The sequence below is a fragment of the Haliotis rubra genome, unplaced genomic scaffold, assembly GCF_003918875.1.
Source record: "Haliotis rubra isolate DU_JTF1 unplaced genomic scaffold, ASM391887v1 Scf358, whole genome shotgun sequence".
Lineage (NCBI taxonomy): Eukaryota > Metazoa > Mollusca > Gastropoda > Lepetellida > Haliotidae > Haliotis > Haliotis rubra.
In genome coordinates, this window is record NW_025767033.1 from 115,103 (window position 1) to 368,564 (window position 253,462).

Here is a 253,462-nt window from a genome sequence, read left to right on the forward strand (position 1 = left end):
GTTGAACATTCAGTTCCAATATTGTCCTTCTCATGTTGCTTTGTTCCAAGGATAGAGCTCAACTAACAAAAGCTCATTTCAGTCAACACGCCACTTTCAAATCTATGTTCTTTACACTCAAAGGTCAACAAAGACATTCTGACATTAATGTCCCTTCTGTGCTTTATGTTTTGAAAAGGTTGTGTCATTGTTCAGAAAGGTGATGTTTCAAAGATACAGATTGTATTTCAAATAGATTTGTATGTTGAAATTTGAACCAATTCAATGTCTTCCTGAGCTGACGTTTAGTGTAGGATTACCAGTATGTGTAAAATATATGTTTATGTGATAGGTCAATTTAAACGAATGAAATTACACATGTATAAACAACTACACACACAAAAATGCTTTGTGAGTGAGTGAGTGAGTTGAGTGAGTGAGTGAGTGAGTGACTGACTGACTGACTATGTACATGAGTGACTGTCTATACAGATGAGTGATAGAGTGAGTGAGTGCATCCTTCTCTGGATATTATTCAGTTTCAAGCTTTATGGAAAAAGGAAGTCAGAAGAGATGAAGGCCTTAAAAATGTAACACTTTGATATAACCAGTGAGCAGGTGTATATTCCTGATGAATCCATGGCCACATGATCCTGGGAAACCAAAGGGACAGAACTCTGCAATGTGAATTGTTACACTCAGAAAATCATGTTTCCTGTCTCTTATTGATGATATAAGGTAGCAAAGTACACATCTATTTTCAAATGACAAAATTGTTAACCTTTAAAAAAAAAAATCAATGTTGCTAGCATGTTGCTCTATCGCATGAACTTGTACAATACTAAAAGATTCTCATCGTGTCTTTACCACACATGTTTCTTTGCCAGGAATTTTACAGTTGGTTGCCATTGGAATCCCTCTTGGCCTATCAGACCATTAGACAATTAAGTACTAAATGGGCAGCTGTATGCATGACAGATGACTCCTAATGAGAAACATAATCAGCTCCTTGATACAATGAAATATGTACTGTGGTAATTCAATTAATATTGACCCTTTCAGTTTTTCTAAAATGGAAATTTTCATTTTTCATTTATATTTCATAAAATCCACACAAAAAGAATTACAATATACAAATTTCTGTTTTCAAGACAACAATTAACTGTTAGTTTTGTTGATACCACAGACACAATGTATAACACACAAAATAATGTTTCTGCTTCTATAGGATTTCAGTGGTCTTCAAGATTACTTTTCAATATGGACGTTGAATGACATGTCCCATGTTAAGATAGTTATACAGTGTTAAAATGACAGCTATTTCCTCGTGAGCCTGTAAACTGCATCACCCTGGCCTGCATCTGATAAGTATCTCCACAGCCAGTCAATGTGCAAGTGTTTATTTCTATACCTTATCCCCCGTTTTCCATATTTTTTTCTGACGCATTTCCGGACAAATATGTTTTATGCAGTGACTGTTTGGATAAGTTGCAAGGATAACACTACCCACAGCGCCAGTGTTGCTTTATCAACAGTCTTGTGACACTGTACTTTAATGTCATGTGAAGTTGGAGACAAGCTGCTAGAAATTTGATATGAGATGTTTCAATCATAAAGAAAATATTTTTCTTCTGGTTTTTGTTAAAAGCTGTGGAAGAAATCTTTCGAGCATGTTTCATCAATCAAAATTCTTCATAACCATGTGCAGAACCTTTTCTGGTTTGTTCATTAGGGGCTAATGAATCTATGGTAATTTGAACAAACAGGAACTGGAAGAAACTTTTATGTCAAGGCTACGTATAAAGCATCCTCGACAACAAGCAACAGGGGTGCGAAAAAGTCCATCTTTACCACTGGTTCTGATATTTAGGTCAAAAGCTGGGAGTTAATTCAGTGGGTCGATACATGGTTGCAAACACGCAAACCCCTATAATGAACTTTTTCAATAAAGCAGCTATTCAGCAAAATAAGATTTCCGTCTACTGTGAACCCAAATATGTTGTAGATATTTTTTACACTGTCAGAGACACTTGTCAATATAACAAAAAGATAAAAACAAATTCTTTGGCCTGAATACATAATGACAATCAGACCCTGCATTTGTTTATTCATTGTCAGCTATCTCATTCATGCAGTAATACTAACTTTTACGGAGGAGCCATGAAAACAATTCTAAATTTTTATTTTGTCACTTAAATGAATTTGAAAATTATTTGGGATCATTTATTGTGTTGGGGAGGGGATGGAAAATGAAAAAAAGCCATAAAAATGTTACATAAAATGGGGTCCAAGATTCAGTCGAAAGACTAATCTCACCCCCTGGGCTGACTGCCTTGTTATTTCCCCCAAGAATGCTGTGCATGAGGTAACCATGTGACCCTACTACCCTGGGGTCTTGTAATCCCCTCCCCTATTAATCCATGACCACACCAATCATCAAGGGGGCGGGAAACAGAGGTCACAGAAGTTCACCAAGAAAGCTGAAATAATCCCCTTTCATATAACTAAACTAACATAATTCTTCGCAATGTTTTAGAAATTCTTCAAACACATGTCTAAGATATTGAAATTATCCAGGATTTGAAAAGACACCTAATCTGAAATATTGGTAATAATGAATTGGCTCTATGAGATCAATCCAGTTGCCAATCCATAAAAGTTTTATTCAGTCCATTTTGTGGCCTTAAATTTTATGAAGCATATGAAAGTAAACACTTTGAATGATTACCCAAATTAATCATGACATTGTAACCTAAATCAGTCCTTGACCCATGGACTGTGAACATTTGAACATCGCCCTTATCTGAATCAATGTTCTTTTGTTTTGTCTTTCAATCCTACTGTCATGACAACTATTTCAATACCAAGGAGAAATTCAATGCTTGGAAACATTTCCAGCTAAATGTATAACATATTGCAACATAAGCCAAGATATGTTTTCAGTTCAAATACATGTTCTTATCACCCTTGTAAGCCATCATGTGTCTATATTTGTTATTGCAAATTCAAAATTTCCAATGGGTGAACAAACAGGAAAATTTGAAAATCAGTGAAAATTTAGAACTTGCAATTAGTGATGCAATGTAGTTTCTTTAGTGTGCATTAGGAATAAATAAATAATGAGTTTTTCATGAGTCCCATACCCAGGAATGTTCATCATACCCAAATGCACACTGTGTACTGGAAAATAGGTATCAGTAAAACTGGTCACCTGTCTGGCTGTTTATTCAGCCTTTACTCCAGTCTTTCATGGATGCCAGAATGACTGGTTGCAATGTTCTAGCTGCTCTTCTAACAAACCTGCAATTATGTCTGTGTCCCCGAGGAATAATTAACCTCCTGGACCAAGACACAGGAAGAAAAGCATGTTTGTTTGGAGTCGGAACCGTGAACAGCATCACTGTGGGGATGTTGTGAGAAAAACACAAGTTTTGTATCTTATTTCCGGAGGAAATTTGATTCAAGTTGTTAACAGATCAGACAGTATGCCTTCACTCAAGTCTGGCAGGTATTACAGATGTTGGTCTGGAGATCAGAATGATCAAATAAAATATGAGTCTTATAATTTATACTTGTGATTACAAACTGTGATTGTCATTCTGTGGGGATTCTTGTACAGAATCGGTCCCTGTGGTTCACCATTGTCTCTCTGTTGGGATTTAGGCACAGAACAGGTCCCTGTGGCTCATGATTGTCTCTCTGTTGGGATTTAGGCACAGAACAGGTCCCTGTGGCTCATGATTGTCTGTGTTGGGATTTAGGCACAGAACAGGTCCCTGTGGCTCATGATTGTCTGTGTTGGGATTTAGGCACAGAACAGGTCCCTGTGGCTCATGATTGTCTCTGTGTGTTGGGATTCCCTGTGGCTCAGGCACAGAACAGGTCCCTGTGGCTCATGATTGTCTGTGTTGGGATTTAGGCACAGAACAGGTCTCTGTGGCTCATGATTGTCTGTGTTGGGATTTAGGCACAGAACAGGTCCCTGTGGCTCATGATTGTCTGTGTTGGGATTTAGGGACAAAATAGGTCCCTGTGGTCCATGATTGTCTGTATACAGAGTCTCTAGGGCAAAAAATGTCTCTGTGGTCTCTGTGGCTCATGCTTGTCTATGTTGGGATTTAGGCACAGAACAGGTCCCTGTGGCTCATGCTTGTCTGTGTTGGGATTTAGGGACAAAATAGGTCCCTGTGGTCCATGATTGTCTGTATACAGAGTCTCTAGGGCAAAAAATGTCCTTGTGATTGTCACAAACTGAGTGTTAATGATATTGTTTTAAAATACTGACTGCTACTCTACCAGTGGTTTTTAAATACAACAAATATACAAACTGTCAAAAATTGATTATAGTTAACTAACTTTCAAACAACAGAAACACATGTACAGTTTTCACTGTTAGCACTGTCACAATGCATAACAGGAGTGAATCTGTCTAGTAATTAGCCATGAGCATACACTAGTGTGTGGAAACGGTGCCATACAAATGGACATTATTATTATTATTATTATTATTATTATTATTAATTACTTCAGTCAAAGTGCATTTCACAACAAACAAGCATTGCCAGTCCTTTTAAAAAGCAGAAGGGACTCAATTCATTGTAATTCATGCCTTCAAATTTAGAACCAGTCCCACCAAAATATATCACTTCCATTTATACAAGGCTAAATAAAACTATGAAAACAAGATCAATTTGAGTCATCATGACCTCTGATGCTTCATCATTTATCGTCTATTACAAAACATAAGATGTATGTTGTTGAAAAACACAGCCTTCTCACACCATGAATTGCCTGATGCTTTCTGAATTACTTTTTCACAATTGATTATATTTTTAACTTTGTTGGTATAAACCACCTCAACGCTAATTATATAGCCGCTGTCTCAGGTTTAATGGACTTGTTAATGATATGCCTCGGGGGATGGTCTGTTCAAAGGTTTTGCTTTTCTTGTGACAGTACTATATAATCAAAGGACATTGATGTACAGCCTAACACCAGGCCTCATCAGTCTTTCAATCCAGCAGAGAATAGTTTTTGTCCATGTTTCTGAACAAAGTGTAAAAATATGTGTTCAATCCTTAAGATTGAATTTTGCTGAAAACATCAGTGGCAAACAATGTCTGTTAAATGTTATACGAAGAAAGATTAATGTTTTTATTTCTGTTTAATGTAGTTATTTTTTTATCAGAATTGTAATTTGTTAGTTAGGAAGTGATTGCTGGTTTAATGAAAGCCTCAGGTTTAGATGTCAGTCAAACTAACATGTAATCTTTAAAGGAAAACTCTATCTCATTAAGTCCTGGATTCAAGCAAGTTAATACAATACATACTTTCATTCAGGAAATTCTATACCTACCTACAGTGTTGTACAATTAGGCCTTGACATTTTGTACAGACTAGTAATTTGTACAATTAGGCCTTGACATTTTGTACTGACATGTAGTCTTGTACAATTAGGCCTTGACATTTTGTACAGACTAGTAATTTGTACAATTAGGCCTTGACATTTTGTACTGACATGTGTTGTACAATTAGGCCTTGACATTTTGTACTGACATGTGTTGTACAATTAGGCCTTGACATTTTGTACAGACATGTGTTGTACAATTAGGCCTTGACATTTTGTACAGACATGTGTTTGTACAATTAGGCCTTGACATTTTGTACAGACATGTGTTGTACAATTAGGCCTTGACATTTTGTACAGACATGTGTTGTACAATTAGGCCTTGACATTTTGTACAGACTAGTAATTTGTACAATTAGGCCTTGACATTTTGTACAGACATGTGTTGTACAATTAGGCCTTGACATTTTGTACAGACATGTGTTGTACAATTAGGCCTTGACATTTTGTACAGACATGTGTTGTACAATTAGGCCTTGACATTTTGTACTGACATGTATTGTACAATTAGGCCTTGACATTTTGTACAGACATGTGTTGTACAATTAGGCCTTGACATTTTATTACTGACATGGAGTTAGGCCTTGACATTTTGTACTGACAATTAGGCCTTGACATTTTGTACAGACATGTGTTGTACAATTAGGCCTTGACATTTTGTACAGACATCAATTATGAGCTGTATTTGCACACATACAAATCATGCTCAGTTTTTACCAACCAGAAACAATACTGTTTGCCTTTGACTTGACTGAGCATTCCTTCATGAGCTGTATTATGCACACATACAAATCATACTCAGTTTTACCAACCAGAAACAATACTGTTTGCACATAACACAAGAAAGCGACTCAACAAATCCATAAGTAGGCTAAGTGGTCCTCTAACTACATGTCATTATCCTCTTATTATCCTCTTACTACAATTTTTTCAATGCAGTCTAGTTCCGGGTTTAAGTTTCTGATCAATATCATTGATTTTATTAAAAATTTCGTTCAATATTCTTGTCCATGCTGACATATTGACAAGAACGTACATATGTATTCCTTGTGGGCATTCATTAAAGGTTCATGAAGATACTGGTCTCTCTGTATCAATATCAAATTTCCAATTAAACGAAACAGGTTATAAAATATAAATTTGTATAAATACAAATACTTACAAAGATCAATTAAAACAAGTCAGAAGGAACATCTATGTGTCAAACAGGATATCCCTGTCAAGGCACTCTGTTATACACTGACAGACCAGGATATCACTGTCAAGGGACTCTGTTATGCACTGACAGACCAGGATATCATGGTCAAGGCACTCTGTTATAGACTGACTAACCAGGAAATCCCTGTCAAGGCGCTCTGTTATAGACTGACAAACCAGGATATCCCTGTCAAGGCACTCTGTTATAGACTGACAAACCAGGATATCCCTGTCAAGGCACTCTGTTATAGACTGACAAACCAGGATATCCCTGTCAAGGCACTCTGTTATAGACCGACAAACCAGGATGTCACTGTCAAGGCACTCTGTTATAGACTGACAAACCAGGATATCCCTGTTAAGGCACTCTGTTATAGACTGACAGACCAGGATATCCCGGTCAAGGCACTCTGTTATAGACTGACAAACCAGGATATCACTGTCAAGGCGCTCTGTTATAGACCGACAAACCAGGATATCCCTGTCAAGGCACTCTGTTAAAGACTGACAACCAGGATATCAATGTCAAGGCACTCTGTTATAGACTGACAACCAGGATATCCATGTCAAGGCACTCTGTTATAGACTGACAAACCAGGATATCCCTGTCAAGGCACTCTGTTATAGACCGACAAACCAGGATATCACTGTCAAGGCACTCTGTTAGAGACTGACAAACCAGGATATCACTAACAAGGCACTCTGTTATGGACTGGGGGCGGTGGGGTAGCCTAGTGGTTAAAGCGTTGGCTCGTCACGCCGAAGACCCGGGTTCGATTCCCCACATGGGCACAATGTGTTAAGCCCATTTCTGGTGTCCCCCGCCGTGATATTGCTGGAATATTGCTAAAAGCGGCGTAAAACTAAACTCAGTCAGTCAGTGTTATGGACTGACAAACCAGGATATTGCTGTCAAGGCACTCTGTTATAGACTGACAAACCAAGATATCACTGTCAAGGCTCACTGTTATAGACTGACAGACCAGGATATCACTGTCAAGGCACTGACATTGGTAATCTGTCAAGTGATTTCGATGATCCACTCGGTGACCGGACAAAATCCACCCGGACAAAATCCACCCCAAAATTGCCACCCCGGACAAAATCCACCACTTCTTAAAAAAAAATGGACAAAATCCACCCTTCTCAAATAGCTATTGTTAAAAGTTTAAGTGTGTCCTGATCTTTGATCAAGTTGTTTTGCTCAAGCATTGCAAGCATTGTTTTGATAGCATTTTCGTTTTCCTAATTGGCTGTTGTTCCTAGATGTTGTTTCAAACATTAAAGGTTTCTCCATTTGTCACATTTTGATCACTACTTAATCCTCTTTCATGTATCATTAAGTAGTCTCACACTTTGATCATTACCTAATCCCCTTAAAGAATTAAGATGTTTTTGCAAGCCTTTTTTTTGTTATTGATTATGAATGACTGATATGAATAAAATTCATTTCTGTGACTAAACATGTCATTATTTTTTTTAGGGTGGAATTTATAAGGGGTGGATTTTGTCCGGGGGTGGATTTTGTACGGGTGGATTTTGTCCTAGGTTGCAATTTTGGGGTGGATTTTGTCCGGGTGGATTTTGTCCACTCACAGAATCAAATCCATAATTCAAGCACGCTCATCCTTAGTTATCCTATGTCCTATTATACATATTTCATAATAACATATTCTCTTGACCGTCGGTCAAGTAAATGCTAACTACAAGCTGCCCTCTAGACTGAGGGACATTTCTTCTTAGTTAATTGTGAGTGAGACATATTTATGCATCACTTCCGAATCTAAGCTGTGTCAGTCCAGGCTATTTTCCCAGATGGAATGCTTACATAATACTCAAGATTACTGCGATGCACTCTGTCAGGTAGAGAGAGAGGGTTTCTGCTAAGTGGTCTTGCCCATGAACTGACACCTTAATCTCATGAGTAAATGACCGCTGACCTGGGTGACAAGTATCGTGGGACCCCTGATCCCCTGACAACTCCCTTCCCCTCTCTCCCCAGCTTGTTCATGGAGCTCCTTTGATGGAGTACCCCCTGTCCACTGATCAAGGTGTTACAAGACAGCAACAGGCTGAGAAAGGAACAGTAAAATATTAAGAGGTGTGTGGTCCAGATCCTGGTAAGCCATAAGACTGATGCGGTCGTGAAATGACCTGAAGGAGAACAAAGCCAGGTGATCTAAGCACTGACAGAAGACTATAAAGCTGGTCATGATATTATCCCAATATGTATATACTGAGGAAAAAAAGAAACTACACTGTCAGTTGATATATACCTGTTTGACTGAAAATAGCTTCAGTCTTTGATATCATATTTGAGCAATGATCTGCTGACACTTAGTAAGCATTCAAAGAATACTTGTATCTGGTTCTATCTTTTTAAATATATTTTATTCTAAAACTTATATGAATTTTGTTTTCATAAAACAACACCGAGGCCATGAACTGAAAAGGTTCTTTAATTTTAAAGACAGAAACTTAATCTGCTGCAGAAAGTCGCATCATAAAAGGTCTATGTGTATTCATGAGTTAATAGGTTTGTTAATGAGAGTGATGGGTTTATTAATGAGAGTACTAGGTATATTAAATGAGAGTAGTAGGTTTGACATCAAAAGACAATAGGGGGAGATTCTATTTATCATCAAAAAACATTCTTCCAACCTTTTTAGTTTGTAAACAGTTAAAGCCAGTGTCAGAGTGTTACGTTACAGCTAACCAGCTTCAGAGAGATTAGTGATGGTATTTGATTATGACATCATGGTCACCAATGACATCACAGTTACCTGCAGTAAATTGTACAATATCTCTGAGACCTCACCAAACCCATGCCTGCAGTTGCCACCATTTTTGCTTGATGAAATATAAACTTTGAACAGGATGATTAATGTTTTAAATGTTTAAATTAATTTATTAATTTGTTTGTTTCACAATGACTTGTTGGAGTCATGACTTGTTTGTCCAGTCTCCATACTCAAATGTATGGAGTCTGTATCACAGGATTGCCTGGTCCAGTGTCTCAAGTACATACTACATGCATTGAATTCCTTTTATTATAAAAGGCGATGTTTTATAACTTTGTTTAATTGTTAATTTCCTTACCCTATTACAATCAAACAAGTGCTTGATTCCTTGGAGAATAAGCTAGATTACTTTCTCCTTGTTCATGATAGCACGACAGTCTCTGTGGTGTAGTGGCTCAAGTGTCTGCACAGAGAGTAGATGGTCAGTGGTTTGAACCCATGACTGCATCATACTAAAAAATGGTACTTTTTGTTACCCTGCCTGTTCAGTTATCCATGTTCTACTGTGGTATTAATCGCTCTATGGCTGTAATATTGCCGATGCGATGTAAAATTTTAACTCGCTCATTACTGTGGTATTGTATGTCAGTGGGCTAGCAGTACAGAACAGGCATAAGTTTGGAATGATACAAGCCAACACTCACTCACTCACTCACTCATAAATGCACATGCATAAATATTTCTATTACCTGAATGTTCTTGAACACTAGATAAATCATGCCCCCAGCTTGATGCAAAAAGATTTTGCACAGATATTGAAAATGTATTTTGATTCATTGTCAAACTCCTAAATCTGATGTCCTTAAAATAAAAATCATATCTCTGTCTGTGATCGCCTTATGGCAGAAGAAAATCTTTGATCGCAACATACAATATTCATGTCTTGAAAATCCTTTTAATTTGAATTAATCTTGAATCATCTGTAATGAAGATCTAAAGAAGAAGGGAATGTGATTATTGTGTGATATATGACATGCGGCCTTCTTGTCGGATACATTTTAAATTACTGGATACATTAAGTTAGTTATCTGAAACTGACCTACAGACAGTGATCATGTCATGAAAGGGCATTTGAAAATATTCAGTATTAATGGTGGAATGAATAAGGAAAATATTTCAATGTTCAGTAACATCGAAGACACTGATACAGTGAGTGAGTGGGTAGTCTAATGGTTAAAGCGTCCATAACCAGGTTTTCCGGGTTTGATTCCCCACATGGTTTCAATATGTGAAGCCCTCTTTTCATGTCCATCACTGTGATATTGCTCAAATATTGCTGGGGCGGTGGGGTAGCCTAATGGTTAAAGTGTTGGCTCGTCACGCCGAAGACCCGGGTTCGAATCCCCACATGGGTACAATGTGTGAAGCCCATTTCTGGTGTCCCCCGCCGTGATGTTGCTGGAATATTGCTAAAAGCGGCGTAAAACCAAACTCAGTCAGTCAGTCAGTCAAATATTGTTAAAAGTGGTGTAAAACTATACTCAGTGAGTGAGTGAGTGAGTGAGTGAGTGAGTGGATGCATACTTGAGTGTGTGAGAGTTAGTGTGGGAATGCATGAATGAGTGGTTGAATGGTTGAAGTGGAGGTTTGAGTGGAGGACTGAGTGGGTGGTGGATGGGTGGTTGAGTGGCTAAGTGTGAGTGAGTGAGTGAGTAGATTATTGTTATTCACACACTCATCATACCTTCATAAAAGGACTGGTTATTACAGTCTTTACATTGCGTCCCCTTCATGTGTACACAGATTCAAATTTTATAGTTTTAATTTAAATATTAACTGATAACCTGTTGGGATTCAGCACACATTATCACAAAGGGAAACTTCGGTGTTATATGCCATATTTTGACAAATCCACCCAAACAAAAAGAAAATGTTGTGATATAATTGTGATACTTAGATCAATGTCTGTTTTGAAAGACTGCCATGAATGTGAAGTCATTCATTATTTTTAAACTATGGTAGATTTTGTTGAAATAGGAGCTCCAGTCAGAAACTAGACCTAATGAATGAGAACCCTTCACAAGCTGCTTGAACGTTCAGTGTTAATCTATACACACTATACAGGGATGTATAATATCGCACGCACATGCTGCCATCATCAGCAACTTCAGCCCAAGACGTTATACCTGGTCTAACATCGTCTAGAATATCTAAACACCTGAATACCCTGTGTTGGTCCAGTTATATCAGAGCTCATTGTGTTGCTTGCAGCACACAAAACACAAGACAGACGAAGTGTGCTAACCAGACCAGAAACGCCTTGTTAAAAAGTACTGGTTAGTTGAAGGTTTTAGGAGGTCAACCTGCATGAGGTCACGTAGAGACGAGGTTGACAGGTGGCCGTGCTACAGTAGCCACCGAAAAAGACGCGGGGACAAATGCTTGGATTATTGTAAAGCTGACGGTCGCCACGGTTTATGAATTGGCGTTACTCTTTACTGAAGCATTCACGAGTTTGTTTGAGGTGAGATTTTTATAGTTTGACATATGATGTAGTGTGGATTACTCTATCTAACTGATGACATTTTGTTTTTATCTCTCGTATCAAGACTGTTAGGCAATCCCTGATTTTCTTTTGTTGCAGATATCCGATTGAATTTGAATTCTCTTTATTTCCTGTGTACTTAGTGAAACTCTGGGCCCTGGTGCATTCTCTGGCAATAATTCATACTTGAATTGACTTTGTAGAAACAGCGTATACAATAAACCTTTGTTGTCAGTAACTGAATTTCTATTTGAACAAATCTTAATATGGAACTGAAAAATCAATTCAGTCAAGAATGACTTTTAATAGTGTGAATAGTGTAAATATAAGAATAACGTCTTTCAACCGTGAACGATCAATAATGTGCATTCAAGAGACATGAATGGTTTCACAGATGGTCGTAAGTGATGAATTTTCTTTGTGTACTTTGTAACATTTTCAGGACAGGAGTATCATATTCATACTTAAACTAAATAGGTGTAGGCAGACAAAAGAAGTTTTATTTAATGTCAGATATTATCTTAGAAAGAACATAAAACACAGCAATTTTTATGGCAATTTACAAAATGTACAAAAAATATATGAAAACAAGAAACAGATTGTACAAACAGAGCATTGAATTAATGAATTGATGATGAGGAAGGCACTTGAACATGGTAAGAAGAAAAACATATATAATATAATATTACCGTGGATGAGGATGGTCCGAGTGGCTGGACCTGTCATGAAGACACGGGTTAGAATTGGTCTTCAGCAACCATGCATGTCGTAAAACGGGCTCAGGGCTCAGATTCGCTGACTTGTTTGACACACCTCATCATATCCCAATTGTGTACATCGATGCTCATGCTGTTGATCACTGGATTGTCTGGTCCAGACTTGATTATTTACAGACCGCCACCATATGTGGCATTAAACAACAAACCAAGCAACCAACCTTGGTTTAAGGAAATAGTATGACACACGTGTAGCTGTTTGTGTGATTCAACAACAGAATCATACAAGAAACATGCCGGCCTTACGGACTGTTATTGCCAAGGCAGCTGAATAAAGAATCAAGGTCACTGTGGATTAACCGCCACATGAGAGGTGTTGGAAACTGCCCTTATTTGCCCCTGTGTGTGTCACTGGGTGTGGACCGACCATCTTAAACAATGAGATGGTGAAAACAGAAACTAGTGGTAAATCCAGGGTAAGCATGGCCTCTGAGCAAGCCAATTACCGGTACTGATATTCCCTCTGTTTCTGTAAATATATGAAGTTTGTAGCTGTTGATTAAATAGTGGCTGCCTTGAATGCTGCAGAACCTCTCTGGGGGGAAGTGACTTTTCCTGGGTTTAGAAGGAAGATGTGTAATTGCAGAACTCCTTAAACGTACTCTCAGTCACATGTCTGTTGGATGTATACAGATGTTCATGATTGTATACAGTTGTATAAGGATGTATAAAGTTGTATGTAGTTGTATACAGATGTTCATGATTGTATATACCGGTAGTTGTTCATGGTTGTATACAGTTGTTCATGGTTGTATACAGTTGTTCATGATTGTATATACCGGTATGGTTGTATACAGTTGTTCATGGTTGTATACAGTTGTTCATGGTTGTATACAGTTGTTCATGGTTGTATACAGTTGTTCATGGTTGTATAAAGTTGTTCATATAAAGTTGTTCATGGTTGTATAAAGTTGTTCATGGTTGTATACAGTTGTTCATGGTTGTATACAGTTGTTCATGGTTGTATAAAGTTGTTCATGGTTGTATAAAGTTGTTCATGGTTGTATACAGTTGTTCATGGTTGTATACAGTTGTTCATGGTTGTATATACCGGTAGTTGTTCATGGTTGTATACAGTTGTTCATGGTTGTATACAGTTGTTCATGGTTGTATACAGTTGTTCATGGTTGTATACAGTTGTTCATGATTGTATATACCGGTAGTTGTTCATGGTTGTATACAGTTGTTCATGGTTGTATAAAGTTGTTCATGGTTGTATACAGTTGTTCATGGTTGTATAAAGTTGTTCATGGTTGTATAAAGTTGTTCATGGTTGTATAAAGTTGTTCATGGTTGTATAAAGTTGTTCATGGTTGTATACAGTTGTTCATGGTTGTATAAAGTTGTTCATGGTTGTATACAGTTGTTCATGGTTGTATACAGTTGTTCATGGTTGTTGTTCATATACAGTTGTTCATGGTTGTATAAAGTTGTTCATGGTTGTATGAAGTTGTTCATGGTTGTATACAATTGTTCATGGTTGTATAAAGTTGTTCATGGTTGTATACAGTTGTTCATGGTTGTATAAAGTTGTTCATGGTTGTATATAGTTGTTCATGGTTGTATAAAGTTGTTCATGGTTGTATACAGTTGTTCATGGTTGTATAAAGTTGTTCATGGTTGTATACAGTTGTTCATGGTTGTATAAGTTGTTCATGGTTGTATACAGTTGTTCATGGTTGTATAAAGTTGTTCATTATTGAATACAGTTGATCATGTTGTATAGAGTTATTCATGGTTGTTTGTAACTGTTCATGGTTGTAAATAGTTATTCACAGCTGTAAATAGTTGTTCATGGTTGTAGACAGTTTTTCATGCTTGTATACAGTTGCTCTTGGTTGTATATAATTGTGTATGCGAGTATATATATAGTTGTACATTGTTGTAAATAGTTGTGTATAGTTGTGTCTGTGTTGTACAGTGCAGCACACAATGCTGTGTGTTGTATAATTTTGTCTTAATTTTGTATATAGTTATTTATAAGTTAAAATGGTTGTGTATTGCTGTATATGGTTGTGTATAGCCGTGTATGGCTGTATTTGGTATGCTTGGTTGTATATGGTTCAGTATGATTCAATATAGTTGTATAAAGCTGCATAAAGTTGTATATAGTTAAACAAAGTTGCTTATATTGATTTTACTGGCTATTTAACAGTTAGTAACACTTTCTCCAAGCATATGCTAAACACCCTTTATAATTACATTGATGCTGTCAAGTCTGGTGCAGTGTAACATGCTGTTGTAGACAATGTTGCAGTCATGCAGTCCAGGTCGTTACTGTAGCTGCCACAAGTCACCAGCTGACAGATGTATATGTAAAGCATTAAGCTAATAACACACCTACTTGTCACAGACCGCATGGCCTCAGCCTGTATTGACACTTGAATGGCAGCTATTGACGTGCGTATATGTCCTCACTAAGCATGGGATACACTGTATAAACACCAGTAAACCACATAGTGAATAGACAGGTATGGGATATGTACAACCCCTGTGATTGACTTGAGCAGAGGGGTACTGCAGAGACATGTTAAGGGGTTTAGAGAGGATGCAGGTTAGTTGGCCAGGTTTAAAAAATTCAGTTTCCACGAGAATAATGTAGTTTGAATATGGCTCCCAGATATAGTTGTAGGTTGTCATGATGGTACTGCCACATCCAACACAATCTGCAGCTTGTTTTATGATGATCTCTCAAGATGGCCTTGGTCTAGTGGATAGAGTGTCTGCCCAGAAAGAAGAAGGTTTGTGGTTTTACTCCCTGGTTGTGTTATACCAAAATATGTTAAAAGATGGTGCTTGTTGTTACTCTGCCTGGAACTCTTCATAATCGGGTCAGTATCATGTCTGAGTGGGGTATCCATGTTAAACTTTTTGTGTGGTATCTCAGTGGACTAGTCTTGATGAACTGTGGAGCAGATAACCCTCCCCTCCTCACCTCATGTCAGACCAAAGCACAGACATAACCTCAACTCACACCACCTCACCTCACACCATCTCACATAGACTAAGGCTAAGTCTCTGAATATATATAATTTTGATAGTAACAAACAAGCCCATTTAAATTGAAAAGGAGCCCCAGGGAGACCAGAGATTCAGATTCCTGAACCTGAGGAAATCTAGACTTGCTTTATTTAGGGCTTTAGCACTGCAGAGAGGGCTTGGCAGTAGGGAAATTAATGTGGTTCAGGGACTGTGAGACAGACTACATCTCACACCACACCACCTCACCCTCACCTCACCTCACCTCACCTCACCTCACCTCACCTCACACCACACCACACCACCTCACCTCACCTCACACCACCTCACCTCACACACCTCACCTCACACCACTGCACCTCACCTCACCTCACCTCACCTAACCTAACCTCACCTCACAATCACCAGGCAACAACAATCACCTTTGAAAGCCTCTTGGTATGACGTGTACTGGGAACAAACCATCAGGCGTGCGACTCTGGCAGACTCTCTACCACACAGAGGCAGACCACAGAGTGAAGGAGAGTGTGATAGTGTTAGGATGAGTGAGGGACAGAGATTGTATATCATCACACAAGACTACCCCACTCAGATACAGTACACTGACACCAAGCCATCACAGCATCAGCCCTGCTAGCCTCGTCTCACGCCACAATACACAATATGTTTGTTTTGTTTGTATTTCTATGCTTCAGCCCATCCTCTGTCATCCCCATCCATTATCCCATATCACCGTCTCTCCTTCTGTACCACATGATGCTGGTAGCGCCCTCACCACAATAACACTCATATATCCTTAGACAAATGATGTGCCCTACAGGGAATTATCATTTATTGCACCATTTCCAAATTCCAATAACATTTCTACATCTTGCTTGATTTGTGGGCCATGAAATGCTGTCACGTCTCACATGCCATCTTCTTTCCATTTCTCAGCACCTTGTTCTATTTTAAGCTAGATTGTTTTCAGATCACTAGAAATCTAGCTTTGTTTATTTCGCTGGAATTTTCAGGAGTTTAACGAGTGTATCTCTTTTTCTGGGTAGTATCTCAATATTGGAAGCGTTGGAGAAGACCAATCAGGAAATACTATGTGTAACACAACCACTATTAATTTCCTCTTGACACTGGCATGTGACTGAACCTTGTGCCTATTTGTTTACATCTGATAGTGTGGGAATTCTAGGTGAGAGATCAGTGTTTCACCAGGGAAAGATGTTGTCTAGGGCTCTGTGTATGTTTTATCATCTGATAAAGACATTTTGTCTACACGCCTCATTATTATCAAAGTCACATTTTCCCAAACTAATTTAAAATGATACTTTGATTTCCCTTCTGTCCAAGAATTCAACAAAGATGTTACAAGATATTGTGGAACCCACCTCCTTAGACTTGTTCATGGCAATCTTTGCACTGCAAACAATGATACCTTTATTTGGTATATTATTCCTTTATATGGTGTATTATTGCTTTATGTAACATATTTTTCCATACAGCATATTATTCCTATATATAGTATATTATACCTTTATATAGTATATTATTCCTTCATGTGGTATATTATTACACTGCATAGTATATTATTCCTTTACAGATCATTTGATTCCTTTCTTTATAGGGGCGGTGGGGTAGCCTAGTGGTTAAAGCGTTGGCTCGTCACGCCGAAGACCCAGGTTCGAATCCCCACATGGGTACAATGTGTGAAGCCCATTTCTGGTGTCCCCCGCCGTGATGTTGCTGGAATATTGCTAAAAGTGGCGTAAAACCAAACTCAGTCAGTCAGTCAGTCAGTCCTTTCTTTATAGTATAGTATCCCTGTATGCAGTATATTATTCCTTTACATAGTATATTATTCCTTTACATATTACATAGTATATTATTCCTTTAAATAGTATATTATTCCTTTACATAGTATATTATTCCTTTAAATAGTATATTATTCCTTTACATAGTTTATTTTTCCTTTACATAGTATATTATTCCTTTACATAGTATATTATTCCTTTACATAGTATATTATTCCTTTAAATAGTATATTATTCCTTTAAATAGTATATTATTCCTTTACATAGTATATTATTCCTTTAAATAGTATATTATTCCTTTAAATAGTATATTATTCCTTTAAATAGTATATTATTCCTATATAGAGTATATTAAGAAGAACATATTTACTTGGGTATAATTGTGGTAGGATGTCTTTACTTCAGCACCTTGTAACAGGACATATTTATCATATTTGTTTTTGCTGTCATTTTGGTTTTGATTCAAATGTCAAACTAATTGTCAAGAGTGTTTTTATCCTTTTTTACAAACTTTAATGTACATTTTGCATCTGTTATGATGTCATGTATGTTTTTCTTTGATGAACTTGATATGAACAGGACTGAAACTGGTATTGATTCCTTCCACTAATAGACTTGTACAACATATCAAATACATTTTCATGACTTGACAACATCTATTGCACTTAGTAACAGACATAAAAAACTTCCTTTTTTCCATATTTCATCATCTGGCGGAATAAGTACAAAAGACTGACTGTATCAATTTCTGAGTTTAAGGTGCCACATTACAATAAAATTGATTAGTTGAAAACCTAAACCAGCCAGTATGTACCAGAGGTACAGAAGCTCACCTATATAAAGTCATATCAAAGTGGTAGTGAGTAAGGTCCAAAATCTGTCAAACTGACATGATTCGAGTTTTTGATTCTGTATCTTTTATTCACCTTATTTTTAGTTTGACATGGGGACATATAGAACATATTTTTGGATCTTGATGATGACTTGAGTAGAAGTCTCAAAAACTGCATTTTGAATTTCAGTGCTAAGGGACCATTCATATTACTAGGGCGTGCGTGCGTGCGTGCATGATGGGGGTGGGGTGGGTGGGTGATGATTGGGTTCACACATTTTGTATTGGGGAGGTAGGGGGTGATCATTTCGGCATGCAGGTGGGGAGGTCACTTACTTTGTGCATAAATTTTAGGGTGGAGGTGGAGGGGTCATTCACATTGTACATGCTTTCCCATAAAAATCATCATCACCCCCTTAGTCATAAACTATGAACGGTCCCTAAGTAATTGAGAGTTAGCTGTATGGACTGATAAAAACATTGGACAGAAGTGAGCTCACATCAGTTAATATTACATGAAAAGGAAAGCAAAAAAATTTAAAAACAGTTTTATTTTTTCAAAATATAACCTTTAAACATATTGTATATTAGCTAAGGACCTTTACTAAGCAAAAGTCATATGGCAACAGTTTCAGATAACGTTTTGAAGAACAAAATAGAATAATCTCAGCTTTTTTATATATTTTGTTACCCAACTTCAAACAAGGATATAAAACACAGTTTATTACTGTAACCTTTAGTTAGTTCAAGACTATTGCTGATATTAGGCTGTTACTACTCATATTTCATTCCAATCTCTTTTAGTGAAAAATCAGGTGTCGTGTTGTCGAGGATCAACTGTCAGTAATATTGTGCATGTTCGCTATTGATTGTAATTTAAGTTGTCAGAGGTTTTTAATGCTCTAATACACTGAAAATATTAACTTACTATGCTAATGCTTGTCATATTTTAGATGACCCTGTCCATGACCTCCGCCATTTTTTTCACATTTCCCTCCTTAAAAATACAAAATGTGAAGCACTTACTTGAAATGGACATTTTTTTGCACGACCATCCCATATGTGTGCATTATTTTGTGTGAGGGGCAGTATAGCCTAGTGGTTAAAGCATTCGCTCGTTGTGCTGAAGACCTGGGTTCGATTCCCCACAAGAGTACAATGCGTGAAGCCCATTTCTGGTGCCCCCCACCGTGATATTGTTGGAATATTGCTACAAGCGGCATAAAACCATACTCACTCACTCATTATTTTGTATGACCCTCCCCCCAAAAGGTCTTATTTTCTAGTGACCCTCCCCTGATTCCTGCTGACCCTTTAACCTTCTGAACACCTGGTGTCATCCTTATTTTCAGTGATCCATTCATATAATTTTGCCTTCTGTGCCCATTGGAATTTGTTTAATATTATAATCTGGAAAGTTTATTCTCGGACACTTTACAACATTATCTGAGTGACCTGGGGCGGTGGGTGTAGCCTAGTGGGCAAAGCGTTTGCTGTTCATGTCGAAGGCCATGGTTTGATTCCTCATCTGGGTACAATGTGTGTAGCCCATTTCTGGTGTCCCTGCTGTGATGTTGCTAAAAAATTGCTAAAAGTGGCATAACTTTTTAACTCACTCACTCACTGATAATGTTAAGCACAACATTATCTTTATATTGATCCATTTTAATTTCTGACCATCATTCTTAGAAACACCATGGGAAACATTAAAGTTCAACAGAATGGGAAACTGAAGGACAAGTCTATTCCTGAAGATGAAAGGAATCCAATCATGACAGATAGTCATATATCAAGAACTCTCCAGTTTTGGACAAGATCTTTAAAATTCATTAAAAGTGTCTCGACATATAGTAGTTGTCAAGATGATAGTTTCTGACATTTTCTAAGATGAGATTTTGAAGAAAGGCTTTTGTTATCAATATATGTTGCATTATGTATCAAGATGGATCATCAATACGTGATGGGAAGTTTACTTCCACGGCAACCTAAAGGTCATCAGACGTGGTTCCAGTGTCGGAAGGCACTAAATCATTTGTCTGTGTCGCCATGTCAACAGATAATCAGTTGGTAAACTGTGACAGGAATCGGTTTTAAATATTTCATTCTTTTAGGAGTGAGTACAGATAAGAAGATGATTTCCATTCTTACACATGAATGTACTTCTTTTTTGATAAAAAATGGGTAAAATTCATTTATGTAAATATGATTTTTACAAACTATGTATTGTGACGTATACTAAAATGTGTTTGGTGGCTCAACATCCCTATTTAGAGTCAAGTCTTTATTTCAACTGTGTCCCAGAATCTTCTGTTTGTGGGTTTGAATCTCAAGGTGGGAACAAGTAGCCCAGTGATCTAAGGTGACACAAATTTTTTCACAGAGTTATGCCCCTTACGTTTACCAGAATCCAGTGATAATGGGTTGAATCCAGAATAAACCTGATTATAATTCTAGGGTTGTCAACACCAGACCTGTACATCTCACTCACTGAAATCTCATCAGGGGTGGTCGGATAGCTTAGAGGTTAAGCCATTCACTTGTCACACCAAAGACCTGGGTTTGATTCCCCACATGGGTGTAATTTGTAAAACCTGTTTCTGGATATGACTGGATTATTGCTAAAAACGGCTTGAAACTATACTCACCCAGGAACCTAGATATGTTAAACTGCAGCAAGGAGGTAGATCCCACATAGTGTGTAGACTCACTTCTAGTCTCTGAATACCCGTGAAGATCTGGGTTAGAATTGATCTTCAGCAACCCATGCTTGTTGTAAGAGGCGACTAACGGAATCGGGTGGTCAGACTCGCTGACTTGGTTGACACATGTCATCGGTTCCCAACTGCACCGATCAGTTGCTCATGCTGTTGATCACTGGATTGTCCGGTCCAGACTCGATTATTTACAGACCGCCGCCATATGGCTGAAATATTGCTGAGTGTGGCGTAAAACTAAACTCACTCACTCACTCTAGTCTCTGAAATGAACATATTTTTATAGAAAAAAACAGTTCCTAAATTATAATAATTAAATATAATGGAAAGGAGCCCAGAGACTTTCTTAATATTACTGTGGCTATCTAGACTTGCCACATTTTATAGACTTGCAAGGGCTCTCTTCGATATGTTTGTTTCAGGGTCTGCCTGACACACTAACATAATGTGCATCACATTATGATGTAGCCCAGTGACTGTTTATATATAGTCATATTAATATCAGTTTTCTGATATCATTTGTAACCTATCCTTTATTCCAGACTTATTTGTTCAGTAAAACATTTAGTCACTATGTCAATAAAAATACAATGCACTGTGCAGGATTTTTAAAATTATCTTTTAAATGGAAAAATTTCTATTTTCACCACAAATAAAATGGATTATTTTCATTCCTCAACTGATCTGTTCATAAGTTAGTTTGAAAGTGGTTTACATGGAAAGCTAGCTGAGAGAGTAAAGGCTGAGAATAAAGCTCATTATTTTCAAGAATGAAAGTCAATCACACATTTGCAACTAGGCTTTTCTGTCTCTTCCATCCAATTAAGGCAAGCCTTAATCCCCAAACTCCCCACATGGTCACTGTTTATTTCAAACAGAAGTCAGTTTGGTCTTTATTCGTTATGTTTGACAAGGACTCGTTGAAATAACATGTATGATATCCTCTTGTCAAAACTCATAGAGCCACACAAACACAATCTCCGACACAAACACAATCTCCGACCCAATCAGAGTCTCCAACAATACAACACAGAGACTTGGTTGGCTCTTTTGTAGGTCCTTTTGTAGCCTGTCTTCCACTCTGTTATCATGTAGAAAATTATCACTATTCAGAAAAAGTCCATTACAAATACGCCCTGTTTAACAACCTCTGTTCCCCCTCTCAATGCGCAGTCTATTATACGGCTATCAAGTAGCAGTGGCCTTGTCCACTTCAAGTTCCTCCTAGAAAGACTAAATACAAATCACAGCTTCATCTGACCATCGCCATGCCCTGCTCTCCTCCAACTGGACCTGAAAGCCTACTGAATGAGCCAGGCTGTAAAGGAGGCACTACCACACCACAACTCTCCCAGCGTCAGCCAGCTGATCACCAGCACAGCGAGCAGTTGGCGTTCCCTGCCCTGCCCACACTCACTTAACAGACCAGGGATGTTTATATTTTCGCTGGAGAATAATTCCTGCAGATAACTGACAGAGCTGAAGACTAATCGGATTTGAAACCAGGTTGCCAACTGTGCTAGTCCTCAAGCCTTGACTACCCTGTGAGGAGCCAGATTAGAGGTATTTTAGCAGCAACCTGTACATGTTGATGTGAGGAGTACAGTTTCATTCACCTTCTTGCTGAAAGAATTCGAGATATTCTCGGAGGAGGTATAAGCACCTGTGTGCGCTGTGGATTTACACTGATCCGATGGTGATAGTTGATTAGACAGGTGAGTTATCTGACTTATTTGTGCTTCAGCTTAAGACATCACCAAGTATTGTATTGATGAAGCTGTACAACATGCTATTGTACAAATATACAATTGTGAAGTTTTACAGATGGATGTGATGATGTAAGTTACTCCCAAACTTCACCTGACCACGGTGTATCAGGCATGATCACAATTACAAGCTGCCCCGAAACCTGTACACTCTCACACACCAGGAAATAGCCTGGGAAGGAATAGCTGTATATTTATGTTGGGATTTGGTCCATCTGGTACCTGTTACTTCGAAGATGATTTTCATGGCAAACATTTCAAATGTGTGAAATGAAATGGTTCTGTACTGTATGAACTTAGGCTTTGTCTTGATAGGGAAGAAAAGTATTGTTTCAAATTAAATAAACATGCAGTCAGCGTAACTATTGTTCCATTTGTGATCTATCCACGCTCAGCTGGGTCAATACTACTGTTACTAAGCTCACCCAGCATAGCATCCTATTCAGGTGTTGTACAGAACAAAGCGTCTTTTCTTCATCAGTAATATATAATGATCTATGCAGAATAGGGATACATACAGTACACATGACATTCTGTGACCGTGACGAGCTGATTGTTAGATGAGCTTCACATGTATAAACAGATGGATAGAGTATGAAGAGGAAGTTATAGAGTATGAAGAGGAAGTTTGCTACTCAGGTTGTTTATGTCATTATTGTGTCCTTATTGTGTCATTTTTGTGTCATTGTTGTGTCAACATGGTATGTTTTTTGTGAGGATGTTCAAATTCTGGTTTGGTATGCAAACTTTTAACATGAATTGGGAAACCTCAATTTCTTATTGATTCAAACTAGCAATATCGGTGAATCCTTTCAGAATTCTGATTAAAACTGAAGTTTTATGACAACCTGTTAACATGGCTGGAATCTGGATGAAAACTTGTATTTATGGAGTCAGGTTGACTAACGCTTAGTCCCTGAATATATATGAAGTTAATAACAACAAGTAAACCCATTTAAATTAAAAAGGAGCCCCAGTCAGATGGGAAATCCTGAACTTGAGGAAATCTAGACTTGCTTCATTTAGGGTTTTAGCATTGCAGGGGGCGATAGGCAGTAGGGTGAGGTGAGGTGAAATTGGGTTTAACGTTGTGCTGGAGAATATTTCGCTCATATGATGACGTGCATGTGTGTGTATGTGTATGTGCGGCTGCTTGTACTAGACCAGACTGAAGCTGGTTTTATAGTGCTAGCCCACTGAGATACCATGCCGCAGTGAAGCATGAATACCCCACTCAGACACATTATACTGACTCCAAGCCGACCAGTCCTTGTTGTACCCATTAATGCCAAGCACCAGGCAGGGACCAACAAGTACCATATTTTAACGTCTTTTGGTATGACGCGGTCGGGAATCGAACCCGCGACCTACCGCTCTCCAGGTGGACGCTCTAACCACTACACCACGGAGGCAGTCATAGGCAGTAGGCACAAAAATGTGGTTCAGGGACTGTGTCACAGACTGGGAGTCTGGTCTCAATTTTGCAACCAAATGGGTTTGAAACAATATGTATTCTTTAAATTTTGTTTGAAAGCTCTCAGTCATGATGGAATAGTTTATGAAACATTAGCAGATATGGATGCTGTGGGAGGGAAGTTTTCAGTTGTTTTCGAGTAGCACATTTTTATATGTGGATTACTATTGGATAACTGTCAGTCATGTGGCAACTGCATATGACAGCTGGTGGAAAACAGTGTTGAATTTAAATTTGATGGAATGTGAATAAAGTGTTAATTATTGTTGGAATATTATTGGAAAGCTGTTTAGAACCTGCAAGGATTGTAACCCTAATCATATTTTGTAGTCCATTGTTAGATAGCTGTAAAAATCAAGATAATGTTTGGAATCTTGGGATTTTGGTATTTAAAAAATGTAGGGAATTGAACTTTGATAACACAGGTGAACGCCTTAACCAGTAGGCTACTTGATATGATCAACAGAAGTTAACAGTGTTTATGTCAAAACATCCAAGGTTAACAAGTCAGCCCAGAAGTAGACTTATCAGCAAGTAGACTTATCATCAGCTCTTGGTGAAACACAGAAAGGGACTGAATCCCATGTGTTGACTTTGTCAACCTATTCTAGAGAGAGGGAGAAAAGCGCCATTGTTAAGCTGCTTTGTGTCAGAGCATTGCACATCACGATATGTCAGTGTCATCTATCCTGGCTGCAAGCTTGACTACAGCTCCCCTGAGTGTGGGAGATGCCTCAGTATGTTACTTGTACTTTCTTAGATGCTATAGTTACAAACTTTGAAGGGGTGAGTGTGTGAGTGAGTAAATGGATGGGTGAGTGAGTAAGTGAGCAAGCAAGGGGCATAGTGAGTAAGTGAGCAAGCAAGGGGCATAGTGAGTGAGTGAGTGGGCGAGCAAGGGACATAGTGAGTGAGTGAGTGAGTGAGTGGGCGAGCAAGGGACATAGTGAGTGAGTGAGTGGGCGAGCTAGGGACATAGTGAGTGAGTGAGTGGGCGAGCAAGGGACATAGCGAGTAAGTGAGTGGGCGAGCAAGGGACATAGTGAGTGAGTGAGTGGGCGAGCAAGGGACAGAGTGAGTGAGTGGGCGAGCAAGGGACAGTGAGAGTGAGTAAGTGAGCAAGCAAGGGACATAGTGAGTGAGTGAGTGAGCAAGCAAGGGACATAGTGAGTGAGTGAGCAAGGGACATAGTGAGTGAGTGAGTGAGCAAGCAAGGGACATAGTGAGTGAGTGAGTGGGCGAGCAAGGGACATAGTGAGTGAGTGAGTGGGCGAGCAAGGGACAGCGAGTGAGGGAGGGATTGAAGGACTGAGTAAGTTTGAGAGTGAGGGAATGGGTGAGGGTAATATCTATACATTACTGAAGATGATAATTTGGCTCTAAAATAAAGCGAAAACATTAGTGGAAGAATTTCCAAAATATTCGTATTCCCAGATTTCTGCAGATTGTTTTGAGTGATTTTTGGTTTTTGCACAGCTTCTAGCAATATTCCAGCAATTTCCTTGCGGGCGAGTCTAAGTAAACTTAGGCTCAGTATTATTCGTTACACTGCTATACTGAGTCTAACAAAACCTTGTAGAAGGTCGCGTCAGCTAACCTTTTGGACTGACCAGTTAGTACACAGCTTACCAAATCGCGAAAGTTAACATTCGCACATACCATTTGAACCTTTACCTAAAAAAACTTAACGATTCCGAATGCTATTTTCCGCACGATCACTTCCGAGTGATACACGCAATGAGTAAACAGTCGCTGAAAATAGCGTTTTTGTCAATATTCAAGGATGTCAACTTGCGAAAATATAAGCAAATAGTAACCATGTCATTAGAAACCCATAAGCCTATATACTGCACATCAAATATATGTGTTTTATGCGGATTTTCGTTTGTTCATAGAACAGTGTCAGCGACAAGGGAAGAGAAAATTCAAAAACCGCATCATAAGTCCCGAGGAACCCTAACAAGTAATCGTTGTCTTATTGGATAAATCCGTTCGGCCGTCTCGCGTTTGATTGGACGGTCATATGTTGCTCAAAGGTTAGCTGACGCGAGCTTCTACAAGGTTTTGTTACACTCAGTATAGCAGTGTAACGAATAATACTGAGCCTAAGTTTACTAAGACTGCCGGCGGGGAACACCAGAAATGGGCTTCACACATTGTACCCATGTGGGGAATCGAACCCGGGCCTTCAGCATAACAAGGGATTACTTTAACCACCAGGCTACCCCAGATTGTTTTACAAAAAGGTGGTACAAGTGAATGAGTGAGTGAGTGAGGATCGAAGGGGATGAAGGAGGGTGAGGGTCACTGAGTGCAGTTGTACTGATCAGTATTCTCGTCATATCGCAGGAGTATATTGTGTCAGGAAGGCATAAGGTGATACAAGTCTCAGGCGTTTACCACTTCCAAACAATCAAGCAGGTGTGCGGACAAATATAATAACACAATCACAGGGAATCAGGAATCAAACTCATTATGGGTTCTGACTTGTCCAAGGGAGATAACTCTGCATGGCGAATTGTAACTTTATGTTCGATTCAGCCACCACTGTCCTAGACAAACACTTTCTCTCTGAATATGTGTAGTTTTGACAGTTACAAATAATTCCACATAAATTTGAAAGGTGCTCCTTTGAGATGGAGATTACCTGAGGAAATCTACACTTGCTGTATAAGGGCTTTAGCATTGCTTATATGAAAGGCTGGATGGAAGGGAAAATAGTGTGGTTCAGGGACTGTGAGACATGCTACCATTCATGTCCCATAGTGTAGCTGAAGGTACTGTAGGTCATCCAGGGTACTACAGATATGTACCCAGGTGTACTACAGATATGTACTCAGGTATATTTCTGTATAGTGAGTGAGGTCATCCAGGGTACTACAGATATGTACCCAGGTGTACTACAGATATGTACTCAGGTATATTTCTGTATAGTGAGTGAGTCACTTGTTTTACGTCGCTTTTAGCAATATTCCTGCAATATCACGTCGGGGGACACCAGGAATGGGTTTCGCATATTGTACCCTTATGGGGAATCGAACCCGGGACGAGTGGATGCTTAGGCTATCCCACCACCCCTTAAAGTCATACCGTGGAATTAACTGGTTATATCTACCGGTATATGTTTAAGAGTTGGGGTATTGGTGCCACATGTCAGGAGTTGATATCTCTGATGCCTTGGAATTTCATTGGCTAACCAAATATGTGTTTTAGTTTAAGTTTCCATCAATAACAAATAATTCCTGCTCTGTTAACAAGTGACCTGATGTATTCTGATTGGCTGATAAGAGTTTTGTTCAACCCTGTGTTGCATTATTGAACTCAGATGTCTCTGGTTTCATTTTTTGTTGGTGATAAGTAGTTATCGTTTTTAGTTATATATTCATAGGATTTGACTGGGTTTTGTTATTTATGTAGGTAGAAATATAGAAATAGATTGCTTCAATGCTACATGGATTTACAGCATGCATATCGATGGTAAAATAAAAAGCATATTAGGTCACTTTGTAAGCAGTTGAGAATTAAGACGGATAAGTGGGATAAATCAGACAGATAAGAACGGTCACATGGATTGAAAATCAGGTAGAAATGTGATTGCTTGTTTCAAACTACAATTTGTATAAGAGGATTCGTCATTCACCTGACAAAGGGGCAAGGAAAAGCCCAGAACGTTGTGTATAGAATAAAGCAGAAGTTGACATTCGTAATATTTTGTCTTATACAACAATTTGTAGTTTTCACAGGACTTTACTTGCAGGACTTGGTAAAGTAATAACAATTTAATATTTGTTCAGCTGAATTGTTTGCCCAAAGTGATAGCTGAGATCTTTTCCTCTTTGGTAAACCGAACAAAGAAGGGAAGACCCCCAGCATGGACCTTAATCTTGGTGACTCTTGGATTCAAACCCATTATCATCAGATCCTGCCACTCCTAGGGGATGCTACTCTGTACAAGAAATTTGATAACTATAGACAAGCATCTCTTGCAACATCTACCCAGCATCCATTTCCCAACGGCTTTGATGGAATGGCTAGACTTGTGATTTATGTTCTAAAATGGTTTTGGTTTCGTGTAATTCCACTCTCGTCTCGTGATGCATGATAATCCGTGTTAAGCGATGTATTGGCTTATCAGTCAACACAGACAATTGACATTTGCTTATGGTAGGAACATATCAGTGATCAAATGCTTTTAACGTTTAGAAAATAAGAATTATAAATTTATTGGAGACACATTTTCATATTTCATGATACTGTGCCATTTTAGTCTTAAATTGAATATTACTACAGAAAAAAATGCCATAAACATTGCATTAATGTAAAAAGTGTTCAAAGAACATAATGCATAATTTGATGAGGGAGATTTCATTTTTTTGAAAAATTCTAATGAATTGATGGAGAAAAAGAGAACAGATATTTTAATAGTTCCATGCCTTCAAGTCTTTAATATATTGCCATGTTTCTGTAGATAATCAGTTTTCAAATGAAGTGTACTGTTTGAAATGAAGTGTACTGTTTGAAATGAAGTGTACTGTTTGAAATAAAGTGTACTGTTTGATATTAAGTGTACTGTTTGATATTAAGTGTACTGTTTGATATTAAGTGTACTGTTTGATATTAAGTGTACTCTTTGAAATTAAGTGTACTCTTTGAAATTAAGTGTACTCTTTGAAATTAAGTGTACTGCTGGTTAAAAGAAAGAGTACATCCATGAAATGATTATTCGGTAGCTTTATATTTGATGTGTGTCTGGACCTTAGTGTTCAGGAACTGTAGCCTAATAATGTTAGAAAAGAACTTTTTGATAAAATCCAATTGTCAAGTGTATACTTTCTTTTGCAGAGGAGTTCCTCTTTCATTACTTACATATTCTATCTGTATTTTCCTTTTAATTAACACATGGCTGAAAAGAAAAACAGTGCTCTACGCCTTTTTCCCACTTCCTTTGTGATACAGTCAGTGGACCAGTAAACGCAAAATTCCTACAAAGGATATCTAAGTGCAACATCAGCAGGAATAGTTTTTGTTTGGTTTCAGTATTTGTTTCTCACAAGTGATCATAGGTATTTGAAAATGGCATTTATTGTTTACTGCATTCAGCATTGTCTCTTTGGCGGACGGGGAAGAACAGGACAGACTAGTTTCTGGTTACCTGTCAAATAGAGAGCTTGTTGTATTGAGTTGTTTTGATGATTGGATCAGCTGATTTTGTGTCAATGATGGTGCTGAGGGTTGTTCAGGCTTGAAAAGTGCTAAATACAGCACAAAACAACTTTCACTCACTCACTCACTCATTCAACAGAGAAACTGTATTTCGTTTAAATTAAAATAGAAAAATTTAAAATAAATATGTGCTTATGCCAACTCTGAAAACCAAAATTACAATTGGACACTATATTTCAATATTGTTAGACATGCGTATTTACTTGATACTTGAATAAATATAATGGTTTATATTCATTTCAAACTGAACAGGTGGTTAAGCTATCTAAGGTGCTGCAATTCGCAGTGCATAGTTGTGTCCCTTGGGCATGCCAGGAACTGCTGATTGCAGGTTTGTTTCACAGTTCACCCTGATTTTGTTTGTCAGCGTCTGGAAACATCTGTTTGTAAACATCTGAGACCAACATCACTCAAACTTTCATTAAATATGAAATTGACATGCCACTGCACAACTAGAATACTTTTTAAAGTGACCTTAAAATCAACTCACTCACTCACTCACTCACTCACTCACTCACTCACTCACTCACTCACTCACTCACTCACTCACTCACTCACTCACTCACTCACTCACTCACTCACTCACTCACTCACTCACTCACTCACTCACCTGACGTGCTAAAACTAAATTTATTTGAGCCAACCTTGTTAGTCCTCCAGGGAATCTGAAGTGATGTCTACAAGGGCTGTAATGTTGTTTTATCACCAGAGTAAGTCTCCGTGTCAATGGCCGTATAATTGACAGGGTGGTGTCAAGAATGTCCAACATGAAATGTGAGCCTGTCACAGGCTTGGAGACCAAGTGGAGCACATCATGGTGATGTATATCCCAGGTGAGCTAATTGGGTTATTGTTGGTACACATATATCTCCTCAACAACTAGCAAACAGTATGGGCTGGATTGAAAAATGACCATTTCAACTGGTTATTGTTAATGACCCATGAAACAGCAGATGAGAGCCCCTTGTACTTACAGTAGAGAATGTGAGATGGATACTGTATCGCTGACCTTGAGGTCTCTTGTGTTAACCAGGATGCGAGTCGGTCATCGCCAGCTGCTGTTGGTGTAACTAAACCATGGACTAGCGGATGACTCATCTCACTAACTGTGCGAGATTGTCTTTTAGAAATGTTAACGTCAAAGATGACTTACATGTGTCTGAAGGACTACTATTTAGTTTTATGAATTTTGTTGGTTACCTCAATCAGTAACTCATGAAGCACATATCTGGTGTCCCCAACCCCGATATTACTGGAATATTGCTAAAAGCAGCATAAAACCATAATTACTCACTCACTCACTCACTGTCCTTATCATACCTACTCACTCACTCACTCACATGCACTCACACAGCTTCTACATGCTAAAACTAAATTTATTTGAGCTCACCTTGTTAGTAGTCCTAGGGAATCTAAAGTGATGTCTACAAAGGGCTGTAACGTTGTTTTATCACTGAGTAATGTGTCTCCGTGTCAATGGTCTGTATAATTGACAAGGTGGTGTCAAGAATGTCCAACATGAAATGTGAGCCTGTCACAGGCTTGGAGACCAAGTGGAGCACATCATGGTGATGTATATCCCAGGTGAGCTAATTGGGTTATTGTTGGTACACATATATCTCCTCAACAACTAGCAAAAAACAGTATGGGCTGGATTGAAAAATGACCATTTCAACATTTAGTTTTATGAATTTTGTTGGTTACCTCAATCAGTAACTCATGAAGCACATATCTGGTGTCCCCCACCCCGATATTACTGGAATATTGCTAAAAGCAGCATAAAACCATAATTACTCACTCACTCACTCAATCAGGGGGGCGGTGGGCTAGCCTGATGGTTAAAGCGTTCGCTCGTCACGCCGAAGACCCAGGTTCGATTCCCCACATGGGTACAATGTGTGAAGCTCATTTCCGCTCTGATATTGCTGGAATATTGCTAAAAGCTGTGTAAAACCAAACTCACTCACTCACTCACTCACTCAATCAGTGACTCAATCTATTGTCCCATCATCACCCACTCACACACATGCATGCACACACCGGACATAAAACTGTTTTGTAGATCCAAGCTAGTATTATAACATGATCCCGTCATACACAGATCAGTTCATGACAGTACAGTGTGACCTCATGTCTGTAATGTGGAGTCTGATTAGTCTGTTTATGTGATTGTCTAGCGGAACTTATATTTCATTTATGTTATATGTCTTCAAGGGGTAATGAGCGTCATTCAATAAGCCGTAGCTCACCTGGATTGATTAGTCTGTTTATGTGATTGTCTAGCGGAACTTATCTTTCATTTATGTTCTATGTCCTCAAGGGGTAATGAGCGTCATTCAATAAGCTGTAGCTCACCTGGATTGATTAGTCTGTTTATGTGATTGTCTAGCGGAACTTATATTTCATTTATGTTTCTATGTCCTCAAGGGGTAATGGCGTCATTCAATAAGCTGTAGCTCACCTGGATTGATTAGTCTGTTTATGTGATTGTCTAGCGGAACTTATCTTTCATTTATGTTCTATGTCCTCAAGGGGTAATGAACGTCATTCAATAAGCTGTAGCTCACCTGGATTGATTAGTCTGTTTATGTGATTGTCTAGCGGAACTTATCTTTCATTTATGTTCTATGTCCTCAAGGGGAAAAAGCATCTTTCAATAAGCTGTAGCTCACCTGGATTGATTAGTCTGTTTATGTGATTGTCTAGCGGAACTTATCTTTCATTCATGTTTCTATGTCTTCAAGGGGTAATGAGCGTCATTCAATAAGCTGTAGCTCACCTGGATTGGTTAGTCTGTTTATGTGATTGTCTAGCGGAACTTATCTTTCATTCATGTTTCTATGTCTTCAAGGGGTAATGAGCGTCATTCAATAAGCTGTAGCTCACCTGGATTGGTTAGTCTGTTTATGTGATTGTCTAGCGGAACTTATCTTTCATTTATGTTTCTATGTCTTCAAGGGGAAAAAGCATCTTTCAATAAGCTGTAGCTCACCTGGATTGATTAGTCTGTTTATGTGATTGTCTAGCAGAACTTATCTTTCATTTATGTTTCTATGTCTTCAAGGGGAAAAAGCATCTTTCAATAAGCAGTAGCTCACCTGGATTGATTAGTCTGTTTATGTGATTGTCTCGCGGAACTTATCTTTCATTTATGTTCTATGTCCTCAAGGGGTAATGAGCGTCATTCAATAAGCAGTAGCTCACCTGGATTGATTAGTCTGTTTACGTGATTGTCTCGCGGAACTTATATTTCATTTATGTTTCTATGTCTTCAAGGGGTAATGAGAGTCATTCAATAAGCCTTAGCTCACCTGGACAGATTGTCTATTTATGTGATTGTCTATGCTGGAACTTATCAGGATTTTGATGCATATAATACCCACATCAGAAGACATGGGGCAGAAGGCACTGTTAATCGTGTTTGCTAAAAGACTATTATTTATGTGCTGTTGGAAACTTGATATGTACTTGATGTGATGTGGTTCAGGGACTATGAGACAGATTCGAGTTAGAACTGGTCTTCAGTAACCCATGCTTGTCGTAAGAGGTGACTAATGAGATCGGGTGGTCAGGCTCTCTGACTTGGTTGACACATGTCATCATATCCAATTGTGTAGATTGATGCTCATGCTGTTGATCATTGGATTGTCTGGTCCAGACTCATTATTTACAGACCGCCGCCATATAGCTGGAATATTGCTGAGTGCGGCGTTAAACAACAATCAATCAATGCAACTCCAAAATGGGGAGTCAAACATATTTCGGGGGACTCAGTTCAATATTTGACTGTTAACCTTTTTCAGACATCTTACAGCTTAACTACATGTTGAGGCCTGCTGGTATGTGAAGTTTGTGTGCCCCACGTTTTTGTCAAAATCTTAGATCTGCCTCTGTCATTTAGAACATCCTGTTAACAATTAATTTCTTTGTGAAAAGCCATTGCTCTTTATTTTGTTCAACATTGCTAAGAACATACTATTTCATTTTAAAACTGTCCAGTCCTTTCCCTTCCCTTCCCTTCCCTTTCCTTCCATAAATAAAAGTGAGGTGTCCTGAAGTGTCATGTGACAGAACTCGTTACAGGTGTTGTGACAGGTATAGTGGACAGTGTCAAGCAAGATCTAGTTATCACTGACCGCTGTCCCTGGCTGGACACATTTGTGTCATTCTATCTCAGCCTACATGTAACCTTTGTGTCAACACCAGCCAATATGTGAGGCTTACATTCTCAGGATTCTTTGGATTGCCCCCATATAGGATCCCTTGTGACTGCTTCATTTACCCAAGAATCGGCCTGGAATGGCTTTTCGCTTTCCTTGAGGTTTGTGAGTTTTGTTTTTTTACCACACAATATTCCAGCTCTAAGAATGTTGTCTTGAATTATCGCGTGGACCAGACAATCCAGTGATTGATGTCATGAGCATTGGTTTATGTAACTGGGATGTAATGGTGTGGAACCAAACTATACCGAGTCTGTTAGCTTGTTGAAGACCATGCATAATCTGGAACCCGTGAAGATCCATGTTAGAACTGATCTTCAGCAACCCATGCTTGTTGTAAGAGGCAACTAACAGGATCAGGTGGTCAGGCTCACTGACTTGGTCGACATATGTCATCGTATCCCAATTGCGTAGATTTGATGCTTATGCTGTTGATCACTGGATTGTCTGGTCCAGACTCGATTATTTAAAGACCGACGTCATATAGCTGGAATATTGCTGTTAGGCGTCAACCAACGAAGAAAGTTTACTGGTGACTCGCCCCTAGTTGTTAGATAACATGTAATCTGATGAAAACATCCTTTCAAATTTCTCACATACTCTAATTTCAGAAAATAAGTACTCCAAATTTCTGCAAAACTTTCCAAATTAAATCTACACCTTGGACATAAACTTTCTGAGTGTTACTATTAGTGGAGTAATTACAGTAGTTGGCCAACAATATTGTTCCTCAGGTATCCCCATTCCCCCCCAGCTATGTTTGTATCTTCTCCGAGATCAGAGAGACTTCAGATGAAGGAGAGGCAGGCTCAGTACAGGCGACACAACTGACACTCACATAGCCACTTGTGACTCATATTGACAGGTTGGAAACAAGTTATTTCCCTCAAAGGCTATTCCCGAGAACACCTGACAGGTTAATTACAGGTGTGTTTACACAAAAACAACAGGGCCGCATTCTAAGGTTTTGTAACCTTATTTTTAGTTTGTCCGTATTATTTCCATTCAGTGAAGCTAGGAAGTCACATCAGGATCAGCTTCATGGCATTGAAAATTATTTTTTAGAAAGATTAAATGGTTTGTTCACTTAATGACACATTTCAAATGATAAATTGTCCATTTATTTGGTGCATTCAGTCAAAAATAGTGATAATTGAGGGTCAGGAAGTCATAGGTGCTAGAACTGCCCTGAAGAGTTGCCTCCCTTAGACAAGTCAGGATCTTCTGGTTGCGGGTTTGAGTCCAGGTTTGATGTAGTTATATCATGGTTGTAGCAGTACTATTGACTAGTACTGATTTCAGAAAGTGGTAACTGTCTCAGATGATCCATGATTACAATCCTAAGATTTCCACCACCTCGAACACCTTCTTCAACGGGCTTTCCTTCCTCATGTTTTGCATGACATCTGAACCTGGTTTGGTCGTTATACAAATTATCATTTCTAAATTTTCTGTTTTTGACCCTTGGATTATCTGTAGTCAAAACAACTTTTACCATTGGAAGTATAACAAACATTGTCATAATCAATTTTAGGGGTATGTACTATGTCTAAAATTGACAGGTCATAAATCAAGCCAAAATATTGTTAGACGTTACTTTATATCTGAAATCACTTGCAATATTCCAGTTTTATGGGAGCAGTCTGTAAATAACTGAGTCTGGACCGGACAATCCAGTGATGAATATACTGAAACATGACTGCAATATCTGAATATGATGGATGTTAAACAAGAGGGACTTCAAGTATACCTCTTTGTTTTTTATTAGGGTAGTGGGTAGTCTTGTGGTTAAAGTGTTATTCAACAAGTCATGGACCCCCTCCAACTTCGATTTTTAAACAAAAACTACTTATAATTAGACTGAAGGCTTAGCAAATGATACATATAAATTTTGATAGTAACAAACAAGCCCATTTATATTGAAAAGGATGTTTCAGAACCTGAAGGAAATCTAGATTTGCTTTATTTAGGGCTTTAGCACTTCGATCAGAGAGGGCTTGTCTGTAGGGTTAATTAATGTGGTTCTTGGGACTGTCATTGACTGAAACTACACCCAAGCCCATTTCAGGTGCCCATTGTTGTGATATTGCTGGAATATTGCTAAAACCACACCCACTCAGTCATTTTCTATTAATTTTTCATCACTGTACGATGAATAATAATGTACAATGGGCCTGTCCATAATGTTAAAGCAATTAACATGATGTGGTCTCTGACAGTTAATGAAATGTGACACAGTTATAATCTGCATGATCTTGTATGATGGTATGTGTGTGAAAAAATGTTTTGTGTAATAAAACTGAAAAAAGTTAAAATGAAAAACAATCATTTACCTTTAATCATATAAAATGTTGTTAGGCAAGTCCTTTTGATACAAAAATGTTTAGTATGACAACCAATTACAGATAATTCATAGTGCTTTCAATTATAAAACAATATTGTAATGTTGTTCCAGCAAAAACATCAAAAGCCAACTGATAGCATTTTCAAGGCTATTGAATTGCTGTAACTTATAAGTGTTATGCATGAAGTAATGAAAGTGATGCTGTCGTCCAATCACACTACACACAGATAGAGGGCATAGTGCAAAACAATCACATTTGAGGGAATCAATTTCATTCTCATTATCGCTAATCTCACTTAATGTCAGCTGTTGGATAATGGTCAGCTGATGTGATTAATTACTTATTATCATCGGTTGTTTCAATTTTGTGTCATTAACACAATTAGTTCCCAAGCTTTATGGAAATAGTATTTGTTTACGTCTCCATAAATGTTGTATCACATGTTTCGCCTGATATGTTAATCCCCACACAACTAATTCACTTTTCAGTAAACTGTTAACCTCACAATTTATTCTTCCAAAGCACTGGATGATGAATAATAATGTTATTTGCTGTTCCTGTTTAATGTATTAGCTTAATCTAAATTGAAGAGTTAAAATATAATTTTTCGCGTGATATCAAATGCATTATTTGCACTTGAAAACATCAAATAGTCTTTTTTTAACTTAAATTTGAGATAAATTTTAAATTAAGAAATACCCTCATGCATATTGAAGTAAAGGTTTGTAATAAAAGAATAAAGGCTGTATTTCTGGTTTGAAGAGAATGTCAGCTAATATCAGGTTTCAAGAATCATCTTTAAATACCAGTTCTTGTGCAATGTTATAGAAGTAATTAGTTTTTGTGCTTGATTTACAGATTTCAGATTTCAAAAATGGAAAACTAGGAAAAAATACAATAAGAAAATAAAGGTTAATTTATTCCTCTTATGATATGGATCACTTTGGCAATAAATTAAATCCAAGAAATGTAATATTGATTAAAACATCATATTTTACAACAATAAATCTTCATTACTGATTTTCATTACAAAGTGAGTGAGTGAGTGAGTTTAGTTTTAGGCTGCACTCAGCAATATTCCAGCTATATGGCGGCGGTCTGTAAATAATCGAGTCTGGACCAGACAATCCAGTGATCAACAACATGAGCATCGATCTGCGCAATTGGGAACAGATGACATGTGTCAACCAAGCCAGCGAGCCTGACCACCCGATCCCGTTAGTCGCCTCTTACGACAAGCATGGGTTACTGAAGGCTCATTCTAACCCGGACCTTCATTACAAAGTATTTATATGTATCCAAAGCCAGGCCATGGTTTAAAAATAGATTATCTCCTACTCGTGCAAATAAAACTTTTATTTAAACAATCCTGTACAATTCTTTGTATTTTTTCTAATGATTTTCTGGCCAAATGTTTCTATATTTGTTTAGTTGCACTAATATTTCAAAAACTAGATTACTGTTATCTGAGATGCAGAGTCTGTGTCATGCTAGCCTCATGTTGGAGGATGTCAAAAGTGAAGCAGTCTTTAAAAGGTATTTGGACATCAGAAGAACATGAACACATTACACCTTTTTTGCTCAAGAAATCAAAAGCGTTCTTATCCCTTAAAAGGTATATTCAAAGTGGAGCTCATCTTAGATGTTTACTTCTTTAGTGAAAGCCACAAGGATAGTTACATTACTGACACACCAATGGACATAATCAGGAAAATAATTCCCAGGATCAGCTGATCCTGTCATGTCTAAGGGATGTAATTCCTGTTTTCTTACCAGTATGATGACTGATACTTGTTGACAGGTGTATAAAACAACATTTCATAAACAAATCACAAATGGGAACAACATACTGGCTCTCACCTTGACAAGTACACAGAACACCATTGCCACAACTGATGCTGTTCTCTGATGTCACAACAAAGAGACCCACCATTAATATAATTTGTTACCAATTATTATTTTGCAGATTTATCTGGAACATTTTTAAGCTTTTCGAGACCTTGCCTCCCACACACACACGATCAGCCACCAAAGAAAAATGGTATTCAGACCATTTTCTTAAAATAACTTGTAATGAAATTAGTGTTTAATGCCTAAGGGAACGCAGCTCTCTTGAACTTCATTTTGCCAGCAGCAACAAGAAGATAGATGTAAGAAATCAGTGTCTGAAGAATTTACAGTTGTGTTCGTTGTTCTTTTGAAGTAGATAAAACATTTGACAATTCTTGAACAGCTGCTATTGTGTTAATTCTTCAGTCTTTCTGCAATATCATTCTATCCATGCTCTTTGGAGTACAGAAAGGTTGGCTTGCGTTTAGAACACCTTGAATCTAGACCCAGCTTAATTAGACACAGCATACCAGGGGTGGTTGGGTAGCCTAATGGTTAAAGCATCTGCTTGTCACCCTGAAGATCCAGGTTCAAATCATGGGTACAATGTGTGAAGCCCATTTCTTGTGTTCCCTGCCTGGTACTTGTTGTCAACCAGTCTGATGATGTGCTCTAGAGGGGACACCACAAGGACTGGTCGGTTCCAGGTGTCTGAATGGGGTTTCTCACTCACTCACTCACTCACTCTCACTCACCCACCCACCCACCCACCCACCCACCCACCCACCACTCTCCACTCCCACCCACCCACTCACTCCACTCACTCACTCACTCACTCACTCATTAAACTAATGTAACTTGTCCTTCCAGTATCAGGGATGAAGTATGGGCCCTCGCCTCTGCAAGTTGAGCTTCCGCTCGCTGCGCGACATCTTCCTCCTGCTCATCTTCATCGCGGTCATCTCCTCCATGATGAGCAGTTACCTCCCTTGGCTTCAGTCCCAATCCGAGTTTAAGGACCACCTGGACGGACACCTGAACATCTACCGAAGCCTTCAGCTGAGTGAGAAGAGGGAGGATGTGACGAGAAAGAAGATGCTGGTCCATGGGATGAAGAAGATGTCTGAGAAACACCGGACTCTGGTTGCAAGATTGTTGCAGGTAGGTGATCTCAGGGAAGGATGATTGTTCCACAGCTTCTGGTGGTTGAAGTGGACTAGCCGATTGAGTTGACATTTCAGGAAATTGCTGAAACAGCTCACAGATGACACGTAATTCAACAATTCTAGTATAGATAAGAAATCTTTTAGCAGTGGTGGCATCCTGACATGTTCAAAATGTGCTTAGTCATCATTATCCAAAAGTAACATTTATTGAGTGTATCTTGAGATATTTTGAGGAATGGAGTGCTAAATATCACATGATCCATGAGTCTGTCAATCAACATGGTATTTGTAGCACGGACTTGTCAGTCAAGCAGCTTGTCCTCACCATCACATAGGTATCACGTGATCCAACATTGTATACGCCTTGTAGCATCATGTGAGTAGTGCTTTGTTCCTGCCACAGGTTGCGTCGGGACATGTTTGCTGGACCAGTAATAAGCGATAAAGGTTTTATTTAATTCGTTGCTGCCCCTTGAGTATCAGGAGCCGCTCAACTGCTGAGAACAAAAGGAAATTTGCTGGTCCATGCTACACAGAAACAGACTTGTTCTTCAATCATTGCTTCAACACATGCTAACCACCTTTAAAAACTCTTACAAAGATGTTGCATATAAATCCCTAGTCAGAGTGAGTCCCAGGGTTATCGTGGAACCCTTCCTTACATAACAATCTAGGCCTGCAAGACTCGGATTACTTGATGTCTTGTTTCGGCAGCTGATAACTGGATCCTGAGAACTTGTACAGATGTAGGTTGAGGCTAACTAGAGACACAGCCACAAGCTCAGGTTATCTCTGTGTGATAGTATCCTACCCCAATCTTCCTAATTCCATCAAGTGGTCTTCTGGGAAATGTTTGCTGTAGAAGTATATCCTACTGGATAAGGAATATCCTTCCAGCTCACCTGGTTTGTGAGTGATCTTCACAAGGCTCTCCATGATGAGGTGCAGCAAGGGTTATGTTGAATGGTTAGCAGTGTAGGCTAACTAAGTATAGGGATTTTGTGGGGCTAAGAAGCATCCAATTAAACAGGTATAAGATAAAATGAGCTAATAATGATTGGTGCTAGAGAATTGTTGAAAACTGAACGCAGTGTACTACCACAAGTGATGTTATAGTTAGAGGCAAATACAGTAATGTGTACAGTTTTGCCGATGAATGTGTACAGTTTTGCCGATGAATGTGTACAGTTTTGCCGATGAATGTGTACAGTTTTGCCAATGAATGTGTACAGTTTTGCTGATGAATGTGTACAGTTTTGCTGATGAATGTGAACAGGATTGCTGATGAATGTGTACAGGATTGCTGATGAATGTGTACAGGATTGCTGATGAATGTGTACAGTGCTGATGAATGTGTACAGGATTGCTGATGAATGTGTACAGGATTGCTGATGAATGTGTACAGGATTGCTGACAGTTTTGCTGATGAATGTGTACAGGATTGCTGATGAATGTGAACAGGATTGCTGATGAATGTGTACAGGATTGCTGATGAATGTGTACAGGATTGCTGATGAATGTGTACAGGATTGCTGATCAATGTGTACAGGATTGCTGATGAGTGTGTACAGGATTGCTGATGAATGTGTACAGGATTGCTGATGAATGTGTACAGGATTGCTGATGAATGTGTACAGGATTGCTGATGAATGTGTACAGTTTTGCCGATGAATGTGTACAGTTTTGCTGATGAATGTGTACAGTTTTGCAATGGATGTGTACAGTGCCAGTGTACAGTGTCACTCCCCGCCATATGTACAATATTGCACACACCATGAACTCAGTCACCCACTGAGCAGAAGCAGGTATAATACTGTGCATTGTTCACATTTTCTCTCTGTCATGGAGTGGAAGATTACAAAAACAACACATCCATCATAGTTCTTCTCACCATTTATCAAGTGTTACCACCGTGCAGCCAGCTCCCATAACCCCGGCTTCTGCTGCTCTTTAAGCAAGTCTCCCTGGTGTGAGCAGATAAACTATATACCTTACCCTAACGAGCCCTGAACACCCAGGGAATCAGGAGTAAGCTATGTCCCGGTCCCTGCCAATGGTGGTAGGCAAAAATGGTTTTAATACCAACTACAATACTACCAATCACAATGGTCAACCTCGATCCTGTGATGTATCCTGATGTAAAGATAGCACCATTTCTGTCTTTGACAGTTTACTGTCATTGGTACCATTAGTCTGTTACAGTCTGATGTCATTGGCACCATTTTGGTCTATAGCAGTACAATATTGTAGACACCATTTCAATGACATTTTGGGGAAATATCAGCTTCAGAAATAAACAATTTCCTTTAATATCAGAAATGCATTCTGTCAATATGTTAATGTACATCCACATATTTAATGTATTAAACATGTGTATGGCAACAGTATTCTCCATTGATGAAGTGTGTCTTCAGGCGGAATAACATAGTGCAGATACTGCACTCAGTCAGCATGAGAGTATATTCCTGGGTTCTGGCATTGGTTATCTGGGCTCTGGTAGGGGGAATACAGAACATTTATGGACCAGGCAATGTCTGGGCACCATTATAAGGTGGAATTTACCCCTTTTTCATATCAGTCTGTACATTAATGCCTAACCACTATATCCTGTTCAAGTTAATGACTGGATTATGTACCATCAGTTCTGTAAACAAAAACAGTTTGATTATTTCTGTATATCTGATTACACTTTCATTCTCTCACATTGATTGCTCTAAAGCAATATAAAACAACACATAAAGACTATGTAAAGACTATGTACAACAATACTACTAAGTCAAATGGTCTATGTCTATGTACAACACTAAGCCTTAAGTCTATGTACAACAATGTCTAAGCCAAAAGTCTATGTACAACAATGTCTAAGTATATGTACAAAATGTCTATGTACAACAATGTCTAAGTTGAAAGTCTATGTACAATGTCTAAGCCTAAAGTCTATGTACAACAATGTCTAAGCCTAAAGTCTATGTACAACAATGTCTAAGTCGAAAAGTCTAAGTACAACAATGTCTATGTACACAACAATGTCTAAGTCTAAAGTCTATGTACAACAATGTCTAAGTCTAAAGTCTATGTACAACAATGTCTAAGCCTAAAGTCTATGTACAACAATGTCTAAGTCGAAAGTCTATGTACAACAATGTCTAAGTCTAAAGTCTATGTACAACAATGTCTAAGCCTAAAGTCTATGTACAACAATGTCTGAGACTAAAGTCTATGTACAACAATGTCTAAGTCGAAAGTCTATGTACAACAATGTCTAAGCCTAAAGTCTATGTACAACAATGTCTGAGCCTAAAGTCTATGTACAACAATGTCTAAGCCTAAAGTCTATGTACAACAATGTCTAAGTCTAAAGTCTATGAATCAAGCCTTAAGTCTAATGTCTACAACAATGTCTAAGCCTAAAGTCTATGTACAACAATGTCTAAGTCTAAAGTCTATGTACAACAATGTCTAAGCCTAAAGTCTATGTACAACAATGTCTAAGTCGAAAGTCTATGTACAACAATGTCTAAGTCTAAAGTCTATGTACAACAATGTACAACAATGTCTGTCTAAGCCTAAAGTCTATGTACAACTCTAATGTCTATGTACAACAATGTCAATGTCTAAGTCGAAAGTCTATGTACAACAATGTCTAAGTCGAAAGTCTATGTACAACACTCAGACAATGGTTATGTTTATTGCTGTAACATATATATATGAAAAGAAGTTACTGTTAGACCAACCACACATCCACACACCCGCCTCACCCCACCCTACCCCACCCCTACAATATTGTGTGTCCAGTCCAGTAAGGAATCTACAAACGAATGCACAAAGTAGTGGAACAGGTCAGCTGACTGGACTCTCACTCTCACAAGCTGTTACCCCTGGAAGTTCAATCCAACCGCCTATGTTGCTAAATTGTGATTTATAGTTCTGTAGTAGTAGTTAATATATAATCCAAAGTATTCATTGATAGTTAATAACACGCCATGATCTGCTTCATTAGTAAGTGTGTGAAAGACGGCACTGATTCTGTAGCCCTTGAGGAGAAATGGTAAGGACATCTGCCGTGATAGTGCTGTGAGTTAACTTCACGGTCTTATCTTCAGAGACAACATATCAGCTGATTGGCCAGGAGAGCATGTTTTATTTTGTCCACTTATAGCAGGTAGAGCTAGACTGGGAAAAAGGTTTGATGTTGGGGAGCAGTTGAAAATTGGATGCTGGATACTGGTTGAAATTCCTTAGAGTTCTTGAAGAAGGGTTTAACAGTTGGCTAGTTCTCTGCCTGACAGAGTCAACATTTCAAGGTTTTACAGTTCAGGTCATCATATAACTCTGGATATAAATCGTATCACTATCCTTGGTACACAGAGTGGCATGTGGTACTTCACAAATCAGGTAAAGTTAAAGCTGCATTGGTGACAAGCTCTTGAGATTAGTCTCAATCTCTTGAATTTCGGTTCTTCTTGAAGAAGAAGAACTTGTACACATGTGTTGTCACTAGTGGTGTTCCAATTAATTGAAATAATCGAAGATTGGTCACAGTGACCAAATGACCAAGCAATCGATCACATTTTCTCATAATGGAACATAAAGGATTTTGGAACTACTGTTGTAGTCTTTGAAATACTTGACAATGGAACATATCTTAGAAGTTGTCAGGGCCTGAAAACATGTTTATTTCTTAGAAAACTCACTCCACTAAGTGAAATGTCATGACTGAATATTTCTCTAAGACTCCAGGAAGTTTATGTTCATGATATATTAGTCATCACTTTAATTTAGCAAGTTGCAACATGTTATACTTTTCTGCAGTAACAACCTGGATAGGCAACTCTGAAAAATGATGCTAACCAATTTTTTTCGATGATTGTTCGTTGGTAATGAAGCAATCATCAATTGTGAGATTTCAACCAATTAGCACTAGTTGTCACCTTGGGCAAGTGATTTTGTTAGAAACGTGTCTCTGTTCACCCAGCAGTGAATGGGTACCAAGTGGGATGAAAGGGCAATGTGACTGTAGATCTTCTCAGACCTCATGTTACTGGAGTTGTTACCCCACGGAGCTGAGAAAGAAAATCGACCACACACTTACCCATTGACCATTGTGAATGTATGATTGTGGTGATTTACTGTTATATGTATCCTGCCATACTTCTCAGATCGGTGTCTTAGATGGTGTTCAAACAGAGATGTCCATCTGATTACAGTTAAAATACAGGCTACATTAGCATTCCAAACTTGTGAATCTGACAGGTTCAATTGGTCAGTGCTGGACAAATGTTGTTGTGGCACAGTACTAGCATTCCTAGGTCAGCTGGTCAGGAGTTGAGTGTCGGCTGGTCAGGAACAGATAGACAAACACTTGTTAGTGTAGCTTTCAGCTCATATTAGTTACACTCGGACCTTCGATTCTACCCAGGATCAACACGGTGTCAAGATGATGCTGGTAACACTTTCTTAATTAGTTTTTTTTCACTAGTCCAAATTTACTATCTGGGTACCTGACCCGTAGTAGTCCTGTGGGCCTACCCAGGGCCTACCTGACACGAGTTACCCATCCTATTGCCTAGCCATAAAGGGAGGATAGAATGGTGATTTCAAACCAGACATTTGAAGTGATAAGCCAATGCTTTAACCATGCAGCTACCCTCCTATCCCTGTTTTGATGATGATGATGATGATGATGATGATGATGATGATGATGATCATGCACATGATATTCCATATTGGTGGTCTGTAAATGCATCTAGTCTTGACAAGCTGCAGCTACCCTCCTATCCCTGTTTTGATGATGATGATGATGATGATGATGATGATGATGATGATGATGATGATGATGATATTTATCATGCACAATCTCCACAATATTCCAGCTATTGGTGGTCTGTAAGTAATCTAGTCTTGACCATGCAGGCCAATGATTGATACCATGATTATTAATCTATGTAGTTTCATAGTTCTGAAGTTCCATTAGCATAGAGCAGTGACTACCTTCAGCTCCTAACCAAAAAAGGTTAGACACTGGTGATATATTTATAAAAGTAGATGGGTGTGAGATAGAAAGAGAAAATCGAGGGAGAGTCATAAAAAATAATGATAAATAAAGGGTCATGAAACATAAAAATGATCTTTGATGATTGCACTCTGAAATGGAAAGTTGTTTCTTTATTGAAAGTTGTTTTATTACATTTTGAATTGAGAATTTTTCAAAGATCTCTTCACAGCATCAGTTAGAGGAAGTCAAGAGGAATCGCATGTATTTTCTGAGTAATATATGTATTATCTGTCTGTGTGTATTGAGTCTTTTACACATTCTTCCCCAGTCCTTTAAGCCTGTGTTACCGAATAAACAAATTGAAACCATTGAAGGCAAATAATCTACAGAGCTATCTAAATGGATGACTTTAATGGATAAAGTCTTTGATTGCTGTGTTGAACCGTTCCCTGAAGCTAGGTGATGAATGCATGCACTGATAATGTTTTTGTAAAGATAATCTTCATCTCAATCACGATAGTGTTTTTGCTTCATGGTGCCAGGCAGGATTCTGGGATGGAATCTGAAAATGTTAGATGATAATGAGTGAGTGAGTTTGTTCTACATGCTTCTAACATTATTCCAGCAATATCACAGTAGGAGACACCAGAAATGGCTTCACATTGTACCCATGTGGAGAATCAAACCCAGGTCTTCTGCATGACAAGCAAACACTTTAACCAATAGGCTACCCCACTGCCCATGATGATGATGATGATGATGATGATGATGAGGAGGAGGAGGAGGAGGAGAGGAGGAGGAGGACAAGAGTGATTACAACAATGGCTACTGCAGTAAACAACAACAACAATAATGATAATAATTATAAAATAGATTAATATTCTTAGCCCCTTTAGGACAAAGCAGTCTGAGAGGTACAAAAGGTTATCAGGCACATTACAGTCTCATCCTTCCAGGTACCCATAAATTGTTGGACAAATATAGGCTAGTTTTGTATAAAGTCTCTGCCTAAGATTACCACGTGCTTCAGTGTGGGGAAGGACTGAAGTCTAACAAACTCTCAGGAGTCGGGCTGCCAGCCTGCCCATCCAACTATTCTCAGCAATCAATGTTGCTCAGCTTCATCAGATTTGTGACCTGTGAGGTGTACGCGAGACCTTGTGAAGCATGCTAATTTAACCTCAGCCATTATTTAACATGTCTTTGAGCCATGATTATCTGGCACATTGTTGACAAGCTTTGAAATGCTGACTTAACAGTTTTTCATAGTTGGTTTCAGAATTCCTCTGACACATCCTGATAAGATTAATCTCGGCTAATTGTGTGGTGTAGGGTTAATTGAAAATAGCAGAGCGCGTGCACATGCTTGAAAGATTACACCTCTTATCTTTCACTTCAACTGTCTGTTTATATGAATTTCGGTAGTCAACAGAAAGTATACACATCAATTATTTTTGTAAAACAAATTAATTTGCAGATATTTGATTTGAAAGGACTGCACAGATGTTTTTTCACATCAATTTGCAAATATTGTTAACACTTTGCACTAAGTGACGTCAAACAGATATTGATTTGATGAAAAGGGATATTTTCTCTGGCATGTGTTAAAATGATTTGGAGAAAATTTACTGTTTTTTGGAACTGACACTTCATCAAATTTGACAGGTTCTGGAATTTTGAACTGATGGTGTGTTAATTAAATGAGATAATGATTTAACTGAAATCAGGATGAAGTAAAGTGATAGGTCATACACTTTGGTCACCAGGGTACCACTGGCGGGGTGCCATATTATGGTAGAGAGTTATCTGCCCATACAGCTATCTGTTTTCTGTGAAGCAACAAATATATTCCAATTGTGTAGATCAATCCTCATCCTGTTGATCACTGGATTGTCTGGCCCGGACTCGATTATCTACATACCGCCGACGTATAGCTGGAATATTACTGAGTCCTGCATTAAACAACAACAAACCAAACCAAATCTTTGACGTCTGCTACATGCGTGTCACGATGTGAGTTATCTCCCTTGTCCAGGTACCCAGGTGCATTTAAACACAGCCAGGACTCAAATACCTGATATCCATGGTATTATACCACACAATCCACATTTCATCTTTTTTATCCCACACAAGATCAAATCTGTACACACTGTACCAATACTCTTTCATGAGTTATCTCCCCTGTCTGAGACCTTGAATACATGCTGACCCATAGTTCAGTACTCCATTACTTTTCACTTAGTGAACTGTTTCAGCTATATGAAAAATGGGCACTTGCACTGAACGACCTGATTTAAACTATTGAGAACACATCAAAATCTAAAAAAATTGAGGCCTATTGAGTGCAAATAAAAACTCTCTTTGTTAGAATCTGTTCCAGTTTGAAAATTCAAAGACAGGAATCTGTCAAAGCTCTCAAAAAAATGATAGAAAATCTCACATCTTCTACAGTGGGTGCCTGATGTAATGGAGATGTGGCATTGATGTGACAAGATTGAGCAAAACAACCTGTGTTGGGAAACAAAGTGGTTGAATTAAGTATCAGAACTTGTCAATATTCTGACGTCTGATGCTTGTCAATGAATACAGTGCCAACATCTAAAATGTACTCAAATTGATACATCTTCTGAAAAAACATTTTGGACCATTAGTTATTTTTTAACTGGAGGATTCTTTTAAATGAATAAAAAGGTGTTTGTTCAAGTGCTCAAATAGAATTTAAAAACAAATGGAGTTATGGACAGAATCGATTCCTATCAGATGTTAAAGTTTCATAGAAGACAGTTTATGCACTTAAGCAGATGCACGACCTGTTTCTATCAGAAAATTTGCAATTTTCACTTTGTTGAGAGTGAGTGAGTGAGTGAGTGAGTATATGTTTACTTCTTTTAGCAATATTCCTGCAATATCAAATCCGGAGACACCAGAAATGGGCTTCACACATTATACCCATATGGGGAATCGAACCCGGGTCTTCGGCATGCTGATGAGCGCACACTTTAACCACTAGGCTACCCCACCGCCACAGTGTGTTGAGAGCACAGTACAACAGGGCATCTTCATGACAATGGTCAAGCTGAAGGACCTTTCACAAATGTTTCATTCAAAGAAAATATGACTATCAAAGTAATAAAGAACTATCAAATTTACAACCAAAGAAATGATTGTTCTCAATATGATTGACTGTGTTTAACACCACTGCAGAGGTTTCAACTATGACTTCAAGAAACAATCTGATGGGCTGTTGATAAATAAGTAAACAATGTAACACTTCCAGAGAAAATCGGCACTGAATTGAATTCAGATTAACCTTAAATAGCAACCCTTACTTGAAATACAATATTAGGGCAAATTGTGCTTTCAGTTTTTCCAGCATGAATGCAGGGTTGTTTGCTTTCACTTTGGAAAAGAATCTTGATCAGCGAGTTCTGTAAAACAAACAAATAAACTGACGTAGAAAAGAAAGTATATGCCTGATGCTTTGGTAAAATGTTTTCCTAAAAACAGCATAAGATTTAGAAAAGTGTTTAATTGTGAATCACAAGTCACAAACACTGGGTACGTGTTGCATTAACACATTAGATATCGTACCCAATTGGAGCATTGCTAGCAAAATATTTACGTTGATTTAGTCTCAGAACACCAGGTGTGAACTTTCTTTTGTACACCAGTATAATTTGGTGCGACCATAATAAGATTGGACTTAGAAAGTAATTCATCATATTTTTTTCTGATTTAGGTATCACGCCATCTTACACCCTTGAATCATTTGAATGATAGACAGTGGGTACATGATCAACCCACATCCTTGATTATCGACCCTATAAGATAAAGGAACAATCAAAGAGAAGGAAGGACTGACATGATTGTACATTTCACAGCCAAGAACTTTAAACACAAGCACCTGGCCAATTACCCACCCCAAGTCTTTCATCCATCCTGAATCTTTTTCCTCAAAACCTGTTCCCCTCACAGCTACAGGAGCAAGAAAGGTCAAGCTATTGTCCACCTCCAGGGCCCTAAGGGCTCTGGTGAACTAGGGGCTTGACTATCATGTCAGTCATAATTAGCTTCACTTGAAAAATACTGTCACCATCTGAGCCAGTGTCAAGAAGTTTTAGTAAAGGTTCAAGGTCATCTTCAATATGTTTGTTTTTGTTTAACACGGCACTCAGCAATATGCCAGCTATATGACAGCTTTTCTTCCATCACATTGATATTACGGTCATAAGGGACCGTTCATAAAAATCACTGACCCACCTTAAAATCATCAAATATAGTAAAACCACACTTCAAGCTGAGGTAGTAACATCTTTGCATCAGATGATGTCAGTTAAATTAAATCTACATTGCTCCTACTGCTGATGCTTGTATTCCATCATACGATATTTGATGACTCCAGTTCCTGGTGTAGATTAATCCAAGATTATATCTGACCTCATTTGTTGGCTGTCACTGTAAACAAGCTCCACTGCAACTGCAGGGAGCTCTAGATGGCTATCTCTTCGTCTAAGTACCTTAATACATTAGTGATAATATTTAAACCATGAGCTATATGTCTGAGGTGTGCCAGAAATCTATAATAGCGGGTTCAAATCTAAGATTTGCCCTGATTATGTCCCGTGATTTGTCAGAACCATGTCTGTGAGTGTGGTTCCAGCAAACTGTGAACATCTGGCCTAAGTACCATTAGAAAAGATAAAACCAAACTCACCCATTTATTTCATCAATTGACCTCCCTTCTGTTATTGCGTCTTTTAGGGGCATGGGTAGATGGTTGTCACACCAATTACTGGGTTCAATTCCCAACATGGATTATAATGGGAGGATTCTGGAACTCATTTTATTCCCAAACCCTGTGAAAAAAACTAACTCACTATCTGTTTCATGTTGTCTTAATCCTAACACATGGTTGTTGTGAGATCCATGGACAGAGGTCAAGCATACATCATGTTGGTTTGAGAGCTTCGAGGGCTTTGAGGGCTTTGAGGGCTTTGAGTAGTCTGTCATACAGACCCTGAAACAGATGTACCCAAATACCCCATGCAAGTCTAGAATATGTGGCAAGTCTAGATTATTTTCCATCATTTATATCCACAAATAACATATAAAATGCTGCTTATTTCATATATTTAAGAAATTTGATGCAGATAAAGTAATGTATACATTGTGGCCTTGATGCTGTTCCATTACTTCTCTCCTTCAGTATACCTCCCCATCCCTCAGACACGCGATCCAGCTGGCCCGAGGGTATATCACATGAGCTATACTCTGGTCAAGTGCTGGATGAGATAGGAATCGAGATTACCCCAGTTTCTGAAAATGAAGAAAGTCTCTGGGCTTTTTTTTATCATATTTTATGAAGATGATTTTAGAACCCTATCTTCTGTAAAATATGTTCATTTCAGGGACTAGATGTTAGTGTAGGCTTTTTAAAAAAGTTATTTGTGAAAAAATATGCCTCATGCCTAATATTTTGTTAAAGTCAAGTTGATAATTGATTTTGGTCTTATTGCCATTATTTTATATTTTTCTTTCAGTTTATGTCCCCAAATAAAATATAAAAGGCCTCTTGTTTCATATTTTTAAGAAATTTGAATGAAGATCAAATAATTTATACATTGTGGTCTTGTTGCTGTTCCATTACTTTTCTCCTTCAGTATACCTCCCCATCCCTCAGATGCTGATCCAGCTGGCCCCAGGGTATGTCACATGAGCTATACTCTGGTCAAGTGCTGGACACTACCAGCTGTCAGACTGACCAACAAACAAGGTGGTCCCCACACCTCCTGTTTTCCCTGTAAACAAGGATGGAGAATTGTGATACCTGCACGCTCAGCATCAGTGAAAACAAAGAGCTGAGGATGAAAGTAGTCAGATTAGGAACATTGTATTCAATGTATTAGAAGCAAATGGAAGCTTATCGATTCCATGCTGTTTTGAAGGTTTCAAAGATTAGTTGCAATACGATATCTGAAGAAAATTCAAATGGATATTGTATTCAATGCATTAAAAGCACTTCAAAGCCCACATTACATTAAACTAATTGTTTGAAATCAAACAATATGAAAAGCATCTGCACATGAAAAAATTACTTTGAAATATATTTGACATGTATCCATAAATCACACAACCCGTAGGGGATTATGTGTTGGAATAGTTTCCTCAGCCTATACATATCATTAATAGCATCTCAACAGATCCACCCTTGAAGGTCCATGATACACTGTAAGGAGTCCTCAGTGACACAAGGGGGATTGGGTGACTTACTGACTTGCTTGGTGCATCGATCTCAGTTGCACATGACTGGTGCTCATGATGTCAATCACTGGATTGTCTTGTTCGGACCGCTGTTTTGAATATGACAGACCGTGGCGTTAAACAACAAAGTAAACATGACAAACAAAACAAAAATCAATCACATGGTCTGGCTCGGTGTTTTAGTTGATATACTAGTGAGTGAGTGAGTGAGTTATTATTTAACGTCACATCGGCAATATAGTTGATATACTAAGAGACTGGGACGTTTCTTATAAAATTGTCCAGTGACATGTTTTTTAACAGACAGCTGTATAAAACAGTAAATACATGTATATATGGTGCTGAGTACATCACTGAATAACAAAAAGGTGGAAAGAAAACCGCATCATCAATGCGTGAAAATTCTTATTGAAGTATCAGAAAGGTGATGCTCTGAAAATACATTAAGATACTCAGTTCCCATTCGTTACTGAATGGTAAAGTCCAGTTTAGCCAGCTGATAAATGAAAAATTTGATATACCCAGCTGCGAATTGCCAAAATTCTTACCAAGACAAAAATAGAATGTCTATATTACCTCATTAATGACCACCTTTCATATGCAGTTTAGCACCTATACTAAGCTGATGGCACATGATGAGTTAGTATTTTCAAACATGCAAGAAACAAACAAACAGTTTGTAACAAGGCCTACCACATTCACAAAGATTCAGATGTTGGCATAAATTTGACAGTGGTTGGATATCTTTGACAACATTACAGAAACTTTATTCAAAGGATGATATTCCGCATTGACAGCTTCTCACAGATGGAGCTTTGTTTTAACAAAACCAGCCCAGGGCTATTGATACCATTGTATGACAAGCGAGAAATTTAGATAGGATTTAGATTCCTGTCCACTCCGTATATCGGGAGAATTATCTCCAGTCATAATGAAAGGGAATACTACTTTAAAGCTTTACCATTATCAGGAGTAATTTTCAGATGTACTTTACGGACATATCGCTGTATATGGCCGACTGATAATCCAGCCGTCACTAATGGTTCATATCCTAGTACAGATTATTGGTCCGTCTGCTGGGGATAGAGCGTGGTGTGAGTGCTCCTATCTCAAGTATAGTGCATACTAATAAGCCTACTGCCATAATGGACGTATGAATATTTGATATGTCTAGAAACACGCAATAATCATCTATGCCATGGATGGATAGATTCATGAATTAAAGACTAAACGCACTGACTGTGAAATGAAAGCTGGTTGAAATGACCGTTTTGTACTGGCATCTGATGAGATCGCCCGTGAAGGTTCACCGTCTCACGTAGCTTATGAAGGGCTGGTATTACAAATGTGTTTTTCTTAATGCAGTCGGAAGTAATTGCTAATTAATTATTAACAGAGTTATCAAGCCAACTTGTTTGCAGAAAATATATTTAAGAAGGAATGGCAATTGATGAGTGCTTTGAAACCTGAAGTTATATATCTGTGTCTAATACTCGGTCGGTGATACTGTCGGTAATACTCGGTGATACTGTCAGTAATACTCGGTGATACTGTCAGGAATAATTGGTGATACTGTCGGTAATAATTGGTGATACTGTCGGTAATACTAATACGGTGATACTGTCGGTAATACTCGGTGATACTGTCGGTAATACTCGGTGATACTGTCGGTAATACTCGGTGATACTGTCGGTAATACTCGGTGATACTGTCAGTAATACTCGGTGATACTGTCGGTAATACTCGGTGATACTGTCAGTAATACTCGGTGATACTGTCGGTAATAATTGGTGATACTGTCAGGAATAATTGGTGATACTGTCGGTAATAATTGGTGATACTGTCGGTAATAATTGGTGATACTGTCGGTAATACTCGGTGATACTGTCGGTAATACTCGGTGATACTGTCAGTAAAAGCTTCCTTGTTTCAGTGTAATGTCAGAAAGTATTGTTATGCTTTGATGGGTTTAGGTGCGATGGGGTAGCCTAGTGGTTAAAGCGTTCGTTTGTCACACCTAAGACCCAGGTTAGATTCCCCACATGGTTACAATGTGTGAAGCCCATTTCTGGTGTCCGCCCACCGTGATATTGCTGGAATATTGCTAAAAGCGGTGTAAAATTAAACTCACTCACTCATTAGATGGGTTTGCTTCATCAGCTCGGTTTTTTTTCTTTTTATTTCCTTCTTCTGTCAGAATTCCTGTCTGATGTTTCTTCCAATCTATAATATTATAAGTGTATACATACACTGAAATATTGTTCAAAGAGGGGCTAAACAACCTTTGGGGTTGAATCAGAAGACTATTCAGCAAAATTTATGGTTTCATTGTCATGTTTCAGAGCTGATGAATCTGGCAGAATTTAGCTGAAACTCATGCACTTGAATCAATATTTAGAAGACGGATAGTGGAGTAAGACTGATAGTGGAGTAAAGAAATGTTTAGAAGACGGATAGTGGAGTAAAGAAATGTTTAGAAGATGGATAGTGGAGTAAAGAAATGTTTAGAAGATGGATAGTGGAGTAAAGAAATGTTTAGAAGACGGATAGTGGAGTAAAGAAATGTTTGTTAATAGCATTAACATTTTCACTATCCTCAACTGCAAATTAAATGTCGACAAACCTGTGTTTAATTTTCTTTTTAAATTGAAATGATCACCGTTAAATGACCAAAATACTATTCAAAGTGGCACTATATTCACTCACTTACTCGTAGTTTTGATTTAATCATCTTATCTATAAGCAGACAGGCTGTGCCAGACAGGTTGGTCCACCAAAAGGATTAGCCTGACCAGCTGTCCATTCCGTTGTCCATTATCCCAGCTTGTCTGGCTGGCACTCAATCTCACCAGTGTATAATCCAGGGATTAAAGTTCAAGTTTGAATTACTCTCAGGCACGTGTTCCAACATGGCATTTTGATAATGGAATGGATTGAAAAGCTAATGATTTCTTCAGGGATTAGATTTAATTAAATTTCTCATCAGGATGGCACAAGGAACTGCTCCTAAGTCCCAGTACATGTTTTTCGTGTGGAGCATTTGGTGTAGTCATTGTGTTGGACACAGATAAAAATCAGGGTTATTTCAAAACAATTTTGTAAAATTTCATTTTTGTATTAGTTAATCTGTTGTGATAAGCTTGGGGACTGAATGTAGCAGTGTTGGCTTCTAATTCCATAAAAATTTCAAACTTGATGAATGTTAATGGTAGTCATGAAGAAGTTCAAAAGTTTTGATTATCAAACAACCAGCCTTTTAGGGAAGGCTTTCCAGAGAGGATTGTGATGCTACAGATTTTACCATTTTTTGATGGGTGAGTTAGTGAACTGAGTTTAACACTGCATCAAACAGTGTTACCATTATGTAACAGCATCTCGGCTTCATGGTAAAGCAACACAGGTCGGTTTTCATTTTTGTGAAACCCTTGAGTAGACATGGTGGTGACAAACTTTGAACATGATTAGAGTAAAGTGAGATTAGAACATTTGATTATAGGATTCTGGCAGATCAAAGGGATGTAACTCTAAAGAACTACTTACAGTGCCTTAAATTACTGGGACAAGTCTCTTGGTCTAGTGTCTGTTAGTTGGGAAGCTTCCAAGGTGATTTTAAACAAAATTTTCCCCATATAAACTGTTAATTTCAAATTTTATTTCTGCACCTAGACATGGGAATAAAGATAAAAATGTTTAATTGTAACCAGAATCTTGGTAGATCATATGGTAACTCTATATGGTCACTTGATGGTCAAGACTTATCAAATGTTTGTCCCTTTCAAGCCCAGCTGATATTTGTATATCACTCACTCTTCTTCAGGCATTCAGTCTGAGGTGAGTTCACTTGGAAAGGGGTTTAACATAGCAACTCTTATCATTTGTTGTATTTGTATTGCAACATGCATGATCTTGTTTAACAATGAAAAGGTGCTTGCCAGGCATTGCCATACACGTTGGTTTCACCTGAAGTGCAAAACGACTCTAAGACCTGCATCCTTCCAGCGTTGATCTAACCAATCATGATGTAGAAAAACTGTTGAAGGTGGCATTTAACCTCACTCACTCTCTCAAAACATGCTGCTTCATCTTGAGGAGCTTACTATTATTAACTTTTTGATGACTTTTAATCTCCAGAATTTTGTGTAAAGGCTCATCATATACAAATATGTGTGTTGGTGATATTGCCCAGAAGGTTTAAAAACAGATCCATCAAGAATAAAGAAAGCAGCATAGATTTATAGTGATAAATCAGTATGTGTAAATAGAACCCAGATAGCTGACAGTGCAGAGCTGGCCTGTAATTGAGTCAAGTGAGCCAGGTCTCATGTTATTCTGATTTACATCAGTGTTCCCAGAATACATGGATAACACTTAATACATACCTATAGTGTAAAGTCAGAACAAAACAGTCAGTCTTAATGGGTTAGTATCTGTGAGTGGGTCTGTCAGGTTTCTATCTTTCTATAACTGTCAATTTTGACATCAAGACATATCTGGCAGGGGATATTGCAGTATACTGCTTCATTGACCAGTTGGACATCATCTGTACAAACAAATGACATCTCTAATTTATGTGGTTGTACACTTTTTGAGATTCAGGAGTCACTGCTCATTGCTGTTTGAACTTAATAGTGAGTGAGTGAGTGAGTTAAGTGAGTGAGTGAGTGACGTTTTATGCCACTTTTACCAATATTCCAGTAATATCACGGCTGGGTACATTAGGGGAATCAAACCGGGTCTTCAGCATAACAAGCCAGCGTTTTAACCACTGGGCTACCCCACAGCCCCCCAAAAATTTGAAGACTTAGACAATAAGTAGAAGCATACCCCTGTGTTTTTGGAATCAGATATGTCAACACTGAAAGTTTTAAAGTTTCAGCTCATGTTGGTGTATTCCATAACAAGCTACAGAAACGACGGATGTAAATTATATTTCTATATACATTACTATACAAATTATCACAGACCCTTTCAATCTGTTGTACAGTTCTGCATCATGTGTTTGTGAAAGTAGAATGGTTTAGAGCTTGGTTTTAAAGAAAAAAATTGTATGTCTTGAAACAGGTTCTGAAAAATGTATTTATCTCTAAAAAAAACCCCTCTCCCTCCTCTGCCCTACCCCCTGTCCCTCCTAAAGTTCATGTAGTCAATACCAAATGTCTCTTCATTCTCTTCATTCTAAAATCATGCGTTTAAGTAATCAAGGTTAAATTGCTTGTGAATATAACCTTCAACCTCAAGTCCTTGCAACGGCATTGTTCAGTTAAACTATTAACTTTATTATTCATGATTTTTGCTGATTCTTTGCATGGATATTGCTACTATAAAATAATAATTATATTTTCCGCTATCGTTGATCTGTAAGACATTTTGAACAACAATCTTTTATATTATCATTATAAAATAAACATAAAATGATCTGATATTGCTTTATGAAGCCAGTGCAAACATTATATCTGAATAATTTACAATGTTTTGCAAATTTGTTAATTGATTTGTTTCCTTGGAGGCAGGATCAGATATTCTTACTATAAACTTAACTTTTTCTCTGGAACCAAAACAAGTTGTATGCTGACATTATTCATCCAAATTACCTGAGGACAGAAAATATAATAGTTTGGAGAATATAATTTGACTAAAATACAACTACGTTACTGCAAACTTCTGATCCAAAACACACCTGTGATACATATATGACCATTTTTTGTTTGTCTCAATATTTGCCACAATCAAATATTGGTGTATACTTTTATAAGGCTGAATGTTTACTAAGGACTGAAATTGTTGATTGGGGTCCTTTGTTTGTTTCCATGGAAACAATATGTATTATGATCTCACATATGGATTTGCTTCTTCAGGTGAGTTGAATAAATTCTGGTACATTCATAACATTTTGTGATTCAGTCTAGTAAAGTCATGATGCATTAACATTCCTGTATATAACAGACCAATATGTTTGCCTTAATTAAGAAAAACATGAATGTAGAAGTGCTATTAAAATATGTAACAGCAACAACAACAAAAGTTAAAAAATCCATAATAATAATAATATTAATGATAAGAAAATGCATATTTATAGGCACCAAAGCCTTTGAAGTATGCTCAAATTGAGACATTAAAACATGTTCAAAATAAGCATTTTAATTTTTTTTTCAAACTACATCAGAATGTCAAACAGAAGCAAACATCTGAAGCAAGGTTACTTGTAAATGATGGTGAATAGAACACAAACACTCATGCTTTTTTATAGCACATATGGTTATCAACACTTCTAAATCCGGACCAGTACTTTTAGGGCTTGTGGTATCAATTTTTTAGGATACATAAATCAAAAGGAACAAAAAATATAATGTTTTTTTCATAAGGTTTGTTTCCTCACTGACTTCTTGAAAAACGTTGCATATTCCAAATATTAAGAATATCAAACAATATTTGTTTGGAGTTTTTTTGGTTCCCAGATGCAAATTCATGAGCTGGCTCATTCTAAACAAGAAAACAAACTGATCTGATGGAAATACCATTTTGGTGGTGTGGAATATAGATAAATCATCTTTCATGCTTTTCTTTCACAGCTGGAAGAGCAGTCGCTGCCCCAGAAGAAGTCCCCTATTGTAATCCTAGCCGAGGGTTCCCTATCAGCTGTCAAACATGAGGTTCCGCTGTTGGAGTCCGCTTTCTCTCAACTTGGAGCCAAAGTCAAGTTCAAAGTTGTTGACGGTATTCATCATTTATTGTTTGAATTTTCTGAAAACAATATATTTTTCTTCTTGTTTATAAAGATTTCTAGTTTTTTTGTCTTAATTTGTCTTTATATAATTCATATTTGTTTACTGTACAATCATTACCATCATTGCATGTGATGGTGCCGTCATATAGCTGGAATATTGCAGCGTTAAACAACAAACCAAACCAACATGTAATGGATCACTGGATTGTCTGGTCCAGACTCGATTATTTACACACTGCCACCATATAACTGAAATATTGTTCAGTGTAGAGTTTAACAACAAAGAAACAAGCATGTAAGGGAATAATGATATAATAATTGAAAATATATCCACCAAGTTCAATATAATTCCAAAGGTGCCAACACTGCCTAATATCAGTCTGGATGTGTCAAATCATGGCAGACCCAATTAGGATTATTTACTGATTCACTTGTGTCTGGGAGACCAAATATACATGCAGCAGAGTTATGAAATCCTCCTCATAGTGCTGTTTACTTCTCGTGTTTAGTGTAATTTATTGTCCAAAAAGCCAAAGGGTGTGGGCAGAATTTGCACCACTTATTTATACAATCTCCATTTTTTTCAGTGTCATCAACTTTTACTTTCCAAAACAGTTACTGATCTTCTCTTGTTGTTGCTAGGCATTTGGTGTAGAGGAAATATTAAGGTACTGGTACTTAACAGACTTATGTAAATGTGATTTCAGATTCTGATAGCCAAGAAGACCATACTGATGAAGACACATATGCCACCAACAAGCCAACGTGGCGTGTGCTGATGTGTCTGAACACATCCAGACCCAACACATGTCGGGACACAGGGGAACACCTGGAACAGAGAGACTTCCAGAGGGTGAGTGAGTGAGTGAGTGGGTGGGTGGGTGGATGGGTGAGTAAGTCAGTTAGTGTTTGTGTGAGTGAGTAAGTTGGTGGGTGCATGAGTCTCAAGAGCAGGTGAGTGAGTGAGTGAGTGGGTGTTTGTGTGAGTGAGTAAGTTGGTGGGTGCATGAGTTTCAAGAGCAGGTGAGTGAGTGAGTGAGTGGGTGTTTGAGTGAGTGAGTAAGTAAGATGTAGGGTGGGTGAATGCAAGATCTGGTGGTTGGTGAATGGGCCAGTGGCTTTGTGAGTGAGTGGGTGGATGAGTGAGTGAGTAAGTGAGTAAGTAGGTGGGTGAGTGAGTTCAAGTGCAGGTGAGTGAGTGCTTGAGTGAGTTACTGAGTGTTCGAGTCAGTGAGTGAGTGAGTGAGTGAGTGAGTAAGTGTTTTAGTGAGTGGATGAGTGAATGAGTAAGATGGCGGGTGGGTGAGTTCAAGAGAAGGTTGGTGAGTGAGTGATTGGGTTAGAAGTGGGTAGCAGGGGAGTGAGAGCGTGTGCTGTGTGAATGGATCAATGGGTGACTGACTGATTGTGTGCATGAGTTTAATGTTTGACAGTATTTCAGTTATATCATGTCATCTCAACCCATTTGTGACTAAATTCCATCATGATTTTGGTTGTAACAAATTGGTAAAACTCACAAGCACAAATATTTTACTGAAAGGAGTTTGATACAAAATATGTGTAAAATCTGTAACACGTCTTCCAAGTCAAGCAGTAATAATACTGAACATCTCTCTCCTGTCCTGTCAGTGCCATCAACATCGCTCTTTTTGTCATCCACACATCAGTCTTGCTCATGTTGTTATGCATGTTTCGCTTAGGTTAACCACAAGAATTTCTCACACCATCATCATAACAGGTTTAAAGGTCTGCATGTAATCAACATGTGCCAATGAATGACACTAGTTGTACAACACAGAGTATATCCACATGTCACTTGTTTCCAGGTCAACGTCATCCCAGCCCTCCATGCCCTGCTGTTTGACCCTCAGGTCATGTGTCAGGGCGTTGGCAATACAGGTAAGAAGAAGCTGCATTTAGACCCAAGTTGTGTAAATCACATATCAATATTATATATATATAGGTGTGAGTGAGTGAGTGAGTAAGTGTTTTGAGTGAGTGGATGAGTGAATGAGTAAGATGGGTGGTGGGTGAGTTCAAGAGAAGGTTGGTGAGTGAGTGATTGGGTTAGAAGTGGGTAGCAGGGGTGAGGCGTGTGCTGTGTGAATGGATCAATGGGTGACTGACTGATTGTGTGCATGAGTTTAATGTTTGACAGTATTTCAGTTATATCATGTCATCTCAACCCATTTGTGACTAAATTCCATCATGATTTTGGTTGTAACAAATTGGTAAAACTCACAAGCACAAATATTTTACTGAAAGGAGTTTGATACAAAATATGTGTAAAATCTGTAACACGTCTTCCAAGTCAAGCAGTAATAATACTGAACATCTCTCTCCTGTCCTGTCAGCGCCATCAACATCGCTCTTTTTGTCATCCACACATCAGTCTTGCTCATGTTGTTATGCATGTTTCGCTTAGGTTAACCACAAGAATTTCTCACACCATCATCATAACAGGTTTAAAGGTCTGCATGTAATCAACATGTGCCAATGAATGACACTAGTTGTACAACACAGAGTATATCTACATGTCACTTGTTTCCAGGTCAACGTCATCCCAGCCCTCCATGCCCTGCTGTTTGACCCTCAGGTCATGTGTCAGGGCGTTGGCAATACAGGTAAGAAGAAGCTGCATTTAGACCCAAGTTGTGTAAATCACATATCAGTATTATATATATATATAGGTGTGAGTGAGTGAGTGAGTATGGTTTTACGCCACTTTTAGCAATATTCCAGCAATATCATGGTAGGGGACAGCAGAAATGGGCTTCACACATTGTACCCATGTGGGGAATCGAACCCGGGTCTTTGGCATGATGAGCAAACACCTTAACCACTAGTCTACCCCACCGCCCCTATTATATATATATATATATACGAAAAGAGATGTCTGTCAATGTAGCTATAATCAAATATCAGCATGTCCCCCATATGACAATTTTTGTCAAATTTCTTAAATCATTTCAAATTTCTGTATTAAAAATATAAAAGAGAAAATCCTTCCAACCTAATTCCTTAATGATATGTTGCCACAAATTAAGTTTATATTATGATTGTCTGGTGGTATTTATATATAAATAAATATCTGTTGTATACTAGATATTAACAATATGTTGCCTAGCAACATAATAACATACGAAGGAAGTATCTGTGAACATAAGTGAGAACATTATTCATAGCAATGGCACGACTTTTGTTATATTTCATCTGGTCAAAGGCCACATGATCAAAGGAAACCATTTCTTAATCCTAGGAACAAGAGAAGAATACTATCTGAGGGAGCAACTTTATGATTTCTAGATATGTGTGCATGTAATGGGGACTGTTTTGGTTTGGGATGAGCATTTTTTATTTTACTGTTCAGGAGCTCATATTGTTTAAGAACTGAAAATAATAAACATGTCTTCAAGTAATACATTTTAGTAAAATTGGACCTTGGCTGTTCTCAAAATGCACCAAACTATTGTTATGGACAAATCACATTATGCATTATGACCATCAAGTACCTTTCGAGGCTAGGTCTAGTCTGTCGTACAGACCCTGAAGCAAATATATCCAAGAAAGCCCACGCAAGTCTAGAAAATGTGGCAAGTCTAGATTTCCTCAGCTTCATCTGAAAATGAAGAAAGTCTCAGGGCTCCTTTTCATTATATTATATTTTTTTTTACTATGAACTTTTTTCAGTAAAATATGTTCATTTCAGAGACTAGTTGTTAGTCTAGGCTAGGTCCTGCAGTCTCAGCTATGTTTAATTTAGAGTTATGTCCCCTGACAGGTCATTGGCAAGGGGGACCACTCCCATGTTACAAGCTTCTTGAAGATGTCCGTGCCTTGCCCTCCAGCCAGTCAGGTGACAACACTCGTGGTGGATGTGGTCAGCACACAATGTGGGTCCTACACACTGGGAAACATGGGGGACAACCGTCCATTCAGGAGTGTGAGGAGCTGAAACAACTAATGAAGAGGTACTGATATAAGTTGATGTTTTCTGCTTATGGCATTGTGCCAACAAGGAACAGATTGATGTAATATGATTGGCCTAATGTTTGTTTGTTTGTTTGTTTGTTTGGATGTTGTATAACGTCACACTCAGCGGCATGGTAGCAGTCTGTAAATAATCGACTTCTTTGATTGCCATGTCATTCAAAAAGTTAAGGACATGAAGATTTAGGACAATTTTATGGATATAGAACTTCTTTATTCTGTCTAGGTGACTTTTAGACATTAGAATCTATGTCAGAACATCCTATAACGGAATAAAGAAGTTGTATATCCATAAGTCAGTGAGCCTGACCACCCGGTCCCTTTAGTGACCCCTTATGACAAGCATGGGTTACTGAAGACCAATTTTAACCCAGATCTTCACTGGTCTTGACGTATTGGAGAAAACACGCCCCTGAGGTTTTGGTAGAGAATGTAAAACCGAAGGAGGAGGGAAATCCCGATAGGCTGAGAATGTTACGTAAAACCGAGTCTCCCCCCCCAAGGTTTTACATTCTCTACCAAAACCGAGGGAAGTGTTTTCCTAACATATAAACCATCAATGATGGATAATTATAATGTAGATGATCATTTAGTGAAGCTACATAACAATAACTGAAGCGCAAGTAAAATCAATTTAATGACAGTAACTATAAATAGATAATTCAACCCACAACATCTATGTTGGCTCGGTGGCTGTGAGGTAGAGTGTCTGCTCATTAACCTGATAGATGTGGATCTAATCCTGATTGGGAAAACATTTGCACTTTAAAATTGATCTTGGATGATATTTTTCAATTGATTTCAAACACTCATATATCATTTGAGTGTTGATGTTCATATAGAGTTAGGAAAAAATAAAACCTGGGAAGAGGTCTTACTTACAAAAAGTAAAACCTGAGAGCAAACAAAAATCTCAAATGCAAAACCTTCAAAAGAAGAGATGCTTAATATATAGTGAGAAGCACCCTTCAGATTTATATCTAATGCACATGAATAGCCTTGTGTATATATGACTGACCTTATGTATAATTCCTGTGAACAGCCCTGACTGGAGAGCTGGCGTGGCGGTGAAGCTCCCTCCCTACTTGTTCCACGTGGGGGCGCAGCCACTGGTTGTCCAGTTCCATGTGCTGGTGATGTCCTTTTCCCCTCTCCGACTCTATCTACACTCCGAAGCCCTCACCTGGATGGGCATCAGTTCCTACCTCAACAAGAAGGTAACACTGGGAGATGTGCTTGTTCCTTGACTGGAGATGAACTCTCTGTGTGACAGAATTATATACATGTTCCTGCTACTAACTGAAAAAAGTGCCTCTTAGCTTTTATGTGGCACATAGCTCGGGCTCATGTTTCATGTTGTGTTTGTTTTATGGGTTTTTTAAAGAAAAATCCTGGTTAATAGGTGCGAAAAAAGGCATTTTCGATTTTGTTCTTTTTTATAAACAAATACCTAGTTTGCTTATTGCAAACATATAAAAAGGAATACTTTAAGAAAAAAATCTTTAATGCTTCTTAGATCTAAAAACCAATAAGTGTTTTTCAACAATTGCAAAACTGTTTTGGTTCATGAAAAGTGCTACAACTATTATAACAGTGTATGAAATAAGGCCCGTCCGACCGCCCGAGACCGGCTAGATTTCTGACGGACAGTCTAAATTTACAGCTAGCCAACCCGATGGTCTGGTTAAAAAAGTCGTATATTTGAGTAAATTCACCATATTTTGGTGTTTGGTCTGGTTAAATCCATTTTGGACTGGTAACAATTTGAAGTTACCAGCCCTGATGTCTGGCTGGGTTTCTGGCTTATTTCATACACTGAGTATAATGTGTATTTTTCCCCTCAAAATTGTTACAAGTAGTTCTAATACATTAATTTGTATCCATAAATAGTGGTACAACTATTAGATTAGTATTGTAATAGTGTTTTTACTTATCATAATACTTGCAATGGTTCACTGACCCCCAAATAGTCAACCTCACAACACACATTCCAGCCCCATCGTAGCCTGACACTGGTGGAACTACAGCAGCTGTTGAGGGACACCCGGGGACACCAGGTGTCTCTGGACCAGCTGGAGGAAGCTGTAGTAGATGCTCTGCTCCTGCTGGAGTCTGCCGACAAGCACCTGCAAGAAGGGGCACATGCAAGGTCAGACTTCATGATGGTTGAAAGTCAACCAGTGTTTCTCTATATTTCACAGATCTCATTAAAATCAGGTCTTAGTGCTAGCTACAGATTCATAAATATCCGAGCTCCTCATTTGAGGTCATGTCAGAATGACTGTTCGTGAACTTTTCCTGCCAAATGAAGTGACTCACAGGAAGTAAATATTAGCCAATCAGGAAGTAGATGTATCCGATTCTTGGAACAAGAGGCTTTCATTCCAGAACATGCCTTGTAAAAAACTGTTGACAAAGATTCTCAATTTAAAATTTGAAAACTGAACGTCTCTTCCATTTCAAATGTTTATTCCACTGAGATAGACTATGACAGAATCGGCAGAGTTGGTCATTACATAAATGTGATTCACAATGCCTTTCATTATCCTTTTCAAGGCAGGATGATTAGGAAACACTTTCAAACTTTCAGTTTCACAGTATTGTATGCGATCCTCTGGCTGGCTGGATGTAAGTTCATTCTGACATGACACACAATGGGATGTCCTCTTTGTTTAGCTGTAATGAGCAGTAACGTCGATTTTAACGAGATTGTATATTTTACTGATATTACTGTGGTTGGTTCAATAAATAGTATGATACTGCTTCTTTGTTGAGAAATATAATCTGTCACAGCATCTGACTGACATAAGTAAATTTTTGTTCCACATTTTGTAATATTTCCACTATTTTATACCACTCCCAGACTTAACAACTCCAGAGGCCCAGATAAGCTGCATATCCGGGTAAAATACGCATATAAAATTTCCAATTACGCATTGAAAAATAATTGTTGCGTACCAATTACGCATTTAAATGTTAGATACACAAAAAGTTTAAAACAAATGCGTACGGAATATATTTATAAAAATCGCTTGCTTAATGAAAAAGACATCGATTGCTATCAAGTTGTACTGTTAGTATAGGACAAGTGTTGTACTATCAGTATAGGATGAGTGATTTTTTATGAAATCATTTCCATTATATTTAAGTTGGTTTTGATTAGGTATGATATAAGGCAGGACATACCTGCTTAGTAAACTTACTCAGTCACATAATACTTAAGTGAGTAAAATGACTGAAATATGCACATATTTGAAAGCAGTGGGTAACGGAAAATGAAATACCCACTCAACATTAATAATACCCACTCCAAAAAAATACAGTGGGTACAGTACCCACATGAGGTAAATCTTATCTGGAGCTCTGAACTCCATGTTTGGAAGTTTAAGATATACAATCACTGGATTGTCTGGTCCCAACTTGATTATTTGCACTGTCATAAAGCTTGAATATTATTGAGTATGGCATTAAACAGCAAACTCAGGCACTCTGAATGAACCCTTAACAAACATTCATTTTTCAGCAATTTACTTTTTAAGACACTGGTAAGAATCAGCGTTGAGTTTCAGCCCTCGATTATAATTAATGTTTATTTGTTGTTTGTTTACAGATGTCATTCCTGTTTCCAACTGCTTCAGATGGCCACAGTGTTCAACACTTCCTTCCATCCATTCATACTTCAGGTATATACACAATTATCTTCTAGAAGTGAGTGAGTTTGTAAAACTCAGTGAAACAGTATTTCACTGTGTCGTATGAATCTTCAAGGCAGTTGCAATATTGAGGAGTGAGCAAGCAAGTATGGTTTTACATTGCTTTTAGCAATATTCCAGCAATATCATAGATAGTGACACCAGAAATTTGCTTCACACATTGTACCCATGTGGGGAATCGAACCTGGGTCACATGACACCCGCGGCACATGATAAAGAAGTTTAACTTTTGATTTGATTTCAGATCAAGCCATACACTCACACAGGAAAAATGGCTTCTCTGAATGAATACCTTGTGAGACAGAGGATACTGGAAGATTTGGCAGCCATGTTGGTTGCTAAGGATACTGTTGTCATGGATGTTGCCAAGGGGCTGGGCGAACTTGGACTAACAAATTTATACAATGTATGTACATAAATGTATATTTCTTTAATAATTACTCATATACTGAGGGGAAAAAATAAGGGATCACATGGAAGCACAAGTGTTCCTTTTTTCTCTCCAGGTTTCTCAACAAGCTTTGTATCACACAACTTGTGAAGAAGCCTGGAAAAAAATAAAGGAACACTTGTGCTTTCTTGTGATCCCGTATTTTTTTCCCCTCATTATATATCACTTACTCTTATGTACCTGATACCAGTCTTGTCTATGCAGCAAATCACGACACATCATCAGGGTGAAACCCTTACATGCATAGGTTCATATTTTGCACTGAAGAATATAAAATATTTTATCATGTTTAAACTGACTTCGCTCCGTGTATTTTGCCCCGTGATGAATTTATTGGAAGTTTCATCCTTCTTGTAATAGTATATCTCGTTCTGTTAAACCATTGCTACATTTAAAAATATCTTTCATCAATTCAGTGTTTTGTGAATACTATCTATTTGTCAGTTTCTTAAATATCACCATCTCTGAATGTTAGGCCAATTATTTTGCAAACCAACAAATGAAAAATGGAAGGCCTTACATGAAATCAAGATGAAAATGTGCTATCATCTCCAGCTGGATTCTGGCACAAGAGACACAAAAAATGGACGAGCATCACACAAAACATCATGGTATAATAACATTTTCGATGTAGCTTGTGTACAACTTACTTTTTATGGAAACAAGGAGTTACAATAAACTGAAAAGGAAGTCCCAGTGCATGTATTGTTTTTTCTTCATCTGTCTAAATAATCTGGTAAATAACCAATTCTGTGATGTCCCTGTTATTCAATATACACCCTATTTCTCCGTTCTCTACAGGAGGGAGTGTGCAATTCGGACCAAAGCTTCTGCCTCAGTAAAGGGGACCTTATCTTCTCTCTCAACAACAGACGTGAACAGCTTCGTCACGGCAGCTTCATCAAGGTCAGGGTCATTGCCTCAGCTTCATAGATCTGTCTTCTAGGTGTCCATTTTATTTTCTGTTATTTCTCAGCTTCAAAGAGAGTGTGCTGGCAAAAAAATGATAAATTAAAAAAATCCCAGAATACACTTTAGTTTGAGAAAACACGTTGAGACGCATACAATATATGCAAAGATGGCTCACCAATAGACTTCAATACTGATTATGATGCAGGTGCTCATTAACTATTGACATCTTTATTGTAACATTCACATCCATTCATAGATTAATGTTTATGATTTAAGTGACAGAGAAAAACACATTACAATGTAAGAAAACAATAGCTCAGTTTCAGGTAAAATAGAATAATATCTTTATAGAAGCCTTAAAGACTGCAGGGAAACCTGTTCATTTTCATAAAATAGTAAGATCTTAGCAAAGTTACTAACTAACAAACAAGATGCACATTTATATCCTATGACCAGGGCACTATTCCTCGCAGCTTATGATCTAAGCACTATTTTTAGCCTATGTTAAAGTATGGGAGTTTTGATCATTTTAACATTCAAATCATTTTGTGGAACACAACCCTTACAACTAACTGAGACTGGATGTTTGTTACATTTTTTATCCAAATTTATTTTTTAGAAATGAACTGTTAACATCTAAATTACATCGCTTTGAATTGATTTTATAATTGAATTAAACAGCTGGGAATATGTTCCTGAATTATTTTTATAGTTTTTGTGTAAATAAATGAAAGCAAGAAGACAGAAACAATTACAATCAGTAAATTTGAACGTGATTCATCAAAATTCATATTTTTTTAAATGATTTGTTTGTTTGATGTTACCACACGCAATATTCCAACTATATGACAGTGGCCTATAAATTGTCAAGTCTGGACCAGACAATCCAGTGATCAATATCATGAGCATCAGAAAATGCAAATAGGATACAACCCATATCACTACAGAGCAATGTTGAAAGTAGACTCCAGATCCGGTATAGCCCTCATACCATCATCTGCAATGTTTGTACTTCAATTCCAGCTTTATCCATCCACCGCTGCTGTGAAATACACACATTTATTACAAGCTGTCAATCAAGATGGGGACCAGGCGGACGACATAGAGGGCGCCACTGACCAACATTCATCCACCGTGGAGTTACATTCCTACCTTCTCAGTCTGGAGAGTTACTTCGCTCACATGGAGGAAGAAGATTCTGTTGAAGCTTACGATGACATGAACGTCCCCATGTAAGAATCATCGATAGTTGTTTGCAGTTATGTTTACATTATATAAATGTATGTGATTGAACCCCTTTTTTTAGAAAATGTTTTGAAAAATTAATGATCTCTTTAAGTTCATACTGGTAGTTCTATGTGCGATTTAAGATTTTTATTCTATTTGAATACAGAGTATGTAATAAGTGCTTCAAATGTCAACAATGTTTCTTGCAGAGACTTTGATGGTATAAACAGTTCTAAATCATCTGCTAGTGGTCCAGATATCACAGGTAAGAAGAATTACACATCATCACAAGATCCTATCTAGACCCCTACATGCAGAACAGGGAGGTGTATCCCACCATTGTGGTGCATACCACAAACAAGATTTAGCATGTAATGTGCATACTAAGGACTGACTTTTTTAAAATCTTGGATTCAAATGTGAAAAAAACTAAAAAAACTAAAGAATCCATAGCAGGTTTATTCCGTTGAACAGAAATAAGTAAAATGGAAAAATATATATTTCTTTTTCTGTCACTGTATGAGTGTGAATAATGTTTTTGAAATACCATAATAAACTGCTGAAAATCTAATTTAAGACTCAACTCAGTGCCCCAGCATTGTTATCTTTATTCTACTTATTTAACATTTGAAGAAATTAAAATAAAATAAAAGGAAGATTAATTGTTTTTACCAAATGACCTAAATTTTTCAAAAATAAATTTGCAAACTCTACAAAATTGGCATTAGGCATGACAAGTAGAAGTAGCCACACACACAAGAGCAAACACTTGAAAGATAAGTGCAACCCAGTTTCACCTAACCACACATATTTTCAAAATCCTAGATTTGCCTCTACAGATGTATGCCTGATGGTACATTATAGGTTGTTCACTGGTCTTGAGGAGGGCATGGGCTGATGTACCCTCGATGTTTGTTTATGTTCTCTGAGCCCGAAGGGTGAGGGGAACATAAAGAAACAGCGTGGGTACATCAACCCATGGGCCCTGAGGAACCAGTGAACAACATATTTATCTTACCGAAAACCTCAATGGTAATTTTGAACTGTTTGAAGCACGGGTATCGGATCATAGAATGGAGTACCAGACAACAAGAAAAACAAATTTAGAGTTATCTCCCTTCCATCGATTTGCATTCGCTAAACATCGGTAATTTCCGTACATCATATGTGATTCAATGTTATTCAAGATAAAGAATTACTACTTAGAAGTACCAAATGAGTTCGGCATTCCCAGCAGGCTATATAGGAAAATGTTACTCGCTTGTAAGCGGGGTACATTGAAAATAATAGAACAGCGTTCAGCCAATCAGAAATGATATTTATGTGTGAGGCAAGATAAAATGGACTGACTCATGTAATGATGAAATCAGGTGTTGCAGAAATTATACTGATCATGTTTGTATTCCTGGTATCAGTTCAAAGTTGATAAAGGCATGAAATTCCCCAGACACCTGCATCTATAATTTAACCCATTATTCAGTATCCAGCCCCTAACAGATAACCATATGTATGTTACAGAGATGCAGTCCAGAGCTGCTTGTAATGATGGTAAGTACCAACCATACATTTGCTTTGCATCAAACCCAAAATTAAATAGACTTTTCAAAATGCAGGATATCCAGTATCAAGGACCCTGTGGATTTGGATCCAGTTATACTTCAAGGCTTGGTAGCTCCATACCGGTGCCGACGGGTTCCAAGAGTGGTAAACGCATAATGCATACATCAATTGGGGTTTTCTGAATCACATTGCTGTCGAAAGAGACAGAAAATTCAGTGATATAAATAAATTCATTGGCTTTATCAAAAAGGACAAGATCAGGTTTGTTGGCTGGACTTCTTCTCATGTTGTATATGGGCCTATTCCAAAGAAGTTTAAATTCATCTTTTTGCATGACGTCCTGGACATGTTCAGGGTCGTATCATGGATGGATCTCTGAGTCAAACCCACAGGCATGGCAAAGACAGTAGTAGAAGCCATCATGTCTGTTGGACAGGCTGTCATTATTATTCTTATTCTTATTCTTAACATGAGAATGGACACCACTCATTCACTGCTCCTTTTTGCAGATCCTGCCAGTATGCCATACCTAGTCAACATCATAACAAAGCCTTCGATAGACCTTATGCCAGAGTTCTCTCCCCTGACGTCAGAGTACCGGGCAGTGGTAGAGTACGACTTGCTTCTCATCACTGTGTGGGCGTTTGCCAAGAGCTGCTCATCTCAGGCCCGCCTGGAGGATAAACATGGAAACAACAGGTGAGTGAGTGTGATGGCTGTGTCTGCAAGTGAAGTAGCAACTGCTTGATCTCTTGCAGATTTCTTCCATGTCAGAAAGTTGTTACATTTGTTTTCTTATGAAGAGGTTTCCTCCCAAAAGAAGACAGTTTCAGTTCCAGAAGATATCAGGAAATCTCACTTGGTTTACTTAGCCAAGATCCAAGATGCAGAATAACAAGTGACTTTTGGATGAATTAATTAGAGTCAGTTAATGGAGAAATGAGAAAAGTCAAGATGTTTCTTTTTTTTAGGTCTTTTTCATAAAAGTCTAGAATATTCATTTATAGTTTTAAAGGAACAGCTCATGAAAATAAAGTTAAAATCGAAATAAAAAGCAGAAGTTTTTGAAAATAAAATCTTGAATCAATCAACATTACATTTTAATTTTGATTAAGTTTTGCAAACTATAGTTTGAGCACCTCTATTTAAGATCAAGAATACATTGGTCTTCATAAGACAATAACTATGCCTGCATAAACCAGTTTTTAAAAATTATTTTTGTTTTGGGGCTTAATCAATAGCCTTTATAGTGAGTGAGTGAGTGAGGGAGGGAATGAGTTAGGTTTTATGCTGCTTCGGAGAGTATTGCAGTTATATCATGTCATGTCAGAATAGTTGGGAGGAAATCCTAAACTAATGCAAATCTCTCATGTTTACCACAATCATGAACCACACCCCTTTAGACCCTTTACAATCTACCTACATTATTCCTAAAAGTTTTGCACAAAGACATGTGTTTTTGATTAGTGAACATTTAGCAAATCAACAGGTGATTTCTTCCATCCAGGGAGGCGAACGTCATACTGGGTATTGGGGAGAACCGGATCACCATCTATGTGGTGGACATGAGTCACGCTGACACCTGGGTGCTCAACACCTACACCCTCATCATAGAGAGACAGGGACCAGACTACCAGCAGACCTCATTCCTACCTGGCCTACCCCACCAAGTCTGTAGTCTCACACAGGTAGGTGTTCAACCTCCACCAAGTCTGTAGTCTCACACAGGTAGGTGTTCAACCTCCACAAAGTCAAGTCTGTAGTCTCACACAGGTTGGTGTTCAACCTCCACCAAGTCTGTAGTCTCACACAGGTAGGGGATCAACCCCCACCAAGTCTGTAGTCTCACACAGGTAGGTGTTCAAACTCCACCAAGTCTGTAGTCTCACACAGGTTGGGGTTCAACCCCCACCAAGTCTGTAGTCTCACACAGGTAGGTGTTGAACCTCCACAAAGTCAAGTCTGTAGTCTCACACAGGTAGGTGTTCAACCTCCACAAAGTCTGTAGTCTCACACAGGTAGGTGTTCAACCTCCGCCAAGTCTGTAGTCTCACACAGGTAGGTGTTCAAACTCCACAAAGTCTGTAGTCTCACACAGGTAGGTGTTCAAACTCAACAAAGTCTGTAGTCTCACACAGGTAGGTGTTCAACCTCCACCAAGTCTGTAGTCTCACACAGGTTGGTGTTCAACCTCCGCCAAGTCTGTAGTCTCACACAGGTAGGTGTTCAACCTCCACAAAGTCTGTAGTCTCACACAGGTTGGTGTTCAACCACCACAAAGTCAAATCTGTAGTCTCACACAGGTAGGTGTTCAACCTCCACAAAGTCTGTAGTCTCACACAGGTTGGTGTTCAACCTCCACAAAGTCAAGTCTGTAGTCTCACACAGGCTGGGGTTCAACCTCCACAAAGTCAAATCTGTAGTCTCACACAGGTAGGTGTTCAAACTCCACCAAGTCTGTGGTCTCACACAGGTAGGTGTTCAAACTCCACCAAGTCTGTAGTCTCACACAGGTAGGTGTTCAACCTCCACAAAGTCAAATCTGTAGTCTAACACAGGTAGGTGTTCAAACTCCACCAAGTCTGTGGTCTCACACAGGTAGGTGTTCAAACTCCACCAAGTCTGTAGTCTCACACAGGTAGGTGTTCAAACTCCACCAAGTCTGTAGTCTCACACAGGTAGGTGTTCAACCTCCACAAAGTCAAATCTGTAGTCTCACACAGGTAGGTGTTCAAACTCCACCAAGTCTGTAGTCTCACACAGGTAGGTGTTCAACCTCCGCCAAGTCTGTAGTCTCACACAGGTAGGTGTTCAACCTCCACAAAGTCAAATCTGTATTCTCAAACAGATAGGTGTTCAACCTCCACCAAGTCTGTAGTCTCACACAGGTAGGTGTTGAACCTCCACAAAGTCAAGTCTGTAGTCTCACACAGGTAGGTGTTGAACCTCCACAAAGTCAAGTCTGTAGTCTCACACAGGTAGGTGTTGAACTTCCACCAAGTCTGTAGTCTCACACAGGCTGGTGTTCAACCTCCACCAAGTCTGTAGTCTCACACAGGAAGGTGTTCAACCTCAACAAAGTCAAGTCTGTAGTCTCACACAGGTAAGTGTTGAACCTCCACAAAGTCTGTAGTCTCACACAGGTAGGTGTTGAACCTCCACCAAGTCTGTAGTCTCACACAGGTTGGTGTTCAACCTCCACCAAGTCTGTAGTCTCACACAGGTAGGTGTTCAACCTCCACAAAGTCAAGTCTGTAGTCTCACACAGGTAGGTGTTGAACCTCCACCAAGTCTGTAGTCTCACACAGGTAGGTGTTCAAACTCCACCAAGTCTGTAGTCTCACACAGGTAGGTGTTCAACCTCCACCAAGTCTGTAGTCTCACACAGGTAGGTGTTCAACCTCCACCAAGTCTGTAGTCTCACACAGGTAGGTGTTCAACCTCCACCAAGTCTGTAGTCTCACACAGGTAGGTGTTGAACCTCCACCAACTTTGTAGTCTCACACAGGTAGGTGTTCAACCTCCACCAAGTCTGTAGTCTCAAACAGGTAGGTGTTTGATTTGATTTAAACATATTTATTCAAGAGAATGGATTGGGTACAAGTTATGCCAACTTAGTGAAACCCTCTCCTAATTACAGTGCTTACATGCAAAAGTGAAACAAACTATATGTACAGGGATAGAAAGATATATACAAAATGATATATACAATACAATGAATACATGAATTATTTAGATCATACACATTATATCTGATCACTGAACCTTTTGGAATTTGATATATATTTTTGAACTTCTTTAAAAATGTGAATATTGTCACTATAATGGAAGATCTGCACTGCCATTTAATAGTAATGCCTAGGTTTGTTTGTGCTTTAATGTTACAAATTCTGCTAATATTTTGAAACATTTCCTGTCTGATAACAGAATACAAAAGAACATTCCATAAAATAATGTTGAGAATTTTCACAGGTAAATTTACAATTACATTCGGGGTTCTCTATGAGACCGATCCTGTATAGATCACCATTTAATCTACTATTTGAATATCTTAGCTGGGTATGAATTACATTGAGTTTTCTATTACCAAATGAGAAATATCTTGGTGCTTTTGACTTACGGGAGCTTATATATGCGATTTAAAACTTTTAAGGGAAACTGATTCTCTAACATATAAAGGAGATTATTCCAAAGTTGTGCAGATGATGGGAAATATGATTGACTGTAGAGATTTGTGCGGGAATAGTACAGGGAAAGATCACGAATGTTTCTAAGATTATAATTTGTCCTAGATTCAACAGTTTCCGGCATAAGATCACAAAGGTAGGATGGAGCATTTTTGTTGTATATATTATAGAATAAAGACAATTTACGACATCTTCTTCTTTCTTTTAACATTTGCCAACCTGTTTCATATATCAGAGTATCTCTGGTGGCATATTTTGGTAAACCAGTAACTATCCTGGCGGCCTCAAACTGAACTTTTTCAATTTTATCGGTTAAATCTACCGAACAACCATCCCACAATTCACAAGCATATTCAAGATGTGGTCTTATGAATACAATATAAATCTTATTAAGAGTGTCTCTGTTTAACATAAACTTTAATTTTCTCATTGATGAAACCATCAAGGACGTTGTTTTTACAATGTTATCAATATGTGTGTTCCATTTACAATCAGAAGAAAATGTTACTCCAAGATGTTTATGAGATTTTTCCAAACGTACACACTGAGTTTCAAATTCTAAATTTAGAATTGTATTATTATTGAAAAGACTGAAAAGTATAGCTTCTGTTTTGTTGGGATTGTATATCACAAGCCAACGTTTTTGCCCAGCACGATAAATATTGTAGGTTCTTATTGAGTGTCTCTTGCATAAGCCTGTGATTGATAGATGAAAATCCCATTGATGTATCATCCGCGAACAAGCGTGCAGCACAATCTAGTTCATCGGCAATATCATTAACATATACTATAAACAGAAGGGGCCCAGGACTGATCCCTGGGGTACCCCGCTGCAAGAGATTTGGGATTTGATAATGAACCATTTAAAACACCTTTTGAGTCCTGCCACTGATGTAACAGTCTATCCATTTAAGTAATTCTTCACCTATACCGTGAGCTTATTAATTTATGCCGTAATCCTCGGTGCCACACTCTGTCAAAGGCCTTTGAAACATCACAAAACACCATGCAATAGTCTTCACGCCTATCTAGAGCTGAGCAAATATTGTTATGAAGTTCTATTAACTGATGAGTCGTAGAATGGCCTACTTGAAATGACTGATATTTGTATAACAATCTATTGTCCAGAAAATAATTAGACATATGCTTCATGACAACTCTTTCAAAGATTTTTCCTAAACAACTAATTAAAGAAATGGGTCGGTAATTACTGCAACTAGATTTATCTCCTTTTTATAAAGCGGCATGACATGAGCTTCTTTCCATCTATTAGGATAGGTACCTGAAGATAACGATTTATTGAATAAAAACACAATGGTTTACTGACAGATTCTGCAATACATTTCAATAGTTTATGACTTATACGGTCAGGTCCACTCGCTTTGTTAACATGTAAGCATTTAATAATATCAGCAATTTCACATTCATTTACTACAATGTGATTGAGCCTACTAGATGTACGCATTTCAAATAAGAGTAGAGGTTTGTCTTTATCATCTAATTTACAAATAGGCGCAAAGTATGAGTTTAATGCTTCCACTTCATCAAAGTCTATAATATATTTGGACTCTCGTCAGATTCATTAGATCGTAATGGCGGAATAGGGTTCATAGTTCCTGATTCTTTGATTAGCCTTCTGAGTATTTTCCAAAATGAGGTTTTGTTATCTCTGCTCATTTCAGATATAAATTCATCAAGGTTCGAAAAATACTGTTCCTTTGCATAACACTTCATGTTATTAACTTTATTTCGTTGTTTACGATATGCCACGTTATCCTCACATCTATTAGTTCTTTTGCCTTTTTCTCAACCTATTACGCTTTTCTTGATTCACGTCATTATTTCGAATTGTACCAAGGTTTGTCATTTGGTCTAATCGTTACCTTTTAGATGGAATACATTCCTTAATATACCTTCCTAGATGATCATAAAATACATCTGTTGCTTCATCGATATCAGTTGTGTTTGTTATCACACAATTCCAATCAGTATTGCTTATATGTCTATTCAATAACTCATAGCCGCCTTTATCATAACACCATACATCTCTGGTATAACATAAAGACATGGAGATAGCTGTGTTAATGGCAACCAGTGTGCCCCTGTGATCACTTATGTCACTACTGAAATCAATAACGCCACTGTCAAACACGTCAATATCGTTACTGATTAATATGGGATCTAATAAAGTTCTGCTTGTTCTACTAACGCGTGTAGGGTCCTTAATAACATTATACAATGCCTTTCGGTTCATGATCTCTCTTAAACGTGAAATTTTATCTGATAAAAGGTCTTCATTCAGATCACCGACAAGTACAAATTTTGATGTAAAGTCAAATGAATTCTCTATTGAATTTTCTAATCTCTCCCCAAAAGTCACGTCCATGCCCGGGGATCTATAAGCTGCACAAAGCATGATCGATTTCTGAGGTAAATATATTTCTAACCAAATTGTTTCATCACTATTGTTTTCCAAATCAAAGCGTCTTTTAAAACTCAAATAATTTTTAACGTGAGATCATGACACCTCCACCAAAAGCATTTCTATCTTTACGCAATGGTTCGTGAAAACTATCCCATGCTATATTTGTGTTACTGATAGAGTTATCTAAGTGCGTCTCAGTGAAACAAATAATTTGGTTTTCAGATAAGCATTCGTTCAGGTGAGCTAGCTTGTGCCTCACGCTTCTCGTATTGAGGTGAAATATTTGTAAAGACTTGTCTAATGATTGAGTTACATCATGCACAGGGCCAGGGTTCAACTCAATGTCACCAGAAAGCAAAAGTAACAATAGAAATAAGATCAGCTCGTTGGTGTTACCTAACGATGCTGTCACAAAACACAGGGCACATAATACAATCCACGCCTTACACTCTAGGCTGAAGATGCACAATGATGAGCCGAAAAGGCTTGTAAAATAATTTAGTAGATTTATACGTGATGTTTTAAAGTTTGAGCTTGCTCGATGTGTGGTTCCATGAAAAAGTCCGATAACAATTCTATGTTGGATTATGTCATTACCCATTCTAATGAAAGTGTATACGATATCTATGTACTGACTTTGCTATAGCTGAAAGATAGGGGTGTTCAGGCAATGCAGATCTTCGAAATACTAATGGTATAACAATAATAAATGTGGTATAATAGGTTATTAAAGCGGTAGATATAGGACAAATATGATAGTAATATGTAATCACATGAGAAAAATGGAAACCCGCTTTATAGCAAACAATATAGATGATGGATATACACAACTGGGAAAGCAACGAAAGGAGGAGGCGAACCGTGACAAGGTATGATACAATGTAGTTAATGTACAATATATATACAATGCAACAGGAATATGTACAATGCAAGTGGGATCACTCAATCAAAATCGTTATGCAGCTGGAGACGTGGTTCCACAGAACAATTGTAGTTATTACATCAAAACAAACTGGTGGTTGTTACAACTTAGTCTACTAGATACTGATACATCTTAGCTACTATTGACATAGTGAGAATTACGTTAAAGTCAAGTCAAGAAGTCAAGATCACTTACTCATTTAGGCACTGCACGATAATCCAAAACAATCCGTTTGATAATCCAACAAATATCACAAACTTATCTACGATATCTATCCAAGTCATAATCACTTTTGATCTCACGGATCGCACTCTCTGGTTGTTCTTCCACAAAAATTCTAGGTGTTCAACCCCCACCAAGTCTGTAGTCTCACACAGGTAGGTGTTCAACCTCCACAAAGTCAAATGTGTATCCTCACACAGGTAGGTGTTCAACCTCCACAAAGTCAAATCTGTAGCCTCACACAGGTAGGTGTTCAACCTCCACAAAGTCAAATGTGTAGCCTCACACAGGTAGGTGTTCAACCTCCACAAAGTCAAATCTGTAGCCTCACACAGGTAGGTGTTCAACCTCAACAAAATCAAATCTGTGGTCTCACACAGGTAGGTGTTCAACCTCCACAAAGTCAAATCTGTAGCCTCACGCAGGTAGGTGTTCAACCTCAACAAAATCAAATCTGTGGTCTCACACAGGTAGGGGATCAACCACAGTCAAGTGTGTATTCTAATATTGACAGGTGTTCCATCATAATCAAATCTGATAAAACAAGATGGCAGCTTAGTTGAAATCATCCCACATTTACCGTTCATTTTTGAAGAGAATAAAGATATCATTTATTAAAGATGATTGAATAACAAACAGATCAGCAATTAGATTTCGTTTTCTTTTGTTGTCTTACCTAATCTATCAGAGATAAAATTCTGCAGCGCATCCAACCAGATGTTTCTAAATGTTGATCTAGCTATCAGTTTTGAAATATAAATAAACAAATTGTAAACCACCAATAGATGGGGAGCTACTTCACTCCAGGGTCCGTAAACTAACTGTATTGTTATCTGTTTCAGGACTGCTCTCTGCGTTTCCTCAAGACATCATCCTGTGGGTTGAAGCCAATGTACCAGGAGAGGAACTGGGCCAGGTTCGTGGAGAAGGTGATGTCGCTGCCGCAGTGCCAAGAAGGGGATGTGAAAGGTACACCCACCTGTAGCATAGCGGCATTGCTGTGCTTCTTTGTTATCTGTGGATCTTGGTATAACAGTAAATGCTGCTGATTCTGTTTCTTTCTTTTTCATCTGAGGAGTCAGGCTTGTAATTTGATTGATAGCCTGTCATCATGTCCAAATTATTTTACATAGATCAATGCTTATGATCTCAGTGACTATGTCCAGATTTGAGTATTTGCAATCTATCCTTCTACCTGGAAAATTGCTAAGTGTGGCATAAAACAACCATCAATCAGATAGGCAAACTCAACAGGGGTATTAGCTATAAATAGATTCATTTGAATAGAGTCCAGAAGATTTACTGTTGTTGGCTCTTGTTTGTGTATTACTATCACTCTCCACTTACAGGTTGTTTTGAATCATTTTCAAGGTTCTTTACTGAATGGGTTTTATACAACATTTTACCAAAAACCCATCTTTGACTTTTAATGTTTTTTTATATGTTTTCACTAACAGGTGATTTCCAATGTTGCTCTGTTGCAGGTCAGTGGTATGTACCCTGCACGGACTGCAATGATAGTCCTAGTTGCTATTGGAAACAGGCGCTATGGCAACCAGATACTTGTTCTTATAAATGGTTACCAAGAGGGAAAGTGCAGCAGTGTTTTGCTGGTAAAAAGGTATGTATACTTTGTAAAAACAGATAACTTTGAAAATAAACTATAATTTTTAAAATTATTTTAGAATATTTTAGACAAAAGTGACACAAACTGAAGATATGATTTTTTTCACTAATACACTAAGCATCAGAATCTGTGGAAAAATGGGATTTGAACCCACAAGAACTCCTGAGCTCCTAGAGACCAAGGGAAGTAACTCTGCTTTGCAAGTCACAACACCTATGAGTTGAACTGAGGTAAATCATATCCAGAGTAATATATACCTACATGTTCTTCATAACTTCAATATGATTTACAAATTACAGTGATGGCAAATTATATATGAACAAAATAATTGTATAAATGGTTTGTCCAAATTATAATAATTTAAAAATAATTTGGACAAACCATTTATAAATGGGTTTGTCCAAATTATAAAATAATTTAAATAATTTGGACAAACCATTTTACAATTAATATATAATTTGCCATCACTGTAATTTGTAAATCATATTGAAGTTATGAAGAAGGTTTTGATTACTCTGTATATGATTTACCTCAGTTCAAGTCATTGGAAGTGATTGGGGTAGCCTAATGGTTCTGGATGACCGAGTTCAATTTGGGCACAATGTGTGAAGCCCATTTCTGGTGTCCCCCCGCCGTGATGTTGCTGGAATATTGCTAAAAGCGGTGTAAAATCAAACTCAGTCAGTCAGTCAAGTCATTGGTGTTGTTACTTTCAAAGCAGAGTTACTTCCCTTGGTCTCTAGTTCAGGAGTTCTTGTGGGTTCAAATCCCATATTTCCACAGATTCTGATGCTTAGTGTATTGGTGAAAACAAATCATATCTTCAGTATCTGTCACTTTTGTCTGGACTTCAGATTTGTTGTTTACACTAAAGGTTCCTCCATGACCACAGTTTGTCCATTTTGTATTGACTGGTGATGAAGGAATGTACAGTATTCAAAAACAGTTATGTAGTGATGAATGTGTTTAAATAGATTTTACATGTTATATTGGGGTTACACTTTCAAGTACAAATTCAAGTACTCTTGTTGGTTTGGTCCGATATAGAATTTGACCCTACACATCGAGACATGTACCATATCCTTAGCATGCAAGTCTGCGATCTAACCCACTCAGCCACCAAGGCTTCCACTCTGAGAACTGGCATTCTTGATCTTGTTCTTTCCCCTCTGACGAGTGTAAACAGACATTGCTCATGAGTGAGTGAGTTGAGTTTTACTCTGCACTCAGCAATATTCCAACTATATGGCGGCGTTCTGTGTCAACCAAGTCAGCATGGCCGAAACTATTAATATTACACCCATAAAAGTACTACAATCTGTGCTTTACTAAGAAAGTTGAATCACAAATATAAGATGTTACATCTGACTACTTTCTGAAAGGCATTGAGGAGCGGTGGGGTAGCCTAGTGGTTAAACTGTTTGCTCGTCACTCCGAAGTCTCGGGTTTGATTCTCCACATGGATACAATGTATGAAGCCCATTTCTAGTGTCCCCCACCGTGATATTGCTGGAATATTGCTGAAAGCAGCATAAAACTAAAATCACTCACTCAAAGGCATTGTGTATTCACAAATAACTTTATTCTATATGTTGTGATCCAGGTTTTATTCATCGGTGACTCAACCAACCGTGGCATCATGCACTACATCTCGGAGCGAGTGAACAACACGTTGTTGGAGTGGGACAAGACGCATCACTTGAAGGTCTACAACAACCTCAACAACAACACAACAACGTTCAGCTTCGCCTACTACCCTCAGTTCTGGCTGCCAACTGAACACAGACCAGTTTTTGACAAAGCTCTTTTGCGACTTATTAAAAAGTAGGTGCAGTTCAGTGTACACTGATTGCAATGTAGTCACCCAGTGGTTAAAGCATTTGCTTGTTACACATGAGGTCCAGGTTCAAATCCTCTCATGGAATATTGATCATTCTCTCGTTCTGCCTTGGTCATCTGGAAAAATATTTTATCACAAAATAAGATACAATATAGATCTGATCTCCATTGACGACTACTTCATTAAGTGGATTGGATGGATAGAGTTGGTGCTTTGGCTCTTTGATGGTGTGAATTGGTGCTCATGCTGTTAGTCACTAGTTTTCCTGTTTAGATTATCTGGTGCTCATGACTAGCTGGATTAAATCCTCCTAGCTGCATAAGTCAATATTTACTCGCTTCACAAAGGATAGGTAGCCTAGTGGTTAAAGCGTTCGCTCATCACATCGAAGATCCATGTTCGATTCCCACATGCATACAATGTGTGAATCCCATTTGTGGTGTCCCCACCATGATATTGCTGGAATATTGCTAAAATCACCATAAAACTAAAACTCACTCACTCAAACAAGTGGGATGAGGGTGTAGCTTTTAACCACAAAATGGGTTTTTTTCTCATAATTAGAGAAAGTGGGTTAGCCTAATGGTTACTTTTTTTTGCTTGTTACACCAAAGACAAGAATAACAAATGTGAAGCGCCATTTGTTTTGCTGTTACCTAAAAATACTCACAGACTCACTAGTAATGAAAGTCAGTGTCAGTTGTCCTTTAACCATAACTAGCAGTTGTAATCTTCATTCTTTCATTATGTATTTTGTGCCCTTCACTGGCATAGTTTCTGTTTTTAGTTGCTCAGTATAATATTTGTTTAAATCCTTCTTTTGTTGCAGGAACAGTCCCCCTTGAGAACAGCACGAAGACAGTGCTGGTAATCGGAGGTGTCCATTGGTTAGCCAAACACCATATAGATGTGGTCATCAAGGCACTTCAGAGGTAACTCAGTTCCCTCCCTTTGAAAATCTAGATTTCAAACCAAGGCACAAAGTTACAATATATTCAGGAGTCTGTTTTTGTGCCGAAAGGAAGAGTTTCTTACATAGCAATGAATTATGTACTGTGTAGCATGAAGAATAATGTTAGACATTAGATTGGTATATTAGTGTGTTTCTTGGAAGGTAATTTTACAGCTGATTATGGTTGAATATAATCTTCTCATGGCTTTGACCACTGACATCCCTTTCAAAATCCAGACGTCAGACAAACTTAAAAAAAACCAAGAAGATTTTAATATTGTCCCTTTCTTTCATCCAAGCATAATGGAGTTGAAAATTGGCACCAAAAATGATCTTGCCATCATTGCCACAGTAACACTGAAGTTTATATGGTAACACAGCACTTCCTGTTCCAGGGAGGGCCTGACTGGGATCCAGCTTGTGGTCAAGGGGCTGGGAGCTGGCTTCCACCAGCCGGTCAGTGGTATCCACTGTCTGTCACAGGTATACTCCACTGTTCAAACATGATAAAATTATAAAACTCATTTTTCAAAATTTTCATCACAAATGGATAGTTTTCAGACGTATATATTATATGGTGGCATGTGACGCTTGTACAGTGCACAGGCCACAAGCAATGGCCACAGTGGGAAGATAGATAATTTACGCCTGAGAGATTCGAGTTTTTTTGTCCTACCCTGTGCTGAAGCACATTTTACATGCAATGTCTCCTTAGGCTGGTTACATGGTTCCAAATTGTGTCTCCGTTCACCCAGGAGTGCTTGAGGTGCTGTGCCTCCAATGCCTTGCAGGCAGCTTGTATACTACAGAAACAGCTGAGAATTATACTGATCCATTGCCTGGTAACTGGTGCGGTATAAATGGATTCATTATTATCATGATTATGACTTAAGTGCCCATGTTTTAATGTTTACTGATACAAATTCATACCTTTAAAATGCATTATATGTATGTGATATTATTTTGAAATAAATATATCAATCGAAAGGGGGCATTGTTTAAGTTTCAATAATTCCTTTTCAGAAAGAACAGCTGCGTCTCTTGTCTCACAACCAGGCCACACTGAGGTACGCCAGGCAGAGTGGTTTCAGCATCGTTGACACATTCAACATGACTATGGCCAGATACAAAGACTTCCTGCAAGGAAAATGTGCTTGCCATTTCCACAGAGTAAGTAAACACCAACCTCAAAAGAGAAAAAGATAATGATAATGATAATGATATTAATAATAGCTATTTATAAAGCACCTGTATCCATGAACATGTGCATGATCAGGCAACCTAAGCTGCCTGTGAGGTGCTAGAAGGTTAACAAACATATGACTTATCCCATCAGGTACCCATTCACTGCTGAGTGAACAGCGGTGCTTTTTTACCAAACTTGCTTGCCTTGAGTGGGACAGGCCAGAAGTCCTTGAAACTCTCTGGAGTTAAGCTGCCAAACACGTCACCCATCCAAGGACTCTCCGTGACCAGCATTAATTAACTTCAACTGATTTGTGACCTGGGCTCTATGCACAGGACCACACACCACCATGAGAATGAGTTTGATGTGATTTTATGCAACTTAATAATAGATTTTATCATGGCAAGGGACACAAGAAATGGACTTTACAAATTATACCATGTACACAATCAAACCTGGAGCTAGAGCATGATGAGCCAATGCTCAACAACTTTACCAATGGACTTTGCTCCACGATTGGGTACCAATTTTAAGTCCTTATCTAGATGCTGTAATCAGATATTTGTATCACACTGAGAAACTGTATGGATGCTGCTGAATGTTTCACTCTCTGATTCCACAATGATTAGCTGGTGAACAAGCTCACGTTGTGTTGACGAAATGAGGTATCAAATTTGGGGATGGATAAAAAATTAAAAAGCTTGAGAGAAATTGTATTTCTCATTCACTTACTAGTTTAAGATTCATCTTTTTCTCTCAGTGATAATGCATTACTGATCAAGTGTGTCATTTTTTCAGGTGTCCATGACAAAAACCAGTTATAACCCGTCCAGTGGTATTGGATCTAAACATAGTCTTTCATCCTCCAACACAGAGCCCTCACAGACTGTGTATCATGTGGAAGGGGAGATAAATGCTGTATACTCCGAGATAATGATCGGCCAGATCTGTGGACATTCATAGCAGGAGTCAGTTCAACGTCAGGATCATCAGCATCATGTTTCATCACAAGATAGGCGCCCATTTTCAACAACACTCACTCTTCAAACTAAATCTTTGAAGGTTCCAAGCATAACTAGACATTTTAGTTTGGGATGGTTACAAGCCTAGGAGAAATGGCAGATCCAGAAAGAGCAGGGTGATGTTTCAACTGTGCCCTCAGCAAGTCACCTTGTCTGAACCATAATCATTTTCAAATCCTGATCTGCGTCTCAACAGAAATATTTATACAGATGATATGTCCAAATTCTATTTTTAGAAATACATGGAGAGTGGACAGAGGATTGATCAGGAACCTGTCCCGAAAATTTAGACTTTGAAAAATATTTGAAAAATTTCCAATAAGCTGTCTAGTCATGTATAGTAAACTGCTAGAAAAGGGCAAGATTTACCTGGTGGTATTTTGAAATCACAAGTCAACAGAGCAGCGCATGATTCCCACAATAACTACAACACAAGATGTCTGTTTATTAACAGGAGCATGGATAACTCTGACGTCTGAGTGGTGCATTTTATTATGAGTTGTGGCTAACCCTGGGTTCAAATCCCGGCTCAGCCTGATTATGATTCTGGGTCTGCCAGGACCATAACTGTGCTCATGGACTTCAACCAAGCCTTTTTATCCTTGTCAGTAGGACACAGTGCTACATGTGTTCCTGAAATAATGTTCAAGACGGAGTCAAACCAAGCTCGCTCACTCACTGATCTGAACATAGCCACTCAGCATCTAGCCATCTACACATTAAATAATATTTCATAAAACTGTTAAAAGAGTGCAAGATACTGTTTCCAAATAATCAAGCACTCTATTTTGTTAAGTGGGTTAAAAGACAAAGTTGGCATTATAAGAATAGCATCCACCATAATGTTTTCAGTGTCAAGTATTATTGAAATGACAACTTTCATGAGTTCAAAGTCAAATCCTGTTTAAATTCGTTTTACATTTTCATCATGTTTTTACTTAGTTATGTACTCCTAAGGATGAACAATTATGCTTCAAGTATAGAAATTTATCATGTACAACCTTTGTGAAACATACTGTTTACAGGGCAACTAATTGTGTTCATCATATCACTGCCACCATAGTTCAGTTGCACTATTATGAAAATGCTTTTTTGTAACCAAAGTGATTTGGGGAATTTAGTGTCATATTGTTTGGATTGTCAGGAACATGTAATGAAAGAGCAAAGGAAAAGAGCCTTTCACAAACTGATCTTTGAAAGCAGAGGAAAGAATAGGTTTCACGCCAAACTCAGATAACTTACGTGGCTATACTGTCACTACCAGTTTTTGTTTTATTAAATAAATGTCACACGTTAAGGCGAGAATTTGCGGATGTTGACATCCATTAGCTCTCACCTTCATGTGTATCACTTCTAAATGCTGTTCCAAGACTCTAAATATATGTGTCCAGTGATTCCTCGCTTAACAAAACAGGAATTATGATTTTTAATTTAATCAATGAATCCTAATCAAGGTAATTAATCATATACAACAAAAGTATGTTAGGTCACCTTAGATCTTACTTTTCTGTGACATAGACTGAATTATAACAGCTGATTTTTCTGTCTGCTCAAAGGCATCAATTGACTATAACATGCCTTCAATTATAACAGCTAATCTGACTGGTTATGCAGAGGTATCAAACCACAATAACACTCCTAGGACTGATCAGTGATTTGGCAGTTTACAGGTACCAATTCACTGTAACATATGCCTTGGTTTATAACAGCTATAAAGCCATAAAGTTGCATTATTCGTTGGCCAATATGGATGCCTTACTGGATAGTAATATCCTGTTATAATGATTGATTATTGATTTAGTCGCTTTAGTCATGTGAGACTGAGGCAGCAACTGGAGAAAATTGACTTCATATTTGCCATTTCAGGCATATTTTGAGGAGTCAACTGGTGCAAAAACACCTGAGAGAATTCACTAGCATGATGGTCTATATTTGTATTTATCTAAATAATTGACATGCAAATGCCATGAACATGACAATTTTCAGTATTTATATGTAAATAGTATGTGTGATGTAAAGATATTTATTTCTTGTAAAGATATATTTGTGTACATATTACAAGTGAGTGCATGAAGGGTGCATGGGACCAATACACTGAATTGCTCAATTTGACGGAATAATAGACATTTTCAAGAAATAAATAGACCAGGCCCCGATTTCTCGAAACAAACTTAAGTTCTTACTCAAAATTTCAAATTGAGTTTGCAATTTGAAACAGCTGAATTTTGAACTCGGCTGCAATTTTTTAATAAAAAAGCCTAAAATACTTCAGTATTCTATTCACCAAACTCAAGTTGTCTACTATGTTTGAGTTTAATATCGATTTCAGTTCATTCTGGGAAATGCATTTTCTCAAATTTGAGTAAAAATTTGAACTTAAGTCAAAACTCAGACTTAAGTTTGTTTTTCGAGAAATCGGGGCCAGATGTCTATGTTGTGTTCTAGAGATGACCTTCACCCTTTAAACAATATGGTTCAGTTTAAGTCATGTGTTACAGATGACCTTGACCCTTTGAACCATCTGTCCTGAGTTTAATTTGTTACAGATGACCTTGACCCTTTAAACAATCTGTGCTAAGTTTAAACTGGGCTAAGTTCAACCCCTTCTTGTCAACTGTTTCTTTCTACTCTTATTTCAAGACCGCCATAGAGCTGGAATATTGCTGTGTCAGTAAACAACAAACAAACAAAGCTGTTGGTCCAAACATGATTTCACCCCTGCATATTGTTCCACATAGTTCAAAAGTGGGAAACAAACTCTAGACTGGCTTCATTTGTGTTGATAATGCCGCTATCCTATTTATTATTATTAATACTTTTTGTTTTTTAACATTCATTTATTTAGGAATACCATGCATGTTATTCTTCTTGCATAATAAGTTTGCAATGGTATTATACATTTGACTCCTACATATGTTAATGTCCTATATGGACACTGCTGAATGTGTTCAAGTCACATGAGATGCATCCTTAAAAAAAAGCACTGAACAGTGTCCACATATTCCTAACATTGGATATTTTTCCATAGCAACATAATTTATTGCACAACACATTAGTCATCCAAGTTTACTGTTGTACCACCGTGGGGGCTGTGTCAAAAGTTTTCATGTCATTTCCATGTGCAGTCATTTTTCTGGTTTTAATTATTACCACCTCTGTAGGCCTTGATAATGTCAAATACCGTTTATACCAGAATAGGTCATGGCGATCCAGACAGTGTAGAGAATGTGTATCTAATTTTCCTGTGCATGCGGCAGGATAAATTTTGATCAATTTTTGTGTGGAAATTACAACCCTTTTATAGTTTTATCAAGTAATGGATATATTAGTTACAGTGTATATAATACAGTATTTATAAAGGGGTTTACATGCCAATTCTGCCTTTGGAAATATGGCTGAACCTCACTTTGCTTCATGGAACTGTTAGTTTGGAAAGTACACTTAAACTTTTATCACAAGCTCTTTCTGAACAGGAAACATACATTAATCTCAGGGGATTTACAAGATTTCTTCACTTATATTTCTTTCTCAGATGTTTTACATCTGATAACCCATTTACACATATACCCTGTTGTATACAGACCCTTTCAAATACAGACCCTGTTAGCTTTAAATACCCTACTAAATATATAGACTGTTAGATAAGACCTGTTAAATACAAACCATGTTAAATACAGATCCTGTGAAATTGAAACTGTATTAAATACCCTAACATACGGACCTTGTTTAATGTGCTATTATATATAAAAATGTTAATTATGACAAGGCATTTTTAACACATACAGATCCTGTTGAATGCAGAGCAGACCCTGTTTAACTATACCCTCTTCATAGAACAGACCGTACTAAATACCTCATTACACAGACCAAGTTCAGTTTCTGCTGATCCAAAGCTGTTTACAAATATTATTTATGTCATTAATCCAAATAATCTCGTTATTCAGCTGTTAATTTTGATACCCAAATGTTTATGTTTATTTGTTTTCTTGTGGGGACAGATTCATCAAGGTTTGACATAATCCAGATAAACAAGAACCGATTTACTCCATTGTTCGAACATTGTAATATCAGAAATAAACACTTAGAAATAAAATTCCAATTGCAGTGGGGTTAAAGTTGTTTTATATGACAATGTTATTTCCGTCCATAAAACTCTTGTCACATATCAGTTATTAATGGCGACGTAGTACATGATAACATCCTGAGCACTTCATTCCTTCATTATGAGGTGAGTGGTGCTTTGTAACAGACTGCTTTGTTTAAACAGATGGGATTACCAGTATGAACAAGAAGACAAAGTCATCAATATCCCCCTCAATGGCAAAATACTCTTCATGATTATGTCTACGAGTTATGATTATGTCAAATATCTATGTGTGTATATAGAAAAGTGGAAGGAGAGTATTGAAAGGTTTTGAAAGTTCTGCTCCAGAAAGGAGCACTGTCACCAATTTCATTCTATGTCAAACTTGTTGGCATGGAAATGCCAAAAATATTTTATTCAGAAGTCCAAAACTACCAAAAGGCACCAGTACACCACCAGATCTATCTATGTGCCAAGTTTGGTGAAGAAATAGTGAATGGTTTTAGAGTTCTGCTACGGAAAGAGCACAACCACCAATTTCAGTCTAAGTCAAACTTGTTGCCATGGAAACGCCAAAAATATTTTATTCAGAATTCCAAAACTACCAAAAGGCACAAGTACACCACCAGATCTATCTATGTGCCAAGTTTGGTGAAGAAATAGTGAACAGTTTTAGAGTTCTGCTCCGGAAAAGAGCACAACCACAATTTCAGGCTAAGTGAAAATTGTTGCCATGGAAACGCCAAAAATATTTTATTCAGAATTCCAAAACTACCAAAAGGCACAAGTACACCACCAGATCTATCTATGTGCCAAGTTTGGTGAAGAAATAGTGAACAGTTTTAGAGTTCTGCTCCGGAAAAGAGCACAACCACAATTTCAGGCTAAGTGAAAATTGTTGCCATGGAAACGCCAAAAATATTTTATTCAGAATTCCAAAACTACCAAAAGGCACAAGTACACCACCAGATCCATGTATGTGCCAAGTTTGGTGAAGAAATAGTGAACGGTTTTAGAGTTCTCCTCTGGAAAAGACAAATTTGCACGTACCACCAATTCCAGGCTAAGTGAAACTTAGCCTGGAATTGCCAAAAATATTTTATTCAGAATTCCAAAACAACCAAAAGGCACCACTACACCACCAGATCTATATATGTGCCAAGTTGGTGATGAAATAGTGAACGGTTTTAGAGTTCTGCTCCGGAAAAGAGCACTACCACCAATTTCAGTCAAAGTCGACCTTTTTGCCATGGAAACGCCAAAAATATTTAATTCAGAATTCCAAAACTACCAAAAGGCACCAGTACACCACCAGATCCATGTATGTGCCAAGTTTGGTGAAGAAATATTGAACGGTTTTAGAGTTCTCCTCCAGAAAAGACAAATGTGCACGGACGGACGGACGGACGAAGTCCATTTTAATACCCCCCGCAAAACGCGTTGCGGGGGATAAAAAGATGATGGTAATATTTTTACCAAGAATGTAAACTTTCCACTCACCCTCATGTAAGAAGTGCACATCATTGGCCACTGTTGACAAGAAGTATATTTCTGGTCTAACAGAGATTGAATTCATCTTTTCTTTATTAGCATTTCATATAATTTAGCCATGACTCTTTTTTTTCCTAACAATTACATATTTTGTTTATTTATATTTGACTTTTTCATTGATGCACTTGTATCTTATTTCAAAGTGTTTCAATTCCAGGAATAATGTGTAGTCTAAGATACCAAATATTTGATGTAAATCATGACTTTTCTAAACTGAAATCACACATATACCATTTGGAAACCAATAGATTCTGAGGCTGTTTTAGCGATGTCAGATCTTGGGAGAGTGACCTCCCCTTCCGGAGGTAATAAAAGTTGAAATACCATAAATGTTTACGTATCTGGTGATACTAAGCTTCCATAACTAAGTATGTTATTCCAGTGCTAACAGGTTACCTGAGTTTCAGTGAGGGCAGCTGCATCAAATGCCTCTGTTGCCACTCAGAAACATTATCAAGTGCTGCAATGTTATGTCATTGTTTTGTGGAGTTTGTAAAATATTCAAGGAACACAATGTGTACATGGTACACAATCTGCACATTCTTGTTGTAAAAATTGTACAAAATGTCAATAAATTGTTATCATAATGCCATGTTTTGTATTTGCTTTATCCTGTAATGCCATGTTCAGCAGGATTCCAAACATACCCTGGCATCCAGAAACTAAAATAGAAGTCAGTGTCACAGCCAGTGTTTGTTGGTTAACAAGATTAGCACTATGACAGTGGTTTACTATTATTCAAGTCTGGACCAGACAATCCAGTGATCCATTATGAGCATCGATCCACGCAGTTTGGATGCACTGACATGCACCAACCAAGTCCTCAAGAGTGTTCACCAAATACTGTTAGTCACCTCAGACATTAGTGTGAGTGAGTGAGTGAGTGAGTGAGTGAGTGAGTTTAGTTTTACGCCGCACTCAGCAATATTCCAGCAATATGGCGGCGGTCTGTAAATAATCGAGTCTGGACCAGACAATCCAGTGATCAACAGCATGAGCATCGATCTGCGCAATTGGGAACCGATGACATGTGTCAACCAACATTAGTGTAAGAGTCAAGACCATTTGAAAGCCAGATTTTCACAGTGTATAAGAAGGTCAATCCAAACTATTGATATTATTATACACTGATTTGATGACTGAAAATGTTAAATCTCTAACTTTATGTTTTTCTATTTTCAACAAGACTAAGGAAGGGTGTTTTAATTTCCATATTGACTGTCTAAATGCAAGAAATAAAACAAAATATAAGACAAAATTGGCACGTGTAGTGAAACAATACTTTCGTCGCTGTATATAATGAAATAAAAGACTGAGTGAGAGAGTTAGTTTAGTTTTACGCCGCTTTTAGCAATATTCCAGACACCCAAAATGGGCTTTACACATTGTACCCAAGTGGGGAATCGAACCCGGGTCTTCAGCGTTTATTTCAAATATGTGAGGATGCAGGTTCACTTCAGATTATGTGCAAACTAATAATGACTTTTACCCTGTCGAACATCAAACTTAGATGCATATCAAAAGGCTATTCATACAATTTGATTGTAAAAGCAGTCTTCATATTCAACTTGAAAAATCTGAAAGCAGGTCTTACAATTCAAAAGTCCTGTGTCTCACATGAAAATAGTTCTTCTCATAAGGTTCTGAGACACCAGAAAGCTACAGTACTATGGCCCAAAGTGGTTGTAGGTTATAGGTTTATAAAACATTGGTAACATTGTGTAACATGTTTGCAACACAAGAATGACATTGTTAGAAATTTGTTTTATCTTTTATTGACACTTTCATTTACTTCATACAAAGGCAACATAGGGATTTAACAGTGCTCATTAAAATTAACAGATGCAGATGTTTAGTTTTTGGCACAGGTAATACATATTCCACACTGTCTCTGTAACCATTGTAACATCACACATTCATAAAACTCAAGCATTACCATAAACATTGGGTTCAAACATCTTGAATATCGACAGTGATGTCACATAATCGCTTCATAAAATCATCCATTAGACTAACATATTTATGCAACCTTCAGCTATAGTCTACTAAATAAAAACATTTTTGGGACAATTGAAAAGGGCATCACAATTGTACCCATGTGAGGAATGAGAGAAAATTTGTGATGATGACACTTAACCGCTAGGCCAAATCCCTGCCCCCATTTGTTGAGCTGGTTTGGCTGGAGACTGCTTGGAACATGCCAGTTATATCTCGGTTTGTTGAGTGAGCGAGTGAGTCTGGTTTTACGCCACTTTTAGCATTATTCCAGCAATATCACAGCAGGGGACACTAGAAATGGGCTTCGCACATTGTACCCATGCGAGGAATTGAACCTGGGTCTTCGGCATGAAGAGCAAAAACGCTCTAACCACTAGGCTAACACACCAGGCTACCCCACTGCCAATGGTGTGTTGATGTTTAGCAGCCTGGGGAGACCCTCTATAGGTATGGTGCTGACACACCACGAGTTATTAAGGATTAGCATGGGATTAAAACTAATGACCAGCGGATCCTTACACGGTTATAGGATGCAACTTTGCAACAGAATAATAGTATATAGGCACATACACAAACATACCACTTAACTATGGATAAGGACATTTCAATTTTCCACCATGTTTACAAAACCTGGAGGACAAAAACTATGTTGAATTGTTTACGTAACTTTAAACTTTAGCGAGTGAGTATGGTTTTACACTGTTTTTAGCAATGTGGAGAATCAAACCCTGGGCCTAGATTTTCAAAGCTGTCTTAGCGCTAAGATAATCGTAAGTGCCATACATTAACATTAACTTACGACTATCTTAGCTCTAAGAGAGCTTCGAAAATCTAGGCCCTGGTCTTCAGCAAGACAAGCAGACGCTCTAACCATTAGGCTACCACTAGGCCCCTTTTAGCTTTGAACTACTCCAAATCAATGATAACATCAGGTACTATTTTCATGACATCCAATCCAAGCAATTAGTCTTATTTCGCCCCAGTGTTGACACAGAATATCCCTGACACAACATCAGTAGAATAGGTAAACAACTGACGAACATCAAGTAAATTCTACACAACTATTTCTAATTTTACAATCGACAATCACCATTGGTTGTGATTGGTTAAAAATCAGTACTGTGACAATATAAGTTTAAGGCCAATTCCACATCTTCCTTGCCTAAGCTGTGTGCACAAGGTAAAAAGGTTTTTCAAGTTTTGAATTTAGCCTTGACCTGCAGAGGCATGACCCTGTTTGAGGGCAGAGATCTGACTGAAGGTTTCACGACCCTACAACTGGAGCGACCTGATTATGAAGCATCTTGGAGTGAACGTCTAACACCATAGCTGACGCTATACAAGTGACTGAATCGTACCACTGCCAGTGAAATCACCCGGATTAACCAAGTTCTGGAATAACAGATTTATTAAGCTGTATCATTTAATACACCTCAGCTATTCTGCCCACTCCTCACGGTATGAGTGTGTAACAGTACACCTATGAAACCTGAAACTTGACAAAATGTGACATGTATGCTTTAAAAATAGTGCTGACCAACACCCAACCTCACAACAAACCCTAAGCATCAACAAGGGATTCATAACCCTAATGATTGTAAAGGGAAGCTTAATCACAAAGCGATCCAAAGGATAAGGACAGAGTTTGGTGTAAGCTATCCTGACACAACTAAAACCATAAGGATCAAAGATGCATGCGAGATCTGTGAAGCAGGAATCATTGGTTGGTAGGTTTGTTGTTTAATGCCGCACTCAGCAATATTCCAGCTACGTGGTGACGGTCTGTAAGAAATTGAGTCTGGATCAGACAATCCAGTGAACATTATGAGTATCGTTCTACCCAACTGGGATACGATGACAGGTGTCAACCAAGTCAGCGAGCCCAACCACCCAATCATGTTAGTCACCTCTTATGACAAGCATGGGTTACTGAAGATCAATTCTAACCTGGATCTTCACTGGTAGAAGCGGGAATCAGTCAGCAGCCTGATCAAATAAGCGCAACAGTAGCCTGCACCTAGCAAGATGCACTGCTGCCCCCACCACACTGGTGACTTACAAAACAACTGTAACAGTCTGTAATGGGTTGCATACATGAGGGATACTACTATGCACATCAGTTCCTGCTACTTGGGATACACAGGATTGCTCACATCCAGTGATCAGTGTGGGCCCTCTGTACAAAATTACAGCTGCCATCTTCATATGCTTAACTATTTCCTCACTCTTACTATAAATACACCTTCAATCATACATTTCTCCACCTACTTCACTTATAAAGTGTAAAGACAAACATGATACAGAGATATACATATGGGATACAATTAAACAATATTACAAACAAGGACGAAATGATCTGGTGTATTAACTTTGATATTTGCACAAGTGCATTTTAGCCATCCTCAATGCTGATTGGTCAACTGATGTCACACAACATCACAGAAATATATGCCATCAATTGTTCATGACATTACAAATTGATTGCATGTTATCTGAACAAAAGGCTGCCTTCATTTAAGTTTCTCTGCAGTGTTGACACTTCACACCTTTCTCTTCATTTTCTCTTTGTAGTGTGAATAAGTAATAACTAGAAGAACTTCCTCAAAACTTGGCTTGGGAATGAAATATGTTAAGAGACTCACCAAGGAGAGGAATTACACCATGCAGGGGATAGATGATCTATTTCATATTTTATATACTCTAAAGTCTCAATGTAAGATAGTTGTGTATGTCTGCATATCAGTCTTAGCATATTCCTTTTCAAAAGTAAATAAATATCCATTTTTTTCCACATGTGTAACTGAGTGAGTGATTTAGTTTTACGCCACACTCAGCAACATTCCAGCTATATGGTGGCAGTCTGTAAATAATCGAGTCGGGACCAGACAATCCAGTGATCAACAGCATGAGCATCGATCTGTGCAATTGGGAACCGATGACTTGTCAACCAGTCAGCAAGCCTGACCACCCGATCGCCGCTTACGACAAGCATGGGTTACTAAAGATCAATTCTAACCCAGATCTTGAATGTTGTCCTTTCCCCCAGTCTTTGAGGGTAGCAAATCAGAATGACATGCTACATAATGAAACATGCGTATCATTTATATCATTATACTCATATCTACTGCACCAACACCGTCAACTGCAACAGTCATGATGAGTTTGATGTCCTCAATGCACTTTATCATAGCAAGTTAAGAAATAGATTTTCATAATCACCATTATCCTGATCAATTAGATGGTTCTGACATTACACTCACGTATCACATGTTCGATCAGCAATGCAAAGTCAAAATGAAAAACAAACTTCCTTGTACTCCAATGATTTAATCAGGATGACTTCCATGTGAAAGTCGGATTTCACATCATGCTATTGGTAACCATGGTAACAGACACGTTAGCTTCAAGCTAATCACATGATTAGGCATTGACATTATCACCACCATTGAGTTTCGAGTCTTTGCGTCGTTCTCTCACACAATCACTAAGTACTATCTGTCTCCTGTGCCTCTCATTTTAGAAGCGGCTAGTCTCTCTATGTCATCTAAACTCAAGCTGGCCAGGCCTTTGTTGAAATCCTGCAAAGGGTAAAACGAAAATGAAATTAGTGATCCAGTTAAAAATGTTCCAAAAATATCAGACAAGATTAACAAGTCATTAAAAATTGTGATTGGATGCCAAAACATTGAGACATGAGGAAATGTTTGTGAATCACTGAAACTAATTCCTGCAAAATTCATGTGAAACTTAACTCACATCCATTTTAATTCTTATAACACATCATTTCAAGAATCAGACTGTCCACCATGCAAAATTTAAACTTTAAACTATTTCAAACTTAATGTATGAAGGTGTTTGTAGGTTCCAGTTGTTTAAATGCATATAACAAACAACATGACAAAATATGTTGCTCTTTGGAAGCAGTGGAACTGTAAGCAGGCCCAGAGAGTCAAAAGCAATGTTGTCAGGTTACATTACAGTAGGTACTGACTAAAAGCAAGGTCTGTTTACACATCAACACATAGCAGACCCTATCCTCAAGTTATCTCCCTTGTTCCACCCAAGATCTATTATGACTACCTATTTTAGTCATGAAAATGTCCAGCTTTGATAAAAACAAGCATCAGTCCATGTGAGACTGGAGTTTTGAAACCTGTGGAAAATCTAGACTTGCTTTACTTAGGACCATAGCGTTACTGTAATGGCTGGATAGAAGGGACAACAATAGGGTCCAGTGGTTTTCAGACGAATTGTCAATGTACCTTTCTGAATTCTGCAAGCACTAAGTCGGCATCCTTCTCTGTATAATGTCTTCGCAGGAATGTCTGCAGTTTGGTCCAGACAGGGGCACTGGCACCTGTGTCTGGAGACACTGTTTTTGAAACACTGTCAGCTGAAGAGGCTGAGGTGGCCGAGCCGGGACGTGAAACCACTGTCAGTTTGCTGCCATCTTCTATATTGTACTCACTCAGTTGTTTACTGTCTACACAAACAAATAGAGCATTATGATGATGAACACACTCCCTAATCGTCTAGCTACACAAAATGCAAATGATCACATACAATGTTTTCTACAACAATCTGAATCACCATCTGGTAAGAGTTCCTCCCGTACCCCCATCCCAAATAATATTTATAAATATACTAAAATTATAAACCAAACTTAAAACAACAATTACAAGGGAATTCACAAAATGACTAAAAGTCCAAAATTGAAGTTAGGGTTAGGTTTAGGGTTGGGTGAACGGAAGGAACTCTTTCCCAACTTTTTAACCCTAAAATGATCAACTTGGGAAAATTTAAAATGAAATTAAAATATTAAAAAGATTATATGAATTCATTCCAAGGAAGCAAATATTACTCAGGTGAGTTAGTTAGAAGGGCAAAGGGTAACCCCTAAAGAAATTCAACTGTCAAGCTATCCATTTGGGGAATTTCTTAAAATTAAGTGACTTTTCTGAAGGACTGGTTATTTATTGATAGGAGTAGGGGAAGGGATGTGACAAAAAAGACAGAATGAGGAGGCAGCACCAAAAATTATCACAACTGGGGGGTTAGTGTGAGTTCGTTGAGTGGAGCATTAAAAAATGACAGTTCTATTTTATCAAATATTAACTGATTCCAAGACCATATAGGGTATGGTCATTTCTCATAAGGAAATAAATATGAAAGTGGGGAGGGTATGGTCATTTCTCATAAGGAAATAAATATGAAAGTGGGGGAGGGGGATTTGGTGGCAGCATGTTAAATACAGTACAGTTCTAAGAACAATCCCATCCACACTGGACATTAGGCTTAAAAAAACATATTTAAGACATTTTTTCAAACATTGAAGAACTATCACAGCCTCACCTGCCATTGGCTTTCCCTTGTACAGCAGCTTCTGGTTAGCAATGGGAATTGACATGAGGGCTGCCACCTGTTGTTTGATGTCAGTGACATAGCTGCTGGGTGATGCCTGCAACACACACATGCAATATATCCCAAGAGTAAAATTTTCAGCTATTCCATTGGGCAGAGCTGAAAACATAAATAACACAAGACTGCCATCAGGACCCATAAGACTTCAGGTCCTTAAGAAAATTTAGCGTATAGTAATATACAAGTCAACATGTAAATATACAGCATGCCATAGACACCCCTACAAGTTTAAACTACAGACTAGGTATGAGATATACTGTAACGGGAACTACCAGAAAACTGGCCCTTGACTAGTGTTGGGAATCGGAACCCAAATCCACTATCGATACCGGAGGAATTGTGGTGAATGATTATCGATTATAATCGAAGTATATACATTTTTAATGTAATCACCAATTTTAAGGGGTTTTCCCCAGGTTTTTTTTCCAATTTATGTTTTTTATAACTAATACTGTCATACAGAGAAAGACACTGGAATTGTGATTAAACAATAAAAGTGTTAAATTTTACAATGCTTTCTGTCTTCTTCTCATTACTTGATTATTGTATTCTATATCATTACATATATATACCATCATTCATGAGTATCCTGAATATTCGTCAAATTTAATAGTTACTTTACTTCATTCAAGTGTGTTATACTTATAGAACTAAATTCTGATTAATCAAAAATATGTCTTTTACAATTGATAATTATTTTTAATCCTTCTTTCGATCGATTTTTTATTATTTTCGATCATCAGAACACCACTACCCTTGACGTAAAATAATCTGTGGAATATTCTCTTTCCTGTATTGATGCAATTGGGATATGACGACATGCAACAAACCTACTTCTAACTTATAGTGCAACCAGAAATTATTGAGAATTTTAGGAATATGTTTAATTGGATTTCTAGTATAAACAACCTTGACCAGCTATCAAGTGCTTGGTTTCAATCAAGAGAGACAACTCTGTTAATCCTTTTTCATTAGTTTGTGAAGAGTTATCCCCCTTTGTTTACTTGCTAGCAGATGCCATTTTCAGTGATCCTCAGTATGGATGATTTAGAGAAGTGGAGGGTGATTTTAGAATATTATAACAAGGACATCAGATCAGCTAAAGTGATTTCAAGTAGAACAGGCATCCCTTTGTCCACTGTTTTTCGTGTTTTGAAAAATATGGCATTGAGCACCAGGGAGGCGCAGGTAGGCCCAGAAAATTGACTGTCGGTGACAGGAGGCGGCTTGGTATTCTTGTTTCTAAAAACAAATGAAGGAGTTTAGAAAACTGAAGGCTGGATATGATTGATAGTGGAACTGTGGCTGTCTGTAAGGAGACAATTAGAACTGAGCTGCATGCAATGGGTTGGCAGGAAATTCGAGGAATTCCATCACCAACCATGAAACCTGAACAAAAGGAGCGAAGGTTGAAGTGGTGCTTACAGCATAGAAATTTTACTGGGACAATGTGATTTACTCAGATGAAAGTTTTGTGTGGCTGTTTCCTAATACACTGAAATTCTGGACCAAACAAACTGAAAAACCTTTGTATCAGCGCCCAAAGTACAGTCTGAAATTTAACGTGTGGGGTGGCATATCTGTGTTAGGGGCAACGCCCCTCTGTGTATTTGAAGGGAATATGAACAGTGAGCGGTAAACAGATATTCTCGAGGGACATTACTTCCATCTGCTCACGTGTTCTATGGAAATTTTTTGATTTTCCAGCAGGACAACGACCCAAAACATCGTTCAAAGCATTCACAGGCCTGGTTTCGGACCCAAAATATGACATTATTAGATTGGCCAAGCTATAGCCCTGACCTAAATCCAATAGAAAATGTTTGGGGACTTATGAAGGAAAGTGTCAATAAGAAAAATCTGACAAATATTGCTGAAATGACTGACTGACTGAGTTTGGTTTTACGCCGCTTTTAGCAATATTCCAGCAACATCACGGCGGGGGACACCAGAAATGGGCTTCACACATTTTACCCATGTGGGGATTCGAACCCGGGTCTTCGTGTGACGAGACAACGCTTTAACCACTAGGCTACCCCACCGCCCCTGCTGAAATGAAAGAAGAGGTGGTCCGATATTGGGACAGCATGGACCACAACTTTCTAACTTCTTTGATCAGTAGTATGCCCCACCGCATTGAAGCCTGCATTGCTGCCCATGGTGACTTGACAAAATACTAACTGTTCATCTATCTTTGAATCTGGAGTTATGTTCTGCTAATATTCACATTTAATGCGTGAGTAATGAGTGAAAAAAAAAAAATTACAATCTTAAATTCTCAATAATTTCTGGTTGTACTGTATCCAACTCTAAGTCACTTAGCCTGTCCACCAAAAGCCTTTGATAGGTTGTATTCTTACCCAGAAACCCAATGCAAGTGATTATTTCACCAGTTGTCAAAGAAATATTTTCCAAGAAACTAAGTAAGAGTTAGCCCTCAGAAAATGCAGGTTTACTTTCATGCATAATACCGGTGAACTTACATTAACATCTTGTTACAAACATTATACCATGTTGTCATATACGCCTTTTGAAACCAAATATGCAAGATTGAGCATCAACAGATACCTACATGTTTTTAATTGTTTATGTCAGTAGCCATATTCATGCAAATAATTAGAGAGGTTCACACATAGTACCCATGTGGGGAATCAAACCTTGGTCTTCTGCGTGACAAGTGAACGCTTTAACCACTAAGCTACTCCACCGCCCAGTGTCAACAACTGGGAAGCTACACTGCCACACAATCCATCAAGGGTGAAGTATCGACTTTGTAATACACCTAAAAGAAGCTGGTAACTACCCTCATATCTAAGTAATCTACATGACATTTGACAACGCTCTATGTCATTGTAAGGCAAAAATGTAGAAGTCTAAAAAGTCTGGTCAAGTGTGGCTGCACGATCAAGCTTTACTTTTAAGTACCATATGAATACCTACTTACGGTTTCACACCGAGGTAGGTTGGTCTTAGGCGAAGATAAACAAACACACGGGATTTCCTCCTATTCTTTTGGCTTTCACGTATTCTGGACTATCGATCATGTTGACTAAGAATACACTGATTAAACTCACGGCAATTGTACATTCGTCTCCGTTCAGTACTTTAACAGTAAGTCGCATTATGTCTTTTCGTTGGATGGATCCGATAAATTCGTCTTGTTTCGTCAATCCACTGCAGACGGGTAATTCCCCAAACGTCACTTCCGACTCGCGTAGAAATCTGCAATATTTTCAAAGAGAAATTAAATGTCCATCGTTTAGGTCGTAATAAAGTAAACACTCACTTACTCTTGGGACAAATTAATGTTACAGATGAGTATCTCATAATTTTGGTGGTAAAACAAAGAGTAAACACTTGAATACACTTGCACTATTTATCATGTAGTATGGTTCATGCAGCATTGCAGGTACTCCAGAACCTGAAAGTCATATGTTTCACAATTTGTTTAAAATACTTCTTACATCAATGAACAATTCTGTTTCAACTACTCAACATCAAAGGGAAAGCACTTGTGAATTCATTACATTCTCTGTGTGTCAAGTTTTATCTTTTCAAGCGTCCAGTGAAGATTCTATCATCATCACCCTTTTCCGTCAAATGTGCACTACTTTCCTTGAAAACAACTTACCCGTGCACAGTATTCCTTACAACATATTAATTACGCTTTAGATATTTCACTTGAGCTGTTTGAAACTCGTCATTCCTATCAAACAATATTCATACTCTGCCATTTCTAGAACGTAACATATGTTACAGAAAGGATGAAACTGAGTGTAGTAGTATATTATGTATAAATATTATTATTGCCTTAATTGCTGCAATAAGTCTGCAGCAAACTAGTATCCTGTTAAATCATTGACTGCATTCTTCGCTGAGTGGCTAGGCCCTGCTGCAATCTCACTGGCTCGTGCGTTGACCAACCAATTTCTCAAGCTCGTCTCAATCACCCAGGTTTGTTGTTATTATCCTTTGGCCAATAGACTACACGTGCAACTCTTTCAAACCATATTCTATCTACATGGGAATCGTGATCACCCTAGTTCACTCTTTTAAACAGTTTCGGATATTTTCAGGTTTCTCCGCCATTTTCTTTTGTAAGATGACCTCGCCAAAGCCGACTACCGGCTCGATCTGACAAATTGTCGGAAATTTGACGTACTAGGTCGACATGTTGCCTGTAGAACGATGTGCTGATATTCACAGGTACACCGTGAATCCCGATACTGCAGGGGTACAAAATCCCAACCTTTCCGCATTCAAAATGTTACCAGATTTTTTTTCCAAGTTGAAGAGGATAGTTTCCTGGTTATTCATTCACCAATACAGAAACGCAACAATTCCAAGAATAGCATTAGACATGTGGTAACAGTTTACTATAACTAGTAGCCTAAGACCCACCTCTTGGTCATAGTATGATGAATCATTTATATTGAATGTCCACATCACACAAGCACCAGTGGTGATGTTTTTTCTTGGAACTGTTGTCTCACTGGAGGTATGATTGTCATCATTTCATCAACAGACACTTGAACACAGTCCTCACTTTTTCTATCTATGGTACATGTCCTTTATACCTTTGCCAACAACAATCCAAGCAGCCGGCAGTTACCTGCATGAACCAAACATGCTAACAAATAGTGCTCTACTATTCAGATGTTTATGTTCTGTTGATTATCTCCTGTTTTGCTTGGATAAGATACTCATGCTCATAATATTAAACATGTTTTAGAACAGTTATAGTTTGTCACCTACATGTTGATATGATTATTGTTATTCAATGCACAGGGGCTTGTAACGCTAAAAACTGCCATCAAGGTATATACTGTCACTGATAGGGTCTTAGTACTATAGGGTCGGTGGGGTAGTCTAGTGGTTAAAGCGTTGGCTCGTCACCCCGAAGACCCAGGTTTGAATCCCCACATGGGTACAATGAGTGAAGCCCATTTCTGGTGTCCCCCGCCGTGATATTGCTGGAATATTGATAAAAGCAGCGTAAAACCAAACTCAGTCAGTCAGTCTTAGTACTATATAAAAGGAAAGGGATGTAACGAGGTCACCACACCAGGTTCGTTTCAGGGCGAATTCAACAATACTCCTGTATTTACCCCATTTAAAGTATGCACACATTTCAAGCCAATAGATTTACCTACAAAATGAGACATACAGCACAAAAATCGAAGCAGTACTTTGGGAGCTAGTGTCTTCGGAAGCTCGAAAAATCGTGATTTCACGATTCCAAGCCAAAATCCCTGCTCAGAATTTGTAGCGGTAACTCACCCATTTTCTTGTTTATTTCACAGTATACACAAACGACATGCACCAAAACATGTTGAACTGTTAGCGTGTGAGTCGCCATTTTTTCGGAGACACTGCCCTTGTATCAATAGTAAACTTCAAAATTTTAATGGGCCATTTTTTTTTCTAATGTGCAAAATGATCCATGACCCATGCCTTTCCCAATCCCTGAAGGTTTAAGAAAAATGAGAATTTGGCCATGTGCTGTACCCCCTGTTGTTAAGAATATTCAGTTGTCAAGTTGAAAGCACATGTTAGTTTCCTTCATGGGGTGAATGTGTGAATGCCATTTACATTTTATTTGAAAGGGTTGTCAGTGGGACATTTTCATGATTTTAGCAACTTTTAGTAGGAAATTTCACAACTGCTTTTATTGAATATTATGTGGTTTGTCTGACTTCAGGATGGAGACAGCTGAAGGTTCCGGGGACAACAGTCTAAGTGAGTCGTTCCTGGCAGGCAGCAATCAGTATCAGGTGGAAGGAGGTAAGTACAAATACAGTATCGTGGCAAACTGGGTTAGAACACACCAGGAACACTTTGCAATACCTTGGATCATATGGAGTATAATGTATTGTGTATGTCCAAATAGTCCTGGGTGGGGGTGGGGGTTGTGGAGTAGCCTAGTGGATCACATGGAGTATAGTGTGTTGTGTATGTCCAAATACTCCTGGGTGGGGGTGGGGGCTGTGGTGTAGCCTAGTGGATCACATGGAGTATAGTGTGTTGTGTATGTCCAAATAGTCCTGGGTGGGGGCTGTGGAGTATAGTGTAGTGTGTTGTGTATGTCCAAAATAGTCGGGGGCTGTGGAGTAGCCTAGTGGTTCAGGTGTTTGTTCATCACGTCCATGACCTGGGTTCGATTTCTCACATAGATACAGAGTGTGAAGCCTGTTGCTGGTGTCACCAGTCGTGATATTGCTATAATATTTCCTAAAGTGGTGTAAAAACCTTACGCTCTCGGATTGTCTGGATCGGCAGTCATGTTTCCAGTCTCCTTTCGCCTAGTCAACTCTAGACGTTTACAGGCTGCCGTGGCATAGCTTGAACAATGATGTCAACAGTATTTTATGCCATCCACACTTACAGCAGTAACTTGGGGTAGTGGGGTAGCCTAATGATTAAAACGCTCGCTGTCATGCCGAAGACAGAGTTGCAATTCCCCACATGGATACAATGTATGAAGCCCATTTCTGGTGTCCCCTGCTGTGATATTGTTTGAATATTGCTAAAAGCTGCTTAAAAACATACTAACTCACTGCAGCCGTAGTTGGAAGTTGACACTAAAATTCAGTGTACTATAGTCTGTGGAGCTGTGGATCCGTAGCCCCCTGTACATAAGAGTATCTGTTGCAGGTGATGGTGATGAGGTGATAGCATCAGGGGAAGGGGACGAAGAAGCCAAGACAGATGAGCCACTCAGAGAACAGGTAGGTTGGGACTTGGATGATAACAATGTTATCCCATACTTCAGGTATAAATATTAACGACTTACGTCAGTGGTATCCTTGGACTAGTGAAACTCATTTCACGACAAGAAAGGATTAGTTGGTGACCTGATGAACCATTTTGTGTTTAACAAATTGAAAAAGAACATTTTGAAATTTTCGTGTTATTTTCACATCCTTGTATTGAATGATGGATGTTTTTTCTTTGCAGGATCGATTTTTACCCATTGCAAATGTTGCAAGAATTATGAAGAAATCAATACCAGCCAATGGAAAGGTAGTTTAACAGTTTGTCATTGCAGAATATTTCCCAAATCATTTTTCTAAAATAAGCTTCATGTTAATTACATGGCAGTTTCTCAAAATACTTCACTTGACTGAACCTTTTTAGGTGTGAATCCCACCTCCTAGAAAAGCAACTGTGTAATATGTAGTTGCCAGTCCACAGGGATAATCTGTCACTACCATGCTTGTTGTAAGAGGCGACTATTGGGATCAGGTGGTCAGACAAACGTCATCGTATCCCAATTCCGTAGATCAATGCTCATGCTGGTGATCACTGGATTGTCTGGTCCAGACTAGCATATTTACAGACCTCCACCAAATAGCTGGAATATTGCTGAGTGCGGCATAAAACTAAACTCACTCACTCACTGTCATTACCAAAACTGCATGCAAATGAACTGTGATCTTCACGTAATTTGAGTATTTATCCATTATTATTATTTAGGTATTCCTATTTCAGGTAAAAATAATTGAAGTATTTGTCCATTGTTATTATTATTTAGGTATTTCTATTTCTAGGTAAAAATTGGTTTAGTGCTAAAATGGTTTTATGTATTTTAATGTTGGTAATAATAATACAGCACAATATCTGTTGGAGTGGGTGTTGCCAGTGGATGCAGTACATCGGTTTGGGGGATCATAGATGAAACAAGAGTGTGGCACTGGTACTGGCAACCCAGCACACTGGCAAACCAATACTGTAGACTCGCCGACGTTAAATGTATCTCCCATGCTGATTTGTGTGAAGCTCATTTCTGGTGTCCCCCTCCGTGATATTGCTGGAATATTGCTAAAAGTGGCGTAAAACCAAACTCACTCACTCACTCCCATGCTGATTGGAATTAACTGAATGCCAACATTATCTCCTACAGATTGCAAAAGATGCCAAGGAGTGCGTTCAGGAGTGTGTATCAGAGTTCATCAGCTTCATCACCAGCGAGTATCCTTCAAGCTTCAACTATTGTCCTTCTTTATTATTGACAGAATGTTATCTCTCCATAAGAGTTTAGGATATCTCAATGGAAAATATTGTTTTTTACCTGTAAATGTTTCTGGTGATATGTCAATGATAGAAAGCCTTCACCCATTTATTTGGAGTAACGTCACAATGACACTATCAACCAGGGCCCGGTTGTTCAAAACTCGGTTATCTTTTAACCAGCTGTTAAGTACATTTAACTGATTGTTACCTAATAACAGAGGGTTATCTTGTTGTTCAAAACTCTGTTAACTTTTAACAGGCTGTTAACGTGACGTTAAGTTAACACACCTAAGGACCTCTGCTAACTTTTTAACAGTGTGGTTAACTCGCAAATGGCGTTCATGGCTAACGCTGCTTTCATGATGCCAGTTCAGCAAAGAAAGGATAGGGTGTATCGTGGACTGGACTTCGATGTTAGAAATTATTCTGACGAAGAGTTACATACGAAACTGTAACTATGCACATCATAGGAACTAAAATACATGTTGTACAAGTACATGATGCCTACGTTTCATTTTTTAACACTTGTGGAAAGGTTTATATATGATTTACTACACTAAATGTGTGAATTTCTTCTGTAAATATTATTCAAACAAACACTTTCAAAGAATATAACATGTACACCCTATACCCACGTATGATATGATATTGAACAAGGCTAAATGTAGATAATTAAATTAGTTTCATGAAAAAAATATCCGAACGATTACATTATGATACTGAAAGTGTAATTGGCGGGATATGGTGATTGTGTATACTCTTATTCTACCTACCTTCACCTCAGAGAAATTGCCAAATACACTCCCATTTTAAGAAAGAGAAGAAGCCAGTGTCGTTCTGCGTGATTTTGCGTCAGTCATGGCGTCACGCAGCACAGAAACTTGACAGTTTCGTGTAAACACATCACATTCCTGTATTGTATCTATTTTTAATTTCCTATTTCTTGCTACTATGCTCTTTCCATGCAAATGGGTGTCTGAAAATTTGAGAAAATGCTACACAGTGTAAAGTCTGAAATTGTCTTTGTTTACATTTCAAACAGGTGTTGTCTTTCGAGCACAGCATTTGTTTCCACCCCCAATATCTTTCGTTTCAGTTTATCTAGACGCTTGGTATTGGTGACAAAGACTAGTTGTAATTAGATTCTAATATGTATGAGGAATTCAGTAGGGCTGGGACGAGTAGGAAAAATGGAATCGAGTACCCGCGTATGTACGTGCCGAATCTGAATCGAAAGTACCGAAATGTAAGAAATACATTCGGTCAACTTTCTGAATATTCAATCACGATTTGACAGAGATTATTATAGAAAACTTGAACAGTTGGTAATAAGACATTAAAACCGACCTCAAGCTATTTAAGTTACGTCTGTTTAACCAATATAGAGAGTAACACCATTACTTACATTCCTCGTTATAACAACGAACGTTTCGTTCCTGCTGCTACTGTAACTTAACTACTCACTGCTCATGCACAGATAAATTACAGTCATTAAAACTATGCTCCATTAATCGGACAATACCAATGATGTAAAAAACCGTGAATTTCCGGGTTAGAATATTGATCTTCAGTAACCCATGCTTGTCGTAAGAGGCGACTAACGGGATCAGGTGGTAAGACTCGCTGACTTGGTTGACAAATGTCATCGGGTTCCCAATTCGCTTTTATCGATGCTCATGTTGTTGATCACTGGATTGTCTGGTCCAGACTCGATTATTTACAGACCGCCGTCATATAGCTGGAATATTGCTGAGTGCGGCGTAAAACTAAATTCACTCACTCACTCAATGTTGTAAATGTGTGTTACGTCAAAAATGAAAAAGACAAGCTATTGTCTGCCCTTGTCATTACAGAGCTCTCTCCCTTTCGGATACTCGATTCCTAGAAATAGGACTCGATTCCAGCTGTACCCGACCAGGATTCGAAAGTACCCTAGTACCCGTCCCCAGCCTTAGAATTCAGTGATTCATTTGTCGCTGAATATGAAATATAAGTGATGTAATTGGCATTTCAATACCGGCCTTCGCGAAGCGTGATTTTGTAAACACTATCCAATAGAGCTTAAAGTGCACTTGAAGCGTTAGTGTGAGTGTATTTATGAAAACATCTGAACACGTTTCCAGGTTTATCGGCAACGTTTCAGAATTATTAGTGATTTTATGAAAAACTGATATAATTGTTAATTAATATGCTTTTTTGAAAGTCTATACTCCAAGTAATTATCCGATTTTGTTTGGATATGTCCTTCTGGCATCCCTTCCCATAGATGGATTTTAATTATATTTTTACTAATCATTTCAGCAATAGGCCTAATTTCTTTTTCATTCTTCGAATGTTTTAATTGAAGCAAATCATCTTTTAAAAATGCTATATAAATTGACAAAAACCTAGTTAGCATAAACATTGCTCTCGCAACTGATGTGTAGGAAAATAAACAAAACATTATTATGTATCTATTTCTGTTGTGAGTGATATGCAGGCCTACTTCGTAGTCACTTTGATTAAATGTTATATTTGAATATCGAAACCTTTTTGTCACAGCGAACACAACACTATCTCTTGTCATATTACACGATAATATTTGGAATTTTTAACTTATTTTATAACAATATCTGAATGCTAATGTTATACACTGATAGGTTCATAGAAGGAATACAATGGCACAATAGTATTTCTCTGCCGAATCGTTGCAGCGTTCTATAATACCCTTATGAAATATAATACATGTACATGTTTTCCGACCGTAAAGTCATTAAAAAGAATTATGCATTTTCTGCAGTCACTTGTGAATTGAAATAAATGAAGGTTCATCTGATTAATGAGTATCGAGGAAATTATGTTCATCTATAAATTAGACGCAGCTTCATGTTTTTCAAGACATTTCCGGAATATGCGTCTGTGAAGGCGTTCAGATAATGACGATATTGCACAGTATTATTCATGAGATTCCTGTCAACAGTAAGGTCGGAAAATAGATCGATTTTATTCAGCAGTGTTGGCCCTGGGGCCTATAGTACAATTACAGTTTGATTACTTGCACATGGTGCTAGTAACATATTAAGTTTCTATTGGCATTGAATGCATGTTTCAGATAAAAGCTAATGGTATTAATTTCACAACATCTATATTGTTTGATGTTAAAAGATTTGGCAATGTGTGTTCATACAATACAATTTTTGACAGACTTGGCAAATAATTAATAAATGATATTGATATCATCTTCACGACTGGGCCATACAGTAATGACAATTTAAGGAGTGAAAAGTGATCAATAGGTCTTGTGGGAATTCAAAGATTCATTAAGACTGTAGCCGTCTAAGCGTAACTCTGTGTGTAATATTTATACATTTTCTATCCACAGACAACATGCTTCTAATATTAATATTTTGTTCATGGATTCATCATATTTTATCTATAGCTGTGCTATAGTTTTCATTAAAATATCTTTTCTGTTGTTGGAATTGAAGTAAGTCCCACACAGAGCTGGGATCATATGTCTTTGAAATATAAATTATGCAAACGGCTGGAACCTTGTGTTCTAATACAAAATGTTCGTAGCGCTACGACATTCGCATGCCTATGATAAACTATAGAGTTGGCCTCAACCATTGACTGGATAACATTCTTTGTCAGCAGAGAAATTTCGACTTCTCTTTTTCCTTGGGGTGCAGGCGACATTTTGCGTTTCCATTTTTGGTAAACCGGAAGTAAACAGAAAACAGAATTAAGGGATATGTGGAAGCTAACCAGTGACGATAACCACACTGTTAAACTTTGACGGCGATGTTAGCTAACGGCATGACTAACCATGTTTTGAACAACGCATATTTAACGGTCGGTTACCTAACGGCCATTTAAGGATTTAACCGGCCGTTAGGAGTTAACCGGCGGTTAAGATAACCGAGTATTGAACAACCGGGCCCAGGGCTCCAAGTCTGCCCCTTTATCCATTATGACAATCAGTGGTCACAGAGTAAGATCTGTTTATTTGCCCCTTAAAACCAGTATTGGCTGATGGGTATCTACTCCTACACAGAATTGCGCTGGTGATCTTGATTTCATTGACAGGTTTGTGACTCAGTTGTGCCGGAATGTCGTTGTAGGTTTCAGTCCCTGATTCACCATGTATAAAATCCTTGGTTTGACTGTTTCCATGCTCGTGGTTTTCACTAGTGCGGTATGGCTACTTGAAATGTTGGTGAAATCAGCATTTGGGCCATCTGTCTCTGTCTCACTAATTTTCTTAGTAGGTTTTGATCTTCTGGGGATGGGTTTTATTGCTCTACATCATGTGTTTCCTAGTCTTGAAGTGGGAATGTGGTTTATGAACACGTCTACTACAGTTGTTTGGGAAATGTGCAGTGTGCTGGTAGTCCTGCACAATAGCTAGTGTAGGTACTGGTACATGTGTGTTGACCTTAACCCTGCCCAGAGCAAGTGAGCGATGTCACCAAGAGAAGCGGAAGACCATCAACGGAGAAGACATATTGTTTGCCATGTCAACTCTAGGGTTTGACAACTATGTTGAACCTCTTAAGGCATATCTACAAAAATACAGAGAAGTAAGAGAAACTTGTCTTTCATAATATTTCATTGTCATATGCCAGTTCATTTCTGAGTGTGTAGTAATGTTGAGTTCCACTCAGGCTCTATGTACTTTTTTACACAACCCCTGCATTTGCCAATAGACCGGTCAAATCCTGAGTTTGGTGGTCATATTTAGTCACTTTATTGCACCTCGAGTCAACTCGTGAAGATCTGGGTTAGAATTGATCTTCAGTAACCCATGCTTGTCGTAAGAGGCGACTAAGAGGATTGGGTGGTCATGCTCGCTGACTTGGTTTACACATGTCATCGTATCTCAATTGCGTAGATTGATGTTCAGGCTGTTAATCGCTGGATTGTCTGGTCCAGACTCGATTATTTACAGATCGCCGCCATATAGCTGTAATATTGCTGAGTGTGGCATAAAACTAAACTAACTCTCTCACTCACTGACCTTGGGTCAAAATAAGCCTTGCATATCAGTGTTCACGAATAGCGTCAGACCTTCTGACAAATCCGGCAGATTCGCCAACGGTTCGATAGAAGTCTACAACCCGCCGGCCCCAGTGTCTGACTGTACATTTCGCAATGACTTTGACTGAAGTTGTTGTATGTGACATGTGACACGTGTTTGCTGTTTATAAATCTTATGTTTGTTAATAATTTCAATGCAAATCATAAATGTTAAATCTCAAATGTGTGTTTAAATTTATTCTATGGGTCCTGTGAATTTTCATCGGGTCAGACACATCTGAAACTTACAAGACCCAATGTCCTGTTACTTTGAAACACCATTTGAGAACACTGGCATATGGATTGACCCTCTTGAAAAACAACTTTTGTTACACTTGCTTTCGACCCACTTTTTTTCATGCATGAACACCTGAGATATTTTGACCTGGCAGCAGTGTTATGTGAAGCCAAGTTGCAGAGGTAATTTGATCATCTTAATCACGGCCAGGCTCTGTTGCACTCCTGCATGCATGAATTCACCCTCCTTTCTTAAAATCACTAATGTTCTCTGTTTCAGTCATCGAAGGGAGACAAAGTACTCACTGTGAATGCTGCTCAAGATGCTAGCATGGAAGAAATGGTTGGAGAAGAATTTAGTAAGCAACTCTCAGTTTAACTCAGCGACTGACTCTTTTGATTCAGCAGTAGTAACTGGCATTAGTGCTATAGTCCTTGAAGAGCTGCCAAGTAGATAGTTTATCATAAGAACATCGAGTCAGAAGAGTGTTAATTAGTGAGCACCTCAGGACCCGTCTGTGTCCTCTCTTAATGGACCACTGGTTCTACTTTCATTCAGACTTGTTTCGTTGCCTTGCTATAGCTGTAATCAGTGAAGACGGGCTAGAAGTGGTCTTCAGCAAAACCTGGTTGTCGTAAGCATGTCATTGTATCCCTATTGCATAGGGACCGCCTCCGTGGTGTAGTGGTTAGAGCGTCCACCCGGAGTGCGGAAGGTCGCGGGTTCGATCCCCGACCGCGTCATACCAAAAGACGTTAAAATATGGTACTTGTTGGTCCTTGCCTGGCGCTCGGCATTAATGGGTACAACAAGGACTGGTCGGCTCGGAGTCAGTATAATGTGTCTGAGTGGGGTATTCATGCTTCACTGCGGCATGGTATCTCAGTGGGCTAGCACTATAAAACCAGCTTAAGTCTGGGCTAGTACAAGCAGCCGCACATCCACATACACATGCATGCACGTCGTCATATGAGCAAAATATTCTCCAGCACGACGTAAAAACCAATTTCACCTCACCTCAATTTGTGGATCATCGCATCCAGATACAATTTTTATTGATAAAGTTGGGTTATTGCTGAGTGCAGTGTATGCAGAGGCGACAACTGTAGCACTGTTGGTTGGCCTAAGCAACATGCATATGAATGCAAAATTGGTTCAGTGTTATTGTTATGATATTTGCCAATGATGAATTGTTGCCAGGTTTTGACCTTTTAAGACCTCTTTTGGCCAAGTATCTTTGATCAGGTTACAAACTCTCATGTAGTGTACACTTCAGTACTGAGAAGAAACTTATCTGTTAACCCTTCCATACCAGTATATTCAATGGCTATTTCTATTTGCAGGTCAGTCTGTGACGAATATGCTGACTACAGACGGTGTACATTCAGGAGTCATTCTTGCTCAGTATCCCAACACAGTAAGTAAAAGGATGCTGCACCTCATGATTGTTGGGAGCACCTCCATGGTTTAGTGGAGTAGGTCACAAGTCACATCATGCTGAAAGATGTTAAAAGAATGTATTTTTCCTTATGCTGACTCATGTTAATTATGCTTGTCTCCTTCCTCTTGCGAATGACAGTGAAACACTTGAAATCCCTTGAAGTTCCCTTTAAAAAAGCGGACGTAAAATCACTCACCCAGAGTAGCGTCCCTTTCTCCCTTTGGCGCCCTTTTGGTCCCCTGACCGACCATGCCTTGTCACTCTCTCCTTCTTCGCCCTTGAGGACGGTTGTTAGAGCACCTGGGTCCTTATACGGCACATATGCTTTTATATTTTCGGACCTTACATCAAAATTATTGCTGTATACGGTTTTTAGGATTATTTTCTACATTACGGTTTGAAATTTGATTTAAATTTTCCGTTGTTTGACTTGTGTTTTCATTGTGTTTACATTTGATGAAAACCTGTATTCGTTGTAGGTACCGAGTGTCTGCGGCTGACCCTCATTTATTATGTGCTAATTGCACTATTTCATGTTCTTTCAGCTCTCGCTGTAAGTTTTGTGTAAATTTAACCTCTGTTGAATTTACTAATTACCTTTTTTCCATCCATAGACGTGCTAAGGACTGGGTACGTAGGTATTCACAAGTCATGTCTAAATCGAGTGATTGCGCTGATAACCGTGCGTTAACCACTGCTGCAGACAGTTCTGAACAGTTGCGTTGATGGGTCCCTTTTCGTCGATGACTTCAATATTTCATGTCGTGGTAAGAACATGCATGCAATAGAAAGGCAGCTACAACTCTGCCTTAACAAAATCCAAAAATGGGCCAATGAAAATGGTTTTAAGTTTTCAAAATCCAAAACGAATTGTATTCACTTTTGTCGTAAATACAAACCACACAAGGATCCAGACCTAACTTTAGATGGTACTCCCATCAAAGTAATAGAAGAGGCCAAATTCCTTGGACTCATATTCGACCGCCACCTGACATTCTTACCACACATAAAATATGTGAAAACAAAGTGCCTGAAGGCTTTAGACTTGCTAAAAGTAGTTTCAAATACAGAGTGGGGAGGGGATCAGACCACCCTCCTTCACCTGTACAGATCATTAGTCCGCAGTAAACTGGATTATGGCTCCATTGTCTCTGGTGGAGCCTGCAAAAGCAATTTAGAAAAATTAGACTCTATCCACCACCAAGGACTAAGGCTCTGCCTGGGAGCTTTTAGGACATCTCCGGTGAACAGTCTATATCGGAGGCCAATGAACCTTCCCTTGAACAACGCGCATTAAACTCTCACTGCAGTATATCACTAAATTACGTTCAAATGAGTCCAATCCAGCATACAATTGTGTTTTCAACCCGCTCTATGAAAACTTATTTCCTAAACTGCCAAGCCTGGTTCCACCACTTGGAATAAGGATCAAACCACACATATCTGCAGCTAAAATTGATCTCAACATCATTGCGCCTTACCGACTTCTGTCCTCACCACCATGGCAAATGGTGAAACCACAGGTCGATCTTACCCTCACTAAACTCAAAAAGTCTGAAACAAATCCTTGGTGTTCCAACAGGAATACAACCAGTTACGTTCAAGTATAACACTCACAGATCCATCTTCACAGGCGGATCCAAGGGCGATAGCCAAGTTGCCAGCGCTACAGTCATTGGAGCCAAGACTGTCTCCTCTAGGATCCCGACAACAGTTCCATTTTCACCGCTGAAGCCAAAGCTATCTTCTCAGCTCTGACCTACATTCAACAGCAAAATCAGTCCAAAAACTTCATCGTATTTACAGATTCATTATCCTGCCTTCAAGCACTTCTAAACGTGACTTCAAGTCACCCAATCATCCTGGACATATTAGAACTGTACAACGACCTTTCTACTAGCCAATATGACATCATCCTCTGCTGGTTGCGGGTCGCGTCGGCATAGCAGGTAACACTAAGGCGATGCTGCAGCAAAAGCAGCTCTTGAAAAGCCCTATCTCCACTGCTAATCCCGTACAGTGATTTCAAACCCACTATCAAAAGCTATACTGGGACTTGATGCAAAAAAGGTGGGACACCCAAGTAGAAAGAAACAAACTCCATGAATTGAAGCCAACAGTCGGTTATACCTGCTTGGGTTGCCAGTCAAGACGTGATGAAGTAATTTTACGACGATGTCGTATTGGCCATAGTCGGTTTACACATGACTATCTGCTAAAAACAGATGGGGATGGACCCCCCATATGTCTCTCCTGTGATGAGGCTCTCACCGTCAAGCATATTCTGCTTGACTGTGTGGATTTTACATCTGCAAGGGACTCGCATTATCACGCAACCAATCTGAAAGATCTGTTCTCCAGCGTTAGCGCTCATCTGATACTAAACTACCTGAGGGAAGTCGATCTATATCATAAAATGTAACTGTGTAATGTCAATAACGAATGTATCTGCTTTTCAATCTAGTGCTATGACATTCTCTGTTCTAAAATGACAACGTAATGAATGTATGTCTTTGAAACGAAACCACTTTGTACTTACAATGTATATTAATGCAGACTTGTTCTCGTCACTATATGGCTGGAATAATGCCGATGTGACGTAAAGCCCAACTCAACTCAACTCAGACTGCAACTAGACTTCACCATCAGGCTGCTCACTCAACTAGGATCGCTAGTAATTCTCCTCAAGTCGGAACTGGAGCCGAAACAAGATCTGCAATTTCTAGGAATTCGACTTATCACACCAGTGAATCGCATAGTTGTTCCAGAGGATCGTTGGGTCAAGATACAACAGATGATATCTCAAGCAATGCTCTCTCTGTTGACACTACGTGCTTGGCAAAGCATGCTCGGTCTACTCACGTCAGCTCAAGACATGACTTGCAGAGGGAGATTACAGTTGATCTGTTAATACTACCAGACAGCCTGAAACCATATCTCCTTTGGTGGACTCGGAAGTCGAATGTTTGCGGAGGAACCTTTTTGACAGAGCCGGTTTGCAACACTCATCTCTACGTGGATGCCTCCCTACAAGGATGGGGTGCGCACTTCAACAACGAAGTGGCAGCAGGGAAGTGGTCGAGTCAGGATCAGAAGTCACACATCAATATGTTGGAGATGAAAGCAGTAATCAACGCTTTGCAACATTGGTCCAGCGTACTAAAGAACGCACGACTCATGGTACACCCGGACAACTCCACAGTGGCGTTTTACATCAACAAACAAGGGTCAACAAGATCAACAAGTCTGCTACAACTCAGCTTTCTCCTGTTCAGCAAAGTCGATGACCTGAACATCTACATGAAGGCATGCAACAAAGTTCAACAAACAGCTACCAACATTCGTCTCACCGATTCCAGATCCTCGGGCATGGGCCTGAGGCTCTAAGCATCTCATGGGAAGGACTAAATGCTTACGCGTTTCCACCTCCTGCACTGCTACCACAAGTACTACAGAAAATCAAGCAGACGTTGCAACCTATTTTGGTCACGCCCTATTGGCCAGCGAGGGTATGGTTTCCCGTCCTAATACAAGAACTCGGAAGTCCAACCCAGAAACTACCAGAGTGGTCGAACCTACTCGTCCATCCACACACCAAGCAAGCTCATGGGAACCCGACACTGTTCCAGCTACACGCATGGAGCGTATTAAAGCTTTCCTGAAGACGAGAGGGTACTCCGCCAGAGCAGCTAAAGCAGTTACACTAGCTCTACGCAGATAAATTAGCAACTTGTACGACGACAAGTGGCAGAAATTTGAACTGTATGCAAAGAGGAAAGGCAACACATCCTCAAGTGGCGGAATACTAATGTCCACATCTTCGACAGACGAGACACTTGAGAGGTTCAACACTCTCAACTTACTTGGCTGCCCTCAGTACAGTTATCACCATGAAAACAGGTATCAAGCTGACCAAAGTACCAGAGATTCTGGCACTACTATGCTCGTTCAAGTTGGAAGACCAACAAAAGAAATTTAAGGCTCCTGCCTGGGATCTCAACATAGTTCTACAAGATCTCACCAGTGATGCCTACGAGCCTCTAGAACGGACATCCTTTGAGCTACTAACTCAGAAAACGCTGTTCCTGATAGCCCTAGGTACAGCTGCACGGATGTCAGAAATACATGCTCTGGACTTTGAATGAACATGATTTGAAACAAGACATCGTACATCTTGGACTGAGATGGGATTTTATCGCCAAGAACCAACTACCCGGTCAGCCTGACAGACAGTTCCACATCCCAGCACTGTCTACAGTCCTTGGGCCACAAGATACGAGGATCTATCCTTATGCCCAGTCAGAGCACTTAAAGTCTACCTACAGAGAACTAAAACAAAGGAGACGAAAATTCAAGCACCTATTCATCCCCTTATCCATTGGGACGCCCACGGAAGTCTCACGGACAACGATATCGATCTGGATGAGAGCCGTTATACTAAGGGCCTATAAAGCAGAAGGACTTGAGCCTCCACGAGCCTCCAACCAACACGAAGTCAGAGCCCTGGCGTCAACACTTGCTCTGCATGGAAACTGCTAGATTACAACTATAATGGAGGGCTGCTTTTGGAGATCGAACACGGTGTTTGCCAACCACTACCTCAGAGACATTGCCACCCGAAGATGTCTCAGGCATTCACCAGTTTGGGCCACTTGTTGTAGTACAACAACTAACGGTTCAACAAAGGCGCTGAGTAAATCTCAGCCCTTTTATCACGTGACTTGTGAAAACCAACGCTCTGGAGAGCAATGGCTATAAGTCCATGCACACATTTAGGACAGACTAGCATGAGTGATAGATCCTGTACTTGTATAGGACATACTCGTACATGAAGAAGGGTCGCATCTCCACTTGATGCGTGCATCAAGAGATGGAGTTGTAATAGATGACTAATGGAATATTAGTATATCTAAATCCACACGAAAATGTCAGGAGAAGTTTCGAAAGAAATCTGACAAGTCATCAGAGAGAAGTTGAAAGAACAGAATCTTCAACAGTGCCGTCATATGTTCCCATGGGGGGGTAATACAGGACGTAAATCTACAACCAGTGAATCCAGAACGTGGCCTGACCCACCACCGTTTCCGACGGATTCTGCAAGCATAATTAGCATGAGTCAGGATAAGGAAAAATATGTAATTTTCTGACAAAAATTTATATTATATACTTAACCCGCCTCATGAGGTTAGCCCTCCCAACCTCCCCTCTTATGGCAGTCTGGATTTCCCTGTAAATCCGGGTGTCGGGCATTCATACGGAGAGAGTGACAAGGCATGGTCGGTCAAAAGGGCGCCAAAGGGAGGAAAGGGACTCTACTCTGGGTGAGTGATTTTACGTCCGCTTTTTAAAGGGAACTTCAAGGGATTTCAAGTGTTCCACTATCATTCGCAAGAGGAAGGAGACAAGCATAATTAGCATGAGTCAGGATAAGTATAAAATATCAAATTTTTCCTTATCCTGACTCATGCTCTTTTTGCTTGTCTTCTTCTTCTTGCGAACATAGTGGAACACTTGTATCTCCCTAATTGAAGCTCCCTTCAATTTAAAATCACTAATTAGTATTCACCACGAGTTACCTCCCCTTTCCACAAGCTGGCGAGGCAGGCCCTCTACCCATGTGCCTCACTCTCTCCTTCTTAAGCCCAGTGAGCTGGGCGTGAGGCGCCTGTGTCTCCGACACACTATATCCTTTGATTATATTTAGTTAGTTACCTCGTATAGACATCTATAGAGGTTTAGCTAGTATCCTTCAACGATTATATATTGATATTTAGTCGTTTTTCTACAGTTTATTCACGGGGCCCGTGTTTGTTTCAGTGGATTACGTTGATGAAAATTCTGTACTATTGCAGATTACGTTTTTATGCTGCTGCTGATCCACCTTTAATATGATATGCGGTAGCCATGTTTATTATATTCACATTGCAGTTCGCGGTACTAATTTATCCAATTCTACCTCTTTATTAATATTTACTTTGCGTTTGCGCTGGCAGATAGGTCGGCGTATGCAGAGTCTAGTATGACTGATACACGAGAACCCCTAAGCCAGTCTACTGCTGTTGGCCGACTCCCCTCCCGTGTGGTGTTCGCTAGAGTGGTGGAGAGGTGTGGGGCGTAGTCCGCCATCTCCAAGAAGCATTCTGCTTCCCCAGACATCCCATCGTCGCAGCAGAAGACTAGAGGGTTTTCTACTACATCTCAACAACGAGACCGTTCCCATGAAGTTTGGGCCTGTATGATGATCAGCCGGTCATCATACGGATGTACATCAAAGATTGACCGATGTCGGCACAGATCAGCATGCAGCCTGATGTACCAAGCGCGCAGATATCGATGATGGTCCCTGAGGGTCCCATCATTACCAACACTCAGCGCGGGCGTCGCACACAGGGCAGCGTCGACCTCTGAGGGAAAATCAGCGAAGTCTACTAGGACTTTCTCAGCGAGATTGTTCCAGCCGATGACCTGGACCTCTCGATGATCAGCTGATCATCATCCCGGCGTCGCATACAAGAAAGCGACCGGGGACAGCTACAACGACATCAGCAGAGATCACCATGCAGCCTGATGCCTCTACACTGATGTCGGACGATTTTCGGTGGACCCCTCCATTAACACCGCCAGATAAAGCACCGGCGACCTGGAAATTAGCAGACCATCCCAGAAGACATGATCGCGACAAATTATGAACATCATGGAGGACCAATATCTGCGGTAGCAGGAGTCGAGCACCAGCGAAGGCTCCAAGCGTGAACAACACCCCAGAGGCACCCCGTCAGCGTAGCAGCCAGGGCGATGTCACCTTCGGCGAAGGAAGTCCGCGGACCACCTTGGCGAAGGACCTAGATGTACAGCCTTCGCGAAGGCCTTAGCGAAGCGGAAAGGACCTAGATGTACAGCCTTGCGAAGCGGAAAGAACCTAGATGTACAGCCTTCGCGAAGGACTTAGCGAAGGCAGGATAAATCATCACCTTATCGCGGTTTCATCCTAGATGTGGACTCGGACCATCAGACATCCGCGGAAGCCTTCGCGAAGGTCATATCGTCGTTCCCCGGACCCGGACGCAGAGGAAGCTTCAGCGAAGGCATCGCGAAGAGACACCTGAATCCAGATCATCATCATCTAGAAGGACATCGAGGGACTATACAAGAGCTTCGCGAAACTATCAACGTTCCCCTCACAAGTCTCGAGAAGATCAACCCATAGACAAGTTGATCATCGATATCAAGTATAAGAACTACAATCGTATATTGGTTCTGTTGAATCCATGGCGAGGCGTATGTTGGCTGGCCTAAATAGATCTAGAGCGATCAATTAGACACTTATCACCAGACTTAGTAACCGCGACTTCTGAATATGATAAGATGATCCATGCGCGGCCATACTTAGGCAAAGCTTAGCCGATCCACATCCTGTTAAACACAGAGGCTGTTCCGCGAAACAAGCTCATATATATATTTATATATATATATATATATATACTAATCGGGGCTTTGACTCGACACCTTAGCGATGGTCGCGAAGGCTAAGTAACTCAAGTCTACTTCACCCAGAAGATCTAGAAGGGATGCCGAGAACCCAGCGAAGTCTCCGGCGTTCACCGAGGAAGTCTCCTCCAAGGTTTCCATATACTAGCCACTTTCGTCATATATAGCTACTTTCGTCAGTCCGTTCAAGGCGTCGCATAAGTTGATTATCAACTGTATGCCAGATGCCGTCTATAAGCCTCTGCGAAGATAATTGCTCAGGCTATTTACAACACAGAACGTCGCTGTATTATTAGTCAGCGACATTTCATAGATCTTCACAGAAATCAACTATTCCGTATAAATTGCTAATATACAATCCCGGACGACGATACGATTATCTACATGCGTGACCATTACGCATATCTGCGAACAATTCAATATCGAAATTGAACAGCAGCCTTGTTACAGCGAGTATAACTCTTAATGCGTCAAAGTTTCTGAGAAGAAATATGTACAACAAGTTCAGCGTTAATTCTACAATTATGACGATACATTCATGTATACAGTCTACAAGCTCACAACTTGCAAGTTGTTTATACCCTTATATATAAGGAAGTCGAATTATATTCAAAACTGAAATTACTTTCCGACAACCAGGAAAATAACCTACCCAGCATAAAATTACAGGCGAGATATTTGGCGCCGGAGGTTCAGCGGTTACCATTAACCCTCGAAACACGTGGTCACTTTCGGATAACCGGGGAAGCTACGGTGAAGACCGGCGTTTATGCTAATATCAACGGCGACAAAGAATTTTCAAGTTCAAGGTGGGTTTTCCGCTACACGGTGACATCACAGCGGGTATTATACAGAATCAAAATGCCTTGTTCTGATTGGACCCATGAGGGACAACGACCTACACAGAGGTCGATCTCTATTCACAGTTCAAGACTTACGTCACAAGTGACAACTATATATCAGTGAGCGAGCAAGCCTCATTACAGTCCAGTTAACCTGAACATTCATGATTAGACTGCCTTTCTTCAAGATAGAGACCTCCCCTGTCAAGTTAAGGCGAGGGATCGGCAGTCAGGCGATTTTACATAAAGTTCAACGAGGACAGACACACCTGGTTGTGCACCTACATCGTCAAGGACTTACTTGCGAATTACCTAGACGAAGATACAAGTGGATCTAAATCCACAGCGTTTCAGACTACAGCTGAATTTCATCAAGCGACTAACACAACTAGATGGTTAGTAAACCTACTAAACTTCTGTTTGGAGAATAAGCGGAAATTTCCGCCCAACCTGGGGATATGAATATAGTGCTCCAACACCTCACAAGTGAGGTTTATGAACACGCCTGGATGACATACTTGGACCCCATGATACGATGATTCTATCAAGATGGCCAGCAAGAGCACTGTAATTTTATCTCCACCAAACCAAACAGGAGTAAAAAATGCAACAGATTATTTCCTCTATCATCAACTTACGCAGAGAGAAGTCTCATGTACTATATCTCCATTTGGATCAGAACTGTCATACTACGTGCATATGCGGATGGACCTATTCCGACCCTCCATGAGCTTAATACTCATGATATTATAAGCGCTAACTTCTACAATTGTTCCACACAAATGTGATTGAAATATTGGAGGGTTTATTTCTGGAGATCCGATATGGTGGTTGCAAACCATTATCTGAGAGATATCACCACGAGGGCGTCTCAGGTATACACCAATTCGATCCCATGGTCCTCGCACAACAGCTGACAGTTCCTCGGAGAAGATAAGTCAATCTAACAGATTTTTACTTATCTTATAACAATACTAAATAGCTTCATGCTATATATAATTTACTTAAGTTCCGTTTATCATCACAGTACTATGATTATTACATCATACAATATATAAGTTAACAACTCTACAGAGTTTGTTATTATATATATTTACCTTAAGTTATTCATATCTTAAGAGTAATATTATGGTTACATGATAAATGCATCAGCTAACAAACTCTACAGAGTTTTGGCTATTTATACATAGCTTAAGTTAATTAAGCTAACAAACTCTGAGGAGTTTTACTATTATATAGGTAACTTAAGCTAATTATACCTTAAGCATAGTACTATACTCATATTATTAAAATATATTGGCTAACAAACTCTAAGGAGTTTTGCTATTATATAGGTAGCAAGCTTATTCATATCTTAAGCTTAGTACTATGTTTATATCATATAAGTAGATTAGCTAACAAACTCTAAAGAGTTTTTGCTATTTGGCTTAAGTATCATCATATTTCTAAGCAATATGGTTATATTATAACATGTATTAGCTAACAAACTCTACAGAGTTTTAGCTATTATATATGTAACTTAAGCTTATTCATATCTTAAAGCAGTACTATGTTTATATCATATAGGTATATTAGCTATCAAAACTCTAAAGAGGGTTTTGCTATTATATATTTCGCTTAAGTTTCATCATATTTTAAGCTTTATAGTTACATTATAACATGTATTAGCTAACAAACTCTGAGGAGTTCTTGCTATTATATATGTAGCTTAAGTTTTCCTTCATAAGCTCAATACTAGGTTTATATCATAGCTAACAAACTCTAAAGGGTTGTTTTTAAGCTATTATACAATTAGCTTAAGTTTTCATCATATCTTAAGCAGTATGGTTACATTATAAAGGTATTAGCTAACAAAACTCGACGGAGTTTTGTTATTATATATATATAGCTTAAGTTTCATCATAACTTAAGCTCAGTACTATAAGCTTAGTACTATGGTTACACTATAAACATATTAGCTAATAAACTCTACAGAGTTTTTTGGCTATTATATATGTAGCTTAAGTTAATTATATCTTAAGCACACTACTATACTCATATTGTAAAAATATATTAGCTAACAAAACCCTACAGAGTTTTGCTATATATATGTAGCTTAAGTTAATTATATCTTAAGCTCAGTACTATACTAATATTATAAATATATATTAGCTAACAAACTCTACAGAGTTTGGCTATTATATATGTAGCTTAAGTTAATTATAGCTTAAGCACAGTACTATACTCATATTATAAAAATATATTAGCTAACAAACTCTACAGAGTTTGGCTATTATATATGTAGCTTAAGTTAATTATAGCTTAAGCACAGTACTATGCTCATATTATAAAATATATTAGCTAACAAACTCTACAGAGTTTTGCTATTATATATGTAGCTAAAGCTTATTCATATCTTAAGCTCAGCATTATATCTATATCATATAAGTATATTAACTAACAAACTCTAAAGAGTTTGCTATTATATAATTAGCTTAAGTTTAATCATATCTTAAGCTTAGTACTATGTTATATCTTAAAGTATTTTAGCTAACAAACTCTAAGGAGTTTATACTAGCATATTAACAAGCTTAAGTCTATTAGTCTTAAGCATTGTATTAATGTTATATATACTTTATCATAATAAGTACATGGTAATAACCTTTTATATGGCAGCTGATAAGTTAGCAGCAGGAATTCATCAATTCAGTGCCTTTATGAAGTTCCCATAGGGTTATTACAATCATCACAGTTCAAATCACTAATTATTAAAAATCCAAAGTATTAGATATTCCCACCTCCGTTCCGTAGGATGCTACAAGCAAAAAGAGCATGAGTCAGGATAAGGAAAAATATGTAATTTTTGGAGTAAAATTGATATTTTATACTTATCCTGACTCATGAGGTCAGCCCTCCCATCCTCCCCAAATAACACTTTGGATTTCCCTGTAAATTCAAATGTTGGGCTCAGTATATGACTGACTGACTGAGTTTGGTTTTACGCCGCTTTTAGCAATATTCCAGCAATATCACGGCGGGGGACACCAGAAATGGGCTTAACACATTGTGCCCATGTGGGGAATCGAACCCGGGCCTTCGACGTGACGAGCCAACGCTTTAACCACTAGGCTACCCCACCGCCCTCAGTATATGAGGAGAGAGTGAGGCACATGGGTAGAGGTGGCGCCCTCGTTCACGCGCTTGTGGAAAGGAGGTAACTCGTGGTGAATACTAATTAGTGATTTTAAATTGAAGGGAGCTTCAATTAGGGAGATACAAGTGTTCCACTATGTTCGCAAGAAGAAGAAGACAAGCAAAAAGAGCATGAGTCAGGATAAGTATAAAATATCAATTTTACTCCAAAAATTACATTTTTAGTCAGAAAATTACATACTTGTTACAGCAAAAAAAAAAAAAACCCTGGATATATTCCAACTTTTCTCATATTAAATACCCTTGATTTTCATTTGCTTATTTATATTACTACCAGACTCAGTCTAACAGACCAATTAGTATGCACGTTATAAACCATACTGGGTTGGTTTGGTGATATCAACAGTGAACAATCTCATTGATTACAATAAACTTTGCGAGAAATTCAACATTGAAAAACTGACTGACACGCAAAAGAAAGGCCCAAAAATGGTTTGATTGAATGGATGTCTTCATGTCTAATAGACCTGGAGATGGTAGGTCCTCGTTTACCCATTCCTGTTTCCCTTATCTCAACATTTAGTTGGACATCTAATGTCACACAGGCCAATCAGATGTAGAAACACAGAAATGTATCCAGGGGTTGTAGGTTTACTGACATGTCAGCTCAGGCGATATTGAGTGTGTTAGTCTAGTTTTACGCTGCACTCGGCAATATTCAAGCTATGTGGCGGCGTTCTGGACCAGACAATCCAGCGATCAACAGCATGAGCATCGACCTACACAAATGGGATACAATGACATGTGTCAACCAAGTCAGCGAGTCTGACCACCCTATCTTGTTAGGCGTCTCTTACGACAAGCATGGGTTGCTGAAGACAAATTTAAACCCCCGATCTTCACGGGTGTATGAAGATTAAACAGTAATATAAAAGAATTGATCAGTCTCCCTTTGAAAATAAGCAGGCTGTAGACTTACACCACTTTGGTGAAAACCTTACTTGTATTAACCAGTTTAATTATCAACATAAATATAAGTAACATTCATAATTATTTGATTTATCCTGAAAACTGAGCGAGTTAGTTTTACGTCACACTCAGCAATATTCCAGCTATATGGCGACGATCTGTAAATAATCGAGTCTGGACCAGACAGTCCTAGAAACCGAATTATGATTGTTAATATTGACCTGTATTTTCCAGATGAACTTTTCCTAGAAGAATCAATCTGCCATCAATCTAGTGGTTCACCTGAGACAAACAGCCTCATAGCCAGCAACGTGAAATCAGTCATCAGTGTTGTGGGTGGACATCCTGGCACATGCACCTAGACCTGCTCTGATAACATAGTCAACATAGTCAACATTGGACTGTGTCCTGTAACCCCAAACACACTGCCTCATTGGTCATCTGGTGAACGAGATCACGGAATTGTGATCCAATTTTTTAACATGGTCACCTTGGCAGCCATATGGACGCCATACGATAGAGGACAGTTATCTCTGTTCTGAAGTCTGACAGACAACCATGTCAACAAGATGAACAGATACAGACCCAATTTGGGAAAGAAGAGCTATTTGTAGTACAGTCATATTTTTAATCACAGACATAAATGTTTGCACAAGGTGGTCTTCTTATATCATAATTACATTCATGTCTGTATTAGCGTGTTACTTTGCCACAATCTCAACACACTGTCCATGTAGAGTTTTGTCATATTTGAATAATGAATTGATATTTCATTACATGACATTCTGTAGATATGGTGGTGAAAGTGATGGAATATGGGGCACCAATGCTTGGCTTTACAAATATCTTGGTCTTCTCTACAACCCAACTCTTGTCTGATGTAATACAGTGTCATTTATAAGGGTACACTCTTGTGACGTGTTACATGATAAGTCAATGTCAGAATACCGGTAGGTCCCTGGTACCACATGCTTGTCACCAGACTTAGCTAAAGAGGCTGTTATCAGTGGCTAAACCATGTGGCATCATACCAGGTTGACATACCATTCGTTTCCAGCCACTGGTTGGTCTGGTCCGTACTTAATTATGTAGAGTGGCAGTATTTAGATGGAACATCAGGTCTGTGGACATAAACCATCACTCAACCGGTGTTCATTGAAGCAGATGTATAAACAAATATACAGATTAAGGATATTTGCAGTTTGCTTTGCCAGAGTCTTACAAGATTAAAACGGTAACTTAGCCTTATGTTCAGCAATAGATAGTTTGGGATCTAGCTTTCGATGTCAAACAATTGTAGGAATTATTTGTGCTTCGATTCATGTTCCCAAACTGAAGATTTCTGCACATTTCTATTCAGTGTTTAGGTACACGTGTTGTAATTGAATATATGCATAAGGGGTTTAAGTAGGATGAAATTGGCAATATCATGATAGCACCGACAATGATCGAACCTGGATATTACCAAAACTATTCTCAATTTGTACCAGCTATACACCAGACCTGGGATTTTATCCGTGATTGTCTTGAAAATGTCCAACGTTTTATTTTGTTTGTATAATCGTACCATTTTTATTGACTGTATAATACGTCAAACTAAATCCCCTTTATCACTATATATATTATGTCACCCTAGTTTGCCGGAGAAATGATTTCGTTTGGTGCTGCTGTACATCAGTTTTCAACTTGTAAGGTAGACATCATGTAGTGTTTAGATTACCCAGTGTTCCCTTACGTAAGAATGACAGTTTTCTCCGATTTCATGTTTTCTACTGTTTCTTTTAAAATTATTTTTAGTGTAGACAGAAGTTTTTACAACAGTTCTCTCCATACTGCCCAAAACATCATTTTTATTAAAAAGGCAGTTTTAGAAAATCTGAAGAATCATGAATAGCTTTCAGAGTTCCAAAAGATTAAATCCTTTAGAATGATGTCTGTAGGTGGGGAAAAAGAGACTTGTCAGATCGTTCTTTTCTTTGAAAGCCTGAATTGACTTGTGCTATATGGGTAAATTTGATTATTGTTTGGGTGAAAATAGAGGAAGCACTCAGTAATGTCTCAAACATTTATACAAACTCATCGGTCATTGCATTATATTTGTGTCATTACATTTTATTTGTGTGCTTTTTCAGTGCTGGTATACTTAGTGTTAATAGTGGAGTATTTTTCATATGTTCCCAGCAATAATTGGGTACTGTTAGTATATGAACATGCTTCAAACAAACATCTACATGATCATAATTTTTCCTAGTGTCCACGCCATTTGAACAAACTTGCATCTGAAGTGGTCTTCCTGTTGATAAACTCATCCTTCAGCTTGACATTTGTGTCTGAAACAGTTGTTTTCACAAATATATTTATCATGTACATATAGATATGCCATTACATATTTTGTGTTCACATAATTGTCTCATTTTGTCACCTTTTCTAAGAGTTATAAAGCTAGTGTTAGCAGTTTGATTGGTTGTAAACATACCCACTGCAATGAGACGGAATGCTACATTTCTCAACAGACCATCGTTTCAGTAGCCATAATGGACATTTCAGAAATGTGAATATTATCATTGTCATTATCACTTTTATCTCATAGACAAAGTATCAGTATTTTAACTTGTGTGTTTCCAGTGGCAGACTAGTTGTGTAACCTCCCCCCATATCTTGCCATGACCTGGCTCTCCTGGGTTGACTGCAGCCCTTGCAGAATCTCATCCAGGAAATACTTCAAGTTGTAGCAATATTGTATGTGGTTTTATGCATTCTGTGTGAGGTTTGTATTTTGAGGAGGGGAGGGTTTATGAGGAAGTAGATTGTCCTGTGTTAGGTTTTCTACCACTTTGCAGTAACAACCCCAAGAGGACATTTCCCCCACCCCATCCTCCCCCTCAAATATTATGCGGCATAGTGTGAGACAATCTCACTTAAAGTTAACTCATCCTGACAATTGCCATCTTGACTGTAGAAGAGACACCACATTGTCCTGTGTTCAAGATTCTGATGATCTCTTGTCTTCCAAACCATGACGGTTGGGGATCCATCAAGGCTTTTGAGAAATTCTTAGCATAATTTTACAAATTGAAATCAGTATGGGATCTCACAAATCTTAGCATTAGTGAGAAAAGTCTGTCTCCATATAGGGCAGGCCCTCAAAACACTCTTTGTTTTCGATTGTAGAAGTTACCGACAGTGTACATATACGTCCCTGCTGTGGAGAATTATCTAGACTACTGTATGTGTAATTCCACAAAACAGGAATACTTTTATGAACGACTTCAAGATCTAACATGAAATTAAAGACTTTATAAGGTCATATGTGGAGCCTTGAAGGGTCAGATGACCACAGGCTTCAAAACACTTGCTTCTTCCTACATCGGCATCAGGTAGAAAAGAATTGAGTTTCAGGCAGATTTTTATAATCATCCACTCATCTGTGGGTCTGATTTCAATAACAGTTTGCCAAATTGCTTAGGAAGCTTTTCACTAATTATCAGGTTAAAAAATTGGTTATTTTTCCAGTTATGTATCTAAATGAATAAATAGTGCCTTTGTTTTCCTTCTCTAAAAATCTGTATTGTTTGTAAGTATAGTGAAGTATTGTGATTGCTGACAGTCACTGCCACTTTAATAATGAAAATAAATCCTAATAAACTTTGACTCTGAGCTTGGTGACAGTCTGGTCATATTTATGGATTAATCTGACATATGTCTTGTAAAACATATCTTTTGTTTGGATGTTATCTCATAAACCAAAGTCTTCTGACACATGTCAGATAAAAATAAATCATTGTAAATAAAATTTACATCCTTATAGTTTTATGTGCTGTGTGTATTCTACAGGTCTATCATTTTCAGTTCGTTTGAGTCTTGTTTAATACCACTTGGAGTGAGTGAGTGAGTTTAGTTTTATGCCGCACTCAGCAATATTCCAGCTATATAGTGGCGGTCTGAAAATAATCGAGTCTGGACCAGACAATCCAGTGATCAACAGCATGAGCATCGATCTGCGCAATTGGGAACCGATGACATGTGTCAACCAAGTCAGTGAGCTTGACCACCGGATCCCATTAGTCGCCTCTTACGACAAGCATGGGTTACTGAAGATCAATATTCTAACCCGGATCTTCAAGAGTATAATGCCACTTGGAACAGTTATCAGTTAAACTGTGGTATGTCAAGTGTTTGTTGTCAGTTTGTTGTTTATGCCACACTCAGCAATATTCCAGCTGTATGGCAGTGGTCTGTTACAAATCGAGTCTGGACCGGACAATCCAGTGATCAACATCATGTGTTTTGATCTATGCAATTGGGATATGATGGCATGTGGGAACCAAGTCAGCAAGTCTGACTAATCTGTTGTTAAGACCAATTCTAACCCAGATCTTCACAGGTGCTTGTCGATTGAAAGAGGAGAAACATCTGCAGCAGCTCTGCTCATTGCCTTTCAAACTTGATGTGAGTGAGTATGTAGGACAACAGAAACATTGTCAATGTTAGAATCGAACCCGGACCTCCCTGTGAGTGAGTATTGTTTTACGCGCCGCTTTTAGCAATATTCCAGCAATATCACGGCGGGGGACACTAGAAATGGGCTCCACACACTGTACCCATGGGGGGAATCGAACCCGGGTCTTCAACGTGACGAGCGGACGCTTTAACCACTAGGCTACCTCACCGCCCGGACCTCCCTGTGACAAAAGGAGGTTTTAACCACCGCTAGGCTGTCGCACAAGTACGTGTGGTGCAGACACACCATTGGTGAATCAGATTTAACCCACAAGCCAAGGTTTCTGGCACACCTTAGATGCAACTGTTCATGGAGAATTGTGAAGCTATATTTAACTGGTGTTAAAAACACGATGTAAGGACAATGGGAAACAGGCTTGACTCCCCTTTTATGTACATTACAAAGTGGCTCCATCAGACTCTTTTGTGATTTTGTTTTCAAGTGAAATTACAAGACTTCTATGAAAATGTTCTTATTTTCAGTACAGGGGGTTATGACACTTATTGTGAAGTGTTTTGGTTTAAAGAAATGGTCATGTGTAAATCAAGTCTCCAACATAACCAACTGAGTGCAGTGTTCCACACAGTGATATACAGCATCAGTGTTACTACAAAATAGTGATATGTAATACAATGCGTAATAGAAGTATGACTAGGTAAAATGTTCGTACAGACAAGTCAGGATAAGTACACTTGTTTTCCCAATTCTGCATAAGTTCATAAGCTGTTTAACATTTGTTGGATAAGAAGGGACCCATTCATTTATTATTTTACTTTTTACTTTAACACACAAATTCTGCCAACTATTAAATATTCCATTATGGTGATGAAGTTGATGAAACTGACAAATTCAAGAAGCACTGAGATACAATGGAAGCCCATTTCAGGTGTCCTCTGCCATGATATTGCTGGAATACTGCTGAAAGCATAAAACCTTGCTCAAGAAACACAAAAAGAAAAACAACACAATTTCAAAACAACCATGTTATTCATTCAATAACCATACACTGTTGAGCTATATTTATCCAAGCAAGCATCAAGGACTGCCGTAACACCACACAATTTCAACATTTCTGTCAGTACACAAGGCACATATATATCATGATCTCACGAGGGTGTATGGTAAACCTAACAATATGCTGGTATTACTACCATAACAATAATGGCGCTTAAGGAACTGTAGCTCATCGGGATAAGAACTTGAAAGAATCATTAACAATTGGTTTAAAACCTGTTGAATGAAGTCAGGCATCTTTACTGGTTGAAATGACATGCATGCGCAGCTTCAGCTTCATTGGTCGAATGATTTTTCATACAATCATTTATATTTTTCAATCTATGGCAGCCATACTGCATTTCAGATCAAGAAAATATTGATAGAACCCACCTATCTTACCTACCAAGTTTCAGGCCTCTGCCCCTTTAAGGCTTGGAGAAGATATTTAATGTTTCCATTTTGGAATCAAAGATGGCTCTTTGGCAACCATGTTGAAATCCCAATTCTGATGTCTTGAATTAATCTGAAACTCCTTACAGTAACAAAGATCTGCACAAAATTTCATTGATTCCATGAAACAATTTCAGAGTAGCTAACGGACGAAATTGTGATAACAAAAGCTCATGGCCTTTCAGGTCGAGTGAGCTTAAAATAATATCGGCTAAGTGCACCTGACAACAACCATTGCATATTCCATTGTTAGCATAGTAGGATCAAATATTGCACTATATTTACAGCTTCTTGAAATGTCTCACTGGGCAAAAATTTACCTTCATGAATATCTTTTCATATTTCTTGCTTTTGACAGACTGAAGCTTTGAACAAAATGCCTGGGGACATTTGAAGCAATCCAGGCAGGTTTTCCCATCATGCATTATTGCTCCAATATTTATGCATTTCATGTCACCTTTACATTAACCATCCCTTTAAGGTTTAAATTTAAGAAAATCCGGTACGTTTGCTTGGCAATGATACTGAACATATTAAATCAGATTTATGACCGGAGCAAGTTAAAAGCCCAAAATGAAGTGTTTCTCGATCACAAATACTGTCACTTATAAGTATGATACTTATATGTAAGGTAAAACATCCTGATCTCGTTATTCAACTAGAAAGTATTAGGGGAGTACAGGTAAAACAACAGCATTATCATTAATTTTACTTAGAAGTCTGTCAATACTTAAGCGAAAACATCAGAATCATCAGAACTTTCACTACCAAGTATCTCAATACTTAAGATAAAACACATCAAGATCAGACCCAGTCACTTCTTAGCATGTTGAGAATGTTTATGACGTGTAACATGGAATTTTTGAGTGAATTTCTTTCCACATATATCACAGCTGAAAGGCCGTTCTGCCATGTGTAGCACCATGTGTTTGGACATTGACGAATCTGTGCAGAGTTTTCCACACACTTTACACGGATTTCTCTTCTTCCCATCATCCTGCTTCGGAGGAGGGAATGCTGGGATATCCCCATGTTTCTTGTGAACCCGCATGTGTGTGTATAAGCTTGTTTCGGAGATGAGTGCATTGCATACAGAACATGGTTTCCGCGGCTGGCCGCTCTTTGTGAAAGACATGTTGTCATTTTGTGGTCGGTCGTGGTCTCGGATGTGTTTATAGATGCTTGTCGGGTGTAGCATCTTGTTGCAGATAGGACACGCTTTCCGTGGTTTTCCTTGTGCATTGAACACAATATCACCACTGATGTCCTTGTCCAGGGTCGTGTCATTTTTCACAACAGGTGAGCTGTCTTCGATTCTAGGGGTCTCTGGGTGTGCCTTTTCTGAATGATCTGAAAGTTAGTGTGTGGAAATACATGTAATGACGCTAACAGAAAATTTACTGAAAACCAAAATGCAATGAACATTGAGTTTTGTGAGTGAATTGTTTGAGTGAATGAGTGATTGTGTTAGTTTTGTAGGTGACTGAGTGCATAGTATGGGTGAGTTGTATGGATGTGTGAGTGAGTGATTGTGTAAGTTTTGTAGGTGAGTGACTGAGTGCATAGTATGGGTGAGTTGTATGGATGTGTGAGTGAGTGATTGTGTTAGTTTTGTAGGTGAGTGACTGAGTGCATAGTATGGATGAGTTGTATGGATGTGTGAGTGAGTGATTGTGTTAGTCTTGTAGGTGAGTGCATAGTATGGATGAGTTGTATGGATGTGTGAGTGAGTGATTGTGTTAGTTTTGTAGGTGAGTGCATAGTATGGATGAGTTGTATGGATGTGTGAGTGAGTGATTGTGTTAGTTTTGTAGGTGAGAGTGCATAGTATGGATGAGTTGTATGGATGTGTGAGTGAGTGAGTTGGAGTTTTTTTGTAGGTGACTGAGTGCATAGTATGGATGTGTGGATGTGTGAGTAGTGAGTGTGGAGTGTATTTCATGAGTGAGTGAGTTGTTGTGTTAGTTTTGTAGGTGAATGCAGTGTATGGATGTGGGTGAATTGCACAGTATGTGTTGTGGATGTGTGATTGAGTGATTGTGACTGTTGTAGGTGAATGCATAGTATGGATGAGTTGTATGGATGTGTGAGTGAGTGTGGATGTGTTATTTCATGAGAGTGTATGGATGAGTTGTATGGATGTGTGAGTGATTGTGAGTGTGTGGGTGAATTTTGTGAGTGAGTGACTGAGCATGGATGTGTGAGTGAGTGTTGATGTATTTCATGAGTGTTAGACTCTGTGAGTGTGTGGGTGAATTATGTGAACCAAGCAATGGGGTAATTATAACCCACATTATCAGATTACAATGACCTGAGTCTATGGGGCCTGTTTGCACTAGCATGCCAGTAGTTCTACATGTTTGGTACACTGATACAAGGATTGGCCTGGTTGACTGTAACCAGTGTTTATTCCATGAGGCTTGTTATAATATACCTAACTAGTTGACTTACCTGTTGTGTCTCCAGCACTGGTGGAGTTACTCTTGATCATTTTCTGGTACTTCCCAGGAGTACTCTCCCCTCCTGACCCTGAAATATCAGCATGATGGACTCGTGTTATGTGAGTTATACCATGCACACACAGTAATAATCACTGTCATAATCAGGCCCAATCTTGGGTTAGAATCCACACAAGACCAAGGGACATATTCTTTGTGCCCATATACTGCAATTTTCTTTTAGCAAATATCGTCAAAACTTGACAACTCCATCAACAAATCTCTAGCATCTCTATATGCTTATAACTCATGTAAGTCAATATTTCGTATCATTCTTGAAATTACAGTGAAAGTTTCTATGAAACTACATTCTTTTTTTCATAACATTAAGCCCTTTTTAAGTCCTGTGCAATTTTATGTAGTCTACATTGAACAATGTCAAAGTTAACAACTTATTAAGTTGTTATGAACCCTGCAGTTGAAAGTCAAAAGAGCAATGAAGTCTATAAAAGTATATTTGGATGCCAAGGTGTCCTTATCATAAACCAGAGCTGAAGAATCTGTTATCCCCAAAAATGAAATAACATCACGACTACAGACACAAATCTCAGTAGCTGCTGTAGGTGATGGACTCCTTACTTGTGAATCTCTTCAGCAAATGTTGTATATCCCCATCTGCTTCCCCCTCCGTACCTCTGTTCTCTGTGTCTGGAGATGAAGATGAGATGCATAAAAGTGACTGATCACATAATGGTGGAAAGGTCCCAAGTGCAAATTGACTGATATATTGATTGATATACTGCCTTGAGACATATTGACAGATCAAGCTGATTGATACATACTGATCTATATAGCTTGCACTAGAACAGCATAGTATAACATGGAGCATCACCTGTTTGTTCCACAGTCTCATCAGCAGCATCTGTAGCTTGTCTTCCTTCAGATGATGCCTCTGTAAGCAGGATCAGGTTACATAGTTAGCAAAGGCACTCATGCACAGGTCATGAACCTTACCTACTTGCTTTTGAGCTGTGGTGAGGTGAGGTGAGACGAGACGAGGTGAAGTTTGGTGAGGTGATGTGAAGTGATGGGAGGGAACAGGAAGAGAATGAAGGGCAGAGGAGGATTGGTTTGCCAAATGTTTGAGATTCCACTGGCTCTTAAGATACTCTGGGGCCGTGGGGTAGCCTAATGGTTAAAGCGTTGGCTCGTCACGCCGAAGACCCGGGTTCGAATCCCTACATGGGTACAATGTGTGAAGCCCATTTCTGGTGTCCCCCACCGTGATGTTGATGGAATATCTTAAGATACTTTAAACACTAACAGAACTTGTCAAGCTAGCAGACCAGAGCTCATTTACCTCTGTGAAGCAACATGTGCCAGGTACTACCCCAAATAGTGACAACATACAGCAGTACTCCTCAAAATGTCTGAATTTCCTCAGACCCTTGGATTCATATAACACTAACAGAAGTTCCCAGAGTTAGGTTAATTTCTATCCCTGAAGTTCATGCATAGAGTAGAGCTTGTTCAACATCATGGAGTCATAAATATAACTTTGATTAGCTTACTAAGAATAGATAAGTGTGTATGTCACTATTACTCCAAAGTACAACTCAATGCAAGAAAACCCTGGAGCTCATTGCAACAAACTGGAGAGTGAGAAAAACGGTCTCATACTCACACACAATCACATGGTTTATGACCAATATCTCAACTGAGGATTCAGACTGCAACTGCTTCTCATCAACCTACACTGGTTGTACGAAGCAGCTTAAGAAATCACGTAGTCAGGATTGGTGACATGGTTGATTGTAAGTCATCATACCACCATGGCTTGGATTGTTATTCAAAATATCAGTAACAGGATTGCATATTTCTGACTTGACCATTGACAGGCCACCCTCATACAGCCGGAATACTACTGAGAGCAGTGTTAAACAAAAAACAAAAAGTATTTAGTTCTGGCAGTTCCTCACCTTCAAGATGTTTCCTCCGATGACTGATGAGGCTAGCCATGCCCCTCATCTTCTCTCCACACTTCCTGCAGGTAAACACACTCGGCTGTCTCCTATGAGTTGTTGCACGGTGATATTTCAATGCTTTGAATGATTTAAACTGATGACCACATGTCTTACAACTGTGCTGATGGACAATATTATGCTTGATCTTACAGTGTCGTGTGAGGAAACGCTGAAACACAAACCCCTCCCCACACTGCCCACACAGGAAAGGCTTCGTACCAGCATGTTCTCGGAGATGGTTCGTCAAGCCAGCTCTATATTTAAACGTCCGACCACAAACCTCGCACATGTTGCTTGAACTGTTTGTATGGGAAGTTTTATGGAATGTCAGCCCTCGTTCAGACACACATCTAAACCCACACACATCACATTTAAACGGCCTGTCCTCTGCATGAGATTCATAATGAGCTTTCAAATCTGTTTTCAAATCAAACTTGTCCATACAGTACCTACACGAGAATTTCCGTTTTTCTGGATTCTTTTTTTATGATTCCTTTGCTACCAATGGGCACATTACTTGGACTTAAAGGCACCTTTTGCTGTGCAGCCAAATTTTCATGAATTTCTAAATGCTTATCGAGCAATTTTTTATGGGGAAATGTCCGAGGACATAAATGGCACTTCTGTCTGTTCGCAGAGTGTAATGCCATGTGTCGTTTAGCATGGATAAACTGGTTAAACTTCTTATCACACACTACACATGAATATGGCTTTTCCTGCGTGTGTATTTTCATGTGTCGCGTGAGGGAGCTCCTTTGGGCAAATCTTTTGCCACATGTTCCACACTTCTCTGGCTTGAAGCAGTTATGGGTTTCCATGTGAGTCTTGAGCAAGAATGGTTTGGAGAATCCTTTGCCACAGATGTCACATTTACACCTCTCCTGTCTCGATTTGTCATGCTTCAGACAATGCTCCTTGTAGCTCTGAATTTTGCTGTAGGATTTCTCACACAAATTACACTGGTACACCTTATCAGAAATAACAGCAGTCTTGCCTTGCGTTGGTGTTACTGCGATTTTCTCTAATAATTCCTTTTCTTCCTCTTTGGAGATAAAATCCTTTTTTATTTCTGTCAAATATTTCTCAGCATCTGTAAATATGAAAAGTAGCTTTAATTCAAATCTGAAAAATCTAGTTATTACTGTGTAACTATTAGACTTGACAACATAAATCATTTGCAAGATAGAAAATATATAATTTTCATGGAGAGCATGTCCAGATAAGTGAATTCATATCGGATCAAACACCTTCTTTTACGTTTCAAACAGATACATTTGGTTACACTATTTGGATTCTCAGTCCAGCCAAAACATAACACTGAAATTCCAGCCGACTTTGACGAGGATGGAAACTGGAGGTTCGTACTAAATCACAGTCAGTGAACTCCCTTGTCTCGGGTAGATGATGAAAGAACAAAGGCAAAATGGGGTTCACTTTGTGCAAGAGTGTTTGTTTTAGTGTCTGCCAGACTAATGCCGGTTCTGTAGTGCTAGCACACTGAGATATCAACCCGTGACGATCTGTGTTAGAAATGTAAGTGTTGCTTCGCTGCTTTTTGTTATGCTTTAAGGAATATATAAGAAAAGAACCGCTTGGTTCAGAGTCAGTATACTGTGTCAAATGGGGTATGCATGTTAAAACTACAGTGCGATGTCTCAGTGGTTGTTGTTGTTGGTTTGTAGGTAAACGCCGCACTCAGCAATATTCCACCTGTATGGCGGCGGTCTGTAAATAATTGAGTCTGGACCAGACAACCCAGTGATCAATAACATGAGCATCAATCTACGCAATTGGGATACAATGACATGCGTTAACCAAGTCAGCAAGCCAGACCACCCGATCCCGTTAGTCGCTTCTCACGGCAAGTATCGGTTGCTGAAGACCAATTCTAACATATTTTGGTATGACACGGCCAGGGTTTGGACTACTGACCTTCCACTCCCTGGACAGATGCTCTATCCACTAGGCCACCGAGGCAGTCCCTAAGTAACCATAACAAAGGTCTGTGTATGACTGAGAGAACATTTTTACCTGTATTGCTGTCACCAATGGGTGGTTGTTGACTTGCAGTTTCGGGCCAACACAGTGATCTCATTTGCCTCTTGTTGAATCTCGGACAAGTGCAGCATCTGGTCCGTGGTCACCACGATCACCTGTTCCTCATCTACCAACTGCTCGTATACCACCAGGGAACCTGTTTCCCCGGCAACACCAGCAATGGCTTGTAGAGCTTCCAGAGCTGATGATGTTTCAGCCGATGCCGCATCCTGGTTGTCAGACGGTGCATGGTGAGTTGTTCCTGGATAGGGTGGCAGGGCAATTTTTCTCACAGTTGGTTCATTGGTAGTGAGGGTCATGTCACTGCTTATACTGAAAGAGTAGTCTCCCCCTGCCTGAGGCGTAGAGGGAAGGTCATGGACGATGATGTCAACTTGAGTGTCCTCTGTGGCCCCTGGGATATGTACTGGACTTCCTCGGACACAACAGGTCCATCAGTCGGGTCCAGGGGTGGATCTGGTTCAAGAGGTGGATCTGTTGAGAAGTCTTGACAGGCCTGAAACATCATGGCATGAAATTAGTACCGATAGGTACTAGATTTATCTAGAAAATCGTCCAAATCTCCAGCAGGTGTCAGTATTACATACCAAACTGGAACTAAATATTTCCAAGTTCAAGCTATTATCATGATTATAGTCTGATCCTGTGAGTGAGTTAGTGAGTGAGTGAGAGTGAGTTTTGTTTTAAGCCACACTCAGCAATATTCCAGCGGTCCATAAATAATCGATTCTGGACCAGACAATCCAGTGATCACCTTTTGTGGCAAGAAGTTAAAAGCGGTAATTCATTGCTTTTTCAATGAACTGTTCTAAAATTCATGATAGTGTTCCCCTTAGCTACTAGGGAAATGATACAAAATTCAACCTGATGCACTTTGATGACCTAATCACCTCTTTCAACATATTTTTATGCTAGCAAGTATTAGGTTACTAGTACTACAGTTAGAAGAAAATAGTCACAAATCTTACATAACTTGACATTGACAAATACTGTGAGAGTATATATTCCAGGTAATGCCAACTCACTAGTGTCTTTGAGAACAGGTTCCTGTACTCCTCCGTGTTGATTCTGGTCTCTATACAGGAGAGATCTTCCAGGATCTTCTGAGTCACCACGCCACACTGACAGTGTCGAAGTAGTGGCCCACATCTACGGATGAACTTGTCCTGGGACAAACAGGCATTTAATGACAATATCATACATATATAAGTTAAGCATGTACAGTCATTGTAATCATGGTAATCATTAGTTCTTGAGGTGAGGTGAGATGAGATGAGGTGAGGTGAGGTGAAATTGGGTTTTACGTACTGCTTGAGAATATTTCACTCATATGACCATCGTGCAATATGTATGTGTATGTCAGCAACTATCCCAGACTTAAGCTGGTTTTATAGTGCTAGCTCACTGAGATACCATGCCGCAGTGAAGCATGAATACCCCACTCAGACACAGTATACTGACTCCGAGCCGACCAGTCCTTGTTGTACCCATTAATGCCGAGCGCCAGGCAGGGACCAACAAGTACCATTTTTAACGCCTTTTTGAGTATGAGCCGGGGATCGAACCCGCCTTCCGCTCACCGGGCGGACGGTCTAACCACTACACCACGGAGGTGGTCCATTAGTTCTTGAAGGACACATACTTAAACTGTAATGAAACTTTCAAATGGTATGTTATCACTAACTGCTTAATTGAAAATGATGGTGTCACACCAGAAATGGGCTTCATAATGTCAGCTAAGGGGAAATGAACCCAGGTCTTCAATGAGGCAAGCTAATGATTCAAACAGTAGGATAGCCCACTACCTGCTGAATGTACACATATTAGGCTGTGTTATTAGGTAATCAGAAATATTTCAGTGAGGATTACCTTCTCTTGACAATTTCGGATTAGATAGTCATTGATCAGTTGGAGCTCTGACAAGGAATCCATGCTTCAGATGTCATCAATAATACACTTGTTTATTCATTACAAGCTGAAATAGAAAGTTAAACTTAAACATGAATGATATCTGAACTTTGAGGAGAGAAACCCTAAGACCAGTCACGTTATTTGTGGTGAAAGATAGTTTCACAATGCATTCAAGGCTAGTGCACTTATATAACGAAGAGTGTGGAAATCTGCTTGAAGTAGTCAAGACATGCCAGTTTTAGAGTATCAACCCACACAGATACCATGCCACCATTTAACACTAATGCCCCTGCTCAGACATAGTATAACGACTCTGAGCTGACCAATCATGCAAGGCATGATAACAACAAGTACTGGGTTTTAATGTCTTCTGGTCTGATAGTACAGACCACGAAACTTCTCTACTCTGAGCAGACACTCTATCCATTACACTGACTGACACAATAGCAACATCACGGTGGGGACAGTGTCAAGCATTGTAAGAATCCTGGTCTTCGGCTGAGCCACTGAGAATGAGTACATGTATGTTTTGCAGTACAAGTGAAGAAAAAACTGATAACTTTTTGTTATGAAAATCATGTGTAATGTATTTCAAACATGATCATGAAGCAAAATTCATCAGTACAAAGGAGCAACGGACAACTGGATGTGCATGTGGATATTAGAAACATAAAATGATGTAATAATGCTGGAATACAAAAACATCAAAGAAAACTGATACTAAACTGTACCAATACATAGCTGCATTTTCATAAAACAACATAAAAACATTTACAGAAAGTAGCCTCACTGAGAATGTGTGAAGAACAGGTGCAGACACTAAACCTAGACCATGTAGACTGTTGGACCCCATCGCGGCCCAGACTATTAGACTGATATTAGTGTATAATCTTATTGAAAGTGCCAAGTAAAAACAAAATTGAGCGACATATAAACTATAATATTTACTTTTAAACATGTAGTGGTTTATAACCACGCAAAGGTGTTCTATACTTCGTGTACAATACCTGCAACAACCGCATGGACCTTTTATTACAAATGCCAGAAATGTAAGCGGAAGTTATCGTTTGGAGCAGAGCAGGTGCGCGATAAATATTCATCGAAGGAGGTTTTCAGGTCTTGTTAAACTATTAGCTTTGTGAGAAGGATACATGGTGGAGATTTATAATACTTGAAATATCTATATTTTCCCAGATTGTTCATGGACATTTATGATTTTATCCAACAATATATTTGGTGCGTGCCTACTTGGATACTGTCTTCCGGTTATAAAACCTTCATCGTTTGTTAAAAGTTGAATAGAAAAATCATACGTTGTGACATTCACGCTCCTATATTGGATTATGTTTATTTTTTGAAGACACGCGTCTTAGGTTTCTTGTTTGTTTCCTATGTATTCCGCATATGGGCAAGTGGATATGGAAAAGTGTTGTCATGGACGGTTCAGTATGTTGCTATTTCAGACGCCATGCTCTGTCAATTATGGTTACGTGTGTTTAAGAATGGCGATGAAAATATATTTTGAGCACTTTTAAAGAAGCAGTTATACTCATAGTATTGTAAATACAACAGCAGAGAAGCGATGCATCTAACTAATAATTGCTTTACCTGGTGAGAGATGGACCTAGGGGAGAGATACGATCGACTCATTGCAAAATGTGTTGAAAAGGTAAAGTTTTAACATTTTAATTTTATTTTAAGTATTTCTCTTGCAAGCCTGCCATTAAACCAATTGCATTTCCTAACAGTTTTGTGTACCACCGCAATATAGCTGGAATATTGCTTGGTGCAGCGTAAAGCTCGCTTGCTCACTCACTCACTCACGTCAGCATAGTCAAGTTCTTGTTCCTTGAGGAAAGAGTAACTTTATAATAATGGGTAGCCCAGTAAGGCTGAAGGGGTCGTCGGCACAGGTACTACAGATACGTACCCCAGGTACGCTTCTGTATACAGATATGTACCCTAAACAAAGTCAAAATACAGAAATGTACCCGATACCCTAAAAGGCAGACGAGTCCATATTCCGCAATCCAAAACCGAAACTGCATGTAGTTCAACTGATTGCGAGTGGTATTCATATGCATTGCGAATATCCGTTACTGTGTATTCTCATTACTTACATAAAGCAATCAAATGTATCTAATACAACAGCATGACAGTTCCGATCAAGAATATGACACAATGGGAATGGAATCGTCCTAGGGTACGTTTCTGTATTCTCATTATGGCCAGGGTACGTTTCTGTATACAGAAACGTACCTGGGGTACATATCTGTAGTATCCGTGCTACAACGACCCCTTCAGCCCCAGTAAGGGTATAGGTGTTTGCTTGTATGCTAATTACAAAAATGTACATAATACAACTCACCTGGTCTATTTGCATCATATGCAAAGGGGGCGGTGGGGTAGCCTAGTGGTTAAAGCGTTGGCTTATCACACCAAAGACCCGGGTTCGAATCCCCACATGGGTACAATGTGTGAATCCCATTTCTGGTGTTCCCCCGCCGTGATGTTGCTGGAATATTGCTAAAAGCGGCGTAAAACCAAACTCAGTCAGTCAGTCATATGCAAAGGAGAGTGAGTGAGTAAGTATCGTTGTATGCCGCTTTTAACAATATTCCACCAATATCTCAGTAGGGGACACCCGAAATGGGTTTCACACATTGTACCCATGTGGGGAATCGAACCCGGGGTCTTCAGTGTGATCACTACAACAGTCAACAGGGTAACAATCAGGCTACCCCACCGTCCCACATGCTGAAGAAACTAGTTTGGGACACATGCTGCTGAAAATGCCTGTTTACATATAGAGGTAAACAGTTCAAGTCAATGTATTTTAACTTAAGGAGAACATTTATATTGTCAGAATTTCTGAGAGAATATGTTTTATGATAGTATCCCAAGAAAACAAAAAATCATCCATGGTATGCAGTGGTTTGTTTGTAAGTTTCTTAGATATTGTTTATCTTTCATATATTATCACGATTATGATTTATGGATTTGTCTTATTCAATAATATTTCAGGACAAGTATATCCGGCGCCTGGGAAATGTACTGAGAGGCTGTCGTTGTGGTATTGTCACAGAAATGCTGCTTGATGAACTATGTTTGACTGAATCTGACCTGGAGAAAAACGAATACCTGCAGCTTCTGTCTCCTTTTGTACACAGCCAAACACGAGTTAGCCTACAGGTGACTATATCTTCACCTCTTCGGTTTGAGTTTAGTAATGTAATCCCTTTATGTTTTTTAAAAGAAGTTCAGCATTGGTAACTAACTTTTTCTTGTGCACTTAAAAATGGCAATTTTTTACTTTTTTGTTGGGCACTTTGGCAAGGACAATAGGACCAGTAGCAAGTTCTATTGCTGGCAGTTATCAGATGTTGATCCTGGTACTTTTTCAGCATATTATCTAGTAAAAACTATTATAAAATATAAGATTATAACATTCTTTGAGTGGCATTTTAGAATTCGGGAAGTACAATATAGAACAAACTTTATGGATAACAACTTCTTTTTATTCGTGCTTGACAACGTACAAGAATCTGTATCGAAACGTCGCACTCACAAATAAAAAGAAGTTGGTATCCATAAAGTTTGTTCTATATAAGATTATAACATTTCATTTCATATTGTATTAGCTCTTCAATGTCAGCTTGCTAATCCAGTTATCATGTTGTTGTCAAAATTTATTTCTCAGTCTTTTGTTGAAATATTTACAGCCTAAGTTTAATTTTCAGTGAATGAAGTAATATGGCATTTTGACATTCATCTTGTTCTTTCTTCTTCTAAATCACGTTAATGATTTGAAATTTTTACTGACATTTGCTGCAGACTTTTGACTGAATACTGGATTTTTATAATGTTTACTTAGTCCTTAGAAACGAGAGGCATACCTAGTCCATATTTGTCATTTTCACAGTGTAAAATGAATACATTGCAGGGAGATGTGAGTGCCAGCGAGAAGTACCCTATAGTATCTGTACATAACAACTCTCCAGTGAACAATGTTGTACCCTGGGTGCAAGTCACAGCTCTCACTGCATTGTCTGCTGAACTGGCAGCTAAACAAGATGACCGACTTCACCAACAACCAACCGAAGCATATCACAGGAATGATCGAGATGACACACATTTTATCTCAGTATCAGACAACAGGTCATTCCCAACTCAAACTACACATGACGTCACAGAAAACTTTGCTGACAGACCCAACATAGAATCTGAACACAGCTATGCCAATGGATCGGAAATATCAGATCCAGGATCACAGTACGTTCCTCAAGGCATCATCAGTCTTCCAGAGTCCAACCATTTCAACAGAGTCAGTATTAATGGAGTAAACGAGGAGTATCAGCCCCAGCATGTACACGGGGAGGGTGGGGACAGGCCGCATACCACCGTAGAGGAATCGGGGGGAAGGTATGTTACCACGAACAGTCAATACCCTGAGGCCACAGCGATGAGTGATACAGACCACAGTGATCGATTCATCAGCCGGCAGAGTTCAGAAACGGGAAACTTATTGAATAATTTGACTGATTTAGCATATCAAAATTTTGTGGACAATGTCCCATTTTCACCCGTGTCCCCAGCAGAGTCAAGCTCTGAGATCTTCAACCTGCAGCCTCCAGTAATTCCGATACAGGTGACAGACAACAGAGTGCAGCACTTACCAGGTAGGGTTTGTTCTTTGTTTGTGAAACATCTTTACACCACACTCAGCTATATTCCAGCTGTGTGATGCTGTCTGTAAATAATCAAATCTTGGTTGATATCTTTAACAGATTCAGACAATTGAGATACAGCTTAACCATTCAACCAGCCTATCCTACATACTCACTCACCAGCCTGATTGTCACAGACATATTTCTGATATTGATGAGACACACCTATGAAATACATTGACCACTCAGAATCAGCAAACTGATCCCCCCACCGCATCATACCAAAAGACGTTAAAATATGGTACTTGTTGATCCCTGCCTGGCTGCATGGACTGGTCGCCCCAGAGTCTGTATAATGTGTCTGAGGGGGTAAAATATCTCATTGGGCTAGCACTATAAAACCAGCTTAAGTCTGGGCTAGTACAAGCAGCCGCATTACATACACATTATTGACACGCATGCACGCGTGACGTGAAAATCCAATTTCACCTCACCTCACCTCAGTCAGCATCGTGATCGTATCGTAGCGTGACATAGTGTATCGTCCCAGCCCTAGCTGAAAGGAGTGTATGGGTAGTCTAATGGTTCAGATTTGATTCCTCACACCTGGAACATTGCAAAAGGTGGCATAAACCCAACTCACTCACTCATGCTTAAACAAATTTTCTTTCAATTTTAGCTGTACAAAAACCTTCAGAGTCACAAGATCAGGTGGAAGTAAGACCGAAGATTACTTCCCACAAGTCTAAGTATCGATGTGATGTGTGTGGAAAATGCTTTGCTAAGCCATCAAAACTAAATGAACACGTCCGAGTCCACACTGGAGAGAAACCTTTCAGATGTCCCACCTGCCAGAAGTGTTTTGCCCAGTCGGGTACCCTGAAGTACCACATGAGAATCCACTCTGGAGAGAAGCCGTTCACATGCGCAGATTGTGGCAAGACATTCACACAGCCGGGGCAGCTGTCGTCACACGCACTCATCCATCAAGAAAAGTCCCATAAGTGCCAGTTGTGTAAGAAAAGCTTCACAGAAGAACTGTTACTGGAACGCCACATGAAAATCCACAAAAAGGAACGCCCCCATAAATGTGACAAATGTGGAAAGTGTTTTCTCCACTCAGGTAATCTCGTCATTCACAAACCGAAGTGTTGTGGGGCAGATGAAGAACTGAAATGTAAGGAGTGTGGGAAGGTGTTCCAGTCTCGGGACGATCTAGAAGATCACGATGAAGATCATTCGAAAAACAAGCCCCATCAATGTGAAATTTGTTTGAAGAGATACAAACAGGCAATAAGCCTTTGTAAGCACCGGAGTTCCCACGTGGAGCTCAAACAGAAGCTGCATATGTGTGAGCTGTGTGGGCAGTGTTACAGTAAACCCAGCCTACTGAAAATACACTTGAGGATCCACACAGGTGAGAAACCTTTCATGTGTGATTTGTGTGGCAAGTTTCACGGCTCTGCAAACAATCTTCGACGTCACATGCTGTCCCACACAGGGGAACGTAATTTCAAGTGTAAGGATTGTGGGAAGGACTTCTCAACTGCACATAATCTGGAGTACCACTCTCGTGTTCATTCTGGTTTAAAGCCATTTAAATGTGACATTTGTGGAAAGGGTTTTCCCTTTTCCTTCAGTCTAGACCGTCATATGCGGACTCATAAGAACGCTCATCGTACATGATTGGTGACTTACCTCATAGTATTCATACTTGTTGAAACAATTTTGAAACTTTTATACCACTCTGTGTACAATGTTCAGTGATATTTTAAGCTCACCTGATCTGAAAAAGTTATCCTGTGTTGTTTTTGTTTATCACCCACCATCTGCCTGTCAAAAACGTTTACTCTTTCAATATCACTTCTGAATCCATCCTGTGTAGAAAATATCTGATGCTTGAAACATCAATATAGCATTATTTTGGTTGTTCTAAATGAATCATATTGAAATGTGAGCGGAAAGTTTGCAGTGTGTTCTTGAAAGTGCTTTATCATTTGTCATGGCCTTTGGTTATGTTTGTTGTGCATTTAAAGCTTCGACTATATTTTTACATTTTTTTATCTCTGTACTATTTTGATGGTCATGATCATTATGACTGTGTATAACAATCAGCATCCTGATTAATCCATGTTTGTGTTTGAAATATTCCAGGAAAAGTCCAACTACTAACTAGCACTTTAGCTTTGTTTGTATAACCCCTGTAGTACCAAGAGGTTGTGAAAAGTCACTAAGTGGAAAGGGTCGTTAGGCTCACTGACTTGGTAGATGGCGGGGATCATTATCACAATATCAGTCACTGGATTGTCTGGTCCAGACTTGGTTCTCTACATGATGTCATAATGTGATTTGAATTTATCTGAAGCAAATGTAAGCAATATGAAAGGTAAAATCTGATTGTCTGTTTTGAAGGACATAGAAGGGGCGTAACTCTTAATAATAATTTTGGTCACATTACGATCACAATTGTTTAGCAAGGGTGGAAACTAGACTTGAACTGAGGGCAGTTGATTCCCTCACCTCAGGAAATACCAATCCAGGATTAAACATCACAAATGTTTGCTCCATTTTCATTTGTTTTTTAATGATGATTTCCCTCTTGTGCTATTGAAGAAGTGTTTCAGCTACCACACTCTAACTTAGTCTAAGGATGCAGTTTGTAAGAGACAGATTTCAGTGGTCTGATTATCCAACTGTTCACTGTTTATATATATAACTATTGAACTATGTTGAAGATATCCATCTCTAAACGTGACTAGATAACTGAATGTTCCTATATGTCCTGGGGCAGTGGGGTAGCCTAGTGGTTAAGGCGTTCGCTCGTCACGCTGAAGACCCGGGTTCAATTCCCCACATGGGCACAATGTGTAAAGTCCATTTCTGGTGTCCCCCGCCGTGATATTGTTAAAAAAACGGCGTAAAACGTAACTCACTCATAAATGTCCTGCATCAGTTGTCAGCGATCTAACCAAGCTTTTTTGTCTAGTGGCTAAAGCTTAGAAGAGGCACTGTAAGGATATGCCTATCTTTGTATCCATTTATGATAAGGGTCTGTATCCATTTTTAGAAACTGAAGGGGCTCACTGGGAGCCTTGTGTAAGGGGGTAACAATGTTTCTATGCTGAGTTGTGTCCCTTGGTTGTGCCAGATACCTATGATTGTGTGTTCACATCCCTGTTCTCTCGGTTATATTTCAAAGATTGTCAGTATTGTACCAAACCTTGTGGCTTTCCTCTCATGCTGAGCTGAAACAAGGTGATTAAATGGAATACAGTGAAAACAGTGTTAAGTCACCTCCTGATAACTACTCAAACAACTGTTACCTGACCAACTGTTATGGTTACTGCATATACCTCGAGTGATACTGCTACAACGAATTTATCTTGGTGATGTGTTTCAATTACATTATACAAGGGATTTGTTCTCCCTTATAGAAATCCACATGCAGCCTGTTTCCTTTGTAAGCAGCTTTTCTTGGATTTATGTCTCCTGTTCGGAAGGGATGCATAGTTTATTTTGCGATCCCTTGAAGCAATTATATTCTAGCAGTCACTGATATAAAATTACGAGAAACATTTACCTTGATCATTGATTATGATATAAATAACTGTTTTGAACCAGGCTTGATTTGTCTTGCCTAGATTTGTTCATTTATAAGTTGCTATTAGCTGATTTTCCTTGGCCAGACTCAATTTACAAGCTGCCTTTCACTGATTTGTCTTGACCAGACTTCTTATATACAGGCATCTGCATCTGAAATATTGTTGAGTGAGGGGTTAATCAAGAAACTAACGACAAGAGATGTACATTTTCTTTGTGCTTAGGCACAAGTAGCACAAAAATGTCAGTTGTTGTTTTTTAAAACAGAGCAGAGGTTGCATGCTCGTGTCAGAATGAGCATGTGACAGTCATTGTTACCAGACCCATGAAGATCCGGGTTAAATTGGTCTTCAGTAACCAATGCTTGTCATAAGAGGCTACTAACAGGATCGGGTGGTCAGGCTGGGTGGCTCGGTTGACACGTGTTATCTAGCCCAATTGTGTAGATTGATGCTCATGCTGATCACTGGATTGTCTGGTCCAGACTCGATTATTTACAGACCGCCGCCATATAGCTGGAATATTGCTGAGTGCTGCGTTAACAGCAAACCAACATTGTTACCATAGTAATGTCTTAAACAGCTGTTTGACCTTGTACGTGTCCTTGACCTCCCGTCTTGTTAAAGCGTAGCCATCCATTAAGTACCATGGGATCGGGTGTTCAGGCTGGCTGGCTTGGTTGACACATGTCATCGGTTCCCAATTGCGCAGATCGATGCTCATGCTGTTGATCACTGGATTGTTTGGTCCAGACTGGATTATTTACAGACCGCAGCCATATAGCTGGAATATTGCTGAGTGCGGAGTAAAACTAAACTCACTCACTCACCCATTAAGTACGTCATATTCTAGGAGCTGTCTGGTGTGCATTGTTCATTTGTTGGGAGTTTGGAATACTGAGGGCTTCCATTTCACATCCACTGAGCGGGCATCATTAACATGTATTGTTGCATTTGTACTTATACAAATAGAGTAGAGTATTTATACAGTACTGGGTGCAATCATCCTGATTAAAAGTGTGCAATGGAGACTTGGTGTTTTATTTACAATGTGTGAGAGGTATCCATGGGTGAAACAGTGCCTGTGTTGTAGGTGCTGGCAAGAGGACACCAGCCCTGGGAAGTGGTGTCCAGGTCGGATGCCATGAAATATTTATCTGTTACCAACTGGCAACATTTCAGTGATGGTATCGTATCCTCAAATGACCGTTTTACACTAATGTACATCTATGTGTGGCTTAAATAAGAGCAGACGAATAAGCCTTGATCATCAGGCTGATCGACAGTTGCCACGCACATAACCTGCCAGAGTGCACATTTGCGTGAACACTAAATTTTGTCAATGACGCATTGAAAGTTGGTCTAATAATCCTGTACAGGATTCAGTTGCTGTGGAGTTGATGACTGTTTCATAAAGTGCCAGCCCAACGTATTCCCCAGAAACTGTAACGGTCTTTGCGCTGATCCAAGTTCTGAAGGGAGATACTGATTGACGCCACAGGCCCTCTGTCTTTGCAAGGATTAAAGATTTTAAAAAAATATATAAAAAATTGACATGACCCCCGACTCGAAATGCTTCCCAGTACATTATGACAAGGCCTGTCATGATGTATTGTAACGTAAAGCTTTTTGAGTCGGGGGTCATCTCAAAAACAATATTTTTTTTATCTTTAATCCTCACAAAGACACGAGGGCCTGTGATTGACGTCACTGACCATGAGACAGATCACAATGTCAGACGGGCTTGTTTGGACCAGACTTCACGTGTAGACTTATACACGCGATAACTTTTGTATATTGAGTAAAAATATTTAGTTTCTGTTCACATGTGATCCGCGCCCCCTGTTTTCAAAGTGAAAGTGATTTATAATTATTCCTTGTGTTCAAAAGGTCGTGTTGTTGGAGCATGTCACAAAGATCTCGTGTTTGCTGCAGGTTGAGGTGAAATACCTGTGTGCACGAGCATTTGTGTTGGTATGCCTGCCCTCGTGTGTGGGTTGTACTTGTCCGGATTAACAGACCCGTGAAGATCCGGGTTAGAATAGATCTTCAACAACCCATGCTCGTCGTTAAAAGCGATTAACGCGACCGGGTGGTCAGACTCGCCAAGTCGGATGTCATCGTATCCCAATTGCGTAGATCGATGCTCATGCTGTTGATCACTGGATTGTCTGGTCCAGACTCGATTATTTACAGACCGACGTCATATAGCTGGAATATTGCTGAGTGCAACGTTAAACAATAACCCAACCAACCGGATTAATACTCGGTTTATGATGCCAGTCATTGGGGATACCCTGCGGCTGTTAAACAAGAGTACCCGACTCTGACACCCTATACTGAACCCGAATGGCCAGAGCAAGACAGGATAACAAGAGGTACCATCGTTTTCGCTCTCCGGGCAGAAGCTCTCTAGACCAATCCAAGGAGGGGAACACGGTTGCTGGAATGATGTTGCCATGGAAACATTTCACATATCTGTCGCTTGAAAACGACGAAAGAAACTTTCAGATTTGATGTGAAGGACGTTTTCCCACTTTGTCCGACTGATTCATGTTTACATGTTAACAGACGGCACTAGATCACGGCATGGCAATAGCCGTTTATTGGTTGATCTCCACTGTCACGTGACAGTATTTGTATTGCAGCTAATTCATTCTATTTATTAACAATCATACTTTCCATGACATCAAGAGCATCTACTCCACTCGTATCTGCACACATGTACGTGCAAATGCACACACTTATGTTTGTATAAATACGTGAGTAAAAGTATATATATATTGTGGAAAAAGGCGCCCAATGTGCTGTCATGAGTTGCGCCCCTTAAAGGGGACTGCCGCCATATTGCTGAGGGCGGCGTTAAACACCAACCAACCATCACCGCGTCAAAGAAGAATTATTTTGTTTACAAAATATACATGATACTGATATTAATATCAACTGTTACAAAGGCACATACATGTACATGTGATAATTCATATGAGACTCTTAAAAAATGTATTAATGTAAATAATGAACATCTATGAATAATTAATATCCAATCACAATGGTATGACAATTTTGGCAGGAAATATAAATTTTACGTCCTTGTATCTTAATGGCCAGTCATATATCACTTGTTTAAAGCGCGTTCAACAGATCATGTATGTCGTGTTATGCTTTTGAATGCAGGCCGTGAAGTAACGCAACACGTTTGCATTATATTCAGTTCACAATATATTCATTGCTGCCAACTAGTGATCCCTTGTAATCGAACTACATGGCTCTAGGTGACACGTCCACGGACTTTAATAGAGAGGATTAAATACACAACACTGGTTGTTGGTAGAAGCATGTCTGGGAACAACAAAGGGAGGTAATAAATATATACTTGATATTTACACATATGATCACAATCAATTGTCTTTTAAGAAAAGCAAGATCAGTCTAGGGCCTGTGAATACCTCGACTCACTCTCGTCCCTGATTTTCGAGTGAAATATATCAATTTTATTATGTTAAATACCTTGCACCCATTCGTGGCCAATCGTTGAATTCAATTGCGGAGAGCATTCGTAACTACTCGTGTCATTCCGGCAAGCCGGATGGCGTCTCGTACCCCTCTAGTGGCCATGTTTACGACTGGGCCCTGTCTAAGCGCAAACGGACATGGAGATATAACTCTGAATTTCCAAACATGGCTCCTAGAATATCCTATATCCCGTGGGCAAAACAGCAATACAGTCATTTCCTTTGTAAACATGTTTCAGTGTTTAAAGTTTCTGATCCTTTAACTCAAAGTTTATGTTTAAATTGTGCTTTGCATAGTTTACCGAAGTTCCAAACTTCAACGGTGTCACCATTTTCATGCTTCGAAATGCGTTTTACTACGCGCAATTTGATTGGTTTGCCACGATTCTTGGCAATAATGGCGTACGATAGGGGTACGAGTCTTCATGTAGGTCACGGAAAGAGGCGAGTAGTTACGAATGTTGCGGAGAGAAGCGATTGGTGGCGAATGTCATTCACTTCCGGAGCTTCGTTTCGGAAGGACATCCCAATCTCCACCATATCACCAAGTTGGAGCCTAATTTATCTTGCTAATGGGTATGACAACAAATCTTAAGACTTTTGAGAGTTCGTCTTAAATCCAATCATTTGGTAATCGAGGATGATGTTCCCGAAAGTCATTACAGCCGTTTCTGTTTCCTAAAGGAAAGCATCTTGTGTGATTTCTTGGTTGTTGGAATGTCTGTCAACAAACACATCCGCAATGTCGTTCTTTCCCATCTCACGTAGTGCACGCTCCATGTACTTCACCCGGTCCCTCGTCTTCACGTCCGCCGTCAGTTCCTTCCACAACAGAAGACACTTCTCCGCAACAGATATGCGAAGCTTCTCGTTCTCTTCTGATATGCCGTCGTCGGTGATGGCGTAGATGCAGTTGACGATGGTTGTGGTGGGGATGTTGAGCATCATGGCCAGCACGACGCCGTTGAGGTTCTCCGGTCCTATATTACGGGCCAGCATCACCAGACTGGAGTCGGTGAGGACTTCTACGTCCTTCTTGGGCGGGGCTGTGTTGACTGCAACATAGGGAGGAAGTTTCTGAGTTAACACGTTTCAGTTTGTGAGAGTGCAAGTGATGGTAGTGAGTTTAACAATGCTTTCAACTAAAGTCCAGTTGAAGGAAAACCAAGTTCTATGGATAGTCAACTTCTTTATTGCGACGTTTCGGTGTAGGTACTAACACCGTTATCAAGCAAGTGATCACTTGCTTCATAACGGTGTTAGTATACCTACACCGAAACGTCGCACTCATTGCAATAAAGAAGTTGACGATCCATAGAACTTGGTTTTCCTTCATCTATACAACTTCTAAAATGCCTCTCAAAGAAATTAAAGTCTAGCTATTTGATATGGCAGGAAAAGTGATGTAGAGTTCAGACTTCCACTTCGGTGAAACGCACTGTGGGCTGAAAAACGTAGAAACTTAATCGTCAAGAACCAGGCTAGCTATTCTCGAACGTCCGTAGCCTACGAACTTCGTAAGCCCATTCTCATAACACATTGGCCTACGATCAAAGTTAAGAATTCTTAGGGTTTATCATAGGCTCACGATCGGGAAACAGGATTCGAACGCACAACAACAGGTGTCTTTTCATGCCCAGTGTAGGCAGCTCTACACAGCAATTTGCGGTTAGGCGACCCATTATCCATCCGAGTACATGTGGGTGAATGAATTTGGCTTATTGTGGCTTTGAACAGTATTCCAGCTGTATTATGACGTGTTTGATAAAACGTGGAATGTTTTAGACTTTCACCACTTTTGTGAAACAATCTGACACGGGTATTGTGCTGAGGAAACCTAAAACCAGAATCGGGATTCGAAACCATAATCACAGGTTTCTGGTGAGTCGGTGAAAAATATCTAGTTGATAATGTAACAAATAATGCATTATGGCCTTAACAGTTCGCGTGTCAAGGCTACTAGCAAAACAGGGTATCTTTATACACCTCATTTACAAAGATCGGTAAGTCCAATTACTACACTAGTCCCCGCGACTTGCAATGCTCCTGTTGTGTATTGATTGCCCATTTTATGAATCCATGGGTCATTGTAATGTCTCGCGATTTAATCGTTTGTTATTTCCGGCTAGAATATGCCTAAGTAGCCTAGGTTTGCCGTTCGATAGGTTGAGTCGCTCGGATAGTCACGGTGGCCTGGTCGTTTGTCATCGTAACCTGGTGGGATAGGACATCACTCATGTAAATGACTGGACTCTCTGGTGCAGAATCGGTAGTTGAGAGAAATCTGAAAGTAGCTGGTATATTTCTGAGTGCGACGTTAAAAACGAAAGTAGACACAAAAACATGGTTGCATGCGCGTAACTACGTAAAAGTATAATTTTGGGCTTCGTATGAAATGAAGTACATGAGGCAGATTACATGAAGTCTTTGTTTTCACTCCGGTACAAGGGGGTTCAAGTCACCTATGTGTCACTTGTCCCTTGAGTCCTGAGGTCCAGTTGTACGTCACCTATAGTGCTGGTTTCATGTCACCTGGAGTCCTGAGGTCCAGTTCTACGTCACCTATAGTGCTTGTCTCATGTCACCTGGAGTCCTAAAGGTCCAGCTTTACGTCACCTATAGTGCTTGTCTCATGTCACCTGGAGTCCTGAGGTCCAGCTTTACGTCACCTATAGTGCTGGTCTCATGTCACCTGGAGTCCTGAGGTCCAGCTTTACGTCACCTATAGTGCTTGTCTCATGTCACCTGGAGTCCTAAAGGTCCAGCTTTACGTCACCTATAGTGCTTGTCTCATGTCACCTGGAGTCCTGAGGTCCAGCTTTACGTCACCTATAGTGCTTGTCTCATGTCACCTGGAGTCCTGAGGTCCAGCTTTACGTCACCTATAGTGCTGGTCTCATGTCACCTGGAGTCCTGAGGTCCAGCTTTACGTCACCTATAGTGCTGGTTTCATGTCACCCGAGTCCTGAAGTCCAGCTTTACGTCACCTATAGTGCTTGTCTCATGTCACCTGGAGTCCTGAGGTCCAGCTTTACGTCACCTATAGTGCTGGTCTCATGTCACCTGGAGTCCTGAGGTCCATCTTTACGTCACCTACAGTGCTTGTCTCATGTCACCTGGAGTCCTGAGGTCCAGCTTTACGTCACCTATAGTGCTGGTCTCATGTCACCTGGAGTCCTGAGGTCCAGCTTTACGTCACCTATAGTGCTGGTTTCATGTCACTTGAGTCCTGAGGTCCAGCTTTACGTCACCTATAGCGCTGGTTTTATGTCACCTGGAGTCCTGAGGCCCAGCTGTACGTCACCTATAGCGCTGGTCACATGTCACCTGTAGTCCTTGGTTAGGGATTACAAAAAAATCAGGATTACAGTTTTACACAGAAATCAAGAAAATACCTTACATCTTACTGAACGCTTTCCGGGTTTGGTCCTCGCTTCCATCGTATCCGAATGTACGTCGATCCAAACACAAATATCACCTCCAAGACCGTGTACGTTCACCCTACCCCAACAAAACACTGATCCAAACAGCAGCGCCTTATAAACAGACGTGATCGTTAAAAATGCCAAAGTCTCAACACGCTTGTCCTTTCAATACCGAGAGAAAGCTTATAAGTAAATCCTTACTGAATATGAAAATACTCTCGGCCACCTTCTTCTTCAGATCTTCAGCCGAAGTGCCACACGTTTTGTTTAAGAGCTTATTGAAAGTCCAACGCGGAATCACAAATAATTACTGGTTGACCTGCCACAATGGACTCGTCCAGACTTTATTACCTCTGCCATAATCTCAACACGCACATAAAAGCAGAGAAGTGCAATTATCAGCATTATTGCTGCCAGTTGTTGATTAATTGGCCTCTCAGTCACAAACTCTATTGACTCGTGGGCAGCGTTCTAAAGGTTGAGTGGATATAATCGGCGCTTTTGTTATCGGTTATTACAAGGTAAAAATGCAAGGTAAATAAATCACTGCTTCGCGGATCGAGTGACAAAGATACATAAAGTGTTTGCAAATCACGGTGTTAGGTGCTCAGCTCCACACATACAGATCTATTGTTGTGTTTGGGTATCTCTTGACATTGTCAGTCGGGTGGATAAGGTCGTGTTTCGGGTCAGGTAACAGTGAATGTTTGATTACAGGTGGGAAGGACACCTGGTAACAGACTCCGCAGAGGTGGATGGGCGAGGGGTATACAGAAATAATGTACCCGGAATATTGAAAACAGATATATTTTTCAGCTGATGCTCCTAAATAACATGATGCACTTTTAAAGGTAGTCATCGATCCCCCACCCCAGTCGCTGCATAACCCAAACGAGGCTTAAAGTAATGTGCTATTTTTAGCGTCCGGGTTTGTATGACACATTAGTCCTGACTGGCAGTTAAAACAGCACTGGGTTGTACGAAGGGACACTCATTGCGACGTATCAGGTAGGTCACGTGTTATCAAAGGTCCCCAAGTCTTTGGGCATTGCTCGATAGCTTCCTCGGAACAATAAAGTATTTATATGTTTCCACACTTCGAAATTGGTAAATCTTTGTTGCTGATGTATAACTAGCTCGAGCATGCCTGTAACCCACGAAGTTTGTTGCTGGAGTGATGCACTCCCTGACTTTGTATACCTATGTTTTCACACTTCGAAATTAGTAAATCTTTGTTGCTGATGTATAACTAGCTCGAGCATGCCTGTAACCCATGAAGTTTGCTGCTGGAGTCGTGCACTCCCTGACTTTGTATACTAGTAACTATATTTTCTTACTTTGAAAATTTGTAACTCTTTGTTGCCAATATGTATCCAGCCCTAACATGGAGTTGTGTACTCCCTGTCTTTGTATACCTATCTGAAATGAATAAAAATATTTAAAAAATATAAAAAAATGCAATTAATTGTGATTCCTTTCTAGTTAATCCGTTAGTTTTATCATAGCTCATATGTCAAACAGTGCAACAGTAAGCCGGGACGCCAGAAGGTCTACTTAAGGGGGATTAGCAATACGTTCAAGATTATTGTTCAAGATTATTGCACTTATATATATACCGACGTGCATGCTTGTGTGTAAGGCTGCTTGTACTAGTCTGGACTGACATGTTTTATTGTGCTTGGGCGCTGAAACACCAGGTTATTGATACCTCACACAGACACATGACACCGACTCCAAACAGACAAGTCCTTGTTTTATCGCTTTATGCCGAACACCAGCCAGTCTTTTCAGAACGACCGCCTCTGGAAAGAATACTTTAACTAAAGAAAACCCCTGTTATGCTGGACATTGACGCTTACCACTATGATAGTGTAAAGTATAAACCAAGGATCGTAATCTGCGTCAATCTAGGATTCGAACCTTCAATATTCGGATTTTAGCAATATTTAGGTAATTGAACCGATGATGCCCCCGTCATGGGTTGAGGTGTTTGAGAATATTTTTTTTTAGTTTTAGTGGTTGTTTAACGCCCCAGCACTTTACCGGTCTGTGAATAACATATGCTGAATGAGACCATCCAGTGATTGATATTATGAGAAACATCTCTTGCCATGATACGTAATCAAACAAGACACCGGGCTTGACCACCCGATCCATTCAGTCGCCTCTTACAAGCATCGGCTGTAGGGTCCTATTCTAACCCAGAATCCCTATCGACTGTTTGTGACATTGTCACAAGCACCAGGCGTATTCAACCAGGTTGTCATGACAACAGGAATCTGAAATTTAACTTGTTAACTGTATGAAACACGTCTTTATAATGAAATAGTATGTTTGGTGATAAAATGCATATAATTTCAATATTTAACACCTCACATGGTTACTATATGTAGAGCTTATTTCCGCTCTGTCCCGTTGTGATATTGCTGGAATATTGCTAAAAGCGGCGTAAAAGTATGTTCACTCGATAACTCGAGTCGGATGGCACATGAACGATGACACATCTAAGATTTACAAAATATGGGTTCCAGGATTTGGGGGATGTCAGTTCGAATCCCACTGTCAACCTAATTATGGTCACTGGTTTGTAAGTACTCAACACAGGAAACAGTCTACATGCTCATTAACTTAAATGAGTGAGTGAGTTAAACTTTTAGGTCACATCGGCAGTATTTCAGCCATATCGTGACTATATCAAGTTATATATTTACAATAATTTTAGGTAAATTATATTAAAAAACTGTCAACGAAAATCAGTAAAAGAACTAGTTTATCACAGATATAATTTTAAAACTAGTAATTAAATGTAAAACATTTTAACTATACAAGACGATACAATATAAAAACAGGCTATAGATCGCCAACAACTGAAGGTAGATCACCATATCAGGGACCATAGGGACTTACAGTACGTTTGCTACCTACACGAACCCTTGTTGGATTTACACCATCCCTTTAGCCGGTGGCGATGGTAGGAAAATTTAGCCATAATTTAAAATAACAAATATTCTACGATTAAAAAGCATGGTGAGTGAGTGAGTTTAGTTTTACGCCGCTTTTAGCAATATTCTAGCAATATATCACGGCGGGGGACACCAGAAATGGGCTTCACACATTGTACCCATGTAAGGAATCGAACCCGGTCTTCGGCGTGACGAACGAACGCTTTAACCACTAGGCTACCCCACCGGCCTAAAAAGCATGGTTGAGATAAATTGACATTGAATGTTTTGGGACTTACGGACTGATGCTCAATAAATCAAACCTGTCACTCATATTTAGATTTCGAGTATAGGGGCTATTTTTAATGAGGCTGCTAATGAAGAGTCATTCAGACTGTTTGTTCCTCAGCGCGAGAGCTATCAAACCAGACAATCTAATAACTGATATAACGGGCATCGGTGAAGACAATTGGTATACGATGACCATGTCTGACCACGTGTAGTTTCTCACAATAACCGGTTGTTGGGCACACATATACCTACCCAGAATTACCGCGGGTCAGATTTCACCTTATATGAGTGACTGACTGACTGAGTGAGTTTGGTTTAACGCCGCTTTTAGCAATATTCCTGCAATATCACGGCGGGGCACACCAGAAATGAGCTTCAAACATTGTACCCATGTGGGGAATCGAACCCGGGTCTTCGGCGTGACGAGCCAACGCTTTAACCATCAGGCTACCCCACCGCCCCTGAAAAGACAGAAACCATCAATCCATTCCGTCTGAACACCTTTGACGGGGAAGATAACACTGGACAGTTCTGTGTAAAACAGACTTTTTCAACAATAGAAACAAATAAGTATTTTTTTCATGAAGTGAATAAAGAAATAGTTATATGGCTGTAGCCTATACTCCTTTCGAGGGTATTCAAGTTCAAAACAAACCATGAATATTCATAGCCTATTTCTTCCAAAGAATTATTCAGTGGAGTTATTGGATCATGACAAACTACCTACAAATAGCGAATAATTCAATAACTTGATTAACGAGTTAGAGGTATGTAAATATTCAGTTAGGTCGAAATACATTCAAATCACAGAAATGAGCGTGAATCCCTTCGTGAATCACAGAAAATCCCTTTGAATAATGCCCACGTTTGTTTGCTATATCTCAGTGTCAGTGCATATCTATATATACTTTGATATTGTAGAGAATCTGATCACGTATTTTACATATTCTAAATTATGTTTGTATGATATTACTTATACGATCTATTCGCACACAGCTGTTAACGTTTCAAACTCACGCGAAATGCACACACACCATTGTCACCCCTCTTTCTGATTTCCACGCAGGTATCAAGGAAACCCGGATCGATATGAGAGTGCAATCGATTATCACCTAGGGCTGCCAGTAACTAATTGACAGTGAGATCCCAGTGGAGTAGAATAATATAGCCTAGCCCGGTAACTCGACAAATCATATCTTCAATACTTCAACGTCAACAACACGTATTTCACTCGTATATCACAAGCTAACAGTAGCGTTTCCATGCCCCTCAGCAGCGATTTTTGTGTTCGTTACCTGTATAAAATACCTTGCATAATTAAATTCACTGTTCTTGGGTGTAAATATGTTTGACGTTCCGATGTCATATTTCTAGATTATAAACCCACCTTCCTCTGCCATTGTGCCGTGTGGTCGAAGGACAATGCTCTTTCGTTACAAATTTTGTCGTAAACAGCTCCGTGCTCGTGTTAATTCTCGTGCAGCTGACCTCGGTGCTTAGCAACGTGTACATAGTTACCGGGTTCAAGGGTTACGGCTGCTCGCTGTCATTGTGTAGCGCACTTAATCCACGCGTAAGGATTCGCCGTGTGCAGGTTTTATTCAAATTTATGATAGCTGATTTGTATATACCCCCTCCCCTACCCTTATGTGTGCATAAATGCCGTCGAAACTGTATATGTATTGATTAGTTGTTAATAATAACAAACGTACTTACAGAATATATACAGTTGAAAAACGCATGGCTATGTTTACTTAAATGGTTGGTTGGTTGGTTTGTTGTTGCTCTCAGGCTATATTGCGGCGGTCTGTAAATAATCGAGTCTGGACCAAACAATCCAGTGATCAACAGCATGAGCATCGATCTATGCTATTCTGATACGGTGACATGTGTCAACCAAGTCACGGAGCTTGACCACCTGATCCCGTTAGTCGCCTCTTACGTGAGTGAGTGACTTTAGTTTTACGCAGCACTCAGCAATATTCCAGCTATATGGCGGCGGTCTGTAAATAATCGAGTCTGGACCAGACAATCCAGTGATCAACAGCATGAGCATCGATCTGCGCAACTGGGAACCGATGACATGTGTCAACCAAGCCAGGGAGCCTGACCACCCGATCCCGTTAGTCGCCTCTTACGACAAGCATGGGTTACTGAAGACCAATTCTAACCCGGATCTTCACGGGTCTTTACTTCAATGAAAATGATAAATACTGAAATAATTACTACAAATAAAAATAATAGTAAATAATAATAACGACTTTATGTCAAATCATTCATATTGTTTGGTACTGAAGCTGTCAAAATTAAAATTCTACATAAACTCATTTTATTTTTAAATCCTTATTTTGAAGATACAGCAGTAATTTGTTGAATACTATTTATGTCCATGATAGAATAATAAATAAACAACAACCCCAAAACCCACCGAACATATCTTTAAGGTTAGTAACTGAAAAAAGACGAAATGAAAGAATAGTGCTCTGATGTTAATGCATATTGATTTTATCTTTTTTCATTATTTCGAGCATTTGAGCGTTAATAATCTGTAATGTCTTAATAAATGTGAAAACTTCCTGCCATATGGTCGAAGGGAGTTAACTCGAGATGTTAAATTGGTGTAGTGGGTTGTAACGTTGATACGTTGCTACCTCACGCCGAAGTCGCCGGTGCGAATCACAACATAGGGGTTATTTATAAAGCATGGTCTTCTAGAATAATAAAATATGAAGGATATTTTGGATGACAACGATGTTTTAACAAACCTAAACTAACGGTCAAAAGCCATTGTTTGATTGAGGATGTACTCGAACAAACATGAAATGCCCGCAGTCTTTCTGTAACATGTACATGCATGTATACAAGTCTATCCTTAAACCTGTATCAAAATAGTATACCAAATTTGGTTAGTTTAGCCATCTCCATTTCGGCCAATACACAGGAAGTGAAACATACCAACCCCTTGTAGAACTTTAATACATCTTTTAACTTTGTCTTTATAGTTGAGAGATATTTACATAAACAAATGTCACATCAGGTTTCAGTCGGTGTATATTTCGTACAGGTGGTGACTAGCACAGTCACGTGGTGTGTCACAATTTCGAGCTCGACCAATCAAAGCTCACTTCCGTTGCACGAGTTTTTCGAGCGCGTTATTTCCAGACTCAGTGAAATGAACCAGAAGTGTCGTGTTTTGACGAACTGTGATATTTTAGGTGGCGAGAATTCATCTGAAACAGAACTGACGTGTTTAGCAAAGCCCAGCAAAATGAAGTTTTTCAAAATGGATCGAATTAACTATGAATGCAGTTTTCAAAGAACGTTGTTCAGTGTGACTTTTCACCTTCCGTGACGTGGCAGGGAGCGTTGTAAGGTTAGTGAACTATAACGTACGATGAATGTATCTATATATTGTTAGAGTGAGTGAGTTTTGTTCTACCCCGCTTTTAGCAATATTCCATCAATATCACGGCAGGAGCACCAGAAATCTACAGGATGTCAGAGCGAATGTTAGAGCTAATGTCTATCTCGTAACTATTTTGTATGTGACGCTACTACCATCACTTATCTATCTTGTATGTGACATTACTACCATCACTTATCCATGTTGTATGTGACGCCACTACCATCACTTATCCCTTGTGTAGTTTTGAGGAACTACCACCACGTATCTATCTTGGCGGGTAAGGTCGAAGGCCAGATACCCTGGCGGCGTCAAGATGGTGCTTGTTGATATCTAGCTTTGCCCTCGACATTATCTAGGGTATGTGATAAATCCCGACTATGTCAGCACAAAAATCGCGCCATCCTTTCTAATTCACCACCACTTTCTATCTTGTAATTCTAAACCAACTAACAACACAAATGTGACGCTACTACCATCACTTATCATCTTGTATGTGACGCTGCTACACACATCTATCTTGTATGTGGCACTACACACATCTATCTTGTATGTGACACTACATCACTTACTACACACTACACACTTATCTATCTTGTATGTGACACTACCATCACTTTCACATCTTGTACGCTACTACCATCACTTATCTATCTTGGTGATGCTTTTCACTTATCTATCTTGTCTCTATCACATCTACCAACCACCCCTCCCACACCTACCCACACCCACTCCCACCCAAGTTTTTAGGAAAGGCGGGTAAGGTCGAAGGCCAGATACCAATGTTGTTGGGAACACCCTTCCTATTAATTCAGTTTCAAGGTAGGAATGGTTTCTATAGGAATGCATGGTATTGTATGTAAATGATGCGTATTGCGTAGTTCTGGAATGATCAAAACAGCTTTTAAAGATACATACTCTTAATTGTACGGAAAAGAAAGAATCACCAACTATCCAACCTAATATTGAGATTTCTGTTTCTGAACCATAACGGCTTTTTGGGGGGCTTAGTATTCAGAAATTGGATCTGCATGTTCAGTCAGAGTCATACATACTTAAGTTCCCAATATATCACAATACGGTTACCTGTATCACAGTATATTGCAGTACAATATATGTGCTACTACAGAGCCTTAGTCTCAGTTATAGAATATGATGGTGAATACACACATCAACGTTTGCCTGCGAAATTGTGCTGAGGAGACTGAGCAAAGCGAGAGGCGCCCAAGTAAAACATGAACTCGATATACCGTTCAAAACGAGAAAAGACGCTCGAGTCATTGATATACACATGGGAAGATTTTCATACTGCGTAAAGCCGGGAGAATGAAGACACATCACCGGATACTTTGACAGGTGATTTAGAATTGCATTTATAATTAATGGTTAATGTTCAAGTTAGCAACGATGTTGCGACATGCATGCATCAACTTGCCAGAGTGTATTTTCCGAAGGTCTTCGTCTTCCATGTCCAGAAAGGTTAATATTTAGTACTGTCATCCTTTAAATCAGTTCAGTTAACTGTAGTGCACATACTGCAGTTATGAAATTTATACCTCGATGCAGGGGGCGGATACAGGATATTCGTTGTTGTGTGTGTGTGTGTGTGTGTGGGTGTGTGTGTGTGTGTGTACCCTAATCCTCGGAACCCAGGGCATATATTATAGACTATACCTATTCCATTACACATGATCGGAGGCAGCGGAAATATATACATTGCCCTCGGTTCTGAGGATGGTGCACTTGACTTGAGTGTCTTACATCTCGTTTATATGTACTGAAATGGTCAGTTTGGATTGAGGAACGTTTGTACAGAAGCGTTCAAGCAGTCAGCGGGTACCATGTGGACCATGCGTGATATTGTTCCATGGAGGACATTTATCTACTCAGAAAGGAAGTGATTAATCTTAAATACTTCAGTTTGATTTTCAAAGTTGTATACAAAACACGTTTGCTTATAACTGGATTTAAAGTTACAAATGACCTTAGAATTATGTGTTCAAATCCAAACTTTAAGGTTACTTGTTGAGCTTTGACCATATATGATCCTAAGGTTTTCAAACAAAGCATGAATGAACAGTAGTCAGTGAATGTGACTTGTCTACATAACCCACGGACAATCTTTGAATCTACTGATATAGGATGCACCCTTGGAACAGCCGCCGTCTGTGTTTCTGAATGAACATCTGAACAACACTTTTAAGATCAACATCACATGTTTGCATTTTCAACAGTGTGAGTCCAGCCAAGCTTTCTTGACCCATAGTGGATCGCAGGTGTGACTTGACCTGCCTTAAGGAGGAAAATGTTCTCTCTGCCTCTACACTCATGACTGGCAGTGTTGCAGCAACTCTCAATACCTGTCTGATGTTCGGGTAGACATCAATATCAGCTGAAACAAAGCAGCCCTAGTCTCAGGGCGTACCGTGTGCTTTTCCCAGTACGCTTTCCACTCTCTTAGCTCTGATGATAGAGCAACTGGCATAGGCAGATCATCCTCCCAGAACATCAGTTTGAATTTCAAGCTCTCTACCACGTCGACTATGACGTCAGGAAGAAGAGACAGTAGATCAACCCCGCATCTGTTTTCAGGTTCAAACCGCTGGTGCAGTTCAGTGTTCTAATGATCAATAAAAGGAATGATGATGGTCCTTTTTACAGTACACTTCAGGGGTGTCTGATGGGGTGTTGTCTCGGTGTGTCATTCGCTTTGTCACCCTGGGAGTCTGTATCTCAGAACCAACAACTTGGAGTAAAACGTTCCTTCAGGTACTTCAGTTTCTCAGTATCACTCATCGATGATAATTTTACTTTCCCTGATACAATGTCACCGATATCATATATGTCTATCCCGGTAGATGCTTTAAACGTTTTAGATTCAGGCTCTGTGTCAGGGGTATCCATGTCACCGTGACATGTTTGAACACCAGGCTTGTCATCAAAGATTCTGTCTGATTCATCACCTAACCTGTCGGATATTGGAATTTCAGAATCTTCACTGGGACTCTCTTTCCAGGGATGATCTGAATGAGAATTGTCAATTTGTTTGGTGAGATTACAAGACTCTTCCTCACACGAAACAAAATGATTGGGGTTCACTGTGAGAGACTGTCCACATAATGTACATGTCTAATGCTTCATCAAATGTCCCCGACACTGGAGTTAATGTCTGGTGCATGACACTCCTATGACCGCCACATTTTCCCTTTGGGGATAGATGGAAATCAATCTTATTTGCAAACAATTGCAGGCAGCATACAGATGCAATTAAGAGCTGTATATACCAGAATTAACGCTTTTCAAAACCTCAATTTGGTAAGTGACGGCTAAATTTGATCCTGAAATCGTATCATGTGATGCTGAGGTGTAAACTACATATTCTGCTAGGTTTGTCGTCTTCTGAGCAGACGATCCAGACATAAGTTTCAGATTGTGATCTGAAATATAAAACTTGTCACGTGTTACCAGTTCATATACAACCCTAGTTCTACACTCAATGTGCTGATTTTCATCACCAAAACCTGCTAAATGATCTAAAAAAACAGTTCCCGTCACCTACACACGACATTGGTTGGTTCATCATCTGGATATAACTCACATGAAATTCTGTCAGTAATGAAGTTGGAGAAACAGATAGGCTTCAATGTTAAACTGTACTGTTTCAGCACACTTTGAGTTCTTAAAGACATTTGGAATTTCAATGTTGGCCGTCCTTTCTTAGCAGCGCTTGAAAACGCACGTAATATTGCGCTATAATGTCTATTCCGTTCATCCAGTATGATGACAGCATTGCCATTCTAGCATACTTTCAGTTTCAGCTCGTTACAGCGCCTGTGACATCACTGAATTATCTGACATGTATGTTACCCGTTGGTGCAAGGAGTTGCGTCTGGCATTGCATCATTGCTATATTTATACACAGTCTACACGACAGTGAAAAGTTTTCCGACTCTTTTTTAACCATAAAGGCATTGATGAACTCTCTTGGGGGGAGGGCGCACCCCACCCCCACGCCCCGGATCCGCGCATGTCAATGTGCTTGACGCCTTTGTAGCACGTCAACACGTGGCCCACGGCTTTTGAGATGTTGTGTGAAGCACATGTTTTACATGTGCATTCCAATATGCTGGGATATGATAGCCTGTTTGGTCCACACAATTAATAATTGCCCTTGAATTCATGTGGTGCTTAACTAATGCCCATGTGTATATAACAAGACTTGACAGGTGCCTCAATATCTATTCAACACAGACAGTAGTGGCGCTGGGTTTGCAGAGGCGTGCAATAATATACCACTAATTAAAGTAAAACGCATATTAAATTAAACTGATTTTCCCAGAGGAATTATTCCATAAGCTCTTTAACAAGAATCACTGGACTGTTTCCGAAAATAGAACGATTCGTACTTAAAATCAATAAGTTTGAATACACAGTTTCGGAGAACACTGACTGTATTGGTTTGTGTATTGATATCCTTTAACTAGTAAGATATTATTTTACACACGACTGCATCTGTCTTAAACACCCCGTCATGATGATTTATTTAGGACAATTATGCCGCACTGATTAGCTGACTTTTGAAATCGCCCGTGTCCCCAATGACACCCTAGTGCCTTAAACATTTAAGAAGTATTAGAGCTAGTCGTGAAGAAGTAGCATGGCGCTGTGTCAGACGTTGATTGTAATAGGGGTTTTACTAGGAACCTATGGCCGTAAGTAATACCACTAATTCTGTATTAATCGTGATATACGATGTATGACTGAGAATTTTAGTCTTTAGACCAAATGACTGTTCGTTACAGTCATATGACCAAATGATTGGTTTGACAGATTGACTGTAACTTATATACCTTGACAAGGATTTTCTTTGCTATTAGTCAAATTATTTGCTCGTTGGTTTAAGGTGGATGTATGTTTTATTTGGTGTTCCCTTCACTTTACATCGTTACCATGTAATAATCCGAATAATGTTCTTATGTTGTAAATACATCAACATGAATAGGAACAAGTAATACGATAACAAATGTTTCTATAAACTTGACGACAAAGCGTTCAGTTGTACTTTATACTGCAGAATATGGTTACTTCTCCAGGCATAAAAGTATCCTACAAGCCATCACGGCATGCTGACATTTTTTACATGTAATCTACAAGCCGTAATGTTTTCGTTTCACAGTATTCCTGAGATTTTTAGCATAATATGTGCTGTCTCTTCCTATATTCGTGTACTTTTCTTAGCGCCAGTCAGACTGCAAAGAGGTTAGTTGCCTGTAATCAGTACAGCCTCGATGTAAAATGTTTAGATTTTGAATAAGCGAGCTTGATTAAACGCCTTGAACCTGTTTCTGTCCTATGACGGTATTAACATACATGGACACTAGAAATGTTTCTTACTGTTATCCCTTAAACGGTTTATGGTCCTTACTCTTAAGATGACAATAGAAGTAACGGAATATTGCTTCAAGTAGAAACTGAAAAGCAGATTTGTCAACTTGCTGATCGCGAGGGTTCTTGTAATTTTGGGGTTTCAAAATCTTGTGCTCCATTATCAAAATGCCAGATCATACTTGATCATGACACACGACAAAATGAATATTAGTATGTTGTTCACGATGTAAAAGTGACAGACCACATAGCTCCTCGAGATGAGTGAGTGAGTAAGCCGCTTTTAGCAATATTCTAGCAACATCGGTCCATGAGATGAATGCCGTCTAATTGATCCTTGCATGCTGTAACCGTGAATCTAGAGTGTTCTCAACCAAAATCTGCAGTGAATATGTACGGAGAGGATTCTTTACGGTTGAAATATTCCTTTCCCTTTCCTTTTGTTTCATAAGATAGATTTATGTCTGCCGACTGTGGTGGGAAAACCGAAATGCCTAAAAGACTTCCTTGAAACCAAACAGTGACTTCTCCCAATATTTACACTTGGAAAAGCGTGTGGTCAGATTATGTACAATATGAAACTCTGTACTGTTACCATTTCAGCCGGTTGGACACGTGGTGGGAAAGAATATGTTCTTGTATCCCTTGGGAGTCATGGCGGTGCGATCAAACCATTCGATATATCTGTGACTACGCCTTCAGTGAACCTGACGTCGGCGTCTGTGACAACCTCGTGGGATCTCACCTCATCTGAGAACATCAGCGTGAGCGCAACCCAGGGACACTTGCTCTCTTATGGAATGGACGGGGTTCTTCAGGGTAGCTCAGCTCGAGGGAAAGCCGTTCATATTCAGACACCGGATGAAATAGACGTTTCTGTAATCAGCAGATTTACCTACTCTGATGGAGTTTATCTTGGCCTACCTGTTGAGAGTCTAGGTCAGGTCTGTTTCATTCTAACGCCAGATGACTGTTCAGACAACTGTCACATCGCCTTTGCTGCAACGGAGGACAACACGACGGTGTCCTTGACTCCAGGGGAGATAACCACAAACTGGGAGCATGTGCCAGGAATGACGAGTCGTAATCAGACATTTACTTTTCAGCTCGACAAACACGAAAGCTTTAAAGTTAGCAGCGCGTCTGATATTTCCGGTACGCGCGTGTCGTCCGATAAACCTGTCGCAGTATTTTCAGGGAGTGCTGGATTAAGGGGAGACAACCATGAGTCTGTTGTAGAGCAGCTTCCGTCAACTGATCATTGGGGTCGGACCGTCTACACCATTCCAACACCGAACCAACGGTCGAAATATAACATTTATAAGGTCATAGCTTCCGACGGCAACACAACTGTCTCAGTTGGTGGCCAAGTGGCTGACCTACCTTACCCTGGGTCTTTCGCCACCGCAACCCTGCCATCCGATGCTTTCCTTAAAATAACCAGCAACAAGCCCCTGCTGGTGATGAAGATCGTCCCGAGGAACACCAGTGTTGTTCAAGGGCAGGACGAATGCATGTCGCTCGTACTCTCAATGAACCAGTATATTTTAGACACGTCCTTCTTCTCACACAACGACTACAACAACTACGTCTCCATCGTCATCAACGTCACCCACAAAGATGAACTTCTTCTGGACCAGACTCCTCTTCCCGATACTACCAATTGGACGGTGAGCGACGATCTCGAGATGGCTCTGGGGGTGTTGCTGGTGGGTAGCGGCAGTCACACCCTCGCCACGGATGCCCCTGGAGTCAGGTTTGCTGCCTACCTGCACGGCGTCAGTATCAACACAAACGCAACCGTATGCATGCCGCTAGGTGTCGCCCTTTCTGTCAGTCGATGGGTAAGTTGGTAAAATAGTATATAAGAAACTAAATTATGTTTCGTTGGTTTCAGACCCTTTACATGTTAGTAAAGTTAAACTAAAGACCTCAAATTTTGCGACTTCAAATGGACCCATCACCAGAACCAAACCGGTGTTTTGCTGGTAGGACATTTACCTCCATTATCCGAAATATCTCTTCTTGAAATAATAAAGGCACATCGGCTTTTCTAAATAATATAGCATTGTAGAACGGCCTATACATTTACGTAACACCGTTATTATGGGTAATGGCATATAACATCGTCGCAATCCTTATACTACAAGGAGAATGTATAGTCAGGGAACTATACTCCATGAAATGTATAGGGACTAGTGTAATTAATCACCGGGTTGTCTGGTCCAGGCTGAAATAACCATCGGCTGTCCTGATATTATAGCTGGCTGCAGCCGTGAGCATGATTGACATTAAACACTTGAAGCTGGAGAAAGATTATTATTATTATTATAGGATATTTATATAGCGCACATACCCACGCACTAGTGCATGCTCAAGGCGCTGGTATTTTTTCCCTCGATCATTGGATGTCAATCTCAACGGCACATCGCATTATCAATCTCAACTCCCTGGGGAGTATACAACTCTTGCAGCCACTAGGCGCACCGAGTTATTGTAACTTTCTCATCCTAAAGATGCTAAATCCTGGAAAACTATCAGGAAATACGTAAAATGGGTCCTCCAATTTAGACAGACAGATTCTGTAGTTCCAGAAGCCGTTCACCATTTCAAAAATATGTATTGTTGGCAAGCGATAGGAATGCACCCGTTTCCATATTTTCCCCTTTACAGATTACACATGAAGTACTTTCTAATCTGTTCACAATACCATTGCTCTCTCTCTCTCTCTGCTTCTCTAGCCCTCAGACTGCACGTGCAGCACGTTGTGCTTTGACGAGGATACTGTCAACCGTACGATAACCCCCGAATATATCGCCAATCTCACCGAAGAGATCCGACAGAATCTGACTGTAGAACGGAAACGCCTGTCTGCGTCTATCCGGAAGAAGCAGGGTGCGAGAGACAGTCGGCCATCGGCTCAAGGTATGGGGACTATCAGTGTGTTATGCATCATTGTTCTGATAGCCAGCGTGGTGCTGTTTGACATCACGGGGATGTTTATCGGACCCACGTATGCATTTTCAAAGAAGAGAATGAGATCGAACCTGAGAAAGAAAATCAAGAAACAGGAGGAAGACACCGATCTCGTCTCCAAGTTACAGACAATTACCCATCATCAGTGAAGAGATACTGCTGCGGGCATGACACAAGACACAACTGACATGTAGGTTGACATTTCGCTCATGTTAAACATGGAGGTAATCTGGATGGCTATTGTCACAAGTTTACATTTCCACAACCTGTCGAACCTCCTGGTTAGTGGTTCTTGCCAGGGCGTTTTCTAAGGGAGGTCGCAAAATTCAGACCTGATTTTTCATACCACCATCGAGGGAATTCTACTGAGTGAGTGAGTGAGTATGATTTTACTCCGTTTTTAGCAATATTCCAGCAATATCACAGCGGTGGACACCAGACATGGGCTTAACACATAGTACCCATGTGGGGAATCGAACCCGGGTCTTTGGCGTGACGAGCAAATGCTTTAACCTCTTGGCTACCCCACCGCTAAGGCTCTACCAACATCATTCAGTCAGTTTCGGCATGGGTAATTTGAGGATGCAGATTAGCCCACAATTACGCACGCACGTACTCCCACACATATATAATAGATGTTTCATCTTTCTTATTCCACCGTAAACCGTCTTTTACTGCATTTTGTACTCGAAATAAATCACCGTTAGAAACTGCTTCGACGTAATGGGGTCCGACGCGGGTTACCCTCTGTTTCCGTTTCTGGCGTGTTCAAAACCAGAGAACGCAGTCAGATTAACAACTCCAGTCAAATATACACTGCTTTTATTCCGAGTAATCGATAATTGTGTGCTGAGGTTAAAGATGAAATTATTCAAAATCCAAACACGCCTCCAACCCATCCTCACCATGAGCATCTAGAGACGTCAACTAAACCGCTCCAGGAAACACGATCTATCATTCATTGTACCTGTGTCACGTCGGTTATGTAGCAAGGCCTTTTGAAATATTCAGACATATCGACAGCTGGCCAGTTAATGAGTGTAAACAGTCGCCGTGACATTTCTTTCCAAGCTGACGCAATAATTGATTTGAAAATCTTTCCGAAGTAATCACCAGGGGATCAATACTTAAATACTGTTTTATTATTTACGTTAACTGATTATAGTTTTGTTTTATGTTTTTGTACGCGATCCTCTACACAGTATCATTTATTTATGTTTTCTTAAAGGTCACATGCAACGTAAAACACAACTTTGCAGATTCTGATACCTTTCGGTATGAACTTACCGAAACAAATCGTCAAAAAATGCAAATTCAACTTATAAAGTTGAAAAATAACGCAATGAAAAAAACCGCGCGAAATCGGAGTTCAAACGTTTCACTAATTTTCCCCCGACTTTTCTGGGGAAAACGGGTTTCAACAGCTGGGCTGCGCTCATAGCACGTGCGCAGTGAAATAGGTTCGCGCAGCTTGGAAGCGGGTTGTCCGGTGAATACTCGGTGAAGGCTTTGGTGTGAGCTATTTTTCTAATGTTTTGTTGATATCTCACAGGCGCGAGCTTTTTTATATGTTATGACAGTAAATAAACTGTTTATATAATTTCATTTGTCTATTTCACCACACGTTCTTCTTACCGAGTCACTTTCTCAGTTCGATACTTAAAAGCAATGTCATTATTTAGCGTTGACAGAATTTCTAACTGTGATATAGATATGTCGTTGTCACAGACAAAACTCAATGTCTGTTTTATTGACACCTGTGTGTCTGCCTGCCTGTCTGCTAATGACAATATTCAATACACAGCTGCTATCACTGACCACATGCAATTTGAACTTAACACCAATCAGGCTATACACCATAAACAAAATGCATTGATTTATGGCCCGAGTTCGGTCTCTGTCACATTATGTAATTACACAGACAGGTAGGTGTGATACTTGAACACATGACATGTTATGATGTCTGTTGATTGCAACATGTTATACACAAAAAATGAGCATGTATTTACAAAACCCAACATCTCTATATATACACACACAATAGCCGTGAGGGCATCTGCAAATGAACCAGCCGTTACACTTGAGTGCACACCCACCCGCTCTGACTGGGTTCGGTATCCCGGCTGCTTCGTTTCTTGGGAAGTAAACCGAAGTACACAATATTGCACTTTTGATTTGCGATTGTACGCTTATAATTTTGTTTATATGTTTTTTCATAACCAACAATGTATATTATATGTCATGAATAAGTGATAATTGTGTTTTAATTATGTTTGATTTTTTGGTTGCATGTGACCTTTAAAGAGATAAGGACGCCCTTTTACACTACGAATGACTTCAAAATACCGTTGGCCACATCATTTTTATCACATGTCGGGTACATCTAAATTATTAGAGGATCACAGTAGATGATAGATATTTGAGTGGGTGAGTAAGTGTGAAAGTGAATGAGTGAGTGAATTTTTTGTTTAGCAATACTTAGTCTGATCCAGGCAACCCAGTGGTACACAGTATGTGTTACGACCATTGTTCCAGTGAACGTGCACGTTTTTGTATATTCATCTCAGATTGCAAATAAAATGTTACCAAATCTCAATTGCAGTTTTGTTTTAATTTTAATCAGTAATATACTCATGCCAATAATGGTTGTCACCCCCTTCAATTTATTTAATTGGAGGGGGTGTGAGGTGTATGTGGGGCTGGGGAGGGGGTGACAACCATTATTGGCATGAGTATATATATATGTTGCAGTTACCATTTGAATACGTGGAATTTGATTTTCAAACATACACAAGCACATGTAGTGATTTCCTCCTAAAAGATATCCGTACAATTATTCAGTCCGATGGAAAAGTGAGAGTGGTTTAACTGCTGGAAATCACAGATAGACCCGGATTCGATTTCCCACGAGTAAAATGCCTGAAGTCCATTTCTATTGTATCCCTATTGCTGGAATATTAGTAGAAGCGGAGTGGTCCTGTACTCAGTCATTCACGAGATCTGCTCCAATGTAGTTAAATACATGTCTGCGTTGTCATGATCTTGATTATGACGTCATTGTCCCTAAGTAGTTCTTATGGTGTAAGACATAATCAATTGTCTCCTAACAATTACACATTGTTTGCGTCCGGTGTCAGCTATACTCCGTCTAAATTGTTACTTAGGACTTAGACAGCGTGCCCAGTTCAGTGTCTTATTTTATAAACTTGACTTTCTGAAGAAATATTTCTGAAACAATTAAAAAAATATATACACACCTGAAGATTTGTTCCGTCAAGTCTGGTACCGGAATGTTAGGGCAAAGGGAGACTACTCTTGGTACACTATTCCCACTACGCGCGTTAAACACTTCAATAAAAGTGTCCATGCCATAGCGTAACAGTCAGGATAGAGCTGTAAATTAGTGTCGCCATTAATGTATTCAAATATAAAATCGGAACAACAAAAATAGAATGATTATACTGGACTGATTAAGCTTTCAACGCCAACCGGTTACTGTGACCTTCTCGAGACAAGAATTTAGACTCTATCGATCTAAGTGACGGAGAGGGGAACAGGAGCATGTTAGACTGAATACCACACATAAACACGTACCCTCCGGGATTGGATTGGAACTTTTATTGAACGTCTCCCTGTGTAGATGCGGCTTGATAAACCTCGGTTTTATTGAGACATGGGGTTCCTTATGATCAAAACAACATTTTACAAAAATGAAATATAATATTAGGTTGAAATGGCGTGGTGGTTTTGAACGTGGGTGAATCTTGTGTCCTACGCTGTGTCCTCCGCTGTGTTTTCCAGCTACACCACGTCAACCTGAAAAATCGATCTGGGGCATACAAAGTGGTGGTTGATATCATCCGCAACGACCAAAGCCATGTGAGATAATGTTCAGACTATGTAACCAGCGATCCTCATTGGTCAGATCTTACCAACAGCAAGTTGTAATACATACTAATGATAATACTAACTTATATTACCGATTAATACCTCCATGCAGCTGAGGAACACGACGTTTCGGAGTATATTCTTACTCCTTCATCAGGACGCTGGAGGCCGGGTTCGATCCCCACATGGGTACAATGTGTGAAGACCATTTCTGGTGTCCCCCGCAATGATGTTGCTGGAATATTGCTAAAAGCGGCGAAAACCATAATCGCTCACTCGCTTACTCTTTCACCAGGTGATCGTAGCTATGACCAGTGTAAAATCTATAATTTATTATCGGGATACAATAATCGATATGTTGAGCTGGCTTTGGGAAGCTGGGCTCGGGTCTTGGATGTATTTTGTTGCATTGCTGAATTGGAAATTGGACCTGACGAGAATGAACGTCATACAGTATTAAAGGTCAGAGTGACCTTGTGTTAGTGAATTAACAAACGACTCCTACGTGTCTTTTCGTAAATAAAATGTTATTGTATAGGTTTTTGTTGAGGAGAGAGTCTTTTTCCTTAAAATATTTTACCCATGAAGATCCGGGTTAGAATATTGATCTTCAGTAACCCATGCTTGTCGTAAGAGGCGACAAACGGGATCGGGTGGTCAGGCTCGCTGACTTGGTTGACACATTTCATCGGTTCCCAATTGCGTAGATCGATGCTCATGCTGTTGATCACTGGATTGGATCAGGTCCAGACTCGATTATATACAGACCGCCGCCATATAGCTGGAATAGTGCTGAGTGCGACGTAAAACTAAACTCACTCACTTAAAATTTGTTTCTTTTTTTTTAAAAATATTTTAAAAACTCTTTTTGCTGTTCTTATAATCTGTGTGGTTGCTAATTTGGCAGACGTCTGTCACACGGTCCAGGACAGCTATTGTCCGAATACACATTTAGTTCCAAAGGCCAAATACTGTAAAGCCAAGACATCATGCATAACGTATTTGCAGTCATTTATATAGCGCTAATCTCCATTCTTTACCACCATCGGCCAATCGTGCCACTCACTTTCATTAATTACATTTAATTATATTGTGACATTTATATCCTTAATTAATTATCCTTGGCCGTCGCTGTCATCAAATCAATAATTCAAGTGTCCAGGGGAATGTCATTGTGTCCTTTGTCAGTCCATTGTTGTCTTTTACTACAAATATTCACATATGTAGTGTTACCATCCATCTTATGTTTGATGTTCAACCATACCGCAAGGTTTTTTTCGCGTCTGTACCTTCGTTCTGTTTCCTCTCCGCCATTGTTGGGCTGCTGACCGGATATCCGTTGCATTTTGGTATCACGGAGGGGAGATAATTCGTTATGGAGGTAACAACCCTCACTGAACAGAGCTAAATAGTGATTAGCGATTCGTGTTTGACTGACTAACTGACTGAGTTTGGTTTAACGCCGCTTTCAGCAATATTCCAGCAACATCACGGCGGGGACACCAGAAATGGGCTTCACGCATTGTGCCCATGTGGGGATTCGAACCCAGGTCTTCGGCGTGAAGAGCCAACGCTTTAACCATTAGGCTACTCCACCGCCCCGATTCGTGTTTGAAGCTGTTGTAAGCATATTTAATCAGTGCCATACATCGTGGTATCTATTTGCCAGTATCTATTCGCACAAGGACCTATCACATGAAACACCAAACATCATCTGAAGAATGGTTCGTATTGACACGTTTGGATTTCATGCACCAATCAATGGCAACAAGTGTGTCTTAGGATTGGCTGTGGGACTGTTGGGTTATGTATGATACAGGATACAAAGGCATCGTATCCAGCTAACAATCGTTGAATGTCACACATCTTTCTTCTCAAGCCCACACACCAGACAAATCTGGACCTGGTTTTAATGTTTACTGATGAAATAATATTCTCAAGTACGACGTCATTACACCTCCATTTATTCATGGGGCATGAATTTCGGTTGTATCGAACTTTTAACAACCGCTTTACATTACAAGGCCAATAAATTAAAGGAGATAGGAGATGCTTATAACCTGTCCTTAAATGAAACATGCCTAGAGGTATGTGCTGATAAAATACAGGGATCCGATGAAAAAAATCCTGTTTTGCTTTGAAGCCGAAAAAACATGAAAAGCAAATCACTAAATGAATGAACTTTCGAGTCCATAAAACTTGTATGGTTATTTACATGCAACTAAATAAATGTAGAGATTACATTAAAGGAAATTAAAAGTATTTTTTCTGATAACGAATTGTTGGAAAACTACAGGGGAATATCGTAATGTAATGAAAATATATTTACACTATCAATAATGTACAACCTAACTTTAATGTCGTTGTTACAAATGGAACTTAAAAACTTTAGTGAAACATTAGGGTTCATTGTACCCATTAGTTGATGAGGCTATAGTCCAACGCCGTCCTGTTATAGATTATTCTTTGGCATCTGGTGATAAGCCAGAGTGCCTAATTTGACCATTTCTGTTGTGTTGGTTTGTTGTTTAACGCCGCACTCAGCAATATTCCATCTATATGATAATCCAGTCTGGACCAGACAATTCAGTGAGTGACATGAACATCGATCAACGCAACTGTTGAGAGCATAACCACCTGTTCAGAGAGCCTCACCACCTGTTCACATTAGTGACCTCTAGAAACAAGAGGTTGCTGTAGATCACTTCACAGGGTTGGTCTTTCATCAATAGTAATGACACAAAAAAATACATTTATTAACAACGTTTCCGGGTACATCCTTATCCTGTTATTTTGGTGATTGAGAGCCTCTTTGGAGCCTCTTTCTTAGAGAGGGAGACCCATTTCCAAACATACATTCAGACTCACACACTCACCGACGTTCTGACGAAAAGAGAAAAAGAAACAGAATGACTGTAAGTAAAAACCACTCATTATTTTTTTTCATTTCTAGGTATTCTGTTTATCACCCTAGTGACTCGTGTTAAATCATGAATATTCCCCCGAATCCCATGCGTGTATGCTGCGAGAAAAAAACACGTGCCAATGGCGCCAAAGTTGGCAAAAAGTGGACTATATTTTTTCTATCTGACACGTGCGGAACTACGTCGAAAACAGCCCCAAGTGTGCTGGAAAGACTCGGCGATCACTTGACATATATTACTAGAAGCAAGTAACGCAAGTAAGGGCTATTGCCCAATTTGATTTTCAAAACATGCTGAATATTTGATGAGGTTTGTATTTCAGCTACGTTTTCACTGCCACTTAACATTTCAATTTCACAGAAGAAAAAAATCAATAATAGTTTCACATAACAACCTGTTCATGCTCTTAACGGTGACACGTCCATACAGAAAGACAGGGTGCCGGGATTTTGCTTTCTTTAGTTGACATTAATGTCCTACTTATTCCCCGATTAGTGTATACACTGCTCAAAATTTGCTAGGCATAAAGTTTTGATGATTTTAAAACATCATCCTACAAATGCAGATGAATATATCCTGGAACACAATGATGGGATATTTTCCTCGTGAAGATCCGCGTTAGAACTGATCTTCAGTAACCCATGCTTGTCGTAAGAGGCGACTAACGGGATCGGGTGGTCAGGCTCGCTGGCTTGGTTGACACATGTCATCGTATCCCAATTGCCTAGATCGATGGTCATGTTGTTGATCACTGGATTGTCCTGTCCAGATTCGATCATTTACAGACCGCCGCCATATACCTGGTATATTCCTGTGCGGCGTTAAACAACAAACCAACCATCCAAAGACGTCGTTTGGCAACCGTGGAACTAGGCAGATGCACGGACAAGCTTGCAGCTGGGTCAACACCACCCCACCTTGCAAAGGTCTTTGGTGTAACACTTTCATTTTAAACGGTCGATGCTCATGCTGTTGATCACTGGATTGTCTGGTCCAGACTCGATTATTTACAGACCGCCACCATATAGCTGGGATATTGCTGAGTGCGGCGTAAAACTAAACTCACTCACTCACTCATTTTAAACGGTGATCTGACTGATTATTGTGAAGTATTGTTGTTTGCATTGTCTGGCACATGGTCTTTTACAGAAGCATTCCATCACAAACTTCGAGTAGTATATCATGAGAAAGGATACATCGAAAAACATCTCCGATATCTGTCGCAGACATTCAACCTTCCATTGTGCAGAGCATTGCAACAAGATGATGCTTACCACAGGCGTTAATTTTCTATCGGAACGACTCGGGCGATCAAAATGAAAAGTACACCTCGGCGATACCTGTCTTCGTGGTTATTCACAGAGGCACCATTGTCATAGAAATCACAGAGGTTCGATTATCATCATAAAAATCTATGCACAACCAGTTACGTTAACAAACCCAAAAATGTATATGGAAGCTTCCTTATAGAATGTAGGTCGGCTTCATTTGAGAAGCATTCCAGATATCATGAAGGCACCGCATTACGTCCAACAATGTGTGTGTGTGTGTGTGTGTGTGTGTGTGTGTGTGTGTACACATACATATGTATATGGAACTGTCAAATATATATATATACACACATAGGGTATGTCTTGCATTTTACGTCCAGAGGTTAATACCATCTCAGTTAAATATATATCTGCAATGGGATTAACCCCAACACGTAAAATGCAAGATACATCGTATATGAGCGAGACCGTACCATCGGTGTATTTCCAAAACAAGTCACGCTTTGATCAAGTACAATTCACAGCATGTCTCATTTAACAACCATGAGTGACTCCAGGGTGACAGGGAAGCACTTAACAAGTCTCAGTGATATCTTATTTATTTCTGCATCCAGGAGATATATGTTCGTCACGCATGTGCACAGGGTTACAATACAATATTGACCAATGTAAGCTGACAGGCCTGCTTTATCGTATATGTGGCATTGACTGTAAATATCGACGGGATTTGTCATTCAGAAAAACAAGGTTGTTATTTCAGCAGTTTGGAATGACATCTACAAATGAATCCAATTACACTTTATAAGTTGCTACCTTAATAGGGTGACCAAACTGAGCTTGACGACTGTACCCGTGAGTGGCGCTGCACACCATCTATACCTTCTCAAACACTTATATACAAATGATATACAGACCTAAACAACATGGATGTTATCCCCCAAAATCACTTTGCATGGGCCGTGTCCATCGATTGCATCTAATAGCCTTCTCGATGCTATGGTCACGTGAACTTTGGAAGTGTCCTACTCGCTGGTGCCCAAGTTAATCTTTATCTTTGTGTCTGCATACCAACACGGGCACGGGAGAGTGGTGTATTACGTAGTCGCTGACGCTGCCCATCAATGCACGTCGGAACTTGCCGAGTCCCCGAGTTCCGGTCACGATGAAGGAGACATTGCGAGCTGCTGCACATTCTACAATGGACGGGCCTGGCTTCTCGCCGTCAAGGCGAGCAAAGTCGCCCTTGATCTGAAAACAAATATTAAATGAGCCAATGTAGACCAACACCAAAAAACAAACGCCTTGACTTGCAAATTCATTCTAGGATTAATTTGGATTCATTTTTTAACTCATTTTCTGGGACACTGACATGAGCCAAGAAAAGAAGTGGTTGAAAGGTTAAGGTGTTTGCCATTCCCGGTTAGAGATTTGAGTTTAATTTGTGTAGATTACTACGGTGATGCTAGCCAATGACATTTTAAACTAATCAGTCTTAATGACTTTTTGTTCCTTCTAACATATATTTACAGCAATTCTACATACACAATGTATATTTTATTATATCAGGGGCGTAGCTACCATGGTAGAAAAAAACCCAGGCTTACACATTACTTTTGCTAAAAACGCTGGGCAAGCCCTCAATACTATCTAATATAAAGCTTTGCAACCTATCGGGCTTACACGAAAAAAATTGCTTGCTATGCGCCTGTTTATTAATAGGAAAATCGATATGGCTAGTGGTCATCGCAAGCTTGTGAGTTTGCGTCGCCTTATTTTACTGCGAACAAAGGCCTTCACACTGATACACCTCATCGCTACTAACATGATTGTTTTCAGTTGTATTTGTAGAAAAATGTTTCATTTTCCAAACTTGAGCAACAATCCCTTTATCAGTTGTCTCTGTGGGATAATATTGCATTTAGTTACTGCATAACATCAAAGAACTAGATGAAAGTTTTATGTGAGTTAATAATTGTAATTTGTTGCAGCGAATCTACGACTAAAAGCGACGAGACTCTCATTGTGTTGAGGGACCCATGTGTTAAAAGCTTTTACAGTTTACATTAGGAGCATCAGTATTTGTACATGGACTCGATTAATACCGGTATGTTAGAACATTCACAGGTTTATACCCCTGCGTGTCCGCGTTTGCGATGGACCATTGTGTCAAGCAGTAATTATCAGGACATTCTAGCAACGAAGCTGCAGTATGTTTAATGGAACCACAGTCATGTGTCTGTGTTTAATCTACCCAATTACACACAAGGCATGTTCGAAGCACTTGATGGGATGAAAATCCATCAATTCATCCCGGATTTGATGTGTTGTTCTGATTAACACTGGTGCTTGCAGATTGATTCCAATGGTACAGTCTATGTAATTACGCCAACTTCAACCCATCTACATTGCCCTCCGTTGAACCCAAAGAGTACACTCATATTGACTCTACAGATTTGTAGGATCACACCAATCCCTCTGTTCTTGCCCTGTAGCGACAGTTAATTTCACGCGTCAATGGTGACATATATCTCTTGTGGATGACTGTGTCTTCCTGTCGATATTAACAGTCAGATCGTACACCATGTAACGTTTTGTTGCTCCAAATCACAGTTCACTGGAATGTCAATACTGTTATACAGTGTAATGGTTGCGCATGCGTAAGATTAGATCGGGTGCACTGGTCTTGAAGACGTAGTATGTTCGATTTGGTGAGGATGGTAAGAGTGAGTTAGGTTTTACGCCGCTTTTATCAATATTCAAGCAATATCACGGTGGGGACACCAGAAATGGGCTTTATACTTTGTACTCATATGGGTAATGGAACCGGGTCATCGGCGTGACGAGCGTACACTTTAACCCAGGCTACCCCACCGCCCTAGGATGGTAAGACAGGGCTTTTATACCCTTTCCGCAGCTAACTAGAGTCTTCAGTTATTTTCAGTGATCCATGATTATAATTTTCGCAGCTATTTTGGCAACTGTAATCTGCTCGAAGACTGGTTTATCTCTTGTATTGACGTTTTATGTGTACTGTCGCGATAACAAATGAAGGTGGCCACTTTTGCGACAATTCTGACAATCCTGAACATGTGCTGATGAATCACGATAGAAATAGTGATTATACCCTCCCCATCGATGGCACCCATCACTACTGGTGGTCCAATTAATTGAAATAATCGAAGATTGGTCGCAATGACTAAATGACCAAGCAATCTATCAGGTTTTCTCATAATCGAACACAAACAATTTTGGAACACTTGTTTGCAATAACAATATTTTTCACAAGGCTGGTTAAATCTGTTACATTTCATTAGCACTACAAGCTCGTTCCAAGTCAGGACTGAATTTATCTTAAAGACTTCAGGAAAATATATGTTCCTAACATACTAGTCATCCTGTAAAGATGTGCCATTTGCAGAAAAAACTTGAAAGATCTAAATGTTATTTTCTATATTTTTTGTGCATTAACAAACATAACCAGGAAAATATGATACATGACGCTAACCAATTATTTTCGATGATTGATCATTTGTAATGAACCAATCATTAATTATAAGATTTTAACCAATTCCCAACATTACCCATCACAAGCACCTGGACAGCTTCGGGAACATATAATACAAGTCAAAATAGGGTATTGCATCGGACATAAGTTTTCCCACTGATGCATCAAATGTTGAAATGTTCTCCTCATGTCCACCATAAACCTGTTTCAAGTATCACTGAGGGCTTGGATGATGTAACCTTGAACAACTGAGCAAGAGTCGAATTACGCATATTGAAATCTTGGTAAAAAGTGCATGCCCGGTTTTACCTCACAAGGCTAGAGTTGCTGGAATATTGCTGACAAAAGGGGAAGTTGACTATTGGAAAGTTGAAATAATCCCTTTTGTGATTCAGTCTTGTAGAGAGTATTTTGGTCACGCTTAAACTTTCTGCCGAGATCAAAACATGAAACACATGTGCCTGCCTCACTTGTCTTCTTTATTAATGTTTCGTTTATACATCTAATTATACAGCCGGGTCCAGATGGTCAAGTATTCTGACGCCTATACGTCATATAGACCTATTACAGAGGAAAATGCCTCTTCGTGGTATGGGATAAATATGCAGAATTGTCCTTCGTGTTTTCTGGTATATATTTGTTTATCTTCGGCCAAAAAAATGTATAATACTTGCAAATAATACCGTCCCATTGGTTTTGGTTTAATGTTGGGAATTGTTTTGTAGAAATGTGAATTGCAGATTTCATATTTTCGCACCATATTTCATTGACACAATGCCAATGAAATAATGTAACTAGAATATAAAGACTCATTATATGGCCAAACTCATAACAATTTATTCCCCACGTCAACAGATCTGCGTTCATTACAGCTGCATTTTCCTCTCCCTGGGGAGTATACACCTCATTAAGGAGGCGTTAAAATGCATATGTGTACGGTGCAGAATATTCTATAGCCTCAGAAATTCAGGAGTTGAATTTGGTCTTGTCTGTCGCATAATTTCAAGATAACGTCATCCCTTGGGACGTAAAAAAACGCAAAGCTGGCTTCTATGAACATTCAACTGTATTGTGAATACAAGCACAGTCATTGTATCATGTATTGGAGGTAAAGGCCATGTGATAATCATCCATAATAGTTTGAATCTTGATGTCATAGAAGTCCACCCATTAGCTGCAGATCCTGGTTGTATAAATTGTATATTACACTATCGTTTAGTAATGTGAGCCGCGGTCGCTAAATTCAGGAAGCGCTGTACAATAAAACAAACAGTCCCTGGTCATTAGATGTCTGGACTCCCACAGTCAAAGACATCGTTGAACCAGCATGTCTGGTTCTGAGCTTGGTTTGTGGGGATGGTTGTCGTAATCAGCCTCTTAAATGCATCCATTTCGCAGTAATTACCCCCGTAAATGGGGAAATACCTTACTGAACTATTCCCCAAACTCTGCAATCACTGTTCTGTATTGTCATATGAATCGTTTCAGATACACCAAATCCAAGCCACGGCTGTGTGGGGATGACACACTATCATTACACGAGGCGACTAAAATAATGGCAGTCAGGACAAAAAAATGACAAAAATCTAAGTTTTCCAGGACTATGGTCGAGTCTTAATTGCCAAGTGGACAATGGATACGGATGGATGTGTGACTTGAAGGGTAGGATTAATTCCGCTTTCAGCAATATTAGAGCCAGATCACACCAGCCACTTGTAGGACATTGAACCTGGATCTTAGGCCTCACGAGCCAACGCTCTAACCACACGGCTACCCTACGGCCCCCTTAAAGAGGTATAGGTAGAACATGATTACAGTGCTAGTGAAGTGAGTGAGTATGGTTTTACGCGGCTTGTAGTAATATTTCAGCAATACAGCGGCCTAGGGGAGACCCCAGAATAGTCATCACATGTGGGGAATGGAATCCGGATCTTCGGCGTGATGAGCGAACGCTCTAACCACTAGGATACCCCACCTGGTAGAGAATATATGAGAATGTATCTGGTGGGGTTGGTGATAAAGTCGGTGTAGATGAAATAAATAATACCCTCGAGACATGAGAAGGGGGGGGGGGGGGCAAGAGTTGGGTTGTTCTGGAAAGAAATGTCTTGTGTACTTTTTGGCGCCGCCAAGAATACCACACGGTCGTCCCCTAACATTATACTGAGTATGGGATGTTCAATTAAGGTACTCGGGTAAGTGCCTGTACGCATTCCGGACAGGTACAGGAGTTAAGTCCACTGTGGACAGTGTCACTCACGCCATGTTCGTTCATCTTGTCCGTGTACTTCTTCTCTAGTGTCTGCATCTTCTCCTCGCATTGGGTGATGAGCTCCTGTACCTTGCTGGGACCTGTGAGACAGGATATAGAAAACTGATACAGTGTATCTTATAATAAATATGTTCCATTTCATGTTGGACATATGTGAAGGGTATGGATATGTGTGAAAGTTAAGACCTCTTTATGACCTTTTGCAACTCAACGGCTCTTCAGGTGCAATTAAAGCCATGTGACTAGTCATGTTCTCATTACACCTTGAGAGTTGTTGAGTGGTGAAAGATGTGTACATAAAGGAATTTTGACTAGCACAAATATCTGGACTCTCTTTTTTCGTACTTTTAATGGTTATGCACCTGAATAACTCAATTCATTAGTATATATATAGACATATACAAACCCGCGCGCGCACACACGCGCCACCGAACCTCACTTAACCGGATGCGTTGTCCGGATATTTGAATCCTTGTCAGTCTCCGCCCCTGCCAAAATGTTACGGAGGCAAAGACAAAATCCATTACATTACACAACAGATTATTGTGGTAATATGCACAGAGAGTAAGCGAATCCAGACAACGGGTGATTACAAACTCGGTCAATAGCAACGTGTCGTAATTTTAGATAAAACATTACCGGAACAGTACTAGAAATTGTATTTATGTCCTGCCGCGATAATCATTACCGGGTGTATTTTCTCGCGAACTGAGCTGGAACAGCAATCAGTTGTAATTACATTTTCCTCCCAATCTACCGGCGATTAAAGATATAACGCATGAAAGTTTGATGCAGTTGTTGCAATAAATTGTATCTGAAATCATTATAACAACAGGATATAAAGTAACATATTCAGTAATAACTATAAGCGTACCACTTGGTTCCTTGTGCCGGAATAATTTTTGCCTTCGGAACAATTTGATCTGTCACAGTATTTTTTCCGGGATTTCTATAGCGGAAACGTTATGTTTGCATGTTATAGTCAAAGTACAGCTAATATATGGAACACCGCTTTATTTATATATAATACCCGAGGAGATCCGGGTTAGAATTGATCTCCAGTAGCCCATACTTATCGAAAGAGGCGACTAACGGGACAGATGTCATCGCTGACTTGGTACCCCAATTTCATCGTATCCCAATTTCGTAGATGGATGCTCATGCTGTTGATTACTGGATTGTCCGGTTCAGACTCGATTATTTACAGACCGCCGCCATATAGCTGGAATATTGCTGACTGTGGCGTAAAACTAAACTCACTCACTCACTATTTATATATATGCGCCAGAATTTCGAGTGTGAAATGTAATAACAAACGTGGGACTGTTCCCCTGCTCCGAGTGGTGACCTCCCTTTGCCGGGAACTCCGGTGAAGGAAACATGCAGGGATGTACAGGCGCCAGAATTTCTCGTGACTAAAATGTCATGGCCAATGCTAGCGTGGAGCTCTCTTTAATTAAGTCCCATTGGATCGTCTCGTATGGCCTCCATAATTAATTACATGCATGAGGCAGTATTCTCCCAGTAAATAACGTAACTCACACTATTTGTCAATCAACTGCTTAGAGGAGAATAGTTGCAGCCGATTGACGCATGCATCTCGTTCATAGGAAGCAACATGTCCAGTGATTTGTTCAAACTGGCTTTCTTACCTCCTGCCCCGATGTACGTTCCCGGAGCCACTTTTGTGAAATTGTAAAAGCAATTTACTGAAGAATTATGATGAAATTCTCCTGAACCCGGCATAGCAATAAAATTACTGCGATCTCATGAATATAAACGTTGTAAACATTTCTTTGTGAGAAGTCCTTTCGTTGATGCATCATTTGACTTCCAAAGCTAAACATTATTGATGACAATAGAATACGAAATTACATGAGACAGTTGTAAAACATTATTTGATTTAGTTTTGTGGAAATAAGTCATGAGTCTAATGTTACGTAATATCGCAATCAACACTCAAAACATTTAATGATATATTTTTAGAAGTTGCCGCCATATTCTAAAATGCCTCACACCTTGCCTAAGTTATCTTTAATGACAAGAAAAAAAATAAATTACACATTCTGACTTACCTCAAGGGCACATTACTGGGTTAACATGAACATATTGGGTTATCACGATCATACTGGGTTATCATAAACATATTGGTTATCATGAACATATTGGGTTATCATGATCATACTGGGTTATCATGACCATACTAGGTTATCATAAACATATTGGGTTATCATGATCATACTGGGTTATCATGAACATAGGGTTATCATAAACATATTGGGTTATCATGAACATATTGGGTTATCATGACAATACTAGGTTATCATAAACATATTGGGTTATCATGATCATACTGGGTTATCATGACCATTGGGTTATCATGATCATATTGGGTTATCATGATCATACTGGGTCATCATGATCATATTGGGTTATCATTATCATATTGGGTTATCATGATCATACTGGGTTATCATGAACATACTGAGTTATCTTGATCATACTGGGTTATCATGAACATACTGAGTTATCATGATCATACTGGGTTATCATGATCATATTGGGTCATCATGATCATATTGGGTTTATCATGATCATACTGGGCTATCACGTGAATATTGGGCTCTTACGTGCACATTGGGTTATTACGTGCATATTGAACTCTCACGTGCATATTGGGTTATCATGTGCACATTCCTATACGTAAGGACTTACTCATCATGGTGACATTAGCGAAGGTCTCAGGGCAGTGCACCAGCAGTAATCTGTTCCCTGGCTTGTGGAAGTGTTGAACATACCCTGAAACACAAACAAACTCAATGAATATGCTTCCATACATACAAATGTCCGAAGGGGTCTCACGAACTCCACCGTCCACCATCTTCATATCAGACAGATTCCCCATGGACCCCGTACCTAATGAACGACCTAATATCCTCCCCAAATTTCCAATCTCCTAAGATCGGTTGTTTTCATTTCTCGAGTAATGAGTGAGAATAAATGTCCCATCGCTAACACTTGTTCCACAGTAGACGAGCTTCTTGACACGATTCAAAGACCCATGTGCCAAATGTTCACACAACCTTGTAATGGACAGGACATGGCGATAAACCAGTGGAGATTCAATTAGCTGCCGAGGGGCTTATCGATGGAGGAAGACGGCCAGTACATTGATTTGTTAATGTAAAAGGCAAGGTAAGCCTAAGTCGAGACACCTAATCCAGAGCTTCTTGCAACACACTGCATCTGTTAATGCATCTTTTAATGCTTCTTGAACCACACACGTTCATGTGTAGGACATCTCAAGTTACCTAGTGACGACTGATAGTCGGTTTTGTCAATTTATTCCGAACGTTTGATTTCAATTTTGAAATCTTTTGATAAAAAATGAATCTGTCTAAAAACAGAAAGGTTTGCTTGATGGTAACCCTCGATAATCTCCAGGGCATACGTTCCGATAAATCTCCAGCACTAGTGGCGATTTATCGGAAGGTATACCTTGGAGATTATCGAGGATGCTTAATGGTTTACGATTTCAACAGATTAATCAAAGCTTTGGATACCGTGGATTCTCTTTATGTGCGTATATGCCCGTTTTAGTTGTTTGAGAGCTTGTGTGGGTGGTTTGGTCAGTGTATGGCTGAATGAATAAGCAAATATTGTTTTACGCCGAGGTCAGAAATATGAAGTTATATCATAATGAACAGAATCGATTCAATGAGTTATCATGCCATGGCATATTGACTACGATGATATGAAAGAATAGTTTGGTTGTTATTACTTTGTATTGAGTAGTATACGTTCAAATCCCAAGTCGCCGATTTCACAGTATCACTCTAAACCGTACAGACCGCCCCCGTGGTGTAGTGGTTAGAGCGTCCGCCCGGAGAGCGGAAGGTCGCGGGTTCGATCCCCGGCCGCGTCATACCAAAAGACGTTAAGATATGGCACTTGTTGGTCCCTGCCTGGCGCTCGGCATTAATGGGTACAACAAGGACTGGTCGGCTCGGAGTCAGTATAATGTGTTTGAGTGGGATATTCATGCTTAACTGCAGTATGGTATCTCAGTGAGCTAGCACTATAAAACCAGCTTCAGTCTGGGCTAGTACAAGCAGCCACACATACTCACGCATGCGCGTCATCATATGAATGAAATATTCTCAAGTACGACGTTAAACCCTATTTCACCTCACCTCACTAAACTGTACATTGTAACATATCCTCGAAGTCAACACGGTGGTCAATAATATGAACATCGATTCACACCTTCAGGTGATGTTATCGCTTCGTAACTAAACCACTGTGTTAGAAAGCGGAGTCAACAGGAAGAGGGTGAGCGAGTGACAATGTCACGTCAATATTGTAGCTCCACGTTAACGAGTGAGTTTAGTTACGCCGCATATGTCCTTCACCAGAGTTCCCGGCAAAGGGAGGTCACCACTCAAAAGCAGGGGAACAGTCCCACGTTTGTTATTACATTTCACACTCGAAATTCTGGCGCATATATATATATATAGTGAGTGAGTGAGTTTAGTTTTACGCCACAGTTAGCAATATTCCAGCTATATGGCGGCGGTCTGCAAATAATCGACAGCATGAGTATCTATCTACACAGTTGGGAACCGATGACATGTGTCAACCAAGTCAGCGAGCCAGACTACCCGATCCCGTTAGTCGCCTCTTACGACAAGCATGAGTTAGTGAAGATCAATTTTAACCCGGACCGTCACGGGTCCACGTTTACGAGACAGTCAGTGGAGATCCCGATGAATATAAATGAGACACACTTGAAATTGTTCAATTAGCCGAGAAGTTAATCTATGTAATGATGATTATGTCAAACTCCTAATGACTGATACTTAATTTCTGGATGCCTATTGGAACCCTTTAGCGCACATCCCGTTAATCTGGAGTGTTCAAAGCTGAATGGACCCAAACAAAAGCCATACGCACTACCAAATAAACCCTTAAGTAATATTCTCCCATACAAATCTTTACTAAGACGCAACGGTCTATTCAGTCTCCAGCTCGGCCAATAATCAACTATCTGCAATCGAGCCACCTATCATTTCAACTGCAAGGGGCCTGAAACCTACCATTTCCTGCCAAGTTACATTTAATAGTCCCTGCCTGCTCGTTCAGCGGATCACGCACGTCTTCTATGAAGTGGAGGTCTTCAGAGTGGAGAAACGTCTTACGTCAATAGACCACCTGACATCTGATACCAGTCATCACTGGACAGCCAGACACTGATGAGCTGAGGTTGTGCGGACGCATACTGGTGCTGGGTAGCATTGGCATCTTGAGGGAATACATCATAGCTTACTGTGTCTTGAAGGGGGTCAAAACTCTATCAAACTAGCAGCCCTTTGAAGTTTAAGACAAATCTTTTATCACTTCTTGTTATCCAAATTACCGAGACAATGTCTCCCCCGGAACCAGTCAGAAAGGACTTCCATGTTTATAGATGGTTTCTGGACGTTCTTCTCAGTGCCTTTCACATCGATATTTTTCCGTATGGTGGCGGTAGAATGCGGGGAAACTCTTTCTGTACTTTGTTTCTTGTGGAATGTTATATGGTTGCTAAAGCTGTTACATGGAACTGATATCAACGCCCTCCACCTTTATCACGAACGACACCCACCCCCATCCCACATCGCCTTCATCACACTACTTTCGTCACACCTCCCCCCACCTTCACGCCCCCATGCCTCCCCCCTATCTTCATCACACAAGCCCAACTTCATCACCCACCCACCTTCATCATGATACCCCTACCTTCATACTAGGCCCCCACTGCCTCTATACGTTTGATATTTCATCCAGGAACAATTCCCATGATGGCCAGCCATCCTCAAACTACATCTCCTGAAAGGTCTACGGACAATGGCTCCATGAGTCAACTGACGGTTGAATATGAAACACACTTCCCAGACCCGATCTTTCTTCTGCCATGACAAGGGAATGAATAACAAATTCAGGTTTGCAATATACTCAAGCCGACAAATGTCACGTCCATATGTTCCACCATCTTAGACCAAACCATGCTTAAACCAACACAATCAACTAATCTTTCCATATGCACGTACAATGACGAGATCTCTGGTGATGTAGCCCACGTCAGTTGCACACAAACATGTCTCTCTAGGGCAGCATCTTCAGGGATACATGACAACGACAGCAGCGGTCAAACATCTGAGTCCGGGACCATCTGAGTTTTCCCCATGCAAATATACGACCCAGTGATCCCACTACAATTAAATTAAATTAAATAGAATTAATCTAATTGAGATTTCTCCTATAGGAAATACACAAACGTTTTGTCCATGCACAACGTTGAAGCCGCCATAAAGCTGGAATATTGCTGACTGTGGCGTTAAACAAACATGTTGAAACCATATAAACAGTGCCGTGAGTGATATTTGAGCTAATAATTATGAGTTATTAAAATTTTACCACTTATCTCATTTGACAAAAACGAAATTTTGATTTTTATATTGATAAACGTGCTTATCAAGCTCAAAGCTCACAAAAACTCTGGGCATAACTTTCTCACGTTCCAGGAGTCTAATTACATCGTCCATGCCGAGAACATACACATACCAGCACCAGTATTTCTTTACTTCAGACTACTGTAATCTTGAATTATGTTTTATGAAAATGGAAAGCACAGAAAATGATTCACATTCAAAGAGATAGGTGATTAAGTATTGGAATTGATATTGTGTCACTTTTCAAGACATGAACATTAAGACGTGGCGGTTCATTGTTCTGGCATAAATGATTCTAAAGTGAAAAAATGGTGTTTTAAAAACCCTACATGTCAAAACCACGTATTAATAAATCAATGTCAATCAATTTCAGCACGAGCGCCCAACTTTTCATTGAAATAAAAGGCACTTCGGTTTACGAAAGTCTTATGATTACGAACGTAACTGAATTTTGGTGAGGAAAAATATCGCTTGAAACTGTTCGTACTATTTTTAATCTATATATTTCCTGTTATCTTTAAGAAACATCTAATAACATTAGCTATCATATTGATTATATTTTTAATATCTCAAGAGAACGAAGCGGTAGAAATGGCGTTCTGTATTCAGCATAGAAAAGATAATGATTCACACATATTTGTAATGGCTTTTCAATTTAAACACACTGTCAAATACAAGTATTGTGCGGCCGTTGCATTTAGATAGTAAAGCGATTGTGTCGAGGTCTCTGAAATATAGACGCTTTCAGAGCTTAATTAACTGATATATAGTCGCTTTTCAGAGCATTACGACCCCCTGGTCCCGCTCACAACCCCCACGAGGCTGAAGGCGACGTAATGCGCCCACCGATGTAACTCAATTCACCAATAAATATCGAATCGTAGTCGAGATCAATACTGTGGTGGGCACAGACCTATCGGTCTTCACATCTTTGTTGAGGATCAGGCCTCATTGATCTCTCACCAACTTGTGTGCTGTAGCCCTAATACCACAAAGATAAACACGTATGTCAAATAGATTGCACGACCGAGAGGAAATGAAGTCCTTAATTTGTAAGCGGACAGGGACCGTGATGAAGCGCGTTCATTTTCTGGAACTGCAAAGGGTTTATTTCGGATTGCAAGGAGTAATATCACTCAAGATACTAGTTCTACAAAGAAAAAACACAAAATTGCAATTTATTGTAAATTGGGTCTAGACCTATCGTATACGTTTAGTTCTAATATCAGCTTGGATCATCATTAATATTACTGTTAACTCAATCAACACATTTATTCTTCAGCTAAACCCAAGTAAGCAAGAACCGGGACTGTTGGAATATGTTGTTTCAGATGTGAGATTTAGGCAGCTTGCCAGCCCCGAGGAACAGAGTGGTAATTGTCATTTTGGCGTCCTGGTGTTTATCAAAATGAAATTATACTCATGGAAACGAATACGGGAACACATGAAAGTACAACTGTTCCTTAATTCTTTTCCATGTATTTTCACGAGATATGTATTGCACTGTGAGTTAAATTCTGGAATAAATGAAGGAACACTTGTACTTTCATGTGTTCCCTCATTCGTTTCTATGAGTATGTTTATCTAGTTCATGAAATTAGGAGAAATCGGTACTCACTAATATCATAGCCAATATATCGCAACATTTGATTCATTTGATGCTATCGTCCGGACACTCTTTTAACTCACAGTAACTCATGGCATAAATAGTGAAGTACGTCGTGGGCGACGTCGCCCACGACGTCGCATAAAAAGACGACGTCGCGCTTTGTAAAATATATTTTGGCTACAAAAATAACGGGCGACGTCGTGGGCGACGTCGTGATGGGCGACGTCGTGGTCGACGTCGCAGGCGACGTCGGACTATATCGAGTGGTTATCGGCCTCTGAACGTGGCTGACCAAGGTTACGTCTAAAAGAAGAATCGTTAAACGAAACAGGATTTAAAACGCAAAAAATGCTTCAGTCACTCCCGATAAACATTTCTGTCGACCCGAAAATGTTTTTACACCTATATCCAATCAAATACCACCCTAGAAGGCCACTGTTCATTGTATGTAAGGCATACCCATCTGCAAATGAAACGATCTCTTCCCCACACTCTAAACATAATCACCGCCACTATTGTTCGGTCCGGCATACCTCGGGCCGTCAAAAGCAGCTTAAACCTCACACATGTATCTTGAATTGCGTTTTAATTCACAGATTAGTATTACATCTACCTATATATCACTTTTCCAGCCCCTTTCTCTCCATTTTCACCCGTAAAGGTCCGGATTAGAAAGTGCCTTCAGTAACCCATGCTTGTCGTAACGGGAGCGGGTGGTCAGACTCGCTGACTTGGTTGACATATGTCATCGGTTCCGAAATGCGCAGATCGATGTTCATGCTGTTGATCACTGGATTGTCTGGTTCATACTCGATTATTTACAGACAGCCGCCATATAGCTGGAATATTGCTGAGTGCGGCGTAAAACTAAACTCACTCACTCACTCACTCTCTATTTTCAATATAGTTCTCAATCAAAAGTGTTAAGTTTCTGTTGGTCTCATTTTGGCCGGAGCTGTCAAAAGCAACTTAAACCTCGCACATGTATCTTGAAGTCTCACAGATGAATCCTAGATTCTGTTTACATCCAATGAATATAGTTATATCTATCTAAATACCACTTTATAGACCCAGTTTTCTTTGTAACATCACAATGTGGCATTTAGGTAGATATAATACTGATCTATGGATTTAAACACATTTCAAGATACATGTGTGAGGTTTGTTGCTTTTGACAGCCCGGGCCAAGTCGGGCCGAACAGACTGAACACTTTTGATTGAGGCTATTTTGAGGGTTGGCAGACAAGGGCTTCACTTTAACGGAGCAGTTACCTTTACATGTGGCATTTTGTAACATTTCAATGTGATATGTAGGTAGATATAATACTAATCTATGGATTTAAGCACAATTAAAGATACACCTTTGAGGTGTTAGGTGCTTTAGACGACTCGAGCCAAGCCGGACCGAACGCTTGTGACACAGTGTGTTTGTTCAGAATATATAGAAATGAAGGCTGCACTTCGAGCAACGTGTTTGCTTAAAATACTACGCTTTGAGACTCTATAAAGAAGTATTTAGGTACTAGTAGATATAATACCATTTTGCCTTTCATGTGTACTAGCAAATTTAAGCATATGCATACGCGCTGGCTATCGGATTTGGGCTGGTGTTGTTTACGGTTTAGAATACAATGAAAACACATAAGAATGTGTGTTTGTGTAAATGTATACTTTCTTTGATCCTTTATAACATATTACAAAAGGTTGTGATTTAGTATATTTCTTTTAACATATATAATCATGTCATAATTTCCCATATAACATGGGGAGCAAATTATTTCGAAGCCATTGAAAATGTCCATGCATCTTATTTTAAAAGATTTCTTACAGAAGGTATATTTGCTTCCAATAAAGCCATACTTGGCGAAACAGGATGCTATAACATGCATATTGAGAGTCAAATGAGAGTTATTAGATACTGGATTAAACTTATAAGAATGCCTGATTATCGCTACCCCTATCAAAGCTGTCAAATATTGTTATCACTGGATAAATGTGGAAAGTATTCATGGGCTTCAGATGTGAGAAATATGTTATTTTCAAGCGAGTTTTCTCATGTTTGATTTAAGCAAAATGTTGGTGATATAAAAATGTTTTGTCAACATTTAAACAACGAATAAAAGATATATATTCACAGTTGGTACGCATCAGTCAATTCATCGAGTTTTCTTAGTCATTATTCACAATGTAAATCGATGTTCGGACCTGCAAAATATGTCAGTGTTCTTAATGATAAGTCCCTTTTAAGAATTTTTTTGTAAATTTAAAATCTCTCTTCATGCCTTAAAAATACAACGTTTTAGAAAAGATAATAATATATTGGAAGATTTATCATGTTCTTATTGTTCTTCTGGTAAAACTGAAGACGAACGACACTTATTATTAGTCTGTAAGACTTTCTCTGCCTGCCGAAAGAAGTATTTAAAATGCACTAATGATGCCCCACAAACGATATTCAATGTACTTAATTCTAATAATGCTGATATTATTAAATCTGTTGCCATTTTCATGAAACATTTGATGTCCATCCGTAAATCACATGTAAAATCATAATTTAATGTCACGTGACCAATAGTTGTAATTGAGTAACTTCAATTGTACTCTGGGCCACTGGGCCTTAACTACTGAATAAAGCCTGTGTGACTGTCTGTGTGTCTATCTGTCATTGTCCAGGTACTCCATCAATGTCGGGTGGTTATTTGCAAGCCTGAACTTCAAGGTATCTAGTCGTTCCTCCAAATCTCTGTACTTCTATTTGGGGTCAGTCTTTGGCCGGCATTGTACTGAAGCATCTTTGCCTCGTTCAGTCCTTGTTCATCTTCCAGGAACTTGGCCATCTCGAATAGGGTGGGATGTTGTTTTACCACAACCTTCATGAGACGGCCATGCCAATTGCAACCCCGAGGTTGTTGTTTGTGCGGGGCCGTCAGTATTTTTGGTACAGTCGAAAAGATTCACTTTGACTTCGCTGTGTACAGGTCCGTGGTTGTGGTCTCCAGGTACTTGGGAAATTATGTCGTTCACTGTTAAGACTGATATGCAGTCGTTCTGAATGCATCTCCACGAGATCCATTTTCCCCTTTTCTTCTTGTTCACAATAAACATATAACCATTTACATATATGTATGTTCCACCACGAGAAGTATAAAGAAACCTATTGTGCATTTTCCATAACTGAATTTGTGGAAATGATGATGAAAACTGTCAATTCCAACATTCTTATAGCTTGCACGTTTATGTAAGAAATTGAATAACTCACTACTAATGAACTGAGTGAACTAAACTCACTCACTAAACCCGCTGGTTCACATGTCAACCCGCTGGTACAAAAGTCATATTTCGTTTCCTGAGTGGAGACATTTTACATTTTGTAGAAAACCAGTGTTTTGATCCTTTAAAACAACACCGTTTTCACAACATCAAGCATCAACTAAATTTGACAGAATTTTTACTTAAGGTGTTCTGGCGCTTACCCCTTGATTGGTTTACTTAAATAAGTAGTAATGTTGAACATGAAATCAGTGATTAGAGATCAATAGCAGTATAACTGCACCACAAAAGGTTATTCCCCGATTTTCCAATATAACAATTTCTAAACACGACGTCGCCCGCGACGTCGTAGGCGACGTCGACCTCGACGTCGTGGGCGACGTCGCCTTCGACGTCGTGGACGACGTCGATTTTGTATTTTGTCGTAGATCTCTTGTGTATTTCTGCGACGACGTCGTGGACGACGTCTTACACGACGTCGTGGGCGACGTCGTCTTTTATGCGACGTCAGGGCGACGTCGCCCACGACGTAGTTCTTTTTACGCGCCACGCGATGGCAATTATAGGACACCATAAGGAGAGAGCGAGCGAGAGAGAGAGAGAGAGAGAGAGAGTACCGGTTAATTGATTGATTGACCTGCAACCTGCACCCCACACACACTTCCATTGTTACCCCGTGTGTTCTGACTAAATATACAAAGTATCACCATTCCTATTTCATACATAAACTATGGCGTCCGACTGAACCTTCTGAGTGTAATTTCAGATTAAACATCGACTCTGAGCACTGAGGTGCCCTCGTGATGTATCACTGTCATCGGAACATCATTGTGCAACTCTCTAGGGTGTCTTCAGCATGCAGCACCATGCATTATCTACTCATTGTGTCAAGCATATCGTGCAACGTGAACCGTCCTCGTATTCTATGTTTACACCCTGCGGGGAGGTGAGATCAACATGCAGCATTATCAGCACATTATCCATCCCGTTTGAACCGATCTCTGTGTCGATATGACCAGCTGCCTTCGGACATGTCGATATTGCTGCCATCGCAGTGTGATGCTATGAAGTGTCTTGTGAGTGAGTTGGGTTTTACGCCGCTTTTAGCAACATTCCAGCAACATCACTGCGAGGGACACCAGAAATTGGCTTCACACATTGTACCCATATGGGGAATCGAACCCGGGTTTTCAGTGTGACGAGCGAAAGCCTTAACCTCTGGGCTACCCCACCGCCCTCTAACGTATCCCCTCAGAGTCTAGTACTTATAAGCATGGTAGGTATTTCAAGCAGATAACAACACAAGCGTGCGTGCGTGCGTGCGTGTTTGTGTGTGTGTGTGTGTGTGTGTGTGTGTGTGTGTGCACGCGCGCGCAGAATTGCTTCCTGCAAACAACCTAAGATACAGCACGACAATCATATTTAATGTGTTTTACAGCATAATCGTGAAATTGCCCGGTACAGGGAGCTACTGGTACAAAAACTAAAGTGGAAACTTATGAAAGAGACACTGAAGGCTTCATGTTTAATGTAACATAACGCAGCACACCATGACGAATATTTCCTTCTCATCTGTTATGGATAACTCAAAACTAATAATTCAATGCTGTGTGACATTTATATGTCCCCAAACCATACGACGTAGGTTAGAAAACACTGGCACGTATTTCTCCATTAAAAATGTATAATGTATGAACCAATTCCGTCAATCTCAAGAGACTGACTGACTGAGTTTGGTTTTACGCCGCTTTTAGCAATATTCCAGCAACATCACGGCGGGGGACACCAGAAATGGGCTTCACACATTGTGCCCATGTGGGGATTCGAACCCGGGTCTTCGGCGTGACTAGCCAACGCTTTAACCATTAGGCTACCCCACCGCCCCAATCTCAAGAGAACATTCATTGAAAGTAATACCTGGTTCAGGGTAGCGTAGCCATGAGTGTTTGACAACTACCTGTCTATTTAGCAGAATAAATGAACCTCTTCAACAACAAAGTGACGTCACTGATGTTTAACGAAACGGAATTTCGAATTATCGGTCTTTCGAAAATATACGTTGCAGGCGGACGCCAACCTCTCTGATAGCTTTTACGCGGCTTTTAGTAATATTCCAGCAATATCATGGCGGCTTCACAAAATGTACCCATGTGGGGAATAGAACCCGGGCCTTCGGCGTGACGAGCGAACGCTTTAACCACTTGGCCACCCCACCGTCTCTTGTTGAGGTCAACAGGGCAGTGGTGAGAGTAGACGTGGAGTAAACGGAGACAAGACGAAGACTAGACGAGGAGTAGGCAGAGAGTAGACATGAAGTAGACGAACATTAGACGGAGAGCTAGAAGAACATATAACAAGTCGTACCATGGAATGCAATGATTGTAAGGAAAGCAATATAGCCGTTTCCGCGGAGGACTTCAAACATTGACTTCGGCTTCTGTGTTCAATACAACCATACCACTTTGAAATAAAATAAATGTGTTTCCTATGAAAACGATTAAAGAATGTGTTTTATGTGAAACTGACGGTGCACAACATCCCCAAACTGTCATTATCGTGCCGACATGGAACAACTTCATTTGAATTTTGTCCGAAAGTAGACGATGTTGCTTTGACTATAGGAAAGGCATGACATTATGTGCCTTTGCTTCCTTTGTAACAGAGGGGAAGCAACCAGTCGTATAAACACCAATTCCAAAGGTATGTTTTTTTTCAATAAAATGTCCACAACCCTTTTACCAGCTTTCATCTCTTCAAAGAGGCAATCTGTTGGTGTGAAATGGTCCATTTCCTTGTACTATCAATTAAATATATCAAGTGTGAGCATTTTCCTCCTTTCACGGATATTTGTGTTTTAAAGTCTTCTACACGAATCACGATGTTTATATTTTATATTTCATGAACTCGTTATTAGTTTAGTTTAACTAGTCGTTACAAACATTGCCATCAGCCAAGCAACTAAGGGGTAGATTGGTGGGGAACAATACTCCTGCCGAGTGATGGCATTAGGCTCTTGCGATAAGGATGGGGTACAGGATCTATCCCAGACAATCTTGGCTGTCTAGAGTTTCCGCCGGAAATGGGCCACCAGGCACCAGCGTCTTATAATACCCGATATCTCATATGCATGTGTTGAATTAAATGTACTCTTGACAACTTATCACAAAATAGACGTAGAATCCAGACACTTTCCCAAGACAAGTCTGTTAAATGACTTCAAAAGTCCACTTTACACCCATACCGAAGCAGAGTGGAATATCTGAGAAAGTTTTGGCCAGACTAACGACGAATGTAGTGCATTGAAAGTTAGTCTATCCACAGTCATATCCTCTGCATGTTCTGGACAGTGGATGTTTGTCTATGATGTCCGTATTCCCCAAATCTAGCTTGCCATGAACACAAATATCACTTTGCAGTTGAATGTTCAAATATAGTGGTTCAGAACATGTTCTAAGTGGTTCGTCTAGACGAGGGAGCGGAGAGGGAATGGCTCGGCACTACATGTTCAGACATTAGTATTGCAAACACTCACTGTTCCTGAGCACCACCTAGACGTTAACACGTTTGCCGTTGAGACCTCCAAGACTCATTTCATATTGCCAGTCTGATGTCCAGGGTCATTTTAGTTGCAATGATGAGTGATCTCTGAGGAGAGGAGATATTCAACATGTGTCCGGGACAGACCCATGTATTATTCATATTTTGAGTTTTATTGTCATTAGAATAAACTGCATCACGTCTATCCTTGCTACAGTTGGCACCAAACTGGTCTTGGTTACGCACACAGCAAATGAAACCCGTTTCTTAAAGATGCATTTTCAGTTCAATTAGTGTTCTCTCCAAGCGTTCTTAGTTTTATCTTCGTTCACTATCGCGTACAAGAACATAATATTACACAAATATTCACGTTTCTCGACTTTTGATACACTATTCAATTTGCCAATCAGGGGGTTCAAATTACAATAACATACATCTGAATTGGAACCTTTTGTCCATAATAAAATACAAAGAAACAAACCCCAAAAGCCCGCCTCCTTCACACTTTCTCGTATTCTACGTTGACATTTCTCTTTGAAACCAAACATACAGCAAATATTAATATTTGAATGCAGGGAAACTGGTACAAACCTATGACTTCCAGTGTTAGATTCATCCACGAAAGGCCAAAATAGCACGGTGTAAAACTGCAAGCTGTCGGCTTCAACTCAGTATTGAGGGCCTCTGTGCGTGACGAAGTCGTTTAAGTCGTTCCGGCTATGACAGCAATGATTTACTCCAAAACGATTTATCACTTTTTCATGATATCATGATTACTGATTCATTGGTGCAGTGACTGGAAGGCTTGTGTTCAGGATATTTATGCATTTATGTTGAATCTAACAGAGAATTGCATAATTTGCTATTTTGCCTCGTGGGGAATCCGGGTTAAAATAGGTCCTTACCAATGTACGGTCTTAAGAGGAGACCAAATCGATCACTAATCAGGGTCGATGACTTGATTAATTGCCTGTCATCGTAACATGACGGGGTTGATCGTTGCTCACGATAGCGATCACTGGATTGTCTGGTCCTGACTCGATTGTTTTTGTAGGCCGTCGTCATAGAGTTTGAATGAACAACAAACAGACGAACATGTTTTTCCACAACATGCATGCAGGAACTAATGCTCCCCTAACAACCTATTGTTGAGTTGAGCTACATTGAGAGATGACTGATTGCAGTGTCAGAAGAGAAGCAGTTTCAACCATAATGATTAGTGTGTTAAAAACCTGAGAATGATGAAATACGTTTTAGATAATAGGAATTGATAGGAACAATGTGTATTCCTTGAAACGAACAGCGGATAAAGGGAATCAAATACAAGCTAGGGGGATAAAGTCATTAAATCTTTAACATCCTAAATTAACATAAATAAAATCTTCAATTATTTTATTTTATTCCAGATCAGAATTTGCGTTGGCGTAGCTTTAATTTTGCAATCCTGGAAAAATTTCCGTATTGATAAAGCATTCCATGAAATCCAGGACGCGCAGTCCTTCGTCTCTTTGCTGCTGGGATATCTCAAGAACTGGCTGAAGCCGTTTTCACTCAATCTTTGTCACAAACCGGATTGCGCATGGAAGCTACAAAATGTAGAATTATATTTTAAGACCACTTTGGGTGTGATTCAAATTATTTTTATGATTCCGCTGGATCTAAATCATTTTAAAATATTGTAACTTGTTATTCCTTTCAAGTCAACATCAAAACAATCTAATGAAAGTCGACTGTTCTATTTATGCAAGAACTGTTAAACGTTCCGCTAACCGCTTGATACGAGGTCTTATAGAAAGGATCGATTTTAGGAAAATCGTTTTAGTCTTGTCCAGAATTATTTCATGATCACTACCTGCACTGATAAATAATACAGATTTTTGATAACCTCCTCGACCAGCGAGCGTTTTTATACGTTGTGAAAAGCATGAGGTTGTTGGATGGGCTAGTTTACACAGTCAACGAGTGATACTTGTGAGTTATAGCTTTCCATCATCACAGACAGGCATTTCTGAGGAAATAAGATAAATGAAAATATAAGATATTTGCTATTCTCACCTTTCAAAGTTTTGTGACAACTTAACGAGAACAATTTATCAAGTACAATTTATCACTCAAAACACATTTATGTACTGGATAAAAAAAAAAATTCAATATTAATTTTACAGCTTGTTTTCACAATGTTGCATCAAGATAACTCAACGATGTATTTTTAAAATACGGTAAAACATTATCGTAAAACTGTCCGTATATCTCATGAAGTAAGACCTTTGTTCAGAGATAACCTCTCACTGATGATAACTCATATCTAGATCACTGAGCCAAATATTATCTTATCACGTTATTTAGGGGGCATAAGGGCTTCTGGTGTTCAAGGGACGCAACTCTGAGCAGTCGGGCGGTTGTGGTTTAAGGGTTAGCTCGTCACCCTCACGCTCTGTGTGTGTCTATGTGCATGGTTTGTGTCAAAGTGCCAGTCTTAAAGCCACCTGTGTACTCGGGTATGGACGGTTGTGAGGAGCACTGGGCCAAACAATTGATGATGTCTTGGAGGTGTTGTGCGTATAGATCAGAGATCACTTCTTTGACCAAGGCTACAACGTATCTCAAAGACCTCAGCATCTCTGTCCAAACAATGACATGGTGGATGTGTGGAGGGCATGTCTAAATTTCACTCATCAACGACAAAAATCATGTCCAACGCAATTCCCAAGTTTGACTTGTAAGAAATGTTCCTGTGTTGTTTCGGGTATGCTATGATTTGTCTTTCCATGTGTTGATGACCGGTACCTCCGGGCATCAAACACTGAGAACTAACTTTTCCTTTTATGTACTCACCGTTGTGATACTGAGTGAGTGAGTGAGTATGGTTTAACGCCGCTTTTAGCAATATTCCAGCAATATCACAGCGGGGGACACCAGAAATGGGCTTCACACATTGTACTCATATGGGGAATCGAACCAGGGTTTTCGGACAAGCGGTCGCTTTAACCACTAGGCTACCCCATCGTAATACTGACACAATAATATGTGATGTAAAACTATACGATTAGGTTTTGGAATAAACATTTATAATCACTGTATAATGTGTCACTTAATATATACCCATAATATATACGTTCAAAGCCATATTTTCCAACGACGATAGAAATAAAAAAGCATTTTAATTTTACCAACTTTAAATGATTGATTCATTTGTGCAAATTTTGGAAAATAAAACTCTGTAATGAATAACACTCAATTCCGACAGTGAATAACCGATTCACCAGTCCATACTAGTAATATTATAAACATAATACACCATTCATGTTTTCATAAAGAGTAACCTAGCATGTCGACTTGAAACAACCAATCAATATTTTTTTTAAAACTCGTACCATAACACAGTATTGAGAATGAACAATGGCTTGTACCTGGGAATTACTGATTCACCTGTCTGCATATGTGGTAACGTACAAATCCTACCCTTTCAGAGCTAAATTCACTCAACGATGAGGTCGACACTATCTGGATCTGATGCCAACGCTTTAGGTGAATCAAAACGATTGTATTTCATTAATACAAAACGTTTATATTTCCATGACTATAGATGATATTAATATTTCAGTGTGCTTTCAGGCAAATTGGCTGTTGTTTTGTAAAATACGTGTTTCTCCTCCACCCAAAATAGAAACCCTGAAAAATACAAAAATAAAAGAAAACATCTAAAAAGTAATACGTTTGTGTGTGAAATGTAATAACAAAGGCTAACGCGTGAATGTGAGGACCTCCCTTTGCGGGAGCTGCGATGAATGTACATATCAAAGGCGCCAGAATTGTCTGTGACTAAAATGTAATGGCCAATGCTGACGTGGAATTCTCTTTAATTAAGTCCCATTGGATCGGCTCGTATGGCCTCCATAATTAATTACCAGCATGAGGCAATATCCTCCCTGTAAATAACGCAACTCACACAATTTGTCAATCAGCGGCGATGTATATTTAGATCATGAGATCATTTTGCCTGCTCTGGTGGCACAAATAATTCGATGATCTCAAGGGCGATGTTTCAAAATTTAGGACTACGGATTTCTGTTAACTTATAATATGAAAATGGAAACTCTCTACATTCGACACGTCTTGCTCAAATGTAAACAGACAGACACTGCCAGAGAGATAACAGTGAAATGAAGATGGGACATGTAAACGGATATTACACATATATAAGATATCCCGTTGGTTTTGCAGGTCAGAATGGGTTCCCACCTGGTGACCTGTTTGTCCATTCGTACTCGGGATCGTTGGATCACACTGGATTGTCTGGTCCAGACTCGACTATATACAGGCCGCCGCCATGCAGTTGAAATAATTCACGAACACCCCCCCACCCTCTCTCTCTTTCACACATACACACGCACACACGTACGCAACGCATGTAAAGACATACCCACACATATTAACTAGTTGCTGTCTATTAACACAGAACATTCTACAGTGAATATTATGAAATTCTACGGAAATGGAGTTATGGTAATTAAGCATCCTTAAATGTGTGTTGATTGTTAATCCATGCATAATTTCTATCGTGCTCTATTTTGTTAACGTCTTTCTTGAATGACCACCCTACACTCATGCCCGACCCTTTATGATTACCAAATACATAATGCGTATTAAAATGGTTAGATATTCCAGCACGATTAGCCCCAGCTCAAACCTCTCTAAGCAAACGTGCCACTCATAAGCGGGAACCTCTGACGAAATCAGGTGCCCAACTCTGGCCAATATCTGTTAGACAGGCAGACGAAAAGATCAAATCCCATCACTGGTAGTCTGACAAACGGACGATTAACAGACGAAAGGTTGTGAACAAGGTCGTAAATATCAGCCAGTTACATACAGAACTGACATATCGTAAGGTAAAATTTCATCATTGTATAGAACATGTCGTAAGACTGCCACAACGCAAGAATACGCGTACCAGCACTGCCGCCAAGAGGCGCCACTGTAATGCTAAAAGACGAGGAGGTTCCAGAGGTCAACCTTATTGACAGGGGATTAGTACAGGTTTTATGTACAGGCTGCAGTGTATTGAGATTGATTACAGTAATCTCCGTCAATAATGTGCGTTTGATTCAATCTTCACTCCTTAAGGCTTCACGCGATCTTGCTATCTATCCTATTCGTGACGACAAATGGCACTTGTCCGTAACAGAATACGTATGTTTCCGTAGATAAGAATATATACCATACAGCACCATTCTCAGGAAACGCCGTTCCCGATATATGAGAAATTAAATTGTCAATACGTGTAGCCACAAAGATTATTGTCTAACATATATCACAGTGTCACATCCAGACCTCAACCGCAGATGATTCAATTATGGGTTGGGGTTATCGTGGCTTCGTGCAGCCATCAAGTTAAATTAGTGTCCACCAGCTGGTGTTGTGGGGAGAGCCAGTATTAGGCATCGTAGTATAGATGTTTAACACTTGGGACATTGTAGTTATACAGTAACATCACGAGCCTTGCGAATCTTGGATTCGAACTGCTACCGGCGGATCCTTGCAAGGTTAAGGTACACTGCAATCTGCAGCGCTGAGAAAGCATGGTTAAAGAAATCATTCAAGTGATAGTGGAGTTTTTAATTAAGTTCCAATAGAAAAATATATGGATTCAAACAAATCCACATAGTCGCATGATGGTTATTTTGATAATAATAAATTACATAACTGAGATATGTGAAGGATATTTCCATTTTTCTTATATTTCTGTTTTCCGGCGAACAATTGAATTGCCTTTGCATGTGTTTGTGACGGGCGGCACCAATTGTTCAGGATGCGCTCTTTATTTGAAAGCAATTCATAAACTCAAGCTTATGATATACTATAGCCGAGGTACAACGAACTCTGCTCTTGGCATAGCTATCTGATCACCAGGGATTTGTCGCTTCTATTTAATTAACAAGAATGAAATAATGTGTGAAGGAATAGACGGTAGATGGTGCGAGAGTGATCTACCCTTTTCATCCCTCAACGTTTTCCTCAATATACATGGACGAATCACTGAAAATCAATGCGGACACCAGGTATTTTTGAAAGAGGTAAGTATGTCAAGGTTCTGAACCATGTGTAAATAACATCAGATTTAAATATCTCAGCTTAAACCCACATTAGAATGAAATTGATTCAGAAATCACATTTCTATTAGGAGCTTAAAGCCAATTTCGATCTTTCAACACCCAAACCCTTCTTGAATGGCGGTTACGTTCATGTTATTTGTTCTAATGAAATCCTGGACTATGACCGACCAAACAGAACAAGGATAACAACGGTTCACTCTGTAACCTGAACATTCAACCCTAGACGATTACATAAACGATTGCCCCTAATGGGGAGATTTGGTTCTCTCGAACGCAAGAGCATTTCATGCTTGAACGTGTTTAGTTCTGACTGATTTGCAAAAAATGGAAACCTTTCTGGACATATTCACAGAACATCTCCAGTGGTGTCTTGACTGAAACACTGGTATTGATCACTGAAGCCTGTAATACAGGGACTGTAATTGCCTCAATGCCTGTTCGCATTCTTGCCTACAAAACATAAACCGTTGTTCTTTCTCCAACGGTATCGATTCCAAGTGCCATAGTAGTATAATATAAGTGCAAAATCTTTTCCGTAATCAAATAAACGCGACAGAGCCCTTTCAACACCCATAAGAAATCTCTGCCAAGAGAAGAGTCGATTGTAGGATTTCGACTATACTGTGAGCATGTGTTTCTGAATCTTGATCAAATAGTGATGACACCAGATGTTCGCGAGGCTAAGTCTATCCTGTCGTCCTACGGTAGGCACTTGTTACAATACCCGTTTCAGAAATCCTTTCCAAACTGTCATTTACATCTGACCTGTGTGCATAAAATTGGCTTTCACCAATTCCAAACGTTATAAAGAAGTTACTTGGCTGATAAAAGTGACTCTTACACTGCAAGTTTTGATGGTCTAAAACACAACAACGGTATTCGTATAACATATCTCACCATAGAATAACCACTAACTTTAACCATTAAACACTAACTATTTTAGACTAATTAGCATTGTACGTATTTAACTATAAAGGTGAGCAAGACCTTGCTACGCCCATCTCACATAGCATATCAAGACCAGTGGTTGTGTAATGATATTGTTTCGCCATGAATATCCAGCCGTGGCTGTTCCGAAAGCATGGCCACTGTTGTTGAAGGTGGATATTATTTTCACTGACATTATTATTATTATTATTATTATCATTATTACCATTTCTTTTCTATATATGTTATACTGCCCTTGTAATGGTACTACCATTGAAATTTAACTGCATCTCTGTTGTGTTCTGATATTGTGGTTGCTTCGCAATAACTGTTGATTTGTAAAACCTAGTTAACTTTATAACAAAACTGTCATTTGTATGACATTCTTCGTTGTTTGTGTCACTGTGAATTATTTTGTTAAGTTATTATTTCAGATTTGAAATTGCGACGTTAGTCTGGTTTGGGGGTTTTCAAAAGGCTTATGTTATACTTGAGCATGCACAAGTCGTCTATCAAAGCATAGAAATACACGTGAATAAAAAACATGGAACAAAACAGCCATATTTGACTCAAGTGAATTTTCGATCAATTTCGTGCTACCACTTTATTTTAACTTGCAAGTGAAACAACCAAAAGAGTGCACTTGTCAGTCATTTGAACTTCTTAAACAATTTGTTCCAAATATTTCTAAATTGATATTTCCACCGTTTCAGTAGAGGTGAAAATGTATTTCTGAAAACGAGGTTATTGGGTGGCCTAGTGGGTTGCGCGTACGTTCATGACGAACAAAGTCCTGGTTTGTTGCCCAAATAAGTAAAACGCGGCATAACATTTATTAAGCAAATTATTTTATTAAGTTGTTATTCACGCCTGTTCCAGATACCTACAATGCATATTGGTTCTTTTCACAGTTGGCCTGAGCTAAATGAAATTACACATATCGAATAATCGACGCACATGAGATTGTCGGTTATGACATTTCTACATTTACATAACAAAGTCGTGAATATTGATTTTTATTTCAATGTTTCCTAACACAACTGAAGTTTAGCCTTGACAAAATTGATGCTGTGTAAACATAAAGCTCATCAGCTATTGTCGTCATTCATAGAGGGCCACAGGCAGTGCCAACATCTCATTGTCAGAATAGCTATGCATAGTGTTGACACACACTGGACTATTTGCATTGATCGTAACTTTAAACCGTAGCTTGCACAACGAACATCGGCTGCTGCATAGAATCCTTCTGCCAAATAGATTCCAATCAAAATACCATTAGTCTGGTAATGGAAAGAGTATTGTACCAGAACATGCAATGGATATGAGAGTGTTGCACAGAGTATTGTTTCAGATATTTTTGCAACACCTCATCAAACATTACTCCAACTATACTAGGCACATAAAGAAAGTGTGCATACAAAAATTTAAAATAGAAATTTATCAAACCTGTGTAGATACATAAGGATTCAAACTAAGAAAATAGTGACATGTATCCAACATGCATGCACGTGCCACGTTCCGTGACGTCAGTGGGTTCGTCCTTGAGACGTGCAATGCGTTGTTGCACGTGCATTCCGGGAAAGAGAAACAGAGCAAATGAATGCCACACACTATTGTCACTTTGGAAAGCTCAACCCCTGCCCTTGCGATCGTTCAAAAAATTAAACGGCTATTGAAACGCATAGCATGCCAAGGCTCACGTCTGCACAATGTCATGAGGCCATTCGGATGGTCCGTGGGGGAATGCCTCAACGACAAGTGGCTGCACATTGCCACTGCCACCGGAACACCATTTCTGCACTGGAGAAACGCTACCAGAACACAAATGACGTCATCGATCGGCCACATTCTGGACGTCCACGTGTAACAACGCCAAGACAGGACAGATGGATAAGGGTGACCCATCTTCACCACAGGTGTCAGACTGCAGTGATGACTGCCCGAACCATCCCAGGACTTCGCCGTATCCACCCCAACACAGTTCGACAACGTTTACGTCATCACAGGATCAGACCACGACGTCCCGCCATTAGGCCTATCCTGACACAACGTCATCGACAAGCTCGCCGAATGTGGTGCCGAAATCATGTCCGCAGACCCTTGTTTTGGTGGAGAAGTGTTGTTCTTACAGATGAGTCCAGGTTTAACATTTCCCATAGTGATGGACGTCAACGTGCCTATAGACGCGTGGGAGAACGTTATGCACAGGCCTGTGTCTTAGAGAGGAATCGCTTTGGTGGTGGTTCCGTGATGATTTGGGGTGCAATAACAGCACGCCAAAGAACTTCTTTGGTGATTGTTCAGGGCAACTTAACTGGTGTGAGCTGCAGGGATAACATTCTTCGACCTGTGGCAATTCCTTTTCTGCAACGTCATGGCCCTGGGTTAACATTCCAACAGGACAATGCCCGCCCTCATACGGCAAGGGTTGCTATGGATTTCTTGCAGCACCACAACGTTGACTTACTGCCTTGGCCTGCAAATTCACCGGATCTCTCCCCGATAGAGCATGTTTGGGACGAGATGGATCGACGTCTACACCGTCTTCCTCATCCGCCAGATAACGTCCTTGACCTTGCAACAGAACTTGAGAGAATCTGGCGTGACATCCCACAAGCCTTCCTTGCACGTTTGATAGGCTCTGTGCGTCGTCGATGCACTGCTGTTCTCAATGCCGATGGTGGACATACCCGTTATTGAGCTTGTGACATGGTCGTTTGACCCCTGTCCCGCTTGTGACGTCATTGTGATTGACTTTTCAATTGAAATTCTCCCGACTTGTTATGGCCTCATGATCCCTCCATTAAAGTTTATATGTACCTTTGACATTGTTATTGTACTTATCAACTGGGATAATATTTTGACAATGCACAGTTTCTTTATGTGCCTAGTAGAGATGGCGACAACAACGTCCACAGCGGTGGCCCACGCCTGTATGTCCATCTACGGATGTGTGTTGGACCGTTATGTAGTACCAAAGAAGATGTTCTTCAGAATGTTAGAGAATTGAAGGATACCATTTTGTTGATCCCAGAAAGGAATATAATCCTTGATTGAGATTCATGAAGATTTGCGTTGGGCCATTTGGCTGTCCATATTTGCTACTAGTTTAAGTCATGAGTTTCTGAACATGGCACAAACATGATAAAATATTCCATTTCTTGATCCCTGGAGTATTTGCATGTAAACGTGGGGACAATAAACATAGTTATATCTCTACCTACAGGACACTGTTTTCTATAAATATAAATTGAAAGCAAATGTCAGCCCGTGTTCGTTGAGAAACAAACAAGATCTGAAATGCTGGACTTCCATGTGAAAATGACATTCATGCAAGAAGTAGGCATCCCCACGGGCACCATTTCTGCACTATTTAAATCGATCTGATATCATTAAACAATGCACCCAATTCCCTTCCACTGATTATAAAAGAGACCTGTAAAAATGCCTCATCCGGTTCATATTTAGATCTATGCATAAAGATTCAGAGTGGAAAGCAGTTACTCGCAAGAAAGAATGACGAGAGTGATAGCTCGAACTATTCAATATTAAAAGCTCCCTATATCTCGAGCAGTATTCTGGCTTGACCTCACCGAGAGCTATACACTGAACCAACACATACCGTCATGCAGCAGTCGTATCAACACCGTCAGTGTCTCGAACCTAAACACGCAGTGTGTCGTTAAACACATACCGTCATGTAGCAGTCGTTTCAACACCGTCAGTGTCTCGAACCTAAACACGCAGTGTGTCGTTAAACACATTCATAATGTCATGGTCAGAATCCTTCATCAGGTCTCGAATCCTTCGTTAAACATACATAATGACATGGTCTCCTTCAACAGAGTCTCATGTCTTAGTTTACGATAAGGATAATGAGTTTAGCATTACAATATTATTGATCGTATATGTCGTCTAGTATATAGCTCGAAATATACCTAAACATTTCTTGAAATTTAGTAGAAGTAACATTGACGACGGAAGCCTAAAAAGAATTCATCATCATTGTTGCCATAGCTACCGTAGCTTGTGATGCTGAACGATACTGTAACATGATGTCAATGTATCACTGAAGATGGAGCGTCAGATGTCCCTGTCTGGAAAACGTATTCCAACGTGAGACTACAGTTCCTGTTTATGCATGTAGCTGAACAGAAAGAGGAGATTATTCTGAAGCTGGGCTGTGAGGAGTCTTCCGGTCTGTTTGATCCGGAATACACTGATGGACTTTAAGCCGTTTTTCCTCATCTCGACCTTTAGAATCCACCTCATACATTAAGAATGACCCAAAAATATCCCGATTTCAGATATGAGATTAGATTCCAAGTAAAGGGTATAGGCAAGGGCCTAGTTGTCAATTTCGTCCGAAATGAGTATTTCTCATCATCCCCGAAGCGTTCTATCCTGTCGTTGCCATCACAGAGAATTCTGTGATTTTCCATTTCCTAGTTCCTCAAGGCTGTTTGCTCGTCTGGGAAGCACTGGTGCCATCATCGTACAGAATGGTTAAGTAGACTTGTATTAGTGATATTAGTTTGCTGTGGCAGACTACCATGCGTTGTATATTTTATACCATGCCTACCGAACGCTGAGTGGCAATTCGACGGAATCATTAACATGGTAACTAGAGTTCGCAATAAGAACCTTATCGTCAGTCAAATTAGGCAATAGGATCGAGATGAAGCTAAAAGGTTGTTACGTCGAACTTATGTTACTGTCTTGACCGGATTATATAATAACTTTGATAAACGTATTGATGACAACGGTGCTGATGGGTGGCGTTGTCTGTTAATTAGATTAGCCTATCTCTATCTGCCAGCACAATACAAGATACTGGTCTCGGATAATGTCCGATGTTCGTTATCAATGTGACCCCTGGCAGGTTTATGATAGTGGAAAGAAGTCGGTTAGTTTGTACTTTTTCTTATTTTCAAATACATATAATATGAAAAATTATTTTTAAACTTCGTTGATTTTCCACGTGTTAATAGAATCATCCAGCTGATATAGACATTCTGGGAATTCCCAGTGTCACTTGACAATCCGTATAGTTTCACTTCATTGTTTTGTCACACTGAACAATATTCTAGCTATATTCCGACAAGATGTACGTTATCAAAACCATTCGAGTCTTACCAATGCTTGACTTCCAGGCTAAAAGGTCATTATGCATATATAAAAGGTCATTATGCATATATATCAAACGAACATGAAATGGTAGTCGGTGGTGGTGTTTTTTAAACATAAATCATAGTTGTGCTTTGGAATTTACAACGTTTTAGCAAATGGTTTCTGATTAGAAATGTTTTCATTACTTATATAATGTTTTAATCAATCCAGTTTTCAAGAGTATACTTTCTTTTGCACTTCAGTTTATTACGAGAAACGTACTACACTTTCTGGTCAGGATGACCTGCAACCAACTAGGTCACCTTGACTTCCAATTTGACGCCTATGTGTCCAGATTAATTTGGGCCTATTCATAGATTGAGTTCTCACATGTTTGCCTTTATTGAAAAGTTTACAGGACATAATAAAATCAATGTGAAGTCGACTGGTTTCGTTGGAGTTCTATGTGAACAGTACACTTAACGTATTTCGAATGATAAATAGCGAATATCAATTCTGTATACATGGTTCCACAAACTGTATGCGAAAATAAACAACACAAAACCCCAGTTACTTCACCATTCTGTGCGAATAACGACACCAGCGCTTGTTAGACAATGACATTGCCTTCAGGAACAGATAACCACAGAGCTGACTATGATGGAAACGAGGCAATAGAGCACCAGCCTCGACAATGATGAGAATGCTCATTTAGAAATATATCGACTACCACCACTATCGAAGAACCTTTATCTTGAATCTGTGTCTCATATTTGGAATCGGAATAGTTTCCATTTCGATCTGGTTTCCAAAGCTCGGGATCTCGACAACGCGAAATCTCTGTTAGAGTATTCAACGTCTGATATTTACAATCACATTCTCCTTCTAGTACAATTCACATAGATGCACCGTGATTTGATGACCTCGGATTAGTATTCTTGTCGTGGCAGACCAGCGTCACTTTAAGTATAAGAGAAAGGTTGTCGTAAAGATAATATTGGCCGAGCTTCGATCCATGTGGCATCGTAATGCCTGACTTGATTGATAGGATCTACTTTTACCGTGCCTATATCGTTATTATACAACAGGCCAGGCTCACGTTTCTTCCGTCTGGGGTCGCAAAGCCTTTTAAAGTACTCAGATCCATCGGCATAGCATGTACTTCTGTTCGTGGGCTAGGGCCGCACATGAGACCCTTGACAAAAGAATTCAATCTAATAATCTACGGGAGTGTACATTCGAAATCCTTCACATATGCAATGCGTTTTGTTTTTATTCATTTCCAGCCAATTGACATGAAATCGAATGATATCACGACCGCGGTTGAAATATATGATCTCAACGTCAACATCTGATTTTGAAATAGAACTGTATGTCATGCCTTCAACTTCAATTCAGAATAATGTGGGTTTTTAGTGTGTTTTTTTGTGATTAAAAGAAAATCAAATTTGGTGAGATACTATTGTAGAGATTAAAATTCCTAGGAAGAATATCGATGATTGGAATCCAAGCTTGCACGACACGAACTGTACACGAACTTAGTCGGTGCCCATTTCGATTTGTAAGTCGGAGCCCAGTTTAAGCAGCCTCTGAACCTCAGCTTTTACGAGATCATCCCAACGTGAGTCTACAGATGTGTGTATGCTATTTATGCCTCATCCGACGCTATCACGATGTCGTAAATAAGTAACGATGATCGACAATCGATGGCCCACGGGTCAAATTGGGTTCCAGCTCCATGTTTTGTATTGATTAGGGTTAGTGTAGACGCCTGTCAGGAAGTCATCACATGCCGACCGAGAGACAAAAGGTGTCTTGTGTTTCTGAAGATTGTAAGTCGTGAAAGTGAAGCTCATATCCGGCCACGGACACTGATACATGGTAATTTAGGGGCGGTGGGGTAGCCTAGTGGTTAAAGTGTTCGCTCGTCACGCCGAAGACCCGGGTTTTATTCACACATGGGTACAATGTGACATTACCGGAATATTGCTAAAAGCGGCGTAAAACTAAACTCACTCAACCACACAAACTAAATATACTTTGCAAGAGACTATTTTCAGTGCAGTGAAACATCCAGATCTGTTTCTGCTTAAGTGTAAGCGCACTAATGCGTATGTGGGCGCGCGTATGTGTGTGTGTGTGTGTGTGTGTGTGTGTGTGTGTGTGTGTATGTGTGTGTTTTCAGTCACAAACATACAGGCTTTCAGTTAAAGTTCTTACGTGATGCAATCTCGGTTAATGTTTTGTCGTCAATATTGCATGTCGTGTGTGTTAATACCATCAAACACATGGCCGCGATGAAAGAGACGCCAAAGCTTCCAGAACAGAATTGCTTCTTGCAAGCAACAGATACAGCAAAGAAAATTACATTTAATGTAGTTTGCGGTATAATCGTTAAATTGCCCGGCACAGGAGGCTACTGGAACCAAAAATATAGTGGCAACCTATGAACAAAACACCTTTAATGGAGCTATATCGGATCTCTCTGCGTGATGTCAGACACCGGACCAAAGGGCCTCTAAAGCAAATTGTAATATCTGAGTGATTTAGCAGGAACGCCGTGGTCCGCTGTAGAATCCTAACAATGTACGTGACTAGGCTGGTTTGGCTTCACGCCGTTTTTAGCAATATTCCAACGATATGTTGGCGGGAGCAGCATGAACTGGTCAAGAATTGATCAAGAACTATCCTCGACTTGGAAATGTGTCTGTAGGGTCAGTTTATTACCAGTCTGCAACCTCGTCATAAAATACAACCGACTTGAAAGCAGGTTCTCGTCATTCTGTAGATTATAATCTGAAGACATGCTGACATGATTCTGATAACGTTGCCTGCTCTCTGCTTAACTGTTCTTGTCAATGCCATGTCTGTGGATCGTCAGAGAAAAAATAACCTGGAAATTTCCAATTAAGCTTCGATTTCCGCTCATCTGAATAATGGTCCAACAGGGTGGTAATTTAGTGCAGTTCTCAGAAGGAACTTACAAAGAATGCTGAAGTGCATGAATAAAACTGTGCTTTTAAATTTGTCAAATGGCGACCATTGCAAATCAGTAACGGTTACGTGTGTTGATAACTGGCATTCTCATTGATTGGAATCTACCAATGATACCTCTCTTCATACTATTTTATTATAGTTGCGTATAAGCTCATTTGGCCGTACTACATACTTAAAATAGATTTGATTTGCACATCGACGATCGTGCAATCTAACATCAACAAGAAGTTTGTCAACAAATTATTTAAAACGTGACTTGATCAATGTCATTAAGATGTGATTGCAACATGATTTATTTGAAATGACGGGGAAAGATTTGATCAAAACTTTTAAGCATGCATTCTAACATTCTTTGACATGACACGTCAGTGACAACCAACGATGAGTAGATTATTCAAGTGGTGAATCAGCATTAATTGTGTTTGCAGTCAACGGGCATTGTTGAATGGCAGGATCGCTGTCCTGGTGAATAAATGTATTAAGTTTCGAGCTTTGATGAACTTTCAGCATTAATTCACGATTGACAGATCATCTGAATTACTCGTTGCGAAAACGTCATTCTTGAGTAACCTTTAGTTTCGCCTGAAGTAACGTGGAAAGGAATCTGTCAGTTATTCAAATCCTGGCGCCCACAATAATTCGCTTGTGGCATTGTTAACAATGACTGACGTTTTCTTCAATCATTTGAGTTTGTTTGTTGTTTAACGCCGCACTCAGCAATAATCCAGCTATATGGCGGACCAGACAACCCAGTGATCAACAGCATGACCGACGATCTATGCAGTTGGGATACGATGACATGTGTCAACCCAGTCAGCGAGCCTGACCACCCGATCTCGTTAGTCGCCTCTTACGACAAGCATGGGTTACAGAAGACCACTTCTAACACGGATCTTCACGGGTTCAATCATTTGAGACACTTTGGGTTTCGCAGATGAAACAATGGATTTATTGCGAGCTTATGAAACGTTAGCTTATGAAACATAAATTCTTCACCTATATTCATTTTCCATTTTACATCATCAAATCATGTAGGATTTCATCAACTTATTGCAACTTGCTAACATCTGTTCATCATTCACAGGCCACCAGCCTCCCTGTAGGCCAACCATCTGTTCACATCATTTTCCATCCATTTCCTGTTGGATTTCATCAACATATTGCAACTTGCTAACATGAAATCTGTTCACATCATTCCACACCCAGGCCAACCACCCTCCCTGTAGGATTTCATCAACTTATTGCAACTTGCTAACATGAAATCTGTTCACATCATTCCACACCTCAGGCCAACCAACTTGCTAACATGAAATTCTGTTCCTACCTGTAGGATTTCATCAACTTATTGCAACTTGCTACACATGAAATCTGTTCACATCATTTCACACATGAAATCTGCCAATTCCAGCCTACCTGTAGGATTTCATCAACTTATTGCAACTTGCTAACATGAAATCTGTTCACATCATTTCCACTCCCAGGCCAACCAGCCTACCTGTAGGATTTCATCAACTTATTGCAACTTGCTAACATGAAATCTGTTCACATCATTCCACACCCAGGCCAACCACCCTCCCTGTAGGGTTTCATCAACTTATTGCAATTTGCTAACATGAAATCTGTTCACATCATTCCACACCCAGGCCAACCAGCCTCCCTGTAGAAGGTTTCATCAACTTATTGCAACTTGCTGACATGAAATCTGTTCACATATTTCCACTCCAAGTCTAACCAACCTCCCTGTAGAATTTAATCAATTTATTGTTACTTGCTAACATGAAATCACCTTGCATCTTTCCACACCCAGGCCAACCAGCCTCCCTGTAGGATTTCATCAATGCATTATCCTCCTATTTGGTCCCTGGGTGATTTCATCGTATTGTAACTTGACGACAAGAGGCACCTTCCAACATTCATATATATATTCCGTTTAAAATACTGTTTTGATTTTAGAATATCTGTCCGTCCAACACCAGAAGTAAATACACCAGAATGTAGCGTTCAGTAGGATCACGAGGAAGGGCAACACGGCTCATCGATATTCCGATCAATTTCTACTATTTTCATGCCGAGCTAAATATATCTCACCACATTAGCGAGAACATCTACTCCTTCCAAGTTCCGGTATCGGTGTTCCGAGCAGATATACACACATGAAATATGCAACATAATCATATGTTACTGTTATTGTTTGTGTAACAATATGACGGCGGTCTGTGAATAATTAAGTTGGGCCAGACAATCCACTGATTGATATTGTGAAAAAACCGCGAGATATCATGCTGCAGTTAACATGCATGTCCCACTCAGACTTAGTATACTGACTCCGAGAAGAAAACCCCCATAATGCTGAAATCCGGGCAGGGAAACAACAAGTGACATTTTGACGTCATTTCCTGGTCAGGCGCGAGATCCACTAGACCAACGACGTAAGTGAGTGAGTGAGTATGATTTTACGCCGCTTTTAGCAATATTCCAGCACTATCACGCGGGGACACCAGAAATGGACTTCACACACTGTGCCCATGTGGGAATCGAACCCGGGTCTTCAGCGTGACGAGCGGACACTTTAACCATCAGGCTACCCCACCGCCCCACCAAGGACGCGAGGCCAAGGTTACACTTTAGAGAGGTGTTCGACTTTACACAATGGACACATTATTATTATGTATATCACACTGATAATCATTCTTTACTACACGGCCCAGTGTTTGGAAACCCTCTGACTCTCCCACTTGAACTACACATCACAGGAGCCTTATACATTTGGTTATCGCTCTATCAATAATCCATGGAGGGTCGGTGCTCATACTATTGACCACTGGTTTCCTAAACGTATATGAGCTCACTGAACACCTGTGTCAAACACAGCCACATAACGACTGGTCGAGAAGTAGATTTTGTGGACTTATCGTTATATCTTATCTCTTGATAGAGCAACACACGTAAGTATATGTGTCAATCTATTCGATGTTATCCGCTTGCCTTTAGTCACGTGACGAGACTACACCTCAACCACGCCACAACGTAGGTTTACATTTCCCGGCAACACCCGTGTTCATTGCGCGTACATGTCAACATGCACGGTGTGCATTTCACTATTGTACATTTCACTGCAGTGCTGTATACCCTGAAGCATGTGTTGCATCGTGCTATTTTCCACAGACCTTTTATGTTAATATTGGGCTGACGAGCGAATGACATAGTGTCATTCTGGAGTTCTTTGTCCGTCTCACGTAAGCCAGACTGTATCACAGAAGCCCATAACGGTCTTGCGTTATCTGTCGAGCATGAACTGACGACCAGCGTGTGTTCACGAGTGCACGTACGATAATATTAATTCATAATATACCCCGTCTTCATACATTTTTAGAAATACATTATACATTTATCTTAGTTAAACCAGTCAGATATACATATAACATGCCGAGTCTGTAAATATATCTCATAACTTGATAAAGGTAGAACTGTGATACAGGTAGAATTATGTTTACAATCTAAATAAACATCCTGAAAAATATTAATCAATATGCAGATCAGAAATGGGAACGGTTTTTGCGGTATTTCAAAGAGGAAAATGGACACAAGTATAAAACACTTACACCTCTCAAATAACACAGGGGTAGCTCAGGTACAGCTTCATCCATCAACCACCATTACCTATGCATGGGTCTCATCAGCCACTGAAGGCGTGTTTCCTCGCCGGGTATTTTAGAACGTTCTTCTTACATATGCAGACGGTGTGATTATATGTAGGTAGAATGTGTGAGACTGTACTTACAGTTGAAGGCATATTCCGAGAATTCACTTCCATCCACGGCTAAAAGAACGAGAGGTTCAGAGGAAGCCATCTTGCCGAGGCGCCGGTCACTGGTTAGAGTGATCGCCCTGATCGATACAGTTGAACGCGCTGTTGGCGGATGGCAGCGACGTAGAGGAGGAGGAGGAGGAGAGGGATGGGGAGGAGGGGTTGCTGGGTGGCGTACGGTGACGATGGGAATTACGTTTCGGTTGTTATGGGAATAGGGAATTTTTATGGTGGGATAAACGACAAACTGTTTGCGTTGTGGCCAAGATAAACGTGGGGTCTGTCTTTTATCAAGGTTGTCAGGGTGACGTTTTTAGCGGAACAAATGTTGCATTGAAACATGCATGGCTGCTATCTGTGTATGGACTATGTGGAGCAGCCGGTGAAGGTTCCACAGGCCATTACACCTGTCAATAACTTATTTATGCATAGTGCAGTGCACTGCCTTAGTGCATAAATAGATCCTGTATTATAGATTGTCCTACTTAAATATACTGTACAGTTCCATGCCGTCCTACACAATATACTGTACAGTTCCATGCCGTCCTACACAATATACTGTACAGTTCCATGCCGTCCTACACAATATACTGTACAGTTCCATGCCGTCCTACACAATATACTGTACAGTTCCATGCCGTCCTACACAATATACTGTACAGTTCCATGCCGTCCCACACAAATATACTGTACAGTTCCATGCCGTCCTACACAATATACTGTACAGTTCCATGCCGTCCTACACAATATACTGTACAGTTCCATGCCGTCCTACACAATATACTGTACAGTTCCATGCCGTCCTACACAATATACTGTACAGTTCCATGCCGTCCTACACAATATACTGTACAGTTCCATGCCGTCCTACACAATATACTGTACAGTTCCATGCCGTCCATATACAGTACAGTTCCATGCTGTCCTACACAATATACTGTACAGTTCCATGCCGTCCTACACAATAAACTGTACAGTTCCATGCCGTCCTACACAGTATACTGTCCAGTTCCATGCCGTCCTACACAGTATACTGTACAGTTCCATGCCGTCCTACACAATATACTGTACAGTTCCATGCCGTCCTACACAATATACTGTACATTGTCGGACTATATTAACCTACACCAATAGATAGTCTAGTACAATGTCGGACGACATTAATACCTGGTACAGTACAATGTCGGACGACATTAATACCTGGTACAGTACAATGTCGGACGACATTAATACCTGGTACAGTACAATGTCGGACGACATTAATACCTAGTACAGTACAATGTCGGACGACATTAATACCTTAATACCTGGTACAGTACAATGTCGGACGACATTAATACCTAGTAAAGTACAATGTCGGACGACATTAATACCTAGTAAAGTACAATGTCGGACGACATTAATACCTGGTACAGTAGAATGTCGGACGACATTAATACCTAGTACAGTACAATGTCGGACGACATTAATACCTAGTAAAGTACAATGTCGGACGACATTAATACCTGGTACAGTACAATGTCGGACGACATTAATACCTGGTACAGTACAATGTCGGACGACATTAATACCTAGTACAGTACAATGTCGGACGACATTAATACCTGTTCTAAGATGCCTAGCGGTTAGAACAATCGAAAAAAAAATACATTATCAGACAATAAAGGTATAGTTTTTTGATGACGTAACAATTGAATGACGTTATCCCGTCACTGCGCCATTCTAGTGTGCCCCCTCGTAATCGAACCATTTTACATTACGTCACAATGTAAGCGACGTCACGATGCATGTCAGTTGTCATCGCCTCGTACGGCCTCCTACAGTAAACTACACCGTTGCATCCAGTTTCTTGGTTTGCTGTTGCTTCACGCAGCTAACATCACTGGTGGAAACATTACGTTTATGTTTTACGATGGTTAAAATATGTCATTTCGACTCACAAGTTTTCAGCGACACGGTAACGTTCGTAATGTTTACATTCCCACAATGCAATTATGGAATGTCGCTTGACTACTCAACTTCCTCTGGATGTACTGATCTAAACTTACGCTGGTAGTAGAAATGCGACGTTCATATTGCCCCATATGGTTTACGTTAATGACAGATGTAATTAAAATAATTCAGAGAAGATATTTAATCTGAACGTAAACCGTCATCAAACTGTTATCATTTGGGTTTTTTCTGGTAACGTTCGTCTTAACGTAGTGGGGCAGACACATCAATAGAACAGCGCGCCAGTTAGCCCTGTGCGAGGATTCTTAATTTAGGCCACCGACACCGTCGTTTGTTTTCTGCCTTAAACTAATCGTAATTATCTTTAGAAAGTATTAAATTTGGCATCTTAGAAAAGAAATACACTTCGCTCTACCACCATGTATAGTGTAATAAAACACACTTTCGCCCTGAACTATTATAACGTTAAAGCACTCGGACGCAAGCGTCCTCGTTCTTTAACTATAATAGTTCAGGGCAAAAGTGTGTTTTATTACACTATACATGGTGGTAGAGCGAAGTGTATTTCTTCAGTACAGTACAATGTCGGACGACATTAATACCTAGTACAGTACAATGTCGGACGACATTAATGCCTGTCTACATAGATACACGTTAGAGATTGTTTGTTGTTTAACAAACAAACACAGCAATATTCCAGCTATATGGCAACGGTCTTTAAAAAATCGAGTCTGGACCAGACGATCCAGTGATCAACATCATGAGAGTACACTGTCGGACTTCATCGATACATGATTTAGTACAATGTCGGACTTCATCATGGTGTATGCATACGTTATCGTAGTTTTAAATGTATAATTCAGTATCCTGGTACATTTATACATATGCCAGTAAAATTCATTATTGTATTCTCGCATAGTCAAGTATAACGAGAATGTTGCTCTCGTGACACGGGTTGAATAATATTACACACAAGCACACACGCGCATTTTCGTGAGTGTGAGTGTGTGGGTGAGTCGGATTTTATATACTCATTAAAGTCTGCGTCGAACGTTGAATAGACCGGTCCGACTCTAAATTCAGCGTGGAGCGAGATAGCGTCGCTTTCAGCACTGTTCATTCTTTATCACAGCGTAATCTTCATGTGGAAATGATCCCAATTTGAGACGTAAGTTGTGAACATTAACACTGTTGTGAAGTGCGAGAATGGTACCTCACGTCGAGAATGGTACTTCACGTCGAGAATGGCAACGGTGAACCCCAGAATGCTTTCAAATTCTGTGAATGTTTCCAACGACTGTTTGTCTGGAATTGTTCTGACATCTTGAGAACCCTCCTGTGTAGGTTAATTGATGGTCAATCGGACAGTCACGGCTAAACCGTCGTTGGCGTTCTGTAGCTAACAGCGTCTAGACCAGGAATATTACCGTTACTTAAGGTGGTTCAAGATCTGACTATCTGCGTGTTTGGGATGACATCGATCTCTGACCTGCGATTGTCCAGCTGAACGGAAGAGTAGGGGTTCCATGCGTGATAGCCTTTTGGGCAACGACAACATGAGGTCGCTCTGATCGTCGTTCTATTTGGGTATTTGTTGTACAACCCGTTCTCAACAATATTGTGTAAACGGTCGAATTTTTACCCCACGACCCGACTGTTGTAACTGACATCATGAGTACTGTTTTGTGTGTTTGTTTGTTGTTTAACAAACTAACAAACAAACACAGCAATGTTCCAGCTATGTGGCGACGGTCTATTAATAGTCGAGTCTGGACCAGACAATCCAGTGATCAACATCATGAGCATCATCGATCTACGCAATGGGTGACATGTGTCAACCAAGTCAGCGAGCTTGACCACCCGATCCCTTTAGTCGCCTCTTACGACGAGCATGGGTTGCTGAAGATCAATTACAACCCGGATTTTCACGAATATTGAAATATGCAATGAGGATACGATGCTTGTGTCAACCAAGTCAGCGAGCCTGACCACCTGATCCCGTTAGTCACCTCTTGCGACAAGCATGGTGTACTAAACACCGATTCTAACCTGTATATTCAGGGGTTGACTTGAGTTGTGACATTGATAACTACTTTTAGGCTACAGTGACCTCTAAGTGGTTATCTCCACCGAGTGAAGCAGATGTTCACTTTCCGGGCAACACACGCTCACAGTCGCACGTTCTCCGAATGTTTCCAGCACATATTCTCGTATTGCGATATAATCGTTATTTAAACATTTTACGTCACGAGTGAGTTCCGTTATTGCGTGACAGCTGCCCACGTAGACTAGTCCCTTGATGTTACGCATGCACAAATAATGCATAAAACCATATCAATTTAAATGGTTAATCAACCGTACAAATGCGTAATGGTGCACCGCAGGTATATTATTGACGATGAATATGTTTATGTAATCCATAATTGCTGGATGTGGGTTTCTGGAATATATACACCATGTATATCTGCACATACATACACGCATACATACATGCACATACGCACGCACGCAATCACTCACTTACACACCCTCTCTCTCTCACATACATACATACATACACACACAAATACACACACATACACACACACATACTCATACATACATACATACATACATACATACATACATACATACATACATACATACATACATACATACATACATACATACATACATACATACATACATACATACATACATACATACATACATACATACAATGGAAACCTGATAAGTAAAATGTCAAGGGACTCGCCAAAAATTGTTTACTTATCAGGTATTTTACTTATCCAAACTTATAAAAACCTGCAAATGACAACCATATGCATGTATATGTATGCATATGTAACAATGAACAACTTATCAGGGCTGGCCTCCAGTTGTCAGTGTATTGTCAACTGCGTGCTGCCAGCGAGCTGTAACTAGGATGTTTGTTTGACTGGAGACTGACACGACTGCCCCTCATGTCGGATTATGTGGTGATCGCTAATTTAGTTATCCAGTCTCTTTTGTTAAGTAATTTACTTCCAGGGACCGTGAGAAGACGTTTAGTTAAGCGGTATTGTTTACTTATCCGAGTTTAGTTAACCAGACTCTAATAGTGATAATTAATGAAGAAAGTTGCCGGGAACAAAGAAAAGTGTTTACTTATCAGGTCTGTTTTGTTAAGCGGTCTTTACCTAGGCGGTTTCCACTGTACATTGATCAAGTCATATATACTATTCCAAAAAAAGAAACGCATAACCCAGAAATCTGTTGCGAAAATGTTGTATTGTTAAACATGTATAACACGTCCACCAATAGATTTCAGTACATGAATGTTTACATCAGTTTAGAAGAAGGTAATGTCTATACAACCAAGTGGATAATTTTAGCTAACGGAGACGTTGAGCGCGATGGCGACGACGTAGCACAGTCCCGACGTCGGGTCTCCTAGCTCTCAGTCCTATCTCTCAACCTGTTCCGTACCGTTTGACCGGATATCCTCCGAAGTCGAGGCACCCTGGCTGCTGTGCTCTCATCCGTGGCAGTACGATCACGCAAATGTAGTACCCGGATGTACTGATCTTGGGCTGCAGTGGTGACTCGAGGTCTGCCTGTACGGGGACGGTCATTTATTATACCTGTTTGGTTGTAAAGAGCTGCAAGCCGTGATATCGTGCTCAGACTAACATTCAGACTCCTTGCAACAGAATATTGGTAATCTCCAGCGAGCATTCTTTCAATGGCGATGTTCCGTGTCGCAGCGTCAAAACGTGGCGTAGTGATTTGACCTTGAAACTTCTTCAAAACGAATGTAAATTTCCGAAAGTAACCTGAATTTTTATAGCAATACAGTGCATGCTCTTTGCTGCACAATTTCAACCGGAAGGTGGTTTTGTTGCGTTGTGGCGATGTCTTTTTAATCCTTGTAAGAAATCTCATTAAAATCAACGTTTTCAGGTAAAGTCGAATTTTGACTTGTACAATTGAGTAAAATCATGTTATCAACACTTTTCTTTACATATTTTGACGATTGTTTGAACACAATAGGTAATTAATAGATTTTTAAAATACAAAATGTCTATGCGTTTCTTTTTTTGGATAGTATATATTGTAGTTTCTACTTTTCATAATGTACGTATACTAGGGATCATAATTAATTAAACTTGGGATGTTGCATAACACAGATGTCCAATTTCTATGCAATCTCTTCCTTTTATTTCAGCACTTGCCACTTGTTTGTATAATGTACACGCGTTTGTATTAGCAACAAAGACTGCTCGTTTGTGGTAATGGTTTGATGGACAACAGTTCTCCATATAGTTCAATTGCAATCACACAGTGACATGAAGACGGAATGTACAGTAGCTTCGTAACTTGTTGGCTTGCGGTGCATTTTTCTCAGCAGCAGAAATGGCTGTTTGCTGTTCATCATCCTCGGTGCCAATTAAGGATTAAACACATTAAGGCTAAGTTTTTAATCCTCTCTCTCTCTCACCCACACACAGAGGCAGGGAGGCAGGCAGACAGACAGACTCCAACACACGCACATCAAATGTTCGGACCTACTCTACCCCTTGTCCCTATGGCATGCATATATTAAATGGAAAATGCATATGAAGGGTGAATTGAGGAGTTGCTAAGAAATGAATGCGTACTTCACAAGCTGCAACAGTCATGGTGTAATCTTGCATTGATAAATCTGGCGGCCAAAGAAACTTTACATGGTATTAAATCAATCCAGTGTAAAACCCACGAAATGTAGATGCATTGGAAAAAACAAAATCTGAACAAAATAAAAAAATATAGAGCAACCGATATTGGCGTGATTTGAGATCAATAACACGTCGCATTATTAGCAGCTATGAACACACTGTGCTACAAGATGAGCAAAACCTCTCAAGTTGTTCTTGAAGGGCATTTACAGTTCTTGAGAGGCATTTAGTTGGACGAACATGTATACATGACACGTTTTTATGAAGAACAACTTCATTTTGTTCTTTAAATACGACATTTCAGAGCTTCTTCATCAGGTGAAAGCTGAGTCAGTGCACTGAGTGAATAGATATATGTAAAAGAATAATCTCACAACACAATGAGGGACAATGTACTGACTGACTCAATATTCAGCAACATCACGGCGGGGAACACCAGAAATGGGCACACATTGTGCCCATGTGGGGATCGAACCCGGGTCTTCGGCGTGAGGCCAGAACCATTAGGCTACCCCACTGCCCCCACAATACAAAGGGAGAATGTACAAAGATAACGACCAAATCACGAAACCAATTATATAGATGGACATATGTAACAAGATAACACTATATTGTAATGAGCGGGCCAAAAGAGTGTGTGTGTGCGTGTGTGTGTGGTTAACAACATAGTACGAAGCCAGTTAGAGAGCCAATGATAACGGTATATCAACGTACCACATCTCAGGTGAACAGGTAAAGTTTCATGAGGCTACGTGTAAGGTGGTGGAGGGTCAGGGTTAGTTGGCTGGAGGATGCAGCTAATGTGGAACACAACGATCCATGACATTCCATGACGTGTTCTTTGGAGGAAATGTGGGGGTGCGTGGAGATCACGGCAACACATTAACAGTGTTGGCTGCAAGGAAGTTCTTACAATTCAGCTAAATGGAATCTGGCGTTGTCATGGTGATGATGGACACCACGTGACAGCTGTTGTGGAAATGGTCGGTCAATTTGGCGAAGAATGTCATCCATGTAACGCTGAGCTGTTAAGTTGACTATGACCAGTGATGTTCTCTCCTGTCCATAAATTCCTCCCCCACCGAAGCATTCCCTTCACCTTCACGTCCTCCTGAACGCAACACGCCGCCGTTTGTTCCCTCCTTCATCGGTTATCACTATGTCTTCCATCAGCTCTCAACAGACAGTACAAAAAAGAAGACCCTCTGCTAGTCACGTCGCTGCCAGTATACAGTTCGGGCCAATCCCAATCTATGACCAAAATGTTGCGCTGTCAATAATTGTTCTCTGTAAGGCATGTGAGCCCACATTCCTTTATCTCTGAGTCGCTTGGTCACTTGTCTGTCGAATAATCATATGCCACATTCGTCCCCGGTGACGTCACTGCCAGGAATAGATTCAGAAAATGCCAGTACACAAGAACCGATCTTCGTTGGGTGTAGTTATACTGGCTCTGCCCGTTCTTGATGTATGCTGAGTCTGTCTGTATCGTTGCATCAGATCAGTAACATCAACAGGGTTGCAACCAGAGGTTTTAACAATGTGGACATGAGTGGCTCTCTTGTTGTATCATACCCAGGGCTCAATTGCGTCGTGACACACGAGTGGTGTTTTAATCAGTGTGAGTGTCTCGCATGTCGCCCGTTTCAATTACATTTTATACCCCGATTGTAAGTATAGTTTCTGTTACCAAGCAACACGTGATTTTATGTTTTCTGATTTTCTACAAAGAAAACGTGCCATTTACGTGTATCACTTTCTGCATCCAGCACTGATGTGTTTTGAAGTAGTGGTTTCCATTGAATTAGTTTAAACTATATCACTTATCATTTTTAAAGTGGTACAGTCTCTTTTTGCCGTCAGTATATACATGATGATGCAATGTTTGTTCGTTGTTAGTGGTCGATGTATACAGCGGCGCTCTGTACATATTGGAATCTGGTCCAAATGACCTGGAGGTTTAACACAAGCCTATCAGGAGTTCTGTACCGTTTGTTTGAGTGTTTAGGCAGGTTTCCCGTCGGGCAAGGATATGACTACCTTCTCCCTCACACGCAGTATCATTCCGATTTGACAGTGATTCATAAATAAATGATATAGTCGGAATGGACTCCGCTTTTATCAGAGAGTTCAGATGATCACGGAAATCCTTTTTAGCTTTTATTTACAGAACACAGATATTGCATATCAAAGGGAAACCCATCTCTCTAGACATGAAACCGATTTACAACATTACGTTGCAGATAATCTGTTTATCTCTGCTCAAACAGTTCGGAATTGTTTGGATAAAGAAAGCTTGAAATACTTAAAGATCTCATTATAAAGGGTGGCGCTCGGCATTAATGGGTACAACAAGGACTGGTCGGCTCGGAGTCAGTATAATGTGTCTGAGTTGGGTATCCATGCTTCACTGCGGCATGGTATCTAAGTGGGCTAGCACTATATTAAAAAAACCCAGCTTAAGTCTGGGCTAGTACCAGCAGCCGCACATACACATACACACGCATGCACGTCGTCATATGAGCGAAATATTCTCAAGCACGACGTTAAACCCAATTTCACCTCACCTCATTATAAAGGGACGGGTGTCGGCTTTAAAGAATATGTGCTCGTGAAGGTCTTCGTGTCTAAGATTCTATATGTCTGTCAAAGACATTATATTGTATTCCAACTTAATAAACATCAGTTGAAGAGATGTTCACCGTTCCCTATCTGCTCATGTAAATGGTTAATATTGCAGGAACTTTCCAACGTGGTGAGGTGTGTGGTAAACGATACTTCTCTCAATAGTCAACATAGTCTGAGATTCGGATCCCTACATATACAACACAGATAAGAAAGGGGAAAAGATAAATGAAACCTAACAACAGAAGCGGCAAAACCCTTTCCAAAATCTCTGCCAAAAGCAGAGTCGGTTGAATACCCTTTAACAATTGTGACTAGATCATGAGCAGATATTTGATTCTGCAGTATTACAGCTGTATTACAGCTGAACCAGACAATCCAGTGATTGTCACCATGCAATACGATGACAGAGCATGTGTTTATGAATCACTATGAAATAGAGTTGATACCAGGTGTTCGCGAAATGGTGAGCGTATCTTCCCCACCTGTGGTTAAATCTAGTCATTTGTTCACCTGAAATAATTCGGGAATACTAACACACAAAAACAACAGCAACAACAAAGTGCAAGAACAAAAACAACACATTTCCCTGATCTGTGACATGTGATACTGTCAGCAGTTACCCTACACATTCCAAATACAGACACCACAACAGCTCATAAATCATTTGAGGAAGAAAAATAAGCTTAACGTTACGCTGGTTTGTAATGAGAAGCCTTCGGTATCATCATGACAACAGATCACGGTTTCTGCTGAGACACATCGCTGGAAGGTTTTCCATGAAAACGGCTACTGTGCTACCGTTGCAGCTGTTGCTATGCAATTTAAATCGTGTTGGAATTGCGACAAGACATTCACATTACGGCATGTAGGGGAGTGGTAGGGGAGGGAGGAGGATAGAGTTTGGTTGCAGTAATCTAAGTCAAACATCTACATCTGTTCAGCTCTCAGAAATATCTGCCAGAATGATTGTTCCTTGGTAGCCATTGATAAATCTAACTTTAGGCCGTATGGATTCCGTTCCTCTGACTTCATAATAATCAAATCCATTCTTGGGTAATCACTGTTAAGTTCCAGGATTCCTGTCCGACAAGTGGCAACAAAAAAAAAGCTTGGATTCCTAACGGATAACGGTAGAACTATTGATCATCTGAAAGCAGTCTTTCAGCACCCAATTAAGGAATGTTTGTCTGTGGCGAATCGATGGCTAAACCACATAGATCTATAGAGACGGAACTAGAGGTGCAAGAGAGTTGTTTGTTTAAGCTGAGAATTGCCCGTCCAGTGATATGAAATTACTCTAAGTGGTGAATAGATGCTGGTCTCCAGTTTTCAACAAGAGTTCCCTGGAGACAAGATTACACAGAGGTGACAGGAGTTCCTGGGTTCCACTTACCATAATTAGATTAGGTCACTGTGTTCTGCTACAACGTCATCCTCAGCCACAACATCGTGGTCTTTGCTGTGGTGAAACGTGAGTGATACGACGTTGTAACTATACATCTCTGGTTGGACCTCATAGTCAGTTCACACCGACAAGATGATCCATATCAAGCTGTTAGTCTTCCTCTTCAGTCTGGATTGTTTGTCTACGTCATATAATTTAACTGAGAGTGGCACTAACCAGTACTATTCAAATCAATACAACATAAATCGAATCAATATTCTTTCACATGTGTTTCAAATACGTCTGCATGCTCTAACAAAACAGTACGGTGTGAAGTCATTACCATATAAATCAGTATAGGTCAATGCACGGTCAAATCAATTTGCCCTCATTAAAGTTTCAGATACATCTAAGTGTTCTCTAAAACAGTACAGTGTGAAATCATTACCATATAAATCAGTATGGATCAATGCACGGTCAAATCAATTTGCCCTCATTAAAGTTTCAGATACATCTAAGTGTTCTCTCAAAACAGTACAGTGTGAAGTCATTACCATATAAATCAGTATGGAACAGTGCACGGTCAAATCAATTTGCCCACATTAAAGTTTCAGATACATCTAAGTGTTTTCTGACCGCCTCCAAGGTGTAGTGGTTAGAGGGTCCGCCCGGATTGCGGAAGGTCGCGGGTTCGATCCCCGACCGCGTCATACCAAAAAGACGTTAAAATATTATACTTGTTGGTCCCTGTCTGGGTACAACAAGGACTGGTCGACTCGGAGTCAGTATAATGTGTCTGAGTGGGGTATTCGTGCTTCACTGCGGCATGGTATCTCGGTGGGCTGGCACTATAAAACCAGCTTCAGTCTGGGCTAATACAAGCAGCCGCACATACACATACACACGCATGCACGTCGTCATATGAGCGAAATATTCTCAAGCACGACGTTAAACCCAATTTCACCTCACCTCACCTCATCTCTAAGTGTTCTCTAAAACAGTACAGTGTGGAATCAGTATCATATAAGTCAGTATGGGTCAAAGCACGGTCATATCAATTTGCCCTCATTAAAGTTTCAGATACGTCTAAGTGTTCTCTCAAAACAGTACAGTGTGAAATCATTATCATATAAGTCAGTATGGGTCAAAGCACGGTCAAATCAATTTGCCCTCATTAAAGTTTCAGATACGTCTAAGTGTTCTCTAAAAACAATCCGATATAAATGAGACCGTAACACAAAGTGTTTCACGTAATAGCTTAATGAAAGCAATATATTGTCGTCGGTATTAAACTGAGGAGAAGAGAAAATTATCTTAAGGTGGCGACACCGTATCCAAATGAACTGTACAGACGTTTAGTCAACCCTAAAATATATTTCTAAATTCTAGATAGTTCTATTTTAAAAAAGAATGTATAAAAACAAACCTTTTAGGTTACTGTACTACAGGACGTGTTTCACGGATATAATGGTGGGCGTGAAAGACACTCTATTGAAAGCACAGTTATGTGCACAATCCACAATGCGTGCAGTCCGAACATTCTCACATCAGCAAGGTGTCATTGACTGGCGTGCTTTCAACCAGCTACAACTCTGAATATACAGTAGACGCAATATACAGTAGACGCAATATACAGTAGACATGCGACCTCGGCCCAACTAGTGCCAGGATACCTTACTCTCAACAGTCATAGATATAAGAGAAATAGTCTGTTTCGGACCCCAATATTCTGCAGGACATGAAGGAGGTATTTATCAACTGTCCTTCTCATGAGGCCAAATTTTGCCTTAATGAACTCAAAAACTACAGACCAGGATCGAATATACAATTCCTTCCTGAGCGTCCTTTAGGAACAATTCAGCCAAGAGATCATACGCTTACCAAACTAATGGCATGCAATCTGCTTATTAAACAGGCAAAAAACAGAAGCTACATTTGTAGGAGTTTAGAACGTTCTGCTCCATGCTGTAAATACTGACGGTGCAATATGTTTGGTATACCACCGATAAGCCTTTAACACCAGAGTTTATGAGATCATGCTCAACACGTAGCCAGCAATTTCGCTTAATCTTTACAAGAGATGCCCTCAAGTGGTTCATGTCCTCTCTTGACTGCAGATATCAAGTGATCAGTGTACGACAAAAGGTGAAGTAACACCAGGGTCGGTGTTGGGATCTATCCTTTCACAGCGGATACAAGTCTACAATATCTACAATATCAATGTGATGACACAGAGACAGCCATATCTTTGATTTAAACCAAAGCGTGGTCTCCACCAAAATAAAGAACCTACAATGACTTGCGCATTAGGACGTGGATGGCGATACACTTCTCAGAACCGAACGAGGACAAAACAGAGGTATTGGCCATCTCCTCAACCTTGCAAACTAACCTGTCCCTGACTCCAGCATCTGATCACACCCAGCCCTAATTCCAGTTTCCAGACACCGAGACGCCAGCATAGCATCCTGTTCTACAGCTTGGATGGGCATTTCACAGCCACATGCAACTGTGCCCAGTATTCATAACATCAACCAAATCAGAAGAAATGGCAACATCCAGGACACGAAACGGTTTATCCAAATCCAGGTTGGTTTATTTTATACGTTCTCTACAACCTGCCAAATGAGGCAGGATAGGGGGCAGCGTGTACAGAATACAGCTGGAAGAAGTATGTCCACCGAACAAGATATCATTGCTCCAATACTGACTGAGTTTTATTGACTGTCAATCTAACAAAGAGTGCAATTTATTCCACTCACTCTGGTTGACAAGACAATGCATCTTTACGTTCCTGCATACTGAATCAATAGTACCATACAAGCCAGTACGTTCCCCTGGAGGTACAGAAGTCTCCTACCAGAACAAATGGCGACATGTCATTTGAACATTCTGCTTAATTGCTACGGAACAATCTCCCGCATGAACGCCGAGAAACAGAAGATCTGACAAACCGTAAAAACACACTCAAGGCCTGTCTCTTCAAAGGACCGGTTGACTAAATCAGTCGAGGTCTAAAAGCGCAGTTGAGCTGTTGGTAATTGGAACATGCACTATAAAAATTATTGATTCAATTTGATTTAGGATTGCCAGTATCAAACATCTTCCTATAATAGAAGTCAAGGCTCTGGTGAAAGCGTCATTATTGTCAAGACTTGACTACTGCAATAGCTCTTTCATCGACGTCTCTAACAATATCCACAGTACACATCAGTCTGTTCAAATACAGCAGCACCCATTTCCCCCTGAAATGGCAAATACAGTTTACACCCACTGTCGCTCCAGTCTAGAATAGATTACAACTCTCTCTCTCTCTCTCTCTCTCTCTCTCTCTCTCTCTCTCTCTCTCTCTCTCTCTCTCTCTCTCCTCTCTCTCTCTCTTCTCTCTCTATCTTCTCTTTCCCCTCTCTTGATCTCTTTCTCTCTTCTCTCTCTTCTCCTCTCTCTCTTCTCTCTCTTTCTCTCTCTCTCTCTCTCTCTCTCTCTCTCTCTCTTTTCTCTCTCTCTCTCTCTCTCTCTCTCTCTTTCTCTTTCTCTCTCTCTCTCTCTCTCATCCGATCAACAGTGTTCAAGAAGATATTATATAATTTCTATATCGCTGTTACCAGAACTATATAGAATCAATACAATATGAAATCATAGAGTATCAGAACCTTGCGTGAGTTAATATTGTGTAACGCCGCATTTAGCAATCATCTAGCATTATCGTGGTACAACAGATATATAACCATAGGGGGGATAATGAACGTTTGATTTGACGAGCGAAGATTTGAATCAGATGGTTATCTCACAGCCTCCGTACAATGTGAAATTAGTACAACACATATTTCCTCCAACAAAATTCGTAGTTCAAATCTGTGCTATACCAATGATTGTTACAAACATTTTATATTAACGTATCAGGAATCTTTCAAATCACACACTTTTGCAGTTCACTGTGAAGTATGTTCAGAAACCATTCTTTCTCCTCTGCTGTCTCTTCTTCATTTTGGCCGCCGTGATATTGCTGGAATATTGCTAAAAGCGGCGTTAAACCAAACTCAGTCAGTCAGTCAGTCTTCTTCATTTTGGAGACGATAAACCAGTTTTCCACTTCTTTCATTTGTGTTTGTTGGAATAATTATAAAAAATCCCCTATTTTATTCCACAGGTGAGCGTTGTCTGAACCTAGTGTTTGAAGGATTCGTTCAAGTTCGAATCCCTACATGGGGACTGTGTGTGGTCCACTCAGTGGTTAAAGCGTTCGCCACGCCAAAGGCCTGCGTTCGAATACCTGCTGTGGTCCCCCGCCGTGATATTGCTGGAATACTGCTAAAGGCGGCGTAAAACCATACTCGCTCACCCAGTCCACTGCTGGTGTCCACAACGGGATATTACCGAAACGTTGCTGTAGGCGACGTAAACTCTACTCACTCAAACTGTGGAATCAATATAATCGCTCCTTTCAGTTGATATAATGGTCCCTCTTTTCCGTTAATTCCGTCCCTACCGTGTCCGCGGTGGTCAGTCTCGGCATGTGACAGCGGGATGCACTCTACCCTTTGACAATAGCAGGACAAGAGGCCCTTGTGTCATATTGATCCTTGTCTCTTTATCTCCCAAATCAGGGCTTCAGCTAATAGGGCAAAATGATGCCAGGAATCTCGTTACGAATAATATGGCGGCTTTGTGCAGTGCTATAGATAATGATCAGATAATGATCAAGATTCGGTACAATCAGGCAGCTTATGTTGACAGATCCCTGGCACATACCGTTTTCATTTTCCCTATCAAGGTTGTCAATACTTGACACTACAATTATTTTCCTCAAAAACATTTCAGTGATATCTAAATCATCACAATAATCATGATTAAAATGATTAAGATCATATTCATCATAATATCACCATTATCATTGAAATGATCGATTTCATTAAAGTCATTATCAAAATATTCTCCATATAAACCTAATTACCAAAATAAGTATATTCATCAACTGGAAACTTGTGGAATTATTCAAATTTACTAGAAGGCATGGGAAACGTAAGATTGAATTAAAAGTTTTCCTAATTAATAGTAATAATTAGTTTGCGTATATTATGCATCAGCAAATGTATTTAGGAACATGGTGAGGTGTTTTCAGCCATGGGTCTGGGTATCCTAAACATGTCTGAGGAAGAAGCCAGGAACTGACTATGTACATGAAGCACATGTGTCGATCTTTACCTGACAGCTCCTCACTCCAGGTCAGTCTGCCGTACCCCAAGTTGTATATTCCAGGTCCAGTGTAGATTATTGCGTTGTGATCTAACAACACTCAATAATGAGAATGGCCTTGTTCACACCACAGAGTTACATATTGGTAGATCCATTTATCCGATGAAGTGTTCTATCCACAGTTATCATCATTATAATAACATCATTAAGAACATACTTATCATTAAAATCATCATTATCATTGAAACCATCAATTTCATTAAAACAGTTCCGAAATCTTCGTTATAATAACCTGATCACCAAAATAACCATCTTCATCTAAAGCTTGACAACATTCTGGAATTCTTCAAATATTTCAGCAGGCAGACAAAACATGCAATATCAAATCCATTCCAAGTTCTCCACATTAAAAGTGTTAATTAGTTATGTAAATGTTGTACAGAACTGTCAATCCAGAAAATGGATTACAGAACTTGGTGTGGTTTGTTTCAGCCATGGAACTGGATATCGTAAACATGTCTGACGAAACTAGTCTGGAACTGATTACGTAAGTGAAACACATGTTTTGATTTCACTCTGTGATTCACACCACAACGTTAAGTATCGGTAGCTCCATTTATCCGACAAATATCCAACGAAGTGTTCCATCCACATTTATAGGACCCAGTTACCAGTAAATTGCACATGTAAAATCCTTGCAGTCGATTGCGTTCTTTATATCCGATGAGTTATATTTTTGACATATATGCTGGATCTAGAACCATTTGCCTCTAAACATTGATCCTGTATAATTACAAGCATTTGATCATACATTACGGCGACTTGAACCTGTCATTCTTATAGATTGTAGTTTTGAATGACGGCTGCTACTGACATGGCAGTGCATGCTTCACATGGTCGCGAACACATGGCATCATGGTTTCTGGTGGTCCATTTTTGTAATTTTCACAGCTTTGTAATCCATTCGGCTAAATGGAATCTGAAAATCAAGATTGGTTATTGGCTTCCACTGATGTTTTATATTTACACACTTCAGTGACATGGTGAATTGAATCGGTTTTCTCCATCACTGACACAGGAGATGCAGAGGGTAGTACGTACAGCCCTGTTTACATGACCAAGAGATGAAACCCCATGCATACACGTTAGTGCCAAAAGTCTCCTCCTGTGAAAAAATGAGCGGCTTCCTCATAACAACCAGCAGGCTCACTGAACATCTTAAGTGATGAGATTACTGTCTCTGCCAAAGCTTTGAACTCCAGTGCCTCGATCGCTGAGCTTCATACACATCAGTCGGAGATACATAATGTACGAGCCATGAGCGAGTCTGTTGTGAAAAATGTTCAACAATATATACACTCCTCAACGAGTTATAGGTTGCAGCCCTTAGTTGTGCCAGAACCCTATGATCGTGGGTCCGAAACACTAGCGTAAGACGTGTTACACTCTGCATAAACTGACCCGTGCAGATCCGGTTTAGAACTGGCCTTCAGTACCCCATGCTTGTCATAAGAGGTGACTAACGGGATCGGGTGGTCAGGTTCGCTGACTTGGTTGACACATGTCATCGTATCCCAGTTGCGTAGATCGATGCTCATGATGTTGATCTCTAAATTGTCTGGTCAAAACTCGTTTATTTACCGCCGTTATATAGCTGGAATATTGCTGAGTGCGGCGTTAAACACAATCAATAAAACAAAACTGTTAAAACTCCTGAACAAACTTGTAGTATTCCAGTCGCCTAAGGTCCCGTTATTTGCTTGCAGAGTTGCGACCCTTAGTTGTGCCAGAATCCTATCTGGGCCCGTGGGTTTCACCAAACATCTGTGGCGGCGCGTGGTCCTGTGCTCAAAGCTCAGGTCACAAATCGGTGAAGTTAAGCAGTGTTGAGCTCGGATGGGTGACCTTGGATGGGTGACCGTGTTTGGCAGCTTGACTCCTGAGAGTTTCTAGGACTTGAGTCCTGCCCCACAACGGAGCACATGTGACACATGTGGTCTCACCTTAGGCAAGTGAGTTTGTTCAAAATTGTCTCTGTTCACCCAGCAGGAAAATGGGCACCCGGTGGAAAAAGTCATATGATTATAACCTTCTAGCGCCTAACAGGCAGCTTGGGTTATCCGGGGTAATAATGTGCTGTGCCTTGATTGTTAGCGCTATGAGCATACCTAGTGTGGAGTTTGGCGCTATATAAATTACATTATTATTATTATTATTAAACATCAAAGTCCTGCGTGAGTTTGGGCATTTTTCCCAAATCAAGGACACAGGCTGTAATGTAACTGAAGCATTGTTCTCTCTGAACTAACTGATGTGATAGCGTCATGATCGATGGATAACATAGTCATGTCAAATAACTGGGTTCGACTCCTCATGGTTACGTTGTGTAACCTCCATATCCATATATGCTGAAATACGGTGAACGGCAGAGTAATTGCATTAACCCCAAAACCAACGGCCCGTTTGATAAATAAATACTACACTTGCAGTACAGAATCGATGAGCAGCCATGTGAACAAATGTCATGTTCATGTTGGCATGGCATACAGGAAGCACTTAGACACCCTGCCATTCCCCTGCGTGACATGGTAATGCCAGATTCACGCATAATATCATGGTTGACTGGGTAGATTTAAGCTTGATTAAATCTAATTCTGCCAAAAAAGAACTAGAAGTGTTGTGGTGTTAATGTATTTCTGGTCAGGTCAATGTGCAGATTACCAACACTGTTGGGATATCGATCAAAACGATGCAGTTGAATTTTGACGATGATCGTTCATTAACGACCAGATATTGATCAACAGTCTTGTTGATCTTACGTTTATACGTGGAGACCTGAGAACACCAACAAAGAAGGGAAAGCTTAGACCTGTTTAACCCTGTTAGGTTTCTGGAACGTTTCGGGTGCATGTCTTTACCACCCAGAATTAACCCGTGGAGATCCTGGTTAGAATTGGTCCTCAGTAGCCCATGCCTGTGGTAAGAGGCGACTAACGGGATCGGTGGTCAGGCAGGCTCGCTGACATGGTTGACACATGTCATCGTATCCTAATTGCGTAGACCGATGCTCATGACGTTGATCACTGGATGAGATGGTGCTTCGCTCTGGAGACGGCAATGTTTATTTGCCGCGCAACACTGGCAAACGATGGACAGCGATAATACACTCTGCCAGTGTACGATACACACCACACAATCAACAAACTGGACCATCCCATCCCCATGAGTCACACCTCGTGAGTATTTGCCTCCTATGCCACGCTGAGATGTATCCGCACGAGGACCACAACAGTGTGGGTCACAAGACCAAGGAACGTTAACACTGGATGTGACGAACCCAAGGGAGATAATCACCGATATGTGGCACTGATAGAATCATTTCCCTTCATAACTAGACTGAATATTCTCCCGAGATTTGACAATGACGTAACAAAGGCTCTCGACTAGGCATCATAATGAAGGCCATAGCTCCTAAATAGTAATATTGTACTCGGCTTGTCTTAGTGGTTGAATTGCTAGGTGATTGAGTACGTGGAAGATATAAAAAAATGCCTGTCCGTCTTTCAGATTAAATTTATATGAAAACCGTGCCCTTTTGAATTTGGTCATTACCATCTGGTTATTTCATTTATACTATATTTCAGCCAAGGGCAATTGCTTTACTCAAACAGTACTAAACTCCCTACAAGTGTGCCAATTATATCAATCACACAGAGGCAACAGCGACTTTCAGGAACTGTGACATATATATACTACTCAAAACAAGTTAAGGGTCATGCGATATCATCATGTAATGTTACTGATGAGGTTGGTTGCATTACATATGAATGAAATTTTTACATTCCGTGTATGGTACGTCATTGAAAACCATTGCAGAACCTGGATAAAGGCTGCAGATAACCGTGGTGCCAATAGTCATCATGTGGTAGGGTGTTAAAAAATGAACAAATTGAAACATCGAGTACTTCACAAAAACGCCACCACTGTGCATGTTGAAGATGATGTTTCATCATGAACAGCATTTGCACATGATGTTCGTGGAATTAGTGCTGTGCATGCTTATTTTCCCTATAAAACTTGCAATTGTCACATTGCTATTGTCACTTGAAATTCAACAATGGCAAGACGTCAACTGAGCATGACAGACAGAGGAAGAGCTCTTGCCTGGCTTCAAGATGGTGAAACTCAACGCAGTGTGGCTCGGAGACTAAATGTGAGTCAGAGTGTCATTGGAAGGTTATGGCAACGGTTTCGTGTGACTGGAACGCTGAATAATCGACCACGTTCATGCAGGTCTCCATCAACAACTCCTAGAGAAGACCGATACCTGACAAATATGGCCGTCCGACAACGCAGAGTAACTGCCAGACAACTCCGTGACCAACTGAGAGCTGCCACAGGTACCCTGGTATCTGATGAGACCGTCAGGAACCGACTGAGGAGGAACAATCTTCAGGCACGGCGACCAGCAGTACGACCATCACCCATCAGCGACACAGGGCGGCATGACGTGACTGGTGTAGACGCCATGTCCGTTGGCAACGTGCTCAGTGGGCGTCAGTTCTTCTCTCCGACGTGTCGGGTATACTCTACAGTTCAATATGATGGTAGAACTTGTGTGTATCGGCGTCCAGGAGAGGTTTGCTGACGTCAACGTCAACCAACGTTTGCCATTTGGAGGCGGGGTATCATGGTTTGGGGTGCATTTTCCTTTCATCAAAGGACACCTCTATGTCATTAATGGTAACCTGACAGGAAATCGCTATCTACGGGAGATTATCAGGCCCCTTGTTTTGCCATGTTTACAACGTATCGGTGTTGGATCCATATTTCAAGATGACAATGCCCGACCACACCGTGGCCGTGTCGTGACGGACTTACTTAGACAGAACAATGTTCAGCACATGGAATGACCGGCATATTCAGCAGATTTAGCCCCTATTGAACATGCTTGGCACGAGTTAGGACGTCGGCGTCGTAACAACCACGCCCCTCAAAACAACTGTGCAGAAATGGCCCAGTATCTCATTCCAAAATGGCAGGCAATACCCCAAGCCTTCTTGCAACGTCTGGTGAACAGTATGAGACAGAGGTGTACTGCTTGTCTTACTGCTCGAGGTGCTTACATCCGTCATTAGTCCAATGTTGGCGTTTGAATTTTCACTTCTGACAGTAGGTCACTTTGACCTTATTGGTCAGCAATCACTGACATTCCTGCTGTTTTTGTCTCCCGTTGTTGTTATCATCAAATGTTGGCCCGAGTTGTTATATGATCGCTACCTTTCACTGTTATTTATATTTGTAGTTATGGCCATTAAAAGTTGTGACCCTTAACTTGTTTTGAGTAGTATATATATATATATATTCCATTATCTTGCACGATGGACCAAAGTGAATACCTGATTTTACAACAGTAACAGACAAGGGTTGTTTACTGTGACGAGTATCTCCAGACATGCGTACATCGGTCTTCAGGAACAGCCCCCTCAAATATACTCTCTGGTTTATCTCTGCTCTTAATGAGATCATTGCAAGATAGGCGCGATGTTCTCAGATGGCGCCATGGAAATGATGAAATCATATAGAACGTTGTTAAATGCATGAACTGGAAGGATATATTTAGAATGTATTTTCATGTATGAATAGTTGGCGGTGGGCAAGGTTTCTTGTTCTTTGGGGCATTTAAACAAGCAGCATTAGTGATAGACTAACATCTAGTCTCTGAAATGAACATATTTACAGAAAAAACGGTCATAAAAAATAATCATAAAATATAATGAAAAGGAGCCCAGTGCCTGAAACTGTGGAAATCTAGACTTGCCACATATTTTAGACTTACATGGGCTTTCTTGGATATATTTGTTTCAGGGTCCGTATGCCAGACTACATAAGTGAATAAGTTGGGTATCACAACTTCCTTTGATCCAAGTCTAACTACGCACCAACGACCACTTTTAATGTTCACTGTGTATCAGGTATTCATCATCTACTTCCAAGTACGATACACGGTGCCTAATTGCATTTTACTAATATCACAGCGACCATTTGTCACTATTAAAGAAATAAAAAAATAAAGGAAGGCAAAACCTTTATTCCGTTTTCACTCAGATACTCGATTAATATGTCAGATTCCATAAACAATTACTGACATAGATATCTCAAGATATCAAGAATGACTCAAGCGAGTTTGAGTACTCGCAACGGTTTGTAGCAACACACCATTTTATCCGACTCATTCTTTGATGATTTTCAGAAACAGATAGCTATAAGTAACAACCTTTCAGCACTGAAGTAGAAGATCAGTATAAATCATTGGTGTTTTATCAGTGGATGACATACATTCAGCTGCTTTGAGAAAATGCTGTAATCTTATGACATCCCAAATCAAACACAAGTGCTTGAAAACATCTCTTCCAGAAATGAAATCAAAATAAATTATATGCAGGAATTAAGGTTTTGAGCACATATAGTTCAAAGCGTGTATATGGTAAGTACACGATCAAACAAATGCCACTGTGGAGCCTATGTGTCTGTCTCCTCACACTGTTATAGACAAACGCTGCACATGCAACTCTATTAATAGCAAATGTAATTCCCAAGAACAGCACGTAGGTGGGAGCATGACGGTATTGCCGCCACACGCAAGGTTTTATACCATGATAACAAATAGCATGTATACACGTTATGGTGAAACCGCCGGTGCATTCTATGATGTTTATGTAATTGCACCAAACATGTCGTAAAAAACATATTCTCCGGAAATTAGTTTTAATGCAACAGGTGTGGGTAAGCAACAAACAGGTAATTGACAATAAGATAAACACTTATAGACACCAGGTAAATATTCATTATCCGGATACCCTGGATGATAAACTTATCATGGTAACCATATTATTGAGAAAAGGATTAGGATATTGAGATGCCAAATGTACCCCAAAGGATAAGAATAGCATAGAAGTTTGCATATGATAAGAATGGCGTTATACAGATGTTCGCTGAAATGATAAGATATTTCCCAAAGGATAACCGCCATATAGCTGGAATATTGCTGAGTGCGGCGTTAAACAACAACCAACCCAAAGGATAAGTGAGGCATACCAACACGAGAGGGATAAGCATAGGTAAAACTATTGCCCGCCAGGTCTTGACACAAGACGCTCGCTGCAAGTGTCAGGCTAACCTGGGCAGCTTGTAAATGCCCTTGTCCACAAAAGCCAAGGTTCCGGCTTTTGTCCGGTTTATGTTAAGAATATAGAGATGGTGAAATCAATATTGGCATCATTGGCACTCCTAATTTCTGCCTTCGCAGGATAGGAACGAAATTGCAGTGAGCAGGTTCAGCGATAAGACCAACAAGCCTTCAAAACATACAAGCCAAAGATCAATTCCTGTTTTACATACATATTCAATGTGGAATATATCCATGTTTAATACTTACAATTAAATGCATATTCGCTGTGGGTACTGTTATCCACTGCCATCAACACAAGTGTAGACCCTTTGTCCTTCGACATGGTTTTTCAGCGGCTGACTTAATCCAGACACAGTGATTTTAAGATCACCCTGAGTTCACTGAAGGTATTCTGTAGTGTCCAGGAGTGTGTTTGGTTCGTAGATATCTCAATATCGTTCCCGCAGTCTTACAAGTAAACATCCCACCTCTCCCCGCCTTGCTGTCTTGCAGGAACCATCGGTGCAAGAGATCCCCCTGTTCGTTAAAGCCTCTTCTCTCAGCTACAGGTTGTTTTACTTAAAATAAACACGTTCGCGCATGTTTAAGTTGGCTTGATGTGTAGCCAGGATTGACAGGAGTATGTGTGTTACATCCTGGAGATAATTACATTATAAAAACACCCATGTCTTATGCTTGCTTGGCCGTTTACTGCAAGATTTAATTAAAAGAATGTTAGACTCTTCAAAAGAACGGGAATAGATTTTGGGGAAATTCTCGTAAAGAATATTAGTCGTCGTTGTACAGGCTCTGAAGGTTTTAAAGATTAGATTGCCCCTTTCTAATCAATAGCCTTGAACATCCAGCAAGTTTTTGTGTAACGTAAGAAAATAGATAATACTAATATTTATTAAATCACGCCACGTGGCCCAGGTGGTGGTTTTCGCTGATGTATTCCTCAGCTGCCAGAGTCTGTGGTTGTTTTGATTCTCAGATTTGCTCAAAACGAATTTTCATCCGTTGGCACCAGGCACTAGCTGGTTTCGCCCGAAATGTGTACGCCTTCAGCCGGGATGTATATGTTCTGAATCTAGCAATGGGCAGACATGAATGAGTGAGTGGGTTGGGTTTTACGCCGCTTTTAGCAATATTCCAGCCATATCACGGCGGGGGACACCAGAAATGGGCTTCACATATTGTACCCATGTGGGGAATCAAACCAAGGTCTTCAGCGTGATGTACGAACGCTTTAACGACAAAGCTATCCCACTGTCCCCTATACAAACACACCACATTTCATAGTCCTTTTCACAATTATTAAAATATCATACAGAAAGCTTCAATGCTCTACCGATAGGACAAGACGTGATTACCCTTTTCGTGAACACCTGGCGCAGCACAAGTTTTAATTATCCTTTCATATATTTTTACCAGTATTTTTGGTTTTGACGCTATTTGGAATCTTTTTGGGCAGATTAGTTTCTGATGTTGACAATTTTTGTTCACAGATTGTACCCTTATGGGAATCCAAACCGGGTGTTCGGTGTGTCCAACCAACGCATTAACCACTTGGCTAGCCACTTTAAGATTCCGATACACTGATTACACACAGCCATACAGGCTCGCATTACAATCATTGACGTCTGTCGAGGTGTAACGTGAACCTGAGCAGATACATCTTGTTTGGTTTATGTCGGAACAGGATATTAAGAGAGCCATTTACCCAGGCTAATGCGACACTGGTACACGCTGGTGAGAGTATTTTACGAACATACTTACTTCAGGATCACAGACGGCGTGGTGCTACTATTTATGACTAGCATACTGAAAGACAGCGATTCTTTACCTCGTTTTGTTAACGTCTTCTAGAGCCTAGGATTATCTCAGCTCCAGCTTCTAAACTAGATATGTTTAAGTAGCAATGCTTTATGCTGTCTGAAGCATATTTATTTCTATCTAGGACTTTGGGGATTATTTGTATTTTCGCTAAAACCCATACTCCCCCAGTTGTACCAGATTGACGAGGGAGAGAGAGCAGTTGGTATGGTGCAGCTTGAGACACGGTACAAACAGTAAACGACGATCACCAAGTTGATGCAGAGTTACACCATGACTGGGACAAAGACAGACAGGCCACGAAAGGGAAGATCTCACTACACAACCGTGCCACAACTGCCACGGTATCTTCGCACCTGCCATCTACGTAACATCCCTCATTGTGACGTCACCAGCATCTGTACTGCCGGCTATACCATCGATTAAGGGTCTGACGCTCATTTAGAGGATGACGTTGACGAGGCAGCATTTGGTTTACTTTCCACACTGACATGTGGGTGAAAGGACATCTTTGTTGTATGCATTCAGGAGAATGTCCTCTTTGGTGGTGGAAGTGTTATGGTTTGGGATGGGATATGGAGCCAACAGAGGACAGACCTGATTTCATATTTTAGATCTCGCTAAATGAATATAATAAAAAAAAATTATTATCAACATATGATATGTGTTTGTCAGTTTGACGCTCTGTGCATGTGCATGTGTGTCATGGTTGAAATGTTGAACTGTGGCATGTTATCCACTTTATCAGAGACCATTATCGGATGGTCCACTGACTGACAATTGTCCGGTTTTCCGTTGTTTTGACTGACAATTGTACAGTAATCTGCTGTGAAAGTGAGATTTGCGAAGCGGTGTACTGTAATGTCAAACAGTCTACTGTAATGTCAGACAGTCTACTGTAATGTCAAACAGTCTACTGTAATGTCAAACAGTCTACTGTAATGTCAAACAGTCTACTGTAATGCCAAACAGTCTACTGTAATGTCAAACAGTCTGCTCTATGCTGTGTTCTGTGAGAATAGTGAAGCAGTGTACTGTAATGTCAAACAGTCTACTGTAAAATGTCAGGCAGTCTACTGTAATGTCAAACAGTCTACTGTAATGTCAAACAGTCTACTGTAATGCCAAACAGTCTACTGTAATGTCAAACAGTCTGCTCTATGCTGTGTTCTGTGAGAATAGTGAAGCAGTGTACTGTAATGTCAAACAGTCTACTGTAATGTCAAACAGTCTACTGTAATGTCAGACAGTCTACTGTAATGTCAAACAGTCTACTGTAATGTCAGACAGTCTACTGTAATGTCAAACAGTCCACTGTAATGTCAGACAGTCTACTGTAATGTCAAACAGTCTACTGTAATGTCAAACAGTCTACTGTAATGTCAAACAGTCTACTCTATGCGTGAGAATAGTGAAGCAGTCTACTGTAATGTCAAACAGTCTACTCTGTGTGAGAATAGTGAAGTAGTCTACTGGCTGCGTGAGAACAGTCAACCAGCCACTGTCCGAGTGGCGTTGTCTGGTTGTCCAATGCCTAAGAAAACGCCGTGTGTTTGAACTACAATAATCCACCACATTTCGATGCCATGTCCATGTATATGCAATTGCGGGGTCACTGCGGTCACCGTGTACAGTGCATTAACGTTCTTTAGGAAAAATGTAAATACTTCTATTTCTTTTCTAACCTGAAAGCGTAATTTGAAAGCAAAACTGCAAGTACGTCTGAGCACCGTTGGTTTCCCGCCTCCTGGAATTCATGAAGACTTGAGGGCATCTCAGCAGTTAAACCAACCAAATGGCAACTTCCAGATTAATCAACCAAGCTGTTAAGCCAATGAGGGATCTGACATGGGACCCGTGATGCTCTTATGGACTAATTTACGACATATCGGCATTTCTTTTCCTGTCACTGAGATGCAAATACGTCGTCCAATAAGTCCCCTATTGGAACATCTCCCCAGAGTGACTGGAAAGCATCACCGCAGGCAGAATGATTTGCAATTTTCCAGCAAACCTCAAACGGCAAAACGCCGGAATATCAGCAGGGCGCCATAAACCGAAGCATGTCTTTCTGTAAATGTACTCAGGTTTAGTAGAAGATAATTTATAATAGGACTGCTGGACAGGCTATTCATGAACGGATTGACCAGCATTTACCTCCTCTGATGAATGTCAAGGTTTACAGTCCTTCCTAAATACATGCCACGTTTTGGTAACCCTTCTATCTGAAGCGGATTTCGCAAAGCTTCTTACAACAGAAAACTATGAATATTATCAATATTTCGAATTTAACCAGAGAATGCCTGGCTATGAGGTCAATACCCCGTTCCTACTTTTTTGTCATTACCTTCAAAACTAACCTATAAAGTGGTTTGATAAATTCTCGTTTTGTCCCACAAATTCTATCTTTTAAATGGCTAAAATCTGTTACATATTCTTAGCTACAATGTGCTGAATCGACTCTTACTTGTTTTGGACTTTATCTCTAGTAAAATGTGCCCAACAGTCTGGTTTTAGAATTTCTCCTTACACTACATTTTTCATAATAATGTAAGTAAACATTTGACTCGGACTGATTCCAAGTAAACACAGTACGTGATGCACGTGATGAACAGCGTATTACGGGTTACCAGCCTGCTTATGGTTCGATTCTTGAAATGAAGTTTTAGAAAACTGATGATTCCGCAGCAAAACTACATCACTTCGTCGTGACATAAATCTGACTTGGTTCACAAATGTCATCGTATCCGGATCCCAACTGCGTAGATCGATGCTCATGATGTTGATCACTGGATTGTCTGATCCAGATAAAATTATTTACAGACCGCCGACACAAAACTACAATAATGCTGATTGCGGATTTAAACAAGCAAACATATCTGACGAAGTTTTACTGATATTATACAAACAGAATACCAAATATGAATTTCTCATGTCTGCATGCATCCAAAGTGACTTTTGCGGGTAGAATAAAGAACGGCCAAAAAGTTTCCAAAACGTTGTGAAAGCGCAAAAACGCAACCAAGTGGGGGCGTGGTGGCCAAACACACCAACATGAAGTGAACGAGTAACACGAATTGTTAGGCTATGAAAACGATGGGTTTTCATTTGTCTCTCATCACAACTGGATAGCAAGTGAAAATTGAAAACATGCCACGACTGAAAGAAGCTCAACGCAACAACGCCATTGGCCGTCTGCAGACAGGCGCCTCGGCTTCGGCCGTAGCCAATTTTTCCATGTATCTCCAAGCACCATTACAAGATTATGGAACCGTTATCAGACGCGAGGACCGAACAAGTATATAATCAGATTCGGTGGACCACGTGTCACAGCTGCAGGTTCATACGGGTTCTTCACTGACGCGGTAGATTCACCACGGAGGATTTCAGCCCAAACAGTGACGGACCGTCAGTTACTCGCTCAAGACGACCAGTTTGACCATTTTGACTAATCGGCATCGTCGGCTGCAACATCAGTGGTGTCAAAGAGTATGGCCACAAAAGCGATGGAAGCGAGTTTGGTTTAGTGATGATTCCGTTTTTATATTCTCCATACAGACGGAGCACGTCGTGTTTACAGACGTCGTTGGGAACGTTATGCTCGAAACTGCATACAGGAAGTGGACAGGTTTGGTGGCGAGAGTGTAATGATGTGGGTTGCCATCTCCCATGCCGGTAGAACAGGTACACGGTCAGGGCAATTTAACGGCACACCGTTACACTTATAATATTCTTCGGACACACATCTCCACATCTAAACCCCAGTGAACATTTATGGAATGATCTTGATCAACGTCTGCGATCACGTCATCAACAACCACAGAACCTCTAACAGTCTCCACACGAACTGCATGAAGAGTGGGTCAACATCCTTAGGCCACTATTCGAAATTTGACAGGTTCCATATGCTGACGATACCAGGCATTTCTGGAAATTTCATGGAGGCCACAAAAGATATTGAGATCAGATGACCTTAACATTGACAGTCGATTGTTTCATATATGCCGTGAACATTGGTCATTTACAATGATTTGTGTCAAATGTGAACAATATATTATGTCCTTAGAATTTTTATGCAATACATAAAGTACACATCAGAAAACCACGTTTGCGTTTGTTTTTGTTGCAGAGTATAAAAATTGTTCAGTGTTCAGCTAGACAACCATGGGAACAATCGATGACATTGACTGAAAATGTTGATTTTGATGAGATTTCTTACTAGAATTACAAAAGCATCGCCACAACGCAACAGAAATCACCTTCCAGTTGAAACTGTGTAGCAAAGAGCATGCACTGTCTGGCTATAAAAATCCAGATTACTTTCGGAAATCGGCATCCGTTTTGAAGGAGTTTCAAGGTCAAATCACTACGCCAAGTCTTGACGCTGTGACACGGAACATCGCCATTGAAAGAATGCACGCTGGAGATTACCAATTTTCTGTTGCCAGGCGTCTGAATGTTAGTCTGAGCACGATATCACTGCTTGCAGCGCGTTACAACCAAACAGGTATAACAAATGACCGTCCCCGTACAGGCGGACCTCGAGTCACCATTGCAGCCCAAGATCGGTACATCCGGGTATTACATTTGCGTGATCGTACTGCCACGGGTGAGAGCACAGCAGCCAAGGTGCCTGGACTTCGGAGGATATCCGGTCAAACTGTACAGAACAGGTTGAGAGAGACTGGACTGAGAGCCAGGAGACCCGACGTTGGGACCATGCTACGTGGTCACCATCGCGCTCAACGTCTCCGTTATCTAAATTTATCCACTTGGTTGTATAGACTTTACCTTCAACTGATGTAGAAATTCATTTCTTAAAGTCTATTTGTGGACGAGTTATACATGTTTGAAAATACAACATTTTAGCAACAGATTTCTGGGTTATGCGTTTCTTTTTTGGAATAGTATATAATCCTTATATTAAAGGTTTTTACATGGATAGATTGTATATTGCTACATTCGATATCGCTGACTGATGGGTGGTACTTATCGAACCATGTAATATCCTTAATTCCTATCTAATCATGGTCGGATTTTTGGTCACACAGGTAAGAAAAACAGGTAACGAGACGAATTGCAAAGTCACAAATAGCTAAAATTAATCATCCAAATATACCTTTGCATATTACAGGTCAAGTTGCCCTCGCGGTGTACTGCACGTGGAAATTCAGTCAGATTGTGATCGTTTAAATGAATTAAGCACAGTATATATCGCTCTCATACGTTGGATTGCCAATTCCAATGTCCACAACCATATACCAAACAGGAAGGTCTTCTGCAACACGAAATCAAACAGCTGAAATGGCTACAGGTCTAGCAACTAAATGCGTCATCAACCGGCAGTTCTACTTCACCGTGAAAACGATTTCAAGAATCAAAATCCTTTAAAGAATTCAAAATGAAGTCACTCTCAAGAAGCTCTTATGCGTCTTTAACTTAGATGTGATTACCAAAAGTTACCAGTTCCGTTGGCAGCATGTGGAGTTCACTAGTCAGGTCACTGGACCAGATAGACCGACATGTTAATCAGCACGCAGTAGATCAATAACACTTTGTATCTTTACTGACCTCCTCTGATTCTGAACCCTGTCATAAGTATTCCTGGCATATATTCACCCTGGTGAACTATACATTTGTAAGCTGTCAACAGTGGTGAAGCTTACAAGGCAGGCCAGTGATGTTTCCAGGAGCTTCACACATCCGCTGGTCTGTTTCACACATCCGCTGGCCTGTATGTTTATACCGTATACCTTATGCGCATGCGGTTGCTCATACCTTAATCTATAGTCTTATACCTTCTGGATCGTTCTATGTTCATTTTTCTTATACATCTGTTCATATCTGCTCTGGTATTCCATGTTCATGCATCTGTGATTACAAACATAGCTTTGTTGGGTACTTAGTGGTGTACAGTATATTGACCATCTCAGTCCGCCTCACCCGTCGAATGTATTGTATATGATAACTTCTGTCAATATAGGTGTGTTAGTATATGGATAACATTATGAGAATATCAATTTATCTACCTACCTATCTATCAATCTATCTATCTATCTATCTATCTGCTTGTGTGTCTATATTTCTGTCTGTCTGTCTCTCTCCCTTTCTCTCTCTCTCTCTTTATACATATATATATATATATATATAATATATATCTGTGTGTATATGTGTGTGTGCACGCGCGTTTGTGTATGTGTGTGACTTTTATATATTTATGTAAGAAACTCATTGCAAATTCTTATGCTTAGCATTGTCCAAAGCGTTTTAATATGCCTGCCATTACAAATATATGTGAGTAGTAACTGTGCTTTGTATTCGGCAGTGGATACGAACACTGAGCAATGAATATCATTCACCACTACTAGTCAATTTACGTAGCCTGCATTCGGCTTGTCACAATCGGTCACTCTGCACCTGTTCTTTATTTTACGTACGTTTCAGTTCCCTGTGTTTGGTTTGTTTGTTGGTTAAAGCCGCACTCAGCAATATTCCGGCTAAATGGCGGCGGTCTGTAAATAATCGAGTCTGGACCAGACATTCCAGTGGTCAAAATCAAATCTACGCAATTGGGATACGATGACGTGTGTCAACCAAATCAGCAAGCCTGACCACCGATCCCGTCAGTCGCATCTTACGACAAGTATGGGTTGCTGAAGGCCGTATTGGTTCAGACACAACCGTATTACAGCTCCCCAACCTCTTCGTGTCTTGCTTCCAAAGCCCTCGCACACTTCTCCCAACAAATGTGCACGTAGAAGAATATAGTATCCTCCTCTAATGGGTTGTTTAAATCCATTTTATGGTAAATTCAGTAAAGACAGTTGTTTCTATGTCCACTTTTGTGGTTGCCGTGGGATGATTGTATGTCACTTCTTTCAGTTTGCGGGACAAGATAACGGGTCGACATTGTCTTCATGAATGAGTTTCCCGACACCTCAGCTGTGAGTGAGAGAGTGAATTTAATTTTACGCCGCACTCAGCAATATTCCATCTATATGGCGGCGGTCTGTAAATAATCGAGTCTGGACCAGACAATCCAGTGATCAACACAGCGTTCGAAATTAACTGAAAACCACTCATACCCACAGCTTTTGTTTTCTGCAGGTCCTTGTGGCCGACAGCTTTTTCATCCCCAATAATTAACAGTATTACTGCCATATATTTAAATATAGGGCCTGCACATTCTTATCAGGACCCACAACTTTTGATTCTGGGTCCTTAGGCCTGCAGCTTTTCAGGGTTAAGGGCAAACACTGGATCAACAGCATGAGCATCGATCTACGCAATTGGGATACGATGACGTGTGTCAACCAAGTCAGCAAGCCTGACCACCCGATCCCGTTAGTTGCCTCTTACGACAAGCATGGGTTACTGAAGATCAATTCTACATAGCTGGGGACAAAACAAACAGGCGTCATGCTCTGTAGGGATTAAAAACAATGTTCTTTGGTTTCACTGTTGGGCTAGAAATCGGCTTCCATCATTTGATTTTCAAAATCAGGAATAATGTTATCGAATATTCTTTCATTTTTCTACACAAATGTTATAGTGAGTAATCGTGAAATTACGCACAACAGACAAGTAAGTGAATGTACGAGCTGGTAAAGCGTTGATTGGTTCAGTGATGATGTGATCGAGCGAACGAAGCAGGGTTGTGATTGGATGGAGTGTGGGTTAAGTTAAGACCAGATCTGAACACACAGAGTGGGTGAGCGAGTCACTGGGCGATCTGAAGTAAGTCAGTGAAAGCATGATTGCATGGGGAGAGTACAGATGTCAACCTGATGTTCGACAAAATGCTGAAAGTAAAGTTTAGTGAGGAAATCAACAGATTAATTTCCACGCAAAAATGTCACCTGAGACATTGTTCTTTCTTCAGGGCACTATAAAAGAACAAGAGATGGTAAGATGGTTAAATTGTTTATTATTTCATTGCTGAGATCTGTGTGATGTACTCGATACATGACATGCCATAATCAGTTCCATTAGGCTACACGCCGTTCCAAAACATGGGTATACAGAATGTCAAGTCACAAGAATAAAAATGCGAAATTTCTCAGTTCAATATCGTGTATGGCCGCCCCGCTCATTCACCACTGCCAAACACCGTCTCCTCATCGACTGCCTGATGCTTGTGAACACGTGGTTGGGGATTCTGCGCCATTGCTCTTGCAAGGCAGCGCCAAGTTCCTGCAAATTCTGAGGTTGGTTCCTAAGACCACGGCCTTCTCCCAAGTGCATCCCAAACGTGCTCTATTGGATTAAGGTCAGGGGGACCTCGATGGCCCAGTCCATGACGCTGATTCCAGCGTTTTGAAGGAAATTCGTGTCAACATCGCGGTATGCGGCCGAGCATTATCATGCTGGAACTGTAGACCTGGGCCATGAGCCACCATAGAAAGGAACGAGTTCAGGGGTGAGCACCTGGTCGCGGTAAGCAGCAGCTGTGAGGTTTCCACGGATGACCAGAAGTCGGGGAACGGTTGTTCCCACAGAAAGCACCCACACCATGCAACTTCCGCCCCCAATCTGTCGACTTCCTGTACACAACATTGGGCATACCGTTCACGACGTCGTCTCCAGACTCTATGCCTGCCGTCCGCGAATCTGAGGGTAAACCTGGATTCATCGCTAAAGACGACTCGATTCCAGTCTCTCTGGGTCCATCGGAGGTGACGTTGGGCCCACAGCAGACGTTGACGTTGATGAAACGGCGTCAATGTATTGGCCCACGATATGGACGTCGAGAATGGAGATTGGCAGCCCGCAACCGATTTCGAATGGTCTGTGAGGACAGTCGACCTCTAAACATCTCAGCCCTGGTTCGTGTAGCCGGCAGAAATCTGTCACGTAGGTGACGTAGGACGATTTGACGGTCTTCTGCTCGTGACGTCACACGTGGACGACCCGACCTTGGGCGATCAGAAGTGGTGCCAGTTTGTTGTAGACGACCTCGCAAGTCATACACAATTACGACGGCTGCATCCCATTGCTCTTGCGACGTCAATAACTGATCTTCCCGCTTGCAACATGCCAACGGCACGTTCACGTTGCACATTTGACAATCGTGGCATTTCAAGTACCGTTAGAACTGTGGTTTAAAAGTGTGTTTTTTCAATTCTTGAGGCCAATGCAAACACGTGCATATGAAGAAAACTTCGATGCGAAGATCACGTGATCGACTGCACGTACAAAACCTGATTTGGCACTAACGTCATTTGCACGACGAATGGATGGGTTTGAGTGGGTTTTGCTAACGTTTTTCTAGAGTCGAAAGATAGGGATCCCATTTCGGATACATAGATGTATCATCAGAGAAACATTATTCATTATTTTTCAAATTACATTTTGTGAAGTTTCTTTTTGACTCCAGTATATTTATGTTATAAAAAGAATCCTGTCTGGATAGACCTTCCAGTGGTCAACAGCAAATCTACAACTGGGATAATGACATGTGCTACTCGCATCTTACGACAATATGGGTTGGTATATCGTAATGTGTCGTATTACACCTCCCCAACCTCTTCGTGTCTGGCATCCAAACCCCTCGCACACTAATGTGCATGTAGAAGAATTTAGTCTCCTCCTCCTAATGGGTTGTTTAAATCCATTTTTATAAATTCAAAAAAGACAGTTGTTTCTATATCTACTTTGTGTGGTTGCCGTGGGATGATCGTGGTATGTCACTTCTTTCAGTTTGCGGGATGAGATAACGGGTCGACATTGTCTTCAAGAATGAGTTTCCTGACACCTCAGCTGTGAGTGAGTGAGTGAAGTTCGTTTTACGCCGCACTCAGCAATATCCCATCTATATGGCGGCGTTCTGAAAACACATTAAGTAATGCCTAAATTGTTTTTACGGAAATAATGAAAGTGTCGGAACAGTGATCAGTACTGCTGATTGGAGTTCGATATATCGATCCTGAAGGGGCGGCACACTCGAGACTGACAAGCAGCGTGGTACATTGAAATATCATAACAAATCAATACTTCTCGGCCAGTGAAATACATATCAATAACGGCGAGAGACTGATAGCTGAGCGTAAGTCAATATGTACACAGTCAGCATGAGTACATTTGTAGTCGGATATTGTGAATGTATCCGTCTGTATTAGCAGTGATTCTATATTTGGTTTATGAGTACTATTGACGGAATATCAAGGACATGCAGACATAACCTGTGAATGTTCCTGCACGCAAAATGTTATTTGCGCTACAACGCAGGTTTAAAGCCTCTGTCTCTCTATATACCTATTTTTAACATTTTTCAAACATTCACTTTGAAAAGGCTGGCTCAGTTTCCAGAAACCTTGTCCCTAGTTTCCTAATAGGCTTCAAAACGAAACCGATGAAACCAAAAGACCCTTCAATGGCACAGATGAACAAATTCAGAGGCACATAGGTTAGTGACACCATTTGACCATGACGTCATGGTAACCGATGACGATACAATGCTCCGAATTAATGCAGTGTGTTTCAAGACTGGTAACTGCACTTAGACTTGAAGTGTTCAGACTTGAAGTAGTTCCATGTTAACTCAGGCAATGAGCATTTCAGAAGCCACGAGTGAGAATAGCTCAGTACTCATCCTTAACTCCCCGCCCCCTTCCCACACACACCACCTCTCACACACCCCATCCTGTTATATCTGGATTGCCACATCACTGCCACATAGCAATATCTATATACTATTAACAAGCTCACTGGTATATTATGTGCGCTTCATAATTTGTTTGATTTCGATTTTCCTGCAAAAACACATTTACGTTTATTCTTTTACTCATTGTGAGGACATCAAAGCATTGGAGCTGACAAGACATTGGACATAGACCTACACAGGCTTTTGTCATAGATGTCTATTAACATAACATCAACTGTCTTATGTATCAAGTTGTTTTGTTTAAGGGCCATGCTCGCGGGATATCACGCTTTGTAAATCTCATTGCTTTACAATAAACAAACAAGAACAGATAAATAGATTAGAGGGTATCTGATTAACACACCAAATATAATACACAAGAAAGTATGAAAATGAACACGGTATCCTTATATAACATATGGCATATATATTAAGGTATCCTTGTAGTTGTCTCCCTTAGATCATATAGCATCAGTGCATGTTGACGTGCAGGTGGCCGTTCCAAGCTCAAAACACGTAAATATTTGAATTTTCCTATGATGATTTGAAGCTTCACAGTCGATCAGTAATTAGATCTGAATAAGTTTCATCTAAATATTTGTTAGCAGAATCCATTGTCTGTCTCTCTCGTGTCTCTCTTTCTATCTATCTATCTATCTATCTATCTATCTGTCTGTCTGTCTGTCTGTCTGTCTGTCTATCTATCTGTTGTCCTCTCTCTGTTGTCTCTGTTGTCTCTCTCTGTGTCTCTCCCACTACAGGTAATTCATATAAATTTTCCCCGTCAGGAAACTCTCTCTAATCTCTCTCTCTCTCTCTCTCTCTCTCTCTCTCTCTCTCTCTCTCTCTCTCTCTCTCTCTCTCTCTCTTCTCTCTCTCTCTCTCTTCCCTCTCTCTAACTCTCTCTCTCTCTCTCTCTCTCTCTCTCTCTCTCTCTCCACTACAGGTAATGTCATATAAGTACTAACCCTCCAGACAACCGGAAACCCAACCCAATCAAATACCACCGTGGGTTGGAAACATCCCCGATCCGTCCACACGTACTTATATATAATGTTATTTACATCAGAGGCTAAAATGGTTACGGCAAATGGCATCTGCCATGTGTTCTATATCTCAAGCTGGTTAATGTAGTCAGTCGTTAATCAGAACGCGGTAACAAGTGTCCTATAATATAATCATACAGACATCCTCCACGAGAGG

The 253,462-nt window shown here is 39.8% G+C and overlaps 9 protein-coding genes and 1 long non-coding RNA gene across 14 annotated transcripts; 5 read left to right on the top strand and 5 right to left on the bottom strand.

The window, feature by feature from the left end:
- Nucleotides 1-22,179: 22,179 nt before the first annotated feature.
- LOC124285288 (cadherin-like and PC-esterase domain-containing protein 1) lies at nt 22,180-84,574 on the top strand. The gene is made up of 25 exons (XM_046721485.1): nt 22,180-22,690; nt 38,704-38,994; nt 57,825-57,969; nt 58,687-58,832; nt 59,806-59,910; nt 60,531-60,603; nt 61,761-61,950; nt 63,012-63,186; nt 63,964-64,118; nt 65,580-65,652; nt 65,927-66,088; nt 66,935-67,039; nt 68,069-68,277; nt 68,482-68,537; nt 69,791-69,820; nt 70,342-70,531; nt 71,340-71,520; nt 78,431-78,557; nt 79,073-79,209; nt 80,819-81,039; nt 81,620-81,624; nt 81,885-81,987; nt 82,403-82,490; nt 83,031-83,177; nt 83,992-84,574. The coding sequence occupies exons 2-25, from the start codon at nt 38,719-38,721 to the stop codon at nt 84,154-84,156; spliced, it is 3,264 nt and encodes a 1,087-aa protein (XP_046577441.1). The 5' UTR covers nt 22,180-22,690; nt 38,704-38,718; the 3' UTR covers nt 84,157-84,574.
- A 10,585-nt stretch (nt 84,575-95,159) lies between these two features.
- Nucleotides 95,160-100,902, bottom strand: LOC124285293 (ubiquitin-like protein 4A). Of its 2 annotated transcripts, none has more exons than XM_046721491.1 (5): nt 100,797-100,902; nt 100,344-100,491; nt 97,201-97,306; nt 96,111-96,331; nt 95,160-95,426 (listed from the first exon to the last, which is right to left on the bottom strand). In XM_046721491.1, the coding sequence occupies exons 2-5, from the start codon at nt 100,389-100,391 to the stop codon at nt 95,340-95,342; spliced, it is 462 nt and encodes a 153-aa protein (XP_046577447.1). In that variant the 5' UTR covers nt 100,392-100,491; nt 100,797-100,902; the 3' UTR covers nt 95,160-95,339. The 2 variants fall into 2 exon arrangements, with proteins under 2 accessions (XP_046577447.1, XP_046577448.1); XM_046721492.1 differs by having other exon boundaries at nt 100,734-100,874.
- Nucleotides 100,903-101,084: 182 nt separating this feature from the next.
- On the top strand, nt 101,085-128,257 carry LOC124285292 (nuclear transcription factor Y subunit beta-like). The gene is made up of 9 exons (XM_046721490.1): nt 101,085-101,223; nt 102,971-103,053; nt 103,924-103,997; nt 104,227-104,292; nt 105,173-105,240; nt 109,715-109,844; nt 110,858-110,936; nt 111,922-111,995; nt 124,685-128,257. The coding sequence occupies exons 2-9, from the start codon at nt 102,972-102,974 to the stop codon at nt 124,697-124,699; spliced, it is 588 nt and encodes a 195-aa protein (XP_046577446.1). The 5' UTR covers nt 101,085-101,223; nt 102,971; the 3' UTR covers nt 124,700-128,257.
- A 1,662-nt stretch (nt 128,258-129,919) lies between these two features.
- Nucleotides 129,920-139,892, bottom strand: LOC124285304 (zinc finger protein 841-like). Of its 2 annotated transcripts, none has more exons than XM_046721511.1 (9): nt 139,836-139,892; nt 138,787-138,892; nt 137,943-138,083; nt 136,891-137,413; nt 134,815-135,949; nt 133,728-133,787; nt 133,475-133,543; nt 132,849-132,926; nt 129,920-131,747 (listed from the first exon to the last, which is right to left on the bottom strand). In XM_046721511.1, the coding sequence occupies exons 5-9, from the start codon at nt 135,299-135,301 to the stop codon at nt 131,212-131,214; spliced, it is 1,230 nt and encodes a 409-aa protein (XP_046577467.1). In that variant the 5' UTR covers nt 135,302-135,949; nt 136,891-137,413; nt 137,943-138,083; nt 138,787-138,892; nt 139,836-139,892; the 3' UTR covers nt 129,920-131,211. The 2 variants fall into 2 exon arrangements, with proteins under 2 accessions (XP_046577467.1, XP_046577469.1); XM_046721513.1 differs by having other exon boundaries at nt 139,777-139,872.
- On the bottom strand, nt 135,309-137,216 carry LOC124285289 (zinc finger protein 710-like). Its single transcript, XM_046721486.1, has 2 exons — nt 136,928-137,216; nt 135,309-135,949 (listed from the first exon to the last, which is right to left on the bottom strand). The coding sequence occupies exons 1-2, from the start codon at nt 137,214-137,216 to the stop codon at nt 135,309-135,311; spliced, it is 930 nt and encodes a 309-aa protein (XP_046577442.1).
- Nucleotides 139,893-140,081: 189 nt separating the features above from the next.
- Nucleotides 140,082-148,125, top strand: LOC124285306 (zinc finger protein 79-like). The gene is made up of 4 exons (XM_046721515.1): nt 140,082-140,497; nt 141,853-142,020; nt 142,772-143,507; nt 144,175-148,125. Exons 1-4 carry the CDS (start codon nt 140,447-140,449, stop codon nt 145,179-145,181), a joined length of 1,962 nt encoding a protein of 653 aa, XP_046577471.1. The 5' UTR covers nt 140,082-140,446; the 3' UTR covers nt 145,182-148,125.
- A 2,945-nt stretch (nt 148,126-151,070) lies between these two features.
- On the bottom strand, nt 151,071-158,746 carry LOC124285310. 2 transcript variants are annotated; one of them, XM_046721522.1, is made up of 2 exons: nt 158,652-158,746; nt 151,071-151,661 (listed from the first exon to the last, which is right to left on the bottom strand). In XM_046721522.1, the coding sequence occupies exons 1-2, from the start codon at nt 158,662-158,664 to the stop codon at nt 151,285-151,287; spliced, it is 390 nt and encodes a 129-aa protein (XP_046577478.1). In that variant the 5' UTR covers nt 158,665-158,746; the 3' UTR covers nt 151,071-151,284. The 2 variants fall into 2 exon arrangements, with proteins under 2 accessions (XP_046577478.1, XP_046577477.1); XM_046721521.1 differs by lacking the exon at nt 158,652-158,746 and adding an exon at nt 154,007-154,229.
- A 6,478-nt stretch (nt 158,747-165,224) lies between these two features.
- On the top strand, nt 165,225-169,428 carry LOC124285297. The gene is made up of 3 exons (XM_046721502.1): nt 165,225-165,379; nt 166,656-167,896; nt 168,794-169,428. Exons 1-3 carry the CDS (start codon nt 165,325-165,327, stop codon nt 169,175-169,177), a joined length of 1,680 nt encoding a protein of 559 aa, XP_046577458.1. The 5' UTR covers nt 165,225-165,324; the 3' UTR covers nt 169,178-169,428.
- Nucleotides 169,429-169,484: 56 nt separating this feature from the next.
- Nucleotides 169,485-171,624, top strand: LOC124285300. The gene is made up of 2 exons (XR_006900784.1): nt 169,485-170,256; nt 171,333-171,624. It is a non-coding gene; the product is annotated as an uncharacterized LOC124285300 (long non-coding RNA).
- A 6,070-nt stretch (nt 171,625-177,694) lies between these two features.
- LOC124285307 (universal stress protein in QAH/OAS sulfhydrylase 3'region-like) lies at nt 177,695-240,331 on the bottom strand. 2 transcript variants are annotated; one of them, XM_046721516.1, is made up of 4 exons: nt 240,049-240,331; nt 185,604-185,687; nt 182,877-182,968; nt 177,695-178,359 (listed from the first exon to the last, which is right to left on the bottom strand). In XM_046721516.1, the coding sequence occupies exons 1-4, from the start codon at nt 240,122-240,124 to the stop codon at nt 178,153-178,155; spliced, it is 459 nt and encodes a 152-aa protein (XP_046577472.1). In that variant the 5' UTR covers nt 240,125-240,331; the 3' UTR covers nt 177,695-178,152. The 2 variants fall into 2 exon arrangements, with proteins under 2 accessions (XP_046577472.1, XP_046577473.1); XM_046721517.1 differs by lacking the exon at nt 240,049-240,331 and adding an exon at nt 216,726-217,022.
- Between the last annotated feature and the right edge of the window lie 13,131 nt (nt 240,332-253,462).

Bases quoted from the DNA above. Each gene is read 5' to 3' on its own strand.
- LOC124285288 (XM_046721485.1), top strand. From the start codon at position 38,719: ATGGGCCCTCGCCTCTGCAAGTTGAGCTTCCGCTCGCTGCGCGACATC. The intron at 58,833-59,805 runs GTGAGTGAGTGA...ACTTGTTTCCAG, and splicing joins AACAGAGAGACTTCCAGAGG to GTCAACGTCATCCCAGCCCT. The intron at 70,532-71,339 runs GTGAGTGAGTGT...TCTTCCATCCAG, and splicing joins GATAAACATGGAAACAACAG to GGAGGCGAACGTCATACTGG.
- LOC124285293 (XM_046721491.1), bottom strand. From the start codon at position 100,391: ATGCGACTTACTGTTAAAGTACTGAACGGAGACGAATGTACAATTGCC. The intron at 97,307-100,343 runs GTGAGTTTAATC...TGTGTGTTGCAG, and splicing joins GAGACGAATGTACAATTGCC to GCATCACCCAGCAGCTATGT. The intron at 96,332-97,200 runs GTGAGGCTGTGA...TTGTTTGTGTAG, and splicing joins CAAGGGAAAGCCAATGGCAG to ACAGTAAACAACTGAGTGAG.
- LOC124285292 (XM_046721490.1), top strand. From the start codon at position 102,972: ATGGAGACAGCTGAAGGTTCCGGGGACAACAGTCTAAGTGAGTCGTTC. The intron at 103,054-103,923 runs GTAAGTACAAAT...TATCTGTTGCAG, and splicing joins TCAGTATCAGGTGGAAGGAG to GTGATGGTGATGAGGTGATA. The intron at 110,937-111,921 runs GTAAGCAACTCT...TTCTATTTGCAG, and splicing joins AATGGTTGGAGAAGAATTTA to GTCAGTCTGTGACGAATATG.
- LOC124285304 (XM_046721511.1), bottom strand. From the start codon at position 135,301: ATGGACAAGTTTGATTTGAAAACAGATTTGAAAGCTCATTATGAATCT. The intron at 132,927-133,474 runs GTAAGGAGTCCA...CTGATATTTCAG, and splicing joins TTTGCTGAAGAGATTCACAA to GGTCAGGAGGGGAGAGTACT. The intron at 131,748-132,848 runs GTAAGTCAACTA...ACTAACTTTCAG, and splicing joins CAGTGCTGGAGACACAACAG to ATCATTCAGAAAAGGCACAC.
- LOC124285289 (XM_046721486.1), bottom strand. From the start codon at position 137,216: ATGACCCTCACTACCAATGAACCAACTGTGAGAAAAATTGCCCTGCCA. The intron at 135,950-136,927 runs GCAAGTCAACAA...TCATATTTACAG, and splicing joins CACTGTGTTGGCCCGAAACT to ATGCTGAGAAATATTTGACA.
- LOC124285306 (XM_046721515.1), top strand. From the start codon at position 140,447: ATGGACCTAGGGGAGAGATACGATCGACTCATTGCAAAATGTGTTGAA. The intron at 142,021-142,771 runs GTGACTATATCT...AATACATTGCAG, and splicing joins AAACACGAGTTAGCCTACAG to GGAGATGTGAGTGCCAGCGA. The intron at 143,508-144,174 runs GTAGGGTTTGTT...TTTCAATTTTAG, and splicing joins CAGAGTGCAGCACTTACCAG to CTGTACAAAAACCTTCAGAG.
- LOC124285310 (XM_046721521.1), bottom strand. From the start codon at position 154,046: ATGGAAGCGAGGACCAAACCCGGAAAGCGTTCAGTAAGAT. The intron at 151,662-154,006 runs GTAAGGTATTTT...CCTATGTTGCAG, and splicing joins CGGAAAGCGTTCAGTAAGAT to TCAACACAGCCCCGCCCAAG.
- LOC124285297 (XM_046721502.1), top strand. From the start codon at position 165,325: ATGGCGCTGTGTCAGACGTTGATTGTAATAGGGGTTTTACTAGGAACC. The intron at 165,380-166,655 runs GTAAGTAATACC...TTACCATTTCAG, and splicing joins TTTACTAGGAACCTATGGCC to CCGGTTGGACACGTGGTGGG. The intron at 167,897-168,793 runs GTAAGTTGGTAA...CTGCTTCTCTAG, and splicing joins CCCTTTCTGTCAGTCGATGG to CCCTCAGACTGCACGTGCAG.
- LOC124285307 (XM_046721516.1), bottom strand. From the start codon at position 240,124: ATGTCGAAGGACAAAGGGTCTACACTTGTGTTGATGGCAGTGGATAAC. The intron at 185,688-240,048 runs GTAAGTATTAAA...TTTGTGTTTCAG, and splicing joins CAGCGAATATGCATTTAATT to GGTATGTTCAACACTTCCAC. The intron at 182,969-185,603 runs GTAAGTCCTTAC...CCTGTCTCACAG, and splicing joins CGCTAATGTCACCATGATGA to GTCCCAGCAAGGTACAGGAG.